The 278,971-nt window shown below is 54.1% G+C and overlaps 8 protein-coding genes, 1 long non-coding RNA gene and 2 pseudogenes across 16 annotated transcripts; 6 read left to right on the forward strand and 5 right to left on the reverse strand.

The window, feature by feature from the left end:
- Positions 1-2,970: 2,970 nt before the first annotated feature.
- Positions 2,971-6,843, reverse strand: LOC142431486 (uncharacterized). The gene is made up of 3 exons (XR_012780833.1): positions 6,318-6,843; positions 4,428-4,577; positions 2,971-3,980 (listed from the first exon to the last, which is right to left on the reverse strand). It is a non-coding gene; the product is annotated as an uncharacterized LOC142431486 (long non-coding RNA).
- A 518-nt stretch (positions 6,844-7,361) lies between these two features.
- ILF3 (interleukin enhancer binding factor 3) lies at positions 7,362-35,777 on the forward strand. Of its 4 annotated transcripts, none has more exons than XM_075546992.1 (20): positions 7,362-7,522; positions 21,254-21,351; positions 22,267-22,496; positions 22,587-22,764; positions 24,556-24,703; positions 26,224-26,315; positions 26,679-26,774; positions 27,242-27,353; positions 27,792-27,889; positions 28,459-28,570; positions 28,655-28,765; positions 28,973-29,172; positions 29,505-29,669; positions 29,901-30,038; positions 30,122-30,298; positions 30,423-30,576; positions 30,701-30,754; positions 33,948-34,313; positions 34,831-34,953; positions 35,377-35,777. In XM_075546992.1, the coding sequence occupies exons 2-20, from the start codon at positions 21,349-21,351 to the stop codon at positions 35,511-35,513; spliced, it is 2,694 nt and encodes an 897-aa protein (XP_075403107.1). In that variant the 5' UTR covers positions 7,362-7,522; positions 21,254-21,348; the 3' UTR covers positions 35,514-35,777. The 4 variants fall into 4 exon arrangements, with proteins under 4 accessions (XP_075403107.1, XP_075403116.1, XP_075403123.1 ...); XM_075547001.1 differs by having other exon boundaries at positions 29,913-30,038; XM_075547008.1 differs by lacking the exons at positions 33,948-34,313; positions 34,831-34,953; positions 35,377-35,777 and adding an exon at positions 31,192-32,448 and having other exon boundaries at positions 7,363-7,522.
- On the reverse strand, positions 16,345-17,398 carry LOC142442883 (large ribosomal subunit protein uL5-like; annotated as a pseudogene).
- A 6,570-nt stretch (positions 35,778-42,347) lies between the features above and the next one.
- Positions 42,348-45,485, reverse strand: LOC142442939 (glyceraldehyde-3-phosphate dehydrogenase-like; annotated as a pseudogene).
- Positions 45,486-46,342: 857 nt separating this feature from the next.
- On the forward strand, positions 46,343-57,529 carry QTRT1 (queuine tRNA-ribosyltransferase catalytic subunit 1). The gene is made up of 10 exons (XM_075547030.1): positions 46,343-46,599; positions 47,028-47,096; positions 47,205-47,343; positions 53,753-53,831; positions 53,942-54,057; positions 56,378-56,516; positions 56,735-56,810; positions 56,911-57,020; positions 57,114-57,201; positions 57,283-57,529. Exons 1-10 carry the CDS (start codon positions 46,357-46,359, stop codon positions 57,433-57,435), a joined length of 1,212 nt encoding a protein of 403 aa, XP_075403145.1. The 5' UTR covers positions 46,343-46,356; the 3' UTR covers positions 57,436-57,529.
- A 3,431-nt stretch (positions 57,530-60,960) lies between these two features.
- Positions 60,961-135,171, forward strand: DNM2 (dynamin 2). 4 transcript variants are annotated; one of them, XM_075547052.1, is made up of 20 exons: positions 60,961-61,313; positions 91,096-91,169; positions 100,786-100,935; positions 101,841-102,044; positions 104,113-104,211; positions 107,112-107,272; positions 108,822-108,964; positions 110,465-110,600; positions 113,003-113,070; positions 114,784-114,922; positions 115,692-115,778; positions 116,802-116,872; positions 119,676-119,727; positions 123,859-123,972; positions 126,811-126,920; positions 128,254-128,365; positions 128,666-128,830; positions 133,387-133,619; positions 133,858-134,109; positions 134,355-135,171. In XM_075547052.1, the coding sequence occupies exons 1-20, from the start codon at positions 61,153-61,155 to the stop codon at positions 134,422-134,424; spliced, it is 2,601 nt and encodes an 866-aa protein (XP_075403167.1). In that variant the 5' UTR covers positions 60,961-61,152; the 3' UTR covers positions 134,425-135,171. The 4 variants fall into 4 exon arrangements, with proteins under 4 accessions (XP_075403167.1, XP_075403185.1, XP_075403176.1 ...); XM_075547070.1 differs by having other exon boundaries at positions 134,358-135,171; XM_075547061.1 differs by lacking the exon at positions 114,784-114,922 and adding an exon at positions 113,617-113,755 and having other exon boundaries at positions 60,962-61,313; positions 134,358-135,171.
- Positions 135,172-135,716: 545 nt separating this feature from the next.
- On the reverse strand, positions 135,717-138,826 carry TMED1 (transmembrane p24 trafficking protein 1). The gene is made up of 4 exons (XM_075547097.1): positions 138,479-138,826; positions 137,660-137,757; positions 137,363-137,546; positions 135,717-136,550 (listed from the first exon to the last, which is right to left on the reverse strand). The coding sequence occupies exons 1-4, from the start codon at positions 138,659-138,661 to the stop codon at positions 136,332-136,334; spliced, it is 684 nt and encodes a 227-aa protein (XP_075403212.1). The 5' UTR covers positions 138,662-138,826; the 3' UTR covers positions 135,717-136,331.
- Positions 138,827-143,976: 5,150 nt separating this feature from the next.
- Positions 143,977-157,765, forward strand: C1H19orf38 (chromosome 1 C19orf38 homolog). Its single transcript, XM_075547083.1, has 7 exons — positions 143,977-144,370; positions 145,641-145,952; positions 149,470-149,562; positions 150,198-150,225; positions 151,201-151,244; positions 153,633-153,670; positions 157,220-157,765. Exons 1-7 carry the CDS (start codon positions 143,995-143,997, stop codon positions 157,346-157,348), a joined length of 1,020 nt encoding a protein of 339 aa, XP_075403198.1. The 5' UTR covers positions 143,977-143,994; the 3' UTR covers positions 157,349-157,765.
- Positions 157,766-159,083: 1,318 nt separating this feature from the next.
- CARM1 (coactivator associated arginine methyltransferase 1) lies at positions 159,084-194,503 on the forward strand. 2 transcript variants are annotated; one of them, XM_075547110.1, is made up of 16 exons: positions 159,084-159,321; positions 181,445-181,570; positions 182,497-182,603; positions 183,435-183,539; positions 185,081-185,191; positions 186,067-186,244; positions 187,766-187,856; positions 187,965-188,046; positions 191,642-191,727; positions 191,843-191,932; positions 192,216-192,353; positions 192,445-192,534; positions 192,621-192,733; positions 192,891-192,968; positions 193,237-193,305; positions 193,431-194,503. In XM_075547110.1, the coding sequence occupies exons 1-16, from the start codon at positions 159,099-159,101 to the stop codon at positions 193,571-193,573; spliced, it is 1,830 nt and encodes a 609-aa protein (XP_075403225.1). In that variant the 5' UTR covers positions 159,084-159,098; the 3' UTR covers positions 193,574-194,503. The 2 variants fall into 2 exon arrangements, with proteins under 2 accessions (XP_075403225.1, XP_075403235.1); XM_075547120.1 differs by lacking the exon at positions 193,237-193,305.
- On the reverse strand, positions 194,000-199,569 carry YIPF2 (Yip1 domain family member 2). The gene is made up of 9 exons (XM_075547130.1): positions 199,322-199,569; positions 198,674-198,828; positions 198,506-198,586; positions 196,882-196,969; positions 195,769-195,885; positions 195,463-195,629; positions 195,201-195,383; positions 194,970-195,102; positions 194,000-194,888 (listed from the first exon to the last, which is right to left on the reverse strand). Exons 1-8 carry the CDS (start codon positions 199,350-199,352, stop codon positions 194,989-194,991), a joined length of 936 nt encoding a protein of 311 aa, XP_075403245.1. The 5' UTR covers positions 199,353-199,569; the 3' UTR covers positions 194,000-194,888; positions 194,970-194,988.
- TIMM29 (translocase of inner mitochondrial membrane 29) lies at positions 198,413-207,926 on the forward strand. Its single transcript, XM_075547143.1, has 3 exons — positions 198,413-199,844; positions 199,914-201,706; positions 203,953-207,926. Exons 1-2 carry the CDS (start codon positions 199,751-199,753, stop codon positions 200,600-200,602), a joined length of 783 nt encoding a protein of 260 aa, XP_075403258.1. The 5' UTR covers positions 198,413-199,750; the 3' UTR covers positions 200,603-201,706; positions 203,953-207,926.
- The last annotated feature ends 71,045 nt before the right edge of the window (positions 207,927-278,971 follow it).

Genomic DNA, 278,971 nt, shown 5'->3' on the forward strand with positions numbered 1-278,971 from the left:
CCAACTCCCCTGCAGGGCAGCATCTGGGTAGCGAAGCTACAGGAGGGAACAGTAAGAACCCGGCCCCTGGTCTCAGAGTTTACTCTCTGCTGAGCAAAACCCAAACAACTAAAGGAACGATGTGGTTGTGCCTGTTGAGTTGACTCCAATACATGGTGACTGTGTTTTCAAATTGACTAGGGAAACAAATTCAGTGACACTCATATATGTATGAGAGAGCTTTATGTCAAAGAGTAATTGCATATGGAGAAAACATAACAGTCGTCCAGGTCAAGTCCAGAAGTCAGATATTAGCCCATATATCCAATACTGGTCTATAAAGTCCTCTTCAGACTCACGCAGCACATGCAATGATGCCGAATGCAGGGAGATCACAGGCTGGTAGATGGGAAGTCTTGTGGATCCAACGGCAGTGGAAGCATCACAGGGGCTTTCTCTGCAGGTCACCGCTGCAATGGCTCCATGTCTCAGTGTAGCTCCACATGGCTTGTCCACAGGAAAAAACAAAGGCACAGAGAGTGGAAGTTCCCAGAATCCTCATGAGAAGACCACGCCCACAAGGAGGCATCACCAGGCTGTAACCTGACAGGCTAGACTTCACCCCTTTTAATGTCCTCAAGCTGACACAAGATTATGTAACTACTACAGTGCCCTTCTATGTCAGAGGGTTGCCCAGTCCTGAGTCATCTTCAAGTTTGAGTGCACCATTGTGGCTTCCAACAGAGGGCCTCCTTTTCCAGCACTAGGTCTGTTGTGATCTAGAGCAGTGGTGCTCAACCTTCCTCATGCCTCGACCCTTTCATACAGTTCCTCAGATGGTGGTGACCGCCCACCATAACATTATTTTCGTTGCTACTTCATCACTGTCATTTTGCTACTGTGATGAATTGTCCTGTAACTCTCTGATTTGTAGGATGTATTTTCATAGTTACCAATTGAACATCATGAAAGCATAGAGATGAGTCCCCAAATCATGTCATTCTATATTGTGAAATATTTATTTCTAAGGACAAATCAATGACATTTTGTCTTGAAGCATGGTGTAGACTGGGTACTTGTATGTGGGTATATCTGCATGTGGGTAGAACCACCTGGAGATGGATAGAGGCGTGGTGTCTCGGTTCCTAAGAACATCAGAAATATGGTCATAGGCAACCCCTGTGAAAGGGGGAACCACTGATCTAAAGAATCGTAGCCCACAGAAGGATGGATGCATTGGGGTGATAGTGCTGGCAGAGTATTGACTATACCATCGACCACCAGAAGAACACCCAAATTCGTCTGGGAAGAAGTACAGCCAGAATGCTCCTTCGAAGCAAGGCTGGCAACACTTTGAACATGTTATCAGGCACGACCAGTCCCTGGAAAAGGACATCCTGCTTGGGGAAGTAGGGAGTCAATGACAAAGAGGAAGACTCTCGATGAGGTGGACTGACTGACCCCATGGCTGCAACAAGGGGCTCAAACACCATGGTCAGGATGAGGCAGGACCGGGCAGCCATTTGTCCTGCTGTACACAGGGTCCCTGCGGTTCCCCTGGACTTCATGGCGCCTGACAATGTAACAATTACCAGACGTTTCCATTGGCTAGTTTTCAGAAGAAGACATTTAAGTGTTTCTTCTTGGTCTGGGACTTCCATGAAAACGGTTGATATCTGAAATGCCAGTGGCGTACATTCCAGCACGATAGCAATTGGCAAGGCATCCTAGTACCACAAGTTCACAGACAAGTGGGGAAGACGCAGACCAAGCCTACTGCAGTCCCGAGAGAGAGAGTAGAGCCGGCCCCCTGGGACACCAAGGCTGTGAGACTGCTCTGCTGTTCTTTTGCAGAGAGACTCCAGGCCAGGTCAAAAGCACTGCCATCGAGTCCATGCTGACTCATGGCAACCCCTCGTGGATTTCTGAGACTGTTAACGGTGTACAGGAGTCACAAACCGTGTCTTTCTCCCCCAGAGTTGCTGGTGGTTTCGAACTGCCGCCCGTGAGGATCACAGCTCAATGTGTAACCATTACACCACCAGGAAGAGTGACTGGCTCATGGCCACCAGCCAAGTGTTTAATCACGGCACTGCGAGGGCTTCTTGGTACATATTCATAAACCAAACCCCCTGTCACCCAGTGGAGTCAGACTCAGTGGCTCTCTATAGGGTCTCTAAGGCAGGAGCTCTGTAGTGGGAACCACAGTCTCTGGAAAGACATACAATAATAGGTGGTGAGAAATACTGTCAGGGGAAGCCAGCCCCTAACACATCATTATGGGTCCGGTAGGCACAATTGTATGGCGATAATAAGTAAAGATCATAGTAAAGTCATAGAGAGCATGAGAGATAGAAGTGAAGTATTGAAATAAATGGGAGTCAGACACAATTCATGGTAGCATGCTCACCTCAGCCCCACTTGATGGTCCACGTGGAGGGAGAGAGAGAGATTAATGGTAGTCCCGGCCCCTTTTATATTCTCTGGGGACGTGCAAGCCCCCTAATTACAGGTGAGGACATACATCACTGGAAGGGGCTGTCCTATAGGTAATACAGTAATGAGAAGGGGTGGTCTAGGGACATACATGTAATAGGAAGGGGAGGAATTGGGGGTATACATTTAATAAGATGGGCGTATAACTTAACTTTGGATGTCACAGTCAGTTTGGCCTGTTCCCTGACTCAGTTGATAGAGATCATTATTGGTAGGGTGAGAACGCTTGGTCTCAGGCCTCAAGGAGGAATAGTTTATTGTCCCCAGTAGCAGGGAGTGAGGCCTGCCATATAGTCTGGCTGACTAACTGCCCTAGAGGCCTATCCTGTAGTCTGGTGACTAACTACCCTGGGGAGGATGTTTGTAAGCGTTTGACCTCTCCCCACAAAATACTTGGTAGAAAAATGAACTAGGGTAATCCGACAGTGCACCTAGGAGATGGTGGTCAGAACAGGCGGGTCCTTCTGAGGGGACATTTGAGCAGACCTGGGAGAAGTGAGGAGGGAGGGACTTCTGAATACCTAAGTATGTTGGTCTAGGTGGACCAGAGAAACAAATTCATAGACACTCATATGTGTGTAAAAGAGAACTTTATATCAAAGAGCAATTGTACATTAAGCAAACATCTCAGTGCCAAACCCATCTGTAGGGAACTGGACATCCCCTTACAGAAGGGTCGCAGGGAGGAGACAAGCCAGTTAGGGTGCAGTGTAGCAACGATGAAACATATAACTTTCCTCTAGTTCCCAAATTCTTCCCCCCCCACTATCATGATCCTACTTCTACCTTACAAATCTGGCTAGACCAGAGGATGTACACTGGTACAAATAGGAACTGGAAACACAGGGAATCCAGGACAGATGATCTCTTCAGACTAAGTGGTGAGAGTGGCGATACTGGGAGGGTGGAGGGAAGGTGGGGTAGAAAGGGGAAACCGATTACAGGGATCTACATATAACCCCCTCCCTGTGGGTTGGACAACAGAAAAGTGGGTGAAGGGGGACAGGGAGACGTCGGACAGTGTAAGACATGACAAAATAATTTATAAATTATCAAGGGTTCATGGGGTAGTGGGGAGGGGAAAAAGGAGGAGCTGATATCAAGGACTCAAGTAGAAAGCAAATGTTTTGAGAATGATGATGGCAACAGATGTACAAATGTGCTTGACACAATGGATGGATGTATGGATTATGATAAGAGTTGTATAAGCCCCCAATAAAATGAATTAAAAAAAATCCCAGCCAAGTGCAGATCAAGTCCCTAAGTCTGATATTATCCCATATGTCAATACTAGTCCATAAATTCCTCTTCAAACTCAAGCAGCCATGTAATGACGCTGAAGGCAGGAAGATCACAGGCCAGTGAATGGAAAGTCTTGTGGATCCACTGGTGGTGGAAGCTTCTCAGTGGTGACATGGGTCTCCACGTGGCTCTTCCAGCTCCAGGGTGCTGGCTCTATCAGCATTGCTCCATGTGGCTTGTCAACAGGAATGTCTCCTGGGGAGCTGGAGCAGAGATTGTATGTGGCCTCCAGTGAGATATTTGTCTCCTTTGTGCTTCCAAATGAGGTCATCTAGCTGTGACCTGATTGACAGGCTAGACTCCACCCCTCTACAAGTTTACAGGAGATTCTGTAACTGCCCCACTAAGGGAAGAGTGGTCCAGGAAGAGGAACAGCCAGTGCAGAGGCCTGAGGTGGGAGAGTGCTCCAATCAGTGAATGTGAGATGCTAAGGGACACATCAGGCTGTGGATGCTGGGAAGCCCCTGTCCTCCCTGTCCAGCAGCCCCAGGAGAAAGACTGTTTTTCTCAGTAGATCAGACAAGTTCCGGGCCTGCCTGTCCCTCAACCAATTGGGCGAAATGTCTCTGAACCTACCTTTGGGCCAGAGGAGTGAGGTTCTGAGTGTCCAGACCTGGGGCAGGGCCAGTTGGAAGGGAGGTGGGGCTCACCTAGGAGGCACTGAAGAATACGTGCTCTCCAGCTGATGCCGACTCATAGCCATCTGGTACGAGGCAGTGTGGGCAAAGGTGGTTCTCTCACACAGGGCTTCAACTGGAACCATGAGGGACTTCGAAGGGATGACCTTGACCCTTAAGTTGCTGAGTGGAAGAGGGACATGGGGAGACAAGGTGATAAAGCCCTGTCAGTGAAGGCAAGACAGGTTGAACACGCATGGGGTTGTCAGCTGTGGGGAAAGGTGAGAGCTGGAGAGATGTGAGGGACAGATGGCATCTTGGCTGTCTGTCTGGTATGGTGACCAAGGACATAAGGACAAGCAGTATGATAACAGAGCTTTCCAGATGGTTCAGTTGAAAAGTAGGCAGCAGCCCTCGGTGGAGTGGAACAGGGGTCTACACAGACTGCACTTTTCATGGAGTTCTGGTTCCCTGTGTGGTAGTTAAATAATCTGGTGTCAATTTGAAAGGCTTACAAGTGAAGGGGTGGAGTCTGGCCTGTCAATCAAGATATAACCGCGAGACCTGTGTGGGCATGGCCTTCTCCAGAGAATCCTGAGAACTCCTGTATTTTCCTCCTTGGAGGTGGGAGAGATCTCTCTCTGCTCACTCCCTGTGAGACATCCCTGACAAGCCACATGGACCTACCCTGATGCAGCCCTGGACGCTGGAGAAGCCCTGTGGAGACCCCTACCAGCGCTGAGATGCTTACGACGCCACTGGACCCAAAGACTTTCTACCAACTGGCCTGTGATTGTTCTGCATTAGGCGTCATTGCATGTGTTCTGTGAATCTGAAAAGGGCTTTATAGATCGGTGTATTGGACATATGGACTAATATCAGACTATGGGCTTGGACTACGCTGGAATACTTTCTTAATGTACAATTACCCTTTATATAAAACTCTCATACACATGCGTGTCTATGAATTCGTTTCTCTAGGCTACCTGGACTCACATACCGACCCTTTGACTCCAGTCCAGCCATTCTTCTCGTTAAAGAACCAGGGTCAACAGGGCCATCGTCCAGGTGGGAAAGAGTGGGGGATCATTGCCACTCCTCCAGCTCTGTCAGGCACTCAAGCAACCCTGGGCTGAAGAACTGTGGGTATCAGTCCTGAGCTCCTCCACACAGGCTTCAAGACCCCACAAGCCTCCAGGGGTGTGTGACCCCATTGATAGGCACTGCCTGAGGAATGCGATCCCCCTCCCCCCAACTGCCCAAAGCAGGTTCAGAAATGTGACCTTGGTGCCTTTTTGGAAACCTCTGAGTCCCAAAGTTAAAAACTACCAGTGTTCTGCCACTTGGTAGCGCTGTGAGCTTAGGCAAGTCACTGCTTTTGAGCCTCAAGCGTCCAACAGGAACAAAGCAGTGATCTCATGGGCTGAGGCTTCAAATGAGACAGCGATTTTGGTTCCAAGTGATCACCACAGTGACCTGGAACCATCGACCTGGACTTTTTTCAATTGGGTCTGAACCTCTTCCCTACTATTTTTACCAAATCTTTCTGGAACCTCAGGTTTTGTATAGGCAATTAAAAAAAAAAGCAAGACACAGACTATTATTTATGAAAAACACCCAACATTACACATGGGGATGGGGATCGCTGTAGAAATATAAAGTAACTTTACACCGTGTCCAGGAGACACAGGCGTCCTGGCTTGTCCTTTTAGTAATTTATGCCAGGTGAAATTACCTATTCGGAATCCTGAATAAAACTTGATAAAGCAGCTCTAAGTGCTACATGCATCTTTGCCACCCATATCTTTACATATTTCACGGTCTTAATTATTTTTGGGGTATCTATGTCGCATAAAGAATTGTGCCTGGTGCTTCCAACAAAACTAACAATTCGGTTAGGGAACAGACTTGTTTGCACATCACCTGTATTTTGCTGCACGATCTCTTAGTTTTTGCAAGCAAGAGAGTTACCAAAGCCCGAAGTCTTGATCGACTTCTCTCCTTTTGAAAACCTTTCCAATAACTGCTTGCACTTCCTGCTCGGAAGCCCCTGAAGAAGCCGAATGGTCTGTCAAGCGACCTAGCGACCCCCACCAAGTGTGGGGCCGCTGACACTAGCTCAGCGCGGGCTCCGTTTAAGAAGCACAGCCTAAGAGCGGGGAGAATCGGAGTTGCAAAGAGAAGGCGCGTCCCACAGGGCCAGCTTCTTCCGCTGCTGCCCGCCCCCCAAGACCAGGTCTTAGTTTCTGCCCCCCGGGGGTTTCGGGGCGTGAAGGCTGGCCCGGGGCTCCCCAGGGCAAGTTTGCGGCCTCCGAGCCCTGAGGCGCTCACTCACGACGCCGGCCCCCGGTCTGAGCCACTGGTAACAAGGGCCTCGGCGCGGCCGCTCGTCGCACGCACACCGGGGACCCTCAGCCGCTTGGGGGAGAGGGGGAGAGCGGGGAGTAAGGCCCGCAGAGCCGTGCCCGGTGGAAGCCCGACTTCCCTGACAGATCCCGCTGCTACGAGCGCTCGCGCGCCAGCCTCGCAAAGCCACTTCCGCCAACGTACTCGGAGCGACGGGCGTAAAGATGGCGGCTGCGCAGGCGCGCACGCTCGCAATCGCAGGCCGGCCACGCCCCCTCACGGTATCCTGGCGTCACGTGGTAAGAGCCGCCGGTGGGGGAAAAAACTGGCATTGAATAAAAGAGAGGCCACCTTGTCTGTCACCTGACGCAGGGCTACCAATACAACGAGCAGAAGGCGTGAAAGACTGCGTCACGTGGCCAGGGAGGCCTGGGACTTCGCCACTGTCACATGATCAGGCCAATAACGTCGAAAGGGAAAACGAACTGGCGCCACGTGACCACGCCCATCTCTTGGCTCCTCCCTCCTTCCCGGAGCCTGCGTCAAGCGGCAACCCGACGAAGGGGCGGGGCTCCGGCCTGTCACGTGCTCCCGCACCTCCCCGGCGCGCGCGCGCGCCCGCTCGCTCGCCCCCGGCCGCGGCTCCTCCTACTCCCTCTTCTCGCCATTGCAGTTGGTCTTGAGCAGCCCGGCGCGCACCGCGTGGCTTTTAGAGGGAGAACCCGGGGGCTGTGGCAGGAGGGCAGCGGCGGCTGCGGTCGGGGGAAGAGGACGCCGAGGAGGTGAGCGGCTATGTGGCGGCGCCTGGGCCCACTCCCGCCTCCACCCCTCCCCCCTCCCGCCTTCCATCTCAGCGCGGGCCCGGCTTGGGGGTCGCGGTGACAAGACTAGGTGCGGCCCGCGCCCCCCGCCTCAGTCCAGGCTTCTTGGACGCCTCGCCCCGGCGCCTGGCCCTTTCCTCCCTCGCCTGCCTCGCTCCCGCGCTTGGCCGTTACTCTCCCCCATTGTGCCGAGGAAACAAAATGGCGGCGGCGAGGCCCCGGTGCGCGCGCATCCATCCTCCCCATCTCACGGCCCCTCGGCCGGCGGCGGCGCCTCGCGTGGGGAGTGCGCGCGCACCGGTCCCGGGCCGCCGCCTTCCCGCGGGCCTGGCTTTGTCTGTTGCTGCGCGCACGCGCGCACGTGCCGGGAGCACACACCCCCTCGGCCCGTGAGCATCCCGGCCCGCGCGCTGGAGACGCCCCCTCCCCCTTCGCCCTCCCCTCTTTGTCCCCCTTCCCGCCGCGGGTTCCTGGAGGGTCCCAGCTTCCCGTGGGCGAGCCATGCCGCCTCCTTTGTCCTCTCTGCGTGGGGCAGCGCACCTCGACCCTGGAAACCCATCCGCACGCGAACACCCCGTAGACCTTTTGTGGCTTCTGGGGGCGGCGCGGGGGGATGTTTTCCAAATCTGGCCGCTCTGAGTTGAGCCTCCAGATTCAGGAGCGTTGAAGCCAGGGGATCACCGCGACTAGGGCTTTCTCCTCAGTGCTGAGCGTGTGTTTGTCCCAAACACGGGCGCTCTGGTGGCATATTTGGGATACACAATAACCTGCAACAAGTCTTCCAAGAGACAACACAAACCTTAGAGCTTGGAAGCCTCCGCCTACTTCTGGGTTTACAAGTAGAGGTTGAGATGCTTGAGGTCGCTGTTGCAGTTGGCTGTGGTATGATAGGAGGTGTACAATGATGCGTATGTTCTGCCTCTGTTCAGTGTCTTAAGCTTGGGGAAAGGTAAGCCGTCTCTAAAATGGATAGAAAGTGCCTGGGATTCTGCGGAGGGGGCCTGAAGGGTCAAAAGGAAGCATTGGTTTTGGTGATCGACCTCTCCAGCCACTGCCCTAAGCCTGTTATTTCCAACGGCTTGTGAGTGTACCTTGATTTAAAAGCCGGTGGCAAGAGGATGCCACTGTATGATGCCAGCCGGAGTTAGGGTTGTAAGCTCTCCTTTGCCCAGGTAGCTTGGGAATGCCCAGGGGATTGTTCACAGTGCTGCCACTTGGCTTCCTGTGTGTGGTCCCGTGGGGTGCTGTTTTAGCTGCCAGCCTGGCTGTGAATGAAGTGTGGGAAACTTCATGCAGTGTTGGAAGAGGGAAAAGAAAGGCCGCTAGCACACTGGCTGGTGCTTCCGTCCCTGCCTTGAAGACCTATGGTCTTGGCCCCTGGTGCCTCCTGTATGTGTGGGCAGCCACTGTGAGAATTGGAGTCTGTTTAGACCCCGGTCTTGTGGGGGTGGGGCGCTATATTTTAGCTCTAGATGCTGGGCTGGCTTGTGTTGCCAGCATGGTGCTGCCAGCACAGGGCACTTACCACTTCAATCACTCTCCTGGAGCTTGAGTAAGTCAGGGGATCACCCTCTCCAGAAAAGAGGGGCATAATTGTGGGTAGTGGCGTTTGTTTTGTCAGATTGAACCCGCAGGATGAAATTCCTTCCCTCTCCTGCCCCAGAGATGCATTAGGAGGATCGTGCTTTTAAGAGTGAGGAGTCGTAGGACTTTAAGAAAGAATGCATAGGCCAGGGCAGCCATCGGTATTTTCATCTCGCAGATGTAAGGTGCACTGTTCCTCGCTCACGCGTAGGTCTCCAGGTGGACCGGGAAGCCTCTGCATTGAGGAGGCAGCATCTCACCTTTCACTTTTAGCAAGATGCAGAGTTTGGCAAAAGGAGCCCTGGTGTAGCGGTTGCATGTTGAGCTGCTCACTACAGGTAAGCAGTTCACAGCCATCAGCTGCTCTGGAAGTTTTGGGGACAGCTTCTCAGCTTCCTTCCCCTTTCTTCTGACTTCACCTGCCCTAGCCTCAGAGGCTGCAGTTAGACTTCTCGGACTCACCGCCCCACCTCATTTTGTCACCACGGTGACTGACGGTGGGCAGTTTTGAAAACTGGATAAATGTCATATTGTCATGGACCAGTATTGTGATGTTTTTCGCCGTGCTTTGATTGAACCTTTACTCCATTAGAATTGCGGGTATTTGGATTTTCTAGCTCTTTTTTTAAAATCATTTTATTGTGGGCTCATACAGCTCATCACAATCCATCCATCCATCCATTGTGTCAAGCACATTTGTACATCTGTTGCCGTCATCATTCTCAAACATTTGCTTTCCACTTGAGCCCTTGGGATCAGCTTCTCGTTTTTTCCTCTCCCTCATGAACCCTTGATAATTTATAAATTATTATTTTCTCATGTCTTACACTGACGTTTCTCTTCACCCACTTTTCTGTTGTCCTTCTCCCAGGGAGGAGGTTATGTGCAGATCCTTGTAATTGGTTCCCCCTTTCTACTCCACCTTCCCTCCACCCTCCTGGTATCACCATTCTTACCACTGGTCCTGAGGGGCTCATCTGTCCTGGAATCCCTGTGTTTCCAGTTCCTATCTGCACCAGTGTACATCCTCTGATCTAGCTGGATTTGTAAGGTAGAATTGGGATTGTGGTGGTGGTGGTGGTGGTGAGGAAGCATTTCAGAAATAGAGGAAAGTTGTATGTTTCCTCTTTCTAGGCTCTCTCTTGTTTCTACCTTGTGTTTACTTTTTGTGGGTGGGGATGTGGTGAAGATACATGCAACAAGCATCGCCTCAACAGCTTCTACATCAGCTCAGTGACATGGTTACATCCTCTATAAACCATGCCACCTTCCTTTCCACAGCTTTCCCCACATACTTTGCTGTCTAATCCAGACGCACTGCGCCCTTAAACTTCTCCACCTTTGAGTTGCTCTTGTCAAGTTGCTCACTTGTAGATAATTCTGTAAAAGAATATGATGCTTAATGCAGACATTTCTGTCCTAACTCAGTGGAACAACTGTTTGCTCTTTGCTTCAAAGATGAATTTAGGGTAGAATTTTGGTTCAAGGTTAAAGAGTTCTTCGAGGTCATAGTTTGAAGTAGGTGTTGTTGAGACTTAAGTGCTTCTAGAAAGTGGGATTCCATGAAATTCTCTTTTATGCTTTCCCCCTGTTAATCTGGATTTTGCTACAGAATCATTGATTTAAATGTCTACTTTTAGTAGCTGGGCACCATCTATTTTGTTCTGGTCTCAGGCACTCTGACACTTCATCCAGGATGGAGCTCAGTCAAATGCAAAGATTTCCTGATACACCAGCAATGTTTGCTTTGAAACAGTTCCATTCTAAAGGTTCCAGAAGAACTTAAAAACCAGAAAACCAGACCTGTTCCTGTCAAGCCTATTTTCCAACTTTGGTGAACCTGTAGGACAGAGGGGAAGGTGCCCTATTACAAGTGTCAAGGCTTTACCAATCCGTTTTTTCCTGCCATTCCTGCGCCTCCATTCTGTGGTGCTCCCAGTGAGTCGGAGAGCAGTGGAACAGTGGGTGGCCACTTGCAGTGGGCTCTGTATTTTGTAAGGCACCTCTGGGTGGACTTGAACTGCTAACCTTTTGGGTCAGCAGCTGAGCACTTAGCAATGCACACCATTGTCACCTCAGAGTGGGCTCTGTGTTTTGGAGGAGGCGGTGGTTCCTGGACTGTGTGGGATACCTTGGTTCCATTCTTGGCCAGGGTCTGCGTGGGCAGCCTCCACCCACCCAGCTGAACCAGGAAAGAAATGCCTGCTGATCTTCTGTGAAAGCCCTGTCAGTCACAGTGGTCAGACACGGGACTGGCCACCTTGAATGGGCTGGCTTGATCGTGACATGTTTCAGGTGGGATTTCTTCGCAGATTCCCTGGGGGAGAGATTTGATTTCTGTTTCTAATGGAAGGGTTGGCATCAGAGGCAGGTAATGGCTTGCCTGGAGCTTGCACAAGTGAGTGTGTGAAGGGGCTTTGTGTCCCAATTCGGGGGGCTGGCAGACTGGCCTCAGTTTCTTACCTCTGAGCTGAGGGGTTCTGGTGCGGGTAGGCAGGTGTTGTTGAACTTGGTTAGTGTCAGCAGTTTTTTACATGAATGGTCTTTTATTTTTTGTGATCTGTTAAGTTTCGGTGAGATTTTATCTATGCGTCCATCGAAATTCAAGTAGGAATATTTGCCATTTTCAGATGTCTTGTGAAGGTGATGTCCAGGGAAATTTATTCACTCTTTTTGGATGATGTGTACACTTAATGAAATAAGAAGTTGGAATATAACCACCAGGGTTATTTGGTCACAAAGTTGAATACTTTGTATCAGAATGTGTAACTGCTCCAAATTGTTCAGTGAGTAGTAGGAAGTGGTTCTGTTGGTAGTTTAAGGTTCATGTTTTCATTGTGAGGTTCCAATCAGGCATCCTGCTGATCATTTTCATTCGGGTTGTGGTTCTGGTGTAAGGATAAAGTCTTATTTGGGGATGAGTCTTTCAGACCACTTGCATTTCTGTGCTTGTGTTTTAACTACTTTCTCTCACATCAGTGTGTGCTTCTGAATGAAATATTGCAAGATGGGCTTGCTTCTTGCTGTATAATAATCCTTTGTATTTATAATTTTTTTAAGTGTCAGCAGTATGGAGATAATGCTCATAGCACTTAATAAAAACTTGTCAAGTGTGTAAATGAGCAGATTCCTTGCAGGAGGGATGAGATGATGGTTGGCTGGCCAGTCAGTTTTGTACACCTGGGAGATAGCCAGTCAAGGGACTGACTCACCGAAGCAAGAACTGATAGTGGAGAGAAGGGGAATTGAATTGACTTGGGTGAAGTTGCACAAACAACTCCCTGCTTCAGCTTAGAAAACTAAGCAGGCATCTTTTGTCCTGGGACCTGAAGGACTGGGTGGTGCCTGGGTGCCATTAACTGGGCATTTTGATCAAAGATGCTATAGACATTGGTTCCCCAGCCCCCTCTCGCCCCGAATTAAAAATGCTTGTGCTGTAGCCCATAATCCAGGATAAATTGTAGGTTTCTGCTTTTGCAGCCTTTCCCTGTTGTCCCAGTGTGCCCCTTGGGAGGGGGCACACAGCATCACCCACACTGCTATAGAAACATCCTGATCAAAAGGGGAAGATGTAGAACAATTTCAAATTCTTATGGACTTCAGACTTCTTAGAGCCTGAATGTTGCATGAATTCTAGAAATATTAAGTCAGAAGTATTTTCTAAACTAATAAAAACAAACAATAGTTTTGCTTAAAGAGTGTCATCCTTGACTGTTCTTTAGTTTTTTAAGCATTTTTATTGGGGTATAATCCATATACAATAAAATAGTGAAAGCATATCAAGGAGAGTTGTATAATCAGTACCACAATCAGTTTGAGAACATTTTCTCTCTTTTTGTATCCCATTTCTCCCCAACATTTCTTGTCATGCGCCCAAGAAACTATTACAGTTAGTGTCTCTAGATTTACCCAACCTGGAACATTATGTCCTTTTAATCAGGATTGTGTCTGAGGTTGAAGTGACAACAGCGACCCAGGTTCGCGCCTCTTGGGGTGAACTGAAGTCAGGAGGAGCAGCTGGAAGAAGGAGGCTGAGAATGGGGAGCTGGGTCATTAAGTGGCGCATGGAGAGACTGTTGAATTAGCATGGTTTGCTATGCATGTTTTTTAAGAGCTACTACACGGGCAACTACTGTAGGACCCAGCAATTTCTGCATTGGACGTTTACCCCAACAACCATTCCACAGTTGCCTCGGGCTGGCAAGGTGGTAATAGCCTCCAGGGACTCTAACTAGGGAAGCAGCGGGCGGTATGTCCATTTGTGGGATTCTCTTCCACGGCCATCGAGAAGAATCTGGCTCAAGATTACCATGTAGGACAGGTGTAGAAAGCTTCATCTTCCACTCCTGGCTCAGGGAGTATCCAAGTTTGTAAATCTTCAGGAAAGAAAATGGGTGTCTCTTTCACTGCTATTGAGTCCATACTGTGTAGACCAGAGCAGAACTGCCCCTGAGGGGTTCTGAGACTTAACTCCTGACAGGAGTAGAAAGGCTCATTTTCCTCTGGAGGAGGCTCATAGTTTTGAACTGCCAACCCTGCACTTAACGGGCCAACGCATAACTCACTAAGCCACCAGGGCTCAGCCCTCTTGAAATGACAAGGTTCTTCAGAGATGGTCAGCGGCTGAGTGGTCACAGGCATTGGGGGGGAGGTTGAGAGGTGGGCGTAAAAGGGCAGCAGGTCCTCAGCTGATGGAGTTTCTCTGTGCTTTGACTGCATCACTGTTGCTGTCTGGTTGTGACACTGCAGTGTAATTTGTTTGCGACCCTGGCATTGTGGGAACTCTAGAGAGGGAGGATGAGGGATGAGTGGGGACAGTCTGTTGACATAACCCTAGGTTACCACAAACTTGCTATTGAAAGTAGCTGTGCTCTCCCCCCAGCCCCCCAGTTATGTAGATGTGTGCTGTGCTTTTGGGGGGCTGTCCCCACAGGTAAAGGGAACATAGAGAGGATCTGCTTGTATTAGGTTTGCATATGACTTTAGGCTCTTCTCAAAATACAAGTTTAATTTTAATAAAGTACTTTTACCCATCAACAAAATTCATTTCTCTATGTTAATATTTCATACCTTTGGGATAGGGTTTTGGGAGAAGTAAACACAAAATTTAATTGTATGTTAAGTTATAAAAGAACCCCCAGGCCAACTGGATAAGTCAGAAGGGTGGGAAAGTTTCAGGAGCTTGCTTTTATCTCCCCTGTCCCTGCTGTTCCCTGAAGAGAGCTGAGCCATCAGCTTTGGTACTGTAACTGTTCCCCAGGTTCATCTGTTGTCTGTCATTAGACCACCTGACCCAGTCCATTTCAACTCAGCTACCTGGGCACAACAGAAAGAGCGAAACCCTGCCCTCTGTGGTTGGCACTGGCTCCTTTGAGAGCCTTTGTGGTGACTTCTTCAATACACTACAACTGAAGTGTCACAATTCATAAAGCATCGCTCCATTGTCCCCTTCAGGCTGGACCACCTGCAGTAGGCGGTGAGGGTGCTTGTGGAGTCTGCTCTGGCTCAGCTCTGAATGGTTAGGGAATTTGCTCTGATCTCCACAGCTAGCTGTCCAGTACAACCCAGGTTTCCTGCTGCCCTGGACCAGAGGGTGTGCCAAATTTCCAGACACGTTTTGGAAGCAGCTTGGTTTTTGGCAACTGTCAGATAAAATATTTCATTATGTGACTCCTTCACACTACCTCCATCCATTCACGAAAAGAAAGACAGTCTTTCTTACTAGAGACTTGAAGGGACTTTGTGAAAACGTTGTTACTGTTGGCAGCAGAACTGGGAACCATGGTGTTGGGTTTTAATGGCTACAAATGACACTGTGCTGCCCCCCTGCCCTGAGTTTAGATCGGCGGCATATGACTATGTCAGTTCTTGCCAGTTGGGTGCTTGGAAGCCAGCGGTGCTTCCCTTCAATGTGGTGGTGTATTTCACAGATGCGCTCCTGCCCTGTAGCATGCGTCCACTTCAGGATCCTGTCTGAGTCATGAAGAGAGCTGTCCAACTGCACACCCTGGATCATCAGGCCAGCCTCCCCATGGGTGTGACCCCTGTCCTCCCAGGAGGGCAACCGAGCCTGTCCCAGGATCACCACTAGACCAGCCCATTTGTTCTTTGGCTGAACCAGGTGTGCTAGCTGGTTGTCTTTGGGAGCAAATCCCATGAGCCTCATAACTAGTGAGGGGTTTGGAAGATGGTCATGACACCCTAGTGTTTGTGAGGGGGCTGGTTTCCGGAACCCCAAAAGCCAAAGAACCAAGTCCCTGTGGGTTAGAGCATCCGTTCAATTCCATCTGAGCTTCCCTTCTTGCGCCATAGGCAAGTAGGCATCAAGCTGTGGGTGTGGTGTGTAAATGGGTGTCGGGGGTGTCTTGCCAGCATGCTCCTCACTCAAAATGCTCTTAAGAAGGAGGTTTCTGCTTATCCCGAAGACCCCATGATCAGTTACTGTATTGGATTTCATGGCATTGAAGACCCAGCAATGTTAACTTCAAGAGGAGCTGGCCTGGATGACTGGCCTGGGACTCAGAGACCATTGAAACCATTTTTATTGCTTTGGGAAGGAGCAGTATCTCCAGATTTTATTTATTTAAAAAAAAATCATTGTATTAGGGGCTCTTACAGCTCTTAGAACCTTCCATACACCAGTTGTATCCAGCGTATTTGTACATGTTACCATGCTCATTTCTAAACATATACTTTTTGATCTCTTGGTGTCAGCTCTTCCTTTCTCCCTCCCCACCATTGTGACCCCTTGATAAATTAATTATTTTCATATCTTAGACCAACCGCTGTCTTCCTTCATTCACGTTTCTGTATTCATTCCCCCCCCCCCCCCCCCCCGTGGGTGGGTGGGACTTCAGCTTTTAGATGTTGCTTTTAACAGTGAGTTGTCTTGTTTTGTCTCCTGAATTGAGGGGCATTGCTCCCAGCTAGTCCAATGGAGGTGGGCTCTGGGGTGAGTAGACTACAGGCCAACAGTGTGTTGGTGCAAATCAGCTTGAGCCCCGAGAAACCCCTTCTTGAGGCCCCCATGGAAATCCACATGTGGAGGGAGGGGTTGTGTTCGTGTGTGTGTGTGTGTGTGTGTGTGTGTTTAGGCCTTTAACATTTTCAATATACACAGCTCCGATGGCAGATTAGGTTTTTTAAAACAAGCATTGCTATGTGCTCTTAGATTTTTAGAAAAAAATTTTTTTCACTGTCATTTTTTTATTGTCTTTTGGAAGCAGGAATTTATTTACCAGGAAGGATGCTCCCATCATACTTCTGCTGGAACCAGCGCATGGCCTCCTCTTTGCCGATTCTGTGTTTGGCCCCGATGCAGCCTGTTCTGCGCTTCTTGTCGGCAATGCTGAAGCCTGGTCTCCCCAGCACCACGTAGAAGTCCAGGCCGTAGATACCGATGCTGGGGTCATATTTGATTCCCCAGGTCGATGTGTTCCTGGATCCCAAACCCAAAGTTTCCAGTATCGGAGAAGTTATTTTCCGTAACTCGTACTCCCGCACCTTCAGGCCTTTCTCCAAGAGGACTGTGCAGTGGACGGCAATTTTTTCATTTCTCCTAATGCCAACGGATCTGACGGTGTATCTGGCTTTGGAGAAGATAGGGGTCTGGCCGGTGAGCTGCTCCAGCACCTTGGCGGCCCGCGTCAGCCTGTCGCCACTCTCCCCCACACAGTTGTTGAGGCAGACCCTGCGGGGTTCTCCTCACCTTGATCCGCCATGATGGAGACCAGGAAGAGAGAATGCAGTTTCCCGGATTTTTAGAAATTTAATGTGTTGGTTCAGACTCTATTTTTGCAACATCGTATCATACGTGTTTCAGACATTCAGAAGTGATGGTGATGCCCGTTTGGTGAACAACGGTGTGCTCACCCCATATTCTTCCATTGACATGTGACTTACATTCGTTTTCATTCGTTTCATATACCTGTCCATTCCCCAGTCTACTTTTTAAAAAATGCATTTTTCCCCTTTATTATTAATAAATCTTTTTATTGGGGCTCATACAACTCTTATCACAATCCATACATACATCAATTGAGCAAAGCACCCTTATACATTCGTTGCCTTCGTCATTCTCGAAATTCGCCTTCCACTTGGGTTCCTGGAATCAGCTCGGTTTCCCTTTTTCCCCTCCCCCCAAAAATGCTTTTTTTTTTTTTTTTTTAAGAACAATGTTGGGATAGTCGAGAACCCAAGGGTTCCTGCATCCCTCCTGGCCTCTGCACAGCTTCACCTGTTACCGTTCTCCATGATCGTAGCAAGGAGTCGTGGTGGCGCTGTGGGATAAGCCCTGAGCTGCTAACTGCAAGGATGGTGGTTCAGCCCCCCACCCCTTATCAGGCTGTCTGCGGGGGGGGGGGGTGTCCTGACTACACGACATGACCTCTGAGTGGGAGTCAAGTGATGGCGGTGGGTGATGAGTACTCCGTCCCAGTGGGATTGGATTTTTGTTGGAACATTGATTGTAATTGCTAAATCCCTATGAATAGGTTTTTTTTAAAAAGATAGTTTTCTTGGGGGCACTTAAAAGTTCTTACAACAGTCTATACATAAATTGTATCAAGCACATTTGTACATATGTTGCCATCATTATTTTCTAAACATTTACTTTCTATTTGAGCCTTTGGATCAGCTCCTTTTTCCCTCCCTACTACTGATATATTTTTATGAACTAAGATTCATTGTTTTTGTTTGTTTGCTCTTTCATTGTTGGTGTAAATAAGGCTACTGTGAACTATGGATTTTGGCACTGTGTCTGATCATAGAGAACGCTTGTGTCCCGTCTCTCCCCTCCCCCTTCCCATGCTCCAGTTACTCTTCTCCCCTTCTGGAAATCACTGGCAATTTTCTCACTTATTTTCTTTTTCCAGGTTGTCTTTGTTGAAATCCTACAATTAAATGTATGTGATTCTCTCTCCCCCTCCCTCCCCACTTGTCTTTCTGGGATTCATTTCCAAGTAGCAGAAAAGCTGCAGTCTCTTCCTTTTCATAGTGATGTCTGGTGTTAGCTGCCCTTCTGGGGATTCCAGCAGGGTGGTGTGTGCAGTGGAGAACAGCTCTTACAGGCTTGTCTTCTGCGGTGCCTCTGGGTGGCTTTGAATGGCCTGTAGTTTCAGGGCCCAGCATTTGCACCACCCAGGGACTCCTAAACGTTACCTAGAGTTTAATACTAGTTACTGTTCTTGCATTCTTTTGAAGGCCTGCCCAGATCGCGAGCATGAGTCCTGATCACTGTCCACTATCAAGATGCAGGCCAGGACCATCACCCTAGAAAGCTTCCGCATGCCCTGCCCAGGAGACCCCTGTCACCAGCCTTGCGAGGGGAACACTGGTAGCTGTTTATACCTCTCAGTGGGGATTTTTGCCTGTTCTAGAATATCTCCTCGGTGGAATCATTATTTTTGATACACTGTCCCCATGTTGAGGTATTGTCCCCCATACAGCCTGTGGAAACCCTCACCAGCCTGCCTGGGTGCCCTATAGATGAGCCTGCTTGGGTCCTGAGCGTGCCCTGGCTCTGGCATTGCAGTACCACCCAGACATGTTTCCTGTTTGGGGATTGAACCAGCTGCTTTAGTGGGTTTTAGATATTGTCCATCCCACAAAAGCCTCTATAAAAAAGCATAGCCATCTGGAGCCTTTAAGCCTTAGTCACTCAGCTCCTATAAAACATACCACATGAGTAATTATCAAGAGCAGTAATGAATTTTCTCATAGCTACACATGCAGACCCAAGTAGATAGCTTCTCCCCCCCCCCCTTTTTTTTTTTTTTTTTGGAGATAACTTTCTTCTTGGCCCTGAGTGTTTCCTGATTTGTAGGTGGGCCTCACATGGTGCCTACTGTTCCCATGTGTACCTGTGTGTCAGTCTGTATGACCTATTTCAGGCCTTTAATAGGTTAAAAGTGATTAGGTTTTGGACCCACCCTATGTTGTCAGCACAACAGAAGCAAACCCCTATTTCCAAGTAGGCCCACACCCACAGGTACAAGGACCAGGAGTTGGGGGCTGTAATTCTTGTGGTACTTGAAGGTCTTGCATTGGGTGGTTTTGGTGGAGGAGGTCTATGCAATGAGGGTTGGTGGTGTGGGAGAAAAAGGACAGGGCTTTTCTTGCTCAGGGTAACTGGATGGTCATGTCCCTGGAAGCAGGACTTATCTGCATTGTCCGTCTCCGTCCCCAGCAACTAGCTCGGGGTCTGACACACAAGTTACATGCTAAATGTTACATGCTACATGCGTGTTGAATAAATAAGTATAGCTTCAAGTATGGACCTTCCTTTATCAGATAGTTGCGATTCCACCATAGATAGGGGTCAAACTGGTGGCTGTGTAGCGCAGGACAGTAGCTATTGCTGCCACCTCACCAGTAACTCATAGCTATTTCCTGTGCCAGCGTGAAAACCGGCCAGATTGCTCCTAGAAGGAAGCTCCTGGCCTCTCTGGGTGCCAAATAGGATTTCCCTAGAGACAATTGTGGGCCTTCTCAACGAATTCCAGGACACCTATCACCCAGCTTCGTCGCCATCCTGTTTCATCTGCCCTTTCCCTCGAGTATTTTAGAGCAAATACCAAGTCATGTGCTTTTCAGCTGCAGAAACTTATGCCTCACTACTACTCACGGCTGTGGAGTCTGTTTCAGATAGCAGCCTCGTGTGGCACGGCCCTGGAGGCATGGTAGTGAGGTACAAGCTACCTGTTAATTGCAAGGTCCACAGTGTGAAAATAAACACTGCTATCGATGCGATGCGGACGCGCAGCTACCCTGCCGGTTTCCGGGACTAACTCTAGAACTGCCCTGTGAGTTTCTGAGACTATAAATCTTTATGGGGGTAGAAAGCCCCCTTTGTCTTCTGAGGAGCTGCTGCTGGTTTCCCACTGCTGACCATGCAGATCAAAGCCCACACCTTAACCACCAGGGCTCCTCATACAGAGTTAAAGCCTTGGGATCTCGCAGGGGCAGTTTCACCCTGCCCTATATACTTGCTCTGTGTTGGAATCATCTCATTTTCTGTGAGATACTTGTAGGATAACCAAAAGAGACGTGCTTTTAAAACCTGGCACAGTACTCTTTGCTCCTGCCTGACTAGATGAAAATTCTGAACACAAGCTGTACATCAGCTGCTCTGTCACTTGACCCGAAGACCTGCACTGTGTGTCAGGGGCTGGTGTTTCCTCTGTGCTTCTCCAGGTGGACTTGTTTAACTCTAACTCTTTCTCTCTCTCTCTCTCTCTCTCTCTCTCTCTCTCTCACACACACACACACACACACACCCTTACTTGTTGTAGAAGGATGCTCTAAGAAAACACTCGGGAGACTCTACATTCACAACCTAGAGCGCTATTTGGTGTCCTGAAGCATTGTGGAGACAGTGGTTTGAGCCAATCATGGCTGAGTTTGTCCTGGCAGCATTGGCCTGCCTCTCTGACTCCTCAGGCTGTGATAGAAGGGTTGGTGCTTCAATGGAGCTAGAAACTGGCTGTTATATAAGCTGCTGTTGATTTTACTACATGAACTCAGCATGGACCAGGCTCTCTGCCTTGTGGGAATTGAATAACTGATAATGGCCAGCTGGTAAGGTCAAGACTAGGACTGTCCTGAAGATGTGTGTCTTGCCCTGCCTGTCAGCTGTCTCAGTCTTTCTCAGGTCAACCTCCCAGCCCTTCCCATTGTTAGTGGACCAGAGTGTTCTTGCTCTCTGCACCCCTCACCCATCTGCTTACCCATCGCCTTCCAGAGCCACCTTCCTTCTCCAGATGGCAAGACTTTGAAGATGGCTCCCCAGGTGGTTTTCAGGACTTGCCAGTGTCTTTTTGTGCACGTAAACGGTCTCTTTCTCAAGAAACGAAGAAATGACATAAAAAGTCAGAACCACTCTTGTGGGAGCCACCCAAGGCCCAGAAGCTGGATGTGTTCATGGGGGGCTAGGGGAGTGTGCTGTGGGGGCTGATTGGGAGCCCTGGGTGGCTCCATGGAGAGACATCGCTCTTGTGGTACGGGCGCTGCTGTATGCTGCTGTTGATGGTGTGGAAGCTGTTGGAGACAGCTGCTAGATGGGCTCCATCTGGGGAGTATGTGACACTAAAAAGTTTTCTGCTTTTATAGATAGTTGAAGTGTTGATAACACCAAAGAAATCTGTTCCAGTTTGAAAAGATAAGCAAAATTCTGGTTTCCAGGCACTGCAGAAAAAGAAGCGAACATGGTAAGGGAAGTGCTATTTTAGTCACAGATGCTATTTCACTTAAGACAGAGATGCATTTCTAGTGTCTCCCCCCCAATGTTTCATTCTGTTACCATTATTTTTTTTTGTTCCTATGTCACAGTGGCTTTTGCCACCTCTTCTTTTTTTTATTTTTTATTAACAATTTATTGGGGCTCATACAATTCTTATCACAGTTCATATACATACATCAATTGTATAAAGCACATCTGTACAGTCTTTGCCCTAATCATTTTTTCTCCTCTTTTCTTTTTTTACATTTTATTAGGGACTCATACAACTCTTATCACCATCCATACATATACATACATCAATTGTATAAAGCACATCCATACATTCCCTGCCTCAATCATTCTCAAGGCATTTGCTCTCCACTTAAGCCCCTTGCATCAGGTCCTCTTTTTTTTCCCCTCCCTCCACCATCATTTTTCATCAGAAGCCCCTCCTGTAGGCTTTGGGGGCTCACACATGAGGGTATGGGTATCCTATATCCTTGGGTACAGAAGGGATGGCTTGGGGGAGCTGGTAGATAGGTGCCTGTTCCTAGGAGGGGAGAGGAGTGAGGGGGTGCCATTGGGTCCCCAGAACTAGCTGCCCGGTGTGCCCGTGCCTTCCTGGGCTTTGTTGCTACTATTTCTGCTCTCTGAGACTTGAGTTAAACCACATATAATAGGAAACCTGAGTCAGACTCCCCGCCTCACACCACCCCAAGGGAAGGGTTGTTAGCACACTTCAGATTTCTGGGCTTGGGGAGCCATGTGGGGCCTTGCTCTCCTATGAGATTCACAGGCTCAGGAGCCACATGGAGTCCTGTGCTCCTGTGAAGCTGGAGTGTCGCTTTGACATGGTGGGTCATTAGCCCCTCTCGGCCGTTTATAACTCCCTTTTCCGTGTTAGCGTCCAGTGCGGATTTTTGTGAATGATGACCGCCATGTGATGGCGAAGCATTCTTCAGTGTACCCAACCCAAGAGGAACTGGAAGCTGTTCAGAACATGGTTTCCCACACGGAGCGGGCTCTCAAAGCTGTGTCTGACTGGATAGATGAGCAGGAGAAAGGGAGCAGTGAAAACGCCGAGTCTGAGAACATGGATGCGCCCCCAGAGGACGAGAGCAAGGAAGGTGCTGGGTAAGCTGGGTGCTGTCTCTGAGTCTCGAATCTTCTTAAGGCCCCTCCTGGCCAGACTGACCTTCTGTGCTGTCTGCCTCTGTCCTTTAGCGAACAGAAGACAGAGCACATGACGAGGACCCTGCGGGGCGTGATGCGTGTTGGCCTCGTGGCAAAGGGCCTGTTACTCAAGGGGGACTTGGACCTGGAGCTGGTGCTGCTGTGTAAGGAGAAGCCCACCACTGCCCTCTTGGACAAGGTGGCAGACAACCTGGGCATCCAGCTTGCTGTGAGTCTTGATGTGGGGTGGGACGGAGTGGGGGGGGGACTTGTCACAGAGAAGGACATGGGGCAGCAGAAGAAATGAAGTGCCCATGGGGCCTGTACCAGGAGCCTCCTTCCAAACGCAACTTCCCTTTCATGGTGGGTGTCTGACTGGCCCAGCTTTCCCGGCGAGCTTTGGGAGCAGACACGTCCTCTCATTTGCTCTTCCTCTCTGAGTCCAAGCTGACCCTCAGCACCAACAACCCTCCAACTCATTTGTTACGATCCGAGCATATTGGATACTAAAAACTATCGGCTGCCAGTGCTCCCAAATGGATCAGTGCCCCCAAATTGGAACTGGGCTCCACGGGGCTCCAGCAGCTGAGTTGTCAAAGTCCTTGTACAGGTTCTTCTAACGAGGCACTTCTGGGGACTCAAGCCTGCCACTGACCAAACATTGACGCTGCCCGGTCCCCTGGGCAGGTGTGGTTTACACATCTCATTTATCCTCATTGCGACCTTCTGAGATGGTGAGGGGCTAGAAGGTGATGAAAATGAGCGGTTCGTTCCTCGGGGAATCAAACCACTGTCTGTGATCATTCACGCGCCCATGGAAAGTAGACGATTGTGAGGAGTCGTGAACTATGTAAGGGAAGGAGCCCTGGTAATGCGTGTGGCTGAGGGCCAGACTGTCCACCGAGGGGTTGGCTGTTCAAACCCACCAGCTGCTCTGCAGGAAAAAGAAAGGCAGTGGGCTTCTGTAAAGACCAGAGCCTTGAAAACCTTCTCTGTCCTGCTGGACTTCTGGCTCAGTACCGACTTGAATGGCAGTGGGTTTGGAGTCTTTGAGGTCAAGCCCTTCGATGTGGTTTCAGTGGTACAAACATTCTGAAGTTGCTCAACTTGAAAGTCTGGTGGTAAATGCTTTGTAAAGGAGTGACAACTTCATTGAGATAACCAATTCCTATCTATAGTAGCTGCCCTGGCGGCACATTTGCTCTTAGGGACTCCTGCAGGAGAGAGGCCTGAGCTGGCCCAAATGGGCCACCAGCCCAGAGGGTCAGTGGGCCTGACCCTGGGACACGCCAACTGAGATGACCAGGAAGAAGTGTCTTGTGTCGCTCCCCACTCCCTCCCCCCCCCCCAATACACACAGTGACATTTATTTGGCCTTCCATAATAGATGTTTGAGTACAAACTTGTGTAAAGAAAAAATTTCACAAACATTAAAATGCTGAAAACAAACTTTTAGATAGGCATTTTCAGTAAACAGTGTTTTTATTGGCTAAAAGCAAGAATAAGTTAGTGCAGCCGGTGTAGAGTGCCAGGGCATTGAATTCGGCCTCAGGTTGTGCTATCATCCCCACGGTTCTTACCCAAATGACTCCACTCCAGCAGATCCATTCTAATGTATCTGTCTACTGTGTTCACCCCTCAGTGTACTGCCCCGCCAGCTGCACACTTAGCACACCCCTTTGTTCTGGCAGCAGCCTGTTTCACACATCACAAAACTCGGGTGTCGCAAAAGGAGACAGTTTGTTGGTTAGGCAACGGGCAAGGGACCAAAGGAGGTTCAGGCCAACCCTCTCCTCCCAGAGCCCACTGCAGTGTAGTCTTCATCTCACTGGGAAGTACCCAGAAAGTGGCCCAGTTCCTACCAGGAAGAGGGCAGTTGTTAGAGTTGAGATAGCATGTCATCTGTCCCCCCACCCCTGGAGAAGTGGCTGGTCTGGCTAATGGTCCCTGGCAACCCAGGATTGGACGGCCGCTTGCCCTGCAAAGAGTGTGGTTTTGAAAGTTGCACTTTCCCTTTTAGGCTGTTACAGAAGACAAGTACGAAATCCTCCAATCTGCCGACGATGCTGCGATTGTGATAAAAAACACAAAAGAGCCTCCCTTGTCCCTGACCATCCATCTGACATCTCCTGTGGTCCGGGAAGAAATGGAGAAAGTGTTAGCTGGAGGTAGGGAGGCCCAGACGGGCTGGCAGGGCGCTGGCACCCTGGTGTTCCCCCGCTGGGCAAATGTGCTGCTCAGTTCTAGGTGCCAAAGAAGGCATCGGTGTGCACTCCTTGAGCGCCAGGTGTGCTCCGAGGTCCCATCCTCAGCCTTGGGCTCTGTGCCCATGGCTATTCTGAAAGCGAGTGGCACTTTTCCTAGGGGATCACACCACGTCGTTTGTGTCTCTCCAGCCTGGAATAGTCTTGTGATAAGTGTCACACGTGGTTTGCTGTTGAGCCACTCGTGGCCTTGGAACTGTGTGTCCCTGGTCTGTCTCTGGTCTGTAAACTGCTGAAGTAGCCAGGCGGTGCTACGGGGCCAGCTTCAGGGTGGAGTTGGAGCAGACCGCTAGTGGTGCTGTAGAACCGACCTCGGGCGGCTTCCACACATGCCTTCCTCTATGAGAAGCTTTGATTCAAGCCAGGCCTTGTAGCCCAAAGAACTGATGCGGACTTTTGGAGAACATTTTAAACTGTTTTGCCAGAGAGAATGCCAATTCTGGCACTGCCCTGGTGGCCTAGTGGTTATACTTGGGCTGCTATCCACAAGGTCAGCAGTAGGAGAGACTGTCCATTCCCGTAAAGAGTGGGTCTCAGAAACCTCCCGGGCAGCGAGCTCTACCCTGGCCCATAGGGTCACTGAGTGGCAGTTGACCTGATGGTGGTGAGTTTGTTACTATGTGAATTCAATCTGGGAGCCTCTGAGACTGCCAGTGCTTGCACAATCCAGCACCCACCTGGGCCCCTAGGCGCTGCCATCTCTGTGCATGGCTCTGCCTCACATTGCAGCAGCAGGCCTTCCCCAGACCCCTGGCACAGGCCCGCAGAGAAGGCCAGCGCAGTGGTTCGGTGGCATCATGAGCCCGACCTAGTCTAGTCCCTGTCACCTGTTCTGGCCACTGCTTCAGCTTGTGGCACCTGGTTGTGCCTCTCTAAGTTCTCGGCACTTATACATTGTAGGGACTCTGGACCTTTGACCAACAGGACTCTCTCTGTCAAGGGCTGGGGCTAGGGCAGTGGAGCCTGCGGGCAGATGTGCCCCCTATGCTGAGGGGCCATAGGGTATGGCTATGGGAGGGAACAGGGGGTTTCTATCTGCTCCCCTGACCCCACTGCCGTTTCCCCCCCCCCCCCCATCGGTCTTTTTTTACTATTGACATTTTCAGCCCGGCTGATTTTATTGGAAGAGGATGGGCTCCGCCTGTCCCCCACCTCCCTCCGAGACGATTCCTTATAGTCACTTGCTACTTTTGTTTTTGTTTCCCGATTTTCCTTTTCCTGGTTTTCAGAGGGGTCTCCCACTTTTCAGTCAGCCTCTCTGGAAAGTCGGATGTGTTTCCGGTGTTCTCCGTCCCTGGTCCTGGGGGGAGACGGACTCCTCCGCGGCCTAGCCTACCCTGCGGGAAACTGCCACCCCCCCTCCCTCCCTGACAGAACCCCCTTGGTCAAACTGTGCCTTGTCTTCTTATTCCATCCATGAATAGAAACGCTATCAGTCAACGACCCCCCGGACGTTCTGGACAGGCAGAAATGCCTTGCTGCCTTGGCGTCCCTCCGCCATGCCAAGTGGTTCCAGGTTTGCATTTTGTTCTTCTCTTTGTCTTTCAGTTGTACCTCAGCTAATGTTCACCTGTGCAAAGCATCGTCCTTAACGTCGGCGCCACCGTGGCTCCCTTAGCACCTGCGGCCCTGCAGCTGCTAACGGAGCCCGCAAGAGGCCACACATTTGACTTGTCCCCAGTGTGTAACCGCAGGCTGCTGCCACTGCTTTGTGTTCAGAGGAATCTGAATTCTTCTTGTATGGGGGTGAGGCAGCTCCTCACCCGCCCGGAATGGTCATGAACTTTGCCCTTGGCAAAGTAGCCATGCGAGATTTGTTGTTGGTGTCTGCCCTGCCATCTTGGAGGGTGTGTGACCAGCCTGTGCTTCCTTCCTCCAGGCCAGAGCCAATGGGCTGAAGTCTTGTGTCATTGTCATCCGGGTTTTGAGAGACCTGTGTACCCGTGTGCCCACCTGGGGTCCCCTCAGAGGATGGGTAAGGGCGTCCTCTCTCTAGACCTTTGCTGATGGGCTCATTTGCACCTGCAGAAACGCCTCCCCCCATCTCTTCCCTACCGTTTTCCGGGAACAGTTTTCTGGTAACTGGGCAGGATGGACCTTTTGGGGTGAACTGTCTGGCCAGGAGCACACCAGGCCTGAGCACTCAAGGAGGAGCTTGATGCTCACATTCGGAGCTCTGCAGCATCCGGCCCCCGGGCCAGCTCGGACCGTCCAGACTGTGTTCCTACAGTCCACAGCCAAGAATGTTTTTATTTTTATAATTCCTAACTGGTTAGCTTTGTGATATAAACTTTTATGTAATCCATTCCGTTTTGCCTCCTGGCACCCCGAACGTAAAGCATGTGGCCCGTGGCCCTGGACGGGGTGATGCGCAACTAGGGAAGGCTCTGCTCTTGACTGCCCCTCCCATGCAGATGGCTCACAGTCTCTTTTGCCTTGCAGCCCCTGGAGCTACTCTGTGAGAAGTCCATCGGCACTGCCAACCGGCCCATGGGGGCCGGCGAGGCCCTGCGGAGAGTGCTGGAGTGCCTGGCCTCTGGGATCGTCATGCCAGGTTGGGGGCTTCTCTTTGCAAGTTGCAGGGAATGGACAGGATTGAGGCCCTGCGGCCACTTCCTCACTGGTCCCCTGACTGGGTTAGGGCAGCAGAGCTCCGTGTGTATCCTCCCCTCCTTTAGGGCCGAAGCATGTGACTACCCTCTGGCACCATCCTATCCAGCCCTGTGCCGGGTCCGCAGCTGAGATTCTTTAGAGGGCGGAACCGGGGGCAGGGGTGACCCACTCCCACGTGAATTTCTTGCTCTGAGCCACATGTGAATTATTTCTCTCGAGGGCTGGACGCCGAGTGGGTCCCCCAGCTCGGCGTGTTTTCAGAGCTGGGTGTGGATGGGGCGCGAGGGGTACCGCACCTGACTGACTCCCTCAGCCGCACAAGTCTTCAGAGATGCTAAAGGATAATCCTCTGCATATCTTCCTTGTTTCCTGCCTTCAGATGGTTCTGGCATTTATGACCCTTGTGAAAAAGAAGCCACTGATGCTATTGGGCATCTAGACAGACAGCAACGGGAAGATATCACACAGAGTGCGCAGGTATAGTCATCGCCATTGCCACCGTGAGCCCTGACCCAGTCTTTAATCGCTGGCTTCCAGTTCCACTACTGGGTATCCTCAGGGTAGCCACTGGACGTGTAGGCTCAGGTCGGGACCGCAGGCAAGAGGGCGCGTGGCTGGTACAGGGCGCCCCAATCTGGGCTGCTTCTCCCCGGGCGCCAGGCGTGGTGGTCGCCTGCCCTCAGTCTGCTCGAGTGCGGTTTTCGGACACCGAGTTCAGCGAGGAGATGCATTTACAGTGTGGACTGCTCCGGGGGCCTTCCCCTGCAGGCCCGCCACGTGGCTCCGTGTGGCAGCCAGTCTCCAGGTTGGGGTCTCCTGTATTTCTCTCACGGGGGGTGGTCACAGGCTGGCCTTCCACCACAGCAAGGCTGGGCCCTAGCAGTCAGGCATCGCCCTGGCTGTTGGGGGACTCCTTGCTGTTGTAGGGGAGACCGCTAGCAAACCCCTTCACAGTGTCTGCCGCTTCTCAGAAGGCCTTAGTGAGCACACACCACCTGGTGGACAGCACAGGGCAGCCAAGTCAGTCTCCTCTTCCCCTTCTCCAGCATGCTCTGCGGCTTGCTGCTTTTGGCCAGCTCCACAAAGTTCTGGGCATGGACCCTCTGCCTTCTAAGATGCCTAAGAAGCCAAAGAATGAAAACCCAGTGGACTACACCGGTAAGCCCGGAGCTGCTCTCGGGGCCGCACCCGGCCGGCAGAAGTCCCGCTTCCTCAGCTGCTTGGCCTCTTCTATTCTTTCAGTTCAAATACCGCCCAGTACCACCTACGCCATAACGCCCATGAAGCGGCCAATGGAGGAAGATGGGGAGGAGAAATCCCCCAGCAAGAAGAAGAAGAAGATCCAGAAAAAAGGTACGCCGCCAGCCTGGGCCTTGGCTGTTGGCACGGAAGACCTTTAAGCACCACCGACCTGCAGTGGGTGCAGTGGGGGTTGGGCCTTCACTGGTGCCCATGGGGCACTAGAAACAACAGTGGTGGGGGACAAGCATGACCCAGAGTGCCCCAAAGCTGCTTTCCTGGGTGCCGTGCTCACCCCGACCCACCTTGGTGTCTCTGTAGAGGAGAAGGCAGAGCCTCCCCAAGCCATGAACGCGCTGATGCGGCTGAACCAGCTGAAACCCGGGCTGCAGTACAAACTGGTTTCCCAGACCGGGCCAGTCCACGCCCCTATTTTTACGATGTCTGTGGAAGTAGATGGGAATTCATTCGAGGCCTCGGGGCCATCCAAAAAGACTGCCAAGCTGCACGTGGCTGTTAAGGTAAGTGGCCTGGTGTCCTAGTGCTGCTTGATCTTCTGGGGCAGAACCTTCCCTTCCTGGAGCCCCCAGGGTAGGCAGGGTGAGTTTTAGGAAGGGTTCCCAAACACTGTCATGTTTTAGTGTTGGAGCGTTTGCCCCGGTGACACGTGATCGGTGGCCTATGTTGTGTAGGGGAAGAGCGTAGAGGTGGCCCACCTGGCTGGGCATCAGCAGGTCCTGAGAAAGGCCAACAGACCCTCTTGGCCCATTTGGGATACCCCGGCCTGGGAGAGCTGCATGGGAGGCGAGGCGAGGTGGTAATGAGACGCTGGGCCCTGTGGGTTCTTCCACAGGTGTTACAAGACATGGGTTTGCCGACGGGTGCTGAAGGCAGGGACTCCAGTAAGGGGGAAGACTCCGCTGAAGAGACGGAAGCGAAGCCAGTGGTGGCCCCTCCACCTGTGGTGGAAGCTGTCTCCACCGCCAGCTCCACCTTCCCCTCAGACTCCACCACTGAGGTGAGCGCGGCGTGGGTGCCAGGCCAGCTGACACAACTGGGGAAGCAGCCTGTGCAGGGCCTCCTAGTTTCCATCCTTAGTGGTCCTTGGAGCCCCCCCAGAGAGGACCATCCTGTGCTACACCACCCTCTGTGCCCCTGTGGTGGACCTTGTCAGGAGGGGGCAGGGGGAAGTGGTCCCGGGGCTGTCAGGCAGGGCTAAGTTGGCGGGTTCTTTCTGGTTTTCCCTGAGAACGTAAAACAGCAGGGGCCAATCCTGACCAAGCATGGCAAGAACCCGGTCATGGAGCTGAACGAGAAGCGGCGTGGGCTCAAGTACGAGCTCATTTCAGAGACTGGCGGCAGCCACGACAAACGCTTTGTCATGGAGGTGAGGGAGCAGCCTGGTCCTCAGGGGCAGGAGCTGGTCTCCAGGTGGCCGTCTTCTGTCCCTGACTTGGCTCTCCTTTCTAGGTGGAGGTGGATGGGCAGAAGTTCCAAGGCGCTGGGTCCAACAAAAAGGTCGCCAAGGCCTATGCTGCCCTGGCGGCCCTGGAAAAGCTCTTTCCTGATGCCCCTCTTGCCCTTGATGCGAACAAAAAGAAGAGAGTCCCTGTCCCCGTCCGCGGGGGCCCTAAATTTGCTGCTAAGGTGGGTGTCTTGGTATTCACCTTCTTGCGTATGTGGTGTGTGTGTGTGCTTAGTGTGCTTAGTGTGTGTGTGTGTCCCTGCTGATTTGAAGACCTGCTTAGTAACTTGTCGCTGTTCCCTCTAGCCACATAACCCGGGGTTTGGCATGGGAGGTCCCATGCACAATGAAGTACCCCCGCCCCCAAACCTGCGCGGCCGTGGCAGAGGAGGGAATATCCGTGGGCGAGGGCGAGGCCGAGGGTTTGGCGGTGCCAACCATGGAGGCTACATGAATGCTGGTAAGGCTGGTTTCCGTGTGCCCAGTGTGTGCCCACCGTGGCGGGTTTGGGGTTGGACGGTGGTGAGAGAAGAGGCCCGAAAGGCCTGCTTCCCCCCTCTGTGACCCTGCCTCTTCTCTTGCAGGGGCTGGGTATGGGAGCTACGGGTATGGAGGCAACTTGGCGACCGCAGGCTACAGTAAGTGTGCGTTTTTCTGTCTTGAACTGGGGAAGCAGGTACAGCGTAGCGCCTGGGCCAGAGTTAAAGCAGGGCTGCCCACCTTCCGCCGCCCACTGAGACTAGGAGAGGCACCTGCCTTTTTTTGGTGGCTAGGTCAGACTGTCGCCAGGTCCCCTACCCTGCAGCCATGTGACAGGAGCCTGTAAATGTTAACACCCAGAGTTGTGTGACTTCAAGTGGGACTTTTGCAGTTCTCTGCTGTGAGCCATGCGCAGCGCCCACCCACCCAGCGAGTACGGTTTTTGGACAGGGCACAGCTCTCGTCTGGGGAAGGAGCCTTCACTGGGGGGTCACAGAGGCAGAGAAATCTAAAACGTGCAGCTCAAATGTGGCGCTCTGTGCCCTCCTTCAAAAGAATTCTAATTTTTTTCTCTACTCTGTCTCCCCCTTTGTAGGTGACTTTTTCACAGACTGCTACGGCTATCATGATTTTGGGTCTTCCTAGAGCATCTAAAAGTATTGCACACAAAATCAACTTTTTACTCCACTTTTCTCGAACTCCAAAGCCCAAAGTGTCCGTGCTGTGTCCCTGTGCTTCACTGGGTTTCTCAACCGTGGCTTTTCACCGCAGCTTGTCTGAAACTCTTAGCCTGCAGAATTTAAGACAATGGCAGTTTTTATCGTGATTTGCCTTTGAACTTGGTCCTATCGAAGTTCACACTAAGTGGAAACACTTTTCAGAGAATGTATCTTTTTGTGCAGACTTGCACAGAACCCTAGAGCCAGCGTTGTTCCGCATCAAGGCAAAAGCCCACCTTTGCTTTTTACGGAAAGCATTCCTTTATTTAAGAGACAGATACCGAAGCATTTTACTCTACCTTTGTCTTAATTTACAGCAGGTTTTGTATGAATTTTTAACCTTTTAACAAATTTCCCAAACCTGGCTGATGCCTTTGACAGTAAGGAAAATGGTTTCACCACATCTGAGCCCCTTTCTTTTTTCTAAGCATGTAAACTTGGGGAACAGGGGTGGGGGGAGACTGGAAATTGTGCCCCGCTAGCCTCTCCCGCCTTTTGTAAATGCTTTGGTGGGTTATTGGGGAGTGGGGGGGCGGGGAGATGGGATGCGGTATTTCCTGGCTGGTTTCCCTAGAGAGTGAACGGAAACTCTCAAAGGTATCAAAACTGTGCTTCCATGTTAAGTGCAAAAAAAGAAGCAAAACAAATTAAAGACAAAAACAAACACCAGACAGGCTGTTGTAAGGAGTGGAGAAGGTGAAATTTTGCAAGTCCCAACCATCACTCTGCAATTGGGTGGGATTCTGGGGCTTTCCTGTTCAAAGTGGGCCTGTGGGTGTGGCCTGGCGGGATTTTCTGACCGGAATGTGGGGTCTCGCAGAGGGTGCTGGCTCTGACCAACCCTTTTTGGTGATTATTCAGGCAGACAGGGTGGCCTCTGTGTTGACTTGCAAGATTTTGCATTTCTCTTCAGGCAAAAATTGGTCAAAATGGTGACTGCATACTTTGTTCCCAGAGGTTTGAAACATTCAGTGAAACTTTGAACAGTTCTCTTGCATGATGTATTTTTTTTAGAGAATTATATTGTTTGAGAATCATGTCTTTTGATACCAGGAAACAGTTATCCTGAATGACGTTGACAGCGTGCCCTGCCCTGCCCTTTATTTTTTAATCAATACATGTTACCCTAACGAGCCCTCGGTACTCGTGTCTTCATTCATGTGCTTCAGGAGGGGCGGAGGCGCCACCTGCTCAGCTGGGCGGGGGGGGGGGGCTGATGGGGCTGCAGCAGTCTTGGGGACTCGGGGTGACTGGAGAGGGCTCCCCTGTGCCCGGGCTCCTTCCAGCCGCGGTTTGCATGGTGCTGTCTATAACACCGGGACGTGGTTGCCTCCTCGGTGTTTGGCTTTGTGATGATGCAGGCAGGGGGTGGGGGGCTGCCTGAAGAACTCAAACGAGTCAGTTGGCCAGTTCTATCCAAATTCTTGACGTGTCTCAAGCCCCAGCTGTGGGTGCAGGGCCCATTGGGTGGGCCCCAGAGTGTCCCGAGGCCTGGTGCACATACACTTGGTGCTATGAGTAGGGAGGGCAGGACTAGCTGTGGGGAACACCCCCTAACTCTCCTGTCGGTCCTGGACACAGAGGGTAAGTGGGGTCCAACACCCCAGCTGTAGTCCTAGTGGTCAGGGCTGGCTGGTGGAGTGGGTCTGGAAACCAGGTCGCCTACTCTGGGGACCCAGCAGCTCAGGCATACCTGCTGCGTTCAGCCTGGTCCCCCAACCCTTCAGCCAGCCCTCCCTTCAGCCCCCACCCCCACCCCTGCTAAGAGATTGCTGCGGGGTTGGGGGGCGGGGGCTGGGCTCCAGTAAGGCAGCACCCAGTGTGCCTTGAACCTGTCGCTCTCCCTCCATCAACCCGAGTCCCTAAGGGTGGGATGAGGGGTGGGGGCGGAGCAGGGTGTTGACAAGCGTGCATGTCCTGGGGTTTCCTCTCTGCTGACCTAGGGGTGGCGCTCCACTCCCCGTGACATTCTCAGCTCTGGGGTCTGAGAATGTGGCGGCCTCACTGCACACTTGTCCGTCCTGCCGCTTGGTCCTGCCGTCCGTGCCCTGCAGCTGTGCTGGGAAGAAAGCTTCTGGGGGACCCTGGGTGTGACGGTTCCCAGCTGAGCTTGCCTGCCTTCTCCTGGGGGTGGGGCCCTTCATGCTCGGGAGCCCCGAGGGAGCCCCCATGGGCCTTTTGGCTAGACCTGGGCCTAAGTCTGGGTCTGCTGCACCTTTTCCCAGCACAGTGGGGTGGGCACCAGCTGCTGCGTGGGGCTTTGCTTTTCCTGTCGCCCTCGGGGACATCTGGGTAGCAGTCGTGAATGTCGTGCGGCGCCTGGATCTCATCTCACTGTAACGTTGCCATCCGCTGCCATCGCTGCTCCAGGGTGCTGCCCGCCGCTGCTTGGCACAGATCCAGTGTTGTCGTCCCTGATGCTACGTGGAGCCCCTGTGCCTGATGGAGCCGGTCCGCCGCCTGTGGATGCAGCAGGCTGCTCCCAGCCCCGCCCCACCCTTCCATGCCTGCCCCACTCCACCTGAAGGACGGTTGTTGCTGGGCCACCTTGAGTCCCACAGCCCCGTCTTGCCCTTTCCTTTCCCTCCCCCTGCCCCTTCTGCTCCACCTTACCTACTGCCTTCCTGTGTAGGTCAATTCTACAGCAACGGAGGGCATTCTGGGAATGCCGGTGGCGGCGGCGGCGGCGGGGGTGGTGGTGGCTCCTCTGGCTACGGCTCCTACTACCAGGGTGACAACTACAACTCACCAGTGCCCCCAAAACACGCAGCAAAGAAGCAGCCACATGGGGGCCAGCAAAAGCCGTCCTACGGCTCCAGCTACCAGTCCCACCAAGGCCAGCAGCAGCCCTACAGCCAGAGCCAGTACGGCAGCTATGGACCCTCGCAGGGCAAGCAGAAAGGCTACGGCCACGGGCCCGGCAGCTATTCCTCCTACTCCAACTCCTACGGCTCCCCTGGGGGCGGCGGGGCCGACTACAGCTACGAGAGCAAGTTCAGTGAGTTGGCTCCTGGGCCCCAGGGCCTGGTGGTGTGCTTCTCGCAAGGAGTGCTGCGGAACTCGGGGGGGGGGGGGGCGTGGTACGAGACAGTGTGGCATCTGGTCTGGACGAGCACCAGCACGCCAGTGCTGTGCCCCACTGGTGTCCGCGCCCACATCTCTCCACCTCTAAGGAGCCCGCAGGCTGGGGCTGTACTGGGGACAGCTGGGGGGGGATCTGTGTTCCCATGACATGAGGCCACAGTGGGACTGGGGACAAATGACACCGTGCTGTGGGTGGGGTAGGGGTGCGTCCACCCGCTCAGGCAGCCAGGACGGGGCTCAGCTGTTGAAGGTGTTGACAAGCCTGGGGGTGGTGGGTGACTGCAGGGCTCTAGCTGCCCTCTGAGCTTCCTCAGTGGCGTGGCCTGTGCTGTTTCCATGGTCAGGACAGGGCTGTCTGCAGCACCTCCGATCTATGTTGGGGGCATGCACAGCACCTTCCCGGCCATAACCATGCCGTCTTCTCCACCCAGACTACAGTGGTAGTGGAGGCCGAAGTGGCGGCAACAGCTACGGCTCCGGCGGCTCATCCTACAACCCAGGCTCACACGGCGGCTATGGCTCTGGTGGCGGCTCATCCTACCAAGGCAAACAAGGTGGGCCTGGGCAGCAGGGGACTAGGACGGGAGAGAGGCGAGGCAAGGGGACTCCTTGAGATGTGCCTGTTAACATGCAGGCTCAGGCTCACGGCTTCTTGGAAGTGAGGAATCCAAACGAAATTGGCCTGCTCTTCCCTAACACCACCTCCTTGACGAAATGCTGGGAGGCCACACCATCTGATGCCCCAGAAAGGGCATCCCCCACAGGGAGAGCCTGGGGCCTTCCCAGGGCCTGAGCTCTGTGATCTTCATGGCCAGGGCTGGCTCGCTGCGCCAGTCACAGGCCCCCACCCTCTGAGGGTGATGGTTACAGCTCACCATGTGTGCTGGGCACTGGCAGAGTTGGCAGCCCTGAGTGTGCTTGCCCAGGTGGGCCCGTCTGTCCCCATGCCTCCTAACCCTCACCCCCTTCTCTCTCAGGTGGCTACTCATCACAGTCAAACTACAACTCCCCCGGCTCTGGCCAGAACTACAGCGGCCCTCCCAGCTCCTACCAGTCATCACAGGGTGGCTATGGCAGAAACGCAGACCACAGCATGAACTACCAGTACAGATAGGCCCGTGCTGCCACTCAAGCCCCGTTCGAGGATTGTTTTATGCATCACAGTTAACATGTCAACCAGCCCCTTGGCCCTCTTGCCCTCCCCATCCCCGGTTCCACGTTGCCGTGTTGTGAGGTGCAGCTGGTCACTGCTGTGGCCCGTCCTGTGACCCATATTTAGCCGTGTTTGGGACTCCGTGTCTTCAATGGTTTGTTAGTTACCATCACACCTGTGTCCGAGTAGCGTGTTGCGTTCTCGCAGTTCGGTATCCCGCTGCCTGTTGACAATTGGTGTTCGTGTTCACGCGCGTGTCTGGGAACGGGCGCTGGCGGGACACCACATCTGTTAATGCTTTTGTGAAGTGAGTTACACGAGCTTTCTGTATTTTAATGCTTTAGTGTTTCCGTTTTATAAGTGAAGATTTTATTTTCAACACCAGTGGGAGAGAGTGGGTTGTTTTTCTTTCTGTATGTCTGGATCACTCAGGCAGTGCATCTCATTTCAGCTGAATGTAGATAGAGAAATAAATAAATAAATAGAAAACTGCGCCCGTCGTAGGCCTGGGCGTTTGACCCACGGACAGTGGCAAGGGCAGGGCCTGAGCTGCGCCCACCCTGGGGCCAACCAGGGGGGGGGGGCTCTACCTCCTGGCCTCGCCTGTGTCTGAGCTCCTGGAAGAGACAGCCTGCCTGCCCTGAGGGGCCCAGCCCAAGCCAGGTCACACCAGGCAGGCCCCTGGTTTCTGCGGAGGCTCCAGTGAGTGCAAGTGCAGACTCACCCACCACGGGAAGGCGGGACTGGATTCGGGAGGCCAGGTGTGCCCACTGTCTGAGTCTGTCCTCAGCCCAATGACTGGTTTACTCACTGGGACTTCCCAACCCTGGGTTCCTGGTTCTCATTCGGGGGGCCTTTGTCGCAGCTGGCTTTTGGTCCTAGCAGGTAAAGGGTAAATGCCAGACTGCACGATTCTGCACAGTGCTACCTCCTCCTGGCCCCCGTGAGCAGTGTGGGGGGAGGGGAAGCCAAGTCCCACTCACTCCTTAATCATCGCTCCTGGAGACAGGTGGTGGTAGCACGTGGAATGACTTTCATCCCGAGCTGGGATTTTTTTGTGCTTGGGGCTGCCCTGTAATGTCTCCTCACAACCTGCCGGTTTTCCTGTGGCCTCAGAGCCACCTCTGCCTTCTTGGAACAGAAGTGAGGAGGGATCGTCCTTACTTGCCATCATTCAGCAGCTGCAAGAAATGCAAGAGTGCCTTCAGAGAACGGCCTACATGTGTTGGGATTGTGCTTGGACAGACATTTGGAGCCTCTGCACCACCTGGGATAGCAAGATCCACGTGGCCCACTTCTGATAGAAGCCCTCATGTCTCAAGACTACTGTCAAGCCGGCCAAAGTTAGAAGCAAAGGAGCTGGACCAGCTGCTGGTCCTGTCAGCCAAAGGCTTGCCCTCTGGCTCTCCCCCCACCCCCCACTCCCAGCATGTTCTCAACTTGGAGTGACTGGCTAGCCTTGCCCCGAGAGAACTGTGCGTGTGGAATCTACTTACCCTGAGGGCGGGGGGCGCGGGGTTGTTAGGACATAGCTGCCATGACAGAAATCTGCCCTGGGCCTTCAAGTGTGAAGTCAGCCATAGCAGCTGGTGACATCATCTAGGACAGACACCTGTCTGACTCATCTCCCCCAGCCCCAACAACCACCTCCTTGGATCTAAGACTTCCCTCACTCAAAGCCTGGGGCTCATCCTGAGAATCTGCATTTAATGGCATCTCTAGACCCTGTTTGCAAATGCGGTCCCATTCCTGGGCCGGGGACCCACGACCTGGAGGGTCTGCAGGTCTGGGTTGGTGATGTCAGTGGGAGCATAGTGCAGGACCGTGGCAACAGCTTCTGTTCTCCAGGGAACGGGGTACCGAGACAAGAAAAGCCCTATCACTGGGGCGCATCCCTCTCTTGAAGCTGGGGAGGGCTTTCCCAGGCCTACTGTCTTTCAGGCCCAGGGGCAGCGGAGAGGTTGTTGGGTGGCCAGAGATAAACAGCCCTCCCAATAGGGAACAGCCGGACATGGGGGTGGAGAGAGAGTTATCAGGTAGAATAGGCAAGGTGTTCCAGGAACTGAGCTAGTTGTTTGAGGGGTGCAGGATTTGACTCTGAACAGAGGCCTGTTGCAGCAGACAGAGGGACATAGACCCAGGACACCACCTCGGTTTGGGAGTCATCTGCATCAGGGGACTTTGAACTCACGTGAACAGTGAAATCTTGGTGGTCCTGCCCTGTCCCATGTGAGTCAGAATTGTGTAGATACTCAATGGTTGTGGTTGGTGTGGGTCCCTCTCTGCCACAGTGGCCTCAGCTGACCCTCTGGAGTGCCCACCCCTGCAGGTGAGTGCTGTGCTGCCAGCCCGAGGGTTTTCCCTTGAGACCACCTGGCAGAAGGGTGGTCTTGGGAGCCCATCTTACCCACCACAGATCAAGCTGGAACTGCATCCGCCATCCCATTCACACCATGCTTGGGTGGTCGGAGGTTGGTGACCCCACTTATGACTGCTGAGAGTAACAATGAACCCACTTCCTGCCCAAGAACCTTTGGGCACCCCCCCACTTTTTTTCAGGGGCTGTGGCAGCAAATGGGTCCTCCCTCCCATTCCTGCAGACTGATGAGCTGAGATAGCCTCCACCTTTGCTGTGGGAGACAGCCAAGGGAGCTTGAATTCTGGGGCAGTGGGTTTGGATTTGTTACTTTGGATAAGAGCCCACCCAACTTGTGAGGGAACAACTCCCAGAGTGGGGCAGCTTGCCTGCTCAGCCTCTGGGTTCTGCGGGCAGGGCCAAGAAGGGGGAAGAGACTGGAAGCTAAGTAAGTGCCTGGCTTCTGGCCTGTGGGACAACGACCACAGGGAGGTGGGTGCAGCTCTGGGGAGCTATTTGTTTTGACTTGTGGGACAATGACCACAGGGAGGTGGGTATCCTGGGGGTATCCCCACCCCCAGGAGTTGCTACAAATAGCTCCCCAGGCCTGGACCTCCATGGCTCCCTGTCCTGTGAGCAAATGGGTCCAGGGACCTGTACTGGAATTCAAGGACTTGGGAATCCAGAGGGAGAGGGGATCTGAACCCTGTCTGGGCCATGCACCTGGGATTTTGGTGGGAAAGGAGCCCCTCTACTGCAGACACTACCCTCTTTGCCCTACACCCACCCAGGCCCTGCTGGGAGCCACATGGGACTGCCCTGTTCTGACAACAGACTGCATGCGCTCTCTTCTCCAGGCAGCTAGACGCTGTCCGCGGTGCTGACATGGCAAACTGCTTTCACTCAAAACACTCAGGCTCTAGCACTACGCCACTGCTTTTACCCCCTCTGGGAAGTCCTCACACTTTGATACCTGTGGACCTTGTCCCTACCCTGGGGCTACAGAGTTTCCCTCGTTAAAGCCTTGCACAGAGGAAAGGCAAGGCCTGGCTAGTCCCACATTCCCACAGGACTTGATTCTGCCAGCCCTATGGCCCTGCCCACCCTCTTTCACCATCCGACACACACAGCCCTGTGGCACATGCAGCAGGCACTGAGTGAATTCATCATGACTAGGGCCCTGTGTGTCACAGTGACTTCCAGAAGAGGCTGAGGGGAGAGTGGCAGTAGCCTGCCCAAATCCACCTGGTTCCTAAGGCTTTCAGTCCTCAGCCCTGTGCTGGGTTGCTGGCCCTCAGGTAGGAGGGCTAACAATTTAAAGGGGTGGCTTCCCTCACCCCTGGGGTGCACGGATGGGTTCAGCTAACAGAATTTGGAGCTTGGAGTCCACCCAGAGGCATCTCAGAAGAGAGCCTTGGCTACCTGCCTTTGAGAAATCAGGTCCTGGGGGCCCAGTGGAGGCCCACCTCCACTCTGACCTACCTGAGGTCGCTGGGGGTTGAGATCATCAGTGGCAGATCTCATCAGTTTTCAGATATTTCAAATGAAACAATATTTTGGAAACATTCGGACATGAAGGTAGATATGAGGAGCTAATTCTATGTGTGATAGTGGTGATAATGGGATGTGGTCATGTAAAAGCTCACTCCCCTCCACTGAGGCTCATGGACCCTGCAGGGCAGAGTAGCACTGCCCCTGTTGTGTCCCGAGACGGTGACATTTCACGGGAGCAGAGAGCCTCATCTCCTGTGGTAATGTGGAAACAGGCCGACCACTTCAAGATGGGTTCGGAGTGGGCAATGGGCATAATCCAATGCCGCTGCCTTAGTTTAATAATGATCTCTAGAGACTTGAATCAGCAAGTGAGTGGAACACATTTAGCCACGTGTGGCCAGTGATGGAAGCTGGGTGGGGGCACAGGGTGTTGGTTTTGCAAGTTTCCCAACTGTGGTTGTCTGACCATCACATAATAAAGGACAGAGATCCAGGAGGTACTGAGAACCGGGAATGGGACCCCAAAGTCCACCCTAGAGACAGGATAGCTGGCTGCAGTCCTCACCGTATCTGGACACTAGAGGGAAGTAGGCTTGCCGCCACCTCCAGATTTTCCTCCACTAGCAGCTTTAGCTGCCTCTTGTAGGCATGTATGGGAGAGTTCTTATCTTCACCAGCCTGGCTATACGCTAGCTAGATGGAGTTGCCTCCAACCTCAGACCCCAGGGACTTCCTGTTTCTGTTCACGGACTTGATTTTCCAATGTGGTGGGCAGAGCCCAGCCCTCCCACGTGCCCTCTCTTCCCTGGGGACGCTGGGAAGGGACTCTCACTGGCCAGTTTTATAAGAGGTAGCCTTAGCCTACATGATCACACACACACACGTGTGCACGTCAGAAAATCCAGGCAACTTTTAATCCAATCAGGGTGTAGTTCTTCTGAAGTCCAAAGACTCCCTAAAACACATCTGAAGTTTCAGGTGTCCCCAGAATTCTGAACAGGCTGCGCCTCTGTGGGAGTTGCCCATTAAGGACAAATGCTTTGATTGGATGAAATCATGGACGCCTTTTGGAACTTCACTCCCAACCTGCTCACTCAACCTTTGGCTGCATATTAGAATCACCGAAATGACAGGGTTCCAAGCGGAGAACATTAACTTGTGCCCTCCCCTCTCCCACAGACTCCATGACGACCGCTACTGCAACCCCACCTCCACCCCGTGAAAGGAACCCTACTGGGAAATCCTCTTGGGTCTGTTAGTGTGATTGCACAGAACTGTGGGGGTGGGGTTCTGACTGTGATTAAGATCAGTGTAGACACACAGATGGCATCTGGCAAGGGAGGCCAGCGACTGACTCAGCCCAGGACTCTAAGGATTGCTGGGGGGAAGGGGGGGTTGAAATGGACAACGAAGAAACCCTCCCATAGAGCCACTCTTGGACTCTTCCTGCTGGCCTGTGAAAAAATTTCTGTTCTTAAAAGTCACCTACTTGGGGGTGTTTGTTAGAGCAGAAGAGAGATTTTAGCTGGAGGAGGATGTGGCCTGAGCATTGGGATAGTGGCGGCTCCCCCACTTGGTTCTGCGCTGTCTTACAGTCCTCGGTAGGTTTGGGTCTATGGATGTAGCCACTGTGTCTCAGTTTCCCCGTGTTCCCGGGCTCTCAGGTCCTTTCCTAGTGGTTGGTCTTGATGTGCTCGTAGCGGTGAGCTCAAGTCTCACTGTCCTCACTTCTGAGGATCGTTGTGTTTCTTCTAAGACGGGTGCTGCTGCTTTGCGCCATTGATGGTCCAGCAGCGTGCCCCAGCCGCTGCCCTACAGACGGATCCATTCTGTGCTCTCCCTCCTGCCTCTGTCCAGTGCCACATGCATCTGAGATGACTGAAGTGACCATGCCTTGGGTCAGATGTTCCTAGTCATCAAAGGCCTGGCTTTCTTTGGACACTAAGGTCTTTCGTGGACTTTTGGACTGCAGTACGTCATTTTATTTCTGTGGCTGCTAGCCCATGGGCGGCACATAGAAAATTGTCCCGAAGAGCAGAATGCTCAAGGTAAATGTCCTTGTCCAACTAAAATTCGTTTTCTCCAGGTTTAGGCTCAAAAATAATCTCCAGGCAATAGTTTGGTCACATCAACCTCCATGAGACCAGGCATCTGGATTCACTGAGAACTCTGTTCCTCGCAAAATCAAAATGGGAGTAGTTATGTAATGCTAGAGGAGAAACAAAACAAACCCACCCATAGGTTATAGAGTTAAGGGGGTGGAAACCAGAAGAAAAGGGGCGAGGGGGGAAGTCAGGAAAATCGGCTTTAGCGAGATTGTGATAATGTGCTGTCACTTAAGAACTATGAGTAACGCAAACATACATTTGTGATAAAGGAGAATAAAGACTATTAGAAACAACAGTATGCAAATGAATCTGACAATTCTGGTTAAATGAAATTTTTTTTAAATGCTGCTCAACTGAATTGACTTGGCGAGATAGAAGACCGATATGATCCTTGTTCGCCACGTGGTCGGTTCTGCACATAACAAGCCCTATGGGACAGAGTAAGTGCCGCTTTAGGTTTCAAGACTAAATTTCTTCACAGGAGCAGAGAGCCTCATCTTGTTCCTGAGGAGGGACTGGTGGGTTCAAACTGACCTTTTGGTCAGCAGCAATCATAAGTCACTATGCCACCAGGCTTGTTCTTTTAATTGCTCCCAAAATGTCCAACTTTGCTGCCATCAAGTTGACACTGACCTTCTAGGACTGCCCTATAGTTCTCTCAGACTACTTGCAAGAGTAGAAAGCCCTATTTATTTATTTAATTATGTTGCTGGCTACCGTGTACTTTATTGATGGTATATAACAAGGTCGGGTTCTTAAGACCCTCCCCCTCCTTCAGGGGGATTGAATTGGGGACAAAGACTCCCCAGCAGCTGAGGGCCTCTCTTCCTCCAGTGCTGTTGCTGGGCCGCTGGTCCAGGGGGGCTCTTACTCCTTGGAGGCCGTGTGGACCATGAGATCCGCCACTCTGTTGCTGTAGCCAAATTCATTGTCATACCAGGAAATGAGCTTGACAAAGTGGTCGTTGAGGGCAATGGCAGCCCCAGCATCAAAGAAGGAAGAGTGGGGGTCACTGTTAAAGTCACAGGAGACAAGCTGGTCCTCAGTGCAGCCCAGGATGCCCTTTAGGGGACCATCGGACGCCTGCTTCACCACCTTCTTGATGTCATCGTACTTGGCAGCTTTCTCCAGATGGCAGGTGAGATCCACGACGGACACATTGGGGGTGGGGACACGGAAGGCCATGCCAGTCAGTTTCCCATTCAGCTCCGGGATAACCTGCCTACAGTCTTGGCAGCGCCAGTAGATGCAGGGATGATGTTCTGGGCAGCCCCACGGCCATCGCGCCAGAGTTTCCCAGAGGGGCCGTCCACGGTCTTTTGGGTGGCAGTGATGGCGTGGGCTGTGGTCATGAGTCCTTCCACGATGCCAAAATTGTCATGGATGACCTTGGCCAGGGGCGCTGAGCAGTTGGTGGTGCAGGAGGCATTGCTGACCATCTTGAGGGAGTTGTACTTCTCGTGGTTCACGCCCATCACAAACATGGGGGCATCGGCAGAAGGGGCAGAGATGACCACCCTTTGGGCACCGCCCCTCAGGTGAGCCCTGGCCTTCTCCATGGTGGTGAAGACACCAGTGGACTCCACGACACACTCGGCACCGGCCTCACCCCACTTGATGTTGGCGGGATCTCGCTCCTGGAAGATGGAGACGGCCTTCCCATTGACAACAAGCTTCCCATTCTCAGCCTTGACGGTGCCGTTGAACTTGCCGTGGGTGGAATCGTACCGGACCATGCAGACCATGTAGTTCAGATCAATGAAGGCGTCATTGATGGCAACAATGTCCACTTTGCCAGAAGTGAAAGCAGCCCTGGTGACCAGGCGCCCAATGCGGCCGAATCCGTTCACTCTGACCTCCACTGTGTCTCCGGGATGCGACGGACTGCATGGGAATGGGAGAGGCAGCTGCCTGTAGCACACGGAGGAACAGAGAGCCAAAAACCTTATTTTTAACCTGTGGAGTGGCTGATGGTTTAGAAGAGTTTGACCTTAGCAGCCCAGTGCATAACTACTATGCCAGTGATGTTAAATTAGTAGGCAACAATATTCCTACAAGAAAACAAGTAGATTTACAAGTAAAATTTCTGAGATGGAATCTTTATGAGAGTAGAAACCCTTATTTTTCTCCTGAGGAGACACTGGTGGTTTTGATCCACCAACCTTGAGTTTAGAAACCCAACGTTTAACTCACTTCACAACAATGGCTCTTTATAACTGTTTCAGACTTGTAATCAAGAATACATATTTATATAAATGTAACAAAGCAATGCATATGTTTAAACATATACACTCTATATTTAAAATATATACATTGTGTATATTTAAAAATACCAGGACCAAGGTGAGTTTATCTTGTGCATGGAAATAGCCTTTAGGAACAAATGTGTTTACAATTCAGCAAATCAGTGTTTGATGAACATCTGGAGTGTTTGATGAACATGGACATAGGGTAAAAATCTGTTGGTGGAACTCCGAATTGAAGGAATCTTTTACTCGATAGAGCGCCCCTTCACAAATTCAAAGTAGACATCGAAAAACATGGAAATTACTACCTTTAAAACACCTTCAGAAATACATCATAGGTAAGTGGAGAGCAAATGCTTTGAAAATGATTAGGACAAAGAATGTATGGATGTGCTTTATACAATTGATGTATGTATATGTATGGATGTGATAAGAGTTGTATGAGCCCCTAATAAAATGTAAAAAAAAAAAAAAAGAAGAAGAAGAAATACACCACAGCACACAAGCGGCTGAAACCAGGAGAGCAACCAGGAAGCTAAGATGATATATCAACCACGTAAAAAACAGGGATGGGGGAAGTGGTGGATTCTGGGTAGATTGTGGAAGCAGATTAGATGCAGGAAATGAAAGGACCATCTTAGTTTCTGGTCTGAGCTCCTGAAAGGACAGCTGCTACTAGAGGAAGGGAGCAAACTCGGGAAGAAGAGTCCCGAACTCAGCTTTGAAGTGTTAACTTTGGGAGTCTTGGAGACATCAGTGGAGACCTGCAGGAGCGAGGATGGTGGTGGCCATGGGAATCTGTGTTTGTATAAACGTTTTGTTCAGTTGGAGCCTACGCATCAGGACCCTGGGTTCATTCTCTTAAACTGTGGGACGCCCTGCGCAGTCCTGGGCCATCGCGGTCCTATTTGAGCCCATTGCTGTAGCCATGATGTCGGTCTATCTTGTACACAGATGTGCAGTGGTTTTTAAAAGCATATCTATTACAAGTGATATTTCATAGAGAAGGGGGAGGGGGGAGGTGTCAGGGAGTTTCTGAAAAATGGGAAACAGCCACATGCGAGGATTTCAGAAGTGTTGCAGACAAAAGCAACAGCAAATGTGAAGCCTGGGGCTACTTTTCCTAGCTGAGAAATGTTCAGGCCCGGCCTTTCCCAAGACTGTACCACCCTGCCAAACTGGCCTCATGCACCCTTCCTTGCAGGCTAGGAAGCGGAGGCTCTCACCAGCCTGGCTCAGGTAGATAGGTGTGCTTCTGAGAGGAAGGATTTTACAGGGACCATGGTGCCCTCTGCTGGCAGGTCAGATGCTAGCTCCATTCCCAGCCTCAATGATACCCAAACCTCCACTGACCGCTGGGTTTTCAAGACTGTCGAAAGCCTTGCCCTTGTCCTGTGGGGCAGCCCGTGCTTTTCAAATGGCTAGCTTTGAGATCAGCAACCCAGTGCATAGCCTACTAGGCCGCCAGCCCTCCCTGAATATGAGCTCTTTGGTGGACGATGGAGGATTGACAGCATCAACAGCGGACTCAGCTCAACAGCAGACTCCGCCGTGGTGAAGATGGACCAGGACCAGGACCAGGACCAGGTAACGTGACTTGTTATAAATAAGAGACTGAGTTGACCTGACAGCAACTTAACAAACCCCCGTGCACACACCTAGTGGAAGGAAAGTCAGTGTTCCCAGCCCCTCTCACCATGGAGGTTGGTATCACGAGGGGGGTGTACATGTTGGCGTACATTAAATGAATGAATGAATATGGCTAAGTTCTGGATCGCAACCACCCCCATCTATAAATCTGAAACTCCTTTAATTCCTCCCTACCCCCATTGAATAAACAAGGCCTGTTCTAAGCTCATGGGAGAGTTGTGAACACTGAACCCGCTAAGACTGGTACTCTTAGGAGGCAATCAACAATGAATAAAATCCCAAACCCAGGCTCGCTGTGCTGCCTCAATGCTGACTCAGTGGCCCTATAGAACAGGGTAGAATTGCCCGCTTGGGTTGTCTGGGGCTGTCGATGATCTTTACCAGAGCGCTGTTTCCTTTTCGCAGCGGTGCGACGGGTGGTAGCCCTTTCAGTTAGCAGCCCAACGCGGACGCCACGACGCCAGCGGGGCTCCTTAATGCCTACGTACACTAACAAACCGGTCCATACAACGTTTGTAGAGTGAGACCAGCATCGTGGCTCCTTGGAGATGGCCTTCAACCCGAGGACTGGACGATCCATCAGAGCCCAGAGTGTGCCAGGAGATGGACTAGTAACATCAATTGCAATTCTCCCTTCCTGAGCACCGTGTGCCAGTTCCCGGGATACAACGTTTCCATCTCCGCAACGTCCTGATGCCAAGACGTGTCCAATTTGTTGCGGGTGGAAAAACCTGACGCCGCTGAATTGATTTGGCCTTAAGGATTCCAGACGGGGCAACTGGGATGGTGGTGCGCGGTACCGCAGAGACCTGGGCTGCGAGCGAAAGCCCGCGCGCCGGCTCCCGTTGCCATGGTTTCCCGGACGCGCGCCCCGCAGGCCGGGCCCCGCCCCGTCACGTGACCAGCGAGAAGGCTCCGCCCACGCCGGCCCACGTGGTTCCGGCGCGGAGATGGCGGCGGCGGCGGGCCCGGCTTCCCTGGAGCCGGCGCCCCGCATCCTGCGGCTGGTGGCCGAGTGCAGCCGCTCCAGGGCGCGCGCGGGCGAGCTGCGGCTGCCGCACGGGACGGTGGCCACCCCGGTGTTCATGCCGGTGGGCACGCAGGCCACCATGAAGGGCATCACCACCGAGCAGCTGGACGCGCTGGGCTGCCGCATCTGCCTGGGCAACACCTACCATCTGGGGCTGAGGCCGGTGGGTGGGCCCTGCGGGGCGGGGCGGCGCGCGGGGAGCCCTGGATCCCGTCCCAGGTCGGGAAAGGGCCCCAAAGTCGATCAAGTGTCCACTGAGCATCCTTGCTGGGCACGAGGGACGTGCAGGGAGCGGGGGTGGGATGGGCAGGGCCCGATCGTCTTGCACCCGGACACGTGCCCCGTGCTCGCCCCTCACTGGCCCCTCCGCCCGTGGGCAGTAGCAAGGGGGCCGCGAAGTCCGAGGGTGGCTGCCGACGAGGTGCGTGATGATGACGTTCCCGGGCGCCCCAAATATGGAAGCTGCCTGGCTGGGGCAGCCGGACGAGAGCAGAGGGGCGTTCGTGTGGAGGCCTTGTTGGGGTCCACGGCGCGCGTGTCCATCTTGCGGTCCCCGGGTGACTCACATCTCTGCCGCTTCCCCTCCCGCAGGGTCCCCAGCTGATCCAGAAAGCGCACGGTCTGCACGGCTTCATGAACTGGTCCCACAACCTGCTGACGGTGAGGTGGAGCCCGGGGGCGGGGGGGGGGGCTGAGGTCCCAGGGCGCGCCCCGAGGGGCTCTCCCCTCCCCACCACTGACAGCCCCATGGTGGCATTCTCCCCGCAGGACAGCGGCGGCTTCCAGATGGTGTCCCTGGTGTCCCTGTCCGAGGTGACGGAGGAGGGCGTCTGCTTTCGCTCCCCGTACGATGGCGCGGAGACCCTCCTGAGCCCGGAGAAGTCGGTGGAGATCCAGAACGCGCTGGGTGAGCAGACCGCGCGGTGCCGGTTGGCTAGCTCTGCTTTCTCCTGAGCTGGGCGCTTTGGAAAAGTCACTCCCGCTCGCTCTGAGCTTTGCCTCCACCGGGGATCGGTAACGGAACATCCACGGTAGGATTCTTGTTAAGGATAGCAGGAAATGCTGGTAAATCTCTGAGCAGTCTCCGGTACGTGGTTTTTAATGATCGCTATGGCCAGTATTTCCCTTCGATAAGTCAGTTCAGTGGATGTGCTTGTTGATTGGCGCCCCGAGGTGGTTCCAGCCATAGTGACCTTATGCATAACAGAACAAAGCACTGCCAGGCCCCGTGCCAGCCTCGCAATTGTTGCCCCTTGTGGTAGCTGCTGTGTCAAAGATCCTTCACTCTTTCGCTACCCCTCTGCATCACCCAGCGTGGACGGTCCTTCTCCAGAAACTAGTCTATCCTGACAGCATGTCCAAAGGAGATGAGGTGCAGGCTTGTCGTCCTTGCCTGTAAGGGCCACTCTCTCCACACTTCTCCCAAGGCAGATTGTTTGTCTTTTGAACGTACTACTTTCAATCTTCTGCACTAGCAGAATTCTAAAGCACCGATTCGTCTTCTGTCTTCCTTAGTCCATGTCCAACTTTCTTTACTTGTTTAGCCCTGGTTAGCTTTTTGTATTAAATCAGTTTATTGGGGGCTCTTACATCTAAGAGCTCATAAATCAGTTCTGTCAAGTGAACTTGTACAGATGTTGCCACCATCGATTTCCAAACTCTTTCTTCTTGAGCCCTTTAACATCAGCTCCTCTTTTTGAGTCCCCCTGCCCCCCACCCTACCACCCTTAATATGTATTATTATTTTTATTTGGACATCTCTTGCACCGTCCGATATATCCCTTCACCTACAATTCTGATATTCGTCCAGTTTCAGGAGGTGATTGGAAATACCATAGCTTGGGTCAAGTGCACCTTTTGTCCTTAAAGTAACATCCTTGCTTTGAACACCCCCAAGCGGTCTAGTGCAGCAGATGCACCCGGGGCGGCGCGTGCTTTGATCTCTTGACTGCTGCTTCGATGAGCATTGATTGTGGATCCGAGCAGGACAGAACCCCCGGCAGCTTCACTCTTTACTCTGATTATCATGGTGTTTCGGTCCAGTCGGGAGGATTTGGGTTTTCGTGGCGTTGAGTTGTCATCTACACGGAGGGCTGCAGTCCCGGATCTTCAGCAGCAAGCGCTTCAGGTCCTCGCTTTCAGCAAGCAAGGCCGTGTCATCTGCAGATTGAAGGTTGTTTATAAGCCATCCTCCGATCCTGATGCCACATTCTTTGTCCTGTAAGCCAGCTTCGCTCTGCGTACAGACCAATTAATTATGGTGAGAGGACGCATCCGATGGTGGTACCAAGGAGTAGCTAGGGAGGCTTCAGGCCAGTTTTCTCTCTTTCTCCATTCTCCATGCTCATGAAGACAGTTCAAAGTTTTCTCATCCTTCTAGTGTGCATCGAAATCTTCCAACACTGGTGCTTTTAAGCCCCTCTGGGAGATTCTGCAGTGCTCAGTTCGGTGCTCTGCATCACCCCAATACCTCTGTGAGGGTCCGTGAGGGAGAACACACCAACCGAACACACCGCCGTCAAAGCCACGCCAGTGCATAGTGACCTGAACTCAGGGCCTCCGAGGCTGTAAGTCTCTGGTGCCGTGGAGAGACTGGTGGGTTTGAACGCCAGGCCTTGCAGGTAACAGTACAAAGCTTCCCAAGGCAGGTGAGCGGGCCTCCTTGGGACGGAGGCAGGCAACCTTAGGATGTCTCAGGTAGAAAGGGGAAAAAATGACCAAGTACAGAGCAAGGGCATGGCATGCTTCCTTTCCAAGGAGAAAAATGAAGACTTAACCTGGGGGGTTTGAAACGTTTGGGAACAGGGAGTTATAGCGAATGGAAATGTGTGGGAGTTTTTTCATGTAAAACCGGTGATCAACTATGGATCCTTTCACCGAATCCACAATGAAAATAAAAAGGGGTTGGGGAGAAGATGAAAATGCACAAAATCCAGGAAACTTTGTAAGTCTCTTCCATGGCTTGTTTTGTTTGCAGCAAGGATCTAGGGGTAGAGAGATGAAGCTGGGATGTAGGTGCCTCTTGATCAGAGGAACTGGTGAGCTGGTAGACAGGTGGGTCTGCTGTTGCTGATAGGGACTGTCAGGTTGGTTCCGACCCAGAGCGACCTTGTGCACTGCAGAACCCATCACGGCCCGGCCCTACGCCATCCTCACTGCGGTTCCCATGCTCGAGCCTATTGCTTGCTGCAGCCGCTGTGTCCACCCAGCTCCCTGTGGGACGATCTCGTTTTCAATGCTCCTCTGCTTTCCCCAAATATGCCGTCCTTCAGGGACTGACCCCTTCTGATCCCAGGTCCAAATATGTGAGACCGGGTCTCACGATCCACCCTTCGAAGGAGCATTCTGGCTGCCCTTCTTGCAAGACACAATTCTTTGTTCTTGCGGTCGGTGGTGTAGGAGGGGCGGTCCAAAAGCACCATGCCTGGAGATCCAGTTCACACATCCCAAAGGAAGCCTGTTTAAACCTGTGTCTACGACCAGGTTCGCTCAGTAATACGCCTGCCTTAGCTCCATGGACAACTCGCTGCCATCGAGTCAGTGCCGGCTTACCGTGGCCCCGGAGGGCAGGGTTGAACGGCTCTGGTGAGTTTCCAAGGCCATGACTGTCTAAGGCAGGAGAAAACCCCGTCTTTCTCCTGCAGGGCGGCTGGTGGTTTGAACTGGAGACCTTGCAGATCGCAGCCCCGTGTGTAACCACAGCGCCACCAGATCTCCGAGTTTCATTGAAGTCCCATTCAAAGAGTGGCTTCAGGTGCATTCAGGGCAGTGAAGGGAGACACAGCCCTTGGGATGGTGATTTGGGGGACTCCCAGGGATTTTCTCAAAGGACACAGGGTGATGGTAGGGGCGAAGGTGGAGCCCTGGTGACAGAGTTGGGCTGCTAGCCCCCGAGTCAGCAGTTTGAAACCACCCGCCGCTCCTCGGTGAGAAACAGGGCTCTCTGCTTCCACACACAGCTCCGGTCTCAGAAATGCGGAGGGACGGTTCTACCGCTGGTCCTACACCATCGAGAGGAGGTGGAGGTGACTCCCTGGCAGGGAGTTTGGGTTGGTTTGGTGTTGGTGAGAAAAAGGCCAAGAGAGGCGTTACCCCAAGGGATTGTCTTTCTGTTACAACGAGGATTTTTATCTCCTGCCACAACCACCTGCTTATTTTTTTAAAGTTTTATTAGCGTCTCATCCCCATGGCGTACAAATTGACAAGTCAGTCCTACCAAGAATTGTCACCACATTCAGTTCTAGAACATCCTCTCCTTTGCCCTCAATGTTTTCGGATGGTGCTTTTTGTTCCCCAAACTCAGAACTGTGACCCGGGACATCTGTGTCCCCCAGTGTGGCAAATCCACCCTATTGCAAGGCTGCCAGCCGGCCTCTGATGCAGCAGACTGACTGTGGAGCGGGGGGCAGGGGGAGATGGACACGTCGCCCCTCCGGCGAGCAGACCCGGATATTGGCTCAGTCGAGAAACGACAACTCAGCGTTATTGTGGAGCACGGGTGCCCGTGCTGGCCCGTGTTTGCCGCTCTCTCCTCTGCCAACAGCATGAGGCACAGGTAGCCGGGCGTCCTCCGGTCTCAGGTTCATTGCCCAGCCACTTTACGTGCCCAGAGGCGGTGAGAACAGGTGGTGTGGGTCAGTGCCCTCGAGCCCTCGACATGACGTCTTGGCTGTTCAGCCCTCGTGATGAGTCTGCTTTTAGAGATTTGTCTGCGCCCACGTGGGACAGCCGCCTTCATGGGTGTGGATTTGGAGCCAAGGGGAACTGAAATTCCTGGGGTCGTCACCACTTTTTCTCCATCAGTCCCAAGGTCCCTCTCTTGGTCCAGATGGGAGGAGTTCTTTTTTCAACTCTGACTTGGCGTTGGGCGAAGGCCTGCTGTTTCGTGCCGCTGGTTGCAATCCCCACGACGGGCCAGCACTGCACCCGCTTGCTCCTTGTTTCCTGGTTCCGTTTTCCTTCCGTCCTCGCCCTTTGTCCCTGGGTCGCGTGGGCCTTTGGGCCGCACGTGGTCGGTTGTTTTCAGGTGTGATGGTTTGCCTGACACCTGCGTTTCTTTTTTGCTTGAGAACCCATGCTGCATGAGGATGAGTCCAGCTCCACGCCCGGAGGGTCCCTAAGGGCCACGGTCTCGGGCTCCCCCGTCTCCATCCGACTGGGAAGCTGGGTCTTACTTATGATTTTGAGTTGGGTTCCATTCCACCCCTCTTACGCTTTTCTTTTTTAATTAAATCATTTTATTGGGGGCTCGTACAACTCCATCCATTGTGTCAAGCACATTTGTACATCCGTTGCCATCATCATTCTCAAAACATTTGCTTTCTACTTAAGCCCTTGGTATCAGCTTCTCATTTTTCCCCTCCCTCACCCACCCTCCCTCCTTCTTGAACCCTTGATAATTTATATATATATATGTATTTTTTTCCCCATGTCTTACACTAACCGATGTCTCCTTTCACCCACTTTTCTGTTGTCCATCCTCCTGGGAGGGGGTCATATGTAGATCATTGTGATCGGTTCCCCGTCTCTCCCCACACCTTCCCCCCACCCTCCTGCTATGGCTACTCTCAATACTGGTCCTGAGGGGTTTCTCTGTCCTGGATTCTGTGTTTCCAGGTCTTATCTGTACCCATGTACATGCTCTGGTCTAGCCAGATTTGTAAGGTAGAATTGGGGTCTTGATAGAGTGTGTGTGTGTGTGTGTGTGTGTGTATGTAGCATTAAAGAACTAGAGGAAAGTTGTGTTTCATTGGTACAGCTCGTCTCCTCCCCACAACCCTTCCATAAGGGGATATCCAGTTGCCTACAGATGGGGTTTGGGTCTCCACTCCCTACACGCTCTCATTCACAGTGATATGATTTTTTGTTCTGATGATTCCTGATAACTGATCCCTTCGACACCTCGTGATCACACAGGCTGGTGTGCTTCATCCATGTGCACTTTGTTGCTTCTGAACCAGATGGCCGCTTGTTCATCATCCTTCAAGCCTTTAAGACCCCAGACGCTATATGTTTTGATAACCGGGCACCATCAGCTTTCTTCACCACATGTGCGTATGCACCTTCAGTTGTGAGACTGGACTCTTTGCAGGAGTGAAAAGCCTCAGATTTCTTCTGGTTTTGAACTGTCGACCTTGCAATCAGCAGCCCAGCGCGTGACCCGCTCCACCGCCAGGGTTCCCGACGTGTGAAGATAAACACATCACAGAGCATACAACTGCAACAGCTTCTAACTAGCGGATGCAATTCAGGGGGGGTCGGTTCTCCCCTGCCTTTTGTTTCTCCTCCCTCATGGGCAAACTCACTGCCCCCTAAGGTTCCTACGGGATCTTGAGTTGCTGTTGACAGTGTGACCCCCTGTCGGTGGATCTCGTGGCGTATATACCGCTCAAGGCAGACGATCTTTACTGCTCAAGCTGGGCTGCTGTTTAGTTTTGAGGGCGAAGGCAGGGGAGATTTCGGTGTTAAGTTTCAAAGATAACCTCAAGGCAGTGGTGTCAGGCTTTCAGCCAGACTCTGTGGATCCAGAAAGTCTGGATTCCATCAGGATTTGCCATTCTGTTCGGCATGCCCTGATGTCTCTTAGGGAGCTCCTGGCGCTCATCGCCTGGGTCTCATGCCGTTACCTAACCCAAGCCCGTTGCCCTGGCAGCCTCTGTGTGTCAGTAGAACTGTGGGTTTTCCCAAGTCCCCAGTCTGAAGTCCGGGGACCAGACACATGCCAGACTGGAGGACGTTCAGATTTCTAGAACGAAGCTGCAGGTGGCTCTTGCTTTGCAGAAGCTCGAGTGGAAGCTGGCACAGCTCCCTGTGGTGGCACACTGCACGCCTGGCGTTAGCATGCACAGTGAACCTTGTGGAGGGAGAGCGGACATTAAGTTGCATGAGAAAGACATGTCAGCCACCTGGGTTCTGCTGGCAAATGAGTGGGCGGCAGGCCCTGGAACAGATCTTTAACTGGAGACGTTTCTGGATTTTGGAATGTTTGGGAAGGTACATTTGGCCGGGGCTTGTTTAACTAGACCTCCATTGCCAGACGTGTTCGCTCCCAGTCTTGCTGTGATGTCACGTCACGTCATGGGTGGCACAGTGACACCCACCTTTGTACACAGCAGGGTCCGTCTCTCGAGGTGCGGCTTTACTCCTGGTGCTGGCCAGGTTTGGGGGTCAGGCGGGTGCAAGATTAGGGGCTCTGGCATTTTGGGTGTTCCTTCGGGGGCTAGGTGGACAGGTTGGGGCGGGGCTAAGCCCGAGGCGGCGTCAGTGACCTTAACGGGAGGTGGGCCTGTCAGTTACATTCCCGTTTGTCCCCCCAGGTTCGGACATTATCATGCAGCTAGACGACGTGGTCAGCAGCACTGTGACCGGACCACGGGTGGAAGAGGCCATGCACAGGTGCGTGTGCGCATGTGGGTGCATGCGTGCATGTTTGTCAGGGCGGGGCCTCCTCAGTCCTGCAGCCCCATCTCCCTTGCTTCACCAGGCCCCCGGGGGCCCTCTTGCAGGTCAATCCGATGGCTGGACCGGTGCATTGCAGCCCACCGGCAGCCGGACAAGCAGAACCTTTTTGCCATCATTCAGGGCGGACTGGACTCAGATCTCCGGACTACCTGCCTCGAAGGTAAAGCCACGTGCAGGCAGGACTGGGGAGTGTCCTTCTCTGGGACCTACCAGGTCCTGCTCAGGCAGTGACAGGGAACGGGCGGACTGGCATTCCAGGTGGAGGAGACAGCCGGTGCCAAGGCCCTGGAGCAGCAGGACATAACAAGGGTCCTCAAACTACGGTCCGTGAGCCACATGTGGCCCGCCAAGGACATTTATCCGGCCTGCCGGGTATTTTTGCCCCGTTTGTTTTTTTATTTCAAAATAAGATATGTGCAGTGTGCATAGGAATTTTTTCATAGTTTTTTTTAAACTATAGTCCGACCCTTTAATCAGGTCTGAGGGTCAGTGCGCTGGCCCCCTGTTTAAAAAGTTTGAGGACCCCTGACCTAGAAGGAGTTGGTAGAGTCCTTCTGATTGTGACTGGACTCCGGAGTCATCATATGGGGAGGGACAGAGTGCCAGCTCCCGAGTTTACAGCTGGAGAAGCTGAGGCCCTGAGTGGTGTGTCACTCACCCTGGGCTTAGAGGGTGCAGAGCTGCCACGGGGAGCCAGGCCTTCAGGCTCTCGAAGCTGCGCCAGTAAGTACTCCATTGGACACCCAGGGAGGGTCAGGCTGGAGGGGCTGGGCCCTGAGCCCCGGGAGCCGTGGGGGCGCTGAGCAGGAGAGTGGAGGGCAGCAAGGAGTTGCAGGGAGGCCACCACACTGCTGGTCATGGGCAGGGCGGGTGGAGGGATTTGGGCAATGCCCGGGGCCTGGCCCGGGTCTCCGTGCTGGGAAGACATGGGCACTCACGCCTGGCCACCTCCGAGCTCGAGCGGAGTTCCACGCCTCCCCCCTGCACAGAGGAGGAAAGATCACAACACCCTGAAAATCATCAGGCCCCGATTCGAAGCCAGGGACCACCGATACCAAAGTCCGTGTTTTTGGCCAATAGGGAGCTTGGAGGCTGAAATCGTTGCCCAGGACAACAAGGAGGCTCGAAACCTGGCCAGGACCTAGAAGATAGGGGGAGACCCAGATTGGGACGTCGGGCCGTGAGGCCTTGTCGCCAAGGCTCTGGACTCTAGTCTCTGAGTGCCCATCCCAACCCCGATCTGCTTCACGGCTGCAGGGCCTTGGCCCCGCGGCTCTGCCTCTCTAAGCTTCACTTTCTCTGTGGAGTGGGAGACTACTTCCCAGGGCTTGGGGGCCCTCTAAACCAGTCACCAAACTCACTGCACCGAGCCGAGGCCGGCGCATAGTGGCTCTAGGGCAGGACACACTGCCCTTGGGGTTTCGTAGACGGTGCCGCTTCACTGGGATAGAAAGCCGCTCTCTGCAGTAGAGCTGCTGGTGGCTTTGAACTGCTGGCCTTGCAAGTTGGCAGCCCCATGCGTAGCCCTGATGCCACCAGGGCTCCTCTTGTGATCACAGGCAGAAATGGGGGTGATAAGATATTGTCCTTGTAAACCCCCTTTGTCCTCAAGGCCTCCCCGCCCTACCCCTCACCCTGCCTGGGTCTAGGACCTTTCCGTCTTGGACCTGAGACTCACATGTTGAGGCAGTGGTTCTCAACCTTCCTCATGCCGCGACCCTTTCATACAGTTCCTCATGTGGTGGTGGGTGACCCCCAACCGTAACATTATTTTCGTTGCTACTTTATCACTGTCATTTTGCTACTGTGATGAATCGGGCGACCCCTGTGAAAGGGTCATTCGACCTCGAAAGGGGTCACGACCCACGGGTTGAGAACCGCTGTGTTAAGGGTTCAGACCTGCAGCTGGCCGTGCACCTGAGAAACCAAGCGTGGGGCGCGGGGCTGGTTTTCCTTCGTCCCTGCCACACCGGCTGATGTTTTTTGCTGGCTCTTCTTTTGCAAATAGTCCCCTCACGGTGCTGGGGGGACGGGCGCTGCAGCCCCTGGCTGCGCCCCTTGGACCCGATTTCACCAAGAGTTGGTGCTGGCGTGCACTAGCTGCAGAACCGGGCCCCAGGCAGCGCCTGCATAGTGGTTGTGGCGCTTCCCCTCCACCTAGGACCAGACCCACCTGGGCGTGAAGCCCGACCCAGGTTCAAATCCCGTTGCTGGCATGCCAGCTCTGCCGCCTCCTTTTCCTCATCTGCCAAACCCAGCTGAGTCCGACGCCGGAAAGGCTCTGACATCTGGAACTGCTGTGCGAGCCGGACCGGCCACCTGTGTGTGGCAGAAAGTCACAGCGTGCGGTGCAGGTGGTCCCTCCGCACGTGGGCTGCCCACACGCTTCTTGAGGGACTGGCTGTCCCTGCAGGGTCGGCGAGGGACGGGAGGGGCTTTCCCTTTGCTTGGCTGCCCCTCATCCTGCCCTGTGTCCCCAGAGATGACCAAGAGGAACGTGCCAGGCTTTGCTATCGGGGGCCTGAGCGGGGGTGAGAGTAAGAACCAGTTCTGGAAGATGGTGGCGCTGAGCACCTCGAAGCTGCCTGAGGACAAGCCCAGATACCTGATGGGGGTTGGGTAGGTGGGGGAGGGGAGGCGGGCCCCACCTGTGGGAGGGGGTCACGTGGGGGCTACCAGGGCTAGGTGGGGGGCTAAAGAGCATATGGCTTTTCCCCTGGGCTGTGTTCCGAGGGATTTGGCCTGAGTCCCGGTGGGGGGGGAGCCTGAAGGATGGGGTAGGGAGGAGCTCCTGGTTGGAAGGTTCACAGTTGTCCCCTCCCCCCTTCCAACCCCAGTTATGCCACCGATCTGGTGGTCTGCGTGGCTCTTGGCTGTGACATGTTCGACTGTGTCTTCCCCACGCGGACAGCGGTGAGGCCCTGGGCAGGGGGCAGGCAAGGAGGTGGGGGGGAAGGCAGGCTGAGGGGCCGGGAGGTGCCGACCTGGGTGACCTCCCCTCCACACCCCCCAGCGCTTTGGCTCGGCCCTGGTGCCCACCGGGAACCTGCAGCTGCGAAAGAAGCAATATGCAAAGGATTTTGGCGTCATCGATCCCCAGTGCACCTGTCCCACCTGCCAGAAGTAGGCAAGAGCCCTGAGAGATGGGGGTGGGGTGGGGCTTGGACCCAGCACTGTTGACCTTTAAGACTCCCCCCCCCACGCCCCTGGCCACAGGCACAACCGGGCCTTCCTGCACGCACTGCTCCACAGCGACAACACAGCGGCCCTGCACCACCTCACTGTCCACAACATCGCCTACCAGGTGGGGCCAGGGCTGGGGGGAAGTGGGGCGGTCTTGGAGCTCCTGGACCCACTTGAGGCCAATGGCATCCCACCTCTGCAGCTGCAGCTCATGAGCGCCGTGCGCACCAGCATCGTGGAGAAGCGCTTCCCCGCCTTCGTGCGCGACTTCATGCGCACCATGTACGGGGATGCCACCCTCTACCCGACCTGGGCCACTGAAGCCCTGGCTTCCGTGGGGATCATGCTGGACTGACCCGGCCGGTGGGAGGGTGGGCTGGAAGGGGTTGAAGGTTGGAATTTATTTTTTTATTTTTTGGAATTTTAAAAAATTATTACTATTATCCTAACTTCTCCTGGCTCTGTGTCTTCTTGGGGCTCCTGGACTGGTCCCCTTTTCCTGGTCTGAGTGTCTGTGTGATGGGTCCCCCCTCCCCTGTTGATGACAACGAGGAGCCCCTGTGGCCCAGCCCTGCATGTAGGGTGTGCCCCAGACCCCCAGTCATGCTGGGGGTGTAAGCTCTTGACCTCCTTTGCTCGACAGCTGAGGCAGCCGGGACTGACTTTCCCAGGAATCCCCTCTGGGCGAGTGGCAGAGTCAGGACTTGAACTTGGGCAGCTCAGGCTCTCAACCCCGACTCTGCTGCCCCCAGAACAGAACACTAATTGGTTGCATCTAAGTCACCCTCAGGCTGTGGCGACCCACACATGACAGTCAAGCTGCCCCCTCGGGGTATCCTGGCTGTACTCTGTCCAGAAGCACCCCACTAGATCTCCTTTGCCACAGGGACTGTTGGAACCACCTCCCTTTCCAAACCAAGGCAAGGTCACTTGAGTCACTTATAACCCATAGTGACCCTGCACCATTAGGCGAGTGACAAGCAATGGAACACCAACCCAAACTTGCTGTGTAGAGTGGATTCCAACTTTCAGTGACCCGGCAGCACGTCCGTACCGTAGTCCCGCCACGTGGGGTTTCTAAGGCTGAGGTCATCACCGAGGCGGACTGCCCCACCCTTCTCCCCAGAGAGCTGCTGACCTTTCACTTGGCAGCTGAGCGCTTAACCACTGCACCACCAGCACTCCTTTTAAAATCTTATGGCCATCGAGTTGTTCTGACTTCTCCAAAAAAAGCAAGCTCACTGCCATCCATCAAGTGCAGCCCGACTCAGTGACCCTAACAGGACAGGGTAGAACTGCCTCAGAGCCTGCCACTCTGTAGGAGTAGAAAACCTCGTCTTTCTCCCAGGGCAGGTGCTTCCAAACTATTAACCTGCTGGTTAACCCAACACGTAACCACTGTGGCACCAGGCCCGTTGTCCCGTGCCACCTAGTTGGCTTCGACTCTGCACATAGCAACAAGACACCCGCCCAGTCCTGTGCCACCCTCACAGCCCCCGTGTCAATGGATCTCTTTTTCACTGACCGGTCACTTTATGGGGCCTGATGACCCCCAGGGAAGGGTCTTGTCTCATCACATGCCCAAAATACATGAACCTCACCATCTTTGCCTCCAAAGAACATTTTGGCTGTACCTCAATATTCTTAGCACCCTAATTCACATGCATTGATTTGCCTGCCTTCTTCCATGTCCAACTTTCACATGCGTATGAGACACTTGAAAATACTATGCCTAGGGCCAGGTGCACCGTAGTCCTCAAAGACCGTAGCCCTTGCTTTCCAGACTGTAGGGAGGGCTCCCTAGCTCCTCAGTAACAGACCTGACTGCCTACATTTGGGGTAAACTCCAGTCAAGGCTGTGCTGATAAGGTGGTGTACCCTGAGCTTTCACTGGCACTGGGCGCCGCTGGTCACGTGTAAGTAATCCTGGCAAATTTACGTTCCTTTCTGCATTTCCCAGAAGAGGAAATGAGGGTTCCGAGCAATGAAGTCACGTTTGCATGGCAAAGCACCACGGCAAAGTCATGGTTCAGCAAGGAAACAGGCCGAGGACTCTAACCCAGGGATTACCAATAGCAAATAGGTGTTCTTAGAAAATAAGGTTCTATTACATGCCTTGATCAACACTCCAAGCTGTGCAAAACGGGAAACTCGTTTATTTATTTTTGGTTTATTTATTATTTAGTTCATGTATTCCTCGCCAAATGTTTCAGGTACACACATTGCCTCACAAATGTTACTTCCTTTAACCTGCATTTCTGCACCTTGCTCTTTTCTTCTTTCCCCGGTAGTGTAAACAAGCCAGTTGTCAGGTGTCGTGAGTCTCTTCCAATCTATCATGAGCAAATGAAGCGCTGCCCGCTCCTGGGCCGTCCACGTCAAGTGTCCCTGTGCTTGAGCCCATTCTTGCAGCCCCTGTGTGAATCCAGCTCGCTAAGTTCCTTTTTTGACGCCCCTCTAGTTTACCAAGCATGATGTCCCTCTCCAGGGACTGGTTTCTCCTGACCACATGTCCACAAAGTATGCAAGTCCAAGACTCGCATCGCCCCTGTCTCGAAGGAGCACTCTGGCCGTTCTGTCAGAGATCGGTTTGTCTTTGTATCCGTCCATGGTATTCCCAGTGTTGCTCCACCATTCAACCAAACCCCCGCGTACAGGTCAGTATATGGAGAATTTCCTCATTCTGGGGCTGCTCGGGCACATGGTGCTCACGGCACTAGCCCCTGTGAACGCACCGGGGGTTAACAGGTTCCTCCCATGCTGGGCAAGGGTGCCAGTCTCGCTGACCCTTTTTGGCCACCTTCCTGAGCACTGGGATTGTAGGTCCTTCCAGTGCTCTGAGCGTCTCCTCGCTCTGGTCGTCCCTGTTCTCTGGTCATCTGGGATCAGTGGGATCAAACTCATTCCCGGCATCTATTCCAAGAGATCAAGAATACCAGCTCCCAGACTCCCCGGACTTGGCCCGGAAAGTAGCTTGTCTTTCCCGGGACACGGTCGGCTGCGTTTCCTGGGTTTCTAAGCGCTCCCCGCACGGTGCACGACGTTGAAGAAGTAGGGAAACGACGTTGAAGCATTAGCCGCACTGACGCGGGAAATATTCCACCGAGAGGAAAATATTCGCAGAGGAGGGCACCGCGTTTGCAAAAGCACGGAGGCTGGTCTCGTAGGAGTGGACCTTCTTCTTGGAACTGCGTTGAGATCCGCCCCGGGAGCGGGCTTGCAGCCTCCGGCAGCCGAGGTGCATTCTGGGTCTTGTAGTTTTCTGCGGAGTTCAGCATTTCCGCAGTGACGATTGCCACCAGGTCCCCCCACTAGGCGGCGCTCCACAGCGATTTGCGACTCTTACTCCAGGCGGCTCCAAGTGGCCAGCCGTCTGACGGCGGCGAGGAAGAACGAGTTGGTTTGATTGACAGACACAGTTCTCTATCAGAAGCGGAATGCGGACATGAAGGCCCGCCCTCTTCTAATTTTATTGGCCGACGGGACAGAATGATCTTTATATAAACCAATGGGGAATTTTGACGGAACTAGGTTAGACAGCAAGAAGCAACAAACTAGCTTTATTGGTAACTTTGTGGACTGGCGGGTCTTCCAGTCAATAAGATGGTGGAATGGCCTTCCCTCACCGCCCCCTCCAGTAGGCGGAGCCAACGTGCCTTTTCCTGAAACACCGCCTCCCGGCCTTGACAACTTGGTTCGCGCTGCTATTGGTCCTTGCATAACAACGACAGTTCGTGCGTCCAATCAGCCTCACGAGAAGCTCCCCCGGGGGCAGGCTCATTCAGCTGTAAACTCGTGCCTCACTGCCATTGGCTGGTCCTCCCGAGTAGCAGCCACGTCGGCCAATGAAGGCTGGCGCGACGGCTTTGAGCGCAGCCCGGGGCCCGGGCGGGAGGTCGCCTGGGTCGGGTGTTGCCTGAGAACCGGATGAGGCGACGGTGAGGCCGAGCCGGGAGCGTCGCGCCAAGGCCCAGGCGGGCGGGGAGCAACGGCCGCGGAGGCCGCGGGGCCGCGTCGTTGAGTCGAGGGCGGGCAGGGAGCGCAGGGCGCTCGGGCCGGGGCGGCCGGCGCCATGGGCAACCGCGGGATGGAAGAACTGATCCTGCTGATCAACAAGCTGCAGGACGCCTTCAGCTCCATCGGCCAGAACTGCCACCTGGACCTGCCGCAGATCGCCGTGGTGGGCGGCCAGAGCGCCGGCAAGAGCTCGGTGCTCGAGAACTTCGTGGGCCGGTGAGCTGCTGCCGCGGGGACGGCGGGCGGGCGGCGGCCTAGGGCGCCGAGGGCGGTCCGGGAATGGCGCGCCCTGCGCTGCCGGCGTAGCTGCGGCGCTTGCGTGCCCGCGACCCAGACGGGGACCGGGGGGCGGGCTCTGTGGGGCCCTTTTGGTTGTAGGGCGCATTGCTGGCGGCGGGGAGCCGGCTGAGATCCCAGGAGCGCTCCTGTGGGCTCGGAGGTCCGGTGGAGCAGGAGGTCCGGTGGACCCCCACTGTCCACTTGCTCCACTGCCGTCGTGGGTCAACTCTGCCATCTGGTTGCCTTTGAGGGACGGAGGGGGTGTCTATTCGGTCTACCTGCCTGTCCGTCTGCCAGCGGTGAACCCACCACCTCGATATGTATTGGGAAAACCCCTGCAGTCTGTCTGGCTGACCATTCATCTATCTGGGGCAGCCCGCTCGGGCTGTCTGACCGGCTGTCCCTAGGTTGGACAGACCTCCCTACCACCATTTGGTTATCCACCTGTTCAGCCCTACGGGCAGCTCCCTGCTGGCAGGCTAGCTGTCGAGCCCTGCTCTCCATGCCTATCACAGCCGTCATCAGTGACTGCCCCTCCATCCCTTCCTGTCGGGGGAACCTCAGCTGCCTGCCACCACCTGACTGACTCTAGTTGGCTGGCTCGACCCACAAAGGACCCTGTGATCCTGCTGGTTGGGGCTGACACTTGACTTGGGTTCTTGGTGAACACTGGTTCCACTTCCAACTCCCCTCCGTCCTGTCCTCTCCTGGTGGACCCGGTGTGTCTGGCCATCTCTGTGTCGGCCACAGCCTCAGAGCCTCTAGCTTTTTTCCATCTGTCCGGCCTAACTTCTCTGCCACAAGATGCGGGGGAAGAGGGAAGAATAGATGAGACTTGAATCTGTGGTACTTTCTCCAGGATATGTTCCTGGTTCCTAGGGTCGCCTGGGGCCTGGGGATGGAGGGCCTCAGCAGCCTCCAGCTAAAGCCTGCAAACAGGCTGTCCCATGCAACCTGGGAGGGGGCTCTGGCCTCATCAGCTGCCCGTGGGAAGATCTGAGAGCCAGTCTCTCCCGGGTCGCCCTGGAGAAGCCTCAGGGTGCCCACCAGCCCAGTGGGCCAATTCCCCCCTTTCGGCTCTTTCCAAGGAGCCACCCTGTGGCCTAGTGGGTTACATGTTAGGTTGCCAACCACAACGTCAGCAGTTCCGAACCCGCCGGCTGCCCCAAGGGAGAACGATGAGACTCTCCCCTTGTAATGATTGACAGCCTCAGAAGCCCCAAGGAGCAGTTCCCCTTTGCCCTCCAGGCTGGCTGTGAGTCAGATGGCAGTGAGAGAGAGGCCCTTTCCAGGATTCAGGAAGTCAGGGCGGACGGACTGCTGATTCTCCTCTCTCCCTCCCCCACATCCTGTCCTTCTTCCTCCCTAGTCATTCACTTCTCCATTCTGGAAGGGACCGGGGCTGTGTGGCTGCCAATGGCAGCATCAGGTGTCCTTATCAGTATTATTATTGTGGTTATCAGTATTAGGGGAAGGCCTGTGTTTGGTCGGCTTGGTTTTGTTATCATCCAGCCTTTGGGATGAGCAGGGAGGGGCCCAAAGGACTTACAGCTTGTCCAAGGCCCAAGGCCACCTGCCTTCCCCAGGGTAGTGTGGCTGGTGGCTCGCATTTCCTCCCATGCTGCCGCGCCGCTGGCACCTCACCCACTGCCCAGCGAGGTGGGACGGTGTGGGTTTGGGAGCAGCCAGGTCGGACAGCAGTGGCGAATGGAGAGGCTCTCAACCCATTCCGCTTGCTTTGTGACCTGGTACTGATTGTGTGTGACCTTTCTGGGGCCTCAGTTTCCCCCTGCTCAAAGTGGGGGTGAGTGGATGGATGTCCCTGTCCCTCCTCAGGCTGAGGCAAGGATGCAATGATGACTTGGCTTGTGGCAAGGGCAGTTAGTCCCTAGGCTGGACCCGCCCAGGACTGCGGCCCCAGCTAACGAGCTCTGCGTGCTTTCTGGTTCCAGGCCGGGCAGCCTCGCTCCTCACTCGCTGGCTCCTAGCTTGTGTGACAGCAGCACTTTGAGTCCCAGAGCCTCTTGCTGGAGGCTCCCACCTGGACACTCGAATCCCCTCTCCTGCCTGTGACCGCTCCTGTCTCCCAGAACCCTATCGCATAGACATTGGTGCCTGCGCGTTAATTCAGTGCCCTGGACACTCATGCCGCCAACAGGCCTCTGTCGGGATGCGGGGTGGGGCCCTCAGCGAGCTGGAGTGGCACAGTGGTTGCAGCAGTGGGATCCGGCAGGGGGACCGTTGTGCGGAGGGTGCAGAACCGGGCATTGTTTCACCCTGTTGCGCTCTGGGTTGGACTTGACACGGTGGCACCTGACAGGAACACCCAGGTTGGGCTGCTTCAGAGCTTGGCTGTGGCTGTGGGGTTGGGCACAGGAGACAGAGGGTTCTTAGTGTAAGTGCCTCAGTTTCCTCTTGCGCTCGGTGTATGCCATCAGTGAGTGCTCGACTGGTTTCAAGGACAAAGTGAGAGAGCACGGTAGGGCCAGGGGTCACTGTCCAGGCCCTGAACCTGGGGGGGGGGGGGTGTCTTTGACTCTCCTTTGTGACCTAACTGGCTCAGGGGCCCCAGGAGCTGAGGCGAGCCGGATGGGCCTTTTGTTTACAAAGTTCTGTTTTTAATTAACTGCCAAGATCTAAAGCTTAAATTTCATCTCCAAACCCTGGACAGAAGGTAGCGTTGCTCGAGAGTGGCCGGCAGCGCTCCTGGTGAGCTCAGGAGTATTAAGTGCAGGCCGGGCTCCAAGGCCCTGCCCCCACCACCCTTGGCTCTGTAATATTGGCAAGGGGTCTTGGACTTTTGGGGGCCTCAGGTTTGTTTTCTGTAAAGTGGGGGAGCTGCTGGCCCCTCCCTAAGGACCCAGCGAGGGGGTGGTATGCATGGAGGGTAGGGCCGTGGTCAGGTGGCTAGGGTTACCATTGTCGCTCATGGACCAGACTGAGCCTGCATCCCACAGGGCACCACTTGCCAGGAGCTCTGGGGGAGCCGCCTGAACTGCCAAGTTCTTGCCTCTCTGTGTGCTCAGCTCACTTGGCCTGGAGCCGCCCCGCCCTGGGACCCTTTGAGATCTTTGACCTTTCTGTGTGGCACCCACTGACAGGGCTGTGACTTTAAGGTGAAGGGAGGTGCTCTTTCCCTTTACCATCCCCCCCTGCCATGTAACCCCTGGAGCTGGGAGGGGGGCAGGAGACAGGGGAACCCCACAGACCTGGACAGTCTATCTCGCCGAGTCTCAGCTTCCCGCCTGGGACATTAGGACATGGAGCTGCTTGCAGCATCTTTTAATGGGCCCCAGGCAGTCCGGGTGCCCATCCCTTAATGTTGTTCACCCCCTCTGAAACGGGACGTGGTGCAGACAGCATGGTACAGGCGGCAGCCCCGCTGTGGTCCAGTGACCTCCGACTAGCCTATTCTAGTAAATCCTTCTGGGAGCCTGCTGGACCTGCCGGTGTGCACTGGGCTGGGTCGGGCTTTGCCAGAATTTTGTGAACGACTGGGGTGCCGGAGACCTGTGTGTAGTGGTGGCTAGGTGGGTGGCAGAGAGTGAGGGCGGAGGTAGGGGTGGGTAGAAGTGGCCGCAGGGGATTGTGCAGGGAGCAGGTTGCAGGCGCTCCGGGTGAGGGTGTAGGTGGGGGTCCTGGCTGCTGTGGCCTTGTTGTTAGCGCATAGTGTGTAGCCGCTACCAGCTCACCTGGAGCCAGAGCCCGCCAGCACCTCTGGCCTGCAGCAGACACTGCCCTTTGCTGGGCATGAGGCAGCTGGGAAAGAGGAGCCAGGAGTGGGGGTACGGAGGAGGTACCGCAGGGAGCTTTGAAGCCATCGGGAGAAATAATAAACAGAGAGGAAGCTACATTCCCTTTTTAAAAAAACAACATAGAAACCTTTTGGGGGACCATGGATGTACACTGGGCAGGGTGCTAAGGGATGGGCCTGCCCTGGGAAAGCCAAGCGAGGATCAGGGGAGACTGCGTTTGAGAGCTTGGGCCCTGGAGCCATCGGATCCATGGTGTGTGTCATGCCAGCTGTACTCCACAGCCTTTGCAGTGGCTGAGGGCGCTTCAGAAGCAGGCAACCAGGCTTCTCTTCCGCGGTGCCCCTGGGGGGGCCTGGCACACCAGCCCTCTTTTGCAGATGACACTCTAGTTAATCCCCTCCCTCCCCCACATCATACAGAGAATAAACCGCAAGCCCCCAAAGCCAAAGCCCCCTTGGTCAAGATCATGCAGCCCAGATTTCATGGCGTCGCAAGACTCAGGCCACACAGGACACCACGAAACCTGCGCTCACTGCCACGAGTCGAGGCGGCTCCCTGCAGGGCAGAGTAGCATTGCCCGTAGGGTTTCCAGGAGTTCACACGGCCAGCGTTTCGGTGGCTGCCCGATGCTTAACTTCCTGCACCACCACGGCTCCTTAGTTGTCTCCCTGCTCCGCCGATGTCCAAACTTGGACGTGAAGCGTAATTTGTATGGTTGAGAGCTGATGAAAAAGCAAGATTCTGTAAGCACCACCACTCTTGGCCCCCTCCCCAACTCTGCTGGCCCCGCTAGGTCTGGTTTGCATGTGTTGACTGAGGAACGGAGGGGGGATGTGCGTGGTCTCTGGTGTGTCCTGCCCAGTGGCCACAAGTGCCCTGTGAGGAGCTGGTGAAGCTGTCGATACGGATTCAGACCACTGGTGGTTGGTGTTCAGCAGTGGGTAGAGCAGAGTGAACCACTTTGAAGTCCAGGGCAGGGCTCCATGGCTGGCGGTGAAATGTGGACTTATGGAAGGTGCTGACTGACAGAAGGGACGAGCAGATGGGGAGGGGGTGTTTGCTGCTTTCAGGGGCGGGGGGGGGTCAGCGAAGGCCTTCTGGGGAAGGTGGTGTTTGAGGGGACTCTGGAAGGAGGCCAAGGAAGAGGCATGTGAAGTTGTGCAAAGGCCCTGGGGCAGAGGGTAGCCAGGGCAGGGGCACTGGCATATGGAGGCTTGGGGAGGCCCTGAGCAGAGGAGAAGCCAGTTCTTTGTGGATCTCACACTGGGGGCCCTCCACTTGTGTATAGCAATCCTAAAATGAGTGCCTTGGTGGTCTGGTGTCACGCTGTTTCTGCAGTGCTCACGTGCATGGCGGGAGGGGGGGGGTCATGCCGTTTTTCTTTTACTGAGAAGCAGCTGCCCATGGGATGCTGCCATCCTCGGCCGACTTTCCATTTGGTCTCGGGCGAGGCGCCCCTGCAGGCCTGGCGTTGGACAGCTGGCAGTCCAGATGAGCCGTGCCGCATGTCCCTGCCTGCCAGGGGATGCGTGGTGTCTGGCCCTCTGGCTGGTTGGTTCCTTCATGGTTTGAACCCGCTTGGAAGTGGTCCTCCCCCGTCATTCCTTGCCCTTTGTCAGAATGAATGTGCGGCTCTTCACCTGGTGGTTGGTTTTCTCATCTGTAAAATGGGCACAGGGCAGCTGCAGATCAAGTGAGCTCACGCCAGGGAAGCTTTCCAACCCCCGCTGCTGGTGGCTTTTGTGATCTTGGCAGTGGTGGCCAGTGGTCATCAAGGTGGCTCTGACTCATGGCGACTGACCTCAAGCACAACAGCAGCATTGCCTCGTCACGGGCCAGCTTGGGGCCATTTCCGACCCATAGCGACCCTGTGCACAACAGAGGGAAACACTGCCCGACAGGCGTCAGCCTCACAACTGTCCTCCTGCTCGAGTCCATTGTCGTAGCCACTGGGTCAGTCCATCTCAGGAAGGGCCTTCCTCTTCTTTGCCAGGCATCTTGGGGCCTGCGGGCTCTCTTCAGCCCTGGGGCAAGACTCCCATGAGCCTTTGCGAACCTTGCCACGTGATTCAGACAAAGGGCTAATCTTAATAGGAGGGGATTTCCACTTCTTTTTCATTTCCATTTTTCCACTATTTGAAGCCCCCCTGAAGTGGAAACATCCTTTTAGCCCAGACACGACTGGAGCCCCTGCCAGTCATGCTTCTAGTCTCGGGGCTCCATGGGGGGGCCAGGGCACACACAGACCTGTTTCTGCAAGTCCCGGGTGTTCGTGGGAGGCTGTTCCTTTTTTGTCCCTAAGCCGGGATCCTGGCTGCCAACCAGTCTTTGACTGAGTGTTTGTGCCTTTCTCGTGCAGGGGGGTCGGGGGCTGGGAGCTTGAGCGCCAAGCAGTAAGGACTGGTGCTGGGACAAGGAGTACGTCTCGATTGCCGACTGTGCCACAGCTACTCCAGGCAGCGCAGACACACCTGTCCCAGGAAGCCACCCGGGCCTTCTGCTTAAAGCACTTTGCTTAAGGACAGTCAGTTTAAACAGTGGATGATTTGGAAAAAGGTAGCGTGAATGATCGATCATATAACCTGAGGTGGCCTCTATTTTTCCCCCCCTTTGTTTTTTGTCTTTAAATGATGTGCATCGTGTTGTTGAGACCCGAATGCGAGGGCTCCAAACAGTTCCTGGGGAAATTCCATATCTTTCAGATTCCGTGCTCCAGTTCACGCGCACACGCGCTCACGCGCACACACGACTCTAATTCTATCCTTCAAGCTGTACAGCCATCCTCCCACGCCTTGCCTGAGCTGTTCCTCCCTCCTTATCCGCACTCTCCCAGCCCTGTCTGACCTTTCCATGGACTGTTCTCCGCTCAGTCCCAGAGAGGGAATTCTTAAAACCATTAAGCTAAATCCTTTGTTGGGTGGTTTCAAGATGACTTCCGGAGTAGTTTGGCTTAAGGGTAAAAGGTGATCTCGGGGCAATCATCTTGGAGGTTTATCTAAGCCTCCCTGGCCCAGAGGGTGGCCCCAAGTCGGACTCAACTAGGTTCTGCAGCTCCTTCCCTTGTCATCAGAATGTTCTGGAATGAGCGTGGGGCACCATCCAGTTCCTCTGGTTTCACGGCCAAGCAGGCTGCTGTTCATGGAGGCAGTTAGCCACACATGACCCAAGTGGCCAGTGTTTTGTTAGTTACACTGTCACCTGTGGCTGTATGGGGACAAGCCGGGAAGATGCGCAGACAGATCTGACTCCACAGACGGGGACTCCCCACAGGATCCGGGGTTGGGATTGTGTGGAAAACCAAAAGGACCAAGTTTTCCAAAGCTCAGCTAGGGGCTGCCCAGGTGTGGCTCAGAGTTACTTGTCCAGTGATAGCGGCCCTGCCTCGGGGCCTTGGGTGAAAGACCATTAAGGACTGAGGGACCGCCTGCTGGATAGCACCTGCTAGACCGTGACTTTTCAAAGGTGGCCGGGAGAAAAGGGCCGGCCACCGAATGGGGTCCTGTTCCCTGCCTGGCGCCTGCATCTGGCTCAGGGCCTCATCTGCCAGGGCTCTTTTGCCTGACTTGAATGCAAATGATGAAATTACAGGCCCCTGAATGGCTGAAAAAGACGGGAACATCAGCTAACCCTTAATTTACTGTGGTTGCCAACTGCATACTGTAATTAAGCCTGTATTGTGTGAAAGCCTTGGGAAAAAAAACCAAAAAAAACCAGCATCCCAATAATGAGATATTTAGAGGGCATTAGCTGCAATCTAACTAGAAGCTGGGCAAAGAAGTGGCCCAGCAAGATGGCACTGCAGCAGCAATGCCTGCCTCTGGGCGTGACTTGGGTTCCTGGCATCCTGCTGGAGCTGGCATGTCACCCTCAGCGGGAGCAGTGTCACCTGCTACTGGGTGTGGATGACACAACAGGGGGCAGTGTGTGGGGAGAATGTGCAAGACCTCACCTCGTGGACCAACCCACAGCCCCAGGGACTGGCCTGAAGCCACTCAGTCACCCTGGTGCAGGAGCTGGAGATGGCCCGGCCCGTCTCCTGCAGAGCCTGGGGACACAGGGATAGAGCTTCCTTAGAGGACTTGTGCAGTGGCCTCCAGGGTCTTGAGTGGAGCGGGTATAGCTTTTTTTTTTTGGGGGGGGGGTACTTTGAGATGGATCATTGTGAGTTACACTGGTGCCGGGCACCAGCAGGGAGACCGAGATGGACAGAGAGCAGGCAAACATTCTAGAGATGGAAAAGTCTAGGGAGAGAGAGATTGACAGGGTGGTAGTCAGGGCGGGGTGAGGTTGCACCCAGTTGAGAGCCCACCCTGGGAAGACTGGGGCGGGGAGGGTGGGAAGGAAAGAGTCCCGGGCAGAGGGAGTGGCAGGTGTAGGCATGGTGCTGAGACAGGGACCCTTGAGGGTGTGCAGGGTCAAGAAACTGCCCTCCTGAATTTTCCATAGACTGAGCGTGAAGATGGTGTTCTGTAGAAGGGCGGCCATTACAGATGAGGTCAAAAGCTCAACCCTTTTTTCCACCACTAGGTGGGAACGCCATTGACAGCTGGGAGCGTGTCCTGACAGATCCTTCTCCTGAGTCTGTGCACTCAGCAGGGGTCTGCACAAGCGCATGGAAAAACTCTGTCATCTTTCAGTTCCATTTTTCCACCAGTTTTTGTTAGCTCCTCTGTATGTGCCTGGCACCTATAGAAAGAATGTAGCACTGCTGTGGGTATGGGTCCTTGGTGGTGCAGCACGTTAAGTACTGGGCTGCTACGCAGAGAGTCGGTAGTTGGAACTTACCAGACACCCTCATAGAAAAGCTGGAGCTTTCTGCTCCTGTAAAGGTTCCCAGCCTCTGAAATCTGAGGGGGGCACTCTACTCTCCCCAGAGGGGCTGTCACTTAGAAAAAGGAGTCTTAGTGAATTGCATAGTAGGCGCTGACCACAGGTCAGCAGTTCGAAACCCCCAACGGGCTCCTTGGGAGGAAGAAGAGGCTTTCTACCCGCATAAAGATTTACAATCTTGGAAGACTACCAGGGCAGTTCTGGCCTGCCCTGTAGAGTCCAGAATGACTAGATGGCCGTTAGCGAGGCAAGTTGGATGCCCCCCTGTGGCCGTGGGTGGGGAGTTGTATGGTTTGGGGCCTTGTTCCTTTTGGGCGCGTCTTGCCCACAGTGCGACTCATTCTGTTTAGCAGCTCTTTGCTGCTAGTGGGCTTGCACTGGCTGTTTGGGGCATCCTGACTGCCCCAGGTGCGGGGCTGCGGGCACAGAACTGGACGGAGCTCGGGGGTGTGGCCACTCTGCAGAGACGTCCCACGATGGATGCTAGGGCCCTGGCACCCCGTGCCGTGCGTCCATTGCTGAGACTCCACTTCCTGATGAGTAACCATAAGGACAATAGGAGAGGGGGCAGCTTGGCCAAAGGCTCCGGGGTTTGGCACGGCGGATGGACCTAAGGCAGAGAGCCAGTGTAGCCCATCTTGGTGTTTGCAGCTGGAGCTGTGTGTTTTAAGTGTCACAGTGCAGGCGGCGGGGGCTGGGTTTGAATGGCTATGTGGTGGCGGTGGGGGCGACCTGTCCCCTCAGGGTGGAGGCATGTGACAGAGAGCCTTGGCTGGCAGGCACACAGGGGAGGCATCTCAGTGACCGGTCTTCGCAGAAAGGGACCTTGAGCTCATGTCTGTAGGGGACTTTCTCTGCCTTTTCATGGCTGCGTCCTTTACAGGGACCTTCCCTGAAGAGCCTCTGGTGATGGACGGCGAGGCCGTTTCTAGCCACAGGTGTCCTGGAGTTGAGCCTGGTCTCCTGAGACCTGTGTAGGAGGGGGCTATCTGGCTGACGCCCAGTGTTGGTTATGTGTGGGTCTGCTGCCTCCTGGAGTGGGTGGCCCTGATGGTGAACTTCCAGGGACCAGAAGTGCGCAGTGAGTCGGGTACAGGCCTGTGCACAGTTGGGGGTGCTGAGGGGCAGGGGAGAGGGCTCCACTGGGGAGAGGAGCAGCAGGGGAGGGTTGAGGTGGGTGCCTGTTGGTACACATAGTAGCAGCAGGACCCCCTGTGCGGCAGGTGGCGGGGATGGGGGGGTGTCTCTCTGCACTGGCTTTCCTTCCTAGGGGAAGAGGCCCGACCAAAGCCATGGGTGCCCTAGGGAAATGCCTGCAATGCAGGTGCAGGCCGCCCAAGTCCCAGCAGCTGACCTTTGCTCTGCCTGTAATGGGACGCTTCCCTTGGCTCCACCCGAACCACCTGGCAGCCAGACTCCTGGGCTGTGAGCGAGTGGCCCAGTAACCTCCCATGCCCAGAAGGAAGAGGAGACACCCCAGGGACTCCGTCCCATGACACCCTTTACCAGTGATAAGAATCTTTGGGGGCTGCCAGGCTACTGATCAGCTGATCAGGCAGGAAGAGCCCCAGCTGGGGTGCCATCGGCCTCCCCACCCACCTGCCGGGTGATACGCCAAGACCAGCCCCAGAGAACACCCCTGTGACCCGTCAGGGACACAGGGCAGTTCTATTCGGGCCGCCAGGCCTCTGTCTTGTGTGCTTCCAGAGGACAGCTGGTCCTGAGGGCGCTCACACATCCAGACTCCAAGCAGCTCCAAGGCTTCCTGTGGTTAGGGGTTGGAGTATCTTCTTGCAACATCCAGTTCTTCTTGGCCGGCCAGAAGCTGTCTGTCTGTGCGGAAGTTGGTCTGCCGGAAGCCAGGCGGTCGGCCTGCCGGCCAGCTGACTAAAAGCCCAGCCTCTGCCCTGGGCTGCCCAGGAGTTGGGGGCAGACCACTTCGCTGGGTGACAGAGACGCAGCAGCGGCTTCACTCTTCCTTCTTACGGGCTGTGCTCTCCCTGGTTAAAAACAGCCCCTCTGTCTGCAGGCCCAGAGGACCTCTGCTGCCCGGTGTGTGGGAGCGCAGCCTCTAGTGTCCGGCCCTCCCTGCCTCTAGGCCGCCTCTGCCTCCAGCGATCTAGCTTGGAGTTTGCTGTTTGTTTTAAGTGCCTCAAGTAAATGTGTGGCCAAGGAGTTGATGTTTCAGCAGTGCTCCCTAGGCGGGGTGCGTGACGCCTCACTTCCTGCCGCTGGCTCCTAGGCCCTGCCTCCACCCCTCCCCCACTTCCTCAGGCACTGCCATCATGAGACCCTCTATGTGAGTTTCAAGACTGTCACCCTTGAGGGAAGGAGAAAGCCGCCTCTTTTTCCATCAGAGCCGCTGCTGGGCTCGAACCGCTGATCCTGCAGCCAGCCGCCCAGGCTAATCGCTGCTCATTATGTTCATTAGGTGCTTCAACCATCGTCCAGGGCTGCCTGGAAGACACTTGTTTTGTGAGGATTTGCAGATTTGGGGGGAAGAAAGAGTATTTAGATGTAGCGAAACAATTTGGGAAGTGACCCCTCTCGCCTGACCACACCACAAATTCTTCACAGCTGAGATGCTAGCCCTTCCTGTTGTAGCCCTCGGGGTTTTGGTGAAAGTTACACGGGGGGTTTCCCTTTGGTGGTCTCCACAGAGCCGGCTCAGTGACAGCAGCACCTCCGTGTGTCGGCGTTCGCGTCTTAAACGGTGTTGTCAGGACCCTCGGGTGCCCCGCCCTCTGATTTCCTCAGCTTTGCTCTTGAAGTCAGGCACCGATTGCAGTCAACGATGACGTGGAGGTGAACGTATCTGACCTCTGACTTTCTTGTTGCCACCTGGCAGGGGTCAGGCTCCTTCTTCCTCAGCTATTCCAGACACCAACCGTCCCTCCCACGCCACACCCACACCACACATTTGAGAAGTCCCTGCAGTGGCCTCACAGAACTCACCGAGGGAGCTCAGTAGGTGACCACAAGTTAAGGATACAGCCGTTGGTTTCCTCCCCCAGCAGCCAGGTCTCTCTGGTTCTCAGCCTCTCAGTCACATGGTCCCTTGCTTGGCCTTTGCCTCCCTGGGACAGGAAGCCAGCCCTCTTGTCTTGTGGCTCGGGCCCACGGTTCTGTAGTCTGGGGCCCCATGAGGAGAAAGTACCCCAGAGTCTCAGCCCTGCTCTTCTGAGTCCCCGTGCCATAGTCTTGGGTGCACCTGGCCTCGGCAGCCTGCGCTGCTTCAGACAGCTGTTGGGCATGCTCTTCCAAGGTCCTTGGGCTGCTTCGAAAACTGACCAGTGCCTTCGTTTGGCATACTCCCACCCAGTCATTTGATGGGTCTTCTAGAGACTTCCCTGACTCCTGCTTTTTGTGAGCATAGATGAATAGATTCAAGCAAGATGAACTCCTGGACAGCTTCAATCTTTTCTCCAGGGATCCTGATGCTACCAGCTGGTCCCTGAGGTAGGTAGTTTATTGTGCCAACCTGGCTGATAAACACAGGTGGGGTTAATTGAAGGGTGGAGAGATAAATGGCTCAGTGAACCTCGCCTTTCTAGTTCTCGAATCTCTTGCTTTCTGATGGTCGGACCAGGGTGCAGCTGCCTTAGCCAGTTCCCTGCTTTAGCTGGCAAGGCTCACTTCCTGCAAGACATCCTGAGGAGAAGCCACATGGACCTACCCTGTTGCAGCCCTGGGTGCTGAAGCAGCCATGTGGAGACCCCTGCCAGTGCTGAGATGTTTACACATTCACTGACTCGGCTTTCCTGCATCGTTGCATCTGTTTTGTGAGATGGAGGAGGACTTTGTGGATTGGTGTTGGACATATGGGCTAATGTTGAACTTGTGGGCTTGGGCAGCACTGGGTGGGGATGTTTTCTTGATGTGCACTTACCCTTTATATAAAACTCTCTCTTATGCACGAGTATCTGTGGATTTGCTTCTCTAAAGTACCCAGACTAGCACAGTCCCCTTGTCAGCATTTTGGTCTTCGTTGCGTGGAGTTGTGATCCAGACTGCAATCCTTGATCTCGATCAGGAAGTGCTTCAAGTCCTCCTCACTTCCAGCACCAAGGTTGTGTCATCTGCTTGTCGCAGGATGTTAATAAATCTTCCTCCAATCCCAGTGCCACACCCTTCTTCGTGGACCCCAGCTGCTCCCATGGCGCTCAGCGTGCAGATTGAGTGCCTACGGTGACCTGATGCCACGCCTTCCCTGATTTCAGACCTGCTCTCTTGGTGAAGGGGCTGCCTGCCGGGATCTTCCCCTGGAACCAGGCTGTCTGCCTCTTTGCCACATCCTCTCCCTTGAAAGCCCGCAAGACTGGAAGACTTTTTTGGGTATAAATTATGAGCCTCAATGCACGAATTGTTGACTTGTCCAAATTAAGCTAAGTGACTGGATACTATTTACACAACAATGGGGCTTGGTGATAGGGCAACACTTGGAATAACACTCCTTCGCAGAGGCAGAGCCGGACCCACCAAGCAGGGCATTAACTTAGTAAGCATACGGTAGTCCCGGGGCCTCTCAAGGCAAGAGGTCCGAACCAAAGTGCAGTGACCGCCAGTTCTGGAACCCTGGGTGGGGTAGCACTTAGCTGCTGCTGCTGCTCACCTGGGGAGTTTCACCTGAAGTCCCAGGGCTGCAGGCAGGTTTGCGGTCAAGCCCAGTTCACTCAGAGCGGTTTCCCATTGAGTCCTTCTGGTGTGGCCTGTGAAGGACGTCGTGTACCTGAAGTCCCAGTCGTGTATAGCGCACGGCCCGAGTCACCAAAGACTACAGAGAAGCTTGGTCAAAAGTGTCCCATTAGGAACGCTAGAAGACTCTTTTTTGACAAATTGTTTGCATAGGTAAAGCGTCCACGCAGATTCAAAGTAAAAGAAAGGAAAACAGCAGTATAGTGAAGCCCACTTCCTGCCCCGTGTGTGTCTAACCCCTTCCTGCTTCCCCCGGCAACCGCTGTGCAGTCCTCTTCTGGGCTCTCCATGCAAACAGCTGCCATTCTCCACCTTCCTCATACAGTTCCTTATGTGGTGGTGACGCCCCCTACCATAAAATTATCTTCATCACTGTAATGTTGCTACTGTTAGGAATAGGGTGACCCCTGTGAAAGGGTCATTTGATCCCGCCCCCAAGGGGGCGCAACCCACAGGCTGAGAATCGCTGAAATAGAGAAGGATTCCCACCTGCACTCCGCCGCAGTTTTATGTTCGGCTCTGTAAAATGGGGTGGTTCCTGAACAATGTTCCCTGGAGAAGCTGGCATCAACACAAAACATACCCAAACCCCCACAAACAATTGGGTTCCAATTCATCGTGACCCCACGCATGTCGGAGTAAAAGTGTTTTCTGGCTCCTAATTTGTCACAAGTAGAGAGCCAGGTCTTTCCTGTCCTCCCCCGGAATGAGCCCTCCAGCTTTCTGGGCTGCATTTGCCCCCCCCCCTGCAGGAGTCCCCTCAAGTTTTGTCAGGGGGCCGCTTATTCTTTGTTTTTCCCCTTTGAGGTGTAATTTACCCACAGTGAAGTGCGCCCCATTTGAGTGCCCAGTTCCAAGAGTTTGGGCGAGTGCAGGGAGTGGTGCGACCATGGTCACACTGAAGAATGCGTTCCCCGTCCCCCAGGATCGCTCTCTCTCTCTTTCTCTCTCTCTCACACACACACACATACACACACCCCTCCCATGTCCCTTTGCAGTGCCCCCCTCTGACTGTGCAACACCTGGAAACCTCTGGTCACCGGTCCTCCCTGCCTCTGGCTTTGCCGTCAGAGCACACTGGGTAAGGGACTCACGGCTGGCCTGCCGCCCTCAGCACACGGCCCCATGGATGCCATCCAGGCCGTGGCCCGTATCACCCAGTGAAGCACATCGGTTGCCTGCTGCGGTGCAAGGACGAGTGATGCGGGCTAAGCTTCCAGGGGATTGGAAGTGTGGTCCCCTCCGAGTCGGTTACGTGAGGGGCATAGATGGAGGTTTGTGTTTCTCCCCATGTGTGGGTGTCACCCGTTGCCAGTACACGTGCCCCAGCCATCCTTTCTCCGTTGAGCCCTTGTGCCCGTTGGTCAGAAACCAGTGGACCTAGTTTGTGCAGTCCTCTCATCCCTGTCCTTGATCCGAGCATCGGTCTGTGTGCCAACGTTACGGGGTCTTCATTGTTGCTGCTTTACTAGACGTGTTGAGACAAAGACATGCTAGCCTTCCGTTTTAGGGGTTTTGAAAAATTGATTTGAGTTGTTCGGTTCCTGTGTATATAAATTTTAGCGTCCGTGTGTCCATTTCTTCAATAGCGATCGTTGTGTGTCATCAGGTAGAAATTCAGACTCCAAACTCCTCGTAGTCAAGTCAGTTCTGACTCATCGCAACCTGCTAGGACAGGGTAGACCTGCCCTGTGTGTTTCTGAGACAGTCATTCTTTTCGGCCTCCACCTTCTCCCATGAAACACCTGGTGGTATCAAACTGCCCACCCTCTGGTTAGCAGCTCAACACGTAACCCACCGTGCCATCAGGGCTCTCAGGACGCAGAGAGCTATATTCTTGGTTGTTATAACTGTACATGATCATCTCCCTCTCCCTTTACACTTCTACCTCTTCCCCACCCGCCCCTATCCACAGAGTCTTCCTCCGGTGGCCAGAGGGAGCCTGCTAGTAACATGCCCTTCCTTTGTCTGCAGTCCCCCATGGCTCCCAGCTCCCTTCCGGTAGAAGTCAAAGTCCTTACCACAGCCCACAAGGCCTGGAATGAGCTCCGTGCTGTGGCCTCACCCCTTCCTGCCCTTGCCTCTCTTCACCCACCCCATCACTTGCTCTGCCCCCAGCCACCCTGGGCTCCTACTGCACCTCAGCCAGACCAGGCACAGCCTGACCCCAGGGCCTGTGCACCTCCTGTTTCCTTGGTCCAGAGCGTGCTTCCTGTCAGCCATCCCCATGTCTCCAAGTCTCCGCTTGTCTCTTCTCCAGGCCTCCTGCTGAAATGTCCCCCATCCCTTTGTTCCCTGGGGAACAGCTGTCACCCACGTGTGTTTACTTGGTTTATTGCCTGACTCTGGAGGCTCCTGGGACTTAGGTGCTCCCCCAGTGGACCTTGCTCCGGGCGTGCCCCCATCACCACCACCTGGTGTGTAGTAGCCCAGAGGGTATCTGCCTTTCTATTGTTGACCTGTAAAACGTGAAGCCGGAACAAAACGGACGTCCCAGTCTTTTATGGGATAAGAGTATGTGAATTGCAGATATTTTTCTCTCCTTATGTGAGTTTTCATTTTCTGGATAGCTTCCTCAGAAGCAGAAGCATTTTCAATTGTGATGAAGTTCTGTTTAGGGACTTGAGTGAGTTGTGCTTTGGGCGGTGGAGTAGGGGGTCCTAGCTAAGAAACCCTTGCCTCTTGTAGGGATCCAAAGATGTATTCCTATGTTTTCTTCTGGTGGCATAGTGGTTATGCATTGTTGCCAACCGCAAGGTCAGCGGTTCAAAACCACCAGCCGCTCCACAAGAGACAGATGGGGCTGACTGCTGCTATAGAGAGATACCCTCCCGGAAACGCACAGCGGCAGCTTGCCCCTGTGCTGTGAGCCAGCATCGACCTGGTAGCAGTGAATTTGGCTTTTGGGTCGGTTTCATCTAAGTGTTGTACAGTTCAGGTCTCAGGGTGCCGACCCAGCCTTATTTCTGCCTGTGGACCGGCATTTGCCCTGGCCCCACTGATGAGACTGTTCTTTCCTCATTGAGTTGGCTGGCTCCTGCTTCCTTTCAGAAATCCACGGGCCATTGTTCCTCATGCGCTCAGGTCTGGCCTCTCGATGCATGTCTTTTCTTATGAATTGGGGGAAGGATGACAGAGCAGACCGACGACACGGAGCAATTCACGCAATGCTGCCTCACCTCATTCGCTGCCCTCCCCCCTCCATGGAGCAGCAGGGGTCCCGGCACCTCGCTGTGTGCCCTGCCTCTGCTCCTTCTCTCCTAAACTGAAGGCTCCCCGCACGGATCCTTTCTGCTCAGATTTGGCTCCCTGCTGTTTGAAAAGTCTTCCTTTTTAAAGACGCTTTTGGGCCGCTCTGAGCCATTGCGTTTCCACGTGAACTTGAAGATCGGCATATCTGCTGCCGCAGAGAAGCAGCCGGAATTTCCATAAGGGTTGCCTTGAAATCTGTGACTTGCTCGGGAAGATGGCCATCTTAACACATTGTGGACGGATCCCGAGTTTACTTGTGTTTCGCCCGCCAACTGTTACCTGATTTCTACACGCTGTCTTCAGCTGCCCTCTGCTTGGATATATTGTAACTACTTCGTCTATATAGGTGTTTACATCAGTAGTGAATGTATCAAGCTGGATTGTCTTCATGTTCTTTTTGTTTATTTAGCATTTTGGTTAAATCAAATAGTTACTATTTTTAATTGTTTTGCAAGGACTTGGGCACTTACCTTGATCACACCTCACCTAAACCGCTCAAGTGGTCTCCGTTACACAAAAAGACATGAAGAAATTCTTAGCCCTAATTCCTCTAATTTTTCAAAGTAATATGGATTATGTTGATTATTTTTACAAGATAGTTCATAAAAGTAATGTTTCGCATACGTTGCAAATTATTGCTTCATAATGTGAGACCTTTTTCTATTCAAAAACTGATAGTTATAAATAAATATGATAAAAGTTGATGAGATGTAAACCCATTAATGGTTTGATGCAAAAAAAAAAAATCAACTAACAGCCGAAAAAATACCCGCCCACTTGGGTAAGTTGGTAAAAAAATATCTGGTCCTTAATGTGTTAACGCGTGAGCACCGGCTGTCTTTCGTTTCTGGGCGTTGCTCGTTTCCTTCAACAGCTGGGTTTCATGTATGTAGCTTCCCACGTGCGGTCCTTGTACCTTGGTTGGATACGCTCTCTAAGTGTCTTGTTCTTTATGGAATTGTCTTCTCCATGGACTGGCGTTCTCTGAAGCCCTTTATCGCCCCTTCGGAGGCTTGTTTGTTTTAAGAGGGGGTTAGAGATGGAGTGGATGGGTGTTGTCAGTTCCTTCAGTTGCCTAGATCCTGCCACCTGAGAATGGAGGTGGGTTCGTCCTTTCCATTGCTTCATAGAACTTCCAGTCTAGAACTTCAGTCCAGTGCTGGGTGGAAGCAGGATGAACGGACACACCTTCTTCGCATTCCTGGTCCCATTGGGGGAAGCTTAAGAAACCATGTTCAGGGTCAGGCGGCCTAATGGGTGGAGTGCCTTTCAAAAGGAGTCTTGAAGGGGGGGGGGCTTTCGCCAAGTGCTTCCCCCGACACACACCTCTTGCCAGGATTGTGTGGTGTTTGTCTTCCTTCGTGTCAGTGTAGGGTCTTGCTGGATTTTTGTCTGTTGAACTAGCCTTGCAGTCCTGGGGTGGCGGATGGCCTGCTGACTTTGGCTCGCTCGTCTTGGGTTGGAGATCATGTTGGTGTGTGTCTTCCTGAGTGATAACCAGTTTGTGCTGGTTATATTGGTTTTGGCATCGGGAGGATATGGACCTCATAGAAGGGGTGAGGAGGTGTTCCCCCAGGTCCCAGTAGACTTCCATGGCTGTCCGTCCTCACAATGGCAGAGCGCCCCAGCTTTCTTCTGCAGAGCAGCCCGTGGGTAAAACCGCCAACCTCCTCATTAGTAGTAGGGCACTCTCGCCTCTGCCTCAGTCACTCATTGGTGTCAAGCTGATCCTGGCTCCTGTCTCCTGGATCTGGGCGGTTCCCAGTGCTGGGGCCTTGGGGCTAAAGGCTGTACTTGCAACCATCTCCTCTCTTCTTGGCGATATTGAGGTTCTTCTGAGATGGCAAGATGGGCCCATCCCTTTGTTGGGGTTCCATACCCCTAATTTGCATCCCCTGCTCCCCCCATACTCACAAGAATGCCTTGTACCTTATTGACATTGTTAGCAGGAGTGATCCCTTCCTCTGGGTGTGCCACAAGCCCCTCCTCTGCGTGGCCCCACCGAGTCTACCTAAGCTCCCTCCTGTTGAGCACAGACTCGCTGTGATGCTGTGACGGAGCGGTTTGATGGTCCTGACAGCAGCTTCCCAGTCCCTTGGTGGAAGTCGCCAGGCCATGCTGAGAACCTGATCCAGTGCCCCGCAGTGGCCTGCTGTTCCTTCTCCTCGTGAGGCCCCTGTTCCTCACTGCTCTCCTGTTACCTTCATCAGCAGGAACGTCTGTTATTTCCATCCTCCTCCTGTAGTTGAAAGAGCAGGGGGGGGGGGGATGATGGAAAGGGGGGATGTGGTGTGGGTTCAGCGTTGGGCTGCCCACCGCAGGATTCCAACATGCCAGCCATTCCACAGGAGAGCCTGCTCCAGTCGGGATCAGCAGTCCTACAAGCCCTACCCAGGGTTGCCTGCAGTGGAACTGGCTGATGGCAGGGCGGGGGAGGGAGGGGAGTTGGTTTCCTTGGGTCTCTTTCTGAGTCTTCAGGTGCTTGGTCCAGCACCCCTGTAGAGTGTAGGTCCTTGATGGTTGCAGATTCTCCCAAGGCCCCCTTTTCCCTGAAGCCCCTGGCTTTTGCTGGGCTATTTTTTCCCCTTCATCTCTACGGATTTTCGAAGCCCCTATTGCGTTTGTGGGTCCTCTGGTGTGGACCTGGTCCTCATTTGGCCACCGGTGGTTTCATTTCCACATCCTCGTGAAGCCCCAGAGTTTCTTCTCATCCCAATCACTCTTCTTGGTTTGCTCATCCTGCCCCGGGGGCGCATTTCACCTAGTGTGTGGGGACAAGAGGGGCTTCCCAAGAACTTGAGCAGGTCCCTCATTCTCTGATCCCCGTGAAGTCAAGGAGGCTTGTTTTAGAGCCTGAGGTGGGCCTGACCCGATTGTATCCATCTGGACAGCTGTGGTGAGAGCTGTGGAGCTGCTGGGTTTTCTGTTTCCTGGTGGATCCTGGGTCCTGTGTTGGAAGTGGGCTATGGAAGTCTCCTGACTATTATTACCCGGCTACTTGTCTCTCTCCACGCCCAGCCTCAAAACCTAAGCTGCACACTCTGCGCAGAGCAGCCCCGCGAGCTTCCGAGACTGAGCGTGCAGCTCTGTGGAAGGACAGCCAACGACAAATCAGTAAATAAAACCCCAGACCTCACCGCCACCACTCCGAGTCACGGCGACCCCATGGGGCCGAGTGGAACTGCCTCCGGCTTGACAAGCTGTCTATCCTCAACAGGAGTCGACGGCCCCAGCCGTCATCTTTCTCCCTCACGTCTGACCCCGCGCCACCAGGGCGACCCTGTGTGTCTGGAGGACGCATGTCGTTTCCGAGAATGCACGTCTTTGCGGCAGCCGGTGGCATCCAGTCTCCTGCCAAGTGGCTGGTGGGCTTGAACCATCGACTTCGCCTTTAAAAGTCCAGTGCTTAACCCACTAGGCTGCCCTCTGAGTGACCTTGGTGTTCCGGGCCAGGCTGCTCCCGTGTGGACCAAGGAGAGAGGGGCCCCTGCCTGTGAGGGTGGGGCTGGGACTCACAGTTCCCCACCTGGTTGTCCTTCCGAGTTGGTCCTGTGGGATCCAGGGCCCTTGTTCTGGCCACTGGGCTCCACATGACTCATCCTCCATGTCCTGGGGACGGCCTGGCCCAGGGAGCGCCGTCATCCGATTTTCCATAAAGCTCACTGCCATCGCGGCAATGCAGGACAGGGGCTGAGACTGTCACTCTGCACAGGCATCGGAAGTCAGGTTTCAGATTAGCACTTGGGTTAGCAGGCAGTCCGTGCATAACCACTGTGCCACCTTGACAGGCGGAGAAGTGGTCACACAGAGAGGTGGGGCTGAGTCGAGATTTGGATCTGGGCTCCCCCTCCTACCCCTTCTCTCTCTGCTCCCCAGGTGTTCCCAGGAGGGAGCTGTGAGCCCGCCCTTAGATGGGTCCTGGAGATGGGTCTCGAGGTGGCTACCTTGGAGGCTTCCATGAAGCTGTGTCCTTTGGAAACCCTGGAGGGCGGTTCAGCTCCATCCTGCAGGGTCCTTATGAGCTGGACCCTGTACCACAGTGGAGACCAGGGTGTTTGGGTTTGGGTGGTATGGTGACCAGGGTGTGGTGCCCAACAGACAGGGGCAGGGATGAAGCAGGTTAGGTGGCATCCACATTACCCAACCAGGCCACACTGCATGACAGATGGGTGGCTGCTTCCTGGGCGTCCACAGGTTTGTAGGGTGAGGGAGAGAGAAGGGCTATGGAGAACTCCCAGGAAGGGAGGTCTGGTGTCCTGTCCTGTGTGACACTGGGAGTTGGGGACCATGTTCCTCGCACGGGGGCGTACCTCCGCTCTGAAGAAGCCCCAGGAAAGAGAGATGGGGGCTGGGGCACATTTGCTTGCTCCTGCCCGTTCATTGTCTTGTGTGAGGGGGGGGTGTGTTTTGGGAGAAGCATGCCAGGCTTGCCCCTGATGGCCAGATGGTTCTGGAATGCTTGGATTAGCTGGGATGCCGACCGTCTACACAGAGCAGTGTCCTCCCTCCCTTCTCTCGGGCCCCTCAGGGTGGCGACCAGCCCTGCTCCGGCCTCCACAGGCTGGAGCCATATGCCAGGACCTTGTGACTGAGCAGTGAGCAGGACCCTGGCACTTGCTCCGTTTCCTTCAGTCTTTACTGCTGCACCCATTTTATAGACTTGGAGACCAAGGCCCAGAGGGGTGGGAGAGCTAGTCCTCAAAGCCACACAGCTAGTCAGTGGCAGGGCTGGCCACAAGATGCAGGCCATCCCACTGCCATGTGGAGCAGACGGGAGGTTGGGGCGGGGGCTTGGGTGCACTGTGAGTAGTCCCCAGTGACCCTCGCCAACACTGGCTGAGCCGGTTGCCTCAGGGCATCCCACAACAACTGGAAAGTTGGGAAAGAAACTTGACTGCTGCCCCTGGAGAATCCCGGAGTGGTGCCCCACCCTCAGTAGACCCAGGTGGTCCCAGGTTTTCGTTGGCAGATTGGAAGCAGCTCTCCAGGCCTTCCTGGCCTGCCAGCATCCTGCGCTAGCACCCCCCCCTCCCCCTCCCCCCCCCCCCCCGCCCCGGTGCCCAGCAAGCATTCACTGAACAGAGGGAGTGGCTGTGCCTGGGGTGCCCTGGCCGGGATAGAACTCAGCTGTCCTACTGCCCTGAGTGTGACTGTTGGCTATGGCTGCTGGGGGGGCCGACCCTCACTCACAGCAGCCCCCTAGGACAGAGCAGCGCAGCGCCAGTGGGTGGCCCCGGCCATCACCTTTAGCTTTTTCTAGAGTTGCTGGGTGCTGGCTAGTGAGCAGTGCTGAACTGAGCTGGGTGACATGGGCGGGGAGTCAGCAGGGAAAGCCAGGCCTCTCTAAGGAGGCAACATGACCACCAATTCCTGAGTGACCAGAGGGGGTGGCTGTGGTGGGCCCTGAGCCCCAAGTGTGCCTGCCCTCCCCACCGGAAGCCAGGTGGAGGGACACGAAGACAGGGAGGTCCCGTGCAGGTTGCTCGGGGCCTGTGGGCCACGGATAGACTCTGGAGACCGTGTGAGCTGGGGTTCCTGCCCAGACACATAGAACAGCATTTGACTGTGGTTTTTCTGGGGTGAAGACTAGGTTTGGGACCCCCATGGTAAAAACTTTGCAGACACTCTGAGACAAGGGGGCATTGCTCCCCTTTAACTGAGGAGGCACCAAGGGTTGGCTTGGTCTGCCCAGATTGGCCCGAAGAGAAATGACCAGGATCCCAGAAGCCTGGCCTTCTGCCCTGGGCCACTTCTACCTTGTGCTCTCAGAGGCAGGAGACACTGGGGCTGGAATGCCCAGGGCCTGGGCTGCAGGATTCCTGAGCTGGGAGGGGTGCATAAAGGAGTGGCCCCAGAGTGGGACTGTGGACCTTGGCGGTATGGACAATGTGCACGCACACACACATACACACACAGTGTCCAGTTCTGTGTTGGGTGCTGGGGAGAGAGCCAAATATGTGCTCCACCATGGGCTTTGTCCTCCCAAGCTGCCCCTCTGTAGAGGCAGGTGAGGTGTGGTCCCAGTTGGGTGAACGGATTTGAAAACTGCAAGGGGCACCTAGGCATGGAGTTGAGCAAGGCGGAGTGTGAGTGGCAGGGGCGGGGAGACGCGCTGGCAGCAGGCCCCCGACTGCAGGAAGAGCATCCCGGTTGAGGCAGCAGCCCGTGAAAAGGCTCTAGGTGGGAGCCTGCACGGTGTGTTGAGGAGCCCCGAGGAGGCCAGTGTAGCGGGAGTGTGCTTTGGGCGTTGAAGGCAGGGGCTGAAGGAGGAAGGTGGTGCACGGCCCTGTGGGCTGTGGGGACTGTGGGGACAGGGCTATGAGTAGCGGAGGGGAGTGACCGACTCCCGGTCCCTAGTCTCCCTCTGACCATTCCAGGGCGAGGGCAGTGAGCCTAGGAGGCTGCAGCTTGGACATGGCAAAAGAGGAGGAAGGAGGCTCCGTGGAAGGGGCGTCTGCAGGACTTGCTGCAGGGTGGGGTGGGGCAAGCTGCAGGGGACCAGGGTCTGCTTGGGACACTGATTGTGGGCTGGGCCCTGGAAGGGTGAAGGGTGTGGACACCTGAATTTTGTGTTCTAGCTAAACGGCCAAGGAGACTGAGGTCCCTTGGTATGGGAGCTAATGAGGGGTGGTGGGGACTGTGCTCTGGCCCTAACCCACTCTCTTTGAAGTGAGTGATTCACAGTCATCCTTGTGAGCTTGTTGAGTTTGCCCGTCTAAAGCTAGATATGGTATCTTGGCTGCACACAGACACTGGGAAATGTGCCTGATGAGAGCCTGTGAGCATGTGGTGTGAGGAAGGGATCCTAGCTCAGGCTGCACCAGGCTTCCTGCCAGCGCCCAGGCGTCCTCTGACTCCTGCTGGCTTATCTCTGTTGTCCCACTCTGTATAGCCCCTCCACCCCAGCCTGGCTTTTAGCCTCTGTTATTCCTTCCAGCTGGCCTCCACAGGCTCTGGGTGGAGCTCTGTACTTCCTTCAAAAGTAAGCAAACAGGTTGCCTTCTGATCTGCCTAGTGCCTCCACCTGGCTATTTCCTCTTCCTCCTCCTCCCACCCTGGCTCCCAGCAGGTGAAGCCCTCTCTGGAAGGGGAGGGTCCTACAGCCCATAGAAGAGAGCGGAGCAGAGCTGGGGTTGGGCAGGCTGTCTGGGGCTTCCACTTTGCTCAGCGGACAGTGAGCACTTGCAGGGACTCAGGACAGCTGACGAAACTGGACCCAGTGGTGACCTCATGAGTGGGAATGGGGAAGGGGTACGCACCACAGCACAGATGGTCGCTAAGCTGCGTCTTCTGGCAGGAAGGAACAGCCCCTGAAAAGACCGGGAGAGGTCCCAGAGGCCTAGGGTGCAGAGGGTGGGGCTGGGCTGGTATGAGATGGGCAAGGTGGGGCTGAGGATGGGGGGACACATCAAAGTTGTCCAGTCATCCAAGTTGGCCTCTGGGGGAGGGAGGGGAGGTCTTTGTGGTGGAAAGATAACTGGAAGGCTGGGTGGGAACTCAGGCCTGGGGCTTATGGGAGCCCATTGCACAGAGTCGACCTTAGGGCTTTCAGGGCTGGGCCACAGGGAAGTGGATTGCCAGGCCAGCCTGCCCAGGTGCCTCTGGCTGGGTTCATACTGCCAACCTGCACTGCCCTGGACTCCGCCCTGGGACTCACTGCTATCAAGTGCTAAAGCGATAATAGTTCTGACTCAGGTCCACCCTACACACCACAGAAAGTAGCACGGCCCAGCCCTGCACCCCGGGAGCAGTGGGGTAATGGTTGAGCCAGTATTTCAGCCTCCGTGTCAGTCCCACTCCTGAGAAGTCTCGCCATCCTCACTTATTGTCCTGGTAGCCCGAGGAGTCAGTACGTACGTCTTGTCCGAGCCCACCACCCTTCCAAAGCATGCCCTTGGGGTTCCCTTATGGGGGTCCAGCTTTCCAAGAACACCGTGTCAACGTGACAGCACGGATTTTGAACACTGTCTTCTAGAATGGAATATGACGACAGTTGTACAACTCTTCTCGACACGGCACATGGATGAAATGCTAATAAAAATGTGTGTTTTTTTAAAAAATTCAAGCGTTAGCGCCTCAGGGGGGTGGGTCTCCATCTTTTGTGGGGCCTACGAGGCTGTGCGTTTGGTGTTGTGGAACGTGTTGAGGAGCCTGGGTGTGCGGTCAGCAGTGATTCAAACCCACCAGCGGTGCGGAGGGAGAGAGATGAAGCTCTCCTGCCCTCACCAAGACTTGTCGTCTGGGAGTCCCTACCCAGGGCCACCACGGAAGTGTGTTAGCACTGTGGTTTGGGGTCCAGAGAAGACTCTGAGGAGCTGTCACTTGAACCAGAGGCTGAGGGGGCACTCGTTTGCCAGCCCCTCGTGGCACCCCGCTTCCCCCGAGGTAGGAGGAGGCAGCACCTCCTTTCTGACCAGAAACTGGGGAGGCCGACCTGAGGCCACGCGGTGTGGACAGCTTGTGGCAGCAGAGGGAGGGAAGGACTTGTGGGGTATAGGTGAGGCCAGAGAGTCGGAAGCAGATAACTGAGGCCTGACCAGTCTCCCTTAGGAATCAGCCTCGCTTCCAGCCAGGAGCCCCTCGGATTTCTAGGCCGGCCTGGGGACTACTGTGGGGACTGTCCTAGCTAGCTAAGGGTGGGTGGCCCTCCTTAAGTCTCTTTCCCCGCCAGCCTGGCCTCTTTGCCCTGTCTGTCTGCCCAGTTTGTCCTTCTGGCCTTGGCATCACCCTCGCCCTCCTGTTTGTCAGAGGCTCTAATTGTCTGTTGTCCCTGCTGGGCAGCCTCCCCATTGTCCTCCCGGTGCCTGGCGCCCCAGACACACCCAGGGACTAGTCACAGGGCAGCACGTGCCAAGGCCGGTGGGGAAAGCCTGGCTCGTCTGGGGAGCTGCTCCGGCCCCCATGTCCAAGGAGCTTGCCAGGAGGTCAGGCATTAGACCGTCACAGGGGTCGGCTCTGGGGGCAGATGCACCGAGAACAGGCACAGTTGCAGTTGCCTCTGTGAAAGGGAGCTGACGACAGGCGGGTCTCGCTGGAGTCTGGTCCAAGTCCGTGGCTTTATCCACAGGAAGCCCTCCAACTCCGTGCTCGGTCCCGTTGAGGAAGCCCTGTGGACGAAGTAGAATCCAGAAGCTCCCTCCTCTGACCCCGTCCCCAGCCGTCTTCTCTCAGCCCAGGATTTCTTTCTTTTTTTAAAAAACCACTTTATTAGCTCATTACAACTCTTATTACAATCCATACATACATCAATTTTGTAAAGTACATTTATACATTCATTGTCCTCATCATTCTTAAAACATCTGCTCTCCACCTAAGCCCCTGGGCATCAGCTCATATTTTCACCTCCTTCCCCGCTCCCCCCTCCCTCATGAACCCTTGATAATTTACAAATGATTATTTTGTCATATCTTGCCCTGTCTGACATCTCCCTTCACCCACTTTTCTGTTGTCCGTCTCCCAGGCAGGAGGCTATATGTAGATCCTTGTGATCAGTTTCCCCTTTCCACCCCACCCCACTCTCCCTCCACCCTCCGGGTATCGCCTCTCGCACCACTGGTCCTGAAGGGACCACACGCCCTGGATTCAGCCCAGGATTTCTAACAAGTACTACACTCGGGCTCTTCCGTTGGCCTTCCATCAGTCACAAGCCTAGACACTGGTGCACCTTTAAAAACGTTAGTCCCCCCGCCGGAAGTTCCGAGCTGCGAGATAAAGCTGCCTTTCTGTTTTGAGCGTCGCTTCTGTACCGCGTAAAGCCCTTTGATGGGCTTTGAAGTCTTCTGGACGTGAGCTGTTGTCCTTCCTGAGAAATGGGCCGCGGTGACCACCGACTTCCTGTGTCCGCTCAGCACTGTGGCCCAGGGGCACGTCCCGTCACATCCCAGTCTCCGTACACAAATCCGCCTTCTCTTTTTCCGTGTGAGCTTTTTCTTGATGTAGCAAACCAGTGACTCGCACAAATGTTAGTGTGTGTCCTGTGCCCGTCAGGCATACACATAGATACATCCGTGTATTTAAACATCATTTTAAGCCACGCGCATCCTCCCATATGTCTTCTCCTGACCCTTCCCAGTCCTCGCACCCGGGCGAGGCCTTTGCCCTGATTTCTATCAGACAAGTTTTACCTGTTGGAGGTCAAGAGGAACCTGACCTGGCCAGAGAAACAATCGTAGGCATGTGTGAAGATGCAGGCAGCAGTGTGAGCTGCAGGGGCCCCCAAGCCAGGGTGTAGATAGATGGCAGAGGCTTTGTCCCTGTGCCACTTGACTTCGGAGGCTGGTTCCAACGACTGACTGATGAGGAGGAGGTCAGGCATGCCTCCAGCTGTTTTTGACTCTGCCTTGACCGTAACCACCCTCTCCAGCCAGTCCCCCGGGGGGGTCCCCTGCACCTCACTTGCACAGTTACAAAGTGACCAAGACTGGGGCCGGGAGAGCCCTGCTGGCTGTTGGTCACTGTCCTGCACAGGCCTTTGAACCGGTTGGTTCCCACCCAACCCCTTTCTACTTCAGGGTACTGAATCCGACGCTACATTTTAACCAGATAGCAACAGGGTGGGAAGAACTTGGCGATCTTGCTAAACTAGAGGTTCTGATTCAGTGTTTTATACCAGGGGTGGAAAGGCAGACTCTCAGCAGGGAGTTAAACTGGAGTGAACCCGTTTGGAGCCGTGTCCCAATCAGGGGTGGGGGGTGGATAAGGGGAGCTGTGGAACGGGGTGAAGAAAGGGTGGCACGCACCCCAACATGTGACCGTTTATTTCCTGTGACTAGTGCACACGGCCTCGCCACATCTCCGTGGGCACAGGTGGCCCAGGGTGCCGGGAGAGCCAGGCTCACGTGTGCCACCTTCAGGGTTCGAAGTCCCCAGGGTTCCCTTTGTCTCCCGGAGGGTCTGGCGGCCAGAGGGCGCTGCCCACAGCGTCTCTGGTGAAGGGCCTTGCTCTGCTGGAGATGCTTTGTGGGCCGGGTGGTCTGCATCTGCCCTCTGGCTGTCCCCCCACCGGCCCTATCTGCCCACCGGGTTGCATGGGACTCAGAGAAACTTTTCCCCAGTGTGCCGAGATGAGATGCTTTCTGTGGCCTCTTTGCCTTGGTTCTTTGGGAAAATAGTTGGTGGGATCCCCGCCCTCGCCCTTCCCATCCTGAGGAGGTTAACCTTTGCCCTAGTGTTTCACCCGAGGTTCATTCCTTTAGCCCGGGTTGGCTGGCTTTGCACCTTGCAGGAGGGTTTCAGTGGTCTGTGACGTGGAGTGTGGGCTTTCTGGAGAGGATTGGTCAGATTGTGGCCCTGGTGGGCAGGATGAGGCCTTTGTGTGTGAGAGCAGCCAACCCTAGCAAAAGGTTTCCAGCAGGAAGACAGGAAGGTGGAAGAAACCGAGAGGAGACCTCAGAGAGCGCGGAAGGCAGGGACCTCTCGGAGCCATGACCGTGGTTCAAGAGCTGTGACACTGAAGTTGGGGACAGGCCTGGGAGGAACAGAGCCCGTGGCAGGTGCCTGGAGGCAGAGGGGCTTCTCCTGAGGGGGCTGGGCACCTGGGAGACCTGTCCTCGGGGAAGCTGAAGGAGGCCCTAGAAGACGGGAAGGACGCACCCTCTGCCCGTGGGAGCGCTTGGGACTGCCCACCTGCGATCTGATCTGGAGTTGTAGCCTGTTGATCCGGTTCCCAAGTTGCACCTGTACTTCCTGCGTAAACCGCTTAACTGTAAGCTTGGGCCGGGCGTCCCCGCAGCCATTGCAGTGTGGTCTCAACACCAGTGAAGAAGGGGAGAGTGCCGTGAGGGGCCCCAGGGGCCCCACCCTTGATGTCAGGGAATAATCCTTGATTGAGCGAGCCTGGGACCTGGGTCAGGTCGTGCGTCCCGTTCCTCAGTGCCCTCTGTGGCCAGCAGGACATGCGGCACATAGTTGAAGGGACTCAGCACAGGACCCTGTGCTGTCTTCTGGAACGTGGACTCCGTGGGGCCCTTGGGGTGTAGAGGGTTGGTTGTGCCTCGGGGCTGTGGGGCACGGATGCTCAGGCGCCCCCTGGGATGGTGCTGGGTGCCTCGTTGCTCTGCTCATCCCTGCCACCTGATCTGTGGGTGATCCATCCCTGGTGACAGCTGCCTCGGCCTGAATGGCTCGAGAACCTGTCCCCTGCCCTCCCTCCAAGCCTGCCTCCCCAGCTCAGCCCACGGCACCCCCAGGCCTCGTACACATCCTGGCCAGACTCCTCGAGGTTGAGGGTGCAGCTGGGCCTAAAGAGACTCCACTAAGCCTGGGCAGAGGACCCACATACAGGCTGACGGAGCTTGACCCTCATTGTGCAGGTCCCAGGGATGCTGACGCCCAGATGTCTCTGGTCCAGAGTCCCCACAGTCCCGACGCACATGGGGCGAGGAGGTACCCCCTTAGACACTGCTGATCCCAGTGATGGCAACAGGCGTGGTTTTTGTCATCGACTGCTTTCCCTTTAGTTCGCCTTTCTGTGGCATTGAACTTATTTCGAAAATGTGTCTCGGGAATTTGAGGAATCCAGGTGGGGTAGTGGTTATTCATTGGACTGCTAACCACAAGAGCAGCAGTTCTAAACCACCAGCTGCTCCAGGGGAGAAAGATGAGGCTTTGTGTTCCAGTACAGAGTTCCGTCTCAGAAACTCACAGGGGGCAGTTCTGTCCTGTCCTATAGGGTCACCAGGAGTTGGCACTAGCTCCGTGGCAGTGCGTTTGGTTTTGGTTGTGTAGTGGGGTATGTGTTGGGCCGCTAACCTCAAGGCCAAACAGTTTGACACCCCCACTCACTTCCCGCAGGGGCTTCTGTCCTGTGGGGTCTCTGGGCGTGGGGACTGACTTCACAGCAGTGAGCTTGGTTGTGGTCTTTGATGCAGGGAACCGATGGATCTCGATTGTCAGATGATTTGTTAGGACAGGGGCCTCTGGAGTGCTGAAGCCGAGAGCCTGCACAGCGAGGCCTGGCAGGCAACAAGAAGCGTGTCTGTGGGCCCCTGACCTTCCATCTGGCCCTCCCCAGGAACCCCGCCTTGTTCATGGCCTGAGGACCCTCCACAGCCAGAGAACTCCCCAGTCTGCAGCTGGGAGGGGTGTCTTTGTGTCCCGAGTGGCAAGAGAGTTGCCCCACCACACATGGTCACACTTCCTGCCCTGCAAGCCAGCTGTGTGAATAATTTCTCCTTCCTCCCTCACAGGGACTTCCTTCCCCGCGGCTCAGGAATCGTCACCAGACGGCCCCTCGTTCTGCAGCTCATCTTCTCAAACACAGGTACGGCGGGCGGGGGCCACCTGGACCTGACGTCGGATGCCGGAGGAGCGGGCGCTGAAGGAGGGACCCAAGTCCTCCGTGTTGTTTGGCTTGGGGTCTGAGTTCACAGGCAGATGCGGGCACACCGAAGAACAAGCCACCACACACCGGCAAGGCCAGTGAGCCCATGGCTGAACCAGGCTCAGGGGGCCCTCTGTGTGGCCTGATGGTAAAGCCACTGCCATCGAGTCCACGCTGAACCGTCACATGATGAAGCACACTGTTTAAGGATTGAGTATCAATACTTAATATTAATATGATACTTAACGTTGATACTTAACATTAAGTATTAAGGATACGCTGAGAAGGTGACTGCCTTTGCAATCATCTTGGAAACGCGAAAGCCCATCAGCACCAGAAGCCAACCCGCTCACTGCCATTGAGTCACTTCTTACTCACAGCTGCCCCACGGGGGCACTGTCCCTGTGGGTTTCCGAGACTGTGACTCTACTGGAGGTCGAAAGCCTCGTCCCTCCGTCCTCGGAGTGGCTGGTAGTTTCGAACTGCTGGCCTTCGGGTGTGAACCACCAACTTTGCCGTTAGTAGTCCAGTGCCTGCCCCCCTCCATCTCCAGGGCTCCTCCTCTGTGGCAGAGCGTGCTTCTTGCTCTGCTTTTCAAAACCACACCACCCCTCTTGAAACCAGGGCCTTCCCTCCATGGCCACCTTCAGATCCGCCTGATCCAGAGGCCCAGGCTCCCAGCAGTCCCTCAGAGACCACGCTCCATGGAGGGGCCTCCTCTTGACTAGAGCGGAGCTCTCCCCACAGCTTACAATACAGTGTGAACCCTGTGTGTGTGTGTGTGTGTGTGTGTGTGTGTGTGTGTGTGTGAAATTAGCAACACAAACTGGACGACCCAGCAATTGTGCATGTGATTTCCTCTGTTTTTTAAAACTTTTTACTATGCATTGATGGGGATTCACATTTCGTACGATCATTTTTGTAGTCATCGATTTAAACAACTTATCCAAACTCCCAATAGCTTGCCTTTCCCTCTCCCACTTTTCTCCGTCTTATAAAATTTTATCTTCTCCAGAGAAAGATGGGGAGTTCTACTCCCATAAACAGTTACAGTCTCAGAAACTCACAGGGGTAGGTCTACCCTGGCCTACAGGGTCGCTAAGAGGCTGAGCCAAGTTAACTGCCCTTATAAGTGGGTGTTCTGAGGCCTGACTCTGGAGCCCCGCACCTCAATTGTGGGCTCCCCACCCCTGGCTTCTCTCTCTCCCTTGCATCCCCTGACCTTACCCAACCCTGGGGGGAGGAGGTGGCCTCCCAGAAGAAAGACTTCAGGCTTCTTGGGGGTCTAATGAGAGGCGGGAGCTAACTGGCTCAGCACCCCCTTTCTCTGAGCCCTGCCATGTTACAGGTCGCGGCAGGACCAGTGGGCGGCTCCTGCGTGTTCAGCTGTCCAATCAGCGGTGTCGGGAAGGGGCGGCGGGGATAGAGCTGGCTTTTCAGAGGTTGGTGTGCATCTGCTGCTAGAGTGGAATAGGGCAGAGGTTTCTACTTCAACCGGTTCTTTGCTCGGGACACTGCCGCCGCCGTCTTTGGACCTAAGGACCTCAAAGATCAGGGCTGGGTGTCAAGACTGCCAGGTTCATGCCCTGGTACGTGTGAGCACACATCTGACCTCATCCGGCCCCGCAAGGCCCTGTTTGGACAGGGAAGGTGGTGGTGTGGTGGTGGTGGTGGTGGTGTGCTGTGGAGTGGGTGGGTGAACTATTCTGTCACCAGGGCCACCGCGGGCACTTGCCGTGAAAATCGCATATTCAGCACACCTCCAACCCTGAGAACAGTGCGGGGGCCGCACACCAAACTCAAACCAAACTCGCTGCCATCGAGTCAGGGCGCTCATAGCGAGCCTGTAGGACAGGGCAGAACTGCCCCGTGAGTTTGCGAAAGTGCAGCTCTGCAGGAGTAGAAAGCCCATCTTCCTCTCGCAGAGGGGCTGGTGGTTCTGAAGTACTGACCTTGCAGTTAGCAGCCCAGGGTGTAACCACTACACCACCAGGGCTCCTTTGGCACACGCCGTGAAAGGTGCTATTCCGGCAGCGACGATTCCGTGCACACTGGGTCAGGGGGCAGCCGCGCCATGGCAGGAGGTTGCTCCCTGTTGTCCTCCACTGAACCTCTCTGCCACCTACCCACCACCCCTCCTCCACAGGCGACAAGTGGGGGAGGCCCAGGAGGCAGGATGTGAGGGAGTGATGTTTGAGCTGTCCGTGTGTTGGGGAGCCTGAGGGACAACCCATGTAGGCCTGCTCGGGGCAATGAGGGCAGGGCAATGAGTTCACACAGCTGCCAGGACCTGTTGGGAATTACCCAGAAGTCCCTCTTCCTGGCCCCCCTGCCTGATGAAGAGACGCTTTGGGTGCTGAAGCCACTTCCTTGCCTGGGGCCTCATACACGGTCACCTCTGAGCCCAGGGAGACTGGCACACAGCCCAAGCCTTCACACATAGGAAGCCTTATTCAGATCCTGGGTGTTTCCCAAAAGACAAGCCCCAGGACGTGCTGCTGGCATGTGGCCGGGGGAGAGGCCTGGCTGCCGCCCTTGGTACTACTGTCACAGGAGTGTGGGGTACCAGCCCCCACAATGGAATGGGTCCAAGGGGCGGTCGTGTCATTGAGGGGTGAAATTAAACAGACACCAGACAAGATAAAGCATGTGAGTGCTCCCCTCCGGGACCATCATGACCTCAGGAGCCAGGTCTGCACACAGAGCAAATATATTTCCAACCCAGCCTTAGATTCACTTGGGGGTCGTCCAAGCCCCCCTAATGGCAAGTAACCACATAGGTAAACCCTCAATATCCCTGAGTAGCTAGGAGGATTCGCCTAGCGCCAGTACCCGGGGCAGGTGAGGGGGCGTGGCTGTCCTCAGAGCCTGGAGAGCAATAGCACGTGTCTGCGCCTGTAGTGACAGCTGCCGGCTGCACAACAGTCAGCCATGTGCTTGTAAGGGGTAACTTTAAGGTGGCACCGTTATGGGAAGATAGAATGCCATTGAGACTCTCCCTCCACCCCAGAAACCCAGCCTGCCAGGCTTCTTCATGTATGAGAATAAAGGATTCATCCGTACGTGCTCTCTACCTGCTCTGCTCCCCATGCAGGAGTCCACAAAAGTGTGACTTGAACAGACAGACTCCCCCCACCTACATCTTTTTTTTAACATTAATTTGCTCACATCTTCAGAGGCTGAAAGTTGAAACTCAGGGTGGGGAAGCCCCAGAGGAAGGTGCTTGACTCCCCTCCTGGGTGCCCTTCCTGGGGTGTCTACCAACCGTTCTTCCTCAGCATCTGCTTGCTCTTGCCATTGTAGAATCTACTATCTGTGTCAGAAGAGCTCAGGATCCACCGTGTCCCCCCTCACTCTGAACATGGCACGGACAGCCCTTTCCCGATGGGCAGTCAGGACTAGCAATCACAATCCGTGGGGGACTGTCCAAGGCCCTTCCTGCGTCCCCAGCTCATACCACTCCCCGCCCCCACCCACAGCCTGTCGCGACCCTCCCTGTACCAACAAGTGTGTGTCCATGGCATGCCAGGCCTTCCGAGGCCCAAGAGCTGTTGCAGCCTCCGATGTGGCCTGGCCCAGTGCAGGTGGGCAACGCAGACATGGGTGAGGATGGCAGGGGGCCAGGGGGTAGGACGGGCAACACCAGCCCTCCTGTGGAGCTGGGCCCCACAGAGAATGTTCTAGGCAGGGGCAACAGATGGAGGTAAGGGGTTTGGGCCGAGGAGCCATGGGGGGCTTGTGTGGAAGGCACAGATGGCCTCAGCTCTGGGTCCCGGGAAGCCCCGCTCACTGTCTTGAGAAACTGATTGATGGAGTGTGTGGCCTTGGGGACTGTTACAGGGCCTCATGGTCCAAGGATGGGAATCCCACGGGGTCTGGCATTTGTGAGTGAAGTCCACAGGCCTGGTGCCAGGCTACCAACCCTTATTGTCTGAGGACCTCAGACAAGTGACTTCCGGCTCTGTGCCTCAGTTGGCTCATCTGCGGCACCCACGTGGCTGTGGTGTGGCTGCCTGTTCCTGTGAGGTCCAGGGTGCAGACATAGCTCCTGGCACTGGGCCACACTCCTTCCCTCTGAGTCCAGGTGCCCATGTCACATGGCTTCTTGTTCAAACCGGTCTAGGTGAGCGCTTGCTTTCAACCGACTTAGTTTAAACATTATCTAATACTGCAGTCACCAGGAAGTTGGGCCTGTGCGTGAACCCTGCCCCTCCTTGGGCACCAGCCCTGGCCTTGTCCTCCCTGGCTGTGGAGGATGGGATGGTATCGGGCCTTTACAGGGGCAACTTGGTCCTCCCTGCCTGACCTTGACCGTTTCTGTGTTCCCAGGAAATAGGAGGTCAGGATTTCCTTCTCTTGAGTTCCTTCTCAAGGCCCAGGTGCGTCACTCCGACCAGTTGGGGCCTTGCTGGCCTCTGTGATCCTTCTCGCTGGTTTGTTACCCTGGCTCCAGCCACCTCTGCCATCCTTCTAGCCCGGCTCATTTGTGCCATGTGTGGGCCTTTGTGCTCACAGCCCTGCCCAGGGCCCAGGACAGAGCTGGGAGCACAGCAGTGGCCAAGTGCCTGGTAGGGGCCTTCCAGGTGGGCAGCAGTGGGATGGAGTATCAATACCTCTTCATCGAGGCGGGACAGGGATGATGCTCTGTGTGCTCCTTTAACGGCGTACAGCCTCGGAAACCCACAGGGGTACATTGTGCTCTGCCCTGTAGGGTCATTCTGAGTCAGAATTGACTGGATGCCAGGGAATTTGGTTTTTATCTAGAACTTCCTGTGAGCCGGCCCCGTGGATTCCACCGCGTCTAGCTGCCGGCCTGGCTCTTTGCGGTGTCCTCAGCAGGGTGGTCAGACATGCCTGCTGTCACTTTACCGGGACCAGGCCTCTGGGGCACAAGGAAGTGACCCCGCAGACCTGGCCTGTGAGCATAGCTCCGAGCCAAGTGCAGAGCTGGCGAGGCCTGGCCAGCCTTGAGCCCCAGGCTGTAGTGTTCCTGGGCTTGGAGTTCTGAACTGAACCAGAGTGACTCGGAGGCCAAGAGAGGGAAGGGAAGGCCGTGTGCTGCTTCCCCTGGGTCTGCGAAAAGCCCAGAAAAGTCCCATCTGAACGGGATTTCCCGAAATACTTGAGCCTTTGACTCTGCTCCGCCCTCAGTGCCGTCTGGCCGCTCAAGTCTGCCCTCTGCTGCAGGGGGTGGGGTCAGTCCTTGAGAGTGTCAGTCCCCCGTGCAGTGGTTGTGTTTCGCAGTAGCCCGGCCTTGGCTTCTGTCCTGTTCTGTTTGTGAGGAAACTGAGGCACTGGGCTAGGGGCCAGCTCCCTCTTGAGTGTGGCCTGGCTGGAGTGTTCCCATCCCCCATCTCCTGCCCGGCCCTTCTAGACTCCTGTTGTGGTGTCCTGCTCTCCCGTTCCAAGACTGAGGACCAGGGCGAAGGCGTCTCTTAGCAGAGCCAGGACATAGTTCTTTACCAAGACCAGCAGCACCCATCTGTCTGCTTTGTGGGGGGGGAGGCAGGGAGTTGGGGTACCAGGAGCCTACCTCCAGGTGCTGGGGGCCTCTGGGAGCCTCTCAAAGCAAAAAGCCAAACTCACTGCCTTCTAGCCCATTCTGACTCATAGCCACTCTGTTGGGCCTGTGGACTTCCGAGGCTATAAATCTCTACAGGAGCAGACAGCCGCATCTTTCTACTGAGAGCCACGGGTGGGTTTGAACCACCAGTCTCTAGCACCCACTGTGGCCCGAGGACTCCTCCTTCTCAGACACTCACTGCTATGGAGTTGATTCCGATTCACTGTGACCCTGTAGGACAGAGTTGAGTTTCTGACACTGTCGGTCTCCTTATTCTTTTTCAATAGTGGTACTGGCGTCTACGTCACATAGCACAGCATGTTGATGGTTCAGTGCATTCGGAAGAGTTGGGCAGTCGTCACCATGATCAGTTTGAGAACATAGAAAAACCGCAATCACAAAGAAAGCTGAACATCATTAAAAACAGAAACCCGTTTAAAATGAGTCAAGCCGGAGAGTTAAAGTGCTGAGGTGTTACATTGTAACCTAGCTCCCTCTGCCACAACTGGATGTGGGTTGTTCTCTGGCCGCAGGGCTAGACTAGTCACATCCTTGGACTGTGTTCGGGGGTCCCAGAGACTCATCCATGTGTGGACTTCCACTGTCATCCTTGGCTTACTGCACACCGCGGGATCACAGTTTAAACTCATACCAGTCCCTCCTCTGGATTTGGGTTTGATTGTTTGCAATCCTCAGATCACAGGGTGCTTCTTCCACATGGACTTCACATCCATGCCGATGTGAAACTGTAACTCTTTCCCAGATAGAGAGCTTTCTCCCCAGGAATGGTTTCTAATAGCTGGCCTTGTGGTTAGCCACCCACGGCGGACCCACCAGGGCTGCCAGGATTCATCTTTCCCAAAAGGAAGGTTCAGAACCTGGCAGAGACCTTGTCTGAGAGGGCTGCCGCCCATCTAGATCTTGTGTCGCTGTGACCCAGGGAAGCTCGCAGCAGCATGTCTCTCAGGGTGGGGATTTGCTGTTTAGAACCAGCACGACTGGCTTGAGGAGCCGTATTTTCCACTGAGCTGCTCCTATGCCCTACATATTGGGCTGGCTGACCTCAAGGTTAGTGGTTCGAACCCACCAGCAGCTCCTCGGGAGAAAGTTGAGGCTGCCTGCTTCAGGTTTTACAGTCTCAGAGACACTGTATAGGGTCAGGCGGGGACTCTGCTGTAGGCCCTCGGATGGCTCTGGCGTTTGTCCAGGGGACTGGCAGCAAGCAGAGGGTGAGTGACGGGCCAAGGGCCTGGCAGATTCTTTTGTTCGGGGGGCAAATGCACTTTGAGGGCCTGCTGGGCACCAGGGAGCCACGGAGAGGGAGCCAGATCCGGTGACTCGGGGAAGGTCCCCCATGACCCTCCTGGGGAAGCCAGCCCTGCGGGGTCCTGGGAAGGGTGGTGCAGGCGGGATAGTGGGGGCTGGGGTAGCACAGCTGGGTGTCACCCCCCAATGAGTGCCACCACACCCGCGGCCAGCAAGGGTGCCAGAGTGGCAGGCCCAGGTGCTGGGCCCAAAGGGCTGTGTGTGGTGGGCCCCCCGAGCTGCCCTGCGCCCCACATAGCTCGTTGGATCCACTCCTGCTAGGAGCTCTGGCTTTGCGAGAGCCGGTTCCAAGGACATGTGGTGCTCCTGCCCTCCCCCAGCCCTCTGGGGAGGCGCTTGTTCCTTCCTGATAGCATGCCATGCGGAAACTGAGGCAGGACCCTTGGGACTCAGGCCACCTTCCACCGCCTGGTCTCAGTCTCTCTTCTTCAGCCTTCTGCAGAGCTGTGGCCCAGCCCTCTGCTTGCCCGGCAGCGACTGTCCCTGGGGCGGGGCCGGTGAGTGCTACTGCTGAGACCCAAGGCCAGGGCAGCTGGAATTGGCTTTGTCATCTGCACACAGGACTTGGCTGGGTGGGCCCCTGAGGTGTTCTGAGATGGGGCCACACAGACGGTCAAAAGCCCGAGTATGTATGCCTCTTGCTTTAACACCGCCCTCCCCACCCGCCAAGCAAGGGTGCAGGCGGATCCCTAGGCAGTCCTGTGCCTTGTCAGCAAGCCCTCCAGCTGCCTATCATCCAAATTCCAGTTCGCAGTGGACCCTGGCCGGTGGCCTGTCCCGCCAAGCCCCCCTGGTTGTGTTGCTGGACCTTCTTCCAAAACACCCAGGACACCTGCCCTTCTCCATGGTGACTGCGCTTGTGCTGGGTCCACCTCCCTGGCCAGACACAGAACATGCCCACCTTGCTACCTATGAGACCACCCGCCCTCCCCGCCCAAGTTCTGGATGGGCCGGCCCTTGTGGCTGCGAAGTGCTTTGGGCAGAAGGGGAACAGGACCCTTGAGGGGCATGCATGATGACCCCTCTGTCCAGTTTGTTGGCCACCTCATGTAAGCTGATACAGTCATTTTTCTGGTGTCGTCAGTCCTGCCCCTTCTGAGTGCTGGGACTGGGGCACAGGCTTCAAGTGCTTCTGGGGAAGGGAAGAGGGGGGGTTGCACAAAGTGGAGGGTTAACTGAGGGGTCTGCCCCTGGCCCCGCTCCCTCCATGGTTCTCCTCCCACCTGCACGTGGTCCCTGTGCCAGGCGCCCCAGCCCTCTCGTGCCCATTTTACCATTTGGGGAACAGGCCTGTGTGGAGGCATAGAGTGCTCCCAGCATGCTGTCCCATCACGCTCTTTCTGAGTGCCACCCCGGCAGGTCCCATTAACATGAGTCTTGGTGGCCTGACTCCCATGGGGAGGAGTCTGACAGCAGCATGCGGTGCAGTGCGGTGTGCCGTCAGGAAGGCGCCCTGAGAGAGGAGAGGGAACAGACAAGCCCTGGGGATTGGGGGTAGTGGGGAAGGGTCAGCGTGTTGCAGTGTTAAAGGGAGAAGTCGCTGTGTCCTGGAAACACCCCCCCCCCACACACACACACCCCCAGCCAAGTGTTCTTCCCTTTTCATTCCCTGAAGAGGATTGTTCTGTGGCTGGAGCTGAGCCCGGGCCTCGAACAGGAAGAGAATGGAGGTGGGGGGGGGGGGCTTCCATTTTTAGTAGCTGCTGCAGGAGGAGCAGCCAGTGCTCCCTCTTGTCCCTCTGAGGGCGGGAGCCTGACTGCCCTTGGGAACTGGTCAGCTGACTGGGTGGGGATTCTGTCCTGGACTTCAGACAAGCTGGCATCCTCGTCTCTGCTGGACACCGTCTGGCTGGAGGGTGGCTACCAGCTTCCCCGCCACCTAGTAGCCCCTTGACCTTGTGGGTGTGGCCTCAGTTTCCTCATTTGTGTGGCAGGGACCCCAGAGATGGAGTTTGTTAGGTTCCAGGGAAGGGCCAGTGTCCGGCTGCTGGGTAGAGACTGTTGACCTCTTCCCGCCACCCTCTCCCAACAGGTTCAGCCCCATCCTTGTGAGGCAGTATGTATGCAGGAGCCCCGGTGACTCCTGGTGCTGGGGGGCAGGGGGTGACCCAGCCCCAAAGCAGCAGCTTCCTCAGACACCCTCAGTCCTGTTCTTAGTGACTCTTCTGGTTCCGGTGGCTGGTGTTGGGCCTTCAGCTGATAACTCGCCACTCTGGGGGACAGAGGCGTGCATCTGTGAAGAGCCCCAGCTTGGGGAACGAGGGGGGAGGGTATCTGTCTTGACCTACAGGGTTGCTGGGTGAGTCAGAAGTGGTCATTCTGTTCATCAATTTAAAAAAAAATTTTTTAAATTAAGTACTGGTTCCAGCTCTCCAGTAATTTGGTTTGGTTTTTGGTTGGTTGTTGACTCGTATGTCCTGTGGTGTCCTCTGCAGAGCCCTGCGCGGGAACATCAGCCTTAGGGACTGACTGGCCCAAAGCCAGATTTGTTCCCATGGCCTCAGCTCATAGATAGTTGTCAAGTGAATGACTCTATTGTCCCCATTCCTAGAGTGCCGCCACTGACTCTGCACCGTGACTAAGCTCCCGTCCCAGGTGCATCCACACCCAACCCGAAACCAGGATGTCTCCCTTCCCCACTCTGAGCCATGCGCCTTCCTCTTCCAGAACATGCCGAGTTCCTGCACTGCAAGAACAAAAAGTTCACAGACTTTGATGAGGTCCGGCGAGAGATCGAAGCAGAGACCGACAGGGTCACGGGGACCAACAAAGGCATCTCTGCCGTGCCCATCAACCTGCGGGTCTACTCACCGCATGGTAAGCAGCACGGACTCCGGGGATGCAGGCAGGCCTTCCTCTTCTTAACGCACGCCACCTCCGGACCCACTTTAGATCGACTTTCGGTGCAGAGAATCCCATCTGGGTTTCAGGAAAACACGAAACACCACAGGCCAGAGTCCTGGAGACTGTGGCAGATGGCCTCTTTTAAAAAGAAGCTAATGCTGATACTCAGCCAGACTTCCATGCAGAATGCCCCCATTTTACCACACTCCCCGGCGGAGCTAGGGCAGCTCAAGGCCACGGGAAGAGCCACGGGCACCGCCTTCCCCAGGGCCTGGCAGCAGGGAGCAGGCCAGCACCTGAACTTTGTGGTTTGGGCCCCCTGTGCTGAGCTCGGAAATGTACTGATTTCAAATCAGCCATGCCTTCACGTGGCTCACATCCCCAAGTGACCCTGCCCTCAACCTACCAAGATACTTCTGGTCCCTTGTTCTCCACGTGACATCGTTTGCGTATGTATAAGCCCATTATGCATTTGTGTACGCGTGTGTGTACACTGTCCATTCCCCCCCCCCACACACACACACACATTTTACTTAATCTGTAACAGCATGGAAAGCTGTGGGAACAGACCTCCAAGACAGCTGAACATGACCATTTTGCTTTTAATGCTTCCCAGTGGAGTTGAGTGAAGCCTTCTGGGTGATTCTAGTCAGCAAAGGCGAATGTCCTGATTTCTGTGCTCCCTGGAGCGTGACGGGATCAAGCCTGGCCCCAGGGGAGTGTGGGGATGGGCACGGAGGCAGGGAGCCCTGGAGTGCCCCGGCTGGAAGGGCCAGAGAGAGCCAGGGGCTGAGGGAGCAAGCAGACTGTTGCGTGACTGCGCAGACCTCAGCAGCCCCACTTCTGACGGCCTTACCCTCTCCCTCCCGCCCTCCCAGTGCTTAACCTCACCCTCATCGACCTTCCGGGCATCACCAAGGTGCCCGTGGGGGACCAGCCTCCGGACATCGAGTACCAGATCAGGGACATGATCCTGCAGTTCATCAGCCGGGAGAGCACCCTGATCCTCGCCGTCACCCCTGCCAACATGGACCTGGCCAACTCGGACGCCCTCAAAATGGCCAAGGAGGTTGACCCCCAAGGTAACCTCCAGGCACATGCCCCCCAACCCCACAAATTTGGAAAAGGCCTCCTGGGATGCCCCACTGGGGACCCCCTTGAAGCTGCTGCCCCTCCCACTTCCCGGGGTATCATGATGCACACAGCCCAACTGGGGGACTGAGGAGGCAGACGGCATAGCTCACAGTGGAGGCCAGATCCTGCTGGAGAAGTCACACACCCCTCCAAGGCTCCGCCCACTGTCAGTTGCAGGGAACTGAGCGCTCACCTGGGAAGCTGTGGGGTGGCCTGCAGACACTCCCCACAGGCCGACTTCCTCAGAAGCAGATAAATTTATAATGAAGCTGGGGTGGGCAGTAGGGAGTGGTAGAGACTGTGGTTTCCGGAGCTAAGGGCATTCAGGGTCACAGGTTTCCAAAGGCCATTTATCCGGTCAGTACTGGTTCAGCCCTTGCAGTGTGCCACTCTCTCTGGCCTTAACGGGGCACTATAAGTGGTCCTCTGCTGCCAGGGAGCAGAGGGCACCCAGTATAGCATGGCCCCTGCCGAGCTGACCCTGAGCTCCACACAACTCTCTGTAGCTGACGTTTGGGGAAGGAAAGCTTCTGGTGTTTCTTCAGAGGCACCCCAGGGTGCCCTGGAACCACCAACTTTCTGGTCAGCAGCCAAGCAAGCGCCTTCAGGGATTCTCCCCACCCCAGGAATTCTGGAAGTAGGGGTGAGGGGGTGGTGGCAGGGGCAGAAGCTGCTGCAAGCCTGGGATGGCTAAGACCCGAGTGGAGGAGGCCCGTGTGGCCGGAACGGCTGGCTAACGAGAGTAGAGGGACTGGGCCGTGCCAGCAGGACCGGGGGCTGCGGGGCACGTTTTAGGCTGAGTGCGATGGACCCCTGGGTGATGAATGCCCAACTTGCCCCTGTCCGTTAGTGTGCCTGTGAATTCACTCTCACCTTCCTGCTAGACCTCTCCCCGCCCCTGCTGTTCCCAGCCCTGCCTCACCCTCGCTCTCCCCCGCCTTCCGACCCCCTTGGCCGGCCATTCAACCCTCTGAAAAGATGGGGCTGTGGCCCTCTCTCACCCACAGAGGATGGGGCGAAAGAAAGCACCTGTCACCCCCTCAATGTCCAAGTGAACTTGCACCCATACCCCAACACACACCAACGACCACACAAACCAACACAGAAGCACACCTGATTTAGACACACTGTGTTAGTCCAGGTAGACAGAGAAACAAAGTCAGGGACACACACACGTGTGTAAGAAAGAGGTCTATATACAAGAGCAGTTGTCTATTGAGAAAACATCCCAGCCCGGTCCACATCAAGTCCATAGTCCCAATATTAGCCCATATGTCCAATATCAATCTATAAAGTCCTCTTCAGACTCACAAAACACACGCAATGAAGCCAAATGCAGGAGGATCGCAGGCCAGTGGGTGCAAAATCAGTGGCAGTAGAAGCATCTCAGCGCCGGCATAGGTCTCCATGTGGCCCCTCCAGTTCCCAGGCCTGCATCAGGGTAGGTCCATGTGGCTTCTCCTCAGGGATTTCTCACAGGAAGTGAGCAGATTGAGAGCTCTTCCGCCTCCAAGTAGGAAAATCCAGAATTCTCAGAAGGCCACGCCCACACAGAGGCCTCTTGACTGTGATCCAATTGACAGACTAGACTTCACCCCTTCACTCTTAATCCTCTAATGTCCCAAATTGACACCAGGTTATGTAATTCCCCCCCCACACACACACACCAACACAGAAACACAACCCAATGTAGACATCCATGCATACTCTAGCACACAGCAACATACACACCGACCCAAACCCACATAGCCCGTCACATACATGCACAGTCCCCCACACAGGTGCACAAGTACACTCACACCAGCACACACACAGCGAGGCCGGCACTGGATGGACATTGGAGAGCGGGGTTGACTGGGGCGGCTCCAGAGCAGAACAGGGTCGCTGTCGCAGTGTCACAGATAGCAGTGCGGTGGCTTTGGCCACAGCCTCTGCCACATGCAGGGTGGTGGGGGATCCCCTGAGACTGGGGCCCCTGCCCCTCCTCCCAGCACCCCTGATGCCGGGCTCTTCCAGGCCTGCGGACCATCGGCGTCATCACCAAGCTGGACCTGATGGACGAGGGCACCGATGCCAGGGACATCCTGGAGAACAAGCTCCTCCCCCTGAGAAGAGGTGAGGCTACCGCACGTGGGCGGGGGGCCTCCGTCATTCTCTCCTGAGACCCCCTGGCGCCCACGGCTTGGACATTCCACCCGCTGGCCCCGACCCCTCGTGATTTCCCTCCTGAGGGATTTCAGGCCCCTGCCTGCCCCTTTGGTGTTCCCATACTATTTGTTTATGGAAGAAACCAGATCCCATAGGAGCCACAGAAAGTTCCGGACGTGGGGTCTGGCAGTGTCCATTCCCTGAACACGTAATTTGGTGTTGACGGGAGGCCTGGTCAGGTTCATCTTTTCTAGCAGGGATCACCCAAGGTGGGGGTGGTGGGGGTGGGGGTGGTGGTGTGTGTGTGTGTATGCACACGGGGGTTGGGGCAGGCATCTACCGGCGTCTGCTCTGCCCTGGCACTGATCTAGGCTCTTGATGGGTAGGAGGGCCAAGCCGGGCACTGGCCGTTGTGAGATCCCCGAGTGCGGGCCACCCGGCAGCCACCTGCTTCTCGCCAGGTGGCAGTGTCGTGTGGCCATGGCCATCTAGGCTGGGCTGGACCGGGTTGAGTCCCTTCTTCCTGGTGGTGTGGGGGTTACGCGCTGAGCTGCTAACCCTGAGGTCAGCAGTTTGAAACCGCCGGCTGCTCCTCCGGAGGACGATGAGGCTCTCTACTCCCGTCGAGTTACGGTCTCAGAAACGCACAGGGGCAGTTCTACTCTGTCCTGTGGGGTCGCCGTGAGAATAGACTCGGTGGAGGAGCTTGGATTGGGTTAACCCTCCCTGGTGGGGGTGCCTCCGGTGTCCTTCACGTCAGGGAGCTGAGGCCCGAGATCGCTTTGTGGCTGCAACAGTGAGGGACCACGGTGTAAGGAGCAAGCCCACTCAGCCCCTGCTATGCTGAGACCCTACCCCAGCTTCCCGGACACAGGTCTCCGCCCCCGTATCCAAGGAGCGCTCGTGCCCCCTTCCCCCCCACCAACATGCCGGCTAAGGCAGCATCCTCCTTGCCTCAAGACTCAGTGCTGGCCACGCCCCTCCTGTGCCCCCTTCCTCCCCTCTCCCCTTCCCTTGTGCTCTGCCTCTGACTTTGGGCTCCTCTCCTCTCCCAATGTCCCGCTCCTCCGGCGTCCCTGGACCTCTGGCAGCCTTTAGCTTGCTGCACCTGCACAAGGACCCAAGCCCGACCCTGGCCTGTCTCCTGCAGCCCCGTCTGTCTCCTGCTAGATCTGTCTCCTAATGGGTCTGTCTCCTTCTGCTAGGTCTGTCTCCTCCCTGGTCTGTCTCCTGCTAGATCTGTCTCCTCCTAGGTCTGTCTCTGCTAGGTCTGTCTCCTTCCAGGTCTGTCTCCTGCTAGATCTGTCTCCTTCTGCTAGATCTGTCTCCTGATAGGTCTGTCTCCTTCTGCTAGGTCTGTCACCTGCTAGATCTGTCTCCTGACGGGTCTGTCTCCTAATAGGTCTGTTTCCTGATAATTCTGTCTCCTGCAGCCCAGTCTGCCCCCATGCTCTTCTTTGGTATCAGATAAGTCTGTGTCCGATCTGGGTGTTCCTGCTGGGCTCTCTGACCATGGACATGTGGCCTCTCCAGCTCTCTCACCTCTGAGGTGGACACAGGCGGAGTCTGTCAGGGCAGACAGCAGTCTCCTCCCCTCATTCAGGGCCACCTCACTTCTACCCTGAGTTTTCAGAGCTGTGACCTCTCGGAAGCAGGTCACCAGACCTCTCTCCCTTGGCCCTTCAGGTGGATTCAACCCATCGCCTTTTCAGCCTGTGACCCATATGGTCATCAGCCACTGACCCCCAGCTGCAAGTTCAACTCCACACAGACTTGCTTTAGGAGCTGCTGTCCATTGGGTGCTTGTCCGTGCTACTGTGAGCGGGACCTGACTGGCACGAGGTTGGACTTTATTTTTCTGCCTGGTGCCAGGCACGCGTGGGGCGGAACCTTGTTTCTCTTGACATGCGCCGGCCCACAGCAGCCTGGACGGCTCCTGCTCTTCCCAGCATCCTTTCCCGCCCTTTTCAAACCAGGCCTGGATGCCGGGGCAATGAGGCGCACGAGTGTGTGTGTGTGTGTGTGTGTGTGTGTGCGCGCGCGCGCGCACCGTCCTGTGGCACAGGCCCCTGCAGTGAGTTAGTGGTCTCCCCGATGCTGCCCTTCCCCCTACCCCCCAAGAGCTTAGCGCAAGTACACACGTTGAAGCGCACCCCTGGCTGTCTCCCGAGCCCTTTCTAGGTCGGTGTCTTGGGTGTCATCTGTAATCCCTCAAGAATGCCTTTTGGTGGGTGTCCAACTCTACCGCCTGGCCACCAGCATCCACTGACCCAGCACCGTGTCCAAGTGTCAGCCAGCTTCAGACCCACCTGTTGCTGGGCGTGGTCTGGGGCTTCCCGTTCATTCCATTCATCCCTCTGGGCATCTGTGCCCCTGTGTCCCCCACTATTTTCAAGGGGTGCCCTAGCTGGTGGTATGCCGGGCACGCCTTGCCCACCTTGAAATATGTGTCCCTGGGCTGTCGTTCCAGCCCAGGGGGGCGGCTGGATCTTCCGAGCAGGATGAGGCGTCTCCCGCCTCCACCCCTCCCGGGGTGTTTGGGGACCTGCTGTCCCCTGGACTGTTTTCAGCACTCGCCGTGGGGCCTCTCAAAGCCCCAGTGGTGCAGCGAGGAGGGCTCTGTAGCTGCCGGTCCAGCTACTCCACAGAAGGATGTGCAGAAGTGACTGCCTCACACTGCACATCCTCCACTCCAAGGAAGGCACTGAGTTTAGCTTTGTTGTCTGGTTGTCTAGTCTGTGAGTGGCCTCTGGGGCAGGACCCACTTGGACACCTGACCCTTGGCTGCCTTGGGCCTGAGCCATGGTGGCTGGCCGAGCTAGGCCCATGCCAGACCTGTGCCTGCGCCTGAGCCCCTCTTCCCACAGGGTACATCGGCGTGGTGAACCGCAGCCAGAAGGACATCGAGGGAAGGAAGGACATCCGGGCGGCCATGGCAGCCGAGAGGAAGTTCTTCCTCTCCCACCCAGCCTACCGACACATGGCGGACCGCATGGGCACCCCACACCTGCAGAAGGCTCTCAATCAGGTACATGGGGGTCAGCCGAGCTCGCCTCCACACCCCGGTCTAGAGCTGCGCTGGTCTCGGCCTCGTGGGGTCAAGCCCCATTGTGGTGCTCACGTCACAGACACTCCTGACTCTGGGCCTGGCAGAGAGGAGGTGTTCCGCTCACCATCCTTGCCACTGTCAATGCCATCATTGGTCTCAGGGGAATTGGAATAAGCAGTCACACACAGCCCAGAAGTTTACGAGCAGTTCCTGGGGCTGGTGATCAGGCTTAAGATCATCGAGCCCCACCGCCAGGCAGGGCAGCTGGCTGCACCAGACAGCAGCTAAGCAGAGGAGCCTCAGAGGCTGACCTTTGGGGGTGGGGTGGAGTCAAAGCTCAGCTCGGTTTCTGAGTGAGGCCTAGCCATCCAGAGCTTCCCGGCATCCATGGGTGATGTCTACTCAGCGTGTCCCTCCTGGGTGTGTGAAAGGCGTCAGGGACTAGGTGCCGGCACCTCCCAGCAGCCAGTGAGTCCCTCACCATCCCTGCAGCAGTCATGGCTCCGAGTGGACCACAGGAAGCACCATCCTTCCTAAAAGCAGGAAGGGCTTTGGAGAGTCACGTCCGCCTGTGGTCCAAGGGCGGAGACACAGAGCCGGTCCGCCCTTGCTTGTTTCATCACAGTCCCAGGAGTCCTGGCCCCGCCAAGAGCACGTCCTGGTCTTTTATGTAGCCACGTCATCAGTCAGCGTCAGTCCCGGGCCACCTGGGCAGCCAGCCTCCTGTCTGCCTCCCCCACCCCCACTCCCTTCGTTTTCCTGCCCCGACCCCCGTTTGGCTTTTCACGACTTTAGCAGCACCATATATCCTGGCGACTCTGGGAGACAGAAAGAGCCTTTGTGGGACCATGCAGGAGACCTGGGGCCACTAACCCACCAGCAGCGCCTCCGTAAGATGAGCCCGTTGCCGTAAAGATGTAGTCTCAGAGAATGGGCTTGACAGCAGTGGGGGTCTCCCGGGCCACATCGTAGGTCTTTCTGTACTCCGGTACCCAGTGGTAGCCACAGGGGTTCAGTGGTAAAGGCTACTCCTTCCCTGCAGAAGCCCCGGGTTCCACCCCCATCCCGGCACCTCCTATGCAGCCAGCACCCACCTGCCAGGGGAAGCCGCACGCTCCTGTGAAGCTGAGCAGTTTCCAGGGGAGCTTCTGGACTAAGGCTAGGAAGGCCTGCTGATCCACTTCTGGAAGTCAGCCCTCCATCCCTGGGGATGGAGCAGGACTAGGGGGCCGTGTTACCTGCAGTGGGGTTTTGTGTGGGTTCGCTGTGAGTTGGGGCCTCCTGGGGCAGTGTCTGAGTGGTCACGCCCCTGGGCCCCAGCCCCGAACCAGAGCAGCACAGGTTTCACTCTGCGGACCGTGCCGGGCCCTCAGCCTTCCCCTAGCTGGCACGTCCTCATGTTCTGGGCATCAGACGGTTCTGGCACGTCCGCTAGAGTTTGCGGGGCCACTGCGCTTGGAGGGACCTGGGGCACCTTCTGCCCCACCCCGGCATCCCGTGCCCACTCACCTCTGGCTTTCTTCTGCAGCAACTGACCAACCATATCCGGGAGTCGCTGCCAGCCCTGCGCAGCAAGCTGCAGAGCCAGGTGCTGTCCCTGGAGAAGGAGGTGGAGGAGTACAAGAACTTCCGGCCCGATGACCCCACGCGCAAAACCAAAGCCCTGCTGCAGTACGTGCCCTGCCTAGATCCAGCCCCTGGTCCTTCTCCGGTCACGAGAGGACACCATGGTGGACAAGGCCCTCCCCTCCCCTGGCCCCTAGGGACCCTGCTGGGGGTGGGGACAGGAAACATGTCAGTAGGGTGATGGTGAGATGTTAATGCCGTGGGGGGCTGGATGCCCAGGTGTTAACCGGAGGTGGCACAGCGGGGAAGAGGTGTGGACTGACCAGAGCAGGGCCGAGCTCCAGTGCACAGGTGCCCTCTGGCGGCCGCAGGGAGGATTGTCCAGGGACAGCTGGAGGCAGGCTACGTGGGAGTCCCAGCGAGGTATTAATATTAGCCAGCAGGCTGGGTGTGCAGACCCACTTTGAGGAGACAGGGGAGCTGCTCCTGAGAAGTCAGCCTGGAAAGCTATGGGGAGCAGTGTCTGCTGGGCCCCTGTCCCTTCCCGTGGCCTTGTTAGGCTGCCTGGCCCAGAGTTCCAAGAACCTGAAGGGGGGTTGGCTGTGAAAATGCACCCGAGGGGGCCGAGCGGCGGAGTGGGTTGAGCTGTCATTTACCCAGTCAGCAGTCTGAACCCGGCAGCCACTCCGCAGGAGAGAGGTGAGGCTCTGCACACCTCCAAATCCCAGGGGCAGCCCCTCACTGAGGGCCCTGCAGTTTCACTCTCAGTCGAAAGCGACTATGGCAGTGAGTGGGGAGTTGGCCCTGAATGCCCGCTTCTGTCTGGAACCAAGTCCTGTCCCTGTCCCCCCCTCCCTGTGAGTCTGAGCAGCAGCAGCAGCAGTGGGGGCAGGCTGTGGGTCCGAGCAGCAGCGGCGGGGCCAGTCTGTGGGTTGCATGCCTTCTGTCTCCCAGGCAAGCACCCTGATGGTTTTTGCTTCCACAGAAGAAAACAGGCTCTTCCTTCTCTGTGGTTCGCGTCCCTTCGTCGCCACGTCTAAATGGCATCGAGAGATGCTTTTTTGAAAAGGCCAGGCTGGTTTTAAGGTCCCCACTTGCGCTTGCGATATTTTGTCGGTCAAGGGAGCCTCTCAGAAACTAGAAAGGTGCCTCTCGACTGTAAATGTGCCCCTTCCCTCCTGTGACGGCACATGACAGCCCGCGACAGAGCCACTGCTGGGTCCTCACGGTGCAGACGAGGAGACTGAGGCTCAGAGCAGCAAAGCCAGAAGGCCCGCTGACCAGTCAGCAGAAAGCTGGGTGTAACAGCCACCTAGAGCCCTTCCCCCACCCAGTGAAGGTCAAGGGTCACGGGCAGCCGGTCACTTTGTGTAGAGAGGTGGCCCTAGCCAGCTGGAGCCCCTCCTTGCAGGACTGGCTAGCTTCCTAGCGGGGGGGAGGGAGGGACTAAGGAAGAACAGCCCCCACAGGCGGGGAGGATTGCGAACTGGTCCCCTCCAGGCCAGCGAGTGCCGGGGACTGTGGCATCGTGTCCGGGAAAGGGCAGGAGGCTGGCTCACCCCACGGGGCCCAGCCTGATGGCGCCGTTCCCTCCCTCCTGCACAGGATGGTCCAGCAGTTCGGGGTGGACTTCGAGAAGAGGATCGAGGGCTCGGGCGACCAGGTGGACACCCTGGAGCTTTCGGGGGGCGCCCGCATCAATCGCATCTTCCACGAGCGGTTCCCCTTCGAGCTGGTCAAGGTAGCCCGGGGTAGGGGGTGCCCCCTGTCTCCCTGTGCAACACACCCTCCCAGGCAGGCCATGTGTGGGCCCTCACCCTGGCCACCAGGCCCAATCCCACTGTCCAGAAAGCTGGGCCCCAGGGGGCGTGCCTACCTGCTGACCACAGAGCTGAGGCAGGGCCCCCTCCCCTAAGTCCTCACAGAGAGAAAGGCGAATTCTTTGCAAAAGACAAAATGTAGGCAAATGGCTGCAGGAAGAGGTCCCCAGCGTGCCCCTGAAGGACATCACAAGCCGGTGGCACTCCTCCCTAGCAAACCAGAGTGGGTCGTCAGCCTCCCGTGCTCTGAAGGTAGACCTGAAGCTGGCCTGCCCCTCCTGCCTCCTGATTCTTCTCCATTTGGCAGGTGTCTTTTTTTTTTTTACCTTGAGCACGAAGCATCTTTGAAGAAACAGAAGCCTCCTTTTTATGACATGCCACAGAGACAGACAGACTCCCACACTGCTTAGCCTCCGCATGACAACTCTGAACTCCCTGCTGGGCATCCTCTCAGGGTCCTTCCTGTGTGGGGCACTCTGACCTCCACACCTGTGGGTGCCACCCTAGAGGAGGGACACACACACACACCTGTTGCCCGTGAATGTTTCTCGGGCAGTATGTTTCAGTGGTGGAATCCTTGCCTGCCTTCCCCAAGGAGACGGGTTCTCCTTCCAGCTGGTACTCCCCAAAAAAGTGGCGAGTCGATTGCTGCTTTGAGGCCGAAATTGCCCTCAGTGGCACCTCCAGACGAAGAAAGACCTGGCAGTCTGCTCTGAGCCATCAGCCTCAGAATGATGGCCAGCCACAGTGGTCCAGTCTACATGCAGTTCGAGCGAGGGCAGCATGGCCAGGCAGCATGCTGTGCAGTTGTGTTTTTTTTGGGGGGGGGGGGCATGCACCACGAGCCAGGGCTGCTTTGACGGCAGTACCCAGCCAGGACGAAGCACACATTGCAGGCCTCCAGCGGGCTGCGTCCCCTGCCCCCTGCCCCTTGCACGTGGTGTCTTGCGTAGGTCTCGGTACTCGTGCCCACTGCCAGTCTCTCAGCCTGGGATCTGCCGGTGGATAGCAGAGACGGCGCTTTCCACAGATTTATAAATGTACCGATAATGGAAGGCAATCCGGGTGGATGGCGGAATAAAGAAGAGGAAGAGGTCCTAGACTTAGTGTTAAGTCAGCCTCTGCTCAGAGCAGAACCCCATCAGAAGAGCTGCTTCTCCCGGGGTGTTGCTGCTAACTGGGAGGGGCCCCCTTGGCAGAGGGGGCGGCTGCCTCCCGTCCAGATGGTCTTGGGCACTCCTGGGGCAGCCCCGATCGAGTCGGGGCAGACTGTGTTTCACCTGCTCCAGATGCAGGACTAGTCCCAGGGGGTTTGTCTTCTCCTGCCATCCTTTGCCCACGCAAACACCACACCTGGGGTGAACAGTGACACGTGAGCTCTCTCTTCGTTGGTGCCACTGAGTCAGGCCCGACCTTGTCATCCTCACAGGCCCGGCTTACCGTCAGCCACGGTGTCAGCGTGTCTCATCAAAGGCCTGCTCTTTTTTTCCCTGCCCCCAGGCGCGGCCCCTCCTGACCTCCGTGTGGGGAGGTCTCACCATCCTGGCCTGCACAAGGCGTCCTGACTGTACGCCTTCCTGTCAGGCTTGTTTAGTCTTCTGTCCGCCCGTGGCCGAGTGAGAACCCCTCGCGAGCGCCTTGGCTCAAAGGCGTGCGTTCCCCCAGCCTTCTTTGTTCAGTGTCCAGCTTTCACGTGCACTTGGGCTGATTGAAAAGACCACGGCTTGGGTCATGTGTCAGTCTGGGTTGACTAGAGGAACAAGTTCAAAGACACTAAGAAAATATCCCAGCCCAGTCTAGATCAAGTCCTTAAGTCGTGTATTAGCCCATATGCTCTATACTAGTTTGTGAGTTCCACACGTGCAATGGTACCGAAAGCAGGACGATCACAGGACAGTGGGTGAAAAGTGGTGTGGGTGCATTTCAGTGCTGGCGTGGGTCTCCACGTGGCTCCTCCAGCTTCAGGGCTGTGGCTCCATCAGTGTAGCTCCTGTGGCTTGTCAGCAGGAAGATGAAGCAGAGAGTGTGAGGATCTGGCCTCCAGTGAGCTATTTGTCTCCATAGTGCCTCCAGATGAGACCATCAAGCCGGCTCATCTACGACCGGCTCAACTCCACCCCTTCACTCTTATGTAACTGCTACAGGTCACATGCACCCCCATTCTCAAAGTGACACCCCTGCGCTTCAGGACATTAGGGCTCTCGCCTAGTATGCCTGCCCAGTCCATTGTTTGATTTTTAAGGCCCAGCGTTCGCCTCCAGGGCAGTGGGGGTGGGGGGCTGCTCCCTGCATTCAGTTGGCATGTCTGTCTGTCTGTCCTCAGATGGAGTTTGATGAGAAGGACTTGCGACGAGAGATCAGCTATGCCATCAAGAACATCCACGGAGTCAGGCAGGTCCCCCAGGGGGGTCATCATCTTCCCCTCACCTCCACAGTGTAGCCCCCGCCCCCCAAGAACTCTGGGCACCCTGATTCTGAGGCCTTGATGGGTCTTGGGTAGTTTCCAGGAGCTGTAAGGCTCTCCCAGTGAGCATCTGGGGGTACTTCAGTCTGGCATAAATGGGTCACAGGCCTTCTACCCCCACCCCACCCGTGCCTCCCTAGAGCTTGGCATGAACAGGACCCCCCAGGGGAAAGCAAGGCGGCCTAACGGAGAGGGGTGGAGTAGAATTGCAACTGTGATAGCCCAGTGTGCTTCCCTCCTTGGGGAGTCCCTGTGCCCCATGATCCTTCTGCATCACCCTTCCTGGTCTCACCAAGAGCGGGGTGCTTCCATCCCACCGCCTCTCGACCTGGGTCTGCCAGTTGTCCCGGGGGGTCTGTGTAGTGGCCTCTGGGCCCCCACCCTTTGTCTGTAGCACCCCACCCCCAGTGCCTGTGGAATTGCTGACGGTACTTTGCCTTACCTCCTCTGCCCCCGGGCTCGGGTGACTCTAGGACGGGGCTCTTCACCCCGGACATGGCGTTCGAGGCCATTGTGAAAAAGCAGGTGGTCAAGCTGAAAGAGCCCTGTCTGAAATGCGTCGACCTGGTCATCCAGGAGCTAACCAATACCGTTAGGCAGTGTACCAGTAAGGTACTGGACCCTCGCAGGCGACTCCTGGCGCGGGGGTTTGGTATCAGGCTCCCTGGGCTGGCACCTTGGTTCCCTAGACTGGGGGTGATGGGGAGGGGGGATTGTCGGCCTGGGCCCCCCTGATGGTGCCGGGTCTTTACACGGGTGAGACCAGAGGGCAGGTCTCCAGAGGTCCTGATACCAAGCCTAGCATGTGTCTATACAACTACTGTCTCATGTGAGCTGACGCTGCTTCAAACACTCTCTTCTGGGAAGCAGAGAGGGGGACCCTGAGCCTCCCTGGCTGCCCTGCCACCCCCACCCCAGCCAATGTCTGGGCACTGGGGCGACCCTGGATCCGGCCTCCTGTGAGAACACGACCGCAGTGCCCACAGCTAAACGCCCTGGGCTCACTAGCCGATAGCCAGTCCTCTGTGCCTGTGGCTGCGGCGCCTCCCCCACGTTGGGGGGGTAGTGGCACCTGGCTCCTCAGGGCCTGTTTCCCAGAACAGCTTGCTTAAGCCAAGCCGTGGACATGCTTCCCTGGGGGCAGTGTGTGCTGCGCGCCCCCTGGGGCTGTGGCTTGGTGGCCCCTCACCCACCCCACCCCACTCCACCGAGGCAGGAGGGTGCCCCTGCCGCTCTCACTCCCCAGCCTGGGAAAGCCCACATTTGCTTCCAAAGCTTCTGCAATTGGAACAGGAAATAACCAAATCAGACCCCCCAGAAAACTTTCAGGCCTCCGCTGGATTGGCGATGACGGCCCATGCATGTCACTGATTCGGCCTTCAAGTGCCTGGGGAGCGGGGGGCGGAGCCCAGCTGGTGGCACTTGTAGCCGCCGGGCCCTTGCTGAGCAAACCCCACCGCCCAGGAGACCCCCACCCCACCCCCATCCGGATCCAGAGCAGCTTTGGGCAGATGTGGGCACAGGCTCCTACATGCACGTGACTAACATGCTGCCTCTGTTTTCTTCTCTCTCCTTATGTGTCCCGCCCCCTGTGTGTGCGTGTGTGGCCTGCCTGGTCCCTGGGTGTCTTTCTGCCTCAGGACGGGGCTCTTCACCCCCGACATGGCCTTTGAAGCCATTGTGAAAAAACAGATTGTAAAGCTCAAAGAGCCGAGCCTGAAGTGCGTTGACCTCGTGGTCTCAGAACTGACCGCGGTCATTAAAAAGTGTTCCCAGAAGGTAACAGCTTTCCTTGTTAGCACGCCGCACCCCGATTCCCTCCATGACCGACTCTCACACTCTGCCTCGGTGGGGACCCCTCTCCAGGAATGCATGTTCTCCCTTTGCCATTTGGGCCACCCGTGGGCGCGTGAGTCTGCGGTGCTGCCCACCCACCGCCTCGCGTTTACCGAGCACAGTTAGAGAGCCAGGTTCTGGAGAGGGAGAGGGAGGCACAGGTGGGGACTGTCGCCTCAGCGCACAGGCTTATGGGTCACCCTGCCCCGCCCCCAGACTGTGAACGTACCCCAGCCACCAGAGGTGCGGGGGTCCATGCAGCTTCATGGTTCCGACCTAGACAGCCCTAGAGGTGGAGGAAGGGATTGTTCTCCAGGGACCGGCAGCCCAGGCGCCCCCACACCTCCCTGGCACCACTGTGCCCTCATGAGCTTGGCCAGACCCCTCCCCTCCGTTGCCTGGCATGCGGTGTCCTGGCTGCCGGGCCAGACATGGGCGCCTCCTGCTTGCCCTGCTGCTTCGCTCCTCTGACTGCTGGCTCGCCCACTCAATGCCTTGCCACACACCCGTTTCCCCCACCCCCACCCCACCCTGCGCGCTCCCTGGCGGCCACGGGCCCATTTCTGCCTCCTGCTGAAGCAGCTTTGCTGGCATGGGCGGGGGCCGCGGCGGGCCTAACCGTACCTCCCATCACCTCCCGCCTTGTTTTCCTCTGTGTCGCTTCCTGGGCCCCAGGCCCCCAGCAGTGCTGCCACTCTGCTTCTTCCCCCAGCTCAGCTCCTACCCCCGGCTGCAGGAGGAGACGGAGCGCATCGTCACCACGCACATCCGAGAGCGGGAGGGCAAGACCAAGGACCAGGTAGGGGCCGGCTGCCTGCCCACCTCGCCCTCCTGCCCCGAGTCGAGTCACCACAACACCTTCTAGCACCCCACACCCTGTGACCGACCCCTGCAGTCAAGCCTCTGCCCCTGCCGTCTTCCAGGCTGTCACGTGACCTGGCCCCCTTTCTCTGTCTGGAAAAGGCAGGAAGGTGTGTGTATCGAGGGCCTGGGGCGAGCCGGTCCGTGGTCACGGATTTGAGTTCAGGGTCTCTGACTGGATTCCACTGCTGGGGGGGTGGGGGTGGGTTCTCAGATGTAGTCTGTGGCCTCGGGAGTTATTCCTTTCGCCCTCTGGGGGACTTCCAGGCCATCGAGTCATGCTGACACGTAGAGGACAGGGCAGAGCCTCCTGGGAGCTTCAGAGACTGACCCTTTCTGTATGTGAGCCACAGCACGGACTAGCTGGGACCACCCACCATCTTCCCCTCCCTGGGCCTCCTGCAGCCTGGAGGACCCGTGGCAGGGGTGCTCCCAAGGCCCCCTGGCGTCCCATTTATTTATGGGTCCCTGCGCCCCAGCTGAGTCTTGTCCCCTCCCTGGTCCTCGGCAGTCTCTGCTGTTGCCCGAGTCCCCGTGAGGAAGCCGAGGCCCAGGGACTGGGCCAGTGGGAGCCCGGTGTGTGGCGCCCTCCCTCACGGGCAGCCACCCTGTGAGCGGGCTGTGCGGTGGCCCCGTCGGCCCAGGTCATGGTGGCTGAGAGTGGCATGTGACTGCTGGTGCGGACCCTCGGTCCCAGCGTGCACACCTGCATGGGTGGTTCACATGGCGCCCCATCAGCCTGAGAACTCACTCGGTTATGGTCCCTGCCATCCCTGCCCGTGACCTGGAAGCCTCCCATTACAGCCCCATCCCACCTCCAGGGCAGGCCTCCCAGGGGCACCTGCAGGGGACCCAACCCGGTGCTCCAGCCCCCTCTGCTGGTGGGTCTGGGGAAGTGCGCTGGTCTCCGGCCTTCCCTGCCTGGCTGTGTTCAGGACTCAGGATCACCCTCTCCCCCCAGATCCTCCTCCTGATTGACATCGAGCTGTCCTACATCAACACGAACCACGAGGACTTCATTGGCTTTGCCAAGTATGTACTTCTCGGGGCAGTGGCTGGTGGGGGAGCACCGACCCCTTGGGGAGGCAGTCAGAGGACTGGGGTCCTGGGGTGAGACGCAGTGTGACCTGTTCTGCTCCTGGCTCCGTACCTGGAAGGTTGCCTGGACTGGTGGTGACTCTGGGGCCAGGGGGTGGGGGTGGGGCACCGGAGTGGGGAGTGGAAGGCGATGGGTGGCTGTGCTGAGCCGTGTCTAGAAAGTGCCGTCAGACGGACGAATAGACGGCCGCTTCTCCCACTAGGCTCCTCAGAGCAGACACCTGTTCCAGACCTGCTCACACCATGGGCTCGCAGCTCCATACAGGCTCAGAGCAGAGCCTTCTATAGGGCCAGCACCAGGGGCCAGGGCAGGACGGAGCTGGACATGCAGGTGGACTCAGGCCATCCACCCCTCTGATCCATTCACTCCGTGCTGTCTTGGTGGCTCCCCCAGGTCTCTGCCTGAGGCTGACACAGGGGGCCATTAACAAGCTGTCAGCAGTTTCCTGTGTGTTCACACTTTAGCCCTGCCTGGGAAGCCTCTGGGTCCAGGTGTGGAAAAGGCCGTCCATCACATGGGATTGCCATGGGAGGGAGCAGGTGAGGGGGAGACAGGAGCCTCCCTGCCACCCAGGCGTTGCCTTCTCAGAGGATCCGGGGCCTGCCCTCAGCGGGTGGTCTCCAGTAAGGGGTACGCTCACTGGGGGCAGTTCAGAGGCCTGGTGGCCATGGCGGGGAGGAGAGGAGAGGATAGCCTAGCCCGGAGGTGTGTGTGTGTGTGGAGAAGTTTCCCAGAGCCACAGCCTGGACTGACGTGCCCCCTAGAGAGCACTGATGGGTTCCTGTGCTGGGCACACATTTGGGAGTGGGGAGACGGAATGAGCTCAGCTCCCTGTAAGGCAAGCAGGTGGCCGGTGGGTGTGAGCCGTCTCCCTGGCTGGGCCACCCCCGCCGGCCATGGACTGAGCCCTGGGCAATGCTCTCCGGGGGTGCCGAGCAGGTCGGGCAGGCGGTCTCCAAGGGCTGCCCTCACAGCCACCAGGTGTGCGTAGGCAGCGAGCACAGGTCCCCTCCGTGTGCCACGTCTCTGCTTCTCGCCCTGCGCCCACAATTTCTTCTTACCATCTCTCCTGTCTGCTCTTTCCTCTGACCACTCTGCTCTTTCCTCTGGATTCCGGGCGGGGCCCTCCCGCTCACCCAGCTGTTACTATACTGAGCAGCTGGCAACAGGGTGGGTATTGCCTGCTGTGTGCCTTCTCCCTGGTGTGTGCGGGGTGGGCATCGGGCTGGGCATGGGGCCCCGCGCACTGGGGAGCCGGCCAAGGGGCCCCTGAGTCGGTGCTGAGTGTGCTCCCTCAGGCCTCCACTGGGAGCCTGCCACATGGGCCCTCTCCCTCTCGGACCCCACAGGCCAGGAAGGGTACTGGAGCCACCCACCGAGCCGTCAGGAAGATGCGAGCTGGGAGGAAGGGGTGGGTGAGGGGCTGCGGGAAAGGGGAGCAAAAGTCATGCAGGACCTGGAAAGACCTGCCTCGGGAGGTGTCATTCGAGCTGAGTGGCGACCACCGGGTGACAGGCACAAGGGACAAGGCAAGGAAGGTCAGGAAGTGGGAACCTGGGGGTGGGAGTTGGGGATCATCCCTGACCAGGGCAGGTGGATCTGAGAGAGGTGATGGGTAGCCCCCACTGCCAGGAGGGCTCTGCAGGCCCAGGTGAGCCCCTGGGCACCCCTCTCCCTCTCCAGGGCAGCCGGACGTCTGTGCCCCAAGGGTGGGGGCCTGGAGGACTTGAGAACTGGCACTCAGCCCGTGCTGTCCCAGTTCATTCTGCCTCCTTCGGACGCTGTTGATCAAAGGCTTGCCGTGCTTCCTGGGCTGTGCTTCTTGCGGCCCTCCAACACGGGAGTTAACAATGGCCCGACGAGAAGGCCCCACAGTGAGCTCACCGCGTGTTAGGAAGAATGCAAACCTGAAGAAGTCTAGAACCTGAAAAGCTTATTTCCGTCTCACACCCACGCCACACGCACTCACCTGCTTCCAACCCGCAGAGGCAGTCAGCAGAAAGTGCAGTAAGCTGGTTTGCTTCTTCCTGGAGTTCTTGAAATTGCAGCCAAAGCAATACGTTAAGAGAAGGGCTCGTGAACACAGACGTGACAGGAGAGTGTTGTAAGCTGTGTGCAGGTGACAGGAAGGCCTTACCAGGAGGCCACCAGGAGATGTTTTGGGTCGGGACCCCCAGGTTATGGGGTGGATGAAAACAGGATGTATGACGCAGACAAGCAAAGGACCTTGTGGCGGGCGGCAGGCCCCCGGGGGGGTCTTGGCTTTCCTCTGATCTGAGCCAGGAGCTGCCTGGAGGAGTGGTGGTTCCACAGAGGGCGGTCAGCCTGAGCAGCGTGTCCTCGTTGAAGCGTCCTTGTCTCAGTCCCCTGGGCTCAGAGCCACCTCAGACCTGGTGCTGGGTTGGGGACAGGAGCGAGAGAATGGCTGGTTACCTTAGCATTTCAACCCCTCGTCTGCCTGGTATGCGGGCTACTTGGGGCCATCATGGCCACCCTCGGGCCCACCCTGCAGGCTCCAGGATTCCGTGGCTTCTGGGAGTCCCTAGCTGGCGCTTTCAGGAGTGAGTGGGCTGAGATCATGGCCTCTGAGTCTCAGCTGAACCAGATCCGCTTCTCCAGAGCTCCCTCCCTCCCCTGGGCAGGAGGCACTTCTTGGCTACCCCGCCTGCCCTGATGGTAAGATCGCTTTCTCTTGCGGGGTCTCCCCCACATGAGCCGTCTCTGTTTTGCTTCCAGCGCCCAGCAGAGGAGCACGCAGCTGAACAAGAAGAGAGCCATTCCCAATCAGGTAGCCTAGCCTCCGGGCCACCTCCACCTGGGGGGATGCGGGGTTAGAGAGTCAGGAGGGCATGCAGGGGAGGCCCAGAAGCCAAAGGTGTAGTCTCAGACTCCCCCACCCCATTCCTGAACCCCCTCCCCATAGTTTCTGGGCTCAGCTTAGCTTTTGTTGTTTCCAAAGAGCGGTATGGGCACAGAAACTGGCCGGGCCTGCGGACAGGGGTGGGACTGGATTCCCAAAGGAAGGACAGTAACCCCAGGGGTTACAGCAGGCAGGTCGCAGCTGGGTGGGAGCTACGTTGGGTAAACCAGCTCAGGTGCGGCGGGTTCGGAGGGATGGAGAACCCCCTGGCCATGGGACAGGTTTTTTACAAGTCAGGGAGAGACACCTTTTTTCCCCACCCACTAAGAAAGCCGGTCACTTTACAGGGTGCCTGCCAGCCTCCCCTCTGCTCAGGGCGCGGCAGGGTGTGGGAGTAGGGCGGCTCCTGTTTATCTCGCACAGTTTGAGAGAAAGGATGCAGCCACTGCATGGTTTTTATTGATTTATTTTTTTATCTTTGCGCTTGCCATAGGTAATGCGTACGTTGTTGCTTTTTTTGTTTTGTTTCGGGAAATGATAATGAATTAAATATTAACACCATGAATATAATTAATAGCATGTAATTTTTTTTCTTTTGCTGTTTTTTTGTTTTGTTTTCCCCTCTGCTCTCCTCTCCTCCGGTCTGCGTGCTTCTCTTGCCCCTCCTCTGTCCCCTCGTGTCCCTCACACCTTTTCCTTGGCCTGCTCTTCCTTGAATTACCCACAACCCTAACTTTGTGTTTTCAAAGGGGGAGATCTTGGTAAGTACCCACTTAATGTGGTAGCAAACATTAGCGAATCTGGTAGCGGTGGAGACCCTGCTTACTCCGTAACACTCTCCCCTGGCCCCAATAACAACTAACCACAAAAGACGCTAACTGAGTCCCCACCCACTCCTCTCCTGCACTGCAGCCAGGGCTGGGGCTGGATGTGGCGCTCGCTGCCCCAGGATACGCTGATTTACATGGGGACTAACCTGACCATCACCTTTCTGGGGGGCCTGCCCCCTAGCTGCTTCCTACGGATCGGGGATGCCAGACACTTGGCTCACAATACCGCCCTCCCTCCCCTTATGTCCCAGCCCTCTGAAGCTTTGCCCAGGCCCCGTGGAACGCCTACTTTCTGCTGCCAGCCCTCCTCCTGTCTCTACGACAGACCTCGCTCACTGACCACGGCATGCTTCTCCACAGGCTGCGTCCTTCCGTCCTGTGCTCTGGGCAGACGCTGCTTATTGGCTCAGCACACTTTCCCTTGTGCCTTTGTCATGCGGTAGTAACCAGCCAAGGCCTTCTTGCCTACATATGCTCCGCTCCCCGTGCTGTGGCAGCTGTGACTTACCTCTCCTGTGCCCGTGGAGACCTCGTTAATCAATCTGGGAGCTCTCTCCTTTCCTCCTGCCTTTGTGAGAACAGTTGGTGAGGGTGTTCCTTCCACCCCATTCACTTCCCCTTGGCCTGTGGCAGACATCACTAATCAATCCTAACATCCCTTCCTGCTGTGCCCAGACACACGAGTGGGGTTTGCCCATCCCTGCTACGGGTTGGCCCCTCTTCCCCTGCTGGGCTGCTGTGGGGTGTGGGGCACAGCACAGCCCCAGGGAGAAAGTGACGCTACACAAGTCCCCTTCAGGACACTGGCCTCAGTCCCACCTGTTCCCCCTAGAAGCCCTGGTCTGGGCCCCCTTTCCACCAAGGCACTGGGCACTCCCAGCTGCCCTTTTGATGGGGCCTTATCAGGACCTTTCCAGTATCGGCCTCGGCGTGGTTTCCACCCACCTGAGACCCCCTTACTTCCTGCAGTCCCAGGACTTTAGTTGAACTTCTGTTCCCAGATCCCATGGCCACCAATCCAGGAGCTTCCATGTACCCAGTGGTGGCCTTGAGGTCTCTAAGCCCAGCACTGGGCCCCCCAATCCTCCCCCCAAGGGCTCATCTTGCCTGCTCCTGCCGCTGCCCCACCCTGGTCCCCCACGCTGCGTGCTGACACTGTGAGCCTGGAGCTTAGCGCTGCCTGCTACCTCTTCTGTGTCCGCTGCAGCTTCGCCATGCCTGGGCCTGTCGGGTGGCCCAGGTATTCGGGTGCAGAAGCCGCTGTCCTTCCCTCTGGGACTGTGCACCTGCCCCACCACTAGGTAGCACCATCACCCCCACAGCCCCCACCAGGCCACTCTCTCCAGGGCGGCTTGATGGGCAAGGGGGCCCAGGGGCTTCTGCCAGACCAACCCACGGCCTCTGGCTTCCCCAGCCTCCCGCCCTGAGCTCTGGGTGTGCTGCTCCTGGCGTCCCAAGGGGCAGGGCAGCCACTTGCCTGGCGGCACAACCAGTGCCCAGTTCCCGGCCAGGACGGTGGGGTGGGCAGTACCCTGTCCCCTCTTTCCCCCATTGTAAGTCAACAGCTGCACGAAGGTTTTTGAGACACCCACTCTGAGTCTCCCCCTCGCCCCAGAGAACAGGACAGGTGGGGCAACCCCTCCTGCTCTGGGTGGGGGGGGCCATAGGAGAGGGGTGCTCCTTGTGTGGACCCCGGTAGCCCCAAGGCTCTTCCCTGAAGCAGGATTCCTTTCTGGGTCTTCAAGGTAGCCCTGCGCTGAGTCTCAAGGCCGACTTGAGACTGTGGCCATAGTGGAAACCACCTACCAAGTTTACCCAGGGCTGTGACCCTTACCCTGGCCCTGGGGCTCCTGTTGCTCAAACCTAGAACGTCCTGGCCCAGCCAGAATGGCCAGCTACCCCGTTGCCAGCCGGGGCCTCAGAGCCTCTCCCGCTGGGCAGCCTGGCATGTCCCCAGGCAGCTGCAGGGTCCCAGGTGCTCTCCGTGGCACCCAGGGAGCGAGTTGCCCCCGGTGCGGGTGTGGGTAGCAGAGGACTATGTCATCAGCCTTCACAGGTGGCAGCTTACCTTGTCCCCAGCCTGGCCCTCTGTGGCCACGTCCACATCCATGGACCTCTGGGGCTGAGAGCCCATGGACAGGTCGGGGTCGGAAGAGAAAGCAGTTCTCCAGAGCCCCAGAACCTTCCAGAAAAGCCCTGTGGCCGTGTTTGTGCTTCTGTCCACCCTGGGGGCCCACGTCCTCTGCAGCTTGCCTGAGTGTGTCGCTGGCTGCCGGGGCCCCAGGTCGTCCTGCCCTGGCCTCACGTGCTTTCTGCTGTCCTGGAGTACACATTCAGAGGGTTGGGGGATCTGGCCCACACCTGCCTCTGTGGCTCTCCCCTCCCTCTGTCCCCGGGGTCACCACCTGTCTGCCACCCAGATGACAACTGCAGACCATCCCAGCCACCCGTGGGGTCCGCCCATGACAGGACCTCAGCATGTCACAGAGAGTCTCCCGGGCTTGGAGCCTGTGTGGGTGTTCCCCAGCCCCGAAGACCTTGCCAGTGCGCCTGGGGGAGACCTGGGGCAAGGCGTCTCCTCTTTCTGAGACTGGGGACAGCCTGTGAGGAAAGCTGGCCCGAGGGGCTGGCCAGTACCCAGTCAGAGCAGGTCGTCCCCAGGAGGGCCCTGCCTGGCCAGACAAGGTCATCCTCAGGTGGACAGCAGAGCCAGGTACCCGCTGAGCTGCTACTGGGTCCATCAGAGAGCTCGGCCCCAAGGAGGACGGAGAGGATGCCCAGGTCTATAGCGTGGTCCTTCAGCCACCCCAGAGGGCCCGAAGGACAGGGACTGTGGGCGTCCCTGAGTCGCACCTACCAGACCAAGTACTGTGCCCACTGCCACCTTGCCCAAGACCTGCCCCCAATGCCCCCAGCTCAAGCCTGACCATCCTCCTCGGCTACCCCCGCCACGGAGCACTGTGGCCCTGGGCCTCGGAGCAGCACGCTGGGATCCAGAGCGTGGCAGGTCCAGGTCTCCCACACACACACACACACATACCTGTAGGAACCTCAGGTGTGCTCTGGGCAACCCCGCTGGTGTCCCCAGAAAGCACTTGGGCAAGGCAGCATTTGGGTTTCCTGGCTTGGGGCTGGAGGTGTCTTTTCACCTGGTCTTGGGCTTCCCGCCTGGCTGTGGGAGAGGGCCGCCTGGTCCCCCACCCCACTGACCCCACCCCCTCGCCCACAGGTGATCCGCAAGGGCTGGCTGACCATCAACAACATCAGCCTGATGAAGGGCGGCTCCAAGGAGTACTGGTTTGTGCTGACCGCTGAGGCGCTGTCTTGGTACAAGGATGAGGAGGTCAGTGCTGCCGGGCCCCTCTGTTCCTGTGCCTTTGGGTCCAGGTGTCTCTTGAGCACCACCAGGGCCCGGTGATCCAGGCTCCACTCCCAGCCCCTCTTCATCCACCCGCTCCTCCAGGGCCTGGGAGGGTCCCCTGTAAATGTGCTGGCCCCTGGGGGCTCCCTGAAAGCTGAGCCCCTCCTGCCCCCCCCTCAAGATAGAGCCTTCTTCCCCAAACCCCCACCTGCCTGGGAGCAGGGCTGGGGGGAGCACTGCAGTCACCCCAAATGCCAGGAGAGGTGCACATCCTCGCTGGGGATGGGTCTTCCTTGTGGTGGTGCTGGGGGCACCCCTGTGCCTGGGCTTCCCCTTCACACCCTCCTGTTAACACCCCACCCCCAGCCAAGGCGAGCTGAGGTTACTGAGGGAGGAGGGGTGTCGGGTGACACGGGGTTGTCCGCTCCAGAGGAGCCCTGTGAGGGACATGGTGAGCTGCTGCTTCTAAAGCAGGGTCAGCAGAGCCACCATGCTGGTGTCCGGGGGACCGAGGGCTGGATGGCGCCTTCCCGAACCCCAGACACAACAGGCCTCATGGGGCCGGGGTGGGGTGGGGTGACGAGTTGGCCTTTTCTCCGGCCACGCCTGAGCTTTGAAACCAGGAGGGGTGGGGGTGGCGGTTGCTCCTTGGGAGCCTCAGTCACGCAGGGCCAGGCCAGTTTTGGGGGACTGCCCACAAGTTGAAAGCAGGCAGCCTGGCCTCCCTAAGTCCAATGTGCCTGTGGCCGGCATGGGGCGGAAGGGCTCCTTGTGGCCCAGACACAAAGCAGGCCTTGATCCCAGCCCCCCGCCCCCCCCAGTCTGGAGCCGCAGACGCGTACTTGTGGCGGCCACCCCAGGGGTCAGGCATGCGTCGTCCGAGAGGCAGACATGAAGTGTTTCTTTATTAAGACAATAGCAGGAGTGGCGAGTGAAGAGAGCCGGGTGGGAGGCTGGGGCGTGATTGGCCAGCGCCCCCCATACCCTCAGAGCGCCCCCTGCACATCCCTGAGCTACTGCTCCCCAACCCACCCCCAGGCCCCTCGTCTTCACTCCACTGGTCTTCCTCCCGAACTGCCACCCAGCCAGGGGTGCTGGGTGCCAACACTCACCTCCGGGTCGGCGTGGGGGTCGGGGAGGCCCCCAGGGGCGCTGCTCACCCAGCCCCGCCTAACCAATGTGCAGACTACTGTACACATCGAGAGCCCTGAACAGGTAGTCTGAACACTGGGACGGCGGGGCCGGTGTCCGGGCCCGGACCCACCGCTCCTCCGGCCGCAGCCGCGCCGCCTGTCTGACGTGGCATGTCTGGGGCCAGCACGCCGCATCTGGAGAAAGTTACGGGTTTTCAGGAAACACTAGGGAGTAGGGGTGGGGGTGGGGGTAGGGGCGGGGGAGAGGCAGCCAGGAGCCGGCCGAGGGGTGGGGGCTTGGAGCGTTTGGGCCTGTAGCCTCTATGTGCAGGGGGGGTATCTTTGGGGGCCGGGGTGGGGGGGAACCTTAGTAGGGACAGGAAGCAGGCACTCGTGTGTGTGTGTGTGTGTGTGTGTGTGTGTGTGTGTGTGTGTGTGTGTGTGTGTGTCTGCATGGCTGCAGGCAGCCGCAGGAAGACAGCAGCCGAGGTTCAGGGCAGAATTGTAACATAAGCACTTCCAGATGTGGCCTCTCTCGCTTGGGACCAGAATGGACTGTGACTCAGTTAGTTTACCCCCAGGCCAATGGGAGACTTCCTGCCTTGTGATTCTGGCAGGGTGGGGGTGGGAAAGTTCTATAAACTGCCAGGCCTGGGGGCTGCAGTACTAGAGCCCCTAGAACTCTCCTGTGCAGGGACCAGGCCTTGAAGCCTTCCCTCCACTGGTCTACAGGGCACGGGACCTCCCACCCCCAAGTCCTCTGTCCTGCCTCCTCCGTGCTCAGGACCTGTCTGGATGCATACAGTGGTGCTGCTGGGCTCAGAACAGGGGGCTCCCCTGCACCAGCAGGAGGCAGTGTTAGGGCTCAGCACATGGGGCTCCCCTGCACCAGCAGGAGGCAGGGCTAGGGCTCAGAACAGGGGGCTCCCCTGCACCAGCAGGAGGCAGGACTTGGGCTCTCCTGGGTTGAGAAATTGAAGGAGTTGGGGCAGGAGTGACATGCCCTAGCCAGGCAACCAGGGCCTGGCTGAGTGGCACCCCCACAGGCTGGCCTGAGGGCCTATGCCAAACCTGTGTCCTGCACTCCCCCTGCGGTGCTCTGGAACCTCCAGGTGGACAGGAGGACCCTGAGTGGCGCAGGGAAGTGTGTTGAGAACCACTTGGTAGCAGTGGGTTTTCAGTCAGCGGTGAGCAGCCATGTGTGAGTCAGGTGCTGCTGGGCACCCTGGAGAAGGAGGGGTGGCTTTTCATCAGGCCACTAGAGCCTAGTGGCCCATGAGCACCCTGTGCTGCGCGCGGGCTTGCTGGGCTGATAGGTGTCATCAAGTGTCCTGAGTCTGACACAGAGAACCTGAAGGGCCTCATCCCATGTTGGCTCTGTGACTGGTTGAAACTCGGTCCCTCTGTGTCTGGTCTGTAGGGTGGCATCAGACTTGGAAATCACCCCGGGACCTGTGTGTTGATGGAAGGGGCCCCAGGGTATTCTGTCACCCTCCTGGAGAGGGGGATGTCTGATTCAGGGAGGGGGCAGTTCTGAGCATCATCAGGATGTCGGCACCCCGGCTAGGAGCCTCTCAATCGTTCACTGCGCCAGGGAAATGCCAAGGGGAGGAGGTGAGGGAATAGAGTGGGGTGGGGGCCCCTGCAGGGTGCTCAGCCCAGGTTACTCGGCTCCCTCCGCCCTCAGGAGAAGGAGAAGAAGTACATGCTGCCGCTGGACAACCTCAAGATCCGCGACGTGGAGAAGGGCTTCATGTCCACCAAGCACATCTTCGCTGTCTTCAACACGGAGCAGAGGTGGGGGAGGCCGCACACCTGCCACAGGGGCCTTGGGGAAGAGCTCTCTGGGCAGGGTCCAGATGATGGATCGAGGGCCCACTGTGGCCGTGGACCTTGATGGCTGCTGTGGGGGGGACAGGGAGGGACTCAGGATGCTGGTCCCGGCAGATGCCCAAGGTTGAGCAGGGTGGGGCTGAGAACAGGGAGGAGGGGGTGTGGGTGCCAGAGATGGGGCGGAGGCTCTCGGGGAGGGTGGGAGGCAGTTCCTTGGAGCACAGTTGGGGCAGGGGCTATGGGCGGGGGTGGGTGTAATGTACTAAGTGCAGTGTGATCCCCAGAGCCGTGGAGTGTCTTGGATATGGGGTGGCCAGCTCCCTCAGGCAGGTGCCCCACTCTGCTGGGACGTGATGGGCACAAGGTAGAGAGCTGTTTGCCATTTGAAGTCAAGGAAGGCCAGGCTCTGCCTCCAGACCAGGTGCCAGGCTGCCTTCCACCCTCCTCAACCCCGCTTCTGCCTCTTTCCCCAACATGGCGGCCCGACCCCCAGCCTTGGCGCTTTGCCTGGTCACAGGGCCCTGCTTCGCCTCAAAGCTGTGTTTCACCCAAGGGCTTTGGTAGCAGGCTACCCACCTTGGCTCCACGTGTCCCATGGGATGCAGTATAGCCATGTGACTTGTGGGATGGGCCACAGTGGGAGCACACTGTCCGTGAATACTCGTTAATGGCCCTTCTGGCTTCTTCCCAGCCTTCCCTGCTGTCTGCTCGAAGACCCACACTTGCCCAGAAGTCTGGCCACCCTTCCTGGCAGAGGGCACACTCCAGACCTCCCTTTTCCAGGGAGTAGCCCCTGGCAGCTTGGGGCCCTTGGGGCAGACATTTGGTGGCATTGATGCCTGGGACCACGATAGCCCGTTCCACGGTGCCATAACCTTACCGCGTGGGCAGCCTGCGGCAGAGCGTGGTGGAAAGCATGCTGTCGGACAGCGCTGTTCCAGATGCTGGGCTGGGGGGAGGGGGGCGCTTCCCAGGCAGAGGGGGTTTTTGTGGGGCACATGCCTGCTCCCAAGGGGTTTGGGTTGGCAGCCTTTAGCCTCCAACGAGACACGCACAGGAGGAAGCAGGCAATTCCCAAAGGAAAGAGAGGAGACAGTTGAGCTACCCAAGCCCCCGGCCCCCATGGAGACGGGGCCAACCCTTGCCCAAGACCTCTGGGCTTGGAGTGCCAGGCTCAGGTTGTCACTTGGGGTCAGGCATAGCCCAGTGCCTGCACCTCGTGGGGCTGCGCCCCCCTGAGGTCTGCCGGCCTCCAGCTCCTCGGGGTCAAGGGTGTCCCCTTCCTTGCCCGCCACAGGAATGTCTACAAGGACCTGCGGCAAATTGAGCTGGCTTGTGACTCCCAGGAGGAAGTGGACAGCTGGAAGGCCTCCTTCCTCAGGGCAGGGGTCTACCCAGAGAAGGACCAGGTGAGGAGCGGCCTGCCAGCCCCTCCCCCACCCCTGTGGAAGGGAGGCTTGTAGCAGACACCTGCTCACGAGTGGCCCAGAGGCTCCCCACAGGGGCCCAGGACCGGGACAGAACGGCCTGGACACGGCTCCTCTGTCCTTTTCCCCTTCTCCCCTCCGTGAGGCCCAGGGACCTGATATTCCAGTCACTCGGGCCCAGGCCAGCCGGAGTCCCGTGATACGGCTCAGCCATGGGGTCATGAAGAACGCTTCCAGGGAAGGGGGCTGCCCCACTCACCACCTTCCCCTCCTCTCTCCTAGGCAGAAAACGAGGAGGGGACCCAGGAGAATACCTTCTCCATGGACCCTCAGCTGGAGCGCCAGGTGGAGACCATTCGCAACCTGGTGGACTCGTACGTGGCCATCATCAACAAGTCCATCCGGGACCTCATGCCGAAGACCATCATGCACATCATGATCAACAACGTGAGTGCGAGCAGCCAGCGAGTGGCCTGTAGTCACATCTGGCCTGGGGCACTCCCTCACCGCCACCGCGTCAGTGCCGCCTCATAGGGACCTCCCTGTGAGCTCCCAAGACCGTCCCCTTTGTGGGAGTAGAAATCCACGCTTCCTCCCGCAGAGCAGCTGGCGGTTTGGAATTGCCAACTCTTCAGATGGCAGCCCAAGGCCTAACTAACCCTACACCACCAGGGCTCCTGGCTTGGGCCACGGTGGGCATAACATTCAATCAAAGAGCAAGTCGCCCTGCTTTTAGAACTCAAGAATCCAGACAGGGAGTCAAGACAAATACTGTCAGCCTCTGAGTAGATGCTTCCTGGAGAGGAGCTGCGGTGTCTGGTCTGTGCACGAGTGAGTGAGCAGACACTGCCCAGCTCGGACCACTCACTGCCGCCCTCCTTCTCCTCCTCCTCCTCCTCCTCCTCCTCCTCCCCCTCCTCCTCCTCCCTTCTCCTCCTCCTCCTCCCCCTCCTCCCCCCCTCCTCCCCTTCTCCCTCTCCTCCTCCCCCTCCTCTTCTTCGTCCTCCCCCCAACCTCCCCCTCCTCCCCCTTCCCCCTCCCCTTCCTCCTCCTCCTCCTCCTCACCCCGCCCCCTGTGGGTGAGGGTAGAAAGCCCATTCCTCCTCCCAAGGAGCTCCCGCTGGTAGTTTCAAACTGCCGACCATGCAGGCCGAAGCCCAGCTTGCAACTCCAACACCCCCAGGGCTCCTCCTAGGAAGATGACCTTATTTAAAATAAAATCACTGTCGTCAAAGGAAGGAAAAAAAACATCTAGCTCCTCTAGAGAAATTGGCGGGCACGCACAGGCCAGCCCCGTGGTCACACCCCCACATCACCAAGTCGTGCTGGCCAGGCAGTGGGCTCTTGTGTGGGTCATTGGCCTCGGTCTCGTCCAGCATAGAGCTAGCTGCTCACAGGCCTTGAAGGCTATGGTTTTTCGGAAGGCAGTTGCCAGGCCCGTCTAAGTTCAGAGGGCCGACATTGCCGCGAGTGCTTAACCACCTGTGCCACCGGGAACCTTGATGTAAGCTCATTTCTTTGTGTCAGGGGAAGCCAGCCCCCAACACAGCATTACGGGTCCGGTAGACGCAATTATACAGCGATAATAAGTAAAGATCATAGTAAAGTTGTAGAGAACATGAGAGATAGAAGTGAAGCATTGAAATAAATGGAGTCAGACACAATCATCGTGCATGCTCACCTCAGCCCCGCTTGGTGGTCCACGTGGAGGGAGAGAGAGATTTAATGCTAGTTCAGGCTTTTATATTCTCTGGGGACATGCAAGCCCCCTAATTACAGGTGAGGACATCCGCACAGGAAGGGGTTGTGCTATAGGTTATACAGTAATGAGGGGGTGGTCTAGGGACATACATGCAACAGTAGGAGGGATTGGGGGTATACATATGGCAAGATGGGCGGGTCCTAGATTTAGGATGGCAACTTAACTTTGGATGTCACAGAGCCAGTTTGGCCTGTTCCCTGGCTCAACTGATAGAGACCATTATAGGTAGGGTATGAATGCTTCGTCACAGACCTCAGGGAGAAATAGTTTATTGTCCCCCACAGCAGGGAGTGAGGCCTGCCCTGTAGTCTGGTGACTAAACTGCCCTCAGGGAGTATGTCTGTAAGCAGCTGGCCTCCCCACACACTTTTGAGCCTCATGTCAACCCAGAGGGGAGGCACTGCCTGTGCCCCCAGTTTATAGAGGGGCACACAGGCCTGGAGAGGTGAAGAAAGCCGCCCGGAGTTGCTCAGAGAGGGTGAGCTTCAAGCCCACATGGAGTCCGGTCCCCGGGTGGCCTGGTGTGGGACCCTGCTGCCTGCCCAGGCTGACACCCAGCCTACCTTCGCCTGCAGGCACGACCTGCCTGCTTCGGGCACACCCGAGCATCCGAGGGCATTCGGGCTCCCTGGGCCCCTCGCTCCAAGCTGTCGGCAGCACCGAGCTTTTGACTTGTTGTGCGGTGCAGGTGGAGTTCACCCTGGCCCCAAACAGCCGTGTGTTCCAGCAGAAGGAAGCGCTGTCCTGCCCACCACTGCCACATTGGGGCCATTGTGGCCGCCTTTGTGTGCATCCAGCTCACAGAGGGTCTTCCTCCTCTCAGGAGGATTCTGGGAACTAACGCTCTTTCTCCCCGGAAGTAGGCCACACCCACTCTCCCTGCTTCACCTTCCTGTGGAGGAGCCACGGAGGGACTCACCAGCACTGAAATGCTTCCAATGCCACTGGATCCACTAGACTTTCCACCCCCCAGCCTGTGGTCTTCCTGCATTCAGGGTCATTATATGTGCTGTGTGCATGTGAAGAGGAATTTGTAGACCAGTATCCGGACATCTGAGCTAATAATGGACTTAAGGACTTGATCTGGACTGGTCCTGGGATGTTTGCTCAGTATATAATTGCTCTTTGGTATAAAGCTCTCTCTTACACACATACGAATGTTCCTGGATTGCTCTAGTCAACCCGGTCTCCTGTGTGGGGACTGTGGCAGCTCTAGAGTGACAGTCCTAAGCCCTCCACATCCCTCCTGGCTTCTCGGGGGTGACCAGCACTGGCAGTGTTGTGGGTTTCCCCAAACTTGGTGGGAAGATGGTTCTGCCACTGGGAAGGTGCCTGCTGAGCAGTTCCCCAGGCAGTTCTTGCACAGGACTACCTTCCCACCTGCCCACCGTCAGCATGGATCCCACCACCCTCATCAGTGTTCTGTAGCACAGAGTGGAAGAAACCTCGCTGTCTGTCTAATAGTCTCTCACGACCTGGAGCAAAACAGGAGGCTCTCCAGGTCTCGTCATGTTCATCCTTACTCAAACTCCCCGCCATCCAGGTGATTGCGCCTCGCAGCGACCCCACAGCACAGTGTAGACCAGCCCCTGTGGGTTACCCTAGACGGAAGCAGAAAGCCTCCTTGTTCTGGAGTGGCTGGTGGTTTCGAAGTGCTGACCTTCCATTAGCCTGCCCAGTGTGTTCCCCGCTGCACCATCCTGGCCCCTCTATTCATCTGTTTCAAGTTTGGAGCAGTGTAGGAGATAAAGGAATTCTCTGTGCACAGTGCAGAGAAACAGAAATACAGGCAAAGGGGCTGTGAGGCAGTTCATGGAAAACTGAAGGAAGCTGATGTGTGCGTGAAGACAGCTGTGTTCATCTGGGGTGACGAAAGAAACAAATTCAGAGACACTCCTGCATGTATGAAAGAGCTTTATATCAAAGAGTCGTGTAATAAGAAAACATCCCGCCCAGTCCAGATCAAGGCCATAAGTCCAGTATTAGCCCATATGTCCCATACCAATCTATAAAGCCCTCTTCAGACTCATGAAACGCAATGATGCCAAATGCAGGCAGACCACAGGCCAGTAGGTGGGAAGTCTTGTGAATTCAGTGGTGGTATGAGCATCTCAGCGCCGTTGGTCTCCATGTGGCTCCTTCAGCTCCGAAACTCTGCCTGCCTCAGGGTAGCTTCATGTGGCTTCTCCTCAGAAATGTCTCGCAGGGAGTGAGCCTTGTCAGTGGAGAGTCTCCCGCCTCTAAGGAGGAAATACAGGAGTTCCCGGAACCCTCAGGAGAAGGCCACGCCCACACAGAGTCCTTATTGGCCATGACCCAATTAGCAAACTAAACTCCACCCCTTCACTCTTAATCCTCTCAAGCCCCAAATTGACACCAGTGGATGTCACTACTACATAGTGCATCCCCAGGGCTTGCCAGTCGATGGTGCAGCTGGTGGGAGACTCAGCACTGCTTATGGATAAGAGCCCTGGCGCTGGAGCTTGACTCTGAGCTGCCCTGTGTGGATGGGCCAGGCCTTTCCATCTACAAGTCAGGCCTGACCTTCAGGGGGGACTGCGGAACCGTCCCCTCTGAAATGCCAAGAGCAAGGTGGTTATTGTGTTCGATAGTAGCCTATGCCGTTAGATGAGAAAGGTAATTGAGAGAGGTGACCATTCGAAGGCTTGGAGGTTTAAAGAAACCTAAACCCTCACTGTTACGGCGTCCATTCTGACTCCGTGTGGTTGCCTCGTCGGTAGGACAGGCTGGAGCTGCCCCTGTGGGTGTCTGGTGAAACCTCATCAGTTTCCTGGGAGCAGCTGCTGGTTTTGAACTGCTGGGCTTTGGTTAGCAGCCCAGCGTGGGGCCACTGCGCTGCATTATTCCCGTTCACAGGAGATAGCTTTGGATAATCTTGAAACACCAAGAAAAGTAGCTGGAACACCCACTGATCCTGCAGGGAGGATTCAGGAAGGGCCAGAGTATCAACTGAAGGAACAGGACCCAGTAGTTTTCATAAAAAAGATATAGTGGGACAAAAGACAGCGGAGCGACAGCTCGGAGGCCTGGTGGGAACGAGAGATCCTTGGGGAAGAGCCTTTGCATGCTCGCCCTCCTGAGAGACTGAGGCGACCGCTGGGTGTCAGGCCCCCCTGGGTTCTCAGACACTTCATGTGTACTAAAGCGAAACACGGAAGTCACCACCCAGCCTGCTGGACGTGGCCCTGCGTGAAACTGACCCCCCTGCCCCCGCCCCCAGACCAAGGCCTTCATCCACCACGAGCTGCTGGCCTACCTGTACTCGTCGGCAGACCAGACCAGCCTCATGGAGGAGTCAGCTGAGCAGGCCCAGAGGCGGGATGAGATGCTGCGCATGTACCACGCCCTCAAGGACGCACTCAACATCATAGGGGACATCAGCACCAGCACCGTGTCCACACCCATGCCCCCGCCCGTGGACGACACCTGGCTCCAGAGCTCCAGCAGCCACAGGTCTGGGAGCCTGGGCATCCCTCACCTCTGTGCCCCAGGGGTGCCCAGGGCTGGTAGAGTAGCCACAGTGGGGGTGGCCCCAGTCTGGGCCTGAAGGGATAGGGAGGGTGTCAGAGAAATGAGACTGCTAGTCGGGGAGGGGCAGGAGTGCTGGGTCGGCCCCTCCCTGGGTGGCAGCCTCTCCTACTCGGATTCCTGAGGCCCCTCCAATGCTCACTCTGGTCTCCTCCCTCCACAGCCCTACACCACAGCGCCGGCCTGTGTCCAGCGTGCACCCACCAGGCCGGCCCCCAGCAGTGCGGGGCCCCACTCCGGGTCCCCCCCTGATCCCCATGCCAGTGGGGACAACGGCCTCCTTCTCAGCGCCCCCCATCCCGTCCCGGCCTGGCTCCCAAGGCATGTTTGCCAACAGTGACCCCTTCTCGGCCCCGCCGCAGATCCCCTCAAGGCCGGCTCGCATCCCGCCCGGTGTCCCGCCCGGCGTGCCCAGGTAAGGCTGGCTGCAGACCCCGGAGGGCTGGGTGTGGGGCTCCCAGGCCTGGTTTACTGTGTGATTGATCTTCTGTATCCATCCTGGGGGCTGGTGGGCAGGGCCTCAGGGCCACACCACAGCCCACCCTGGGCAACATCCCTGTGGGGCTCACTGGGGGCGGTGGGCCTGGCTCCTCCCTGTGCGCCTGCTTGCAGCCTCATTGTAGGTCTCCTCTCCTGTCCCCTCTGCTATTCTCTTTGCAGCAGAAGACCCCCTGCTGCGCCCAGCCGGCCCACCATTATCCGCCCAACTGAGCCATCCCTGCTCGACTAGGCTGCGGGCCCTATTGTCAGGGCCTCGTGCACCCACCACGCAGGAGCTTCCATGACCTGGACGCTGCAGCCCCAGGCCTGTGCTGCCTGAGCAAGGGCAGGCCCCTGCGGGTAGCCGGAGTCTCCCTGGCGCCAGGTTGGTCTGGCCCCGTTCCCGGCCGGACACTGACTGACCACTGAATGAAGGGGCCTTGGCGCCCAGGTGTGGGAAGCCGGAATGTTGCACTTTGGGGGTTGGCGCCTCGGCAGCAACGAGGGGCTGCCCCTGGGGGCCTTCTTGAAGGAAGGACCCAGGCTGCATGGGGGTATGTGCCGGGTCTGGGGCTGAGTGCCTACCCCACTGGCCTCTCAAGTTCATGGCCAGGGGCCTCGACCTCACACACACACACACACACACACACACACACATGCACACCACCACCCCAGGCCTGAGTTGTACATAATCCTTCCTCGTTCGTATTAACCACACGACAGGAGCCCAGCCGAGCCTCGGCCACCGGAGGTGCCTTCGCCAGCCCAGCTGGCCTCTCTCTGGGGACCCCTGGGTGATGTGGGCTCAGGCTGTGTGTGGCTGGGGGGGCCTCAGGGGTCTCTGGGTCCCACCCAGACCTGCCTTCCCAGGGGGACGGGGCCCCAGGTGCTCTCTGGGCGGACCCTGATCGCTCCTCGCTCAGTCTGACCACTGTAAGTGCCTGCGCTCTGTATCCGATTAATAAAACTAAAATAAAGGGAAGCCCCTCTGGCCGCAGCTGGTGTGGCCTCTGGTGTGGGCGGGCCTGTGGGGCCTGGGGAGCAGGTCCCCGGGAGGCCGGTGCTGAGGCAGACTCTGATGTCTTTACTCCCCAGGGGCGGGTGCTGAGTAATTTTCCTCTGAAAAGGGGGCATTGGTCAGACAACCTCTGGCCTGGAGGGGGAGGGGGACACTCAGCTTTCCTTCCTTTGAACACGCATACGTGTGCTAACCTGCACAAGGCACTGATGCCGGGCCAGATGTGACCTTGCATGGTACCTGAGTGGCTGAGAGAGGAATCCCTTCCCTTCCCCCCAGGATCCCCAGTCCTCAGGATATTTATTCCCACAACTCGTTCCCTTCCTTGACCTATCAAGGGTCCGGGCCTGCCACCCACCATCAAACTGCTCTCTGGTTTCTTCTGTGCCCAGGCAACCACCTCCATCAGCTCCCGCCCAGCCTTTCTTCTCCGCTTCATGGGAGGCCATCTCCTGCCTCCTGGTCTCCCCAGGCCTTGGGGCAGGGCTGTCTCCCTGCTACCCCAAGCCTCCATCACCAGGCTCTGTGGTATTGACCATAATTTATTGACGGGCACACAGGCTCTGGCCAAGCCACCTCAGCATACTGTGGGACCCCAGCAGGGCAAGGGGGCGTGGTGGAGTAGGGGTCTAGCAGGTACCCTCCAGAACTGTTACTGAGCCCCACCCCCTGCCACCCCTTAAGGGAATAGGGGTGGGACCCCTGGTGCCTAATAAAGTGACCTTACAGGCGAGAATACTGCATTTCCTTCGGGCTCCTGGCACCCATCCCTGGTGGGAGAAGTAACAGGAAGACAGGCAGAAACCCCAGCCACAGGCCACTCTGCTCAGGAGCTGGCTCTGAGGGCTCTGGCAGGAGAGGAGGCAGTGAAAGCCAGCGTCCTGGGGCCTGCCGGGCACTTCAGCAGCATGGGAGCAGGCCCTGGGGGGGGCTCTGGCTAAGGCACATTGACCGGAGTGTTCGAACACTGCGATGTCCAATCACCATGCATGGTTTCCATGGGGGCAGGAGCAGCCCCTGGGCCTCACCAGTCTTGAGGCACTCCCCACCCTGCTGTGGAAGGAAGCTAGAGAAGGGCCCCGATCTCAGAGACACGCCCCTCTGCTCTCCAGTCCCCTGGTCTTTCCGCCGGGCAGGGGCTACGTGGGCACGGGGCGCTTGTCCTGGAAGAAGCGCTTGAGTGTGCAGACCTGCAGCACGCCCACCAGCAGCAGCACCGCCACGCTGGCGGCAGACCAGAAGTTGACTCGCTCCAGGTTGCCCTCCTGCAGGTTGCGATCTCGCGCCTCAAAGGCCCGTAGCAGTGTCAGCATCTGGATGCTGCGCTCCAGCCGGGTCCTCATGGTCTCGATGGACTCCTGGGGGGACAGACAGGAGTTGGGGGAGCAGAGTGTGATGATCGGGCGGTGGGGGGTGGGGCTGCAGAATCCACATTGCACTCCCTGGCACCGGAGCTGTGAGCAAGTCTGTTTACCTCTTTGAACCCCAGTGTCCTCGACTCTAGACCTCAGCGTTACAGGTACAAAGCCCAGAAGCTCAAAGTCCCTGTCACTGAGTCCATGCCGACTCACAGTGGTCCTGCCCCTCTGAGTAGAAAAACCCTTTCTCCTGCGGAGCCAGCTGGTGGTTTTGAACTTGGGATCAGTTAGCAGCCTCTTGCAAAATCACTATGCCACCCTCCCTCCTGCACCCTGTCTGAGAGCAGGCCCTCTGGCTTCACATCTTCCTTACTATCACCTCCTCTGCCGACGCACAGCTACAAGGAACAACCTGACTAGTGGGCACCAGTCTGGTGGTGAGGAATGCCAGGGTGGAGGGGAGGTGGCACTGGCAGTGATGCTTACGGTGATGTTTCCACCTTGCTGCGCCATGATTCCCAGTGGTTTGACAGTTGAGCATTAAGGCCGCCATCCCCCACATTGTGCTCTGATGTCATCACCACCCATTCTTCACCACTCTGGTTTCACATACCCGCCTGGCCTGACTACTGGTGGGCGAGGCGTGGGCGTGCTGGCTCTGCTGGTTGTGTGCACTGCCCACTCACTGACTTACGCCTCAAGCCCACCCCACTCCCACACACGTGGCTATGGATATGTGAGGAGGTCTTTCATCCCTGAGAACAGGGCAGGCCCTGAAAACGGTGGGGTCAAGGGGAGCAGCCCGGTTGCACCTTGATGTCCTCCATCTTGACGTCCAGCATCTCTTCTGGCTCGGCGGCCTCCGCCCAGCCCAGGGCCTCCTCGTCATCCTGCAGACTGTCGAAGATGAGTTCGAAGAACACGAGCTTCTCGGAGATGGTGCTGAAGGAGTTGTCGAAACACAGCCTGTAGTCGCCGGCCTCCGTGGGCTCCACCCTGCGCAGACACAGCGGCATGACATGAGTCCCCAGGGCAGGCGGGGTGGGAACCCGAGGCCGCCAGGTGGGGCAGGGCTGTAACTGAACCCAGGCCAGCCGGACTCCACTCACGTGTGCACCCCGTCTGCCTTGCGGGACTCACTGACCAGCAGCACACCCTGAGGGCTCTCTAGGGAGAAGTCCACGTCCAGCCCGGCACCACCGATCACCTGGGGGCCAGGTAAAAACAGGTGGGGGTGGGGGAGTGAGTCCAGGGCACCTACTCACAAGAGACCGGACCTGGGCCAACTGACCCAGACCCAGGTCAGCCCTTTGGAGAAGTACTGACCGCCAGCTCCGGTACCGGGCCCCAACTCTTCACCTGGCCACGCCCCTTCCCATGACACCGCCCGCCTCCCTGGTGAGGTTGGGGTTCTGCTTCTTTCAACCCTGGCGGGAGGCAAAAGATACTACTAATCAAAGGGTGGGACCATCTAGTCCACCCGGAGGCCCTTCTACCGAAAATTTCGCCATGGGTTTTTTTTTTTTTTTTCTTTAATGTGATCATACTCCCTTCCCCCATCGCCAAAGTTCTGGATTGACATTTACCTGGCCACGCCCTCACAGCCCAACCCTCCCGCTGATCACACTGGCCACGCCCATCAGCTGCGTCATCGGGGGCAACCCCTTTCTCTGCCTTCTGGAGGGCTGCCCCGCCCCTCGCAGGCCCCGCCCCTCCGACCTCACTAGCCCCGCCTCGTTCTTGCGGCTCCTTTCGCTCCCACGCACTGGCTCCGCCCCCCGCTGGCTCGCGCCCTCTAGCTCCGCCCAGGCGCCCACGCGCGGACTCCTCCTCCTTCCCTCTAATGCTCGCCTCGCCCCGAGCCGCTTGGCCACGCTCCCAGCGCCCAGTTGAGGATTCCGCTTGCTCCCAGGGTCGGGACCCTCTACCTGGTACTCGGTCTCGAGGCTTGCGTTCGCCGGTGCAGACTGGTAGAAACACTGCTTCCTCCCCGCCGGCAACAGGAACGTGAACTCGCCGTCCTGGATCGGCGGCGGACCCGCCCATCCCACCCCCACTGGCGGCAGGAGTAGCCACAAGGCCAGGGTTAGGGCCGCGCCGGCCGCCATCATCCGGGTCACCCTCGGGGTCTGCTAACGGGTCGCGTCTCCTTTAAGAACTAGGCCTGCCTCTCGGGTACTCGGGGCAGCTGATTGGCCGCAGCGTCTGCCCGTTACCCGAAACCTGTGAAGGCTGGACTGAAGGACCCCTAAGAGTTCGGTCGTCCGGATGAGTGCCTGCAGCGCCTGAAACTACCCCGAGACTTTTTAGGAAGATCGTTAGGCCTACCTCGAGTTGCCAGTGTAGGACAATGATTTTTTTTTAAGGAAAAAAAGGATAATGGTTACTCATGCTTCTCAGGCAAAATTTAAGACGACTAAGCTCGGGGCTGGCGGGTCGCAGCGGGACCTCAGCCTTGGGGCGGAGCGGGAACGCCCCTTTGGGGTCTTTGTGCGACGTCGGAGTCATGTGGAGAGGGGTTGACCTGCGAGCGTGGGCCGACCCGCCCCTGCCCATCATCCCTTTACCGGTTCTCTGACCTGTTAGGTGAGGGTGATGCCGGCGCCCCCTGTGGAGCACCCTGAGAATGGGGAGCGCTCAGCCTTCTGGACGGGTCACCCGAGGGGAGCTTAGCGCTTCCCTCCACCCCAAGGGCTTCGAACTCGGGCCCGGCCGGCCAAATGAGTGGCAAGGAACTGAAGTCGCTCCGGGGGAGAAAAACGGCTGCCAAGGTGCTTAAAAGGCTGCGAGAGCGATGTGGGGAAGCAAGGGTCTGGGATTGCTTGTTACTGTTTCAGGCAGAGATTGGGGGGTGGGGGGGGGCGTGGATTTGAGAAACTTTTATTCTGACGTTCTAGATACAAGGCTAGCCGGGTCGTTTACCCCCAAACTGCTTCAAACAGCTCGTGAAAATCAAGCGAGTCTACACCTTAAACTCCGTAACAGAAACAGGCTTTTCACAGGTAGCAGGTTTCAATGATCACAGGATACAATTGATACTCTACCAGGGGATCCTCAAACTTTTTAAACAGGGGGCCAGTTCACTGTCCCTCAGAATAAATTCCTATGCACACTGGACGAGTAGGCTGCTAAGCAGGACAGGCAGCAGCGGCAAAAACACCTGGCAGGCCGGATAAATGTCCTTGAGGACCCCTGCAAGGATGGGACAAAAAGGCGGGTTTTGCAGTCTTCCAGGGGGTCCCCCTGAAACCTTGAGACAAGCTTCTGTACCTGGCCTCACCAGACCACTGCCCCTTCAAGACTGACTGGGGACTGCTTTCCTGTTTCAGCACACGCCCACTGATTGAACTTGAAGGAATTCTTTCTACAAAGGAGAGGGCTGTTACATTTTGGAATTTCAACCAAATGAATCTTAGATGATGTGATGTTTCCAATAGCAGAAGGCTACCTCTTTCACCTGCTGTATCAAGAGGAGAGGGTAAAGTGTGAGCCCAGGAGCCAGGTTCAAACCCTGCCACGCAGTTGACTGGACACAGCTTGCTAAGCCTCAATTGCCTCAGCCTCAATGGGATAATTTTGGTTCTAATTAAAGAAAATGTTTCCCTGGAATTATTTAGTCTTTAAAGGTTGACCTGATAGAGGTTGGCACGTGGTATGCACTTTTTTAAGAGTCGTTTAGAGAAATGGGGCCTGCTTTATTCCCTTCACTATTCTTGAGGTGGAATTCACCTAAGGCCACGCTTTCTTAAAAACAATTGTACTTTGTAGGTACACGCCATAACCATTTGCTGAGACAACCTCCACATTGAAGACCCAATGGCATTGATTTGATTTTTTTATTCGATTTTTCATGTGCCACCATTATGAACATAAACTCCATGATACCACCTAAATAAAAGCTCCCATTTCGTCGTCTTCCCACCCCTGGGAATCATGGGAAATCTCCGGTGCCTACGTATTTCTTCATTTCGTTTAAATGAGATCTCACACCGTATTTGCCCTCTTGTGACTGGCAGATCCTGTTCAGCATAATTAGCCATGTAATCAACTCCACGGCAGTCACAATTTTGTACAACCCCAACTGTTGTTCCACAGCATCTCCGTCATCCCTGAAAGGACCTTCTGCAGATTGAGCAAGCACTTCCCATTCTTCCCTCTGCACATCCCTGGCAGCCATTCATATGCTCTGTGCCCTCTAGAGATTTGATAGAAATGGGATCCTGCAGTATGCTCCGTGCTGTGGCACCCATCAGTACTTTGTTCCTTTTTGATGGGTGAGTGAAATCTATTTTGTGGATATGCCAGTGTTTTTAGCCGCTTAACTCCTTCATGGATGTGTGTGTTGATGTCCACCTCTTGGTTACTGTGAGTCATAATGTATTTGAGTAACTGCTTTCCACTCCTCGTGCCAAGTGGCCCAAAGGTTAAAATGAATGTCTGGTTCCAGGACACCTTACTTTCAATGGACAGTGATAAGCCAACCTCTGATATTAAAAATTCACATCAGTGCTACTTTGTGATTATGTCAGAGTTGTTGCTGCTAGATTCACTGTATGATTGTAGTGTTTCTGGCAATGTTCTCTCATTTTTATCAGTTTATTAGGGCTCTTGCAGCTCTTCATATTTTTATGCATGCATAGAAACACTACCTACTACCCACAAGGGGTCATCAAAAAAGTTTGGAAAATGGAATGAACATAACCTCTGTCAAGGTCAAGAATCGTTGGCAAGTGAGGATCCCAGCCATTTGGTTCATCAGTGGTGAGGGTGGCACAGCACCGGGCAGTGTTTCCTTCTGGCGTGGACAGGGCCGGAACCAACTAGGCACCGAACAACATAACAAAAGGACGGAGGGTCCTCCCGGGGATTTAACCATGTAAATACAGTCTTTTTTTTTTTTCATTATTAACTAAGAACAACAGGTACTCATTAGAGACTGTTGAACATTCTCACCCAACTCACCGCCATCCAGGCCATGCTGGCTCAGCACCCCTGCAGGTCAGGGGAGGACGGTCCCCATCCGTCTAACACTGTGACTGTTCACCAGAGCAGAAAGCCCCATCTTTCTCCCAAGGTGGGGCTGGTGGTTTCGAACTGCAGACATTGAGAATCGCAGCCCAGGGGGTAACCTTCCTGCAGAGAAGGACAGGGAGACCATCCTCCCTTGTCCACACCTCTGGCAGCAACTGCAGATGCAGCACTTCTTTCTCTGCTGGGCGCCACCTGGAGCTAGCTTAGAGCGCACAAGAAGACTGCCAGATGGGCAGGTAACCAGCCGCAAGTTTGCGAGCAACACCTCCCCGCTGGGGCACCCAAATTTCCAATCTCTTGGTCTACAGTTTCAGGGATTTCCTTCGCCCCTGTCATGACTCCACCTTGGGCTTCTGACCTACTGGCCCCCCTGCTCCACTGGGTTTGTGATGCGCTAAAGTACTCTACTGACCACTGTTTATTAGAGGGACAAAGGGTGCAAAGAGGCACGTAGGCCGGGATCTGGGCAGGTTCGTGTGTTAGTCTGAGTAGACCAGAGAAAAATGTTCATAAACACACATGTATATAAGGGAGAGGTTTATATACAAGAGCAATTGTACTTTAAGAAAGCATCCCAACCCAGTCCAGTCCAAATCCATAAGTCTGATACTAGCCCATATGACCGATACCAATCTATAAAGCCCTCTTCAGACTCACAAAACACATGCAATGAAGCCAAAGGTAGGACGATCACCAACCAGTGGGTAGAAAGCGTTTGGGTCCAGTGGTGGTGTAAGCATCTCAGGGATGGCAGGGGTCTCTCTGTGGCTTCTCCAGTTTCAGAGGTCTGGTTGCATCCATGTGGCTTGCCATCTGCAATGTCTCCCAAGGAGGGACAGAGTGAGAGAGGTGTCTTCCACCTCCAAGGAGGAAGTACCAGAATTCTCAGGAGAAGGCCATGTCCACACAGAAGCCTCATTGGCTGTCTCCAGATTGACAGCATAGACTCCACCCCTACACTCTTCATCCTCAAATTGACACCAGATTAGGTGACTGACTACCACAGTTGTCGATGTTTCCACAGAAGCAATGAAACCTCACATGCATGTCTGTCTCTCACCAACCAGGAAGCCCGTCCGTGGAGCCTCAGTGTCCAGAGGTCTTAATGGGGCTTCTTATGCCTTGCAAGCTCCAGGACTTCTCCCTGGAAGTTGGCTGGTTCCAGGTGACCCCATTCCTCAGTCACCTCCTGGAGACCTTTGGGGTGATCCCGAGCATCCAGGGCTCCAAGGGTTATTTTTCAGAAGCCAAAGACAAAAGTGGGTTCAGCTAAATTCTTTGTCTGACTGAAATGCAAGAAGAGCAAATGGTTAAGATCTAGTATCTAAACTTCCACCTTAACGCGTTATAAGAAGAGTCGGCACCAACGGGTCCAAGAAGGAAGAAAATGTCCCCAAGTTGGTGATGGTGATGATTGCCTAACCCTTAATAGGATGGATCTGTTGAATTGTATGATCCTCAAAAAATTATTTTAAAATGAAGTCATAAGAAGAGCAACTTAAACATAATACATAAGAGAGAGGGGAATAAAGAACAGAAACCAAGACAATAGAAAAAAAAAACACAACAGAAAATAAAGTTTCCAGAGCCAATAGCTTTTACTTTGGAAACACTGATAAAACGCATTATCCTCTAGCAAAACTAGTCAAGAAAAAGAAACAAACCACTATCAAGAATTAAGAGAGGAAAAAAAAAACCCCAAAATTAGCAGAAACATCATTACAGATCCTACTGACATGACTAGAAGGCAAGTTGGTGAATACGAACACCTGAGGACCAATAAATGTAACAACTTAGACAAAATGGACAAATGTGTTAAAAAGCACACAGTTGTTCCAATTGCAATAAAGGAAAATTACTAGGCAGCAGGGGGAGCTTTGCTAATTCCAGAGGCAGGCGTTGGGAGAGATTTTTTTTCCCCAGGGGAATGTTTTACTGGGACCTGAAGGATGAGTGGGACTCCACCAGCCAGCTAGAATTGTGTCCCTGGCAGGTGGAACAGCACGTGCAGAGCCCTGAGGTCAGAATGAACTTTGTGTGTCTGAGGCCAAAAGTATTGATTCGAATCGCCCTTTCTGGGGCTTGGTGCACCTCCGGGTACACTGGCTTGGTGGGACACCACTGAAAGCTTGTCTGCCTAGATCTTCTCATTGGGGGCACTCACAGCAACAGGCAGGGCATTTCACACCAGGAGCTCTGCCTTTGGTAGCCACGATTAACCCTATCCGACCCAGCAACAAGCTGAGGCTTCAAAGAAAGGCCTCACCTGCCTCGCCCTCACAGAGGCCAAGACCTACCACCCTCACCACATTGTTGTCTCCATGTGGGCCCTGATTGAGCTGTGGTTTGCACCTTGGATTGTGGGTTCCCCAAAGAACCACTGCCCTCGTCTTCTTCCTGCCTAGTGCCCAACATGTTCTCTTGGGGGTGGGGGGAGTGTAGTAAAGAACCAACAGCCCCCCACCCCGTCACATTTATTTGCCCTTTCAATCTGCAAAACCGCACTAGCCAGGGAGTGTGGAGATGCCAAGATCTGATATGCGTTCTCGAAAAAGGGGTGGGGAGAGGAGAGAGTCCCTTTCAGGACCCACAGGGTGTGCAACTTCCTGCCCGTGTGGAAACCCTGGGTGCCTGCCTGCGGCTTCTGCTTCTCCTTTCCTTCCCACCCCTCGCTCTGCCTCCAGGAGAAGTTGGCGGGCGGACAGCCTCGGGCCGCTCTGGCCTCAGCCAGCTTCCCCGGCCGAGCGCGGGAGGAGAGATGTCCTGGACTGTCCTCCTCTTCGCAGCTGGTGAGTCGGACCCCTCCCTCGCCCTTGCCTCCTGCCTCCCTGCTGCTCTGGGGGCCCAGATACCAAGCTCTGCCCCATGGGATGACTGTCCATCCCCATGGGATGGCTGTGAGGGAGGAGGCTGGGCTCGGAGCGATGTCTTGGAAACTTCCCCAGGACGGGCTCTCCTCTTCGCCCCTAACCCTAAGCCCAGAATGGTAGCAGTGTGGGCCCCGCAGCAGAGGACATGCCCACGCCCCATGACTCAGCCAGCGAGCAGGCAGAGGGCAGAGGCTAGGCCAAGGAGGGGAGGCTGAACAAGGGGCAGCTTGTACAGGTCTCACCTGGGCCAGGTGTCCTGTTCAACTGGGGCAGAGACTTCTTCCCGAAGAAACTTCCCCGAAATCCCTGTTTCTCACCACAGCCTGGCATCCGGCCCCTCTGCCTTCCCCTCTTCCTGCTCTCCCTCTCGGCCACACCCCTCCAGCCACCCTGGCCTCCTCCCTGCATCCTTTTGCCCCTCGCCCTGCACCCAGCTCCTACCTGGCCTCTCAGGACACAGCCTAAGCTGCCCTCTTCTGAAAAGCCCTCGGCCATCACCCCAGCTGTCAGTGGTTCTAGCCCGCTGACCTGTCTGTTAGCAGCCGGACACTGAACCGCCCACCACTGGGGCTCTTTCTTGGTAGGTCACGGCCTTGAGAGGCATGTGGAGCAGGCCCTCTGTGTCCCAAAGGGCTGACTTGGTGGCACTGGGCTTGGGTGCTTTGTTTCTGTGATGGCCATCGCCGTTCCTAGTTAATGATGCAAACATGCGTGGCTGCTGGGCCTTCGATTCCTTTTCCCAGTGGGAAGGTAGGAGTCACCATTCTCTTGATGCACTTAAAAACCAAGTCTCTCCCAAAAAAATTTTAAAATAATACATTAATAAATAACCCCAAGTGCCCAAGAGAGAGGTGGGCTACCTGCCAAAGACCTGGTAGAACAGCCTCGGTGAATTTCCAAGATCGTAACTCCTGAGACAAGTAGAAAAGCCCCCCCCCCAAAAAAAAAAAAAGAAAAGAAAAGAAAAGCCCCGTTTTTCTCCCAAGGAGCAAAGACTGGTGGTTTTGAACTGCCGACCTTCCAAATCACAGCCCAATGTGTAACCGCTATGCTACGGCCATCCCCCTGAGCCCCCGCCAAAATAACAAACAAACCCACTGCCATTGAGTCATGCCAACTCAGAGTGACCCTTTCCTTAAGGACACGATAGAACGTTTCACACACAGCCTGACCTGATTTTGCATGGCAGGCTCCTTGGCGATCCCAGCACCGTCCATCTTGCTGTTGGACCCGCACCCCAGCAGCCATGAGGACCCCATCTACATCGCGTGCATGGCCCCCAATGGCATGCCCGGCACAAGCTTCACGCTGTACCATGGAAAAGAGGAAGTCCAGCTCCTACAGGCTCCCAAGGACCAGTTCAGTGTCACCTTCAACTTGAGTGGCGGTAGGGACAGTCAGGCCCCAGGGGACACCTTCCACTGTAAGTACAGCGTGCTGGGTGAGAACAACCAGACCCAGATGTCGGACCCCAGCCAGAGCTTGCGCATCACTTTCCCAGGTGAGCCTTCCCACTGCACTGCTCCTGCCCACAAACCCCTCTGGGTGAAGAGGCAGGTCAGACCCCTCGCCTCACCGGGACTGCTTTGCCCTACCTTTCTCAACCCGCCTCCCCGTTTCTAGAGAAACAAAACCAGGACACATGATTTTACATATATGGATAGATGTATACAAAATGAAGACATAAACAGCTAATTAATCCACAGGGCAGTACAGAGAGCTCAGTGCAACTCACTTCCGTGAGACAGCTAATACACTGGCAGTTCTTCAACTCACAAGGGCTGCTGGATGCAAGTCAAGAAGCAGACGGCTGAGTCCTCTGTAGAGCCATAGAGGCAGTCTGACCACAGGCAGCAAACAGCAGTGTGGGTCACCAACAGTCAGCCAGATGACAGGGTGCAACAGTCCCCTGCTCAAGTGATGTATACACCAGCAGGGTGGCAAAGCAGGTCTCAAAGGAACCTCAAACTATAGCGACACGGTCCACGCGTTGGGCATCCCACAGGTAGTGCAGCTGGCAAGTTGAGGCAGAGAACCAGCTAAGGCAGTTGCACAGTGGTCCGATCATCAGAGAGCAAGAGACAGAAAGGCGAGGCTCGAGGCTCGCTGAGCCATTTATCTCTCTGCCCTTCAATTAAACTGCGAACTTATTAACCCCACATGTGTTTATTGGCCAGGTTGGCACAATAAACCTACCTATCAGTGGTGGGTAGGGAGATTCCCTCCTCATCTGGGTCTGGCCGGAAACAAGGCACAAAGGGCAGAGGGCCTTGCTCAGACTACACAGGGAGCAGGTGGCCACACAGAGACTCTAATGTCCCTCCGAAGTCTGGGGTAACGCTAGACTGCACCCTGTGAGCACCTACTATGTGCCAGACACTACAGCGAGAGAGACTGTCACGGTCCCTGTCCTCCGGCAGGGGACATTCCCAGGAGCGACCGGGATCCCATAAATGCTCAAGATGTGAGCAGGGACAAGGCAGGTGACAGGCAGAAATGGAGCCAGGTGAAGGGGTTATTTTGAGTAGGACAGGAGGCCCCTTTGGAGGAGGGGACGTTTATGATAAGGAGTTGCCCTGTGGGATCTGATCAAGTGGGGTCCAGGCCGAGGGAGCAGCCTGTGCAAAGGCCCTGGGGCAGGCGTGGGTCTGGTGTGTGTGTGGGGGGGGGGGGCGGGAATCCTGGAGGAAACCAGCAAGCGGGCTGCGGAGTTGGGACCCAGAGGACAAGAAGGTTGTGCCGGATTTTTGTCAGCTGCAAGGAAATGAGGGCTGGTGTTGGCTTGTTTCGGGGAACCGAAGGGACGCCACAATCTCATATAATTTAAGGGGGAACATTGATTAAGCCTTAAACAGGGACAGACAAGACAAAGCCAAAGGCACATCATCTGGATGAGGGAGATCGCTAGCACAGGTCGTGAAGGCGTCCAAGGGTATGCAGACATTCAGAGAGGGCAAAGGACATGCAACAACAATAAAAAAGCAGGCTCAGCCTCAGTCTGTCATACAGGACAGTCCCAGGTGGGACTGCAGGAGCAGCGGAACGGGCTCATGTCTGGGTCAAGTGCATGGTGTAAGACAGAAGAGCTTACAAGATTGGTCCAGGACAGTTTTTAGGATGTGACTCATGACCATGCAATGCCACCCTCCATGCCAGTTTCTATTCAGGGCACACTCAGGCAAGTCCCCAAAGCTATGGCACTTCTCCCTGGGGGGCTGGGGGAGTACCACTATGCCACCCTGCCTGAGGGCAAAGCTCTAGTGCCCACGGTCAGCAGGAATCCCATGCAGGTTGACTTGATGTGGAGACACACAAATGGATTTAGTGCTTAATACAATTGAATTGTGGGTGTTATAAGATCTGTAAGAGCCCCCCGCCCCCCACACACACAATAAAATGATTAAGACAGAAAGAAATGGATTTAGGGCTTCCACTGTAAACCACAGCTTCTTGCAAACTCAGTGCCCAGAAATGTCAAGTGTTGATACAGGCTCTGCCTCTGACTGAGCTGGGAAGGGGGCGGGGAGGGCCCATGTCTCACTCCAGAAGGGGGGCTGGCAGGGAGCAGGAAGGAGGCTCCCCGGGGGAGGCTCTACCTCCAGGTGGTCTCCTGCTTCCCTATCCCTCAGAACAACCCTCCCTCCCACCCCCCCTCGGCCCCACTGCAGAGAGATCCTTGTTGCCTACAGAGGCCCTTCCTCAGTGAGACAAAACAGTCTGTCTTCTCCCCTGACTGGGTGTCACAGTTTAAGGCTCCTCCCTCACCTAAGCCAGCCAGCTGTGCGGTCTCCGAGCAGGGAGGTGGTTAGCAGGCCTCCTGCCCTGATGAATGAATGAACAAGGGTCTACATTGAGAGACCTTGAGTGTGGGCGGGTGGGGGCGGGGGCGGGCGGGTGGGTCCCCTTCCTCATCCTGGGTTAGCTCCTGACCCCTGCCGGGTCCCGTGATGAGAACCCCACTCTCCAGGGAGGGGCAGCTGAGTCCTAGGCCAAGAGGAACATTCCAAAGCCAGGGGGCTTCCGTACCTGAGTTCCTGATCTCTAGGTGGGCTTCCGGGAGATAGTACCTGACCCCCTGGCTTTATTGCTGCTGTCAGGCTGTTCTGACCCATAGCGACCTCACGTGCGAGAGCCAACAGCAGCCTGGGCCTGCTCCGTCCTCACCAGCACCGCTGTGTCTGAGCCCCTCGCTGCGCGGTCACTGCCCCTGCTTGAGGGTTTTCCTTTTTTTCCAGAACTCTCGGCCAGGTGTGATATCCAATCTCGATAACACATCCAAAGTACGTGAGACAGACCCCCTTGGTGCTCAGACTGAGACCACGTGGGCCCCAAACTGGCTTCGGTAATGAAGGCAAGGGAATCTTTTGGTCCAGTGATTTGAGCAACTCAGAAGCTCACGGATGTCAGGTGTGGTTGCATCTAGGCGCACGAGGAAGTCAGGAATCCTTTGCCACTTATTCTGTGAGAGTTTTGTTCTCAGGCAGGTCTATCCCCACCATGGTGCCACGTGATGCCCCGCAGATCCAGATGTCCCCACCACCAGCCCCCAGGAATGAACCTTCTTTCCCAGTGGCTCAGCCAAGGTCCCAGAGTTTGTTTTCATTGGCTCAGCTTAGGCCACATGCCCTCCTTGAACCAATCAGGATGAGCAAGCGGAAGGTTTGCTCCTTCCTTCCGGGACACATGGGAGAGAATTAAAAAACCAAGCACACTGCTATTGAGTCAAAGCTGACTCTTAGCGACCCTGTAGGACAGCATAGAACTGCCTCTGTGGGTTTCTGAGACTGTAACTATTTATGGGGGTGGAAAGCCAAGTCTTTCTACCGTGGAGCACCTGGGGAGTGGGACTGCTAGCCTGGTGGTGCCGGACACAACCTAAAACCACCATGCCACCAGGGCTCCTTGGGAGCCTGGAGACATGGGAGAGAGCTGGCTCCCAAAGCAAGGGTCCCAGGCATCCAGTCCTCTCCCTGCCCCCACAGCTCCATGACCTGCCCTCTCTCTTTGCATCGTCCCAGTGCCCACCTGGATCCTGGCGCTGTCCCTGAGCCTGGCTGGTGCCTTCCTCTTCCTTGCCATGCTGGTGGCTATTGTCATGGTGATCAGGAAAGGTAAGAGCAGACACCACCAAATCCAGGCCAAGGGCTGCCAGTGCTCCCACAGAACTTGCTCCCACCCCACCCCCACCCTGCCGACTGGTTAGCGGGGTGGGGGGAGGCAGGTAGTTTGGGCCAGCCTCACCCCCAAAACTTCTGGGTGAAGCACCCCTTCCAGTGAGATGGGGGTGAAGGTGGGGAGAACTGATATTTCTTTGTTTTACAAAGCAACGATTGTATTGGCTTCTACATTGTTGGAAGCTTTCCTGTGCTAATTCATTGAAGAAAACATATGTATCTGCTGGGAAGGACGTTAGCAGGAAAGGCTGGGCTTCCAGTGTATGGGGCCAGGGGGAGGGGGATCATTCAGGTGAAGGGCCCTGACCCAAACCAAGCCCACTGCTCTGCGTCAGCTGTCTCATAGCAACCTTGGAGGACAGAGTCAAACTGCCAGACAGGGGCGCCCGGCTGTCATCTTTGTAGCTGAACCATCTCTCCTGCCGGGCGGGTGGTGGGAGGCACCTTGGGGGACCCTCCAGGCAGCACTGGTTGAACTTCTTCCTTGGGGCTCTGTCTATGGGGGACCTTTAGGGATGTGCCAGATGCAAATGTAACCGCACCACGTTTGTGTTTGTTTGTTTTGTCCCCAGTTAAAGCCACAAATTTGCAGAAGAAAAGGTGAGACCTTCTCCCTTCTCGGAGGCCCTCTGAGGAAGGGTGGCTTTGGGGACAGAAGCACTGGTCTCCCTGATGGGTGTCAAAGGAATCCTTGTGTGAAGGTGCTGGGCCTGTTTCCCAGAGTCCCACGTTAAACTGGGAGGAGCGGGGATGGGGTGACTAATAGGGAGTCTTCCCCGGCTCCCAGCAACCCTGTAGGACAGAGTGGAGCTGCCCCTGTAGGTTTCTGAGACGGTGAATGTTCATGGGATGGTGAATTTGGACTGCGGAGGCTGCAGTAAGCGGCCTCATGTGCCTTCTAGACCAGCGGGGCTCCTTATTAATAGAGACAGGAGCCATTCATTAAGAGCCTACTAGGCCCCAGGCACTGGGTTCGGAGACTTCTAGCAGAAGCTCCATTTTCCTCCTGGTGGCCCCCACAGCAGGTGCTGTGTTTAACACTGTTTCATAGACTGGGGGCCTGGGATGCAGTGCCGGGCCACCCAGGGAGCAAGTGGAAAGCAGAGCCTTCCTCCTGTCCCTCATCCCTGACCACAGGGCAGCTGTTTTCATCAGCCAGAGATTCTCCCTGGAGGAGCGGAGGGGCCTCCATGTGTGTGTGTGTGGGGGGGGGGGGTGGCCCAATGCTCAGTGTACCCAATGGGCACTGACCCTGCTGTCTAGATGTCTGCTGGTCTCCCCCAGGGGATTGAGTCCCAGCCTCACCTGGATGGGGGTGGTGGAGGGGCAGGTGAGGGGCTCAGGAAAGTAAATGTCTGTGTCATCACTTCCTCATGGCACTGGCAGCACTTGGGGTAACACCCCATGGACCAGTTATTGCTCTTCCCCTCTCGGTGGCCCAGTCCTGGGCCCAGGTGAGGCCAGAACCTTCTAAGTGACCTTGTCCTCCCAAAGAACAACCACTACAAACAAACCCCCAGTACATGGTGGGAGGTTGGCTGGCTGCTCCACACTCTCTCCTGAACCTCTTTGCAGGGAGCGAGAATCCTGCTGGGCCCAGATTAACTTTTCCAACACAGGTATGTGCCCCTCCTGCCTGGCCCTGCTCTCACCCCAGCAGGGCTCCGGACTTTACTTTCTGTTCAGCCTCCTCCTCCAGGACAGCCAGGAGGTGACCTGTCCCCTGTTCTCCTCACCATCCTCTCCTCTGCTCTCTGCTCTCGGTCTGGAGCGTTAGCTCCTACTAGCCTCTGGGGCGGGGGTGGGGGAGTCACCTCTTCTGTAAAGCCTTCCTGAGACCCTATCCCCCCCCCGCCCCCAAACAGGATCTTGACTTCCTATTTAATGCCTCCCCCCCCAAAAAAAAAAAAAAGAAAGCCAATTACCATTAGGCAACTTGGATTCTTAAAAAAAGCTTAAAACTCACCACCATCCTGTTGATCCCGACTCACAGCGACCCTACTGGACAGGGTAGAACAGCCCCTAACGGGTCCCATGACCCCAATGTTAGCCATTTCCCCCAATTTTAGCCGTTTTTAAATTTTAATTTAAAAAAATTTAAATAATTTTATTGGGGACTCATACAGCTCTTATCACAATCCATCCATTCATCCATCCATTGTGTCAAGCACATGTGTACATCGTTGCCAGCATCATTCTCAACACATTTGCTTTCTGCTTGAGCCCTTGGGATCACCTCATTTTCCCCACCATCCCCCTCCCTCCCTCATGAACCCTTGATAATTCATACATTATTATGATTTTGTCATGTCTTACACTGCCCGACGTCTCCCTTCACCCACTTTGCTGTTGTCCATGTCCCCCTGGGAGGTGGTTACAGGTAGATCCTTGTGATCGGTTCCCCCTTCAAGCCATTTATTTTTTTTATATTCTTTACACCTTAAACCTATCACAGTTTACACTCAAGTCAGAGCATCTCATTTCCCAGAGTATCAGAATGCTAAAGCTGAGGATGTCGTTTCATCCCTGATCCTAACTTTACGGGAGTAGACAGCCCATCTTTCTCTCCCGGGGAAGCTGGTGGTTCCAGGTGGCTGACCTTGCTGTTAACAGCCCCCCTCCCCCGCCTCACAAAGGCTGCCACCCCATGAGTATCAGAGCAAAACTGTATTCCCTGGGGGTTTCTTCTTCAAATTTTATTTGGCGACTGTCGATGAGAATGCCCAGCAAAACATGCACGGTGTCGGAACAGCAGCTTCTCCCTGCCCGGCTGTCGGTGACTTCGGGGGCTTTCAGTGACTGATGTCTCCAGTAGATCGCCAGGCCTTTCTTCTGAGGCCCCCCGGGCCGGCTTGAACCTCGACCTGCCAATGGTTGCATGAGCAGCTCTGCCCCACATGAACCTGGTGTCGTGCCCAAGCACCCTGCCGTCATGTAACTTCCAGCTTGTAAGTCGCTGACTTACGGTGCCCGTAGAGGACAGGGCAGACCGCCCGGGGCTCCCCAGGAGTGGGCATTCTCGTCTCTCTCTGGTGGAGAAAGCCTGGTCCTGCTTGCTTTGTGGCCCAGGGTTCCCCAACGACGCCACCAGGGTGCCCCCAAAGCGACCCTCGGCTCCTAGCAAGTCTCCTTAACACAGATAACCATGTGCGTTGCGCCCTTCATAGCTCCGACCTGCCAGCGGTCAGCTACCCAGAGGACAGTGACCGCCTGGCCTCTTTCTGTGCCAACTGCCACACTGCTAGCTTCCACCAGGGGGCGAGAGGCGGCCAGCCGTGGGATGTCCTGCACCCAAGAGGGACCCCAGTCCAGAAATTTTATTTTTGTTTCCTCCGTACTCTGCGTGCTAAGCTCATGGGGAGGGGGGCAGGGGGCACGATGACCAAGACAAGGGTGGCCTTGATGACCACAAGCCCACCCTCCAGTGCTGCCCCGGGCAGGGCTGGGACTTGTTGGGGCTAAGGGAGGAGGCAGCAAGGTCAAGTTGGGAAAGAACCTGGGGAAGTGGGGTTGCCTAGAGGGGGTCCTGGAAGGGGGCCGAGTGAGGAAGGTGGGGATTGAAACAGCCCAGGCACCCCACCCACCCTCTGCCATGGGGCCAATTCCGGCTTTGAAGGCCCCAGAGGACAGAGTAGAACAGACAGACGGCCACATCTTTTTCCTGTAGAACGGCCAGTGGGTTGGAACTGTCAACTTGTTCATCACCAGCGGAACGCTTAACCTACTGGGCCACCAGGGCTCCTTGAGTGGAGATCAGGCCCCCATTTTCCTGAAGGCACCCAAGAGGCTGGGAAGCAGGTTTAGAGGCCCCGGACACGGTTCTACCTGTGGCCGGAACGCTTCTCTTCCCACGGTGGGTTGGAAGGGAGCAAGAGAGCATGCTGGGAGTTGGGTCCAGGCCTGTCTCCACATCGGTCTTGGGGTCTTTGGGCTAGGTGTTGGGGGAAGTTGGGCAGGGCAGTCCGAAGAGGCCTCAGCTATGGCTCCTCTCTCTCTCTGTGTTACAGACATGTCCTTCAATAACACCTTGTTTGCCGTCTCCATGGTGAGTGGCCCCAGCTCCCTAACCGCAGAAGGGTGGGGAGAACCAATGGGTGATGTCTCCCTGGGATCCCTGGTCAGGAAGGTGCACAGGGTCCTTGAAGAGGGACCTGGTTGTGGGGTGAGGGATGGCCCTGGGAAACCATGGTCCAAGGGGACCAAAGGTGGCAGGTTGGCCAGACCTTTGTGGAGTAGTGGGGTGGCCTGTGGTGGGGTAGCAGGGCAGTGGACGGAGTGGCCTGTGGAGCTGGCCCAGGGCTCATTATGCCCAGAGACACTGGCTCAGAGACCCGCTGTCATGATGTCCGATGTGGTCAGCACTGCCTTGGCATGGGGTGCATGGGCAGACCCTCCAGGGTGGTGGCAGGGAGGAGTCAGAATGACCTGGTGGCCTCCAGGGGGGTCACAGAGCTTGGTGACAACTGGAGCTTGTGGTGGTGTTTCCTCCCCTGGAGTTCAGAGCAGAGGGCCAGACCCCTGAACTGCCGCCCAGGGCAGGGTGTGGCTCCCCCAGGTCACACAGCGATGATAATGGGGCTGGGGTCAGAACCCAGGTTGATGGGATCGATACACACCTGTAGCTTGGGCTGGTCTGGGTCATTGTAAGTGTGTGTGTGTGTGTGTGTGTGTGTGTGTGTAAGATCAGAGATACGTCTGACCCATGAATGCCCCAGAACTCTACATCCACGCCATAGGGTCTACACTGACTCATAAGGACCCCGCAGGACAGCGTAGGGCGGCCCCTGTGGGTTTCCCAGACTGTACCTCTTCATGGGAGTAGGAAACCTCATCGTCTCCCAAGGCACGGCTGGGGGTCTCCAACTGCTTTCTTTGAGGTGAGCAGCCCAGGGTAACCACCACGCCACCAGGGCTCCACCGATCAGGGAAATGTGCAGCCAGTCCCCGGAGGAGGCTGCCAATCGGGGTGCAGTGGCCCCAACCAGAGGCAGCCGCAGAGGGACTGTGTCCGAGGCAAAGGTCGGGGACCCTGGAGTTGAGCTGATGGATTGGTTCGCTCTCTTGCTGCTGGACTGGAAGCACCAGGGGATGGAGTGGGGTGGGGGTGGGGGGGCTTTCACAGAGGGACCTCGATTTTCTTGTCCTCTCAGAGGCTGGAAGCCCAGACCCAGGGAAGGCTTTCTCTGTGTGTAGCCTCTGGGAGAAGGTCCCTGGTCCCTGGGAAGTCTCAGTGGCATGCGCCTCTCTTTCCTACTTGGCATCTTTGCTTCCCGGGCTCCTTGTAGCTCACCAGCCCGACACACCCACCTCATCACATTGAAGAAAGCCCAGCCCAGTCCAGCCCAGCCCGGGGCTGAGTTGACTCAATTAAAAAAAATTAATAAAAAAAAAAAGCAAACCAAACTCACCAATGTAGAGTCAGTCCCCTCTGACTCACAGTGATCCTCTCGGACAGAGCAGAACTGCCCCTGTGGGTGTCCCAGACTGTGACTCTCTATGGGAGCAGAAAGCCTCATCTCTCTCCCTCTTAGAGGCTGGTGGTTTCAAACTGCCAACCTTGTGGATAGCAGCCCAATGCATAACCACTCTGCCACCAGGACTCCTAGTTGACTCTGTAGGGCGGCTGTCTAAGGCTGTCATCTTCATGGGAGAAAGAGGCGGCATTCCACCCCTGTGAGGAGTGACCGGCTCGGAAGCCCCCAGGAGCGGTTCCACCCCGTTCTGTAGGATTGCGATGAGTCGGCATCGCCTGAAGGCAGTGAGGTTGCCTTTGGTTTGGTTGTCTTCATAGGAGCAGGCTGGCACACCTTTCTCCCTCCAAGCAGCTGATGTGACCCATTGAGCTGCTACCCCTCAGGGCTCCCTGGACCCCAGTCCCGCTCCAAACACTCCCTACCCTCCATTTGATTCCCAATCATAAGGGCCCTCGAGGACACACGCAATGATGCAGAATGCAGGGAGGTCACAGGCCGGTGGGGACAAAGTCTTGTGGATCCAATGGCAGGGGCTGCATCCTGGGGCTCTGACAGGTCCTAGAGAGGCGGGACAGCAGGAAGATGAAGGCAGAGAGAGGAGGGGAGGTTCTCAGGGCCCTCCTTACGAGAGAAGGCCACGCCCACAAAGAGTCACCATCAGGCTGTGCCCTGATTGACAGGCTGAACTCCCTCGCTACATTGTTACAAATCAAGTGGACCTGAAACCATGTAACTACCACGGATGTGTTATCAGGAGAGACCAGTTCCTAGAGAAGGACATCAGCTGGTTAAAGTGGAGGGGCAGGGGGAAAGAGGGGCGCTCTCCCCCCACGGGTCCCTCCCTCCCTCTACACACACGCAAAGGTAAGGCGGTGTGAACATCGTTGGTGGTGGCTGCAATGGAGCCGATTCCTGGTAACTGTGTGTGTGATCTCGCAGACCTGCTCCACTGCCTTTTGTTGGCTGTCGAATTCGACTGGCCAACGGCAAGGAGCCCTGTGGTTATGCCCCGCTGCTAGCCAACTGCAAGGTCAGAAGGTGCAAACTACCAGCATCTCAGCATCTCTGAGGGAGAAAGAAGAGGCATTCTGCTCTTGTGAAGAGTTAGGGTCTTGGGTCCTTATGAGTAGTCACAGACTGGATGGCGGTGAGGTTTTGAGAGGCCGGCAGCCGATCCTGGCCCAGCCACCCTTCCTGAGAACACAGCTCTCTGCCCTCGCCCAGGGATGCCCACAGGCTGGCGATGAAGAGGAAGAGGCAGATGCTTGCGTGCTGGTGCTGGGTCGTAGCAGACATCCACCCCATGACCGCAAACAGCGGCAGCAAAACCCCCTCCCACAGCATTACCCACGGATTCTTTTCTGGAATGGCACGTCCTAGTGTCTTTTCCTGGTGTCTTTTGGGAAGTGTGAGCCCGCAGTTGGTCAAAATAACGAGGGGCACCTGTCCTGTCTTGAGTTCTTGCTGGTTCCGAGCTGAGGGCCTGAGGCTCAGTTTAGTGCATCCTGTGTGTGTATGTGTGTGAGACGTTCATTCTGTATACAGAGGAGGACCCTGGGGTCGGGGTGGGGGGCTTCCTGGAGTCTCCCAGCGAGGGAAGGGCTTACGTGGTACAAGTTCATCTCCCCCTAATCGGCACTTGGGGCAGGAGCCTCTGCGGCATGGGACTGGGAGGGAGAAGGGGTTGCTAGTACGAGCTTTGCTCACTTTACACATGAGACATGCTGGTCAGGTGCCAGGGACGGTGTCCATTTAATGCCATGGAGTCCCAGAGGGACCCTGTTGTCCTTGAGCCCCTGGAGCTGATCCTCTCATGGTGGCCCTATAGTGGGGCTTCTGAGCCTGTCAGTCATGGCTGGAGCAGACAGCCTCCTTTTTCTCCCTCCATGGGGCTGTCTGGCTTGAACTGCCGACCTAATGCTCAGCAGCAATGCCTAGCCCACAGCGAGTGCCACCAGGGCCCCCACAGCACCCCCTAGGAGGTGAGGCGGGCTTTAGCTTTCTCTTCATTTTGCAGATATGAAATTGAGGCGTATAAGGGGTAAGGCATTTTAATGGTCAGGGCCACACAAGCCAGGAAGTGATCACGTCTCTCTCCTTTTTTCCTTTCATGGACAAAGAAAATGGCATCAGAAGAGGATGCGGTCTCCACAGTGGCCGCCAGTGTCCCTGGGCCTCGGAAGAGGCCCACTTCTACCTCGTCCTCCCCTGAGTTCCCGGAGTTCAGCACTTTCCGGGGCCCCCTTTGAGCTGAGGTCCTCCAAGCTGATGGAGCTGGGGTGTCTGTCCTCCTTCCAGTTACTTCTGGCACAGTGGCCCTGGTTGCTGGTATCTCAGGGAATTTAGCGGAGAGCAGGGGAAAGCGCCATGACTTGGACCCTGGCTCAGCGTGCAGCAGTAATCCCAGTGGGGATGGGGTGCCTAGGAACTGGCCTGAATGGGAAACAGGAAGCCCGTGTTTGTTTGTTTTGGGTCCTCAGCTTCTCAGGATTATCAGGCAAGGAAATGGGGGTACTTTAGCCTCCCAAGGGGTTACAAGAAGTCTGCTTTGCCCAGGCCTCTCTCTCTAGTGCTGGGTCTCTGGTGCATTGGGTACAGGGTGGGGTGGGGTGATGTTCTGTATGTTTGCCCTGTAGGTATTCCTAAATTATTAATTATAACGTGTGATATTCCCCCGGCTTCTCCTGAGTGTCCTTTTTCCCAGCCTGGACCCCTGGGATCCAATCACTGGTTTCTGAAGGGGTGGGCCAGTGCTTGTCCACTACTTCTGAGGCTCACCCCTGTGGTCAGGGTGGAGATGGGGGTCAACAGTGGTCAGGGTGGAAGGTGCTACACTAGCACAGGGAAGTACAGCCCGGTGAGGCCAGGAACTGAGGAGGTTCAGGTAAGGGTGAGAGCCCAGGAGACTGACAGTGGTCCCAAGAGACTGACGGGGGGGAGGGGGGGAGCAGGGAATGGGGGCTTTGGAAAAGGGGGCGTGAGTGGAAGATGTGGGTCCAGGCAAGGGGCATGGGTCCCCTGTGCGGACCCTGGCCATCAGCCTTTGCGGGGGAGAGTTGCTGAGGGCCCCCCGGGGCTTTAGAGGGAGAGATTGGAGTCTGAGTTTTCCTGGGGGGAGGAAGCAGTGAAGGTGGTGGATGTGGATGGGGAAGGGAGGGGGACGACAGCAGGAAGCTGGAGTGATGGGGGCGGGGAAGGAAGGCTGCGAGCAGTTGAGGGGGAAGGGTGGTCCAGACAAGGCTCTGCTTGGCTCCATCTCAAAGGGCCTTTCCGGCCAAGGGGGAGGGGCCTGCGTGGGGCCAGGGCTGGAGGCGTGTCCTCCGGCCCTGACCCCACCCCTCGCCTTTTCCCCGCCCCTTCCCCTCGCCCCGACGTGTTACGTCACAAAGCGAGTCTCAGTGGGAGGGCGCCGGGCGAGTTTGAGGGTGGGGCTTCGCTTCAGCGAAACCCCGCTTCTCCACTGGCTCCTCACAATGTTAGGCGGGGACAGGGGGCGGGGCCCGGGTTCAGGGGCGTGTCCGAACGGCTCAGCCCGAGCTGGGAAGCCATCACGCAAAACGCGTCCGTTGGGGCGGGGCGAGGAGGAGGGGCTTCGGGCGTGCCCGCGCGGCCTGGCACCGCCTCCTGACGCACGCTCCCGCCCTCGTCGTTTCGGGGCCGCGGAGCCACCTCACAAAGCAGCGACCGTTCACGTGGGGCGGGGCCGGGTGCGCTTGCGCAAGGCCCGGCCCCGCCTTTGGCGTGCGGCTTCCCCGTGCGCAGAGCTGCCGGCAGGGGGCGCTGCTCCACGGGGCCGGGCCGCGGCGGCGGCGGCGAGGTGGCGCGCGGCCGGCAGGCGGCGCTGCCCGGCTCGGCCTCAGGCTGCGCGGCGGCGGCGGCAGCGGCAGCGGCGGCGGCGGCGACGGTGGTAGCAGCAGCGGCAGCAGCAGCAGCAGCAGCGACGACGGCCTGGGCCCGGGCGCGGCGGCGGCGGCGGCGGGGCCTGGAGCCGGATCTAAGATGGCAGCGGCGGCGGCGGCGGCGGCGGGGCCGGGCGCGGGCGGCGCGGGGGTGGCGGGCCCAGGCGGCACGGGACCCTGCGCGGCCGTGTCCGTATTCCACGGTGCCCGGCTCCTCACCATCGGCGACGCGAACGGCGAGATTCAGCGGCACGCGGAGCAGCAGGCTCTGCGCCTCGAGGTGCGCGCCGGCCCAGACGCGACGAGCATCGCCCTCTACAGCCGTGAGTGCGGGGCGCCCGGGGCCCGGCCGGGGGCCGGCGGCGCGTGGGGGCTGCGCACGAGGCCGGCCGGGTCGGGAAGGGGGGCGAGCCGGGTCCGGGGCGCAGGGTCCGGGGCCCGTGGGGGCCCAGAGGGGCTGGAGTTGAACCTGGTGTGTGAGCCGAGGGCCCCAGGGTGAGGGGTGTGAGGCGCGGAGGCACGATTTGGAGAGAGGAGAGGGTGTGCGTGGTGGCCCGCGGGCTAAGGCGCTCCGAGTACGGAGGGAAGCGGGAAATGAGTGAGAGGCCTTTTATTTTTTTGGGGGGGTGTAGGGTGGGCATGAAGCGGGGGCGAGGAGGAAGGTGAATTTAGAGGAAGCTGGGGGATGGGGTGGGGTGGGGGGCGGGAAGGCAGGAGGGCCGGGAGGGCGGGGTGCCTGGGGGGCGGGCGTGGCCACGTCGGGGCGGAGGGTGGGCCTGGGTCTCTTCGGGATGGCGTCTGCGGAGCTGGGCGGTCAGGGTCCCCCAGTGGTCGCGGGTGTGCGAGCCGCAGGATGTGTCCCTGGTTGGGGGGTGGGATGTGTCGGGACAGGGTCGAGCCTGCAGTCCGCCTGCGAAGTGAGTGGTCACCTCCTCTCCGGCCTCTTTTGGGAAAGGTGAGGAGCTGGGTAGGTTTCCTGAACCTGACCAGGTGACATCTCCGTGGACCCGAATCGCCCCTGTGTTTGCCGAGGACCTCGCAGGGCCTTTGTAGTCCACGCTTTCCTCCCTCTCGGCATGTTTTCTTTTCTTGTCTGCTCTGGGTTCACCTTTTTGCTATTGTTTCATTCAGCTTTGTCTCCCAGGGTGTTTTGCTCCCTGCTCTGGGGGAAGGAGGCTTCCTGATTTTAGCAGGTGTGCTTTTTTTTTTTTTCTCTCCCCACTTTGGGAATGAGGCGTTTCAAAGAGAGATCCCAGCGGCATGCAGTGTTTGTCTCATACAGGGTTTTCTCTGTGACTTGGGAAAGGGACCGAAGTGAGGCACCTCTCTTGGCTGGAGGAGAGCCGGCTTCTCTTTGGACCAGAGAGAATGGTACCCTGGCTGGGCATCAGGGCTCCAGAGACACCCCTGCCCCATCATGAAGCTCCGCGGGGTCAGGAACAGCCATGCATTTGGCGAGCACTCCTAGCCACTCCCAGCCACTGCTGTCCGGACCGAAGACAGTGGTTTTCAAACTTGGCATCTGGGGCCTTATCCTCACAGGGCTGACTCTTAGGAGTTCCAGGGTTTCTGGTTTTGTTTTTCCTTTCCCCAACTTTTTTTTTCTGCGAACAGTTTAAGCTTTCCGACATGACTATGAAAGGTAGTACAGGGGACAGCCCATGCCCAGGGTCCCCTGCTGTCACCCTCCCACTGGAGGAAAATGTTTAGACTTGTGTATATGTGTGTTTGGTTACTAATCCCCACATTTTGACTTGTACGCAGGACCCAAATCAGATCAGAACAGTCCTTCCGCAGTTTCTGGGAGCGTCCCCTTCTTCCTTTCTTCCAGCTGTCCCTTGGCTTATGGCAACCTCCCTCCAGCCCCCACCCCAGCTTCAGCAAGTCTGTCTCCCTATTGTTTCTCTTGCTTTATCTCTTTCTGTAACATTGACACACCCAACACCATAGTTTTAGAGCCCACCCTAGCTCCAGGCTGGCCGCACCTCAGGATTCCAACCCCAAAGACCTGACTCAACAAAGGTCACGCAGGATGGGTGGATCTCTGGCAGACAAGGCTTAGCCCACTCCAAGGGTTAAGGCACAGGCCCTGTGTTCACGCTGGCAGATGTTGGGGTGTGGGGGGGGGCCTCTGTGCCTCAGTTTCTTTGTAGAATGGGAGTGGTGATACGATGGAGCGGCACAAGGGGTTTGCTCAATCAGTGAACAGAGAAAGCACCTGCTCCTCTAACAGGGTGGCAGTGGCCACCCAACTCTGGTTGGTGAGCTGCTGCTTAGGGCGAGGCAGCACCTGTTCCCTCCCGTAAGGCTGGGAGTTTGGAAGCCCAAGGAGGAATGGCTTTGAATTGTCCCTGGGTGAGTGCAAAGTCCCAGGGCTGGGTTGTGGGACCTTCCTGCAGTAGATCTGAGAGCTGGCTGGGCAAAGAGTGCTCACCCAGAGTTAGCTTCTTGGGAAAAGCTGAGATGGTCCAGCCCCAGGAGGGATGAGTGGGCCCAGAGGAAGATTTTCTTGTGCTTTAGGGGTGAGCCAGGCTGCTAGAACCTGAGGCCTCCTCTCTCCCTCCCTCCCTCCTACCCTCTCTCTCTCCCTCTCTAAATTGTAAATATATATGGAACATAGCGTTTGCCATTGCATCTCACATGTGCTGCTCAGTGTTCATGTGTTCAACCTTCACCATTATGGGCACACTTTTTAATCACCCTTCACCAAAGCGCAGTGTCCCCTAAACACTGATCCGCCCTGCAGCCCACCCTGCAAACTCCCTGTCATCCAGTTGACCGACTCTTAGCAACCCTGTCCGGCAGTGCAGCACGACCTCTGTGTGAGTCCCAGGCTGTTGATCTGCAGGGGAACAGCAAGCCCCACCTGCCCTTCGATTGCTGACCTTGCATTTTAGCAACCCTGTGTCCCTCTGAGATGGTAGGAAGGACTTCATGGTTTCTACCTGGACCACAGTCAGCACTTGATGGCCGTCTGGTTCCACTCCTGACTGGTGATGTGCCCCGGTCTGGTCCTGTTCTTGCTCTCAGCCAGTGTGCAGACAGTCTCTGTCCTCAGCAGTGGGACTGCTGTGTTCCCTGGCCATGCTCTGGGTAGCCTTTTGAGGAACTTCTCTGGGGATGAACTGTCTCCTTGGCCTCAGAGTTTTCCAGTCCAGATCTCTCCAGGGCTGAGTCTTTCAGGCCAGATGAGAGGATGGGTCTGAAGGAAACCTGTTGGACTCACCTGCGCCTTCCCTGTCCCTCCTGGGACCCCTCCAGGGAGATAAGGCCAGGAGAGTGGCTGTGAGCTCCTAGTGCAGCCAGTCTCCCCTGTCCTTAGGTCACGTAAGCTAGAACACTTGCATGAATTTCCCATTGCTTCGTATGTAGAAGGTAAACCCGAGGCATCTTTGGGTGCTGGCCAGGGCTTTGGATGTAGTAGGGTCTGATGGGGGCCTGGAATGCGTCACCGGCCATGCGGTCAGTGGTTCATCATCTCCTTCCTCACTTGTTAGGACACCTGCCTATTTACTGCCTCAGTTGCCTCAGTGGCAGGGGGCCTGCAAGGTGGCACGCACCGTAATGGTAAAGGGTAGCGGTGCTCGCAGAGCCTTCTGGCCATGATGTGATGTGCAGAAGGGCACCCGAGGCTGCCCAGCTGTCTTGCCTCCTTGGAGGATGGGAGAAAGACTCTTGGCAGAGCCCGGGAAGGGGGGGGATGGGCAGCAGACATCTGAACCCTCTGTGGGGGGAAGCGGGCAGCTGCAGAAGTCCCTGTCCTGGTCACTTGGCTGTGAATACTAGCCCTCCCCGCAGCCTCTTTGCCCCTTGAAGCCCCCGTGTCCCATGTCCATGGGACGGGCCAAGTGGTGGTTTTCCAAAGAGGGAGCTCTTGACTGAGTGGAGGGAGGTCGAGCCCCTTGGCATGGGCTTCTCCGGTCCTGAAGAAGCTTTGGCCTGGCCTCTGCATTTCTCTGGGCTCCGTTTGCCGTGCAGAAGGAGGCAGCTCCATGGAGCAGCCTGTTGTGGGAAGACCGGGTCGAGAGCAGAGTCAGCTCTCAGTTCCCCAGCCCAGGGTCACCTCACAGGACATGACCGTGGCCCCCTTCTTTGTTGAGCATCCCATGTCAGTCTGATTGGCTCTCAGAAGCCCTCCCTGGCCCCTGGCTAAGAAGAGGCATGCCCAAAGACTGGTTTTGATGGGGTCCTCCATTTCAGTGTCCAGCGCCTGGACACTCCAGGAAACAAAGCCCTTCTTAAAAAGTGGGTTCCCATACTATTTATAGTGGCTAAGCGGCGGGTACACTCAGGTGCTGGTGCCAGATAACAGAATGTGGCATGGGACATGAACCTGAGGGAAATGGGACAGAAAAGGCTCAGTTGGTGTCTGGGCCCACTTCCTGAAGTGTCTGGCGGTGGTGACCAGCCCAGCGGCTGGGGCTGACTGCTGAGGGGCTGCGGGCGGGGACGCCTGGGTGAAGTGCCTACTGGCGGTGCTGGACTGTGCGTGTACAACCAGTTAAAGTGGCGAGTGTTCTTCCAGCTGTGTTCACCACAGTGGACTTCAAGCAAGTGGAAGAATTGCCTGCTGCCACAGAATCTCCGGATTCTCTGGTGACTTCCTTCAGCCGCACTCCTGGGCCCCTCTGGCCCCTCTCCCTCTCAGTGGAAGGAGTTCGGGGAGTGCAGCGGTTCGGTGCTGGGCTGACCACGGGGAGGCGGGCAGATCACTAGCCGCCTCCCTGGAGAAAGATGTGGTTCTCTGGTTCCCTAAGATTTCTGCCTTAGAAGTTGGGGTGGTGATTAGGGAGGGGCTACTCTGTCTGACAGGGTTGTCATGAGTCCAGAGTGACTTGCTGACAATGACCTTGGTTCGTTTGGGTTGAAGCTACACGGGAGAAGACGGCCACGACTTCTGTCTTCCCCGCAGCAGCTGGTGGGGTTGAACCACCATCCTCCATCAGTCGCCGAGCGCTGACCTGCTGTGACTCCAGGACTCCTTGTAGGAAGGGTGCAGAAGCATCATGTACCAGCCTTTAGGACAGTTGAGGGAGAAAGAGGGAGAGATCTTTCTGAAAAGATTTCTAGCCCTGGAAACGCTTTGGAGCCGCTCCTCTGTGAGCTGTAGGGTCACTGTCGCGGGCTTCCACTCCACGGCCATGGGTTTTAGGCGGTCTGTGCTAAGCTGGGGTGACAATTGAGAACATCGTTGGCACTGGGAGGATGCTCGTGTCTCCTTGGTGCCGCCTGTGCACTCTCGACTGCCGCCCTGGCTTTGTGTCAAGGTGTAGTTTCTTTATGCAGAAGAGAGGCCGGCAGTAGTAGTGTCTTAAACAAAGTGCCGTTTTCCTTCATGGACCTACATCTGGAAATCATGTGGAAGCTGTGCTCCAGGAAGCACTGGGACCAGGCTCCTTCTAGTTCATCCCTCTCCTCCAACCTCCTCTGCCCCATGGCCTGTCACTGTGGCTCAGCCTGGTGGCTGGAGGCTGGCCTTCACACTGTCTTTTGAGATGGTAGAGAACGGAAGGGACAAAGGAGGTTTCAGCACACACGCCGGCCAGGTGTCAGTGAAAGGAAAGTTCCCAGAAGCAACTTTGGGGTTTCTTCTGCTTCCGCTCCATTGGTTAGAATGCAGTCACATGACTGCTGCTAGCTACAAAGGAGGCTGGGAAATGGAGTCTTTTATTCTGAGCAGCCATGTGCTCAGTTAAATGGAAGGTTTCTGTTCTTTCAAGAAGGTGCTCTAGTGGTACAATGGTCAAACACTTGGATGCTAACCAAAAGGTTGGTATTTCAAGCCCACTCAGCACCACCATGGGAGCTGGGTTGGCTTCCCTCAAGACTGCAGCCACGGATCCCGATGGGGCAGCTCTATTCCATCACGGGAGCTTGTTAGGAGTCGAAGTGGACTTGGTGGCACCTCACATTTCGGTGAGAAGGAGAGAGCCATCTGAATGGCCCTGGGAGGGTGGGGGCCTGGCCAGCCGGTTGGGAGGGCATTCCTGTACACGAGAGGTGCTGGCTGTCCTGGCTGTTGGGGTGGGGTGGGGTCAGCATGGGGCCAGGTCGGGCAGTGGCCTTGGCTTGGAGCAGGGGCGCTCGGAGCCTCCCAGTGGTATGGCTGGGTCAAATGGCCCCACCTGTCTCCCACCAATAAAAGAGGGTGCAGATGACTGATCTCACGGGCTTAAGGCCTAGTTGGAAGGTGCCGTGGTGGTGCTGTGGTGAAGTGCCTGGCTGCTGACGGAAAGGTGGGTGGTTTGTGCCCACCAGCTGCCCTTCAGAGATCAGGGCTTTGCGTGATGAACCCCTGGGGTGCCGTTCTTTAAGCAGCTGTGAGTCAGATTGGGCCCACTAGCAGTGGGGTTTGGGGCTAATGTTCCACAGTGGGACACACCCCCATACCTCTCCCCCACCCCACCCCACCCCCGCTGGGCCTCTCCCCCAGTGCAGTGAGGAGCTGCGTGGCAGGGCAGTGCAAAGCTACCTGTAAGGTATATTGTAGCCCATTGAACGTCTGGGTGAGCAGTTCAAAACCACCAGCTGCAGAAAGAAAGACGAGGCTCTCTAGTCCTGTCTGACTTACTGTTCTTCTCTGCCCTGCGGGGCTGCTCTTTGTCTGAAAGGACTCTGCGGCAGTACGGTGTTTTGTTTTTGAGTTCTTTATTAAATGTGCATTAGCCTTATGAAACCGCAAGAGCTATAGTGAGAGGGACCCAAATGTGACACAGGGAGACAAGGTCCTCCCAAACCTCACGCACGCACGCACGCACGCACACACTCTAAGCGCAATCCTGCGAGGTGTGCTTGTCGTGTTTCCTGACGAATAATTGGTAGAGGGGGCTAGGTCAGAGAGGGGAGGCGAGGCCAGGAATGTGGCCCAGGAGGAATGTCACCCTAGAACAGCTTCTGTCCAGGCAGGGCAGTTCAGCACCCAGCAGTTAGGCCACAGAACAGAAGGTGAATCCTGTCTGGGGCATTGGGTACCCGCTGGCAGAGGGGGCACAGAGCTGGGGTCAGAGGGCAGAATGACTAAGCCCGCACACGCCAGTTAACAAAATTGGATGATTTCATATCACAGCCTGACTTTCTGCCTCAGAACAATCGGGAAAAACGGGCCACATGACCTCCACACCCCCTGTCTGAACTGCCAGGCCCTGCTTCAGAAAGGGCCTGCCTGCCCAGGTGGGCCAGGACCCACCCCCCTACCCCCGCTGCACCCCCAGCATGCAGGCCTGGTGCCAGTTGCTGCGCGGCTTTCTTAGCAGGGAGCCATTTCTTTGAACCTGGGCTTCTACAAGCGTGGCAGGCTGGCTCCTCCATTCTGTCCATCCACTCATGTTCCTTAGCCCCCCTTCCCACCGGGAGCCCTGATGGTGCAGTCGGTGAAGCGCTGGGCTGCTAATAGGCAGGAGGGCAGACCCTACCCACCAACCGTCCCTCTGGGAAAAGATGACAGCCTCTTTGGGGGCAGTTCTGTGTCGCCCTCTAGGGTCCTTGTGAATCCATGGCACTGGGCTTGGGCTTGAGCTTGGGCCACCTTCTGGACAGCCATTTGGAGTGTGAGCCTCGCAGGGGCCCCTGGGCCAGTCTCCGCTCCTGGCTCTGCGCTTTCTCCAGGCCCCTCTGCGCTCTTTCTCCAGGAGGCCCACAACCCCTCCCCACGGGCCTGCTGGCAATCCAAATGCTCTCAAATCCCCCTTCATCTCATGACAGCAAACTGCCCTGCCGTGCCCTGACCACTGAGGTGCAGCCTCTGACCTGGGCTGACATGTGAAGCTATTTATAATCTTTAGGGAGTCAATTTAGCTTGGTAGTTCACACTCTTCCTGGCAAAGTTGTGATTGCTTAAGGGGGTGCCCTTGGGAGACTGGAAGGGGACAGCATATTTTGTCAGCGCCTCAATAAAGCCCAGAAAACTCTATCTGAAACACGTGTTTCAGGTGAGACGGTGAGCCTTTCACAGTAGCCACCGGTCAGGGTGCTGCAACCCTTAAGTGGCATCAGCTGGCACCAGGAGACACAGCTGGAGCTCTGGGGTTACCCATGTGGGGCTGGATGTGTGGGGTGTCCAGGATTCTTTAGAAGGGAGGAGTGTGATGTGGACTCTCTGATGACCAAGATGTCAGGCTGCAAGGGCCAGGAGACCCCGGGCACATGAGCAGGGCTTCCCAGGTCCCCTGCATGTGCCTGCTTCTCCAGGCCATTGCGGGCAGCAGCAGTGGGAAGACAACACAGCAGAGAGGCCTGGGAGCTGCTGCCATGTGTGGAGATTCGAGGCCAGCAGAGGGAGGGCTCAGCTCCTGGATGGGCCGCTAGGAGCTTCTGAGATACCCATGAAATTGTGCCCAGTTTGCATGGTGGCAAGGTCTTAGACCTAGGGTAGGGGACAGGTAGGTGTCTGTGGCCTTGTACAAGCCTCCCAGCCACAGCGTCCTCATTTTGAGGGACGGGCCTCCCGGTCCTTGGGACGCTGGCCGTGGAGGCACTGTGAATCTCTGGGCATCTTTCTGCCGGGAGGCCCCCTGCGTTAATCCGATGGGGTTAGGGTGGTGCTATGGGGAGGTAGGGGAGAAGGGCCCTGGTTTTCAGTGGTGGCATCCTGCACTAGGGGGGGGGGCTTGTTCATGCAGTAAGTCGTTGACATTTTAGTGCCTCTCAGTGCCATGCAGCTGCCACGACTACGTGGTTCAGAACTATCATCATCTGTGAGCCAACCCAGGCCGTCCCTCCGCCCCTCCACCTCAGACTCACTTGTTCGCCCTTTCACAGGAATAGGGTCGTGCATGTGTGACCTCTTTGCCTTCCCCAGGGACTCACTTCTCTCTCGGGCTGAACATTCTCTGTGGGTGTCTTGTCGTGTGTATCCAGCCCCTTACTGACGGCCATACCTCCCTGGTGCCTGTCGGCCACAGTGCTGCCCTGCCCGTTGGTGGGCCTGTCTGCGTGACCAACATCAGTGCTTCTTGGGGAAGCTGCCCTTGATTTGTGAGGGACAGGTGCAGTGGGTGGGTGAGGTGGGGAGGCCTGTGGGTGGCAGGCCATTTTGAAAGGGTGGGACCGAGAGATCCACAGTGTTTAGGGGCACCCCCGGCCCTGAGCACAGCTCAGGCTGGCTGCAGTGGGAGGGGACAGTGGAGAGAGGTGAGAGGGGGCAGAGCTGACTTCCTGCAGTGCTGTCCGTCCTCCCCCTCGGTCCTTTGACATTGGGAGGCCTGCCCTTTGACTCATTAACCAAAGTGGTTCGTGGACGCACCTGGGTGCTAGTTGCCACCCGATCCATTTTAAACCACCAGCAAAAATTCCCTGAGGGTGTTGGTACGACAGTGTTGGGGGCTAGGGAGCCAGTGACGACGGAGATTGACCGAGGCTCCCGTGTTTGGGGGCTGAGGGGCACCAGGCGCCCTGTCTGTGATCATGTAAGTACCCTAGTACCCACTAGGCATCAGTGCTAGGAAAGGTGTTTGAGGAAGGCTGAGTGGGGATTAAACACATCAGGGGAAGCACAGGTGAGGCCAGTCCTGGCCCACCTCTCACCACCCAGGTGACCTCTGTGTGCTTCTGGGACCCTGAGAGCAGTTGGTTGTCAGTTGTGAGTTGAGAGAACTGAGTTGTGGGCCACTTCCCTGGCGGGAGGAAAGCCTGACCTGGCTCCGGGGCAGCTGAGAGGCCAGTGTGGCTGTCAGGCAGCAGGCAGGCCTTTGGGTGCAGTAAGGCAGGGCAGACGGCTTCGTGTGAGGTCGAGCCCAGCCCTGCTGTCCTCCTGTCTGGAGGGGCTTCACGAGGGGCTGGGGGAGCCCCACCCTTGGTGCACTCCTAGCCTGGGGCACCCCCCCACTCTGGGGACATGGCCTCTGTGGAGAACGGGCTGCCCAGGAGCTGACTGTGCAGGTAGGGAGGGAGGCCACTCTGGCCCGGGAGTGAGCCCAGGGGAGTGCAGGGGAAGGAACTGCTGGAGGTTTGTGGCCCTGCAGACCTGGGTTCGAGACCTGGCCTTGACCTGTGTTCTTGGACAAGCGGCCCTACTTCCTCTTTGACTTTGTCCTGTAAGATGGAGGATGGTCCTAAGGACCCGAGATGCCCTGGTGCCCCCTACACATGGTGGGTGAAGAGCAGTTGGGGGTCCTAGGTCTCCTAAAGCTTCTCTGTGGTCCTAGGGGGATACTCTCAGGGTGCTTGGTGCTGAATGATGGGGACAGATCAGAGATCCACCAGGCTGGGAGGGGCTGGAGAGGCCACCCTGGAGGTGCTGCCCCAATTTCTCTGCCCAGATGGCTCCAAGGGGAGCCCTTGACTGGCCCACAGAGGGTGTCCTTGCTCTGTCCTACCTACCTGCCTCCTAGGCACCTTGCTTGGGAAGCAGCAGTGTTTGGACTCCCAGGGACTGGGTGGGGTGGGTGGCATCCTTCAAATTCACCCCAAGAGGTGGTGGCTCCCGCCTCACCGTTCTGCGCCACTCCCGGGGCCAGAGAGCCCTCCCTGCCCTTGCTGCCCCTCTGATGGAGGAGCGGGACTTTTCCTTTGATGACTAACGTGTGTTCATAGCTGTCAAGTGAGCATTCCCAGGGGCCCGGCCCTTAGGTGTGTGCCTGAGGTCCCTGTGCAATGGGCCCTGCCTACCAGGCAGTTTTCCCACGTCTCTCTGCCCCTGCCCCTGCCAGGGCCCCCTCCTGCCGTTTGTTCCCTGCTGCTTGGCTGCTGCATGTATTGGAAAACAGGTCCTCCAGGCTAGTGGGAGGGGGTACTCTGACACCCCGTTTGCACAGTGAGGCACTAGACACCCCTTTTAGTCCGTCTTGTCTTGCTCTGTAAAGCTTTGTCAGTACCCACAGCTTTGGCAAAGAGTAGGCCCGGCTGCTTTTCTTGACGGCTGCTGGCAGGCTGGCTCCAAGCTAGGCTAGTTGTGTTCCGGAGCTGGGCTCCATTCTCCCTGGCTGTGGTACACATGCTCCGGTACACATGCTCCGGCCTAATGGTGTTCTGTATAGAAATCTGCCTGACCACGTGGGCCTGGCTGAAATTTCAGGGCGGGGACGGTCGGAAGGACCCAGCTCAACTCAAGCTAATGAGAAAGGGATGCTCTCTGGTCCCCTGGCAGGGCGGGGGATTTATAATCAAAGACAGATTGGGGGCCATTCCAAAAGCCTGGTCACATTCTTCCAGGAGATGGAGGGAAAGTAGGGGGCAGCCCCTTCCTTCCCAGGCGCAGCAGGCTGGCCTATCCGGACTTCCTTCTGTGGTCAAGGCCCCCAAAGGTCCCTCTGCCTGAGCCTGGCTGTGTGACCAGACGTGTGGGCCAGTGTTGGATGAGTCCCTTCTAGCTGCCACCCGTCATGGCCCTGCAGGTCAGACCCTGGGGCTCTGTCTGCTGAGCGCTAAGGGGTGCCAGCCGACCCAGCTCCCAGGGCTCTCCACTCGTCCTCCCTTCGCCCAGATGGGCCAGGCCAACCTGTAGCCCGCCACATGCTGTTCACTGTGCCCAAGGGGGCCCAGCAGTGGGTGTCTACAGGGGTGAGACGCCTCTTTTGTGGTCCCAAAGCTGTGCCCCCCTGGGAGTGACAGCCAGAGCTCATTCTTAAACGGGACGGAGGCACTGAGTGACTTAGCTCCCCTCCCCCTGGCTCTGCTGCCACTCACACCACTTCTCCGCAGCCATGGGCGTCGGGTGAGGTCCAAGCTGATTCTGTTCCTGGAATCCATGGGACACCCAAGGGAGGCAGCCCTCCCCCTCCCCCCACCGCTCACCCTTGTCCACATGGTCAGAACAGCTGCAGCTCGTAAAGCCAGGCCTGGCTTCTCCCTGTGGCAGCACCGGCTAGGCCACTGATGGGAGGCCGCATCGGCCCCCTCGGCTGTGCCTCATCTGGAGCCACATCTGGCGAGGCAGCCGGCAGACCCAGACATTCTACTTCCTTGGTCGGTCGAGGGGTGGCCAGAGGGCCTTTCTGGTGCTCGGGACATGCTGGCCCCTCCCAGGCTGTGTTCGGGACCTTCTGTCAGGAAGACTTACGGGTCTTCCTGGCCAGTTCCTCTGCCGTCCACTCCAAGCTGTGCTGTCCCTGCTGAGGTCTCTCAGTTGACCCCCATAGCAAGCACTGCCCCTTTTCCCACCACCCCTCAGTTACCCCTCTAGCCCAGCTCACCTCTACGCTAAGGTTCCCATCTGTGGCAGGAGCCTGAGAAATTTGCACCCCGTTCCCCCCACACCACAGCCTGGAGGCTTTCCTGCTGCCCTGGCACACAGGTCTCCAAGGAATCCCCTCTGACCAGGGACTCCTCTCAGCCTTGGTCCCCATAGCAAACTGTCCTGGTGCCCACCCAGCTCCGTCCTGAGGGACACAAAGGGGGGGGGAGCGCTGCCTTTGGACCACCTGCTGAGTCCCCAGACTGGTGCCCAGAGCCTGCCTGCCTCGTTTCCTTCTGCTGCTTGTCCTGAACAAGGGTGTTGGGGTATCCAGAGGGCAGCTGGGAGCGTATCCCCATCCCCACCCCAGCGCTGCCTCTGCGTGCTGCTTGGTGCCCCATAAATCTCAGCCTGGAGTTCCTGGCAGCAGAAGAAAGGCGAGCAGGCCAGCAGCCCAGCGAGGGTGTGGTGGGGTCGGCCCTGCCACTTTACACAGCCCCCTCTCCCCCCCCCCCGAAAATAATTATTCTTTAAGCTCCGGCGCACTCAGCATCGCCACTGTGGCACATCTGCCGTCCCTTTGTCGCTCACAAAGCCGAGTGGCGACAGCGGGCAGCTGATTAGCATGGCTGGGGAGATATTTGCATGTAATAGCTCCCACGAATCAGGACTCTTTTGAGTGCTCTTTTGAGAAAACTGGCGCTCTTTCTCTCTTTGTGCTCCTGCCGAGACTTTGCCCTTCCACAGAGCCTCTAGTCCCTGTGGCAGAGCTGACTGCCTCTCCCCTCCCCAGGCTACTTGCTGATGATGGGATTTGAGCATCTTTCGTCCTTTGACAGGGGCTCTGCTCTGGCCCTGTGCCCCTCGGGAGCCATATGCCCAGTCTGCCGTGACCCTGGGGGATGCCCAGCAGTGCTGGGCCTGGGAGCTTGGCCACATCCCTCCCCTCCCCTCCCCAGGGTCTAGTCACCTGAGGGTAGGGGGGTGGAGGAGGGAGGGCCTGTGGCAGGCTGCGTTCTCAGGACCCTCCTAAAGTAAAGAGCTAATTTGGTCTTATGTATCACTCCTAAAATTGCCCACCCTGGACCGTAAAAGGCAGCTGCTGGTGCTTAGGTGATCCAGAAAGAGTTTGGAAGGAATAAAGGCTGACATGTCAGACAGTACCCGTGCACCCAACCCCCGCTGTAGAAATAAACACATTGCTGGTAGTAGAAGCTCTCAAAGCCTTGCAGTCCGAATTCAGGAGGGGCAGTTTGGTGTGGCCTGTCTGTTATCTAACCTGTGAATTCACCAGCTTTTCATGAAGACTGGCACTGAGCTGGTGCTGACGTCTCTGTGCCCCCCAGCCAGGGGGAGCCAGCCAGCCTGGGGATGGACCCTGGGGGGCTGCCCAAGCAAAACCCCCAATGCTGTCCAGGCTGGACCTGGCGTCCAGAAGTTTTCCTGCGGTTCCTCATCTCTTTTGTCTTCAGCCAGAGCCCCTTGGGGACACGGAGACTGACTTAGTTGTTTGGGACAATCACAGCCGCTGTGTGCCCGTGGGCTTTGGACATGTGAGTCCTGTGGTGACGTTGTGAGTGGTGTGTTACTGTGTGCTTTCTGAGGCGTAGAGGCGAGATCACCGTGCTCGCAGGTGGCTGAGCCAGATTCAAACCTGCCCTAGCTGCCCGTTCCCAGGACAGCATCTGGTTGGGTGGCCTTGAGACCTGGGGTGAAGGGCTTTCCTGGTGGCAGCTGCCTGGAATGCAGGCCAAGAGATCCTGCTGCCCGGGGCTGAGGAAACCTGAGCCTGGTGGCCCTGGGCGGCCTGCCTGCCCCACCTCCATCACACCCACTGTGGTGGGGGGTGCGTACAGACACAAATGGGCTCAGAGAGCCCTGCCCTCGCCCTCCAGCTCAGGGGTGCCAGACTCTGCGCCCTGCACGCTTGGGCACAGAGGTTGGGGGCTCAGTGCTTTTCTTCTTTCCTTCCCCCATGTTCCACTGCCCACCCCAAAGGAAGGGTAGATGGCTCAATGGAGCGCTAGGGCCCTAGAAGAGGTTACGAGCCTGAAGGGGACACCAGGCTTTCCGTGGCTGCTTCTGTTCAGTTGTCTGTGTGTGCATGGTGGAAGTTCATACCCTTCGAAGAGCGTGTGCCGAAACTTTGCTTCATGTACTTGGACATGTCAGGAGCGACCAGTCCCTGGAGAAGGCTTTCTTGCTCAGTACACACAGTAGAGGGGCAGCAACAAAGAGGAAGGCCCTCAACTAGATGAACTGTCACTGTGGCTACAGCCACAGGCTCACACACAACAGCTGTGAGGGTGGTGCAGGACCAGGCGGTGCGTCCTTGTCTTGTCCAGGGGGTTTGCTGTGAGTTGGAGCTGACTGGCACCTAGCAACAACTACCACCACCCCAAGAGTACCAGCCCGGGGGGTGCTGTGAATGTGGCATGGGGCTGCTAACTGCAGTTCAAAACCACCAGCTGTTCTTTGGGTGAAAGGTGAGGCTGACTGCTCCCGTAACATTTACATCTTTTAAAATTCATTTTATTGGGAGCTCATACAATTCTTATCACAATCCATTCATCCATCCATGGTGTCAAGCACATTTGTACATTTGTTGCCATCATCATTCTCAAAACATTTGCCTTCTACTTGAGCCCTTAATATTGGCTGCTCATTTCCCCCCTTCCTCCCCACTTCCCCCTCCCAACATTTACATCTTGTGGAGATGTGTTGTGGGGTTGGGGTGTGTGTGACAGTCGACACAACAGCCATGGGTGGGTTGTAGTAACCTAGAGATGAGAATTTGAGTTCTTCCTGAGATGCCTCGGAAGAAAGGTCAGGCTGTCTTGTTTCCCCACAATCGGCCATTGGCGACCCTGTGGGGCACATAAGGTTGCCGTGAGCTGAAGTTGACACATCTGAAAGAAACCATCTTTTACCAGCTGCCTCCTGGGAGCCCTCTGGCAGAAGAGTATCAGGCACAGTTTACTGATGGGGCTCCTGAGGGCAGGGATCGAGGCAGCTGGTGGGCCCGGGGCTGGAACCCAGGGCTGACAGACTCCACCAGGACCCTGAGCTCCTGCCACACTCAGTTGGGGCTGTGGGCTGGCTGCTGCCTAAGGAAATGTCATCTTGCTCAGGCTGTGTCGTGATGGTGACCACTGATGCAGAAAGGGCAGGAGGAGACTAAGAAGGGGTCCAGACTGAGTGTCTGACACCCCCCCTCCAGGCTCCCTTTCCCCAGCCATTTGGATGGTGGATAGCAGGCCACGCAGGGATAGTGGAGACATTTGTGGTCCCCACAGGACAGGATGGAATTGGTGCGGCAGTGGGGCCAGGGGCCTTGGGAAATGAGATGCTCTTTTCAGAAAGCAGATTCTTGTCACCTGGCCTGGCTCAGGTGTCCCTCCTCCCGAGGTCCATCCGGACTCTGAATCCTTCCGGTCAGCACTCCCAGCGGCTCCAGTTACCCTGCCTTCTTTGGGGGAGGGGCTGGTCCCAGACACTGCCTCTCCTCCCACCCCCCCATCCCCGCCGTTGTCAGCTGTTAGTTGAGTGGGCCCGAGAGATCACCTGGACAATTCCGTGCTGAAAAGACCTGTGGTCATCCCCTGCAATCCGCAAACTCTTGCCTCCGTGTTGCCGCAGCCAGGCTTTACCTTGACCTTTCAGCAATTGAGAAAACCAAACAAACAAAAAAAAAAAAACGAGAGCCTCGCATTTCGACAAGCATTCTTCCACCTGGCGTCCTCCCCCACATGTGGGTTGAGATTGACCGCATTAATTAGGACTGGGGCCACCGGCCAGGGACGATGGCTGCTCTCAGTCTCGCCCTCTGTCCCCCTTTGTAACCTGATTTGGGATGCCCTTCCATGGGGTGGGGCGGGCCAAAACCATAGGCCAGCATTCCTGCCCTGCTAAGTCCCTGTGACCGAGGTTGGCTCAGTTGGGGGGTGGGGGGGCGGGTGTGAGGGAACTTGGCCAGGATGTGGGCAAAGAGAGTCAGAACATCACCCCCATCTACCATCTGACGAGCAGTAAGTGGTACACCCAGGGCTCTGGGCACCTACACCACCTCACACTTCGCTGCCTCCTGTGCTCGGGGAAGACCTTCAGGGAACGGGCATTCCAGGCTGAGCACTGGCCCAGGGGGCCAAGACAGGGCCTTCAAGGGGGTTGGGGGTGGTGTTGGTAGGGGACTGGTGAGCCTCCTGAGTAGTGTGAGGACCCAGTAGGGGCTTTAAGCAGGCAGGAGATTTTACCCTGGCTGTGCCTGCGTAGACCTGGCATCCTGAAGGAGGTGACTGCTGTCTGTGCCCAGGCAGGATGGCATCTTGGGTCAGGGGCTTTCCCCTTTCAAAGGTGGCCCATCCAATGGGACCATGTCATCCAAGCTGTCTCCCTCTGTTCCTCCCTCTCCTGAGCTGCTGCTCCATTGGGTTCTAGAGCTGGTGGGTGTGGGGGGTAGGCTAGCTGGTGGCTCCAGGTTGGGCCACAGATGGGGCAGAGCATTTTCCCACAGACCCTTTGAAGCCCGCTCCCTGCTCCCCATTCAGGGTTGATTCCTTTGCTTGTCCCCAACTGGGAGGCAGCCTCTTTCAGGGAAACTGTCCTGGGAGTGGGGCTGTGCATAGCACTGCTGCCCACTCCTCCTGTGGGAAAGAGTTCCCACTCTGGCCCCGCTGCACTCCTTAGGGAAAGGCTCCCCCCCACCCCCACCCCCCTCCGCCACCCCCTTTCCACACTATGGGTGAATCACTAAGGCCCCCTGCTGACCCCACACTTGCTTCCCATTTCACCTCCCAGCTGAGGGCATCCAGCCCTGGCTACCTGGATACATCAGCTCGTGGCAGCAGAGGTGCCTTAAGGGTTGGTGTCAGGAGGAGGACACACTTGACGTTGGGCATTTGAGAATAGGACCACCTCGCACACTAGCTCACCCACAAATGATGAAGGAAGTGACCGGGGGAGGGGGTGGGCTGAAGGGACATGGAGTCTGGCATGTCTGCAGCCTAGACCCCCTTCCCCGGGCTGCCATAGAGCTGCCCAGAGGCAGGTTTGTACTGTATCCTGACTGAGCGGCCCAGGGCCAGACAGCCACTGTGCCTCTGTCCTGGGATGGGAGCGATGGTGGGTGGACAGAGGATAGGACCACAGAGGGAACAGTGTGTGCCCTGGAGCGCAGTGGCCTTGGAGAAGGAAGGGGCTGGGCTGCAGAGGCTTTGAGAAGGGCGAGGAGCTCTCCAGCCTGGTTTTGGCTTGGCTGGTGGTCACCCGGTGTCTCCTGTGTGCCAGCACTGACTTGGGGTAGGGCTGTGTGATGAGCAGACTGCTGGTCACGTGGGCTTGGCTGCAGATGTGACGGGGTCACTCCTGTTGGCCCAAGCCCAGCCCCTGCTGGATACAGCTAAGCTTCTCTCGGCTGCAGATCCTTGGTGCCCGCCTGGCGCCAGGCTGGAGGGGAGCACTGAGGGCAACAGGCCATGTTGCCAGGTGGCATCGTGAACAGCCGTCTTCCCTGGGTCGGCTCCCTATCACCCAGGCACGGCTGATGGGTTGACTTTATCTCCCTGCCCCAGGAGGGCTGTGGACATGGGCATGTAACTCAGATTTGGGGTCCCTCACTGGGGGGAACGCCTTGTCTTGTGTCCCCTGGGTGCAGTCTGATTATGAGCCCAGGCAGTTAGTTGCCAACACCCTCCAACCCTTCCATCTACAGGCAATATAGATTCCCCCATTGACCCATAGAGGGCAGCACCTAATGCTGGATGGCAGGTGTCTGCCAGTTTCCCCCAAGCCCTGCTGTCTTCTCAGTCACCTCGTGTGCACATGCAAGGTGGGCAGGAATGAAGAAGGCCAGAGAACAGATGTGTGAGGATGCTGCTGAAAGGCCCTCGGAGCGCCAGCAGGACAAACGAGTCTGTCTCGGAGTCTGTGCTCCTAGAGGCTCGGATGGCGAGACTTGGTCTCATGTCCTCTGGACATGTGGTCAGAAGAGACCAGTCCCTGGAGAAGGACAGTATGCTTAGTAAAGTGGAGGGGCGGCGGCAGAGGAGGGCCCTCGGCTAGATGGGTGGACCCTGCGGCTGCAGCCGTGGGCGCAGGCGCAGGAACCACGGTGAGGGGCGCAGGCCCGGGCAGCGCGGCTGCTGCTCTTTCATGGGATCTCCGAGTCAGAGCGACTTGGTGGCACCTAGCACCAGCACTGGTCCCCTTTGCCCCTGGACCATCCTCCCGAGGGTGACGGAGCCGGCCGCAGAAGAGGGAGGGCAGGCGTTGGGCTGCTGGCCACCAGGTGAGCAGCTCCACACCTTGAACTGCTCTGTGGGAGAAAGATGAGGCCAACTCCTCGGAGACGTCATCTCAGAAACCCACAGGGACAGCTCTTTTCTGTCGGCTCACTGCATGTTGGAGTCCACTCCATGGCAGCCACTTTAGTTTTTGCTTTGTTCCGTGTGTGCGCGCGCGCCCCCATGCCCTTGATCTGCATTCTCCCAAAGCCTACAGCAGGGGAGAATCCTTTCTGTCTGCTGTTTGGCCATTTATTGAATGTCTTTGGAGAAATAGCTATTCATGTCCTGAGCCGATTTTGATGTTGAGTGGTCTTTGGGGTTGCCGAGTTACAAGGCAGAAAAGAAAAGAAAACCAAGTTCATTGCCACAGTCGATTCCGATTCCTGCTGCCCTCTAGGCCAGAATGAAGTGCTCCTCCCTAGGGCTTCCACGACTGTGCATCTTTACAAAAAAGACCGCCTCGGCATTCTCCTGCAGCACGGGGGTGGGGGGGCTCCAGTCACCCAGCTTTTGACTAGCTGCTCAACACATCAGTCCCCGTGCTGCCAGGACTCCAGCTGGAAGAGTTCTGTCTGTATTGTGGTGCTTGCGCTTTAAGATGGGATTTGCATGTGTTTTCTCCCACTTCGTAGGTTGTTGTCCTTCAACCTTGTGGGCAGTGTCTTGATCTGTGAACATTTTTAATTTTGCTGAAATGTAGGTCATTTTTTCCTTGAACTATAAGTACTTCTGCTTTGGGTGTTCCATCTTGGGGCCCATCACGAAATCCAAGGCCATGAGCTCTCCTATGCTTTATCCTCCGAGTGTTGTAGTTGTTCGTGTTCACTTGGGTCACTAATCCATGCTGAGTGAGAGGTGAGTACAGTGTGAGGTGTGGCTCCAGCTTTATTGCTTTGGAATATGGAGGTCCACTTGGGCCACTGTCATTTGCTGAAGAAACTGTGCTTTTCACTAGAAATGATTTTGGCACTTAAAAAAAAATCATCTTATTTGGGGCTCATACAACTCTTATCACAATCCATACATATCCATCAATTGTGTCAAGCACACTTGTACATTCGTTGCCCTCATCATTCTCAAAACATTTGCCCTTGGCATCAGTTCCTCATTTTCCCCCCTCCCTCTCTGCTCCCTCCTCCCTCATGAACCCTTGATAATTTATAAATTATTATTTTGTCATATATCACATAGTCTGACATCTCCTTTCACCCACCTTTCTGTTGTCCATCCCCCAGGGAGGTTATATGTAGATCCTTGTAATCAGTTCCCCCTTTCTACCCCACCTTCCCTCTACCCTCCCCAAATCGCCACTCTCACCACTGGTCCTGAAGGGATCATCTGTCCTGGATTCCCTGTGTTTCCAGTTCCTATCTGTACCAGTGTACATCCTCTGAATTGCCAGATTTGTAAAGTAGAATTGGGATCATGATAGTGGGAGGAGGAAGCATTTAAGAACTAGAGGAAAGTTGTATGTTTTTATTGTTGCTACACTGCACCTGACTGACTTATCTCCTCTCCGAGACCCTTCTGGAAGGGATGTCCAGTTGCTTTCAGATGGGCTTTGATTCTCCACTCTGCACTTACCCTCATTTACAATGACATGATTTTTTGTTCTTTGATGCCTGATACCTGATCCTTTCAACACATCGTTGTCACACAGACTAGTGTGCTTCTTCCATGTGGGCTTTGTAGCTTCTGAGCTAGATGGCCACTTGTTTATCTTCAAGCCTTTAAGATCCCAGACACTGTATCTTTTGTTAGTCGGGCACCATCAGATTTCTTCACCACATTTGCCTATGCACACATTTGTCTTCAGCGATTGTATCGGAACGGTGTGCATCATGGAATGCCAATTTAATAGAACAAAGTGTTCTTGCATTGAGTAAGTACTTGAGTGGAGGCCCAATGTCCATCTGCTGCTTTAATACTAAGCCTATAAATATATGCACGTGGATCTATTTCCCCACCATCCTATATAAATATATTTACATATGTACACACTAGTATTTAGACCTATGTAAATATATTTACACATGTGCATACTAGTATTTAGACCTCTATAAATGTCCTTTGCCTCCTAGGTTTTTCCTCTATTTCTTTTTACTTTCCTCTTGCCCCACTATCATGCTCACCTTCATTTGGGTTTCAGTAATTTCTCTCGGTTACCTTGCCCCTTGCTGAATCTTTACCAGGCCTGTCACACCCTTCTTGCCACTGATTTTGGATCACATGTTGCTCTCTTGTCCCTGGGTTGGTCAACACCACCTCCTTTCCCCTGCCTTCCCCTCTCCCATGTCTCCCCGGAACTATTGGTCACATTGTTTTCTCCTCCAGACTGTTCATCCAGACTATCTTATCTAGATAAAGCTGCAGCGATAATGATCACCAAAAAAAACAAGCCATAGCAAGATAGGCGATAAATGAGAACACAGCGATGACAACAAAAAGGAATCCAATCACCCATAGAAGAATAAGTTAATTAAAAAAAAGAAAAACCTGTAAATAGATCAAGGTTTGATTTTTGACACCTCAGTGTGTCCTCCAGTTGAGTTGGATGGGGTGCCACGCTCTGGCTCCAAAGTCTATCCTTGACACTCCCTCGGGAACTCCCTGCCCTGCGTCTCCCCTTGCTCTCCTGACTCCAGTCTCCGGTGTTGTCCCCCTTAGGGCCCTGGGTCAGCGAGGGACGTCGTTTCTCATAGTGGGATCAGCCATATGGTCCACTCTGTGCATTGGCTGTTCTGAGCGGGGATATCTTCCTCCAGGCCTGGTGGGCCAGGATGTGCTCCACTCTCTCTTCCTCCCCTTTCGTTTGCTCCCATGCACTGTGATCAGACATGTCCCTCTCCCTGAGCTGTAGCTTCAGTGCCATCCTCTAAAGTAAATTCTTCCGGTAGTTCATGATCAGTCCTTAGGCCAGCACCACACTGTTCTGATTACTATAGCTTTGTACTAAGCTTTGAAGTTGGGGCGTGTGAGACTTCCAACGTTGACCCCGCCTTTTCAGGGTCCTCTGAGCTGTTCAGGGATTGGGACCACCTTTATGGGTGGTTTTGCCACTGTTGCCCTCCTGCTGCTCTGCGAGCGTGCTTTGTTGCTGGTTGTTTGGTGAGCCCCAAATACTGGCATTGTGAGCATTTCCACCCCCGATTTGTGTTCACGCGGTCTTCTCAGCTCAGGGCCTTCCCCTCCAGCACTGTTGTTCCATGCAGATCATTTCAGCCAGCCTCAACGCGCAGCTCACACCTCCATGTCTCTGGTTGCCTCTCCATTCCAGTCCCCACGAGGGTGATACTGCCCTGGGGTGCAGCGCTTAAAGACTTGACTAGTACCCAAAGGTCACTGGTTCTAACCCACCAGCTACTCCGTGGGAGGAAGATGGAGCTGCTTTCTTCTGCCCTGTGGGGTCCACACAGCTGCATCAGTGGCCTCCAACAGCATAATTGTGAGGCTGGCCCAGGACTGGGCAGTGTGGCCTTGTGTTGTATGTGGGGTTACTGCAGCTCGGCACTAACTTGATGGCCCTACCAACAGTCACAGGGGTGCTGTGAGTCAGAACCCACTGATGACCATGGGGCAAAAGACCACTGCATCCTTGCACCCCTCTCCTTGCCATCCCCACTCGACAGATGAGGAAACTGAGGCTCAAGAGAGGCCCGGAGCCTGGTGAGGAAGACTGCAGGAGTGGGGCTAACTGGAAAGCAGCGGCGTCTTTGGGATTCTTGGTTGACATGCTTCCTTTGGTCACAGTGCCAAACCAGGGCACTTCCTCAGCCAAGCTTGGGGTCCCTGCCTGGGTCTCCCAGAGACTAGCATGTGCTCCCGGGAGAGGTGCTCTGCAGAGATGCCCTGCTTCAGGGCTGGGCCCCCTGGCTCCTGGGCTCAGCCGGACCCTCTGGATGCCTAGCCTCCAGAGACGGGAGTCCCCAGCCCAGCCTTGGACACTGAAGAACCCAGGGGTCTGGAGAGAGAAGGGAAAGAAGTTGGGGACCCATCCTGGATACAGACAGCCCCAGGACATGCCAGCTTACACCAGTCTCTGTCCTCCTGCAGAGGAAGATGTGTGTGTGTTTAAGTGCGTGGTTTCCCGGGAGACGGAGTGCAGCCGCGTGGGCAAGCAGTCCTTCATCATCACCCTGGGCTGCAACAGTGTCCTCATCCAGTTCGCCACACCCAACGGTACGGCCCAGCCCCTGCAGCCCTGGCCTGGTCCCTAAGGTCCCCAGCTCCTGGGCCCCCAGGGCTTCCAGGGAAGGCCAGGGCAGAAGACTTAGGGGCGGGTGGAGGATTGCTACCCTGGGGGGTGCATGTGGACCCAGGAGATGCCCGAGGCAGCTTTGGTGGGTGCCAGCCAAGGGGGTAGGGAGTGCCAGTCTGGGAGGTGTTTGGATACCAGCAGCCCCCAGCTACCATTCTGCCCTCTGGGACACCTGGGAGGAGGTGACCCAGACCAACGTCCCCCAGGCCCCATGCACTCCCCAGGCTCAACCATTGAATGATCCAGTCTAAGAACAGAAGTCACCCAAATTCACTGTTGGAAAGTTGAGGTTAGAGTCCCACCTACCTCACCCCAGGGCTAACCAGCAGGGGACCCTGTAAAGCCTTCTGGTCTTTTTCTAGTCCGGGAGACTTTGTATTATTATAAAAGTTCTTAAAGACAGTATAACAACTGTTCTTTTTAGTTGATCTGATGGAAGGTGATGTCTTTGCTAATGGACCAAGGGCCACATTAACCCTCTGCCCTTGGCCCTGCCAGGGTCTACCCTCTTGGTCACTAAGGTCTGTCCAGACTTTAAGGTGGGCTGCACAGTGGCTAGTTAAGGAGATTCTCAAAGTTTGCAGCCCAGGCCATGGCAGGCACCTTTTCAGGAGTGGTCTACCAGCGAGGACGTGCCCAGACCCACCCTGGGCGCAGGCACTGCCTTGTGTGTGTGCTCCATTGGCTGGCTTTTGCCTGCCCTTTTCTTTCCCTTTAGATTTAAACATGCCTTTTGGGGGAAACGCCCCACCAAGTCCTGAGTGTCCCGGGCGGGAGAGGCAGGCTGGGTAGCAGACAGGCACTGCGCCCTGCCCAGGCCCCTTGCTGACCTGGCCCCCCGTTCCAGATTTCTGTTCCTTCTATAACATCCTGAAGACCTGCCGGGGCCACACCTTGGAGCGCTCCGTGTTCAGCGAGCGGACAGAGGAGTCCTCGGCTGTTCAGTACTTCCAGGTGGGTACAGTACCCACCTGCCCGCAGGAGAGAGGTGCACCCGTGGTGCCTGGAAGCGTGGGACAGGCAGATCTGAGTCGGGCCCTGGCTCTGTGTCGTACTAGTCACATGACCTTGGGTATGTCGCCCTCACTTGCTGGGCCTCAGTTTCCTCCTCTGAGAAGTGGAGGGTTCCTGGGAGGATTTGGCTCCCAGGAAGCTCAGGTTCCCAGGAGTGTGGCAGGAGGGCACTAGAGCAGTGGCACCCCAGTTGCCCACCAGGGGCTGCTCTGAGCTCCCTGATGTGTCTGTAGAAGCAGTTGAGTTCTCCCAACAGCCCTAGGAGGTAAGTACTATTATTGTCCCCATTTTACAGATGAGAAAGCTGAGGCTCAGAGAGGTTAAGTGACTTGCTGCAAGTCACACAGCTCTTACTCATCAGAGCCAAGATGGGAAGCCAGGTCTGCCTGATGCCAAAGCCTGGGCCCCTGCCCAGGTGCCACGCTGCCTCCGATGCCTGTTGTCGTACAGAGAGACAGACTGCACCTCACCTGCCTGGCGCGCTGAGGCCTAGGGTTCTGCCCCTCTGCTGCTCCTGCTCTTGAGACTCCTGGTCCCAGAACCCTACCCATGGCTAATTTGAGTTCTCCTGGGTGGCTGAGTTCAGGTCCAGGCTGCTCGCCGTTGGGGCTGGCCAGCTACAGTGACCAAGATGATGGTGGCGGTGGGCCTCCCAAGGGCTACCCTCCAGCAGGTGCCAGCAGAGAGCTTGCAGCCTCCCTCGTGTGGTGCCCAGGACCTGAGACCTCTGCCCCTTGGCGTGCCCCGCTGCCATTGGTGTGTCTCTTGCAGTTTTATGGCTACCTGTCGCAGCAGCAGAACATGATGCAGGACTATGTGCGGACGGGCACCTACCAGCGCGCCATCCTGCAGAACCACGCTGACTTTAAGGACAAGGTGAGGCTGGCCAGGGACTGCTGGGAGGCCTGCAGCTGCCCAGGAGACCGGGAGGAGCCTGGGCTTCTTGTCACACTCCCCTCCAGCCACCAGTCAGGGCCTCCCTGCCCCTCCCGCAGAGCTGGAAGCCACCTCCCCTTTATTTTCTCCATCAGTGGTCTTCATCTTTGTCTTCTGATGACAAAAGTCAGGTCATTGCAAAAGCCCACAAGAAGGCAGTTTGTAGAAGGCTCACTTGAAGGCGCTGGCTTTTCCACCTGCCAGCCTGCTGCCTGACTACTCGGGGCTCACCTTCCAGCTTGCCATCGGGCCATATTCTGTTGTGATCCAGGAGGCTTTTTTTCCCATCCCCGCTTGAGATGGAGATCACCAGGCCTTTCTTCCTAGTCTGTCTCAGTCTGGAATCTCCAGTGAAGCCTGCCCACGTGGGTGAAACCCCGAGGGTGGGGCTTCCACTTCCCCAACAGCACGGACACTCCTGATGGTGGGGGAGGTCATGGAGGCTCGGGAGTGAAGAGATAATCAGCGGCCCCCAGGAAAGGGGACATTTATTCCCCACCAGTCCTGCTGCCCAGAGTAGGTTTTTGCTCTTTCACCACGTAGGCACGGGGTTTCCCCCTGACCACCCCTGGGCCCCAGTGGACCCACCTTACCCAGTACCATGGTGCTGCCCTTCCCGAGGTTGACAAGCGCCTACGGATGTGGGCGCTGGTCTCTGGCGTCGGGAGAGTTCTGAGAAATTTTGCCATCTGTCCCTCGACACCCTGCCCGCCTCTCCACGTCTGCTCGCAGCCAGGCTGGGGGCCGGGAAGTGTACGGGCTTCTTCAGAGCTCCATGTCCTGGGCCTGCCGGAGCTCTGACAGGTGCCCCAGGGCCCTTCTGAGGCTAGGGGTGCTCTCTGTCGGGTACTGTGCCACGCTGTGCCCATCCTGTGCATGCCTATCCCTACCTCAGACACTGGCCTGGAGTCTGGCTGCCCTCCAGGCAGGGGTCAGCGTGATGCTCCCAGGCCCACTCCCTTCAGGGCTTCAGCACAGGCTTGGGGGTGGACCCCACCCCCCTCACAGCAGATGATCCAGAGGCTGCAGGGTTGGACCGAGCAAGGGCTTTTCACAGAGGGCCGCCTGCTCCTGTTTGTCCTGGGAGTCTGGGTCATCCGCTCCGAGCCACAACCTCCCAGAGATGCTGTGGGTCTAGGAGCAGGCCCTTGGAGAGCCTGGGGCTCCCAGCTGCTCCTGGGTGGTTGACGCTGCCTCTCCCTGCCCTCACCTGGCCCAGGTGCCTGTGCAGTGCCTGGCCTGAGACTGAGGCCCAGTCTCACTTCTCCGTGAAGGGCAGAAATTGTGAAGCCAGGCCTGGCTTATAACCCCCACTGCTCACCAGCTCTGGGACTCTGAGCAAGCGCCCCACCCCTCTGAGCCCTGGGGTGGAACTGGAGGGGTGACGGGGCCCTTGCACCGTGGGGCTGGCCGAGAGCCCGGTGCTGCGGCCCCGTCTCCTTACTGGTGCCACTTCTCTGCCACGACACCCCTCCCCTTAGATCGTCCTTGACGTGGGCTGCGGCTCTGGCATCCTCTCGTTTTTCGCCGCCCAGGCTGGAGCGAGGAAGATCTATGCCGTGGAGGCCAGCACCATGGCCCAGCATGCAGAGGTCAGTGGCCTGCCCTGCTCGGGAGGGGGAGGCCCCCAAGTCTCGGGGAGCCTGATGCTCTCTGATGTACTAAACCTGAGTGTTGGGAGGAGAGGGGGGCTTCCTGCATCTGAGCTGGTGTCTCCTCTGACCTGGCTAGGCTTCTGCAGAGGCATGGACCACTGAGGGGATTGGGAGGCTGACCAGCCTGGGGGTGCAGGGGTGAGCTATGAAGTAAGTCCCAGTGCCCTGGCAGCATGGGGCCACCTCCTTCGGGTCCCTGCACAAGGTGCCATTTCGGCAGGCCCAGGGGCTTACTCTGCTTTGTACTTCAACTGCCGCCACCAAGGGAACACGGGGAGGCAGTGGACACGCTCCCCTCTCCTTCCTGGCTCCACCTGAACCTGGGGACAGCGTGGACAGGTCCGTCCCCGTCTGAGGTGGACATTACAGATGTGTCCGTGTAGATTTCACTGTCTCCCAGAGACGGCAGCAAACTGCCATTTTGTCCTCAGCGCAGCTCAGGGCTCTCCTGGCCGTGCTGCCTCCACGGCCGGACACCCTTGGGTCTCCTCAGCCCATCTCCTGTTTATCGACGCTGCTTCTGCTTGCCAGTCTCTTCTGTCACACACAACGCCCTGATCACGTGGAGCCCCTCCTGAGGGCGACCGACTGTGGGACAGATCCCAAAGTCTGGCCTGCTCTTAGTTTGGTGCCCGTCACACAGTGTCCTCAGACCTGTCTCAAGCTCCCAGGGCCAGTTGACCACATGGGGAGGGGAGGGGACCTCGGGGGCAAGGGCCCTTGGTGGAGCTTTCTGCTCACAGCTCTGGGGATGCAGCTGCCAGGGTGGGCGTGTTGCCGTCGGGCTTGAGCAGGCCCTCCGTGTCCCGAAGGTGCTGGTGAAGAGCAACAGCCTGACGGATCGCATCGTGGTCATTCCCGGGAAGGTGGAGGAGGTGTCGCTGCCGGAGCAGGTGGACATCATCATCTCGGAGCCCATGGGCTACATGCTCTTCAACGAGCGCATGCTGGAGAGCTACCTCCACGCCAAGAAGTACCTGAAGCCAAGTGGTGAGCGCACCCACCTGCATCTCTGGGCGTCCGCTCCTTGCTCGCCAGCATTGGGGGCCTAGTAACGAGGCGGTTCTCAGCCCTCCACCTCCTGGGCGCTCCCGGTCTGCACGTGTAGTCTCCCAGAGAGCCTCAGGGCTGCACCAGCCGTGGCCCCTCCTGCCATAGGGACAGCCTGGCAGCGGCAGGGCTTGTGAGGGGGTGAACAATCACGGTACCCTGGCCACTCTGCAGGCGCCAGTCTTTTCCTTACCGGGGCTGCCACCTTGGCAGGTCCTGTCCTCCCTAGAATCAAGGCGATGGAGTTGGGGGCAGGGGGGTTGTGTGTGTGCGTGGGTGGCCGCTTTATAAAATAGGACTCTGGGTGAGTGGCCGCCCACCTGTCATTGCATGTTCATGCCACTGGGCAGCCATGTGCCCCACTTTGTCCCGTGTGAGGGTGTGTCCGTGTGAGCGTTCCTGTCCAGGTACGGCAGTGCATGCGTGTGCTCGCCAGCAGAGCAGGCAGTGAGCGTTGGAAATGGACAAGTGGGTAGTGGGTGACTGGTTGGTTTGTCAAGAAGCAGCACCTGGGGACTCCACTCCTGGAAATGGGAGGTGGCTGTCATTGTTCTGTCTCAGTGCCCTGCTTTGGGCCTGTCCTGGACCCGGTCTCTCTGTGTACCCCCACCCCCACCCTCGCCAGGTGTAGCTTATGGGGGCAGCCAGCTGTCCACCCTCTGCTCCCTGGGACCAGCGGGGCTCCATGCCAGCTCAGAAAGCTCATTGGGGATTGCAGGGTGCTAGACTTCAGCCAGCAGGAGCCAGAGGTGCCCCCAGGGCTGGACCTACTTTTCCCATAATGCTCCCGGGACAGGCGGCCTCAGTGCCCTGGGAGTCCTCTCCGTGTTTACAGCCTGTGGTGCAGCCTGAAAGTGGAAGGAGAAGGCCCCTAGGGGTGTTGACTCAGTTAGCTCCTCCCACCAGCAGAAGCCCCGGCACCCAGAGCTCAGGGTTCCTCCAGGGTGGGCATGACCCTGGGAGCCCTGGTTCTCCAGCCCCAGGCCCTGACTCACCTACCTGCCTGTCTGTTGGATGAAGGTGCCCCCTTCCAGGATGGGTCAGTGCAGGTGGGCCAAAGGATGTAGCGTGCCAGATTGAGCCTAACTCCCACCCGACCCTGGCCTCCTCCGCTAAGGACCGCAGTCACAGCCTGTGCTGTTGGCAGCAGCTTGGCCCTCCCTGGCTTCAGGTCTCTGGGCGTCTAGCACCTGACAGATGCCACCTAGCTGATGGGAGCAGAACCCCCACCCTTGGTCTGTGAGGTGCTAGTTGCCGGTCGCTTCCTGCCTTCTCTGTCTTCCTAGTACTGGGACCAAACAGCAGGTCTGCCTCCTTCCTGGGGGCTTCGTCAGGGAGGACCCCCTCCCCCCCAGTTCCCATGGTGGCAGCGGCTGTCAAAGCCTGGGAGCTGGAGAAAGGCCCGAGGGGAGGGCTCTGCCCCGCCCTGACGCCAGCCCCCTGCCTGCCCTCGCCTCTCAGGAAACATGTTCCCCACCATTGGTGACGTCCACCTCGCCCCCTTCACCGACGAGCAGCTCTACATGGAGCAGTTCACCAAGGCCAACTTCTGGTGAGTGCCTTCCTGTGGCCCTCCTCCTCCTTGAACTTGGCTGAGAAGAGGGCCCACCTGCCTGCCCTGCCACTTCTGACTGTACTGTGGGGCGGGGACTTTTTGCAGGTACCAGCCATCCTTCCACGGAGTGGACCTGTCTGCCCTCCGAGGAGCCGCTGTGGACGAGTATTTCCGGCAGCCAGTGGTGGTTAGTGGGGGCACCCGGGGCACGGTCACAGTCTTCCCACTGGGGCGTGGGGAGGGGGGCATTCAGTGTGTGGCTGCATCCGGGCCATGTGTCCTAGGGAAGTGACTCCTCACTAGCTCTCCTCTCTGCTGCTGCTCAGGGCTCTCTGCCAGACCTGTGAGTCTGTGTACAGCCCAGAGCACCCAGCACATGTGATGATGATGATGATGATGATGATTGGGTTGATTGTTGGGGAACTGATCTCACTTGAGTGGTTTTTTTTTTTACACTTTTGCCTAAGATAGTTCTCTACTCTGACTCCATGTCACTGTTGGAGTCAGTCCTGACTCACAGTGACTCAATAGGGCAGGGTGGAACCACCCGAGTCCCCAAGACCATCACTCTTCACGGGGTCAAAAGGCACGTCTTGCTCCCGAGGAGCAGTGGGTGATTTTGAACCGCTGACCTTGCAGTTAGCAGCCCTACAGGGCTCCGTCATGGATTGGATTATCAACACTTTTGAAGTGTTCTTCAGGCCTCTCTGCCCCCATCACAGCGTGTCCTTCCTGTCCCACGCATGAGCCTCGAGTTGACCCTGACTCCTGGTGACCCTGGACAGCCGCCACGCTGATTCTGAGACCAGCTCCTAACGAGAGTTGAAGTCCTCGTCTCTGTTCGGAGGCGCTCCCCTCCCCGTAGCTGACCCAGCATATCACCACTGCGCTACTGGGCTCTGGACTCTTCCCTGTCGGCAGTGTTTCTATCCTCTCATCTTTCCAGAGATTTTCTATGCGTGTGTATGTGCGTGTGCTGCTCCCTCACAAAATGTACCATGACTAATACTGTCTTAATTTCTGTTTTCAGCAACATACACAGCATAATTTTAGTCTTTGGAAACTTGGTCTTTCTGGCCCACATGTGGCCCTCTTGGGGAATGTTTCATGTATACCCAAAGAAACGTCCAGATCCGTGGAGTGCCATGTTGCGTGAATGCTGCTTGAAGTCACACGGATGATGTTTGGCAGGTCTTTTTGCTCCGCTTTCCTGTCAGTTGGCTTTGACAGTTGTTCTTCGCAGACTTGACACCGCTACCAGGTGCATACAGACTTAACGTTGCTGCCTTCCTTTTAGAGCCTTTTTAAAACAATGCTAGTTCGCCTCTACTGGCTTTCTTTCGCTTAATCTTTGTGCCTCCGCTCCTTACCGTGGAATCAATGCCGACTGGTAGGGGCTCTGTGGGATAGGGTAGATGTGTCCCTTGAGGCCTCCGATGTTGAAATGTGTACATAAAGTGCCGATTGGTTCTCCGGGAATCTCTGCCCGGGTCTGCGCCCTGTCGCTGGTAGGTGGTAGCTGATGGAGTTTGCCGCAGAGTGAGTGCTCCATTCTTTCCTTCCTTTTCATTAGAATACTTGGATCACTTAGATTTACTGTCATTGCTTGTAAGCGTGTGCAGTTTGTTGTCCAAAACCATTTCATTGGGTGCCGCTACAGAGACCATTCCATAGTCAGTCCAGTCGCATCCAGCAGGGCGGCAGCTGCTGCCACCCTCGGTCTCCCAGCCTTCTCTTCCTTGAGCTCTTTGACGTTGGCTCCCTTTGATGCACAACCCCACCCCACCCCTTACTCTACGTGCCGTCTGTAGATTCAGCATCCTGGGTTTCATATACTGAAAAACATAAGAATTCTAGAGAGTTGCCCCCAATGGCGAAGTGCATCTCAGATAAACTATATGAACAAACAAAAACACAAGACACTGTTGAAAGCCAGATCAGGCCAACGTGCATCATCAGAGGGGGACCGACTGACAAGGTTGTAACCGTTGAGGTCAGGCTTACATGTGGGTCTCCTGTAGTCTTCTCTGCAGCGCACTGTTTCCTCCCGTCGCTCTTTTGCAGACAGAGGGCGATCACTGGAGGCTTATTTCCTAGGTAGCTCCCACTGCCATCCGTAGCCGTCTGCAACCCAGCGTCTCAGTGTCGGCCCTGACACTATTCCCTCCTTCGGCTTTGGATTCCGAGACTCACAGCCCTTCCTTCGGTCACTGGTGTTGGTGGGTATAAACTCCAGTATCGTCTTGTCCCCTTTTCGGTTCAGTGGAACGCTTCACGGGTTGGCGCGTCATCCTTGCGCGGGCCGGGCTGCCCTTCTCCGAGTCTCCAGCGTTAGCCTAGTGGCTGCCAAGCCAGCACTGCTTCCGGGTTTCCCGCCAACATTTGGACCCACCAGAGCTCAACTTTGTAGGTTTAAGTATCATCTCCCGTTCCTCTCTTCCCTGACTGGGCTGTGTCAAAGTTTACCCTTCCTTTGCCTTGTTCTGTTTATTGTTGATGCCTTCGGTCGGTTTGGGGATCTCCTCAGCTGGTAGCTCTGCTCCCGGTCGCTCTTCTCCCATAGACCTTGCCACGGTGGCTCAGGCGCTTTCCCCACCCTTTATTCCCTCCTTGGCTCAGACTCCTGTCTCCAGAAGTCTTTGGTGGCTTCCGTGTCCCGGTTCTCTGTGCACTTTCCAGTGTGCGGGAAGTGATGTGTCACCGGGGCTGGTCACTGCATGCCAGTGGCATTGGTGTGGCCTCAAGGAAGACAGCGATGTCCCAGAGCTGCTTCTGCACCCAGTCGCTTCGGAGGTGTCCCCTCACCCATTAGGCGCTCTGGGAAGGACCACACTGGGGGAGTCGTCGTATCAGTGGGGAGCCTGCAATGGGCCCAGTGCAGGTGGGGGGCTTACAGGACAGCTGTCCACAGCTGACCCCTTCCTTGGCCCCTGTGCCTCAGAGAGAAGTGGCTTCTGCTCAGCAGCTTAGGCATGAAGAGGCACCCTGTTGGAACACTGCCCACAGACGGTCCAGTGTCCCTCCTCCGGACCCCCTGAGTCCCAGCCAGCCTGGCCATCCTGCTTTCCCCCACCCCCCCGCCCAGAGAAAGCAGCAACTGGCTGCCCTCTGCCTGGCCCTTGTACCCGGCGTACAAACACCCCAGGGGGAAAGTCTTAGCCAGATGGGCACTCCTGCAGTCTAGTTCTCTCCTGGGTCTTGTCCCCGCCCCCAACCCCACCCCATTATTGGCAGGCGTGCTCACCTGGGACGAGAGCTCCATCAGAGTCCCTTGGAGTGGGCGGCAGGCAGTACAGGCCCTGTGACTTGGTGCTTGTCACATTACCGTGCATGAGAGCCCTCCACTCGTCACTCCTTCGTGGCCTTCTCTGGATGGGCCATCCTCACTAGTTGAATTCCACGGCTGCAAACCGTCAGGATGCTGTGTCGGGTTGCCCTGGGTCTGGAGCATGGAGTTGTGAAGCGAGCCCTAGCAACCTGTCCTCCCCTCGGCATGTCAGAGAGGCCTGGCTTAAGCAGGTGGCTCCTGACCAGCGGTTCTTAACCTTCCTCGTGCTGCAACCGACCCTTTCACACAGCTCCTCATGTGGTGGCGACCCCCCAACCATAACACGGTCATTTTGCTACTGTGATGAATCGGGAGACTCCTGTGAAAGGGTCGTTCGACCCCCAAAGGGGTGGAGACCCACAGGTTGAGAACCGCTGTTGTAGAGCCTTGTTCCTGAGAAAAGGTAGCACTTCCCCTCCCTCCAAGTCAGGTCATATGTGTGATCCCCTTCCAGGACACATTTGACATCCGGATCCTGATGGCCAAGTCTGTCAAGTACACGGTGAACTTCTTAGAAGCCAAAGAAGGGGATTTGCATAGGTATGGCACTGCCCTACCCCCCGAGGCCCAGCTCCAGGGCTCTGGCCACCCACTCCTCCTCCCCGAGCAGCCTGGTGGGCTTCCCCCCAAACCACTGGAGCCCTTTGCCTTCCAGGATAGAAATCCCATTCAAATTCCACATGCTGCATTCGGGGCTGGTTCACGGTCTGGCTTTCTGGTTTGACGTTGCTTTCATCGGCTCCATGTGAGTGTCACTCAGCAGGCCTGCCGCCTGCCCCCCTCGGGGCTGCCTCTACCTGTGGGGCATGCCCCCGCCCTTTACATGGGGCAGCAAGAACTGTTGGGGGTCAGGGGGTCCTTGCTGGGGTGTGCCCCTCTGCATGTGTGGCAGGGTGAGTAGGCGTCCTGTGGTGGAGCACCCCTCCAGTGGGGGGTGTGCACACAAGGGCTGGCACCAGGGCAAGTTGCAGGGCTAGGGGCATGGCAACTCCAGCTCAGTTAAGCACATACCTGTTCCTGCTTGGCAGAATGACCGTGTGGCTGTCCACGGCCCCAACGGAGCCCCTGACGCACTGGTACCAGGTCCGGTGCCTGTTCCAGTCACCACTCTTCGCCAAGGCTGGGGACACGCTCTCAGGGACATGTCTGCTTATTGCCAACAAAAGGTGAGCCCCTGGAGCTTGGACAGTGGGTTTCCCCACAGCCTGAGTGGGGTGGGGTGGCAGGAGGGCTGAGCCTCCCTCCGCCTCTCTGCAGACAGAGCTACGACATCAGTATTGTGGCCCAGGTAGACCAGACGGGCTCCAAATCCAGTAACCTCCTGGATCTGAAGAACCCCTTCTTCAGGTAGGACGGGCCCTCAGCCTGCGTGGGGGGCCCCTCCTGGCCCAGCAGCCCCCTCGGCCCTGCCCATGGGTCCGTCTCTGGCACAGATACACAGGGACGACACCCTCGCCCCCACCTGGCTCCCACTACTCGTCTCCCTCAGAGAACATGTGGAACACGGGCAGTACCTACAACCTCAGCAGTGGGATGGCCGTGGCTGGTGAGTCGCCCCCCACCCTGCAGCACAGGGCCCACACCTGGGGGACACGCCGACTGCTCACTTCAGCCCCGGCAGGCCCAGCCTCCGCCTGCCCCTATTCTGCCCAAGACCCTGCCCTGCCCCGCCCCCTCGCCTGACACATCCTCTCTGGGCACAGGGATGCCGACTGCCTATGACCTGAGCAGTGTTATCGCTGGCGGCTCCAGCGTGGGCCACAACAACCTGATCCCTTTAGGTGAGTGCTGGGGTGGGGGGCTGGCGGGCCAGGAGGGGCTCCAACAAGGCCAGGCCTCGGCTCGGTCTTTTCCCCCCCGCATCGTCGTCGTCCTCGGAGCCCTCCTGTTCCTCCGGAGGGCTCCACTCCTCTCTGCCCTGCTCTGCTGCCGCCGCCGCTATGCCCCACCCCCCAAGCCCCCCGGTGTGAGTGTGCGCTGCGCCCTGGGCGGGCCGGCTGGGGGCGGTGACGCCGTCTCCCTTCCCTCCTTCCTCCTCTCGCTGCGCAGCCAACACGGGGATTGTCAATCACACCCACTCCCGGATGGGCTCCATAATGAGCACGGGGATTGTCCAAGGTAACCTGGGGCGGGCGGGCGGGCTGCCGTGTGTGAGTGCGCCGTCCTCCTCTGACTCGGCTAGGGGTCCGCGGGGCCAGCAGGTGGAGCTGGCCCTTCAGTGCCCACGCCCCACCACCCCGCAGGCTCCTCCGGCGCCCAGGGCAGCAGTGGCGGCGGCTCAAGCGCCCACTACGCCGTCAACAGCCAGTTCACCATGGGCGGCCCCGCCATCTCCATGGCCTCGCCCATGTCCATCCCCACCAACACCATGCACTATGGGAGCTAGGCCCCTGCAGGCGCCACCCAACGACTGACAGCACCAGGAAACCAAATGAAGACCCGCCACCACCCTGCACCAGGGGCGGCTCGGACCCCTGCCCGGAGAAGCCCGGACCAGTCACAGCCCTCTTTGCTATGGGAACTCGGACACTTTTTTACACATGTGGTCGCCGTCGCCTCCTCCTCCTCCTCCGCCCCCAGCCCCACACATCGTCCCTGAGCGTGTGCCGCTGCCCTATCTTACATGAGATCATGTGTGGGCGTCCCCGTCCCTGCCGCCCACTGCCAGCTCCATCCTGGCTTGGATTTGACATCATTGACAGTAGGCGGCGGACCGTGGCCCCTCAGTGCTGCCCCCTTCACTGTCTGTGGTGGGGACGCAGCCCTGGCCAGGCAGGAACTCCCTTTAACTACCAGGCCTTGGGTCACCATAGGTGTGACATGCTGCTTTTTTTATTTTATTTTTTTACGAAAAGAACCAGTGTCAATCCACAGACCCTCTGAGGAACCAGGCCGGCCGTGCCGTGCCAGCAGCCCCTCCCCAGACTCATGAGGCCCTCGGTGAGGGGTGGCCTGACGGGTCTGTAGGGGCAGGGGTGGGCCAGACCTCCCAGTCACTCAGCCCCCGACCAAAGGGTTCAACCTCACACATGAATGTACAACCAGCCTGGCTGTTGGAAGGCCCTCCGTCCGTGGCCCCTGCCTCTTGCTGCTGTCCCTTCCCCACCCCCACCCTCACCCCACAAGAGCAAGGCTGGGTGGCCAGGAACCCAGCCTGGAGGCCAAGGGGCAGACACACACTCCTTCTCCTGTAGCTGCCATCAGGCCTGTGTAGCCCCCTCAGTACATGTAGACGCTCCTGTCCCTACCTGTATTATGGCACCTGGTCCCTCGCTAGATGGGAAGGGGCCTTGCAGGGACACTCCGCCCCCCCCCCCCCAAATAAACAAGGAAACGTGTTTCAGCCAGGGCCATTTTCTTCTCCCCCTTTTCTAACACCATGAGCTCAGATGGGTGCCCAGGTAGGCCTGGAGCCCCGTCCATTGTGCCCCTAGGGGAGTCGGGTGGGGGGGTCGGTTCCTGCCAGGGCAGAGACCCAGCAGGCAGGCTGGGGGTGGATGGACCCCGGCCAGGCCTCCTGAGCATAACAGGAAGTTCCTTGTCAGCTGCCCCCTTTATATGAATTCTCGGAGTCACCTTTGCATAGGAAATAAAAGTGTGCGCTTTTTAAGAAAAGTCTGGAGAGAGCTCAGTGACTTGAGATCCTGTGGGAGCCTCCAGCCATCGTCTGGGGTGGGGCAGAGGGGGCCCGTCCATGATCCCTGAAAAAGAAATCCTGTGGCTCCAGCCTGGGGGCTGCTTGGTTGGCCCACCCCAGCCCTCAGCAGGACACTGCTCCCTACCTGCAAGGCTGCGGCCTTCCTAGGAGGGTGTGGGGGTCCGGGGTGGGCTGGGGGGTGGAGGGGTGGGGGGCAGATTTGTGGCTTGGAGTGGAGGTACCCCATGTTCCAGAGGCAGCGGCTGGAAGAAGTACAACTGGACAAAGACCGGGGATCAGCATTGGTGCAGGCGGCAGCCGACCCCAGCCCCACCCCACCCCGCCCCGCGCTCGGCCTGAGGGCCTGGGTCTGTACCTTGCAGCCCAGGGCCAGCAGGCCATGCAGCAGCACGACGGTGGACAGCAGCGCTGCCGCCACCGGCCTGGTGTCTTCACGGACCACCGGCCACAAGGTGAACACCAGGCATGAGGCCGACAGGGCCAGGGCCAGTGCCCCAAAGAGCCACTGCAGCCAGGGAACAGGGATGAGCCACAGGACCTGGGGGTGACATGGGGTGTGGACTCTGACCAGGTCCGCTGCCCACGTGACCTGCACCCACCCAGCCATCTGTGCTCACCACAGTGGGGATGAAGACAAAGAGGGAGTAGCCATAGATGCACACAGTCTCCAGGAAGGTGTAGGGCCCCACACGCTCCCGGATGCCCCTGCGCCACTGCAGGAAGCCCCACAGCGCCAGTGGCACCAGTCCTGTGTAGCAGTAGATGGTGATACTGGCCACGGTCACTGAGGAGAAGGCCTGCAGTCAAGTCTCCCCGGCCCTGCCTGCAGGCCGGTCCCATTCCCCACTCCCCCGGCCCCGCCTGCAGGCCCGTCCAGTACAACCCAGCCCCGCAACCCCACAGCATTGTACTGCCTGGCTTACCCTTGTGGAACTGGGGGCTGTAGTGGATAGAGGGGTCCCTCCACTGGGCCAGGACCAGTGTCAGGTTTCCGGTGATGGCCAGGACAAAGGCCAGTGTGGCACAGATCCAGAAGGGACCTGGAGGGGAAGGGGTTCAGTCATCCTCGGCCTAGAGCTGGGATGGGACCACTCATCCTGTCTCCAGTGTGTTGGTGGCCAAGGCTGCCCCCCACCCTTCCTGTTCCACTGGCCTGACTCTTCTGCTCATCCATGATCAGTGACTTCCCCCCGCCTCTGTCCCTTCTTGAAACGCTCCAAGCAGCTTCCAGATTTCTCATCTGGGGGCCTCTTCTCTGCTCAATTGCCTCCCTTATCCATGGAGCGGGTGTGGTTTCCCTTCCACCCCACCCCCCAATGATCTCACCGCACTCTTGGCACCTCAGCCTCTGCCCTCCATTGCAAACTCATTGGTGCTTCCACCTGGGGGTCTCCCAGGCGTCTTGCTGTCTTGCCACTCCGCCCGCAGCCTGCCTGTCTCCCGCTCTATACTAGCAGTCCTTGCTCCTCCGCCAAGCCCAGACATTCTGGAAGCGCCAGCTTGCAGGCAGGTTTTCCAGAATTCAACTACTCCTGGCCTCTACCATGTGTTCATCTGTCCCTCGCTGTACCTGGAACTACGGCTGGCGCCCCCCACCCTGTGCCCCCCACGGGCTGGGTGTGTGTGTGTGGGGGGGGAGAGTGCTCCCTGCGAACATTAACTCCTCCCCTTTTCCTTCTCACCACAGCGCAGAGCCACCACCTCTGTGACCTGCCAGCTCACTCCGCCCCAGCGCCACTGCTGCCGCTCTGCCGGGGCTGTTCCTACGCACCCTGCTGCTGCTCCAAACCCTCCCTCAGCCAGGAGTGCCCTCCCCCTGCTCCCCACCTGCTGCTGCACCGTCCCCAGACACCCTCCTTGGCTTTCCCTGCCAAAAGGCCTGGCTCTTCCGCCTCCAGGCTACTCCGCTGCTTCTCATCCCAGCAACGTCTCTGCCTTCCTCTCTCCCTGAACCGAATGTAAGCTCTGGGCGCTCCACCAGTGCCTCTGCCGTCTCCTCAGCTGTGCTCCTTGGCTGATCACACCGCCACACTCACCATACAGGTCTGGCCGGCTGCGCAGCCGGTGCCGCACAAAGCTGGTGCCCGGCCAGGGCAGCAGCGAGCCTTTGATCCGGTCCAGGACCTGGGGAGGGCAAGGCTGGGTCTGGGATGGAAGCTCACTGGGCAGCCTCACTGCCCACAAAAAAAATGAGCCCGGCTCCACTCCCTGCCCCCAGGCATACTCCCTGCCATCAGCCTGTTCTAACTCACAGCGACCCTATAAGACTGGGCAGAATGGTTTCCCAGGTGGTAAGTCTTGATGGGAATAGACAGCCTCATCGTTCTCCCACCAGGAAGGTCTCAAAACTCAAACTTGCTGCGATCGAGCTGTTGTCTAAGACAGGGTAGAACTGCCCCTAGGGATTTCCAGGGCTCTAAGTCTTGACGGAGCTCGGGAAGTCTCATCATTCTGGTGGCTTTGAACCACCAACTTTGGTAGCAACCCAGTACACAACCCATTAGACCACCAGGGCTCTTCCCTGCCTACTCTTCCTTCCAGACTCCGGGGGTCCTGGGGCCTGCCTGGCTAGCTCCTGCTCACGGCCACTTCTCCTCGGGCCACCTCTTCCAAGAGCTGCCTCCCCATACACCCCACAATCACACTGGTCCTTGAGTGCTGCTCATCCTGCCTTCCAAAATTCTCCCCAACATAAGAAATCCCCTCTCGTCATCTCACCCCCAGCCCTGGGGCATTGATCCATCTCCCACCTCTCCACCACCTTCCAACCCTACCCCACCCTCACCCCCTAGACTCCCTCAGGGCCCACAAGCTCCTTTGTGACCTAGTGGACTTATGATGGCCCGCCCGCCCTTTCAATTTTTCACCTAGATCCAGTGAGGGCAAGTTCTCTCACCTCCACGCACAGCCTCCAAGGCTATTCAGGGTCCTAGCCACCCTGCAGGGCCGAGTAGCTGCTGCCCCTAGGGTTTCCAAGACTGTCCAGGACTACAGGAGCTGAGAGCCTCACCTTTCTCTACTGAGCAGCTGGTGCTGACCATGTGTTTTGTAACCCCCCCCTTCCACTGCATCTGTCACTTGTGTCCTCAGCATCAAGTGCTCCCCTGGCCCTGGCGGCACTGTCAGCTAAGGACTGGACTGGTTGCCTCATGAGATGATGCTGTCTGCCTGCATACAGATTTCTAGCCTTGGGAACTCTGGGTTGGGTCACTGGGAGTTGGTGGCACTGGGCTTGGGACCTGGAACATGTCTATGCTGCCTTCCACCCCATTGACCTCAGCAAATTCCTCACCTCTGCAGGTGGTCCGCCTAGATCAAGTGCACCTCGTTTCTGCAGCCCTCCAAAGCCAAAACCCAATGCCACCAAGCAGACTGACTCAGAGAACTTACAGGACAGAGCAAAATGCTCCATGGGGCCCTCCCAAGGCAGTTGCTTTTGCAGATGCAGATTGCTGCCCAGGCCCTCAAGTACCTGACACCCCCCCCACCACCCCCTCGCCCCCCGTTGGCAGTTAAGCAAGTAACCTTTCTGAAGCCCCCTGCCCACCATCACCTTTCTATGCAGCCATTTGGTGCCTTCTGCTGGTCTGAGCAGGGCCCACGTGAAGTGCTCACTGACTGGCTGCACCCTGTCCCACCCACCCCTTTCTGGGGCCTGACCTGTGCCGTGTCCACATCGAAGAAGCTCTGGTAGTAGCTGAAGGTCCAGAATCCTGGCTGCTGCTTCTCTCCCTGCAAGAGCTGTACAGCAAAGCCGTCAGGGTCTAACACCTCGTCAGGACAGCCAGGGGCAAGGGGGCAAGGCAGAGGGCACGGGCTGGGCCTTACCGCCTCAGTGTCACTCTCCTCCACCTCTCCTCCTCCAAAGCCGTCACCCACAGCCACTGCCACTGCCACGTGCCCCTGTGGGGTCAGCTGGTCACTCCTGCTTGTGGTGGCTGCATCTGGAGCCGCCGCCAGGAGATCAGTGGCTTCCTGGAACTCTGCAGAGAGAGTAGGAGAGGAGTCACTGCCGTGGCATCTGCTCACTGTGCTACCCAGCCAGGCTTCCTTCCCTTGAGAACTCAAGCTCAGTGCCATGGAGTCGAGGCCAACTTCCAAGAGATTCTCCAGGAGAGTACAGACCTGCCCCTTCCGGTTTCTGAGACTGTTAACTGTTGACAGGAGTTTTAGAAAGCCCCTCTGTCTCCTGCGGAGTGGGTGGTGGTTTCCAACCCCGTGGTTAGTAACCACGATACCACCAAGCAGGCTGCAAAGTAGAGTCTGGAGGGCCGTGCTTTAGTGTGGTCTAAGTGGGGGTGGGTGGGGCTCTGGTCTCGGATGGGTCCTGGCTCCAGAAGTTCCCGGGGGTTTGAGCGCTGGGCGCGAGCAGGCCAAGACTGGCTTTGGGTTCAGGCCTGGGTCGGGATTGACAGCTGAATGGGGCTGAGGTAAGATGAGGATGGAACCTGGGCTGGCGGCTCGGGCTACACGCACCGTGAAACGTCAGCTCGTCTGCCGCTGCCATGGCCGTCCAGGGGCGTCACCGCATCCCGTTCTGCGAACAGACAGATCAGGCCCGCAGCCTGCTGCTACTCAGTACGGCCCAGCGGCTACCGTCACCCTCAGAGGCTTGGACCCTCCGTCCTGGTCCAACAGGTGTACCCAGCCCCACCACACCTGAGGCTCCAGCAGCCGGCGTGGCCCGGGTTCTCTGCGCCTGCGCGGCCCGCCTACCCGCTGGGGTCAGCGAACCGACGGCCAACCCCGCTCGGCTCCGACAGTAGTTTCCGGTGCCGGTCCGTCGGCTATCCTATTCCGTCGGGCTCCACTTCCTGTCGTCGCAGCCGCCCGGGAGACTTCCGGGCCTTTTACTTCACGTGCCCGGCGCTTCTCGTCGGAGAACGGACGCCGGGCCGGAAGAGGATGGCGGCCGCCGCTCTGAGGAGGTTTTGGACCCGAGGCCGCGGCGAAGCGGGCGGCGCCGTGGGCGCGAGGCCGGGCGTGTGGGCGCGTCTGGGTGAGTAGCGTTGGCGGGGTGGGTGAGCGCTGCGGCCGAGCCGCCCTAACCGCGCTTCTCTCCCGCCAGGCGTCTGGTCCCGCTCTCTGCTCCGGGACTACGCCGAGGCCTGCGGGGACGCGGCGGCGGCCGCCCGAGCCCAGCCGGCCCGAGCGGCCGTGTACGCCGGGCTGCTGGGCGGAGCGGCCGCGTGCTGCGCGCTGGCGCCAAGCGAGGCGTCCTTCGAGGAGGCCCTGCTGGATGCTTCGGGCACCTTGCTGCTGCTGGCGCCCGTCACGCGCAACCGCGCCGCCGAGACCTCCGTGCAGCGACTGCTCTGGCTGCGAGGCCGCGGTCGCCTGCGCCACCTGAGCCTGGGGCTCTGCTCGCTGGTCTACGAGGCGCCCGTGGACGCCCAGGCCAGCCTCTACCAAGCCCGCTGCCGCCACCTGCAGCCCCGCTGGGCCGACTTCCCGGGCCGGATCCTGGACGTGGGCTTCGTGGGCCGCTGGTGGGTTCTGGGCGCCCGGATGCGAGACTGCGACATCAATGACGACGAGTTCCTGCACCTGCCGGCGCACCTGCGCGTCGTCGGGCCCCACCACCTGCGCTCCGAGACCAACGAGCGGCTCTTCGATGAAAAGTTCCAGCCCGTGGTGCTCACGGATGACCAGGTGGACCAGGCGCTGTGGGAGGAGCAGGTGCTGCAGAAGGAGAAGAGGGACAGGCTGGTCCTGAGCCAGGCCGACGCACTGGGGCAGCCCGGGGCCCTGAGATGAAACGCCTCGCGCAGTCGGTGTGCGGGGACCTCCAGGCGAGATCCCGACAAACGTGACATCCTCTCTCGCTCCTGGGCAGTGACGTTTTCGAGGGGGTCTGTTTCCCTCTCACCCGAATCCCTGTTCACGGACGTTTATCCAGAGTGGCCTGGTTCCAAAGTTGAGGATTGCAGAGGGATGTGTCCATGTAACTAACGAAGTACTTCCCGTCGTCGACGCCAGAGCTAGGGACCTGGGTGCGATGCGCTTTGGGCTTCTCAACACCGCCCCCGCTGTCCCCCAAAGTACCACATTTATCCTCAGGTGACTCCCAAGCTCACTTAAGACCATTCAGATGTTTGTTTTACCTAATTCAAGCGGAAATGTTTTAATCCTACGATTGACTTTTGACTTTTCAGTTTTTATAGTAACCTCTTCAACTTTTCATTTGTGAACACTGGAATTGTGGCAGGCCCAGGGGAAAATTGGGAAAAGAGATCTGAGCCAAGCCTTTCTCCCAGCTTCTCCGACTTGGAACAACGAATTTAATAGCAACCCGAAAATGCTGTTGGTACAACCCTCTGAGACAATTTTTATTCTAAAGGAGTTTGGGGTGTCTTTTTTTTTCTTTGTCAAGGAGGTTTGAAATGCTTTATTTGTTAGAGTGGAACTCTGGTTCTGTTCTGCTTCAGTAACCCTGACAACAGTCCCATAGCTGATAGAGAATCAGCAAGTCAGTGATCAGAGCTGGGCCTTACCTAGGGAATGGTCTTGTCAACTTTTAAAACCACGCTGCTTAGGGGAGTGAGACTACCTCTATTGCTAAGGTGACTAGCTGGTTAATAAGTGAGGAGATAAAATACTGTCATGTTTGTACTTGTTTGTTTTGTCACTCGTAAGTTTTGACATTTGGACCTTCCGTTCATAACATGGATGCGTTAAAAATAAAAAGGCAAGAAAGACCAAACCTGCTGTCATGGAGTTGATTCCCATGCATAGTGACAGTGTGGGTGTCTGAGATGGTAAATCTCTATGGGAGCAGACAGCCTCATCTTCCATGAGATGCTTGTGGTTTGCACACCAGTCCTTACCTGACATCGACACCAGTGCTCTTATGTGAAGAAGGTAAGCACACGTTTTATATGCTTATTTGGGGGGGGGGCAAGGAGAGCATCCTTCTAAGTCAGCACCCCCATTTTACAGAGGAAAAAGCTGAGATTCAGAAAGTTTGTTATTTTCCCCAGGCTATGGCAGAGCCCTGATTCAAACTCCTAACTCCCAAAGCTGTGACTTAATCTCAAACATTAGTCCAAAATTGTTTCACTGCTATCTTGTGTCAGAAATAAGACAAGGATATGAAAGTAAATAAGCATATAAAAATATATAGTGAAAACAAACAGGATAAAGAAACTAGATTCCAATTCTCTATTAATGATAGTCAAAGGCTCATTGCCATTAAAAAGAGGCGAGAGTTCTTCATTGTCATCAGTGTAGAAAGGGAGTTGTACACCTCTATTATTCAAGTCAGTAATTAAGGTGCTACGTCTGATGTCCAGCCAGGTATGGTCCATGCACGTGCTTGTAGCTGCAGGGAGCTGTGAGCGGCAGGGCAGTGGATAGCCACAACCAAGGAACTTTGACATTTGTGCCCAGAAATTGCCTGAAATCTGTGTGCCGTATTTCATCAGAGGCTGTACTTTGCCTTGAGCAGAGTCCACACTGTTTTGGTCCCCACACCAGTGCTCTGGCCTCTGGGTGTTGGTTGGGGGGCAGTGGGGAGTTGGCAGGAGACTGTTGAGATGTTTATCTCACCTCTAACTGGTTTTTTCCCTGGAGCAGTGGCCAGTTCACTAACTCTGAGTCAGGGAAGTTTATTAGAAGGGGGGACCTCACTCAAGGTGAAGTTCAGCAGCCATGTAGGCTGTCTTTAATGCAGTCCCCCTTGTGCTCAGAATACCCAGGATTAGAATCCTGCTTTGAAGTTCACATCAGGTGAAGGTAGGGGTACTTGGAGAGGTCCAACTTTCCCAGATATTTTATACTGAAGTTTTAGGGTAATCACAGGCTGAAATGATTGACTGTCAGAGTAAGCCAGCCTCTAACAACCGCAGGTCCGTAGGCGCAATTGTAGGGCGATAATATATAAAGATCATGGAGATAGGAGAGAAGATAAAGGAGTCAGCCAAACTCCCCTGGTTACAAGTAACCACGTATGTAACAGGAAGATGTACTGAAGACAGTACAAGCAATGGGAGGGGCACAACTGTATACCCAACAGGAAGGGGAGGGACTAGGGATCCACTTGAGACAAGATGGGCAGATTCAAGATGGCAGCCTAGCCTTGATCCTCCTTGAGTTGGCTTGACATTGTCTCTGGGCTCTCCTTCAGGGAAGTAATCATGTTTATGAGTAGGCTGTGGGCCCCACCTATGCTGGTTCAGACTGAAATAGTGTCTGATCTCTCTGGCTGGCTGATGCCCTCAGGGAGCTGACCTCTAAGCAGAGGACCTCACCATGCCCTAGCAAGCGGGTCCTGGGCTGTGGATACAATATGGGAAACAACCTGGGGGAAAACGGTTTTGTATCCCACAATTGACTTAAGCCAACAGTCTTACATTTTAGAACAAAATCGGGAAGTCTCTGTACCAACCAGAAAGCAAGGGTGAGCTTTTTGGCAGCTAGCAAACAGCTGAGACAAGAGCCGACTCAGGGTTCTCTGCATATCTGCATCTAACATGTTTGCCTCTGAGAGATACAGGAAATTGTGAAAACCCTAGAGCCTGAAGATGAGGAAGAAAGAAAAACCTGGCCTGAGTTAAGCTAACTGCAGTTACGGTTACACTGTATCCCTGGGTTTGTCCAGGCTACCGCAGGGCATGTCCAGACATCTGTTCAGTGCTCAGCGCTGTAGAAGGAGTTCGTCTCAGATACTGCTCTGCCTGCTATGGGGGGGAGTTGGTGTGGTTCTGAGGGTGGGGGGCAGACCCAAATTGGTCCTCGGTCTGTGCAGCACCCAGGGGAGCTTCAGCCCTGTTCAGTGCCAGAAGTACTTGGGGGGGGAGGGGGTTACCCCACACACATCCACCCCCACCCCAAGAAGTGGGCCTTAAATCATAGTTTGAATCACAGCCTATGTGGTTACTACACAGAAATTGCCTCAGTTCCCTTAGGACAGGCATCCTCATTTTTGCCCCGTTTGATTTTTTTTACTTAAAAATAAGATGTACAGTGCAGTGTGCATAGGAATTTGAACATAGTTTTGAAAAAAAACAAACAAAACTATAGCCCTCCCAACAGGTCTGAAGGACAATGAACTGGCCCCCTCTTTAAAAAGTTTGAGGGCCCCTGGCTTAGGAGACATTTCTTTTCAGAATGCTTACGCAGAACACCTGGTACACAGTAGAAGTGCCCTGAGAGAAGAGGATCGTTCCCTGTCCCTGCCCTCCCTGCGCCAGTCTCAGGTGAGATGCCCTGCTTTGCTCGTGGCAAGTGTTGAGCAAAAGAAGAGGGAGGGCAGCCAAGAGGTGCTAGTCGTGGTCAGGAAACACTCAAGTTGATATGCAGGTGCTCAAGACTCCCTTTTTCTTCAGGTTTCTTATTTGTCCTCAAAGAAAACTTTCCAGCTGTTGCCATTGGGAGACCACCAGAGGGCGGCAGAGTTTCAGAGAAGTTGGCGCCATCCTCCCCGTGGCCCACAAGTAATGGCTCCCCCGGTTTTCTTTTGTTCTCTGGAGCCGCGCAGGGCTGGGCTGCAGTGACCCATCACTCCGTGTGCTGCTCTTTGGAACCAGGTAGAGGAGGTTAAAACGCTGGGCCAGCTAGGAAAAGGTCTCTGTTGGAGGGTCTGGTGGCCTTTGGGAAGAGGACCCACCATTGCCACTGAGTGGATTCTGACTCATTGACCCACAAGGACAGAGTGCACCTGCCCATGGGTTTCTGAAACCATGTACCTTCAAAGGGAGCTGACAGTCTCATCGTTTTTGCCAACCTTATAACTAGCAGCCCCAGAATGAACCCTCAGCGACCCCAGGTCTTCTCTATAAGGTTACAGCCTTGGAAACCCGAGGGGGCAATTCCACTCTGTCCTACAAGACCCCTGTGAACAGGGTGTGGATGATACAGTGGGCCCGTGGGAGGGGCCAGGTCTGTGCCAGGACTGGGCATCTTTTCCTTGTGCTTTAGTGAAGAAAAACAAAAACCATGCCATTGTGTGGTTTCCAACTCATTGTAACCCTGCAGGACAGGCATTCCTCTGTGGGTTTCCAAGACTACCTTCCCAACGGTTTTATTGGCATGTCATTCACGTAGACACATAGTTCAGGCACATCGAGAAGAGTTGTACAGTCATCACCACAGCCATTTTAGAACATTTTCTTCATTTCTGTACATTGTTATTCCCCCCTGCTGTGCCCCGGGGAGCCATGCATCCAGTTACTGTGCTCGGATTTACCTGTCTTGCATTTCATAACACTGTGACTCTACTGGAGTGTAAAACACGAGTTTCTCGGAGTGGCTGGTGGGTTTGAACTGCTGACCTTGCAGGGAGCAGCCTAATGTGTAGTAACTGTTAGGTTCCTTGGGTGGGAACTGCCTCAGTCCTTGGCTTCCACGAGAAAGAATTCACGCCGAAGCCTAGTAGTGGGTTTTTATAAAGGATAGAAGCAGTTCCAGGTGTTAGAGTAAACTGAACACAGGCCAGAGAGAGAGAGACCGGCTGGCTGCGCAGCACCTGCAGAGGAACAGCTGGAAAAGGGGTGGCCTCCTGCTTCCGGCCTTTTGGGGCCCTTCCGCTGAGGGGCGTGGTCAGTGGTGCTGGTTGAGACTTAGTAAATTTGGAAAAGGTTGAACAAAAAAAGTTCATGTAGGTAAAGAAGATTAGCAACTTGAGGCCTTAATGGGGTCCAAGGGGTTCATAGCCATGTGGTTAAATGATGAAGTACGGAAAACAAAGGGAATTTTTCAGTTTCAGGCAGGACGCAGAAGCAGGACAGGGAGCATAGCTGGGGTACACACACTGTTGTAAATGAGAAACGCTTAGGAGAATGGTACCAAGCTCTCCAACCACCGCAGTCAGATTGACTCATGCCTACATAACTAGGCCAGCGGTTCTCAGCCTTCCTCGTGCCGTGACCCTGCCGTGACCCTTGAACACAGCGCCTCATGTTGGGTGACCCCCAGTCATACAATGATTTTCCTTGTAACTTCATAACTTTAATTTTGCTACTGTTGAGTCATAATGTAGATCTGATAGGCAGGATGTATTTACATTGTTACAAATTGAACATAATTAAAGCACAGTAATTATATACTGTGAAATACTTATTTCTAATTAAAAAGAAATGAAGTTTTGAAGCATGGTGTAGCATGGGTAACAGTCATAACAACAGTAAGCTACATTGCTACATTTTGCCACAAACTGTAAAAAGCCAACGTCAGTGGGAAGGTTCAGATAGCTGCTTTCTCACCAGATCAGCAGATCTGCGTGTGGGCGGACCCGCCTGTTGACGGGGTGGAGGAGCTGTGTCTCGGTTCCTAAGACCATCAGAAATATGTGTTTTCTGATAGTCTTAGGCGACCCCTGGGAAAGGGTCATCCAATCCCCCCAAAGGGGTCGTGACCCACAGGTTGAGAACCAGTGCTCTAGGCCCATCCAGGGCACACCGTGGCAAGTCCCTGAGGGCAGAGCTTCCTTTTAGTCAGTGTGCCAACCCATCTTGTGGAGGGTCTTCCTCTTCCACACTGCGCCTCCACCAAGCATAATGTCCGTTTCCAGGGACTGGTCTCTCCTGGCAACGTGTCCAAGGTAGGTGAGGCGAAGTCTCATTATGTCTGCCTTCCTTTGAGGGCATTCAGGCTGTACTTCGCCCAAGACAGACGTTTGTTCCTTTGACAGTCCATGGTGCTTGATTATATTTTGCCAGCATCATAATTAGAATGTTTTGATACCCCTCCCGGTCTTCCTTATTCATGGTCTTGCTTTCATATGCCTGCAAAGCCACTGAGAATGCCATGATATGAGCCAGACATACCTTAGTCTTAAAAGGGACATCCTTGCTCTCCAACAGGTTCGAGAGTGCTTGTGCAGATTTGCCCCATGCAATGTATCATTTGGTTTCTTGACTGCTGCTTCCATGAGCATTGCTTATGGATATAATTAGCAAGGTGAAATCTTTGATACTTTCAGTCTTTGGTGGTATTGTCTGTTGGTCCAGGTGTGAGGGTTTGGGTTTTCTTTATACTGAATTGTTATCCATACTGAGGACTTCAACCCTTGATCATCAGCAAGTGCGTCAAATCTTCTACTTCAACAAGCAAGATGGCGTAGCCTGTCCTTTCTCTAATCCTGATGCTGTGTGCTTCTTCAGCTTCTCGGATCATTCATTAAGCATATGAGGTAGCTTATTGTGCCAACCTGGCCAATAAACACATGTGGGACTAATTGAAGGGTGGCGAGATAGTGGCTCGGGGAGCCTTGCCTCTCTTGTCTCTTGCTCTTTGATCATCGGACCAGTGTGCGGCTGCCTTGCTTGTTCTGTGCCTCAATTTGAAAGCTACACTACCTGTGGGCCACCTAACCCGTGGACTGTGTCGCTGTGATTTGAGGTTCCTTCAAGACCTGCTTCACCACACCATTGGAACTTACATCTCTGGAGCTGGGGACTGTCGGACCCTGTCATCTGGCTGACTGTTGGTGACCTGCCTGTCTGTTGCTGCCTCTGCCCGGAAAGCCTGGATTGCTCTACAGAGGACGACCCAGCGGCCCTCAAGACTTGAAGGACTGTCAGTGTCTCACAGCTGTCTCATGGGAGTGAGCTGCACTGAGCCATTTGTACTGCTTTATAATTTAATTAACTGTTTATTTCCTATGTTTTATATCGATCTAGCTATATAAATATGTACAAAATTATTAGCATTCTGGTTTTGTTTCTCTAACGTGCCCAGACTAACAAGCATACAGAAAGGATTATTGTGGGGAAAGGATACACCTTTCCTGACTTAAAGCCATGCCGTTTTCCCTTGTGCTGATTGAATGACTGTCTCCTGGGCAGGGCACAGATTCCTCGTGAGTACAATTACGTGCTCTGGAATTCATGACACATTGTAGACGTGTCACAGTGGGTTAAAACACAAGTCAACACCTTTCTGCTTTTACCTGCTTTCACCTAAGATCATCTGACACGGGCAGTGACAGCCCTCCTTCTGGTAAGTTTCTGGGGTGCTTTTCCTCGGTTCTCAGTTCTCAGCGCTGAAAGAAGTCATGCAGCAGAGGCGCTTTTGTAATCCAAGTAACTATTATGAGGGAAGGGAAGTTTCCGTGTTACAGGCTCAGAAAGTGCACGCTGGCTCTGGGAAGCATGCGAGGTTGCATGGGGGGGCGGGGGGGCTGTGGGAACGTTGGAGACTGAACATGGCCACTCCAGGGACTTCAGGGGAGCACGGAAAACACGGGGAAAGAATACCGGAACAGGAGCCCCAAAGCAGAATGTGGAGGCATGGGAGCTGAGCCCTGAGAGGGCTCACGTAACAGCCTGCGCGAGCCCGCTCTCAGACCTGCAAGAGAATGCTCCTGAAAGACAAAGTGGCCTGCTCTCAGTCTGCATGTGTTCCCTCTCATCCCCACTGGGGGGCGTGGGCGTGCTTGAGGGCACTGGGTGACCTTACTGGCTGAGTTTAAGTGCACCTGTGTGACGTCCTGTCACTAGTGCCTAGCACTGTCCATGGGCCCAGGTTGGTTTGTCCCATAGGTGCCTAATGTGCCGGATTCCTTTCTAATCCCTTTATTGTGGCATTTGGTGGAGACCTTTATCCCTAATCTAGCTACCCATCAGTTGCACATCCTCTTCTGACTCTAGCTTGAATTTCTTTCTAGCAGTTCCCTGTTGATGGACTGCTGCAACCACCTTTGAGCTATCTTCAGCTAGGTTTTACTTGCATGTGACGTTAATAATAATATTGTTGATCCTTTCTGCGTCCTGTTTGGTCTCTTCCAGTCGGTTAGCTAAGTCGCTAGCTGTCTTCCAAATTGCTTGGCGTAGACAAGTGAGTGCGTCCAATGCTCCATCGGTTTATTGAAAACGTTTCAGTGGTATTCCATCAATTCCTGGAGCCTCATTTTCCACTAATGCTTCAGTGTAGCTTGGGCTTCTACTTTCAGTACCGTCAGTCCTGATCTTAGGCTACTTCTGGAAACGGTTGTATGTCGATCAGAACAATGACTGTATTCTGGAAAAGTAGTAGCCATCCACTTTCTAGCACACTCTGCCCAGGGGCAAAGCTCTCACATTGCTGGTCCGTGGTCATGACCCAGCGGAAGCAGGACCAGTGGCTCAGCTATGGAGCTAGGGCTCCCCTACAAGCTGTGTCTTAGTACTTGCACTTGAGAACAGCACTTGGAGGAGGCTGGGAGTGGTTCTCCTGGGACAGGCAGTGCTCTCTGCTTGAAACCTCTTTCCAGAAGTTCCGGGAAGGCTGGGCTGGGATCGCCCGAGAGAACAAGAACCAGGTCGAAACGAGGGCATCAAGGAACCGGCTTTACTGGGAAGCACAGCTGCCGGACTCCGCAGAGGATTCCGGACACATGGGAATCACTCACGTAAATACCCTGGGGATGAGGCTGGTAACCAGGAGGCCTGGGAGAGCATCGTGCCTCCTCCTGATTGACAAGTTCACATGAAAGGCGCGACGAGGCCTCTGACACGCCCAGGAAGGTAATTGGCTCAAGTCTATGTCCTCAGTTTCCTGGGCCACGGCTAGTGCCCCTGGGCGGCAGCTCAAGGTTTCGAGCAGTCCACTCCTTGGTTCTTGTCCTGCTCGCAAGAAAGCTGTCAGCTGAGGAGCAAATTCAGACCAGAGTCAGAGACAATGGCTGAAAAGAAAGGGCGGATTTATTAAGGGGATTCTTTGGAAAAGAAGGCCCTTAGCTAGTCTGAAAGGCCTGGGAGAATGTAGACCCGAACCTTTTATTTGGCTAATGGACCACCTCCCATTATTGACTGGCTTTCTGGAGGGTCTTCTGCTATTGGCTGGTTCTCTGTGGTGTCCCTCCCCTTTCTGGGACTGTGTGTCCCTGTCCCTGCCCCCCAGCACTTCATGCTGTGCCCTGTCTCCAGATCCCAAAGCCAAGAGTTACTAAACCCTTGTGGAGTTAGGGTGAACTTCCTCTCTGTCCACCCCGCCTTTTCATGATCTCCAGTCTTGTCCAGTGACGAGGAAGTATGTCTTATCGGCCTGCCCCTTCCTTTGTGCTGGAGAGGTGTGTGGGGAGACAGGTCTCCCCTCTTGTTCATGTTAAGATTCCTGCCAGTATCACCTCTCCTCCCTCTGCTAACTAGTTTACAGAGGGGAAAGGACCACAAACCCCAATATATATTATAGACGCCCTTTCACTAACTCTTAAGCAGGCCAAAGACACAAAGGACTCATCAGGACGAGGGAGACCATCAGCATAATGGTGTCCCAAGGATTCATAGCCATGCAGCTAAATTATAAAGCATGGAAAACAAAGGAAATTCATCACAGAAGTATGATTGGCGGCAGATCCATTCATCAGAGCTGCAGGGAAAGAAGAAGAGAAGGGACTTGATTGGGATGTATCATGAAAGGAAGCCAGATTAGGGATTAAGGGGGAGGGGATGTTGGCTCCCCCAAGTGCCTGCCTAGTGAAAATTAGCTGTTCGTGCCACAATAATGGGGTTGGAAAGAAACCAGCACACTAATTAGACACCCATGGGAAGATCCAGAGCTGAGCATGCTGGGCGGTAGGTCCACCTGGGTGCACTGACTAGGCGCCAGCTACATGACATCACACAGGGGCGCCTAAACTCAGCCAATAAGGTTAACCAATGCCCTCAACCTGCTCCCCTGCCAGTGGGGGTCAGAGAGGGTCAATAACACGGGCTGAGGGCAGGGCCCGCTCTTTCAGGTGCACTCTGTAAGTGGGGCGCAGGAATCTCTCCTGGCCTCTGGGGTCTCCTGCTCCTGGTTCCACTCGAGTGCTTTCACGACTCTGTTCTAGTCTTCGTCCTGGTGGCTGTCTGTGCCTCCTTGTCAGTGCACACGTTCCCACGGCCCCACCACGTGGCCTTGCGCACTTTCCAGGGCTAGTGTGTGTTTTCTGGGACTGGGATACCTGAAACTGTTAGATTCCTCGGGAAACACCTCGGTCCTCGGCTTCCACGAGAAAGGATTCATGCCGCAGCCTGCTTGGTGATCCCAGTGGGTTTTTGTAAAGGCTAGAAGGAGTTTTGGGCATTACAGTAACTGAACACAGTCACCCTCAAGGCAGAGAGGCGAGAGAAAGAGAGAGAGAGAGAGAAACTGGACCGAGCGCAGAGCCTCAGAGGAGCAGCTGGGAAAGAGGGCGGTCTTCAGGTTCAGGGATCTTTTAGGGCCTTCTGCTGGAAGGCGCAGTCGATGGTGCTGGGTGGACCGCTTTGGCTGAATTAGCCCACCTGGCCTAGATTGGGGTCCACCCAGGTGTCCTGCTCCCCTGGCTCAGGGCCTGAGTTGGCGCATGCCCTTTACTCTTTACAGGCTTCCAGCTCCCTGTGGGGACCCCCCTAGGCATGGAGAGGAACATGGCTACCTAACAAAACTTCCCTTTCCACCAAAAACGTTACTTGGATTTACAAAAGTGCTTCTGCTGCGTGAATTCTTGCAAGAACCGAGATAAACCACCCCAGAAAGTTAACATAGGGTGCAGGCTAGAAAAGCTATGACATATGTCAGGGCCCTCCTACCGACCACGGCCCTCGAGCACCTTCAGTCCCATCCCGGGCATGCCTGGGCACGTTCCCCAGCGCAAGCTGGTCCCTCTCTGGGCAGGGAAGTCAGCAAATGTACTCGGTGGGTGGGCAAAGCTTTTTTAACACGCCAGAGAAGAAGCCCTTAGTTGGGGGTGGCAGTTATGCATTGAGCTGCTAACCACAAGGTCAGTGGTTCAAAACCACCATGCGCTCCTCAGGAGAAAGACGGCTTTCTACTCCTGAAAAGAGTTCCTGTCTCAGAAACCCACAGGGGCAGTCGCAGGGTCACTCTGAGTGGAATCGTGGGTTTTCGAGAGTGTCTTAGAGCTTTAACTCCGAGCACCCTGGTTTGTGGAAGATACTAAGTGCCCACAGAGATGAAGCCTCCATGAAATGCTGATCCTCAACCAAGGAGGTAGGTCATCTGGCCTCAGGCAGAGGGTGTTGGAAAGTAGATTCCCTCCACTCCAGCCAGTGCAGCCAGCTCAGGGAGGGCTGGTCTCTTAGGGACTTGCCTGGGTGTGTCCCGGATGCAGGTCACCACACTGGGGACAGTGTAGGGGTGGCAGAGTTATGAGTCATTCCCTGCCAGGCTTGTAAGACCTTCTTTTAGGGTCTCTATTGTTTGGGGTTTGTTTTTTTAATCATTTTATTGGGGGTTCATACAACTCTTATCACAATCCATCCATCCGTCCATTGTGTCAAGCACGTTTGTACACTTGTTGCCATCATCATTCTCAAGACATTTGCTTTCTACTTGAGCCCTTGGTATCAGCTCCTCGTTTTTTTTAGGGCCTCTATTGTTAATAATTGTGAGATTGGCCACCAGAGTTTGCATTAAGAGAGAGTCTTAATTTTCCTGGCCAGCAACTCCCTCAGCTCAACGCGGGGGCTTGAGAGAGCAGCCCCTTCCTCCCGGATATGTATACTTTCACAATTGTACACAAAGGCCGTGAGTCAATCTACCCTTTTACACAAGGCCCACTCCCTCCACAGTGCTCCACTCTTCCCTGCAGCCTCACCTCCGATGGCCCAAGCTCTGCAGGATGGCGGGTGCCCTGCTGACGTGTCCTGTTTTGTTAGCAAGACTTGCCCTTCATATGGCCGTGTATGGGCGTGCCTAAGCTGGGGAATGTTTACAGAAGCAAGATAGCACTAGCTAGGCCTAGAAATATTTACAGAGGTGACGTCGTATGAGGTGGGCTTAGATTGGTTTCTCAGTCTCATTATGACTGCCTGGGTGGGAAGGCCCGGAACCAATCTCAGAAGCCTTCCCGGCTTCACAGTGTAAGTGTCCCAGTCATGGTCCCCTTCCTACCTCTGTAGCCAGCACGCTTTGTGATAGTTTCCTTTGCCCTCCCTGCCTTCCTAAAAGTTTTATATCTCAGCAAACCCTTGGATGTCTTTGGATCTTGTGGTCTCTTTCATCCAGATGATGTGTCTGTGGTTTTGTGTTGTCTTGCGCTCTTTTAAGATGTAATATGTGTTCTCCTTAAATTTGATCCTGAAATGCTCGTCAATGTTCAGGAGAAAGATGGAACTTTCTATCCCCATCAAGATGTACAGTCCGGGAAACCCACGGGAGCAGCTCCACTCTGTCTTCCCAAGGTTGCTGTGCTATGAGTTGGAATCAAACTGAGTGAATGGTAGTGAATTTGGGGGAGCCAATGGTCAGAGTTCAGTGGAGACTCAAAGTGGATTTAAGATTCCTACCAGCAACCTTGCCCTTTCTTGAACCTGCTGCTCAGAGTTTAAACTCTAGTACCAAAGGGGAAGGGGCGTGTGGGAAACAGAAGGATTTCTCCCAAGCTGTCTCCCCCAAATACATGCCAAACTTAGCTGCCTGCGAATGACAATGCACTTGGAGGTCATCAGGAGTAGATCAGGGATTATTCTCCCTAAGAGCTATCAGCCATCTAGGGCAAGCAGACACCACTGTTTATCCCACAACAAGTAGGACCCACTCCCTTCTGATAAGGATAGTAGTTGTCTGTTTCCTTGTAGGAGACCCCAGAGAGGTCAAACCTGCTCTAGGATGACCAAGACTAGGCTGCCATCCTAAATCTAGGATCCGCCCATCTTGTCACATGTATACCCCCAATCCCTCCTCTTCCTATTGCGTCTATTTCCTTAGACCATCCCCTCTCATTACTGTATTAACTATAGCACAGCCCCTTCCTGTGACGGATGTCCCCACTTGTAATTAGGGGGCTTGCACGTCCCCAGAGAATATAAAAGCCTGGACTAGCATTAAAGACTCTCTCTCCCTCCGCGTGGACCACCAAGCGGGGCTGAGGTGAGCATGCTACCATGAATTGTGTCTGACTCCATTTATTTCAATACTTCTATCTCTCATGCTCTCTACAAGTTTACTATGATCTTTACTTATCGCTGTACAATTGTGCCTACCGGACCCGTAATGCTGTGTTGGGGGCTGGCTCCCCCTGACGGGGGCGGAGGCGCTCTGAGCATCATCAGGAGGCAGGCACTCCCTCCCAGGGGCCTCTCCCAGGATTGCCTCTCACTCGTCCTAGGAGAAATGAATCCCCAACTGTTCCATCAGCAGCAACGAAGGGAACAGAAGGCCAAGAAGTTACTGCATAACCAGAGCACAGCTGATAGTGGGCACGACCGCCACGAGAACGAGGCGCCCGGGTGTGATCCCAGGGAATCAGGTTCATCAAAGGCGGGCAGAGGGAGGGAATCGCCACAGAGGCAGAAACTTGGAATGGAGGAAGTAGGTGAAGACCAGGGAAGAGGAGTCCTGAGTCAATGAGGAACTGGGGTCTGGACTCTCGAACTAGCGAATACAGCGTGCCTGCAGACGGCTGCTGCTTACTCTGGCCCATTTTGTCTTCTGAGGCGTGGGCGCCCAGTTTTGCAAAATCAATAAAGCCTCGCTCCCGCTAAAGTGGGCACCCAGCAACCCATGGGATACGGCGATCCGCCTCAGTTCTCCCTCTGGAGATCCACCGGGGTCCAAGCCCAGGGTTTGTCGATACATGTAGCCAGTTACCCAGAGGGGCTGAGATCCTTGAGGCTGTTGGCAGCCTTTCTCCCACTGACCCTGCAGCAGCCTGGACTCAGTGGGCGCCTGTGTGCACAGGGCAGGCCCTCCAGCAAGAAGGTCCTCTTCAGATGGTGCTGGGGAACCGGGAAGAAGAAGCAGGAGCCGCGCCTCGCAGCAGCCGCAGAAACAGATTCCAGATGGAGCAGGCACCAGACGCAGCAACCAAACCCATAGCGCTCGTCGTTCACAATGGATTTTCATCATCACTAGAAATCCTACCTTTTCAAAGCACATATGATCATGAAATACGCCAAAACCTAGAATTATAAAACCAAAAAGGGGGAGTATGTTCTGCATACCTGAAACTGAAAGAACTCAAGAAAAAAGGGGAGGGAGGGGGAAAATGAGGAGCTGATGCCAGGGGCTTACGTGGAGAGCAACCGTTCTGAGAACGATGAGGGCAACGAATGTAAAAATGTGCTTTACACAATTGATGGATGTATGGATTGTGATAAGAGTTGGATGAGCCCCAATAAAATGATTAAAAAAAGAGAAAGTTACGCAAAGAAATAAAGAAAAAAAAACGAAAGATAAAAAATTCCTTTTAAAAAAACGTTTTTTTTCCCATTTACTACAAAAGATATGAGTTTCCCTTTTTAATGACAGATTGTCTTATTTGTTAAACTGGAAAGTTAGAGAACTTCCCGTCAGTGGCATGACGGAGCAAGCCCTTGTCCTCCATTAATGTGACATCAACTGTGGTCTCCACTTCTGAGTACAGTCTGGCCCTTAGATCTAGGGTTATGTGTCTATATTTTAGAGGTTCACTGTCGCTGCTTTTTAAAAATCCTGTTTCTCTACTTGTAGTAGTACAAGGTTCGTTTTCGTGTGTGAACCCAGGACATTGGTGCTATTTCCAAAAATCACGGACAGCTGCAAGCTGCAACCCTCGCAGAAGCCAGGGCCTCAACCATCGCCCACAGAATGAGAGCCGTGGCTTCACGCTGCCAGCCTTGCCTTAAGCGGCTGAGAGCTTCATCACCAGGACACCAGCGCTTCCTAAGGTGCAAACGCTAAGCTAAGAACCCAACAGTTAAGAAAGAAGCAGGCAAGTGGCTTGAGCACCTGTGTGGTGGCGGAGGTGGCACCTGGACTCGGCTGGTGAGTAGTGACGTAATGTGTACAGCAGAGGGAGCCAGGTGCCCACGCTTTCCTCCCATCCTAGGCTGGCTGCTTTGCCCCACCCGTTCTAATCCGGTTTTGCCGGGAACTGCTAGGGGATTGCTCCGTAAGGAGCCCTGCTGGCATAATGGTTATTCCTTGGGCTGTTCCCCACCAGGTTAGCAGTTTGAAACTACCAGCTGCCCCACAGGAGAAAAACAGGGCTTTCTATTCCTGTAAAGAGCTACAGTCTGGGAACCAGGGGCCGTTCGACCCTGTCCTGTAGGCTCACTGTTTGGGAATCGGCCCCATGGCAGTGAGTTTTGAGCATTGACCTGAACATCACCGTGGGTTCACGTTGGAATAAAAATGTCAGGGTTTCTTGACTGTTATCTTTGGGATTGATAAGGATTTTCTTGCCGTCAGCGTGGTGTGGAGTTTGTCTGAAACTGGGCTAGCTTACCTTGTTCTGAGGGAACCTTGGTGGTGTATGGCCAAAGTCCTCAGCTGCTAACCACGTGGTTGGCACTTGGCACCCACCAGCTGCAGGAGAGAAATGTGGCAGCTTGTCCCTGTAAAGACTGACCGCCTTGGAAACCCAATGGGCCGTAACTCCCGGTCCTATAGGGTCCTATAGGGAGTAGGGTATGATGCATGACTATGTGACCCTGTACCCCAATTCTCATCAAGCACAAAGCCCTGAGGGCGAGGCTGCCTCTCCCTGGGCAAGTTAGGTGGTGGTAGAAATTCATTTTCAAGCACATTGCAGGTCAGAAGGAATTCAAAGGAGGCTGAAACTCAGTGGAGATTCAACAATGAATTTAGGGCTCCCATGTAAACAGTGTGGCTGCCACCAATGGGCTCAGGCCAAAGGGCAACTGTGAGGCTTGTGCAGGACCGGCACAGGGTCGCCGTGGATCTGACACTGACACCGACGCCTGAACTGTACTGAGGGAAATTAGTCATTGAAGGCAGTGCCTCCGTTCCCATGGAAAACCGGAAGACAGAACCCTTTCGTTTTGGGGAGGCATTTTGAATTTTTACTCATCAACTTATGAATCAGAGTTACAAAAGCAGATTGACAGAGGAATCACATATTAGTAACAGGACAAGAGGGAAATATGACATTCCCGGGTCATCTAGAAAAGATAGAAACACATTGAGAAAACAAACAAGCCTGTGGCTTCTGAGTCTGATTCGGGGGCCCAATAGCACCGAGGACTGCCCCGTCGGGCTTCCCAGGCTGCGATCCTCACCGAAGCCGACACCCACTGCCAGCCTTGCATGTGGGAGCCCAGTGCTGAGTCCCCGGAACACACAGACCAGACCCTAACCTCGCTGCTGACTCACAGCCACTCCTGTGGACTTAAAGACTGTATCGGTTGAGAGTAGAAAGCCCAGTCTTTCTCGCGAGGAGCTGCTGGTGAGACATAGACGAGGCTGAAAATTCGACAGTGGTTGCAGGATTAATATCCATTCCTCTATTTTCTCCGTAAATTCTTCCTGATGGCTGCCAATCTTTTCTCCGCCTTCTTGAGACTGGCTTGGTATTCAGGAATGTTTTTCCAGTCTTTGTGAATGACAGCCTCCAAACAGGCACCACGCCCTGGTAAATGGCCCCATGGACAGAGGAGCCAGCCAATGGCCTTCTCAAGGCCTCAATACTCTATGCCAGGTCTACCTGCCAATTTGAGGACCTGTGAGGTGTCCTCAAACCACTCGGTTGGGCATGGAGTAGATGCTGCAGTTTCTTGGAAAGCAGGGGTGACAAGCCAGCTGTCAAAAGGATTTGGGTCCATACTCCTTCCGTGGGGAAATGTTAGGTCTCCAGTCAGAGACAGGGGGGTTGTCTCTCCCATGCCTGTACAGGCCCCATAGAGGGGTTTTTTGTTTTTAACCTATGAAGACTTTAACTGGGCTTGCTCAAATTCAGCTTCCCCCCACCCCCAGCCAGATAGGCTTTACACCTGGGCAGCCCAAACTAGGCCAGGCTCATGATCCCACCCAGGTGGGTTTAATTCAGCCAATGGAGTCAACCAATACCTTCCACCAAGCCTCCCCAGCCAGAGGTTTAGAATACCCTGGCAGGAGGTCACTCTACCTCGCTGCTGCCCTCCTGCTGTGCTGCTCCCTCTGCCCTCAGGCCACCATGCCTGGGCACGCAGTCCCATGAGGTTGCCCTTATTCAATGTTTCCCTGAAATAGCGTGTACTCTTCTGAGACTCTGAAACCTGAAACTGCTCCCATCCTTTATAAAAACCCACTTGGATCACAAGCCAGGTTTCGGTGTGAATTCTTTCTCGTGCAAAGCCAAGAACTAAGGTACTTGGTTCTGGAGAAACCTGTCACACCCATCTACCGTGTGCCTGAGCGGAATGGAGGGTCGTGGTATCCAGCACCACCTAGCTTTCCTGGCCTAAGGGTAGATGAAATTGTGGCCCACATGGCTATTCGCCCTGTAGACTCTTCCTCCTTTGAGACTTTGGTTTCTTCTTTCTGATTTTGCTCCCGAGGAGTAGCAAAGCCTCCCATAGCCACTTGGCTCTAAACAGAAATTGACTGTCATTCTGGGGGCCGGAAATCTAATTGGGTGTTGGCCATGTTGACTCCTCTCTGTTGGTAGCCCTGGGTCTTCCTCACGTGGTGTTGGTCCCCTCTGTCACTCAGGTCATTCCAGCCACCCTGGGTCGTCTCAGACACAGCACAGCAACCACAGTCCTTCCGCAGGGCCTTTACCCTCGTGCTCTTTCCCCGATGGCCACCTGCAAGCTCTGATCCCTAGGGGCTGTCCACCACAGTAGAGGGTAGAACAAACACGGAGCCCAAGGGCAGGACACTTCTTTGGGGTGTCATGAAACCCTGTCCCTACACCTCCAAACAAGAAATCAGCCCCCGTTGGGTAGTTGGTTGCGTGCGTCGTCGTTCTGTCACCTCGGCTCCTCTCTGTGGTTTTCGGTGGCTGTTCTGCATAAGTCACTCACCAGCTCTTTTACCCCAGGTGCCGCTGGGTGGACTCAAACCACTAATCTTTCGGTTAGCAGATGAATATGTTGACCTTCTGTGCCACCCAGGGACGTCCCTGGGTCATCAGCTTTCCCATAACCGAATGGGTACAAAGAGAATTTGTGTAATTGAGGGGTAATTAGAGAGACATCAGACAAGATGAGGTATGCAAGGGCTCACCTCAGCTATCATGACTTCAGGAGCCAGGCCCGAGCAGAGAGAGAGAAATGTGATCTCACGATCTTATATAATCCGGCACGCAGGCCACGGCAAGCACATATATAACAGGAAGGGGCTGTACCGGGGGCACACACGGAACAGGAGGGGGGCGAGCTAGGGGTGTCCACGCAATAGGCAGGGCAGGCACTGGAGGCACACAGGTGACACATGAGGCGCATATGTCACAAGATGGGCGGGCTCTAGAGTCAAGATGGCAGCCTAGCTTTGGTGGTCCCTGAGCTGGCTTGACCTAAGGGGTCTTTGAGCTCTTCTCCAGGGGGACAATCAATGATCCTTATCAGAAGGAGTGGGCCATAACTAGGCTGGGGCAGACCATAGGGTCCCTTCAGGCAGATAGTCTTCAAGCACTGGACCTCCAGGTGTATGCTCAGTGACCAGGTGTTTGCAAGCAGCACCTTAAAATTGCCACTATGGTTGGGGGACATGAAGAGAAATAACTTACTCAGGAGAATGTGAATGGGACCCATCTCCAACCCACAAACATGAAGGCATCCTCCACGGAGCCTTGGCCTCCCAGACTCCTTAACATGAATGTTGAGAGTTTGCACTCTTCTCCGCCAGGTCCCCACAGTGACATGTAACTAGGTGAATGAATTTACTTAGGGCATTCACTCTGAGCCTTGTGCTCAGAGAAGAGGACTTTGAGGTCACCTGATGGCAGCAGCAAATGTGAATTAACGCTCACTCACTGAGCAGTGATCGGCACCTATAGGATGCTGGACATTTGGTCCCAGGGGTCATAGGCTATTTTTTTTCAGGTTCCTTGCCATCTGGATGTCGATTTCTCATCCCAGCAACGAGTGCAATTCCCAATTGCCTCCTTGAGACAGTAGCTCAAAGACTGCTCCACTTCGGGGTGTGGTCTGTCCCCCCCCCCCTTGGTTTCAGGCCACTGGGTCATGCAGCTCTCTGTTTGGACAAATAGTGGAGGTTCACTATGGGCCTCTCTGCGCTGTTGGCTTGAGCTACTCAGTGGGGATTGTTCAAAGGGTCCCAATACTCTTTCCCTTCCTGGTCCACCTTGATCCTGTGTGACCATGTTCTCAGGAGGATGAAGGTGATATCGACAGGGTAGAAGGTTGCCATGGAAACGCCTGGGCCTCATCCTCAGCACCATGTTCTTGGAGCGAGAAAGGTGACATTGATAGGGTACCATGTTGCCATGGAGACAGCTAGGCCTGGTTCTATTAGCTGCAATCATTTATTAACTCTTATCCTGACAAAAAGAAATGAATTACCAATGGCCCCAGGGACACGTGACTGCTCAAAGCCTGTGGAGTTTGTGTTTCTGCCGGCGGATCAGCCAATATCTGCTGGGACCATCGGGAAACTGAAGTATGCAAGAATCACCAGAAGCCATGTCAGGAAAAAGGCTGTGTTCCAAATTAACAGCCATGAGGAAATGGATTGAAGGCCACATCTGACCTCTGGCTACAAAAAAAAGGAGACTGGAACTCCACACTGGCCCACCAGGCAGAGGCCAGACATGCCCCCGCCCTCTCCCTGCTTTCTCCTCCTCTCACCTGGAACGTTCATATCCAATCAGCAATAAGACCTACAGTGACATCAGAGCAGCCAGACTCCCACAGGATGAGATCTACTCCCAGGTATCGGAGCAAAATTTAAGTTTTATCTTAATGGGCTCGCCTTTTCCTGAAATTAATTTTCTGAAAGGAAATGTTCTAAGACTTTGTGGTAGTTACACAAGTTCATGTCAACTTGATAAATAAGTGCAGGGGTGGAGTCTAGCCTGTCAATCAGGTCACAGCCTGATGATCCCTCCTTGTGGGCGTGGCCTTCTCATGAAGATTCTGGGAACATCCTCTCTTGATTCCACCACCAGAAGACAAGGGCTCCACTCTCTTTCTCTCCGATTCCCATTCCTGCTGACAAGCCACGTGGAGCCATGCACAGGCAGCCAGAGGCCTGGAAATGTTTCCATTGCCACTGGATCCACAAGACTTTCCACCCACCGGCCTGTGATCTTCCTCCATGCAGCATCATTGCATGTGCTGCGTGAGTCTAAAGAGGAATTTATGGGCTAGTATCACACATATGGGCTAATACTGGGATTTTTTACTTGCTCTGGACTGGGCTGGGATGTCTTCTCAATATACAGTTGCTCTTGTATATAAAGCTCTTTCTTACACATGGAGTGTTTCTGGATTCCTTTCTCTAGTCAACCCGGACGAACACACACGTTCATAAAATGACAACCTGTTCTCAGAAGATAATAGTGAAAACGAATGTGGGAAAACACGGTCTCCCTGGGTCCCGCTGCCTGCAGAAATGACTGAGCTTACACGGCTCTGTGACATGGTAGGTGGGCAGGTGTCCTGGGCCGTGGAGTCAAATGACACGACTCCAATGGCCTAAAACAGAAACTTAGCCAGAGACGAGAAGCCTGCAATCAGGGTTGTGGTGAGACGGTTTCCTGCTGGAGGCGCTGAGGAAGGTCTGGTGGCCACAGGTGGTCCCTGGGGCTCCTTGGCTTGTGACAGCACAGCGTCACAGGGCCACCTTCCCTGGGTGACTGTCTTTCTGAAGCTTTTCCCTCCTTGTTTACGAAGATTCCCGCCGTGTGAGATTAAAGCCCAGCCTACACAGGAGCCCTGCTGGTGTAGTGGGTGATGCATTGGGCTGCTAGCCTCAAAGTCAGCAGTTCAAAACCACCAGCCGCTCCGAGGGAGAAAGAGAGGGTTTTCTACTCCTGTAAAGAGTGACAGCAAGGAGCTCTGGTGGCACAGTAGTTAAAGTGTGCAACTATTAACCCAAAAGTTGGTGGTTCAAACCCATCAACTACTCTTCAGGAAAACAAAATGTTAGTCTGCTTTAAAAAAAAAAGTTACAGCAAAACGAAAAAAGGAGCTATAGTCCCGGCCACTCGCAGAGGCAGTTCTACCCTGTCCTACAGGGTTGCTATGGATCCGTGTCAGCTTGGTTGGCAGTGAGTTTGTCTTTTTTTTCCTACTCCCCATAAAAGAGCTGCAGCCTCTGAAACCCACAGGGGAAGTTCTGTTCTGTCCTGTAGGGTCACTGTGCGCCAGAATCCACTCCGTCGCAATGACTTTTCTAGACCAGTATGACCGCGTGTCAACATCTGCAAAGGCATTTCCCAAGATGATCACACGGCACTAAATTTTATATGTAGAAGTCGTTGAACCGGAGAATGTTATGTTGTGCATCTTTTTGCCACCACGCACACCATAAATACACGAATATCATGGAGTCCAAGGAAGACAACAATGTTCCAGAATTGATCCCGGTGATTGGACAACTCTTCTGGCCATGGTGGAATCATTCAAGTACGTCCTTTGAGGAGGAAGTGCCACTAAAAGTGTTAGGAGGAAAAGAAAGGATCCCATTTGAGGTCCTCGGGGGCCAGAGAGCGCATGCAGAGGTCAGAGCGAGAGGCAGAGGAGCAGCGGGTCTCAGACGGCGAAGGGCACTGATTGCTCGCAGTGCTCAAGGCTCAGAAGAGTCTTGAGTTCTCTTAGGACACACTATTCATGCTCAAAATAAAAATGTGATTGGCGTCTAGCCACTGGAGCCCAGGCCTGGGGAGGCTTGCCGTGCAGGGCCGGGGTCGGCCGTTGCTGTCAAATTGGCTCTACCTCGGGCCACAGGAGAGCGGTCTGCACAGGCCTCCGACGGCTGAACTTTGTGCAAGTCGGTCCCCAGGTCTGTCTTCTGAGCTACCTCTGGGTGGACTGGAATCCCCATCCTCTGGTTAACAATGAGTGCTTTACCATTTGCATCACCCAGGGACTCAGCGCGCTGCTTTAGCGACTCTGTGGTGAAGCTACAGTTGAGAGGAAGGCTCGGGAGAGGCGTGCAGTGTGGGTAGAACCAGAAGTGGCTTTCTATTCAGAAGCAGGACTTCCATGGTGGGCAGCAAATCCTGATGCCACCCTCTTGGATTATCTGCTCGCTATACAGACTGAATAAGCACGGGGAAGGTTGTGGTTGAGTGAGATGTCTCCATATGGCTCTTCTATTCATGTGTCTGTAACTCCCACCAAATGATTAGGTGGGATTCTGTGAGTAGAGCCTATGAAACACTAACTAATAGAGGGATGTGGTCCCTTTAGTTTCTGCTGTTCTGGTTATGAGCCGTCTTCAGCAGGAAGCGAGAGGCATCTCAGGACGACCAGAAGAGGGGCCGCTAGTGGAGTGTGTCTGAGAGCTCTGTCTGAAGTGGTGGAGGCTGAGACCAGAGGCGCCAGGGCTGTAGTGTAGCACGGAGACCATGGGGCAGGGCAAAGAGCCAGGCTGCAGTCAGATGCTGAGCCAAGGTGACCGTGAGACAGAAAAGAACATTCTAGCTGTACTTCTTCCCAGACAAATTAGTTTGTTCTGTCGGAAGTCCATGGGCCTTCAGCGTCCTTGCCAGCACCATAACTCAAATGCATTCACTCTTTGTCAGGCTTTGTGGCAGTTAAATAATCGGTCAACCTGCAAAGCTGTGGAGTCCAGCCTGCCAGTCAGGTCGCAGCTTGATGACTTCACTTGGAGGCGTGAAGGAGATGCATAGCTCACTGCTCTGCGCACTCCCTGCGAGACATTGCTATTGACAAGCCACATGGAGCTACGCCGGTGGCAGCCAGAGCTGGAGGAACCGCGTGGAGACCCTGCCGGCGCTAAGATGCCTCCACCACCACTGGATCCACAAGACACCACTGGATCCACAAGACACCACTGGATCCACAAGACACCACTGGATCCACAAGACTTTCCACCCACTGGCCTGTGATCTCCCTGCACTCAGTGTCATTGCATGTGTTGCGTGAGTTTGAGGAGGAGCTTATAGATTGATATTGGACATATGGGCCAATATTGGACTTATGGACTTGATCTGGACTGGGATGTATTCTTAATATACAATTGCTCTTTTATTTATAGCAAACACTTGTTTTGTTTTCCCTTTATAAGTTTTCTTTATTTTTTTCAGTTTTAGAACATTTTCTTTATTCTTTTTTTATCATTTTATTAGGGGCTCATACACTCTTATCACAATCCATACATCCATCCATTGTGTCAAGCACATTTGTACATTCATTGCCCTCATCATTCTCAAAACATTGCTCTCTACCTAAGCCCCTGGCATCAGCTCCTCATTTGTTCCCCTCCCTCCCTGCTCCCCCCTCCCTCATAAGTTTTCTTTTTTACACATTAAAAAAATTGTAATGAATCATTTTATTGGGGGCTCTTACAGCTCTTCTAACAATCCATATACAGCAATTATATCAAGGACATTTGTACATATGTCGCCATCATCATATCCAGAACATTTTTTTGTTTCTTTTAGTGTTTAAAGCTCTTTCTTATACACATATTAGTGTCTGGATTTGTCTCTCTAGTCAACCCTGACCAACACAGGCTTCCTTGTCTATTGTCTCACTTTCACGTGCATACGAGGCCGTTGAAAACACCCTGGCGTGGGTGAGGCGCACCTCAGTCCTCCCAGTCACGTCCTTGCTTTCCACCACTTTGAAGAGGTCTGTGCCGTGCATCCTCTGCTCTCTCGACTGCCGCGTCCACGGGCACTGATTGTGCATCCTCGCAAGACAATCCCCAGCAACTTCAGCCTTCTCCATTGATCATCGTGTTGCCTATCGGTCAGGGGTGAGGATTGTTGGTCTTTACCGTGAGCTGCAGTCCACACTGAAGGCTGCAGTCCTTGACCTTCATCAGCAAGTGCTTCACGTCCTCCTCCCTCGCAGCAAGCAGAGTTGTGTCATCTCCCGATCAGGTGGTTAATAAGCCTTTCTTTAATCTTCTTCATAGAACCCAGCCTTTCGGGCGACTTGCTCAGCGCACAGATTCAATGAGTGTGGTGAGAGGATTTCAAACCCTGCGGTAGATCCTTTTTCTGTTTGCACAGCTGCCTCTTGATGCACGTACAGAGTCGGCCCGAGCACCATGTAGTGTTCTGGAAGTCTATCAGGACCCACGTGGGCAAATGCCTTTGCATAGTCCATGTGTTCGTCTGGGTTGACTAGAAAAACAAATCCAGAGACACACATATGTGTGTAAGAGAGAACTTTATATCAAAGAACAATTGTACATTAAGAAAACATCCCAATCCAGTCCAGGCTAGGTCAATATTAGCCCATATGTCTGTTACCAGTCTATAAATTCTTCTTCAGACACACACAGCACAGGCATGATGCCGAATGCAGGAAGAAAGATCACAGGCCCGTGGGTGGACAGTCGTGGATCCAGTGGCAGTGGAAGCATCTCAGCACTGGTGTGGGTCTCCTCGTGGCTCCTCCAGCTTCAGGGCTCTGGCTGCCATCAGCGTAGCTCCATGTGGCTTGTCAACAGGAATGTGAAGCAGAGACTCTGCCCCACCTCCAGTGAGCTATTTATCTCCGTCTTGCCTCCAAATGACGTCATCAAGCTGCGAACTGATCGACAGGCTCAACTCCACCCCTTCTCAAGTTGACAGATTATGTAACTGCCACAGTCCATAGGACACAAGTAAATCTCTTCCTGGTATTACCTCCTTTCAGCCAGGATCCATTTGGCGTCAGCACTGATTTCTCTATGTAAATAGCACTCTGCGCTTCCCGCCAAGCCTTTGAGGGAGTGCTTGGACTACGTTGTTGTTTACCCTTCCCCCAAGTGTGATCTGCATGGATCGAACTGCAGGTGCGGAGGGTCAACTGTACAAGGCCTTGCGGGGGAAGTGATGATTCTGACATGACCCTGAGCAGAAGGATGAGTATTGGATTTCGCCGTGGGATTTGGAACCCACCCAGATGTTGAAATTCTTGAGACAGTTCAGCCTTCCAGCTGAGTGGCCCTGAGAGAGAAGCTCTGCTCCTTTCCCACCTTGCGCCCCGTTGGTGTGGCTGCTCTCTTGGTTGTATCCTCTGTTAGAGGCGTTGTATGTTTTCAAAATTCCTTCTTTTTTTATGTTCTCATGTCATGAGTTTTTTTTTCATATATTGAGTTTTATTTATTATTTTATTTATTTAAAAAATCATTTTATTGGGGGCTCATACAACTCTTATCACAATCCATCCATCCATCCATTGTGTCAAGCACATTTATACATTTGTTGCCATCATCATTCTCAAAACATTTCTTTTCTACTTGAGCCCTTGGTATCAGCTCATTTCCACCCCCTCACCGCTCCCTCCCTCATGAACCCTTGATAATTTATAAATTATGATTTTGTCATGCCTTACGCTATCCGGTGTCTCCCTTCACCCACTTTTCTGTTGTCCATCCCCCAGGGAGGGGGTTATATGTAGATCCTTGTAATTAGCTCCCCCTTTCTATCCCACCTTCCCTCCACCCTCCCAGTATCACCACTCTCACCACTGGTCCTGTGTTTCCAGTTCCTATATGTACCAATGTACATCCTCTGGTCTAGCCGGATTTGTAAGGTAGAATTGGGATTATCATAGTGGGGAAGGGGAGAGGAAGCATTTAAGAATAAGAGGAAAGTTGTATGTTTCATTGTTGCTACACTGCACCCTGACTAGCTCATCTCCTCCCCTGACCCTTCTGTAAGGGGATGTCCAGTTGGCTACAGATGGTCTTTGGCTCCCCACTCCGCACTCCCCCTCATTCACAATGATATGATTTTTTGTTCTTTGATGGCTGATACCTGATCTTATTGACATCCTGTGATCACACAGGCTGGTGTGCTTTTTCCATGTTGGCTTTGTTGCTTCTGAGCTAGATGGCTGCTTGTTAATCTTCAAGCCTTTAAGACCCTGAATGCTATCCCTTTTGATAACTGGGCATCATCAGCTTTCTTCACCACATTTGCTTATGTACCCATTTGTCTTCAGCGACTGTGTCCCGAAAAGGTGAGCATCATGGAATGCCAGTTTAATAGAACAAAGTGTTCTTGCTTTGAGGGAGTACTTGAGTGGAGGCCCAATGTTCATCTGCTACCTTAATACTAAACCTATAAATATATGCACATAGATCTATTTCCCCATTGTCATATATAAATATATTTACATATGCACATGCCTGTATTTAGACCTCTATAAATGCCCTTTGCCTCATAGTTCTTTCCTCTATTTCCTTTTACTTTCCTCTTGTCCCACTATCATGCTCAGCCATCATTTGAGTTTCAGTAATTCCTCTTGGTTACATTGCCCTTGATCAATCCCTCCCAGGTCTCTTACATCCTCCTCGCCACCGATTTTGGATCACTTGTTGTTCCCTTGTCTCTGAGTTTGTTAGCACTCACTTCCTTTCCCCTATCTCCCCCTCTCCAATGTCCCCCGGGAACCGTCGGTCCTGTGGTTTTCTCCTCCAGATTGTTCATCCACCCTATCTTATTTAGACAGACCTGTGGAGATAATAACATGCACAAAAACACGACAGAGCAAAACCAAGCAACAAAAGAAAAGAAAAACAATGACAAAAAAAGAAAAGCCTGTAAATAGTTCAAGGTCTGTTTGTTGACCTTTAGGAGTGTTTTATGGTCGAATCTGATGGGGTGACACGGCCTGGCCCCAAACAGACAGAAAGATCGGAGAAATCTGTGAACTTTGGAGGATTAAGTATTTTCATCTGAACAATGGGTGCTGAACTAGCTGCCTACACAATGTGAATTTGGGGGAAGGTTTGGAATGAAGGAAGGCGGGAGTCTTGTCATTTAGGAAGTCAAAGCTAGTTTAAATCATGTAGGTCAACATGGAAAGAAAATATACGAAGTCATATGATCAAGACATTAGGAAATTAATGTGACTTGGTGATATTTGGGTTTAAGCGGAAGAGTGAGGGTTGAATTGAGGACATAAAAAGTTTAGGTAGTTTAGGAATGAGACGGCTAAAAGCTATCTGGGAGGATAAGGGAAGAACAGTTGTTTCTGCGAGATACAGAAAGGAACAAAGGAAAGGAAGCGCGATGGGATGCAAATAATGTTCTAACTTTCAAAGATAGCAGTTCAAGAAGGAGTAGGTGACTGACTACAAAAATCAGTTATAAAATAAAAGCATTACAATTCTAGACAGATGGCATCTAGCCAGCAAGTGCAGGCAGTCCCTGGGCTATGAATGAAATCCATTTCTAACTGTCTTTAGGAATTCGTAGGGAAGTGGGAACAGATGCCTACAGGCCTTGAGTCTATGAAAGGAGCCCGGGTGATGTAGGGCACTCAGTGAGGGGCTGCTAGTCACAAGGTCGGTGGTTGAAACCCACCAACTGCTCCGTGGGCGAACCATGAGGCTGTCTGCTCCCATCAACATTCTACAGCTTTGGAACACTTCAGAGCTGGAAACCTTGTTAATGACTTTTTGCATAATATTGCATAAGCTGCGTGCCCAGCTCTGTGCTAGGAGCTGGGCCAGGGGTGGGTGCTTGTGTCAGTCTAGGTACTGTAGAGAAACAAATCCACAGAAACTCATGTATAAGAGAGTTTTATGTAAAGGTTAAATGCACATCAAGAAAACATCCCAACCCAGTGCTGCCCAAACCCACAAGTCCAACATTAACCCATATGTCCAACGCCAATTCACAAAGTCCTCCTCCATCTCACAAAACAGACACAATGATGCCGACTGCAGGAAGAAAGCCAAGTCAGTGAATGTGTAAACATCTCAGCACTGGCAGGGGTCTCCACACGGCTGCTCGAGCACCCAGGGCTGTATTGGGGCAGGTCCATGTGGCTTCTCCTCAGGGATGTCTTGCAGGAAGTAAACCTTGCCAGCTGAAGCAGAGAACTCTCTAAGGCAGCTGCACCCTGGTCCGACCATCACAAAACAAGAGACGCAAGAACTAGAAAGGCAAGGTTCACTGAGTCATTTATCTCTTTGCCCTTCAATTAACCCCACATGTGTTTATTGACCAGGTTGGCACAATAAACTTTAACTATATCAGTGGTGGTACAAATAAAATAAGACTATGATTTTTAGGGATTTTTGGCACATCTAGTCAGCTAGGTAAAATCCATCTCTTCACCTTTCCCACATAAACGCTGAAGACGAATGTGTGCATAAGTAAGTGTGGCCAAGAAGGCTGATGGTGCCCGGCTATTGAGAGATATGGCATCTGGGGACTTAAAGGCTTGAAAGCAAACAAGTGGCCATCTAGCCCAGAAGCAACAAAGCCCACATGGAAGCAGCACACCAACATGTGTGATCATGAAGGGCCAAGGGGACCAGGTTTTAAGCACCAAAGGCGGGGGGGGGGGCATCATATCATTGTGAATGAGGGGACACATGATGGGGACCCAATGCCCATCTGTAGACAACTGGACATCCCTTGCCAAGGGATAGTGGGGAGGAGATGAGTCACCCAGGGTTCACTGTAGCAACAATGAAACTCAAAACCTGCCTCTAGTTCTTAAACGCTCCCCCCCCCCTCCAATTATTATGATCCCAATTCTACCTTGCGGACCTGGTTAGACCAGAGGATGCACAGCGGTGCAGTAGGGATCTGGAAACACAGGGAATCTAGGACAGATGAGCCCCTTAGGATCAATGGTGAGAGTGGCGATACCGGGAAGGAAGGGGGTGTAGAAAGGGGGAACTGATCTTGGGGATCTACATATAACCTCCTCTCTGGGGAATGGGCAACAGAAAAGTGGGTGAAGGGAGATGCCGGGCAGTGCAAGATAAGAAAAAAAAATAATTTATAAATTATTAAGGGTTCATGAGGGAGGGGGGAGCAGGGAGGGAAAAAAGGAAAATGAGCTGATTCCAGGAACCCAAGTAGAAGGTGAATTTTGAGAATGACGAGGGCAACGAATGTATAAGGGTGCTTTACTCAATTGATGTATGTATGGATTGTGATAAGAGTTGTATGAGTCCCAATAAAATGATTTATAATTTTTTAAATCCATCTCTTTAGAGTCACATTGGCCATGTTAACACAGTAACTGGTTCCTGAAAAACCTTTCACTCAATGCTGAGAAGCAGGCTTTTATGGGGAATTCAAATGTACCGATGTATCTAGGGATTTGCTTCCAATTCATTCCCTTTACCAATAGTATAAGGAATCATGGTGGTGCTGTGGTTAAGCACTTGGCTGATAACCTGATGGTTGGCAGTTCGAGTCCACCCAGTGGCTCCTGGGGAGAAAGACCTTGGGAACTGCTCCCATAGGGGGCACTAGAACTGACCGCGATTACGCAGCGCAGTTTTAAAGGCGATTTAATCGTGGGAGTGGGTGGCGGTGGGGGTGAGGGAGAAAGTGTTGTGAAATTGATTGAGGTAATGATTGTACAGTTCCTCTTGACATGATAGAAGATTGAATTGTATGATGTGGATTATGAGCCAGTAAAACTGGGGGTTCAAGCGATAACAGCCTAGAAGACCTTGTGAAGCAGTTTCACTGTCGCGGGGACTGCTCGGCGTTGAAGGTGACCAGCGAGCGCCTAGCAACGCTGCTACCAACCGCAAGGGGGTGTTCAGGCTTACACGGGGCCAGGAGGGCAGAGGCAGCAAACACTTTTGAACATGGTAGGTAGATCCAAAAGGAGTCTAAATCCGTGCCTTCCAAAGATGCTTCACCTATCCTTTATTTTATTTTATATTTTGCTTTACCTATCCTTTCACGGACTCCTTTGGACAGGGGTCCTCAAACTTTTTAAACAGGGGGCAAGTTCACGGTCCCTCAGACCTGTTTAAACTATAGTTTTAAAAAAAACTATGAAAAAATTCCTATGCACACTGCACATATCTTATTTTGAAGTGAAAAAACAAACGGCATACATAACCGGCAGGCTGGATAAATGTCCTCGGCGGGCCGCATGTGGCCCGCGGGCCGCAGTCTGAGGACGCCTGCCTTAGAAACATGAGGGGAACTCGCCACAGTAGGAGAGCAGTTGCCATTCGGGCTGCTCTGGAGTTGGTGTTTGACCTGATGTCGCAGGTGAGACGCTTCGGTGTTCCAGTACGCTGCATTCCTTTACATCAAACCCCTCAGTGATGCGGGAGTGCGGACCAGCTGGTCACCCAAGGGCCCTTTCTCCACCCACTTGCAGAGTGACTTGTGCATCTCTCTCGGTCTTTTCAGATTCGGTAACCATGCTGTTTTTTCCTCGCCTGGCTTATTTTTTAACCCTTTTAAATTTGCTATTCTGAAATCTCTCTGTTAGTCTGGGTTGACGAGAGAAACACATTCATAGGCACTCCTATGTGTGTAAGAGAGAACTTTCTATCAAAGAGCAGTGGTACATTAAAAAAACATCCCAGCCCAGGCCAGATCAAACCCATAAGTCCAATATTACCCCATATGAGGATACTAGTCCTAAATTCCTCTTCAGACTCACACAGCCATGCAGTGACGCTGAAACGCAGGGAGATCACAGGCAGTGGGTGAAAAGTCTCATGGATCCGGTGGTGGTGGCAGTGGCGGCGGCGTGGGTCTCCACATGGCTCCTCCAGCAACGGGACTCTTGGCTTCATCACTATTGCTCTGTGTGGCTTCTCAGCAGGAATGTCAAGCAGAGCGTCAAGAGACTCTGGCCTCTGGTGAACGATTTATCTCCAGCTGCCTCCAAATGAGCTCATCAAGCTGCGACCTGATTGACAGACTAGACCCCACCCCTTTGCAAGTTGACCGGAGATTATGTAACTGCACACTCTCCAAATAGTATATATATCTAAAACGTAGACACCACGGAAGCTTTAGTGGTTGTCAGTCCGTGGGTGCTTCGCAGCATTGTGACTGATTTAGCTTGAAGTCCTCTCTTACTCCCCACCTTCCCCACCTTCCATAGGCCTCATTCATCTTAACCCCTTTCCTCTTTGCGTATACAAAAAACAATAGTTCCCTGTTTTAATTTCACTTCCTCCTTCTCGCCCTCTTTCCTCCTCACCCTTTCCTCCTCCTCAAACACAGAAAACTCATTCCTTACGACACGCACGAACTGGCGGTAATTATCAACATCGCAAACAGGATCATTTAAATCTTGGCAGGCATTCTTGTCTAGGCAGGTACTGTGCGTTTAAGGGTTTATATAAATGATCAACTATTGGATATATAGGAGATCTGAAGGCAAAGAGTGTCAATTGAAGATTAATCACAGATGAGCATACAACTGTAGTTCTTAAGTAAATTGCAAAATGAAGTTAAATTTACCAAATTCTACTTATGCATGACTTTCAGTAAGATGTGATATTGTGCCAATAATCTTTTTTGGGGGGTGTAAGTATAGTTATCTTTTGATGATCTGTGCTAACAGATGGATATGCATTTTTACTTTATGGGTTTCTGTTTTAAAATGAAAGTATAGGGTATCTGCTACCAACAGGACTTTAAGATATTTAATATGTCATCAAGCTGAAGACTCAGGGAGATCTCAAAGGAGTAGAAGGAGTGCTAGGCCTGGAACAGAAACCTGTGGTGTGACTACAGGGCCTTCGGCAAATTGCTTCATCATTCCAGGCCTGTATTCTTAAGTATGAAATGAGAGGATTCACTCTGAAGTATCCTAAAGCTCTAATATTTCATGATGTCCCACCTGTGTCAGTCTGGGTTGACTAAAGAAACAAATTTATAGAGATTCATATGAATATAAGAAAGAGGTTTATATACAAGAGCAGTTGAATATTGAGAAAACATCCCAGCCCAGTTCAGATCAAGTCCATAAGTCTGGTATTAATCCATATGTCCGATACTGAGCTATAAATTCCTCTTCAGACTCAGGAAACACATGCAATGACGCCAAATGCAGGAAGATCACAAGCCAGTATGTGGGAAGTCTTGTAAATCTAGTGGGGGTGTAAGCATCTCAGCGCTGACAGGGGTCTCCACGTGGACACTCCAGGGCTGCATCAGGGTGTGTCCTTGTGGCTTCTCCTCAGGGATGTCTCGCAGGGAGTCAGCCTTGTCAGTACAGTCTCCAAGGGAGTAGCTGAGAGAGAGAAAGAGTCTCCCACCTACAAAGAGGAAAATACAGGACTTCCCAGAATTCTCAGGAGAAGGTCATGCCCACACAGAGGCCTCATTGGTTGTATCTTGATGGACAGGCCAGACCCCACCCCTTCACTTGTAATCCTCTCAAACTGACCCCAGATTATGTAACTGCCACACCACCTTGGGGAGAAGTTAAACGTATCATAAAGGGATACCATGAAAGAAGATGGAAGCACGTCTCCCCTTGAATATTTAATAGTTTAGTAGTTTTTTCTTCCAGAAACGAATGACTCTTGAATTCTGCCAGTTAAATTTTGTTGACCTCCATCCTGTTACATCATGTAAATGCAAGACGTCCTTTGTGGTCGAAGTTGTTAGCAGTCGTGAGATCGACCGCCGGAGTTCAAATTACAAGTGTCTTTTATTAGCTGCCCAGAGACTGCCTCAGCTCCCCTCGCACAGATTCAGCTGGGTTCCTCTGCTTGTTTTTCCCAATCATTTTATTGGGGGTAGGTTCTTTTTTTAATTAATTATTTTTGTTTTTAATCATTTTATTGGGGGCTCATACAGCTCGAATCACAAGTATATACGTACACACATTGTCAGTTTCACCTCTTAAAGGCCATTCACATGGGGAGAGGTTGCAGTCTCTCTTCTCCATTACTCTTTCACTCACACCTCTCTTTCTGTTCTTTTTTTACTACTTTTATCGGGGGATCTCACATCTCTTATCACTATCCATACATTCCTCCGATGTGTCAAGGGCATTTGCACACATGCCGCCATCATCCTTTTCAAAGCATTCTCTTCCCACTTGAGCCCCTGATATCAGCTCCCCATTCCTTCCCCCTCCCTCCCCGCCCGCCCTCATGAGCCCTTGATAAGTTATGGATTATTATTTCCATCTCTTACATTGTCCTCCATCTCCCCTTAACCACTTTTCTGTTGTCCAGCCCCCTGGGAAGGGGTTCTAGATTGATCCTTGTGATTGATTCCCTCTTTCTCCCCCCACCCCACCCTCATCTAATCCTCCTGGTATCTCTGCTCTCCTGGTTGGCCCTGAGGGGTTTATCTATCCTGGATTCCCTGTGTTGTGGGCTCTTATCTGTAGCAGTGTGCATGGCCTGGTCTAATCTGATCTGTAAGGGAGAATTGAGGTCATGATAGGAAGGAAGCACCAGAGAACTAGAGGAAAGTTGTGTCTCCTCAGTGCTATACTGCACCCTGACTGGCTCATCTCTTCCCTGTGACCCCTTTGTGAGGGGATGTCCAGTTGTCTACAGATGGGCATTGGGTCTCCACTCCATGCTCCCCTCCCCCATTCCCCTTGGGTATGACTTTGCTCTGGGTCTGGGGGTGGGTTCTTACACTCTACACAAAAGCGGTTAATGAACCATTTCTAGCACAGGTGCGTCTTTACGGGGTTGAGGGATTTCCACCCCTTGCAGTCTTCGGTTACCAGTTTCTGTTTTCACGGTCTTATTTTAGGGTGTCGGGTGCTCTGCAGAGGCATCTGCTGTTCTGTGGAGACTTCCTGTTTTGCTAGTAATTTTTAATTTATATTTGTTTCTATCGGTGGGTAGAAAGCCAGCAGCCCCTATGGTGGGCCCTGTTCAGTGGCAGCTTCTGGTTCCACAGGGCCAGGGAGACTCGAGGAAATAAAACTCCGGGTGCAGTTGCTTTGTACGCTGTGATGGGTAGAAGGGATGAAGTGGAGGGTGAGGACGGGCCTCACACAGACGAGGTCCTGGAATGCTGGGGCTGAAAAAGCGCCACTCTCGTTCCTGTTTCTTGGGATTGCTGACGGCCACGCAGTGATAGAGGACAACAGGCAAGAAGAGCCACACGCCCAGCTTGTTGGCGAAGATGGTGGGCTGCCCGTCTGATCGTCCTATCAGCCCGGCTTGGCTACGATGCTCTCAGCGCACAACTTTGCGGTCAACAACTTGGGCCGGAACCTTGTTAGTAATTTTTCAGCAAGACTTGTTATTTGGTAACTTAGGGACATGCCTAGATCAAGCAGTATTTACAGAAGCATTAGTTAGGCCTAGAGCTAGCAATATTTACAGAAGCAAGATAGCATTCATTAGGCCTGGATTAGACTCTTATTGAGTGCCTCATGAAAAATTTATATTATCCTTTTGATTTCATTAGGGTCTGTTGTAATGACCCCTCTTTCATCCCTTATTCTTGCTATTGAGATTTGTTCCCTCCTTTCTTTGGTTAGGTTTGCCAATGGTCTATCGATCCTGTTTATCTTTTCAAAGAACCAACTTTTAGTGATATTAATTTTTTCCATAGTTTTTTTATTTTCCCTCCCCTGAATCTCAGCCCTGATTTTTATAATTTCTTTTCTTTTGCTATTAGTAGGGTTGTCCTGCTGACTCAGCTCTAGTTTTTGTAAATTTTGTGTCAGCGTATCCATCATGAGTCTCTCTTCCTTTCTCAGGTGTGCTTGTATTGCTATGAACCTTCCTCTGATGACTGCCTTTGCTGTGTCCCATAAGTTTTGGTACATCGTGTGCTCATTTTCGTTGGTTTCGAGAAATTTCCTGATTTCGTCTCGGATCTGCACCAGTATGCACTCCTTTTGCAGTAGAGAGTTATTCATTCTCCAATTATTTGCTCTTATTTTCTTTGTCTTCCTTTTGTTGATTTCCAGTCTTATGGCACAGTGGTCAGAGAGAGAGGTCTGTATTATTTCAATGTGCTTAAATTTATGTAGATTTGCCTTATGCCCCAGCATGTGGTCTATCTTCGAATATGTGCCATGAGGACTTGAAAAGAATGTGAAATTTTTTGTATTTGGATGAAAAGCTCTGTAAATATCTATTAGGTCAAATTGTCTAATTGTGGAGTTTAGCTCTCTAGTCTCCTTGTTGAGTTTCTTTCCCTGTGATCTATCTTTCTCAGTGAGTGGTGTGTTGAAGTCACCCACTATAATTGTCGAGTCTGTGATTTCTTTCTTAATCTTTTGGAGTGTTTGGTTCACGTATTGAGCTGGTCTCTCATTCGGGGAATATATGTTTACAATGCTTAGTGGTTCATTGTCTATCATTCCCTTGAGCATTATATAGTGTCCCTCCTTATCTCTTTTTATGGTTTGCACTTTGAGGTCAATTTTATCCGAGATAAGGATTGCAACCCCTGCTTTTTTTGTGTTGCTGTTTGCTTGGTAGGTCCTTCTCCAGCCTTTGATTCTCAGCCTATTTTTGTCTGTAGCCTTGAGGTGTGTCTCCTGTAGGCAGCAAATTGATGGGTTGTGTTTTCTAAGCCATTCTGCTAGTCTCAGTCTTTTAATGCCTGAGTTCAGGCCATTGATATTCAGGGTTATTATCTCCATGTGCGGACTCTGTGATGCCATTTTATACTTTTTGTGTTGGGAGTTTTCCTACTTTCCGTTCTCATTAGTGTGTGTTTTGTGTGTGTATCATTCTTGACTTCTTTCCATCCTTAAGCCAATGCTATCTTGGGGTCTGTTTTCTATTTGTTGTGCTCTGGGTGAGGTTGTTCTATGTGCTGGTGTCTTATTTGTGCTTGGTGAGTGTTGTTCTTCTGCCCATACTGAGTCGGCGAGGATCTTTTGTAATGCTGGGTTTGTTGTGACGTATTTTTTGAGTTTTTCCTTGTCTGGGAAGACTTTTACTTCTCCATCGATCTTGATCGATAATTTGGCTGGGTAGAGTATTCTTGGATTTGCGTTGTTTTCTTTCAATTTTTGGAATATGTTACTCCACTCTCTCCTTTTTTTCATAGTTTCTGCTGATAGGTCTGAGCATATCCTTATGTGGGAACCTTTATATGTGATTGCTTGCTTTTCCCTAGCTGCTCTCATGATTTTCTCCTTTTCCTCAAAGTTTGAAAGTTTAACTATTATGTGCCTTGGTGATTTCTTCTTGGGGTCCCGTCGTGCTGGTGTTCTTTCAGCCTCCTGGATGGTTGCTTGGTTTTCATTCATTAGGCTGGGGAAGTTTTCCTCCAAGAATTCTCTCGCTATTGTTGCAGATGACTTCTTTGTTGTGTCTTCCTCCGGTAGGCCAATAATTCTAATGTTGTTCCGCTTCATAGCATCAGACATAGCTCTTAGGTTTTCTTCGGCTTCTCTGATGCTCTTATTAGATTTTTGTTCACGTTTATTAAAGTCTGCTTGGCTGTCCTCCACGCCACTAATGCGGTTCTCTGATTCCTCCAATCGATTCTCAAGGAACATGATTCTGCTATTGTTTTTTGTTACCTGCTCCTCAAGCTCCTGTATTTTCCTTTGGTATATGTCTTTTATCTCCTCTATCATTTCATCCTTTTTCTGTAGTGTTTCCCTCATATCCTGCATGGCTCCAAGCAGCATTCTGAGAGTTTCTTTGTATGGCATCTCAATGTCTGCTTCTTCTATGTATGTTGTTATGTGCAGGACATCTTCTTCCTTTGCCTTTTGTTTTTCCTGTTTTTTCGTTGAGGTCGTTGGGGGTGATGGCTGTTTGCGTTGAGTTGTTTTTGAGGGACCAGGTGCCATTTTCTAGTCTCTCTCTGGAAGACTTATAGAAATTCTTCTTCGATCTGCCTACAGCTGATTTTGCTATGGGATTAACCTACCACTTTATCTTCCTGTGGCTTCCCTATTAGGGGAGTGCCCCAGATGGCAGATCGACTGCCTGCACCAGTGTTGCAGAGGCTGGGCTGAAGTTCCCGCTATTGGTTTGAATATTGATAAGTGTTGGCTGAGCTGCCTTATGTCCCCAGGTACACCAGCAGGAACTCCCTGGTGAGAAGTCTGAGGAGTATCCCCTGGAGAGCAAGCAGGCCTTACCCTAGCCTTGGGCTATCTATGCAGGGTGGAGCTCACCTAGCTGGGTGTGACCCAGGCGCAAATGCCCTAGGGCAATGGGAGTGCCCCGTAAGTGTAAGTCCGCAATGGAGTGTGAGAGAGCAGGGCAGGAACAAGGGGGGTGAGAAAAATCAAAAAGTGAGACTAGACTGTGCAGGGGTACAGGGAAGCGAGGGAAGCGAAAGAAACTATGTAGCTGAGTCCCACTCCCTGCCTGTGGATCTACAAGGGCTTACTCCCTGCCCCAAGCCCCAGCGGTAGTTCGCAGCTGAGCCCCAAGAAGGGTCACAAGAAAACTGCTGAGCCGCCCCCAGAGAAATGGGGGGACAGAGAGCAGAGATGTTAACAGACGCTGCCGTGTAGCTGCAGCTTGATCCCTGCCTATGGAGCTGTGGGGGTTTGGGTTTATTCCCTGCTCAGACCACGCGGCGCGGCTGCGGCTGCGGCTGTGCCTTGAAAAAGCCCCTGCACAGCCCTCCAAGGCTGTGTGGGAATATAAAGCAGAGACGCAAACAGAAGCAACAATGTAGATGAACCCCGATCCCTGCCGGTGGAGCCGCAAGAGTCCTGTTCCTGCCCTGAGGCAGGTAGGGGAAAACTGTGGCTGTGCTGAGATCAAGCCCTGCTACAGGCTCCAAATGGTCCCGGCTTGGGCAGATCCGGCAACAGGACTAGGGTCGAGCCCCAGCCGGCTTCCACTGAGGTAAGCCAAAAGCCCCCAGCCCCTCAAAACCCCATGGATCTGTGCCTACTTATCTTTATGATGCACCTCCTGCGATCCAGTGGCGTTGAATTTCACTCTGAGCAACTCTCCTGGGCTGGATTCTACGGAGTCCCTCTGGTGTGTATCACTCCGTCGCCATCTTCCCGGAAGTCTCTTGAGGAAAAACAACGGGACCGACAGTTCCGGGGGGACTTGGGGTGGGGGGGTAGGGGGGGTAAGGAAGTGGTGTTAACAAACCCAGGGACAAGGGAAAAACATGGGACCCCAAATGGTAGAGAAGGGGGAGTGGCAGGCCTGGTGGGAAATGATCAAGGGTAAGGTTGCTTAGAGAAGAGGTATACTCTAGCCCAGGTGGCGATGAAGCATGGTAGTAGGGCAGGAGGAAGGTCAAGGGAGATGGAGGAAAGAGCTAGGAGTCAAAGGGCATTCATGGAGGTCTAGACAAAGACATGTACATGCAAATATATATAGGAGGATGGGGAAATAGATCTATGTGTCTATATTTATAAGTCAAGTATTAAGGTGGCGGAAGGACCTTGGGCCTCTACTCAAACACTCCCTCAATGCATGAATACCTTCTTTTATTAAATTGGAACTCTATGATGCTCACTCTCCCAACACAACGGCTGGAGCCAAAGTGGGTGAACAAGTAAATGTGGTGAAGAAAGCTGATGGTGCCCGGCTATCAAAAGAGATAGTGACTGGGGTCTTAAAGGCTTGAAGATAAACAAGCGGCCATCTAGCTCAGAAGCAACAAAGTCCACATGGAAGAACACACCAGCCTGTGTGATCGAGTGGTCCCAAAGGGATCAGTTACCAGGCATCAAAGAACAAAAAATCATATCATTGACTGCACACCTCCATGATAGGATCGCTGAAGACAAATGGGTGCATAAGCAAATGCGGTGAAGAAAGCTGATGGTGTCCGGCTATCAAAAGAGATAGTGTCTGGGGTCTTAAAGGCTTGAAGGTGAACAAGCGGCCATCTAGCTCAGAAGCAAATAAGCCCACATGGAAGAAGCACACCGGCCAGTGCGATCACGAGGTGCCCAAGGGACCAGGTATAAGGCATCATGCAAAAAAAAAAAAAAGATATAAGTGTGTGTATGTATGTGTATATATGTGTATATGTATATATGTATGTGTATATATGTATATATATATCATATTAAATGAAGGGGGAAGTGCAGAGTGGAGACCCAAGGCCCAAGTGTCGGCCAATGGAGATCCCCTCATAGAGGGGTTTAGGAGAGGAGATGGGTTAATTAGGGTGTGAGGTAGTATCGATGAAGAACACAGCTTTCCCCCAGATCCCCCCAACTACCATGATCCGAATTCTACCTTGCAGGGCTGGATAGGACAGAGGCTGTACACTGGTACATATGAGGGTTGGAGGTACAGGGAATCCAGGGTGGATGATACCTTCAGGACCAAAGGTGTGAGGGACGATGCTGGGAGAGTGGAGGGTGAGTGGGTTGGAAAGGGGGAACTGATTACAAGGATCCACATGTGACCTCTTCCCTGGGAGAGGGACAGCAGAGAAGGGGGGAAGGGAGACTCCGGATAGAGCAAGATATGACAAAATAACGAGGTATAAATTACCAAGGGCATATGAGGGAGGGGGGAATGGGGAGGGATGGGGGGGGGGGAAAGAGGACCTGATGCAAGGGGCTTAAGTGGAGAGCAAATGCCTTGAGAATGATTGGGGCAGGGAATGTATGGATGTGCTTTATACAATTGATGTATGTATATGTATGGATTGTGGTAAGAGTTGTTTGAGTCCCTAATAAAATGTAAAAGAAGAAAAGAGAAAAAAAATGATTAGGGCAAAGAATGTACAGATGTGCTTTATACAATTGATGTATGTATATGTATGAACTGTGAAAAGAATTGTATCAGCCCCAATAAATTGTTAAAATTAAAAAAAAGAGAAAAATTTATATTAGTTTGGTTGACAGTTTTCCTAGTTTTATCCTAGGTCTTCTAGCATTTCTTAAAAATCGTTTTATTGGGGGCTCATACAACTTTTATCACAATCCATCCATCCATCGTGTCAAGCACACTTGTACATTTGTTGCCATCATCATTCTCAAAACATTTACTTTCTGCTTGAGCCCTTGGTATCAGCTCCTGGATTTTTAAATGAAGTAATCATTCCGTAATTGTGCGGAGTTATTTTTACTTAAAATATTTAATAGCTTTGCTGAGGGTTCTGATGATAAAAATAACTGTTCTATTCACATGTTTTATTGTGATAAAGATTCAAGAGTCGTTCATGTCTGTTGACAAAATCAAAGTAAACCACCCCTGTGGGGGGAAAAAAGCGTGCTTAGAAGCTACTTTCAGTCAGTGGTCCTCCCTTGGCCACTGCCTGAGCAGAGGCATTGCTGTGGACCAGGGACCAAGTCCTTATCGATTTCTCCTTCTGTCGTCTGTTAACTTCCCTAATAAAGTCTCGTGACTGTGAAAAAAGTCAATCCATCTGTGGTTCTCAATGGGGCCAAGTGCTCCCCCCAGGGGGTATCTGGACCTGTGTGGCCTGGCGGAGGAAAGGTGCCCATCAGTGTACCAAGCACGGACGCCCCGCTGGGCAGAGGAACTGCCAGCCTGAAAGCAAATAGCACCAAGGCTCAGACACCTGCTAGTGATCACCGTGTAATACGAACCCCCACCTGTGCTCCTGCCAGTCTTCTCCGTGGGGTGCAGCCCAGTGTCTGGGGTCCGCTCCGCCTGGCAAAGAAAAGGAGCACAGGGCACGTGAGGGTGCCAGGGACAGTTAGCACCAAGGGACAGTTAGCACCAAGGGTCAGTTAGCACCAAGGGACAGTTAGCACCAAGGGACAGTTAGCACCAAGGGACAGTTAGCACCAAGGGACAGTTAGCACCAAGGGACAGTTAGCACCAAGGGACAGTTAGCACCAAGGGACAGTTAGCACCAAGGGACAGTTAGCACCAAGGGACAGTTAGCACCAAGGGACAGTTAGCACCAAGGGACAGTTAGCACCAAGGGACAGTTAGCACCAAGGCCCGGCCAGCGACTGAGGGCCTAAGGTGGTCTTTCTCTAGTCTGTTGTGTCGAGGGGAGACTTCCTATCAAAATAAAATGCCCCCCCCAAATTAAAATAAAATAAAATTCCCATGGTTTGTTCAACACCGCGACCTTGGGCCAGTGGTGGACCCTTCCTCTGCCTCCGCGGAGCTGTGGTGTCTGGGCGTTGCTGTGATGCTGGACGCTCGGTCACCAGAGGCAAGGTCTCTAAAGTGCACAGGGGAGCGTGCAACCTAGGATCAGAAGGCGAAGAAGAGAGCGGCTGTCCGCTCCGGAAGAAGAAGCCTCTAAGACCTCATGGGTAGAATCGAAACACTATCAGATACGGAAGTGCCGAGACCACTTCCAACCACGGGCCTTGACAAAGTCAGCGCATGGAGGAGGAGCATTCAAAGAAGGCTCCACCAAGGAAGGTCCTTCCGTGAGCCCTTTGAAATTATTGGCCTGATATCATTATTGATAATTGTGGATGCTCTCTTATTCCTGATAATTTTGATCACTTCCCCTTTTAGGAAACAACTATGTCAACTGAGGAATTTTCCCCAGAAGTTAAGGTTACTCCCCTCCCTATGGCTTTGAAAGGTCCATGTCCTGACTGCGTGCAGAGTATTGTATAATAAAACTAGATACTGGAAGCCAGAACCCCCCTTAAGGAATTTGTTAGATCTTGAGCAGGCTGAGCTATTGCAACCAAAACCCACGGAATTCTCAGAGGCTCGTTTGGAAGCTTTTGTGCAAGACTCTAAAAAGTTTATCATCCTCTTCCCACGGTTTTCTCCCCTCCTTATCTTGGTTACCGCATAGGGGGCAGAATATGGCATCCCCCTCCAGGAAATAACCCAAAGAGAAATAGAGTTCCTGGCCCTGATTTACCTTATTCAGGGGCTTGTAATGAAAATGGCATAAGAATAGTTAACAAAGAAGGTGTACAAGTTCCTTTTAGTAGTTTAAGTTTTATGGAATGGTTCGCAAGAGGAGGGCCTCCGTGGTGTTTGAAGTCCACTGAAGCAAAGCTACCTGTTGTGAGGCAGCTCATACCTTGGTACAGAAAGACTTTTGGGAGTTTAATTTATGGGAACTTAGTGGAAAAGTAAAGAACAAGAAATGAAAGCCCTAGAGGAACAGCCCAAGAAAGAACAGCCAAAGCCTGTCAAGTAATTTTTGATGATGAAATGTATTAATGCTTTATTGATTTCATAGTTAGGACAATGCGCTCTAGTTGGATGAAGTGTGCTCAGTTATTGTTAAAAGGTTTATGTCTATCACCCTTGTATGAGAAAGTTATAGTTTCAAGATGTACTAATTTGTAACCAAGAATCATGATGTGATTGATGTAACTTGTTACGGTCTTGTGGCCTGAGAATTTTCTAATGTATGATCTCAGGCCGTAAGCTTTAAGCCAAGAAAAAGAATATATAAGTTGAAGCTTTGCATGAATAAAACTGGAACAGTCACTGCAACCTATGAGTCATGTGGGTTCTGTCTCCCACTCGCTGACGCCGTGACCCACCTAGTGGGGGACCCTCTCCTGCTGCGGCTGGACCACGGCAGGGAAGGCTTACTGACTGGAAGCTGAACATTGTCAGAGAGAATGTCAGAGGATTAGTAGGTTTTACAGACAAGAGACAGAGCGAGACCTTTAAATGACCAGTCATAGATTTATGGAGGAAGGTGAGGTTTGTCGGGAATAGGAAATCAAAGGAACGGAGGGGAAAGGGGTTTAGGATAGGCAGATAAAGAAGCGTTCGCGCTGGCCCTTGGTCGAAATCCTGAGCACCAGTTAACCTGAAAGGCACAGCGACCACGAGAGTCACTACGGCATGAAGGAGGAGACACTTAGGTTTAGTCCAGACTCACTAACAAGCCACCTCAGAGTTAGGGGAGGAAAGGGTGCCCCGGCACCGCCGCGTGGAGGAGGGGCGGGCAGGCCTACCTCTTCTGCAGCAGAGTACAGAGAGCAGAAGAGCGAACAGAGGATCATCCGGGTGTCTTGCGCTTTCCGACGGGAGGGCTCCCTGCATCTTTCCTGTTGGCGCAGGCACCTCCCATGGCTGGCTGACATCCCCTAATTAGGCGGGAAGATGGCGGAGTTGGCTTTGTAAACAGAAGGAATGTTGTTTGCTGTCCTGAGTAAGGCTGCCCCCACCCTCGATCCTGCCTCTTATTACTGTGGAATATAGCCAAAGGTCTCTTTCTTCTGTTGCCACTTCCTGCTGGACATGGGTTAAGAAAACCTAACTGCCCTCTCGTGGCAGGGTCCAAGGGGTGCTTTATGAGTTGTTATCCAGCCACGAACAGCTTCATGGGGGTCTGATTGGTGAGGACCATGTATACACGTCTGCAAAAGAAACTTTGCAAGCAGCAAAATCAAGCATGGCCCGAAACACAGAGATATACACATTAAACTGAAAAGTCCTAGGAGAGGAGGAACCCATGGTGAGACATGGTGTGTCTGACAGGTTCTCTAGAGAAACAAAACCAGACCACTAATAATCCTATATATTGATATAGATAGATAGATAGATAACATAAGAAATAAACAGTTCATTAAATTATAAAGCAGTACAAATGGCTCAGTGCAACTCACTCCGGACACTGGAAGTCTTTCAAATCTTGAGGGTCACCAGGTCGCCCTGTAGAGCAATTCAGGCTAGGCACAGATTGGAAAGAATACGAAAAATTCAATTTCCTCACAGAAAACCATCATGGAGGCGCCCTGTCACCAGGTTTCAATCCACTCCCAGAAGACTTCAAAGGTGTCAGGAGGACAGAACCAAGCCATGTCTTCGAGAGCACACTCAAGGAAGGTCTGAAACTGGCCCTTTAGAAGTGCGATGTGATAGGTAGGCTTATTGGACCAACCTGGCCAATAGGAGCATGTGAGATGAATAAGGTCGCAGTCTGATTGGATGGCAGAGATAAATGGCTCTGCAGGCCCCGCCTGTCTTTCTCTTGCTCTTTGGTGATTGGGCCAGTGTGCAGCTGACTTAGCGAGTTCTCTGCTTCAGCTTGCGAGCTCACTACCTGTGGGACACCCAACCTGTGGATCTTGTCGCTAGAACTTGAGGTTCCTTAGAGACCTGCTTCGTCACGCTGCAGGTGTATACATTGCTTGAACTTGGGACTATTGGGTTCTGTCATCTGGCTGACTGTTGGTGACCCACCCTGCTGTTTGCTGCCTCTGGCCAGATTGCCTGCATTGCCCTACGGAAGACTCAGCTGTCTGCTCCCTTGACCATGGACCCGGCAGCTCTTGTGCATTGAAGGACTTCCAGTATATTAACTGTTTCACAGAAGTGAGTTGAACTGAGCCCTCTGTACTGCTGTGTGGACTAATGAGTTGTTATATTCCTTCATGCTCTCTCTCTCTCTCTCTCTCTCTCTCTCTCTCTCTCTCTCTCTCTGTCCATCCATCCATCCTGGGTTTGTTTCTCTAGAGGACCCTGTCTAACACAGGCGGTTCTCTTTTTCTTTGGGAATCTGAAAGAGTTTACAAGATAATTTGAGCTTTGTGGGCCCTAGTATCTGAGAGGACTAGGAATCCACGGATTGGTTAATTTTCTTATTAGATGGATTAGACAAGGAAGACTGAAGTTTAGGAGGGAAAGGTTTGGTTATAGAGAAGTGACACCAGGTGGGTTCCCTGACAGATTTATTGCTGTGGGGGTAGTTAGAAGGACTGTGTATGGCCCTTCCCATTGAGGTGCTAGGGGACCAGGCTTTTAGTAACACTTGTTGCCTTGGGGAGACTGAAAAGGGTACCTCTTTGGTGGGATAAGGTTGAGGTGGGGGCAGGTTTGCCTGTGTCCTCAGGATGTATCTGACGAGATTCAGAGGACGGGGTGGAGGAGGACCATTTCCTACCGTCCATTGACTCGAATGGACTGGGAAGGAGAGGTTTGGGAGGAGTGGCTCTTACCCCCGCGAGGGCAAGAGGGAAGAGAGGTGTCCGGGACAAGTGAAGTTCTGGACAAGTGAGATTTAAGATGTGTGTAGCCTTTTCAACTTTTCCTGATGATTGATGGCGGGAAGGTATGTGTCGATTCCATTTTACATCGAGAGCCTCAGCCGTCGGCTGGGTTACTCGTGAGAAGAAGACTGGACCACTGTCTGATCGTCGGGAGTCTGGCAAACGAAAACGAGGAAGGGTTTCATCTACGAGCACCTGGGTGACTGCTTTCCCTTCTGAGGTGAAGGAAATGCTTCCACCCATCCTGAGAAAGTGTCAGCCATTGGGAGCAGGTGTTTGACCTTTTAGGAGCAGGCATGTGTGTGAAATCGATTTGCCAGTCTTGTCCAGAGATAGGTCCTCTCGCCTGGGGGGCAGGAAGTGAGCAGGGAGGAATTCTTCCCCGAGGGGACGCTATGGAGCAAATAGTACATCCTGGTGTGATCTGCTGGGGCCACGCGAATATGCGTGGGTGAAAAAAGATGGGTTCCTCATAGTTGCAAAAGAGGATGGTACCCCACATGTAGTAGAGTGTCTTGCACATCAGTTAGGATGGACGGTGCCCGTGTGTTTGGTAAGACATATTGGCCTTCCATCATGATTCACCCATCTTTGAATTGAGTCCCTTTAGAAAGGAGGTCCTGTTTCTCTACAGGAGAATGTTGAGGGCAGATCAGAGGGACGGCTATGAGTTGTAAGTTGCATGTGGTCTGTAGGGCGGCTTTCTGGGCTGCAGCGTCTGGCGTGTTTCCTATTGCCGTGGGAACACTGGAATGCCATGTCCCTTGCGGTGAGGAATAGCTGCTTGCTGTGGAAGTGGGGCGGCTGCGAAAGCTGTTGCCTTTAGTTGGCATTTGTAATTGGTCCGCCTTTAGTCGGCAGGGACCCTCTTTCCTGCCACACAGCGGCAGCATGAGAATGTAAACTATGAAAACAATGTTTGAGTCTGGTAAATATTCACCCTTGTGTCTTTGGCTCAGGTTCAGGCTCATGTCGCGGCAGTAAGCTCTGCTTCGGGAGGCAGTGCTGTTGGGAAGGGGCGTGCCTCGACGGCACCTGCCAGAGGTGCTAACTCGAGCACAGCCCGCGTGATATGCACCCGTAGGGAGGAGAGTTGAACTGTCTATGAACCACGTGTCACCTGCAGTGGGTAAGGGCGAGGCAGAAATGCGAGGCGGCAAACAGATCAAGGGGTTCAGTGCAGGAGTGTCGGAGTGGGGAATGAAGGAGTGGGAAGTGGTGTAGCTGGATTTCGTGTTGGGCAGGTCTGGAATGTAACCCTTGATTTCTCAGTAAAGGTGAGATGAAATAGTTGTGGACGAGGGGGTGTGAGGGCTGACATTGCATGGTGGGAGAGTGGGTCTCATAAATGATGAGGGCTGGGCTCGGAGAGCAGCTGCTGCATGACCTGCAAGCACAGTGGGTCTGTTTAGATGAAGAGGCTACTGGAGCTATAGTTGCTGTTTCCTGGCCTAGGACTCCCACATCAGACCACGAGTTTCACGCACATACAGAATGAAGGGGAGGGTTGGGTTAGGGAGAGGAAGAGCAGGAGCTGATAGCAGCTCAGACTCCAGTGTTTTGTATGGCTTATCAAGGGATGCTGTTGGGTCTAGAGGATCAGCGAGTTGGCCCTTAGACGCTTCATGGAGAGGTTTGGCTAACACACTAACATTGGGAATCCACAACCGGCGATAACCGGCAAGGCCTAGGAAGGAGAGTATTTCCGTTTTGGTAGAGAGGAGTTGATCAAGAATCTGCTTTCTGTCTACTACCATCTCTCTGGAGTTCTTTGTGAGACTCCCAGATAGATAACAGAGGTGAGAGAAAGCTGTACCTTGGTGGGGGACACTCAGTACCCCTGATGTGCTCAGAAGTTTAAAAGAATGCTGGTGATTTGGGGAATCCAGAAGGGGGGACTACATAGCAGGAGGTCATCTATGTAGTGGACGAGGAGGCTGGGGGAAAGGCCTAGGGACAGGAGGTCTGTGGCCAGGGCTTGGCTAAATAAGTGGCTGCTATTTAAACAACCCTGGGGCACCCCCCAGCATAGCTGTTGAGAATGTAAGGTCTCAGGGTCTGTCCAGGTAAAGGCGAAGAGGTCTTGGGCCCTTTCTTCAAGTGCGGTAGTAAAGGAGGCATCTGTTAGATTTAAAACCATGTAACGTGTAGCGTTAGGAGGTATGGTAGAGAACAGAGTGTAAGGGCTGGGACAACAGGGTGAATAAGCAGGACCGCGGCATCAATGGCCCTAAGGTCTGGGACACGTCTGTAACTTCCACTGGGCTTAATAACCGGCCGGACAGGCGTGTTGTAAGGAGAGTGGGTTGACCTTAACATGCCTGTTTTAAGTAGTTTTGAGGTTATAGGTTTGAGGCCTTTTAAATGTCGAAGGGCAATACGGTACGTGGGGCACATTAGGAAATTTTGAGGGTCCTTTTAATTTGATGTAGACAAGGCTGACAATGTCTGGCAACTGAAGGATGAGTGACATTCCACACTTGTGGGTTTGCCGGATCAGGGGATAAAGGGAAGGAACCAATGGGTGTGTGTGTGTGGTGACACTAGAGTCACTTTGGGGGGAAGTGAAGACAGGCAGAGTGTCTGGTGCTGCTTGTAAGAGAAGCAATAGGTCTGGGGCCAGTGAGGCCTCTGGTCAATGCAACGCTATCACTGCTCTGAATTTAGCAAGAACATCTCTTCTTAGTAAGGGAAGAAGACAATTTAGGATGAGCAGAAATGTGTGAATTGTACATAATACAGACTACATAAAAGTGGTTGTGTGATAAGAGTTTGTGAAGTTGTACCTGAGACTCCTACAAGAGTGGTGGATGTTAATGAAATTCTCCCTGCATGTTCAGGTAAGACGGAGTAAGTGGCCCCTGTGTCTAAAAGGAAAGAAATAGGCTTATCTGAGATGATGATAGTTACCCAGGCTTGAGATGGGTGATCTTCAGTGGGGCTTTAGGCCTTGGGTACTCATCTGTCCTCCATGGCCAAACTCAGCAGCTCTGATACCGAGGCATCTTGAGCAGGTTGCTCCGGAGGTCTAGTGGGACAAAACTATCCCACCCACTCGCTGTCAAGTGGGGCAGTCATTTCCCAGTGACCTTTCTGTCCATAGTAATGGGAATGGCCTTTCTGGAGGTCACAGATGAGAGGATACATTTGCCCAATGCCCCGACTGGGAGCATCTGGAGCAGGGTCCTGGTGGCACACTCAGACACACCCACTCTGCCCTGGAGGGCACTTGCTAGCACTTGGCATTGAGCCTTCTCTCTGCAGCATATGTAACTTTTCCTGACCCTCCGTATCGTTGAAAACTCTGGATGCTGCGTGGAGAAGATCTTGCTGGGAAGCCCGGGGCCACTGTTCTAACCTTTTAAGTTTTCTTTTAGTGTTGGAGCTGACTGTGAGATGACATTTGCGGGAAGTACAACGATGCTTCCGGTGTAGTAGGGTCGACCTTAGCATGCTTACGTAAACCTTCTCAAGGCGTGACATAAATTTGACAGGGTTTTTATTCGGTTCCTGAATGATTTCCCTCATTTTTGTCCTCATTGGCTGCCTTATTCACAGCTTTCTGTAAGGCCTCAATGAGACACAAAATCATATCCTTTCGAAGCACCCGGTCCCCATGATCTGTCTGATAATTCCAGTTAGGGTTGTGTCTGGGGATTGCCTCGAAGCCCGAGGGTTTGTCCCAGTTCTGGGCATGTACTTCATCGCCTCTCTGCTGTGTAGCTATCCAGACTCTCTCCCTGTCTTCAGGGGTCAAGGTAGTTGTTAAAAATCATGCAGACATCAAAAAATGAGGAGCTGATACCAAGGGCTTAAGTGGAGAGCAAATGTTTTGAGAATGATGAGGGCAACAAATGTACAAAAGTGCTTGACACAATGGATGTTTGTGTGGATTTTAATAAGAGTTGTACGAGCCCCCAATACAATGATTTAATTATTAAAAAATAAATTTATATTATATATATAAAATGTCCATGATGACCAAGTGGGATACATACCAGGGATGCAGGGATGGTTCAACATCCAGAAAGCATCAGCATTAACCATCACATTGACAAGAAAAAGGACAAGAACCATATGACAATATCAGTAGATGCAGAGAAAGCATTTGATAACATTCAAATCCCATTCCTAATAAAGACACTCAAGAAGATAGAATTAGATGGAAAATAATATAATATGATAAATTGTTAAAATATAATAAAAACTAGATATGAAAAACCAACAGCCAGCATTACAATTAATGGAACAAAAACTAAAACCTCCCCACTGGAAAGGGGGACCTAACAAGGGTGTCCCTTGTCCCCACTTCTATTCAACATCATCCTGGAGGTCCGAGCTCCTAAAATAAGGCAATAGAAGAATATCAAAGTATCCATCTTGGGAAAGAAGAAGTGAAATTATCATTATTTGCTGATGACATGATTTTATTTATGGAGAACCCCAAAGGCTCCACAATACGATTGCTGGAAAGGATAGAGGGATATAGTAGAGAGACAGGATATGCAATCAGCACGCAGAAGTCAATTGAATTGCTATATACAACTGAGGTGGTTACAGAAAAAAAGATCCAGAAGGTTGCACCCCTCATACACACACACAAAATCATATAGACATCATGCCAGGTGATTTTGTATGACTGAGTGAAATATTTAAATTCTTTAAGTGTCAGGGTCCGATGTATAACATCCAAGACGTTTTTCTCAGACGGAGAAATCATTTAATGAGAAAGGGATGGGAGTCTTTACTAGGCCCACTGCTCCTGCGGCTTCACGGAGGGAAAAGAGGGGGCAGGATTGAGGATGGATCCTTCGGGTTTGAAGGAGTACAGGAGAGAGCTGAACTCTGAATGGGGGAGAGGCGGAGATGGTGCCGGATGCAGGGGAGAGGTGTCAGATGTCTCAGAACAGGGCGCCGGTGGGAGGAGAGGGAGAGGGGCGGACAGTAATGGACTGGGCATGGTTGTTGGAGGTACAGGGTGGGGAAGATGGGATTATAGCTGGTGGGCAGGGAGGAGTGTGAGGAGCGGGTGAGGAGGAAGGTTGACTTCAGGGATGAGCTGCTTTGGCTGCAGGTTACAGCCTGGGAACTGGGAGGCTGCAGAGGTGTGGGAGGAGGGTGGCGTGGGGAGGGGTGTTGTAAGGAGGAGGGGGAAAGAAGGCGGCCGAGGAGTTTGGTCAGAGACTATAGGCACTGAAATTGGCACAGCGTGATCAGAAGGCTCAAAGGCTGATTGATTCTTGGTCGGAGAGGAATATGTTCCTGAATCCGTAGGAGTTGCGTCGTGGAGCAATTCTGACAAGGTGAGGTTGAGCACGACGGAGAGCCAAAGCCTGGATATTGAGATATCAAAAAATATATGGCAGCTCAAACCGAAATGAGGGAGATCTTGAATAATTTTTAAATCAAGTCTACCACCTGGTGGCCATCTTGAGCGATTGTCCAATTTGTAGAAAAATCCGTTTTTCCCTTGAATAATTGATTTAAGACCCAGCGAGTTGAGGTTTGCCAGTAAGCAACCTAGAGGTGTGTGATGCCATAGCTTAGAATGCTTACAGCCTATCTTAAAAGGGCTGGGTGCAAATTTGAGCTCCCTTAAATGAGGTAGCAAATCAGGAGCCTCTCCTCCCACTGAATAATTACCACCTTAGCCCCTGGGGCTGGGAAGGCCTGCAGACTTGGCTAAGATTTCCCAAACGTGGACCTTTTCAGAAAGGCCAAGGGAAAATGAGCAGCCGACCCTGGAGCAGGGGGCTTGGATTTAGCACTCACCCATGGGTGGCCAGAGGGTCTTCAGCCACAGATGTGGAGATCTCTTTGCTAGGCTTAGAAAGGGAAGGTGCTTCCCCACCGTGAGGGCCACTCATTTAGGTTTTATAGAGACTAGGGAACAGGAAATCAAGGGAACGGAGGGGAAAGGGGTTTAGGATAGGCAGATAAAGAAGCGTTCGCGCTGGCCCTTGGTCGAAATCCTGAGCACCAGTTAACCTGAAAGGCACAGCGACCATGAGAGTCACTACAGCATGAAGGAGGAGACACTTAGGTTTAGTCCAGACTCACTAACAAGCCACCTCAGAGTTAGGGGAGGAAAGGGTGCCCCGGCACCGCCACGTGGAGAGAGGGGCGGGCAGGCCTGCCTCTTCTGCAGCAGAGTCCAGAGAGCAGAAGAGGCAACAGAGGATCAGCCGGGTGTCTAGCGCTTTCAGACGACGGGAGGGCTCCCTGCATCTTTCCTGTTCGCGTGGGCACCTCCCATGGCTGGCTGACATCCCCTAATTAGGCGGGAAGATGGCGGAGTTGGCTTTGTAAACAAAGGGAATGTTGTTTGCTGTCCTTAGTAAGGCTTCCCCTGACACTCCAAGGATGGGCCCATGGGATCGGCAGGGACTCGGAATGTGACTGCAGGGAGTAGCCGCTCATGGTGACATGAATGGGAGTAAAGCCTTTGAGACCTCCATTTGCTGATGGGCACGACTCCAGGTGAGAAGAACAGCTAGACGGCAATCAGTCATCAGAACTTGGAATATACGCAGCATAAACGTGGGAGAGTTGAAAATTGCCAAGGATGAAATGGAATGGGTAAAGATGGAAATCCTGGGTCTTCGTGAGCAGAGACGAACTGGCCCTGGGCCCTGTGAATCAGAAATGACACGGTTTTGCTATGTTGGGAATGACACAATCAAGAGGAAGAGGGATGCATTCATTGTCAAGCAGGACGGTTACAAGTCAGAAATACAGTGCCGTCTGTGACAGGATCATGACTATCCACCTTCAGGGAAATGCGATCATACAACCATGATTCAAGTTCACGTACTAACTGCAGAAGCTCACAACCAACCGAAACCTGCACTTCCGCCAAGTCGCTGCAGACTCTTAGCAGCCGATAGGACAGGGCGGAACTGCCCTTGACTGTTTCGGAGACAGCATTTTGCTCAGGGGAGTAGAAAGCCCCGTCTTTCACCGGTGATGCAGGTGGTGGTGGACTTTCGTTTTGCTTGCAGGTGGTGGCTTTGAACTGCTAACCTTGCGGACTGCAGTCCAACTCCTAACCGCCACAGCACCAGGCAAAGCTGGTGATGACGAAGTTGAGACTGGCTGCCCTGAAAAGCCCTCTTTGCATTGTCCCCGGGTCCCTCTTGCAGCCCCTTGCACCTTGGCCAAAGACCCCAAACTGGTGCTCTTTGTAATCTGCATCAGCTCCGGGCAGGCCCCACCAGGTCAGACTGGGCCACCATCAAGGACTTAAAGGAGAATGGAAGAGATTGAGCCACGCCCCTCCTCTGCCCGCCCCCCCCAACTCTAAAGAGGGAAATGGGGACCAGGTGCCTGACAACGAGGTAGAGGAGGGAGAAGGCGGGGAGGAGGAAGAAAGAAGACAAAACGGGCAGCTGAAGATGATGAGGGTGACGCGCTGATACCAAGAAGCAGAAGGCCGATGGGGATGACAGGACAGCAAAAGGAAACGTTCAACTTATATATATATTTTTAACACTTAAAAATAAAAACGAAACAAATAAAAAGGCCACCGTGACCTATTCACCCTCCACTTCCCATCTCAGAATCTAAACGTGGTCATCTTCCAGTAGAGCGCCCGCCCGCCCACCCACCGCCGCCAGGAAGACCACACGCCCGCCCTCACCACCACCCCACCCAAGCCACAGGGAGGCAAAAGGATCCCAAACCTCCAAGGCCCTGCCTTGTTTACAAGGGTCCCGAGGGTGGGAGAGTGGGGGAGGGGAAACGAGGAGCTGATAAGAGGGGTTCAAGTAGAAGAATAATGTTTCAAAAATGGTGATGGCAATACATGTACACCTTTGCTTGATTTATGGATTGGGATAATATCTGTAAGAATCCCCAATAAAATGATTTTAAAATTTTTAAAGGATTTTAAAATGGAAAATTTGTATTTTTATTTACATTTTATATTTTTGTGCATATTGCTAGGGGTCACCCCTTTTTTATAATCCAGGATGACCAAACCAGCCCTCGGAGCATTCTGTGTCCTACTTCTGTTACTTGTGGTGTGACCAAGTTCATTATAATCTCAAAGGAGAAAAAAAAAACCTTGTAAAAAAAGCCGAAAACAACAACAACAAAAGTACAATTTTATGCTGAGCTTTCCAGTAATAGTTTCTGTGTATGTACTTAGGTGTATTATAAGTAGTCGGTTTGAATGAGATGGTAAAAAGCTAAAGATAAAAGGTTTCTTTTTCACAAAATAATAATTATTTATAAATTATCAAGGGCTCAGGGGGGAGGGGGGACGGAGGGGAAAAAATGAGGAGGTGATTCCAAGGACTCAAGTAGAAAGCAGGTGTTTTGAGAATGATGATGGCAACAGATGTACAAATGTGCTTGACACCATGGATGGATGTATGGATTGTGATAAGAGTTGTATGAGCCCCTAATAAAATGATAAAAATAAAATAAAATAAAGAAGCAGCAGCAACCCCTCAAGTTAAGTACCTTTATCCATCCCTCTAGCATTAATTATTTACCCATTAATAAATAGCTAATCAATCATAATTTTTTAAAAAGGGTTCTTTTTCCTTTTTGTCTACAAAGTTGCTGTTTGTTGTTATTTGGCTGGCCTGTCTGGTGTGTGTGTGAAACAATAAACAATGTCCAACAATAAACTGGAATTTTATTTTGCTGAGTTCTTAAAAAAAATAAAGAAATTGACAAATTCTACTAATGTCTTCAGCTGGAAATTGGTCAAACATGCAAATCGTGCATGCAAACATGCAATAATTAGCCTGACTGATTATCGGTGATTACAATGCAAACGTTGGAAACAAAGAGGAAATCGCAGGAGTTGGAAAATATGCTCTTGGTGACAGAGGTGAAGCTGGAGCTCGCCTGATAGAATTTTACAATTTTTAGACCAATGATTTGTTCATAGCAAATACCTTTTTCAACAACACAAAGGACTACGCTCATGGATGTCTCCTGATGGACCTACAAAGAAACCAAAGCGACTACATCTGTAGAAGGAGACGGTGGAGAAGCTCAACATCAGCAGCTAAAACCAGGCCAGGGGGTGACTGTGGAACAGACGATCAACTGATCATATACAAGTTCAGGTTGAACCTGAAGTATTAACGTAAGTCCACTAGAGCAAACATGCGACCTTGAGTCGCTCCCTCCTTAATTGGAGAACATCCCAGGAACAGATTTGCTGCACTGAACGCCAATGGCAGGCCAGCTGAGCTGGAGGAGGACATGAAGAACATCATTCATGAAGAAAGTAAGAGTTTATTAAAAAGACAGGAAAGAAAGATCAATGTGGATGTCTGAAGAGACTCTTACTCTTTATTATTAATTGGGAGTTATACATGTATCATTCCATAGTTCAATCACATCAAGCAGAACTGTACAATTACTACAATAGTTTCCAAACTTGTTTTTTTCCCCCTGGACTCCTTGACATTGTCTCCCTTTTACCCACCCACCTTAATTATACCCCCCCCACCCTTATTTTACTTGCTGTCTGCTATAGTTTATTGTGCCAGCCTGGCTGATAAACACAAGTAGGATTAACTGAAGGGCAGAGAGATAAATGGCTCGGTGAGCCTCACCTTGGTTGTTCCGTGCCTCAGTTTAAAGGGGTACACTACCTGTGGGATGCCTAGCCTGTGGACTGTGTCGCTGTAAGTTGAGGTCCCTTTAAGCCCACACGATTGGAATGTTCATCTCTGGAGCTGGGGACCGACAGTTGATGACAGTTGGGGACCTGCCTTGCAGTTTGCTGCCTGGGTATATATAGCCCAGCTCTCTCTACAGAAGGGGACTGGCAACTGGCTGCTCTCAAGCCTTAAAGGACTGCTAGTGTCTCACTGCTTTATAACTTAACTGTTAATTTCTTGTATTATCTATCTGTATATTATTTAACAGTTTATTTCTTGAATTATATATCTATCTTTATAAATATATTTATATATAATTACTAGCAATCTGGTTTGTCTCTCTAGAGAACCCTGTCCAATACACTGTCCCTGTAGGTTCATCCGTCCTGGGGTTCATAGACAGGAACATGGAAAATCGTATAACACAACTTCCTGAAGGTGACCTACCACGACCTAACATATGCCTCGATCTGCTATCACAGCTCCCCAACGCACTCTGCTTGGTACCAGTTTCCCCGCATCCTTCAATGGTGCAGAGAGGAGTCCAGCGGAGGTTGATTTCTAAGTCTGACTACATTGTAGGGTAGCTAAGGCCAATGGGAGCAGTGTTGAAGTCAAGGAGCTGAGAACATCTGAAGGACAGCTCGAGGAGATACAGTAAAATATTACAGTGAAACGTGCCAAGACCTGGTGTTAGAAATCCAAAACGAAGAATATGCGCAGCGTATCCTAAACGGAAGTAACTCAGGGAAAAACTCAAGCTTCGACTTGAAATATTGAAGGATTCAGGCGGGAAATATTGAACGATGCAGGAAGCAGCAATGAAGATGGACGGAATACAAGAGTCACAATGCCAAAAAGAACTAGTGGACATTCAACCAATTCAAGAGGTAACTTTTGAGGAAGAGCCACTGAAGAAAGAATTTCAAGCTGTGCTGAAAGCATCAGCCAACAACAATACTCCAGGAGTTGAAATGTTTCAACAAGCCGATGAAGTACTGGACCCACTCATTCATCTATGTTTAGACATGTGGAAGACAGCTCCTTAGCCAACCGACTGGAAAGGATCCAGATATGTGCCCATTCCAAAGAAAGGTGGCTCAGCAGAATGATCAAATGACAGAACAGTATCATCGATATCACATGCAAGTAAAATTTTGCTGAAGATCATTCCACAGTGGTTGCAGCAGGACACTGACAGGGACCTTCGGGCCAAATTCAGGTTGAGGTCAAATTCAGAAGAGGACACGGAGCAAAGGCTATCATTGCTGATATCAAATGGAGCTTGGCTGGAAACAGAGAATACCAGAAAGATGTTTACTTGTGCTTTGTTGACTGTATGGCTGTGTGGATTATAACACACTATGGAGAGCTTTGAGAAGAATGGGCGTTACAGAACACTTCATTGTGCTCATAATGAATCAAGAGTCAGTCGTGTAAACATCACAAGGAAATACTGTTTGACGTGATGGGACTATGGAAATGATGTGACATATGTATTAACTCCCAAGTTACAGCAAATTAAAAGGAAAAACTAAACCAAACAAAAGCACAGATCTAGGAACGGGTTTGGGGCATGCAGCCAATCCTGGCTCCAACGTAAGCACACGTACATCATGCCCTGTTTGATCCTCGCCTTCAGGAAGGGAACACAGAGGTGCTATGGGTGCTGTAGCAGGTGGTGCCTGGCTATCAGATAAAATAACACCTGGGATCTTAAAGGCTGGTCTCCAAACACGCAGCCATCCAAGGGAGCTGTCCACTAAGCCCACATGAAAGAGGCACACCGTCGTCGGTCACCAAACAATTGGAATCCATATAACCGGACGTTGAAGGAGGGATCAGTGTCCGAAACTAGTGTGAGAATCCGCTGTGCAGAAGGCGATGGGTGACAGTGGAGCCCAAGATCAGTTTGTGGAACGACACAGGGAATAAGCATCCGGAGGACGCCCCCTCCCCCCACCCCCACCCCCGGTCTAAAATGGAGGGATGGGAGGAGCGTGGTCACTAAACAGAGTGCGTGGGAAAGGAGAGTGTGGAGTCACCCTCTTGAAGCTGTGTTATATGTTTTCCCATTTTTCAGTCTACGAACCTCAGGACTGATGAACCTATAGGGACAGCAAGTAGAATAAGGGACTCTGGGGGAGGAGGTTCCAGTGGTGGCGGGGGAAAAGGGACACGACGTCAAGGAGTCCATGTAGAAAAAGATCGTTTGGAAACCGTGGTAGCAATTGTACAGTTCTGCTTGATGAGATTGAAATATGGGATGCTCTATGTATTAATTCCCAACTTTAAAAACAACAAAGAGTAAGGATGGCAAGCCTTCATCTCATCTGCTTTGGATGCGTTATCAGGAGAGACCAGTCCCTGGAGGAGCAGATCCTAGTGGGCAGAGCTGAAGGGCAGCTAAAAAGAGGAAGACGCTCCAGGAGATGGATTGTCACAGGAGATGGCGGCAACAATGGACTCAAACACAGCCACAATTGTGAGGACGGCGACTAAGCCGGCTGAGTCTGAAGGGACTCGGGGCTCCTGAAGACAGGAGCACGCAGCAGTAAGACTCGCTGGTAGAGAAGAGCATCGTCTAAAACGCGCGAAGCAACTCCCTATGAGCTGCTGTGATACATGGACCACACCCATGGACTCAGATGATTCCATCACAGGCCAGGATCCCTCCGAAGGCCCGCTGACAACAAGTAGCAGGCAGTGTTTTCCATAAATCACCTCGGTGACCGTTAGCACCGTCAGTCCTCAGCAATCTATGAGGGAGCGACTTCTTGGGAGGGTTCGTTTTCAAAGAGAGATGCTGAAGTTCACGGATAAGCTCACTCTGTTCATTACGAAGTAGCCGTGACAAAGCACATCAGTAAAATCACAAGTGTTCATAGGGCCTGAGAAGACTACTACACAAAATTAGTTCTGGAAATATTTCAGTTTCAGGTATTTAGCTTTAATGAACGGTCTTGTGGGTAAGGCTTGATTGTACTCATGCTTGGTAGAAATGCATGATAACTGGGGCCCCGGGTTAACAACTAGAGGCCAAGCCTCAGTCTTGGGTTCTGATTTCATCTTAGTCTCCTGAGTATCAGAGACTAGAGCAAGATGATACTCCCTTTTCGTTATGGCTTCAAATCCAGGACTTATATCGGATTTTCTTATGTGGAGTCCCACCATAGGGACCAAATGGTGTCATGTCTAACAAAGACTAGTCTGTTACATCTTCTTTTCAAGGTCAGAGATTAGCTATACGTTGACTCTCCAAGGTCAGATTAAGGAGGTTGGTTGTGATCTGGTATTTAGCGCAGCGTGTTGGTGCAAGGCCATTTTATGTTGTTTACAAACATCACGTTCATGGTTGTTTTTTTTTTTCATGTTGTCTCATTTGACAAGGAAATTAACTCTTAGGGTTTTCCAAGTAAGGACAAGATCAAGATTCAAATGACGGCATTGAGTGGCCAATGCTCTCTTAGCTCATTGCTGATTTTTTTAAAGCATCCTCCAAGCACCTGGGGCTCTAGTATGGAGGTGTTGCTAGGGGTGATCTGACTCACTGCAACTGCACGTACCACAAAATAAGCCCTCCACGCCTGCAGCATCCTCACAAGGGTGCTGTGTTCAAGTTCGCCGTTGCAGGCGCTGTGTTACTCCATCTCGTGAAGGAGTTTCCGCTCTTTCACAGACCCTCTCCTTTACCAAAGCTTGATGCCCTTCTTGTCTCTCCTGATCGTGTGTCTGAAGCATCTGAGTCTCACCATTCTTGCTTGTAAGGTGCCAAATGCTGCCCTTTCCGTGGGGGACGTGGTCCAATGTAACCAACCTTCTGCCGGGTTGCTGGCTGGTCTCTTCACGGAATGGTCTTGGACTCAGGGTTGGTGGCTGCTGCTTGCAGATTGGGCACTCAGTGGTGGCAGTAGCCAAGTCGGCTGTGGTGGGTGGAAGTTCATATTCATGCTGAGCTCAGGCATAATCTCCATCCCTGCCACTTTGTCCATGCGCCCACTTGGGCAGTTTTGTAAGTGGCTGGGGAGAAAAGGTGATTGATTTCCAAAGAAGATATCACCCTGTTCATTTCATTGTTAAAAATCGTCCTCTGCTGAGGGGACCCTTTGGTGAGCAATCACAGGAAACACAACTCTTTTCGCTTCTCTGGCCAATTTTTGAGGTCTGTCCACATCCCTCTTCCCTGTCTCCATACCTGGTCACCAGTTTCCCAATCATGTTTCTGACCCTCGAGCCAAATCATTTACTGCAGTGCATGCCTCCATAGACAACTGCATATTGGGCCATTTCTTTTTCCAAGAAAAGCGAACGACATGGCGTGCTAATCAAATTGCTGCCAGGCGGGAGGATTGCCTTTCATCACTGCCCTTCAGCGGGGTCCCAGAAAGAGGCTGTGTACCTGCATCTCGTGCAGAACCTGTCTGTGAACCAAGCTAGAGTTTTCTTCAGTCAACCGATCATAAAGAACTCCACGTGAAAGCACGGATGGAGAGGGGGAGCGGAAGGGTACTGTGACAGGGCTGGAGGCCACAGGCATCTGAACGACTTCCTCTCCTAACTTCCTTCTGCCCCCAGTACTGCCTGAGTGACTGGGTGTACACCACGCCCATTAAATGATCGAGGGCTGCCGGGCATGTTCAATTTTATGACTCTGTGGGTCAGAGCACACCCAGCTCATGGTAGTCAGTTCAGGCTGCCTGGTGACTCCGTGGTCTTTGGTTAGGCATTCAGTCTCTGCTGAGGAGAAGTCACAGGCCAAACTGTTTCTCAAAGGGAGAGTGGTTTTCGGCATAGGATGACAGCCTTTACATCAACATCCTCAGGGCCTGTGCTGTGATTCTTTGGGAGGGGCCTGCCAACAGTCTACCCGTCTGCCACCCATACTTCACGCGCCATTGAGTGAGTCAGACCACAGGGCCCAAGCGGTAGCGCAGCTTGCATGGCAGCTTGAACCGGTTGTTCTGGACCCTGCTCCAAACTAACAGACTTGTTAGTCACTGGATCGATGGGCTGAGTAACACACCCACATGAAGGATATGTTGCCTTCAGAATCCAGGGACCACCAGGCTTTGAGCCACACGATGATTTTAGTTGTGATTGTGTCTATGTACCGAAGATTTAAAATTATGATTATTCATTGTCCTACTGATGAGCATTTGGGCTGTTTACGACTTCTTGTACCCTGATGCAATCAAGAAGCGAGTGCGGGTGTCTGTCGAGATGGCTCTTTCGTCTTTAGGGGATATTTTTAGCAGGGATACTACCGGCTCATGTGGAATTTCTGCTCCCCGTTATTTGGGAAAGCACCGTACCGTTCTCCATAGTGGTGGCACATTTTTGCAGACCCATCGGAAGTCGATGACAGTCCCAATCTTTCTGCACTAGCCGCCAATGAATAGACAGCATTTATTGGTTTTTGTTTAAAATCGGCCTCTCCTTGCCAGTGTAAGTGAGCTCATGAGTGGGTGAGTACTGCGCAGGGCCAGGTCACAGAGCTAATTGTTCTTCTGAGGACTGCAATCAAGGGGGAGCTCCAAATCCATGGATTGAGCTAGGGTTTCTATATGTCTCTGGTTTGCTTCGTTGTGGGGTGCCATGGAGTCAGGAGCGCCCCATAGCAACCTTATGCACTGCAGAACAAACCACTGCCTGCGCCTGCGCCATCATCACAATTGATGCAATGCCTGAGCCAGCCACTGTCGCAGTTAGTGTCCAGGGCCTCCTCCCCTTCACTGCCCATCTACCCTACACCACATAAGGGACTGCTCCCTCCCAGCGGCATGTTCAAAGTATGTAAGATGAAGTCGCATCACCCTTGCCTGTAAAGACTGCTCTGGCTAAATAGATCATTTGTGACTGTGTGTCTTCCGAGACAGACTGGTTTGTCCTTGTAGAAATCCATAGTACTTTCAACACCCTTGCTTTTCAATCCTCTAAAGAGGTCTGTGCAGCAGACTTATCCAATGCAGCACGTCGTTTGATCTCTTGACGGCTGCTTCCGTGAGCGTTGATTGTGGATCCCAGCAAGACAAACTCCTTGACCACTTCAACCTTCTCTCCGTTTATCATCATGTTACCTATTGGTCCACTTGTGAGGATTTTGGTCTTCTTTTTAAAATACTTTTATTGGGGGCTCTTACATCTCTTATGACAATCCATACATTCATCCGGTGTGTCAAGAACCTTTAAGCATATGCCACCATCATCATTTTCAAAGCATTCTCTTCCCACTTGAGCCCCTGATATCAGCTCCCCAATCCTTCTTCCTTCCTCCCCCGCCCACCCCCTCATGAACCTTTGATAAGTTATAGATTATTATTTCCATATCTTATATCATCCTCTGTAATCCCTCATCCACTTTTCCCTTGTTCGTCCCTGTGAGAGGGAGTTATAGGTTGATTCTTGTGATTGATTTCCCCCCTTTCTCCCCCCACCCTCCCCTAATCCTCCTGGGATCTCTACTCTCATTGTTGAGGGGTTTATCCATCCTGGATTCCCTGTGTTGCAGGCTCTTATCTGTAGCAGTGTGCATATTCTGGTCTAATCCAATTTGTAAGGTAGAATTGAGGTCATGATAGTGGGGGAAGGAAGCACCAGAGAACTAGAGGAAAGGTGTGTGTTTCATCACTGCTATACTGCACTCTGACTGGCTCATCTCTTCCCTGTGATCCCTCTGTGAGGGGATGTCCAATTGTCTACAGATGGGCATTACATCTCCACTCCATGCCCACCCCACACCCATTCACAATGGGTATGATTTTGTTCTGGGTCTTAGATGCCCGATACCTGATCCCATTGACATCTCATGATCACACTGGCTGGTGTGTTTCTTCCATATGGGCTTTGTTGCTTCTCAGCTAGATGGTCATTTGTTTATCTTCAAATCTTTAAGACCCCAGAAACTGTATCTTTTGATAGCTGGTCACCATCAACTTTCTTCACATTTGCTTATGCACCTGCTTTGTCTTCAGCAATCGTGTTGGGAAGATGAGCATCATAGAATGCCGGATTATTGGAACAAAGTGTTCTGTGTTGAGGCAGTACTTGAGTGGAGGCCCAATGTGCATCTGCAACCTTAATTCTTAACATATAGATATGAGTACATAGTTCTAGTTCCCTCTTGTTCTGTATATATTTACATATGTACATTCCTGCATTTAGGCCTCTATAAATGTCCTTTGCCTCCTGGTTCTTTCCTCGGTTTCCTTTTACTTTCCTCTTGTTCCACCATCATGTTTGGCATTCATTTGGGTTTAGTAATTCCTTACTGCTACATTGCCCTTGATTAAGCCCCACTAGGCGTACTAAGCCCTTTTATCCATTGATTTTAGTTCACTTGTTGTTCTCTTGTCCCTGGGTTGGTTCTCCTCCACCCCTCCTCCACTTCCTTTCTCCCACCTCCCCTTCTCCCGTATCCCACGGAACCATTGGTCCCGCTTTTTTCATCTCCGAATTATTTATTCCGCCTAGCTTATCTAGATAGACATGCAGATACATTAATAAGTGCAAAAACCTGGCAAAGCCAAATAAAACAACAAAGGAAATAAAAAACAACAAAACAACACCAACAACAAAAAACAAACACAAAAAGAAAGCCACTGACAAAAAAGGAAAAGCCTATAAATAGTTCAAGGTTTGTTTGTTGACCTTTACGAGTGTTTTCCATTTGAGTCTGATGGGGTGCCACGCTCTGTCTCCAAAGTCTATTTTTCCTGTTCCCCGGGGATTTCATCCGTCTGCTCCCCCTGCTGCTCTGCTGCGTGCCCTCAGTGTCTCGCCCAGCATGATGGGGCCAGACTGTGCACTATTCCCGCCCTGTGTCACCAGTGCTGTCCCCTGCAGCGTCATGGTTCAGCGAGGGATGCTCCTGATTGTTTGCTCCGAGCAGGAATATCGTCCTCAGGGTTTGGTGGACCAGGATGGGTTCTCCTCCCTCTCGATCCTTTTTCGTTTCTCCCATGTGCTCTAATCCGACGCGCCCCTCTCCCCAAACTGTAGCCCCAGTGCTGTCATCTGAAGTGCATTCTTCTGAGGGGTGTGTGTCCACAGAGTTGGGATTGGGGCCGGCCCTGCAGCCCTCTCTGTTGGTTCCCTGGTACATGCCAGTGTGTTGTATTCATGTCTTGGCTGAAGCCTGGTCTCTCTCTCCCTCTCCTGTGGAGATAGAAACAATACCCTCCCCTTGGGTGGGTTAATGCCCTGCTCCCCACCTACCCATTTCTTTTTCTTTCTTTCCCCCTCTTATTTAGTTGGCTGCTGTATGTATCCCTGGATTGGGTTTGGCCCCTGCCATAGTTGCTGGACCTCACGCCAGGGATGTATGTGTAGGGTAGGTAGCCTTTCCCCTTTTGGTTTTCTTTACATTGCGTTGACATCCATCCTGAAGGCTGCCATCCTTGATCTTCATCAGCAAGTGCTTCAAGTGCTCCTCACTTTCAGCAAGCGAGGTTGTGTCATCTGCAGATTGCAAGTTGTTAATAAACCTTCCCCCGATCGATCCTGAGGTCACTTTTTTTTTTTTAACATTTTATTAGGGGCTCATACAACTCTTATCACAATCCACGCATATACATACATCAATTGGATAAAACACATCTGTACATTCTTTGCCCTAATCACTCTCAAAGCATTTGCTCTCCACTTAAGCCCTCTGCATCAGGTCCTCTTTTTTTCCCCCCCTCCCTCCGAGGTCACTTTCTTCTTCATGTAATCCAGCTTCTCATTATTTGCTCAACATATAGATTGAGTAAGCATGGGGAAAGGAAATAACTCTGTCATACATCTTTCCTGATTTTAAACCACGCGGTATTCTCTTGTTCTGTACAGACAACTGCCTCTTCATCCGTGTCCAAGTTCCACATGAGCACAATGAAGTGCTCTGGAATTCCCATCCTTCTCCAGGTGATCCATAGTTTGCTGTGATCCACACAGTCTAATGCTTTGCACAGTCAATAAAAGGCAAGTGCACATCTTTCTGGACTCTGCTGTCAGCCAACATTCATCTGACATCAGCAATGATATAATCTTTTGTTCCATGTTCTCTTCTGAATCCGGCCTGGACCTCTGGACGGTCCTTGTCAAGGTACTGCAACTGCTGTTGGGTCATCTCAAACAACATTTCACTGGTGAGATGAGCTACTAGTGATACTGTAATAAAATTTCAGCATTCTGCTGGGTCACCTGTCTTTGACAGGGGTACAAATAGAGATCTCTTCCAGGCATTTGGCCAAATAACTGTCTTCCAATTTTCTTGGCATAAATGAGTGAGTGCTGAATAGTTTGCGGAAACATTTCAATTGGAATTCCATTACGTCCTAGAGCCCTGTTCCTGACCAGAGCCTGCAGTGTAGCTTGAGCTTCTTCCTTCAGCACGGTTGGTTCTTGCTCACGTGTTACCTCCTGAAATGGTGGGAGGTCAGCTAGTTCTATGTGGTACAATGACTCTGTATATTCTTCCCATCTTCTCGATGCTTCCTGCATCATTCGATATTTTCCCCATAGAATCTTTCAAGCTTGCAACTCAAGGCTTGATTGTTTTCTTCAGTTCTTTCAGTTTAAGATATGTTGAGCATGTTCCTCCCTTTTGGTTTTCTACTGCATTTCATTATATTTAGTTTTCTCTTTTTGAGTGGCCCTCTGAAATGTTCTCTTTGACCACATCCTTTCTTCCATTTGCTGTATCTACTCTGTGAACTAAACACGGGGTCTTTTTTGACATCCACTTTGGCTTTCTTCCTGTCTTTTTCATGCCATTTTGTTTTCTTCATGAAGGGTGGTCTTCATGACCTCCCACAGCTCGTAAGGTCTCCTGTCATTAGTGTCCAGAGCGGTACATCTACTCTTCAAATGTGCTTGAACTTCGGGGGAGGTATATTAAGGCTGTTTTATGACTTATTTTAAAATTCTTCAGCTTTATTCTGAACTTACATATGAACAATTGATCGTCTATTCCTCAGCTCTGACCTAGTTTTAGCTGCTGATATTGAGCTTCTCCATTGTCTCCGTAGATGTAGTCAATTTGATTTCTACATATTCCATCTGTCGAAGTCTTTTATGTTGTTGACAAAAGGCATTTGCTTTGAGCAAGTCATTGGCACTGCAATATTCCATCATGCGATCTCCAGCTTCGGTTCTAACACCACGTCTCTCTATATTTAATCATTTTATAGGGAGCTCTTACAGATATTATAACAATCCATAATTCAATTGGATCAAGCATAACTGTACAATTGCTGCCACCATAATTTTCAAAACATTTTCTTTCTTCTTGAACTCTTTGATGACAATTCTTCTTTATCCCTTCCTTCCCGGCCCTACTATCCCCAGGAACAGTTATTATGATATTATACTATTTATTACTATTGTTGCTGTGTCTGACACCACCCAATATATTCTGGTCAACTACAATTACGTAAGCCCTCAAGTGGGGTTACACACTCATCATTGCTATCAGTTCCTCTTTCTCCCACTTCCACACCCCCTCCCTTCCCGTGCCCTCAGGGAATCATTACTCCCATTACTAATTCTGAAGGGTTTATCTATCTTGGATTTCAAGCATCAAGCAATCTTAATTATACAAATGAACATATGCAGGTCTAACAAGTTTAATGAGGTAAAGCTAAGACCATAATAGTAAGGGGAAAATATTAAAGAACTAGAGGATAGTTATGTGTTTTATCAGTGCTATATTGCACCCTGGATATATCATCGCTTCCATGTGGTCCTCTGTGAGGGACTGCCCTATTATCTTACAGGTGGGTTTTGGGTCTCCACTTTGTCTATGCTTCTTCACATCAATTTGATTGCTTGTGTTTTTGAATTGCTGATACCTATTCCTGTCAACACCTTGTGATCACACAGGCTGGTCTGCTTCTTCTACATGGGCTTTGTTGCTTCTGAGCTAGATGGCCCCTTGTTTATCTTTGAGCCTTTAAGACCTTGAATGCTATATCTTTTGATAACTGGGCATCATCAGCTTTCTTCACCACATTTCCTTATACACCCGCTTTGTCTTCAGCAATTGTGTTGGGAAGGTCAGCATCATGGAATGCCAGTTTAATAGAACAAAGTGATCTTGCATTGAGGGAGTACATGAGTGGAGGCTCAATGTCCATCTGCTACCTTAATACTAAACCTATAAATATATATAAATAGATCTATTTCCCATCGTCATATATAAATATGTTTACATATGTACATGCCTGTATTTAGACCTCTATAAATGCCCTTTGCCTCCTGGCTCTTTCCTCTATTTCCTTTGACTTTCCTTTTATCCCACTATCATGCTCAGTCTTCATTTGGGTTTCAGTCATTCCTCTCGGTTACATTGACCTTGATCAAGCCCTACTAGACCTCCTAAAACCCTCACCATTGATTTTAGATAATTTGTTGTTCCCCTGTCACTGGGTTTGTTAACACCCACTTCCTTCCCCCCCCCCCTGCCTCCTCCTCTTCCATCTCCCCCAGAACTGGGGGTCCCATTGTTTTCTCCTCCAGATTGTTTATCTCACTATCTTATCTAGATAGACATGCAGAGATAATAATATACACAAAAACAAGACAGAGCAAAACAAAGCAACAAAAGAAACAAAATAACAACAGAAAAACTAATGATCCAAAAAAGAAAAGCTTATAAACAGTTCAAGGTTTGTTTGTTGACCTTTAGGCATGTTTTTTTTTTTTCAGTCTAATCTGATGGTGTGCCATGCCCTGGCCCCAAGTCGATTTTTGGTATTCCCTGGGGACTTCGTTGTGAGCACCTGTTATGTATGGTCTTTATTGTGTTGAGAAATTTCCCTTTTATTTCTCTTTTTTCTTTTTCTTATCTATCATTTTATTGGGGGCTCTTACAAATCTTATAACAAGTCATTCAATTTGTATTAAGCACACTTGAACATATGTTGCCATCAACATTTCCAAAACATTCTCTTTCTACTTGAATCCCTGGAATCAGCTTTTTTCCTCTCCCTCCTTTTCCCACTCTCCCACCCTCGTGAAGCCTTGACCAATTATATAGTTATTTCCTTTCTTACACTGTCTATTGTCTCCCTTCACCCACATTTCTGTTACTTGTCCCCCTGGGGAGTGGGCTATATATCCAACCTTGTGATGGGTCCCTTCTCGCCGCCCCCCTCCCACACTGTCCCTCTAATCCTCATGCTGTGGCTACTCCCATGACTGTTCCTGAGGATTTTGTGTCCTGAATTCCATGTGTCAAAAACTTTTATCTGTACCAATGTGTATACTCCAGACTAGCAAGATTTGTAAGGGTCATGGCAGTGGGGGGCAGAAACATTCAGGAACTAGAGGAATGATGTGTATTGTCGGTGCTATACTGCACCCTGGTTCATTCGTCCCTTCCTTGTAAGCCTTCTGTGGGGGGATATCCAATTGTCTATAGATGGACTTTGGGTCTCCACTCCGCACTCCCTCTTCCACATCAATACAATTGCTTTGGATCTTTTGATACCTGAGACCTGATCCCATTGACATCTGATCCCGCCGACTTCCATGTGGGCTTATTTGCTTCCCTGATAGATGGTTGCTTGTTTAACTTTGAGTCTTTAAGACAGCAGACGCTATATCTTTTGATACTCAGGGGCCATCCACTTTCTTCACATTTGCTTATGCACCCGCTTTGTCTTTGGCAATTGTGTTGGGAAGGTGAGTATCAAAGAGTGCCAGGTTATTAGGACAAAGTGTTCTTGTGTTTAGGGAGGCCTTGAATAGAGGCCCAAAGTCCTTCTGCTATCTTAATACTTAACATATATGTATATTGGCCTCTATCCCTTTCATATAAATAAATATATATATGTATATATATATATATATACCTATAGCTATATCTCTATAAATAGCTTTTGCCTCTACTTCTTTCCTCTATTTCCTTTCACCTTCCTTCCTGTCTAAATATGATGCTCCCCTTCCATTTGGTTCTCAGTAATCCCTCTTGGATACATTGCCCCACCAGGCATTATACCCCCTGCTTGCCATCAACTTTAGTTTTCTTGTTGTTCCCTTATTGTTGTCTTCCAGCTCCTGCTCCCTCCTCTCCCATGTCCCCACCCCCACCCCTACCCCACCCGCTACTCCTGCTGTTTTCTCCTTGGGATTGTTTGTCCACGAGAGTCATGGGGCGAAAAAACCAAACAAACCATCGATAGTTCCAGGTCTGTCTGCTGACCCTTAGGATTGTTTTCCAATCAGGTCTGATGAGGTGCCAAGCCCTGTCCCCCAAGTCAAAAGTATATTTTCAGGATTCCTAGAGGACTTTGTTACTTTGCTCCCCTGGATGCCCTGTTGGACTTCCTCCGATTTTCACCCCGCTGTGTGTGGGATAGGTCGGGTACACATTCCGAAGTGTCTCCAGTGCTGTCCCCCACAGCGCTATGGGTCAGTGAGGGATGTTGTATCTTGTGGTGGGGCCAGCCCTACAGTCCTCTGTGTGCGCTGGCTGCTCTGAGCAGGGATGCCAGGGTTTGGTGGGCCAGGATGAGTCTCCTCTCTCTCTCTCTCTCTCCCTCTTAGTTGGCACCTGTGTGGTCTGAACAGACCCCCCCCTCTGTTTATATCTTCAGTGCTGTCCTCTGTATTACTTTCTTCAGGGGAGGGGGGGTCAACATAACTCGGCTCGGGCTCGGCCCCGCCATCCTCTCTGTTAGTTCCCTTTCATTTTTATTTTGTTGAGTCTCTTTAGCAGGAAGGGGTGTTGGATACGAGACCCTGAATTTTAAGGAGTCTCCTTTATAGCCTTTGGCTCTTTTAGAATAATAGTCAGATAGATAACCCGCTCAAAACTCAAAAGTTTATCAAGTAGCTGATGGTGATCGGACTCATTAAGATAACCATATGGTTGGGGACTACGGGAAGCCAGGCATTTGCCGACTGGTCATGCTCTTCAAGGTTACCCCGAGTGCCATACCCGAGACGGGCACATGAGAGTCTACTCTTGCAATGCGGCGCGGACTGTTGTTTCATTTGGTTACATTAACATATTTATTAGGATTGTTTAGACAAGCGTCGTGCTCTGCAACGTGCAGCACACGAAGAGGAAGGTTTTGGAGAAGGACAGAGACTTAGACAGCCAGCGGCAGGCTGCTCCCTGCTCCTCCGCTTTCCTCGAGTGTTAGAGCAACATGGAGCCCGTGCTCCCCAGAGGCATAAAGCATCGTCGTAATCAGAGTACAGCACGGGCCAGCTGAGGTCAAACACTGACAGCTTCTGTTCGTTGAAGGCTTGACAACATTGCAGTCCAGGCGACTGTCCGCTTTGCAGGGGAAGGGTCTGTCCTTGTTCATAATGCAGAGTTGATCATATTTATTCACAGGTCTTATACTGGGGGGGGAGTGACCATGGAAGGCTTCCTAGGTGGGGGTGACATCAGGACATTATTTTATTTAATATTTTATCGGGGGCCTGTAAGACTTTTATCACAATCCACACAAACATACATTGTGTCAAGCACATTTGTCCATTTGCTGCCATCATCATTCTCAAAACATTTGCTTTCTATCATGAAATTTTCAAAGCTTATTTTGTGTGGAACTAAATCCACAAGAGGGGATGTGTTACTAGCAATGTACAGTGCTGGACTTAAAGAGAATGTGGGGGGGGGAATTCATAAGTACATTCACACATTCCCTTTAAGTGTGGGATATACATGTATGTGAATATATTGCTCAACTGTATATCTTGATTACAGGCTAAGACTCACTCGCAGACACACACACAGGACAGACGTGAAGGGGTTAAATTGTGTGGAAAACGGAATTAAAAGGCAATGGAATTTTCCACAGATGTTTTGAAACCACCCTGTGTGCATGGCTGTGGGAATAAGTAAAAAAGCAGTGCTTCGAAATCCTAGGAACTTTTGTTAAACAAAAATGTCAAAATACGAAGCGACTGCTCCTTGGCAAATCCTCCATCTAGGTCCATATATTGTGGGCAGTGCAGCCAGCGAGATGAAACAAAATGAGTTTGAATCACTGAGTAATTGCATAGAGATTTACTCAATAAACAGGGGTTTTGTTGCTACGAGATGCCATCGAGTTGGTTCCGACCTGATACACCAGAAGGACAGATGGACCAGTCCTGGGCCATCCTCACAGTCGTCCTCCTGTGGGAGCCCCTTGCTGCAGCCACGGTGTCCATCCGTCTCGTCAGCGAGGGCCTTTCTCTGCCTTTTGCTCTGCGCCACTACCTTCCTCAGCAAGGGGGAAAGCTCCAGGGGATCATCCTCACTCGGGGAGAATGTGAGGTGACAAGTAGGTCCGGGGACTAAGCGTGTGCCAAAGGAACTCAATAAACTTAATGAACAGCAAATAGAGCCTGCAGCAGACAGGTCTGATGTCTCCTGGCTAATGCTGGGGTGGAAGTGGTGTTGTCCTTGTTAGACAGGATCCCCACTCTTATCGACCTGTCGTACAACAGAACGATGCCAGGACGTTCATGTGACTGAAAACACTGGGTCGTCGTGTCATCATCTGACTTTTCTAAACTTCACAAGTGGGAAGGAGAACCTTCCCACGTTCCACCATCCCAGGCTGATGGCGGTGAAGTGGCGCTCAGACAGGCTTCCACCCTCCGACCTTTTTCTCCTCATCAGCGCTCAGCTGCTCTGCTGGGGTTGATCATCCCATTGTAATGGCCACGCAGAACCCAAGACATCCTCTGTCGCCGGCGTGCGAGTAATTAACAGGTTACAACCAGGATCAAGTCAGGTCACAATTCCGGCTATCTCAGGATACAGGCTGTCGCCAGGACAACCTCTTCTTCATAGCCTTGCCAGGGGCATGCCTCTTCCACTCTCCGGGCCCGCGAGCCACTTGGGGCTGCCTGGCCTCTGTCCCGCTGGGGCAAATATCATAAGGCATGGTATGCCACCCATGAGCTGTGGCCTCAAGGTGCTTTCTCCCTTTGTGGGTCTCCTTGTTGCGCCACCACCATGTCTCTGTCGCTGCTTCTCACTGTGTCTTCCGGGTGCAGGGACGAAAAAACCTGACTCAACCTGACTCATCGTGACCCCTGTGGATTTGAGACTGTACCTGTTCACAGGAGTAGAACACCCAGTCTTTCTCCTGTGAAGCTGCTGGTGGTTTCAAACTGCCGACCACGTGGATGGCAGCCCAATGCGCAACCACTACACCATCAGGGCTCCTTTGAGTGCAGGGAGCCTGGTCCTGAAAGGCATGATCATCTCCTGACTCTTCTTTTTTTTTTCCCCAATCATTTTATTGGGGGGGGGGTCGTACAACTCTTGTCACAATCCATCCATCCATCCATTGTGTCAATCACATTTGCACATTTGTTGCCATCATCATTTTCAAAACATTTGCCTTCTACTTGAGGACAACAGAAAAGTGGATGAAGGGAACCATCAGTCAGTGTAGGACATGACAAAATCATAACAATTTATAAATTATCAAGGGTTCCTGAGGGAGGGAGGGATGGGAAAAACGAGAAGCTGATTCTTCTTTCTTAGTGGTAGTGAGGTCCCCCTTCTCTGATGGCTTCTCTTTGTCTCTCCCAAAGATAAAACATGTGACTCTAGCAAGGGTTTGACTTCAGCTCAACCTGGGGGTCGTGACCCCTTTGGGGGGTTGAGTGATCCTTTCACAGGGGTGGCCTAAGGCCATCGGAAAACACATATCTCCAGTGGTCTTAGGAACAAAGACACCGCTCCTCTATCTTCTCCAGGCGGGTCTGCCCACATGCAGACACACCCAAATACGAGTACCCGGCGAAGACTGTTACCCATGCTGCACCATGCTTCAAGACAACATTCCACTGATTTGTCATTTGTCATTCCGTGAATGACATATTGTTTTTGTGATTCACCACTATCCTTTAATTATGTTCAATTTACAACAATGAAAATACATCCTGCATCTCAGATATTTACATGACAACTCACAACAGTAGCAAAACGACAGTTCTGAAGTAGCGACGAAAATAATGTTATGGTTGGGGGGTCACCACCACACGAGGGCCTGTATGAGAGGGTCGCGGCACTAGGAAGGTTGAGAACCACTGAGCTAGGCCGTGAAGGATGGTGACCTGGATGAGGGTAATAAGGGGGTGAACTGGGTTGGTTAAGGTGGTGGAGTAAGTCACGCCCTCTAGGAAGGTTACATCTCACCCAAATCCTGCCTCTTTAATAGAACTGACAACTCAGTGCAAACTGAGATCCTGACCACGGGCATAAACCCATCCAAAGGCCATTGCCATCAAGTTGATTCTGGTCCATAGGGACTCGACCGAGTCCTGAGGCTGTCACCCTTTACAGAAGCAGAGAGCCTCATCTTTCTCCAGCGCTTAACCAACAGTGTCACCAGGGCTCCTTCTCGGCCCCGTGGGCACCACAAACGCCAGTGCATTGGGACACAGCGCGAGGACGACCACACCGTACAGGCAAACCTCAGAACACAGCTGGTGCCAAGTAACTCAGGTCACAGAAGTGGTTTGGTTTCCCAGTGCACATAAAAGTTTACGGTGTTATGAAGCCTCTGAAGTTGTGGGAAAGTCTGGGGTATTTTGAGGATGACCAAAATGTGACCCAGGGACGTGCCGCGAGCATGTGCCATTGGAGAGAGGATGCCGAGCTGCCACAAAGCTTCAGTCAGCAGAAAAGGCAAGTCTGCGAAGCACAATAGAGCGAAGCTCAGTAGGACAGGGTATGGCTGTGCCGGGAATCCCAGCCTTGCTAAGCACATGCATGTTTGTGGGGGGCACAATTCAACCCACTCTTGTGGCTGTGAGGTACTGTCACGCCGGTTGGCGCTGACTCACAACGGCCCTAAGTACAGCACAGCAGACGCAGGCTGGTCTTCAGTATCACTTTCATTGTCCTTTCCAACCGCCAGTAGTAATCCACGCATTTAAAAAAATCATTTTATTAGGAGCTCGTACAACACTTACCACATCCACACATCCATCGTGTCAAGCACATCCGTACATTTGTTGCCCTCATCAGTCCAAAACATGTGCTTTCTACTTTTTCCCCTCCCTCCCTGCTAGCCCCTCCCCCATTAATTATTATTTTGTCATGCCTTACACTGTCCGATGTCTCCCTTCACTCACTTCTCTGCTGTCCATCCCCCAGGGAGGAGGTTATATGTAGATCCTTGTAATCGGTTCCCCCTTTCCAACCCACCCTTCGTCTACACTCCCAGTATCGCCACTCTCAGCACTGGTCCCGAGGGGATCATCTGTCCTGGATTCCGTGTGTTTCCAGTTCCTATCTGTACCAGTGTGCATCCTCTGGTCTAGCCAGACTTGTAAGGTAGAATTGAGATCATGATAGTGGGGGGTGGGGTGGAGAAAGCATTTAAGAACTAGAGGAAAGTTGTATATCTCATCGTTGCTGCACTGCACCCTGACTGGCTCGTCTCCTCCCCATGACCCTTCCGTAAGGGGATGTCCAGTTGCCTACAGATGGGCTTTGGGTCCCCACCCCACACTGCCCCTTATTCACAGTGATATGATTTTTGTTCTGATGATGCCTGACACCTGGTCCCTTCGACACCTCGTGGTCACACAGGCTGGTGTGCTTCTTCCACGTGGGCTTGGTTGCTTCTCAGCTAGATGGCCGCTTGTTTCTATCCATGCGTTTTGATCGCCTGTTTGGTCACTTGGGATGTGAAGTTGTTAGCCAGAGTCTTTGATTTCCTCATCGTCGGCTTTAGTGGTTGGTGTGCAAATTTGAATAATATTTGGTCGCTGGTTTTCCTGGTAGGCATATCAATATTATCCTTTCACAGACAGCACTCACTGCTCCCCATGAGAGGTCTTGAAATGTTGTTTTTGAAGACGAACGTGATGCCGTTCCTCTTGAAGATGTCATTTCTGTATAGTAAGCCCAGCGACGGTCTGATTCCAAATGCCCAATACCAATCCATAACGTCCAGCCTCATGGCCCCACACCAGCTACCACAGTGTAACTAACTGGCAGACAAGCTGGGGAGAGCAGAGCTCTCTGTCACACTGTGCACCGCGGGGAGGAAGATCCGTGTGGTGCTCCTCAGGGGTCTGACTTAGCTGTCACCACTGACAGGAGTCCTGGTGGCATCGTGGTTACGGGTCTGGGTACTAATCACAGGTCAGCATCTTGAAACCACCAGCTGCTCTCGGGGGGGTGGGGGTGGGATCCCCAAGGCCTTCTACTCCCGTAAATAGTCCCAGAAACCCGCGGGGACCTTTTACCCTGTCCTGTAGGGTGCTGTCAATCAGAATGGACTCTATGGCAGTGGTGGGAGAGAGAGCTCCTTCCCGGTCACTAGACTGTCGGGGTGACCTCGCACCTCCATGTATCCACACCGAAGACGGCAATCCTTGAGCTTCATCGTCAAGTGTTTCAAGTCCCCCTCATTTTCAGCAAGCAGGTCACGTCATCTGCATCTCACGGGTTGTTAGTAAGCCTGCCTCCGATCCCGATGCCGCACTCTTCCTCATATGCGGAAATGCGGCTTCTTTATTTGCTCAGCACACAGACCGACTAAGTCTGGGGAGAGGACACGGCCCGATGCACACCTTTCCTGACTGTAAATGACGCAGCAGTGCCCTTGTTCTGTTCCCACCACTGCCCCCGATCCGTGTACTGGATCACTGAGCTTGAGCACAAGGTAATGTCCTCGGATTCCCATCCTTCTCAAGGCTGCCCTTACGTACGGCCCGCGCGGCCGGATGCCTCAGCACGGTCAATAGAACACAAGTCGGCCTCTTTCTGGCATTCTCTGCTCTCAGCCATGTGCCATCTGACCTCAGCAAGGATAGCCCCTCACTCCATGCCCATTTCTGAATCCGGCCAGCTCCCTGTCAGTGTACTGCTGCAGCGGGTGTTGATCTCTGAATCTGAACCAAGCGGTCTAACCTGTCCCTCGGGTTAGGCCCCCTTATTAACAGGCTCTGATGTGCAATTAGCTCTCTCACTAGACTATCCTTTCCATGAGCAAGCACTACCCCCACTTTGCTTGCTGGTCTTCCCTCTGGCCAGTCACGCTGCGTGTCTGTGACGGTCTTTGCAGGGAAGAGTGCACGGCAGAGTTGGGTCACCCCGTATGTTTTATTCTCATGAACGGCCTGTGTCAGGACTAGCCGTTGGCCGGTGACTGGGGCGTAAATGCCACCGGAGGCTGGACCGCTTGTCCTATCTTTTTTTTTGTATGCCTGAGGCTTTGGAGCAGAGAGTGTAGCAATGTGACCCATGGTCAATGCCTCTGTATTGAACTCTGGACTTTTGGGATTATATGAAGGTTAAAAAGTACTGCTACCATGGTCCCAGGTGGTACCTTCAAGGGTTTATTCCAAACAAAACGTGTGTGAACATGTCTTTGTCATCAGCAGCTGGCTGCCGACAGGTTCTCTCGGTGAAACCCTTGTCTTAGTCTCATTAGGGTGCCGTCATTAAAAAGCTCCAATCCAAAGAATGCCTCCCCAGTGGGATGTGCTGGGCCAGTTCCATTCAAGGCAGGGAGGCCAAGGCACAAAGTTATGGTGCCTGTCTTGGGGGGCTCCAAAAGGGTCATATTGCTTGAGTTCCTTAAGCACACGGGATGATCCCAGGTGCTTATTATGAGGGCGTCTTAGGCAAATGGATGACTGCACCGGTGAGAAAACGGCCAGCACGCTTTCACGGATGATTTTCTCCCCATCGCTGTAACGTGCCTCTGCCGACCGTCTGCCAGCTTGTCGTAAGTGCTGGGCTGACCTGCACGTGGCTCTGATGCTGAAGCCGTGCCATCGGTGTTGCCAATACAAGCAGGGTCGCCCGTGGCGACTACGCTTCAGTGGCGCTCCCTAAGAAAAGACTATGGAGACGGGATTAGCCACTGAAAACCTTATGAATGACCCTGAAGTCAAAGAGCTGAACACATCATGTCACAGGGCAGTTCGAGAAGACAAGGTGGAGTATTCTAATAAAATGTGCAAACACTTGGGGGTTAGAGTGCCAGAAGGAAGGACACAGTCAGCAGATCTAAAGCTAAAAGAAATGGAGGGAAAAATCAATCCATGTTGCAGTGTTGAAGGATCCCATGCAGTGTTGAAAGATCCCATGGGCAGAATACTGAAGGATGCGGGAGCATCAGAAGATGGAAGGACTGGACCACACGGTCACTGTGCTAAAGGAACTGGTCAACATCTGACCAGTTCACAAGCTCGCATTTCACCGAGAACCAGCGCCGACAGCATTCGTGGAAAACGACCGGAATGTTCCAACAAGCCGATGAAGCAGTCAATGGGGCCTTGTCTGTGCCAAGAAGTCTGGAAGACAGCTATTTGGCCGATTGACTGGAAGAGATCCCTTCCATATCTGCGCCCATTCCAAAGAAAGATGACCCAACAGAATGCAGAAATTATCTAACAATGTCATTAAGATCACATGCAAGGCTCATGCACTCCCTGGCTCACTTACTCACTCAATGTCTGACTCACTCACTCACTCACTCACTCACTCACTCACTCACTCACTCACTCACTGTTTCACTTAAAGTCTCACTGACACCCTCACTCACTGATTCACTTACTGTCTCACTCACTCACTCACTCAGTCTCACTGTCTCACTCACTGTCTCACTCATTGACTCACTCACTGATTCACTCCCTCACTCCATGTTTCACTTACTCACTGACTCACTCATTCGTGCACTCACTGTCTCACTCACTGTCTTACTCACTCACTGACTGGCTCACTGACTGTCTCACTCACTCACTCACTGACTGTCTCACTGTCTCACTCACTCACTGTCTCACTGACTGTCTCACTCACTGACTCACTCACTGACTCACTCACTGTCTCACTCACTGTCTCACTGTCTCTCTCACTCACTGTCTCACTTACTCACTCACTGTCTCACTCACTCACTGTCTCACTCACTCACTCACTGTCTCACTTACTCACTCACTGTTTCACTCACTCTTTGTCTCACTCACTCACTGTCTCACTCAGTCACTGTCTCACTCACTCAGTCACTGTCTCACTCACTCACTGTCTCACTCACTCAGTCACTGTCTTACTCACTCACTCACTCACTGTCCCTCACTCACTGTCTCACTCACTGACTCACTGTCTCACTCACTCACTGTCTCACTCACTGACTCATTCGTGTACTCACTGTCTCACTCACTCAGTCTCACTCACTCACTTGCTCACTGACTGTCTCACTGATTCACTCAGTCACTTACTGACTCACTCACTCACTGACTGACTGACTCACTCACTCAATGTCTCACTCACTCACTGATTTAAAAAGATCACATGTAAGTAAAATTTTGCTCAAAAGAGTTTCCAGGAGCTAACCTGGATTCCGAAGTGTATGCTGCACGAGGGAGACCATATCGTTGCTGATGTCAGGCAGATCTTGGTAGAAAGCAGAGAATACTGGAAAGAGGTGTACGTGTGTCTTATTGACCAGTGCGACCAGAGAGTTTACGCGGTTTCTAGTGAAGGCCTCTCTGGCAGGCTGGGAGGCGTCACATGGGCCCTGCGTGCCTGTGACTGGCCTCTTAGCAAGGCTGACAAAAGCGTCTGCTTCCTGCAGGTCAAGCCTCTCACGTGTTGTCATAAACTGTCCTTCGAATAATTAAGCTAGCACTTGTCACTCTACCGGGGCTTGATACTGAGCAGCTTGTGTCGAGTTTCACCGATTCTAGCCCCTCGGTTTCCTGTTATTTATTGAATTTAACCTGTATCCTTCAACAAACTGTAACCATGAAGATAATAGTTTTCCTGAGTACCAAAAGTTATTCTCAAGACTCAAAGCCTGAGTGGTCTTGGGTACCAAGGACATAGGAGCGGACAGAGTTTCTTATTCTGACAATCACCAAGTATTTACTCCAGGGCAGCCCTTTCCAGTAGAACTTGCTGTGATGTTAAACCTGGCTGACATTGAATTGATTCTGACTCCTAAGGACCTTGTAGGACACAGACTGTCCACCAGGCTTTGCAGAGAAACCCCGGTGGCACTCTGGCTGCTAACATCACAGAAGACGCTCCAAACCCACCAGCTGCTCCCTCATCAGCAAGATGAGGCTGTCTGCTCTTGTAAAGATGCACAACCTTAGAAAGCCTACAGACCAGCAATTCTCAACCTGTGGGTCGAGACCCCTTTGGGGTGGAACGACCCTCTTATAGGGGTCGCCTGATTCTTAACAGTAGCAAAATTACAGTGAATAATTTTATTGAATAATCTTATTTATTTATTTATTTATTTATTTTTATTATTGAATGATTTTATGGTTGAGGAGTCACCACAACATGAGGAACTGTATTAAAGGGTCGAGGCATTAAGAAGGTTGACTGCTAGATATGGTAGCTATGACCCAAACCATGGTATTTTCAATAGCCTCATGTGCATGCGACATGGATACTGAATAAGGGAGACTGAAGAAGAATTGACGCATGCATTTGAATTGTGGTGCTAGAGAAGACTACCGAAAGAGCCAAGGTCTGCTAGGAGACAAAGCAGCCTGTCTTGGAAGAAGACTTGGTCTTACATACTTTGGGCATGTTGTCGAGAGAGACCTGTGCCTGGAGAAGGGTGGCATGTTTTGGGAGAGGGCAGCAAACGAAGGGAAGGCCCTCAAGGGCAGAGACTGACACTGTGGCTGCGATCATGGGCTCAAGAATAGGAACAACGCCTAGGATGGCACAAGACCGGGCAGCGTGTTGTTGTTCGGTCGTGCATAGGGTCCCTATGGGTTGGAAGGGACGCGATGGCACGGCTCCAATCAACCTGTTGGCACTGGGTTGGCGGTTGTTAGGTGTTGTCAAGTTGGTTCCAAATTACAGTGATCTTAAGCACAACATAGTAACAACCTGTCGGGGCCAGAATCACTGCTACAATGTTACTTGAACAGTGGGTTTGGTGTGGGTTTCTAGGATTTGCAAGGCTGGCGGGCCTGAAAAGTCCACGTTTGGTTAGCAGCTGGATGCTTAGCCCTCTGTGCCACCAAGGCGCCTCCTGTGAAGAGAAGTTAGCGTTCCACCCTGCCAACCCAATAGCCACTAGTGTCCTGTAGCGGTTTGGGTATCCGAGATGGATGTGGTGACTGTCGTTTAAGACCATTTAATGGTCACGAAGTTTAAATAGCCAAACATGGCTACAAACTAGCGGAGTGGGCCACCCAGCTCCACAGAACCCAAGCCGACAAATAAAGGCCGTTAAAGCTGCCTCCATCACAGACCGCGGAGTTTTCGCAGAAAAAGC

The sequence above is a fragment of the Tenrec ecaudatus genome, chromosome 1 (genome assembly GCF_050624435.1).
Source record: "Tenrec ecaudatus isolate mTenEca1 chromosome 1, mTenEca1.hap1, whole genome shotgun sequence".
Taxonomy (NCBI): domain Eukaryota; kingdom Metazoa; phylum Chordata; class Mammalia; order Afrosoricida; family Tenrecidae; genus Tenrec; species Tenrec ecaudatus.

Excerpts from the sequence above, each read along its gene's own strand:
- TIMM29 (XM_075547143.1), top strand. The coding sequence starts at position 199,751 with ATGGCGGCCGCCGCTCTGAGGAGGTTTTGGACCCGAGGCCGCGGCGAA. Across the intron at positions 199,845-199,913 it reads GGGCGTGTGGGCGCGTCTGG|GCGTCTGGTCCCGCTCTCTG; the intron begins GTGAGTAGCGTT and ends CTCTCCCGCCAG.
- YIPF2 (XM_075547130.1), bottom strand. The coding sequence starts at position 199,352 with ATGGCAGCGGCAGACGAGCTGACGTTTCACG. Across the intron at positions 196,970-198,505 it reads TCGATGTGGACACGGCACAG|GTCCTGGACCGGATCAAAGG; the intron begins GTCAGGCCCCAG and ends TGCCCTCCCCAG. Across the intron at positions 195,384-195,462 it reads TTGTCTTCATCCCCACTGTG|GTCCTGTGGCTCATCCCTGT; the intron begins GTGAGCACAGAT and ends TGTCACCCCCAG.
- DNM2 (XM_075547052.1), top strand. The coding sequence starts at position 61,153 with ATGGGCAACCGCGGGATGGAAGAACTGATCCTGCTGATCAACAAGCTG. Across the intron at positions 91,170-100,785 it reads GCTCATCTTCTCAAACACAG|AACATGCCGAGTTCCTGCAC; the intron begins GTACGGCGGGCG and ends TTCCTCTTCCAG. Across the intron at positions 119,728-123,858 it reads AGAGAGCCATTCCCAATCAG|GTGATCCGCAAGGGCTGGCT; the intron begins GTAGCCTAGCCT and ends CCTCGCCCACAG.
- C1H19orf38 (XM_075547083.1), top strand. The coding sequence starts at position 143,995 with ATGTTCTCTTGGGGGTGGGGGGAGTGTAGTAAAGAACCAACAGCCCCC. Across the intron at positions 144,371-145,640 it reads TGTCCTCCTCTTCGCAGCTG|GCTCCTTGGCGATCCCAGCA; the intron begins GTGAGTCGGACC and ends TTTGCATGGCAG. Across the intron at positions 151,245-153,632 it reads GATTAACTTTTCCAACACAG|ACATGTCCTTCAATAACACC; the intron begins GTATGTGCCCCT and ends TCTGTGTTACAG.
- ILF3 (XM_075546992.1), top strand. Across the intron at positions 30,299-30,422 it reads GCCCTAAATTTGCTGCTAAG|CCACATAACCCGGGGTTTGG; the intron begins GTGGGTGTCTTG and ends TGTTCCCTCTAG. Across the intron at positions 34,954-35,376 it reads ATCCTACCAAGGCAAACAAG|GTGGCTACTCATCACAGTCA; the intron begins GTGGGCCTGGGC and ends CTTCTCTCTCAG.
- TMED1 (XM_075547097.1), bottom strand. The coding sequence starts at position 138,661 with ATGATGGCGGCCGGCGCGGCCCTAACCCTGGCCTTGTGGCTACTCCTG. Across the intron at positions 137,547-137,659 it reads AAGGCAGACGGGGTGCACAC|GGTGGAGCCCACGGAGGCCG; the intron begins GTGAGTGGAGTC and ends GTGTCTGCGCAG. Across the intron at positions 136,551-137,362 it reads TCAAGATGGAGGACATCAAG|GAGTCCATCGAGACCATGAG; the intron begins GTGCAACCGGGC and ends CTGTCCCCCCAG.
- CARM1 (XM_075547110.1), top strand. The coding sequence starts at position 159,099 with ATGGCAGCGGCGGCGGCGGCGGCGGCGGGGCCGGGCGCGGGCGGCGCG. Across the intron at positions 159,322-181,444 it reads GAGCATCGCCCTCTACAGCC|AGGAAGATGTGTGTGTGTTT; the intron begins GTGAGTGCGGGG and ends GTCCTCCTGCAG. Across the intron at positions 187,857-187,964 it reads TTCACCAAGGCCAACTTCTG|GTACCAGCCATCCTTCCACG; the intron begins GTGAGTGCCTTC and ends GACTTTTTGCAG.
- QTRT1 (XM_075547030.1), top strand. The coding sequence starts at position 46,357 with ATGGCGGCGGCGGCGGGCCCGGCTTCCCTGGAGCCGGCGCCCCGCATC. Across the intron at positions 47,097-47,204 it reads GGTCCCACAACCTGCTGACG|GACAGCGGCGGCTTCCAGAT; the intron begins GTGAGGTGGAGC and ends TTCTCCCCGCAG. Across the intron at positions 47,344-53,752 it reads GGAGATCCAGAACGCGCTGG|GTTCGGACATTATCATGCAG; the intron begins GTGAGCAGACCG and ends TTGTCCCCCCAG.